The sequence below is a fragment of the Syngnathus scovelli genome, chromosome 4 (assembly GCF_024217435.2).
Source record: "Syngnathus scovelli strain Florida chromosome 4, RoL_Ssco_1.2, whole genome shotgun sequence".
Taxonomy (NCBI): Eukaryota; Metazoa; Chordata; class Actinopteri; order Syngnathiformes; family Syngnathidae; genus Syngnathus; species Syngnathus scovelli.
This window is the reverse complement of record NC_090850.1, coordinates 12025307-12241378: the sequence shown is the minus strand read 5'-3', so window position 1 is coordinate 12241378 and position 216072 is coordinate 12025307. Positions and strand designations below refer to the sequence as shown.

Sequence of the window (216072 nt, the reverse complement as noted above, 5' to 3'; positions counted from 1 at the left end):
TGGTGCGACATTGTAGCACGATTATATCTGCTGTGCCGATTTAGGTATTTGTATATTTTGAGAGATAACTCTTTCCACGATGGATGTGTTACATGTGTAAACATTGTTGGGAATAGTGCATGCTGCTGGGTCCCAGTTATGCAACCTCGTGGATTATACTGACACCCGGAATGAGAAACACAAGAGCCTTACGTGTTGCTAATGTACAAATATGTGCCTCAATGCGTCACAAGCTCTTACTCAACTCCTGATCGTCCCTCAGCCTCTGTAATTCTGTAACTTTAAAAGGTTATGTTTTCAACACTGTTTGTTTCACGGGTAGGATTATGGGGAATAATCTGTAACCCTAATTCCCATGAAGGAGAAATTTCATGGATTTCATGGACAGGGGCTTCACACTTGCATGGAGTGCCTCATTGTCAGTCATGAGTACCTCACAAAGAGGTGGCGGAAAAACGATCTGGAGAAGAAAAGCCAGCAATTTTAACGCAATCAACAGTTAAAATAATAACTTCATTCTTCACAATCAAAAAGTCTCATTTTATATATTTAATTTGCCATTTTATTTTGTTATTCAAATTTGGCTCTTCTCTGGGGTTTACGAAATGTATTTATTTTCACTCTCCAGCGACTCACCCTGAACTTTTGAATGTGACCGCTCAATGGTTGAGTTCTTGCCATTCTCTAACAAGGAGCTGAATGGCAAAATTCACAACAGGTCTTTAAATTTTAATTTCTAAGGCCGTCCAATTCTATACCATTCATTGACACTTTCAGTCTCTCTGCTGCAACCTGCCGATGACATCCTGAAATTTACGTTGGAGTCCAATATTTTAAATAACAGTATATTACGTGCTGGTAATAAAATAGCATTTTTCTTTTATTCAAGACTTCTCTCTCCATGTTCCGTTCCTCAGTGACGAATGCGCATGACATAATGACCATTCTACCTTGTCTGAGCTCTTTCCATTTTGTGTTGAGTATCCTTTAGTTCACTTCCAATGGGCAAATAAACTGGCAGGAAAAGTGCAGCTCATACCCATCTGTACCAAACTGAGGCATCCACTTGTTTGTCTGTCCCCATTCAATGACTTCATATCATTATCACCATGGATACGTCCACAAATAGAATTAGATTGAAAGTACACACTTGCACACAACACACAAATGTCATACCTGGGGCGAGGGGACAATGATGTGGCGTGGGCCTCTCACATGCTTTGTGTGACCCACTTCTCACCAGGCAAAAAGAAAAAAAAAAAACCGAGATGGATGACTGCAAATTTGGACAAATTCAATTTAGACGTAAAGTAACTGAAGAAATGAAAGTGATCCATCAAAACAGACTGCGGCTGCTCCTTTTAACTAATCATCACACTCCATTTAGTTTACTAGCATGCAGCTGAAAAATATCTCCCGTGTTCAATGATTGATGGGTATATAATGAATCTTAATGCGGCAAGAGTCAGAATACGCCGAACTCAGTTTGTTGCATAACAGCAGGCAGCTGACCAGTGTGATGGAGTGCGACCCCTGGTAAGGATTTAATCAGTTTTAAGAGGATTGATATGTGAGCTTACATACCTTTCTACTTTTCGCTTTCGCCATCTAATGAACAAAGCTACAGTGTAAAATGTACATGAGGAAAAGTGGAGTTGGGGAGCAGTTGAGGTAAACATTCACTTGTGTTGTTGTTTTTCTACAAATAAACCGCTCTGTAATGATCTGCCTAAATTATTTTTCTTCCAGTCAAATTCCAGTAAGACCTTCATCATCACTGCTAAAACAGTTCAGTGCACTAGTAAAACAACTTTGTCTTACTAATAATGCTTTTTCTACAACTAGTAATAATAATAATAATAATAATAATAATAATAATACATTTTATTTGTAAGACTCAAGGTCGCTGTACTGAGATAAAATAGCATACACAATTAAATATAGAAACTATAACTAACTATAAAAAAGTGCCACTACTTGGGGTACTGGGACACAATTTCACATCACTAGCAAACTACTGTGCTGCACTAGTAACACTAATAGGCCCAACTAGTTGGCATGTGTAGTAATCGTAATAGCCACTCGTAGTTTTGCCTCATTAGTAACCTAGTTGTCCGACAAATACAGCAATGTTTTCTCAACAGCACATAAACATGACCAGTAAATGCCCAAAATGTTCTAGTGGTATGCTGAATTGTCTTACTAGTGAGGACAAAGATCATACTAGTACACGAACCTTGGAAATTTCAGTACCACTTTACCGCTGACTTATTGTCTTTAGCGCCAACCTGTCTGACAGTCTGGAGGTAATAGTGCTAAATTTATTCCGCCAAATAACTCTCTCCCTCTCCTTGTTCTCGTGGCATGTGGACTGTAAAGGTCCCAAGCGTCGCCACTGCCAACAGAGTGAAGAAATGCTGCAGTGGAGGAGGCTATAGGAGGTTGGGGAGGCGGTGAAAGTACACATACTGTAGCTGCAGGAGGGGGACAGTGGTGGTTTTGCTGTGTCAGCGCATGTGGGAACATTTGCAGTCTTTTCTATTGGAGAGTGGGCAACAAACATTGTGTAGTTTGTGACACTTGACATGATGCCAAAGTACTTTGGGATACCATTGTGAATGAACAGGACAGGTGATAAAGAGGGGCTGCAGGTCAAATTCAAGTCATGTTAAATCGCTTTTCAGTCCAAGAAAATACTGGAATCATTACTGGATTTAGCTAAATCAGGGGGAGTATCGTAATATTCGGACTATAAAACAGTACTTTTTGCTTTTCAACCCTGTGGCTTATAGTCTGCTATGATTTATTTATGAGATTTTTATGATTTGTTTTGGTAATACAGGTTATATAAATAAGGACATTTCATTTGGTGTGGTTTATATATGAACAAAAATATTTCCCCTCATTTTAGCTGGTGCATTTTATATTCAGGTGCGGATTATAGTCCGGAAATTACGATAACTGGTATGCTTTTGTTTTGACCATTATTTAAATACAAGTCAAGTCAAACGGCCTTGAGTAATTGTATACTAGTGATAATCTTGGAACCTCTGTTTACAAAGGAACCACTTTACGAACAATCCAGTTTATGAAAAAAACAATTGAAAGAAAAATGACCCAAGGTTACATACTGTACTATTTTTGGTTCAATCTTGACATCGTAGCAGAAGATTCAGATGTTTGTGCTTTTTCTCCCGCTGCATAAATTGTTGGCTTCGTGCTTCTGATATTTTTGTTTTTTTTTTGTGGTTGTTGGTGTTTTTTTCTAAAATGGCTAAACAATTGGTATGGTCGATAATGGTCAAGGAAGTCAAGGACTATAGGTGGAAACACAGGAAGTGCAGCTCAACAGCAGAGTGCTAATTTTGTTATTTCCTCCTTTTCTTTTCACTAATAATATCCAGTCAATATGCTTATTTTGACATCCTTTTCATGTAATGTATGATCCCCATCTTTTCTTGCTCTCTGCAACAATAATGAGACATTGTGCACAAAGAGATGAGAGGCCAAAACGTCCATTTGAATTTGTTTGCATTATGTAACCACTGGAGGCTTTCATGCAGCTTCAGAGCGTCACTCCACTTTTGTCTCGACTGCACCAAGAGGCACAATGTGTATCTATATTTTACATGAGTAATTCAATGTTCTTTTGTAAATACAGCCTGTAATATGGAAATCACTTGGAGCCTTATTAAATATCCTTCTTATCTATCTTAAAGTCCATGCTCTTTGTCCTCACTTGTACAACAATTAAACAATTAAGCAATGTTTTTTTTTTTCCAGGATCCGACTGTAATATCAGCCAACATTAGGCGCTTTCAAAATAAAAATGACTGGCTGGGGTTTTGTGGCAGTGAATTTGCAGTCCAAGACTCAAGCTAGACAGACTCTCACATAAAAAAAAAAAAAAGAAAATCATAGTAGAAAAGGCTTTTGACTAGAATACTGAGACATTAACAATCACAGCAGGGTTATTAGACGACAGTAAAAGGTACAGCTTAGTGCCAAGGTATTGTTTTGTGTAGTTTGCACACATGGTTGTGCAAGTGATGATCCCCACTTGGACATGACGTTGGTTTATTTGTACTTTGGAAGGCAAGCTGAGCTGTCTCTGTGTGAGACTCTCCTCTGCAGATACAGCCTACGGAGTTTGGTTGCTCATGCATGACTAAGGCCAGTTATGCAATTAAAGAAAAAAAACTACAATTGATTTGTTTTGTCCTGATACATACTAAATAATATATTGAATCTGATTCTTGATTTTCTGTCACAGGAATTTGTTTGCTGGCAGCTTGTTTTGTTGTTAGATAAAAGAACCAAAGATTTAGAGAGCTAGCTGTGATTCTACAAAATAAAAGAAAGTACACCCAAGTCTTACTTTGCATAATCTCTGAAAGGAAAATAAAATGTTCAAAACAGACAATATTGTAATACAGTATTTGTATTCACAGTCATTCATTTCTGAATATAAATAGAACAGGTCCATGCATGCATGTTCACTTACATGTCAAGATGACACGCTCTGTGTATTGAGCAGTCTCATTTATTACTGGAAATGTTTACCACGTGAAAACACAGAAGATGCTCTCATTTGCCTTTATATAGGTTGTTACAGAACGTCCACACAATTTCCTGTCACCACTATAATTTTTTAAACAATAAGCATAAGACTCAAATGCTCCAATTGTTTATTACCTGGTTTTCTTGAAACAATAAAAGATGAAATAAATTGTCTTCCATACATGGAATGGCCCATATTTTTTAACCTCACAATCTATTATTTCTACATAGTACATAGTGATAATAATATTAATAATAACAAATTAAGATTTGGGGCTATTATGCAATGTCTTTCTCAGCACTTCAAATGAACAGATGATGATGATACAGGTGAACTACAATGACCCACTGCTTGAAAACCGTGCTCGGGCCTATCAGTCCACGTAGGGTGTACAGCTGGAAAAACACACACACAGCTTGGCCCTCACACGGTTCAAGGGACGGAGCATACCTCGGTGGAGGATTACATGTTGTTGCAATACAAACCTGGGTTGGTTCATTGTCCCTGTAAGGTGTTTTTCCACTTCCCTTCCTGTTGCACCGTGTTATAGTAACACTGTGTTAATGATTGATGTTTTGCACAGGACAATCAATAGTCAACTACTGACCAACTTATCGTCTGGCTGGAAAATCCCACTGTCAGATTTGTGTTTTGGTGTTAAGGGGCAGGATGCCGAGCAAGCTCATACACTTCTTTTTTTTTGTAGCTGACTATAATGTGATGAAAGTTGAGTTGACATCGGATAATTGACGACTGATATTCTTCAGCACAGTTCAGCCATCCACAGCCGTTTTTTCCACCAAAAAAAGAAGCCCAATGAGACAGTGCTTCCTTTTGTATTTTTTTAAAGCTACATATAAATGTTGGTTCCCATGGGTCAAGCAAATGTGGAATATGAGTTAACCAGCAAAATTCATCTGACTTTATTCATCTCAGGGGTTGGCCATTTTGCTAGTCATTTGCCTGTTTAATTCATATTCCACAAACAAACGTTAATCAGAACACTGTGTTTCGAATAGTTGGGCTGCACAGAAAATATAATCACAAAGAAAGTTTGACGGTTGACTTCCCCTTATAAAAAATGGAACATGGAAAAATTGTGGCGTGATTAAGCAAATTATTTTAGGTGGGTCAGCAAGAGGACAGATGAGGTTGTGTCATGATCCCTTTTGAACCTCAGTACCTTTCAAGATAGAGGGTTTCCCAAAACTCACTATACACTTATTTTTTTCATGTTTGTATCACTCAGGCTTTGCAGTTTTCTTAAGCACTTGCCCATTGCATGCCAATTGACACTCGAGCTGTGTTGCAACATTGATGCCTGGCAAGAGGTTTTTGTCTCTGACTACACTTCCGTATCTGTTAATAACCACCACACTGCTCCAATTCATAGTTCGCCATCCATGGCAAGTTTTTTGAAACAGGATCTGCTCTTGACGGTAGCGAAAGGAGTGCTCCTACCAGCACTGATGAAAACAGTGACCTTTTAGAGCAGGCGTTCTTGCAAAGCCAGGGAAAGTCTGGAACTCTGCACTGGAACTCACTGAAATGATGTATTGTATTTACTTTGTTTTGTTTTGTTTTTTAGATAAATATTGATTCTGAACTATTGTATATGTGACAATCAAATTAATTGCAGCATATCACAAGGCCTGCTGTTTTTTTTATTAGTTTTATTTTAATACAGGAGTTACCCCAATACTTTTATTCTTACAATATTTTACACCATCCGTACTTCTACTTAAGTAGAGTATGAGTACTTTCGCCACCTTGACATGTCTCAAATATATACCCACAGTGTTTTAGGTTGCCAGTGATTTCAGCCCGAAGATGAGATAAGCTACCCAAGGAGAGTCTTTGAGACCATTTTATCCAATCATTAGGATGCAGTGGCTGGCAGCACACTGTGACAACTTGGCAGGGTGAGACTCACACTGGCCAGACAGGCACCCCATTAAATCTGCCATTCTGGGAACTGGCTGAAAAACGTGCCTGATCGACCCGGAGCGATTTAGTCGGAAAAGCTAAAGGAAGTGCTGCAGTGAGTAGCTTGATTTAGGCTCATTAACTGCCTGCTGTCACATGAAAACAACAGGCTCCTGCCTAATGCCTGTGCAGAACGCATGTTATGCTACTGTCGTTATGAATGGCTGTTAGGGACATGATTCACCATTACTTCTCAGACACGATTAAAATGCTCCCAGACACTACTGAATGATTTCCCTGATGGCTCCTCTTTTTCTGCAATTCACTTTTGCAGTGACATAAAATGACTGAACCTGAGGATGGAGGTAACAAGGTTGTGTGACTTTTACTTTCAGCAAAAGGTTGCTAGCAAGTGAATGGAAAAAGCTGAGGATGATCAATGGTATAGAGGGACTTGTTGCGGGATAAAAGGTTTGACGCTAGCAGAGAGCAGTTAAAGAGTGGTGAGTGGAAATATGTTAGGAGATAATGGGAAGGTTATGTAATTTTGTGAATGCTTAATGGAACCGTTGCACTCACTACATTTCTAAAACTATTCAAAAGATTCACAAAATTCAAGACAGCTTGAGAACCAAAAACAGCAAGTTGATGATTTGATATTAGGATTTTCCATTCACTTGTGCAGATGTACCTAATGTACCTAAATTTGGTAACAGCACTACGACCTTGAGTCCCATGTATTATAAAATACTCTGGTGTATCAACAGCATACAAGTGACAACTTATGAAATATCCTCAGTCAGCAAATTGCTGATAATATCTACATAAGACATCCATGATCTTATTTTAATGCCAAATATTATGAGTAACCCGGCCTTGCGTGTTGTAAAATAGAGTGACGTTACAAAAGGTGCCGAATTGATGTTATCACACACAGACAATGTCATTTATTATGGGCATCTTTTGTTGACCTGATACTCTGAACTCATTTTAATATTATAGACTTGTCCTTGTGAAAGCTATCAGTGTTTTATGATCTTTTTCAGGCGATTGAGGTGGTGTTTTTTTGATTATAAATATTTTGGTGACGTAAACCTTTGTCATTTAGGAATGGCCGTGGATTCACTACAGTCTCCGTTTGAAATGATAGAAGCTGTTGATTCTTTCTTGGCACCTTTTGCCACAGTGATAGATATGGATCAGCCATATACCGTTACTTACTCTACTATGCATGGACAGCTACGTGAGCAAAATGCCTTCGATATTATTCTGCATGTGTAATCGTGTGCTTCTCAGGGATCGGTTTAGATTGAACGAGATCGGAACCTAAGACCTCCTCTCATGTCACCAAACACTGACTTTTGTGCTGTCTTTGACACACACAAGCAGGTTGAATGACATCTGGCTCAGCTTCAGGAAGTTAGAAAGAAAGGACTTGCCAGACGGAAAACATTCAAAACAAATTTGTGATGGGTTGAAACATGCCAAGCAATATATAAAACAATGAGCTGAGAGAAGAGTTTAAAAGGTAGTAAAGAATTTGAACACCTTTAATTGCTTTCATTGCTCTTTCTGCATTGAAGCATTGCAGTGTTTTTTTTTTTTTCAACAAAACAGGCTTACTCAAACATATCTATTGTCACGTCTTGTCTAAATACATACATACATCCAGATTTTCTTCACAAAATAATTCTTCTCAAAATGCTGGTGAACATTCAATATATATTTTGCATGGGGATATGAGCAAATAATCCCCCAAAAAATTATTGGAAAAAAAATCTGTCAACATGAAAATTCGCAGGTTCCAAATAAGTGTCAAAATATGAAATCATCAGTGTATCATTTGGGCCGGAGGCTCACCCTGTTTTCCTATCACCACTCCCCTATTAGTGCAAAGTGTGATTCATCAACACTTACTGGAAGCAGAGATTATTGCGTTAGGGATCATCGTTGACGTGGTATACAAACACAAAAATTTGAAAGCAGATAGCAAAGAAAAAGTTTAGGGGAGTTGTGTATGGAGGAGGAGATTGCATGTGTTTGCGGCTGTGTGCTGACGCAAGATCAGAGAAGCATCTTGGAACAGGTGAGCACATAACGTGCACCATTGCGGAGGAATCTTTCGATTCTGTGTGAGCAAAGTTGGTTCAGAAGTGGCATGCTGACTGCATATAACACAGGGAGGAGGTGTGATGCACCCCTCGCAGCCATTTATTTATTTATTTATTTATTTATTTATTTATTTATTCATTCATTCATTCATACTTCTACATAAAAGACAAGTCAAAACTATCTTTTTAGCAATAAACTGTTAAATGCACTCCGAGTAATTTTAAACATGATAGTCTGATTACTGATTGCGATTGATGAATATGAATAAAGCAACCAAATCCAGACCGTTTTTATTCATCTCGGGACGGAGCCGTTTTGCCACTTGCTGTGGACTGAAAACAACATCACATTTGCTCAGCTTGCCTACATCACATGTCCAAACCCAGGACACGGGTGAGCCATGATTAGTTGTTCCCTAAGCTCTTTGGCACTGTGATGTAATTTTCAGTCTTTTTTTTCCGTCTTTTTTGTTTTGCTGTACAGAATGGGAATACTTTTTCTACCTCAGCTCAGAGTGCAGAAAAAAATGTTCTGTGAAAGGGCTTCTTTCACAACACTGTGAAATACCAGAGTCGTGTGGTTGGTATCTTCCTTGACCAGGGTGTGTGAGCATTGATATCGAAAGAAGAAATTGCGCTCTGCCCTCTTGGACCGTTCCGCACCTTGGCTCATTGACCACCCAGATGAGATGTTATATAAGAGCCATTGTGGAATGATAAAACATCATTAATCAGAGATCATTGTGCCTCATTCACAATGCTCTCTCATTGCTCTCAATTGGGGTAATCAGCATTAGATCAATAATGATAATCAAAACAAGCTCACGGGGGCTACTTTCTAAGGCTTGCTCTACAACCCAATCAGGGTTGTCAAACATAAGGCCCGTGGGCCAAAACCGACCCACTCAGGGGTTAAATCCAATTTGTGGGTCGAACTTGAAAGTTAAAACCTTTTTGCAGGTAGCATAAAAATTAAAGAAATGCAAGGTTAAGAAAATGAATATCAAAGAGTTTGGAGCACACCCTTATGGATCAATGGATGAATCAGGTAGCTGACAAAGAAATGAAAAATCTCATTTTGTGAGCTCTTTCTAATATTTTGACATGTTTAGCAAAAAAAAGGTGGTGGTGTATATGTTTTTTTTTATCTAGGGAATTTTAACATGACAATTTCCTGATTGGGGAATGTGATAAATTGTTCCCATCCTTATGACATCCTAATTTAACATATGAGCCACGAAGAACTATAGTGGCCTAACAGCTTCCAGATTTTACACTGAGTACATTTGTGAGTATATTTAGACATGATCATCATTATTTCAGAATAAGAGTTATTCCAGTAATGGTGCACCTCCCCAACCACCATTACATTTCAAAACATCCATGCTCAAAAATCGTAGATGCATGAACTTGTGTAAATTTCTGTTGTCCTGAGATAAACCAATTTTCAGAAGCTGAGCTGTAATTGGTTGTGACCTGGCAACTGCGATGTCATTTTCAGTCAACAGCAAGTGTTAAAATGTCCGCCCCCTGAGATGGATACAAACTGGTGGATTTTGCCTGTTTAATAGTGGCCAGACACAAAAAGTGAGCTCCACGACTCAGGAGAAATGACATCATTAAGCTCATTGCTGTGACCACAAGTACTTTGTAGGCCCAAGGTAAGACCTTTTCATATTTTTTCCATGTTTATATCAACATAACCAAAAAATATCAAAATAAATTGTTCATTTTCTAAAATTGGCCTGTGATTTTTTACTGGTGCTGAGGTGTGCCTTCTCTTAATACAATATATGTGACCCTTGACTCAATTTAGGTTGTGAACCACTCATTGGCACAGTGGAAATGCGGCAGTGAACACAAACGGTCGTAGGTCTGACACACTGACAGGCCAGGCCATACAGAGAGCAGTCTCCTCCCCTCTCTGGCCTGGCCTATATTAAGTCTCCAGTGAGCTCCGCCTCACAAACAGAGGCACATGGAGTAGGATAACACATCGCCAACACTCTGGCAGTACCTTCATATATTTACTAGATATATACTGATATATCTCTGCACCTGTCAAACAGCCTGCTAGCAATATTGGATGCATTACTTTAAGTGGACTGCACACCGGGAGATCATGTTATTGCGTCGGTCACATCGGGATAGTCTCACCTTAGGTAAGTGGCAATATCTGGCGTGAATGAAAGTGATGCAATATTAATTTGTGGAATTATTAAGGAATATTAGTGTAATTATAATTGAAAAGGTTCATACACGTTTTTTTTGTTTGTTTTTTAAAATAAATTATAAAGATGTTTTGGTCAACAGTGTCACACAAAAAGCTCACTTTGTGCCCCTACGTTGAAGAGGAGTACTAATATTTTGTATGGGTATCAAACAGGGGCATAAAATGTGTTGGACTTAAAAGTTAAATACAACTGATCTGAGAAATGTACTAAAACTACTGAGAAAACTGTAATTTGATTTGATTTTGTTTATTTGGGCAAGTAGAACACACTTGTTAGAACTTCATTTCACATTTTGTTTTACATGACCTGTCAAAAAGGGAAGCAGGTTGAAGCAATTCTGCTTATGTAGTCCCGTCCCGATTACAACCAAGGTTTCACTGCCAGACACACAATCTACATTACTATAGTACTACTTATAATACTACCATAATGATGGTCTGTGTATCTGTATGCCATTATCTCTCAGTTTTCTAATCAGTTTTTGTCTTGAGTGAAGGAGATCCTCACCACATACAGTAATAGCTACACTATCCATCCTTTTTCTATCCAAACCTATCTGAGATAGCTTTGTACAAAATAGAGGTTTTCACCCTAGACTGGGTCAATCTCAGGTCACATACTATAGAGATAGTTAACCTTTCACGCTTAGATTCACATTTACAACAAGTGGGAAAGGAAACAATCAGATACTCGACAGATAGATAGATAGATAGATAGATAGATAGATAGATAGATAGATAGATAGATAGATAGATAGATAGATAGATAGATAGATAGATAGATAGATAGATAGATAGATAGATAGATAGATAGATAGATAGATAGATAGACCAATCGATCGATCGATCCAGGTAAGTAGATGCATATATGCATACAGTAGATATGTAGCTGGAGAGCAAGAGGTGTTTATTACAGACAGAAACTGGTGGCGCTCTTGCAATGTGACCTGCATTGTGTTACTTTCCCTACATGTCACCTAGTATGGCATGCCAGCATGCATGTGTCTGTTACATAACCATACATCCAAGTACACATATACGTCGCACAGCAGCTTAAAGTATACAGTCAACATTGCAGTCCAATTAGACACAACTTGGTGCTGTATGCTTTTAATTATTGGACACTGCATGAACTTCAATTCCATAATCTTGATATTCAGTTTAAGGTCCATGTTTTAGTGTACTACTCTTTGTCCTCACAAAAACACAAGTCAGCAGATTTTAAGCTCACGGTGTCTTTTCCTACTATTAGCAGTAGTCCACTGCTAGTGTCATTTGCAGCCTACTAATACAACCTTGTGGTGACTATCGAGGATATCAAATAATTTCTCCAACAGTTTTATGGAAAGCCGTTTCACCATTAATTCAATATGACAACTACATTTTACTAATAAGGCCAATCTAATGCACTAGTTGACATGTGCTTGCAACTACTAATTAAAAAAAGAGTAAAGTGTTGACCGTTCACGTTAACTTAATGTTAATTCTAGGTCATTAGCAGTACCCCTAATGGCACACAGTTATCAAATAATATGCCTTAGTTGTCCTACTAGTGTGCCGAAAATTTAATGTAGTCATGGAAAAAAAGTCATTAGTAATATAATCTATATAAGGCAATTAATAGTGGAAAACTAATTTTAATAGTAAGCCTAATTAAAAACATGCAGTATTTAACATTGCTTTAAAAGGGACCAATAAGATGTGCCGCATCCCGCACAGCATCAAGTGGGCATGCCCGAGCCGAGCCCATCCCGGCCTGTATAAGGCTGAGGCATCCGCATTGTGGAGCACATGCTCGCTCACATGGTGTGCCCTGCGGATGCCGATGATGCTGCACTGTGATGTGCGCTCCCTTCCATCCCGCCCCGTGCGCGTCCGTCCGGCCATTCACAGCGTTCACACAGTCGCGAGTGCAGCGTGAATGAAATGAAAGATGATTCGAGCAAACTCGAGGCTGCCCTTCGTCATATTTGCTCTCGGTGGACCTAACCTTTGGATTGAATGGTGATTGAAGAGAAAGAGCCTGCGCATCATGCATGCTGCCAGATGGATTTTGTAAATCCGCCAACTGCAGTGAGTTGCGTGTGTGAATATGTGAGACATGCAAGGGGATTTTCCTTTTTGACACACTGCTAATGCAATACTGCTTCATTTTAATCGGCTGATGATGTTATAAGCCAGCGAGAAGAAAATAAAACATTTTTTGAACCCCAATTATTTGGAACAGCAAAGCACGCACATTGCGACATTATTTTTGCAACAACAGAAAAAGAACGTCTCCAAAATTATAGAACAGGCATATTTCAAGTCATAATATATGACTTAATATTAGGGAAATACTCTGTAAGCAATTGCCTGAGCCACATAAAAAATATTGATAAAATGTTCTATCATTTTAAGCGATAACTGCTTTAGTCCTAATTCACACACATCCAAGTTACACAACTGACACTTTTCATTATCAAGGTGTGATAAAATCTTTGTGAGAATGAATGTGGTTAAAAGTGTACTACTAAATGATGATTAATTAATGTTCTTATTAATTAGAGTAAAAGTGTTGCATGCTTTATGTGTTCAATAGTAATCCCCCAGATGTGTTTCAAAGACTTAATTGAAGACTTTGTGTTGCAGTTAAAATCAAACTTTTGTCAGTTCATTATGTGGAGGGCCCCGTGAGTGAGCTAGCCTTGGGTCCCCAAATGACTAAATACACCCTTATGTTTGACACTTACATTATTGTGATTACTGTGAGATATTTTTCCCCAATCACCAATTTGTGTTACTACAATATTATATGACATAATCCACTGGAAGGAGAAAAAATAATGTAAATAGCGACCATGTATCTTCTGTTGCCTTTCTAAAAGACTGCATTCAATGTGAGGGGATTATAGTTTAATATGGAACAGTATAATTATACTGTCTGAAGGCAGATTTTGTATGTTTACTTCCACAAAATAACATGTTTTTCTGTTCCAATTTGAAATGGAAAGAATCTCCCATTGGATTTTGAATCAGGCGTTGTCACGTGGATGTTGCGTTCAAAGCCACTCAAACATCCTGAAACTAGCGAATCGGAAATGTGGAGCGCAAATTCAAAGCCACACCGTTATCATGCGTCAGTTGTACCGTCTTCAAAGAGGCATTCGCATTGTAAAATGCTAAAACATGCAGGACAGTATGTTTATTTCTATTCATGTCGGTCAATTCCTATGGAAAGTTTACGATGTTGAAAATTCACACAGTTTTGCAGCCATCTCTCTTTTGAAAATTTAGCTTACCTTCACAGCATGTTCGAAGGTGAACCGGAGTGATTTTGAAATATCCTACAGTCAGGGAAGGCATCTAGCTGACGTCACGGCTTCGTTTTTCGTCTGTCTGTGCTGTGCCAAATGGCGATTGCATTAGATCGGCCGAGCTCCGGGAGCGGAGCCCATTCGAACCTCCGCCGGGTCTGATTAATTTCATCCCTCTCGATTCCAATGCAACGAATACGAACTGTGAGTATTCCGTGTTCATTCGGATTGTCGCTGTGACCCTCGATGGACCGTCTTGTGAGTCTCTTATGTCGGCTTTGTGCTGGTGGGACAGCTTGTACCACGTAGTCAGTCGCCTCGCCAACAACGGCCCCTTTGTCTGTGCGGCGAGGTTTTCCGTTAAAATAACCCCCTACTCGTCGTTTTTACGCGACTTTTAATATTTCTTTCACATCGGTAATGTGTTTTGGATCTGTGGGGGTATTTTATATCCATAAATTGACGTTTATTACTACGCATGGCAACTACGATCACGCAAGCTAATGTTCACCTCTCCCTTTTCCGTCAGTTGGTCTCATTTCCACCGCCAATGTCACGTTCGGGTGTGAAAATCAATAAATACCGTCTTTTCAATAGACTATCCCACGATTATTATTTAATTTGAGGTTGCTTGGTGTATCTTAAACAGGTCAACCGATACCCTAGCGGCGACTACAGCGGGTGGGTAGAGTTCCCTGCTATTAATGACACAAAGTAACGAAGTATAAATACTATATAAAACATTGTTACAGCGGGCTCATTATGTTGCAAAGTGTTTAACTATATTGTAATAATGATGTAATGGCGATTGAGGTGTAACAATTAGTACAAATAATCCGTTACTGTATTTTAGTAGATTCTTCAGGTGTCTGTATTTATTCTTTATTGATTTACTTTTACCTGTACTTTCTTGTGTTTTTTTCTTTTGCAGTTGATTACAGTGTGAGTTGAGTTTAAGTCGATTAATTGCTAACGTGTTATTGAAGCACAGAACTGTATATCATATACTCCTAGGTGCTGAGTGCTTTTTACACTACTGACCTTAAGTGACCTTTTTTGTTTTTAATTTCAAGCAGTGGTGTCATACTTATGTAATTTACATGTTTTCTTTTGTGATTTTCCCTTGTATTTCAGGTTCTAGGCAATTAAAATGGAGGATTGTTTCGATTGTGACTGTGGCGAGCTTGAGCCACCTGATCACTGAGGCTCACAATTAACCCTAACCCCAATCTAAAGGCCAGGGTCTTAACAATTTTTTTTTGATTAGGAAAATCATTCAGAAATAAAAAACAAAAACAAAAAAAAAAAGGAAAAAAAACAAAAGCATAAAAAGATTGGCACATTTCCCATGAAGCTGCTCAGGACCAGTTATACACTGAATGTATACCACTGTGAGAATACAACCATGTGCTTTTAGCGCTTAACAGTGCATTTTTAATTGTCCTCAACGTCCATTCCATTGATTTCTTTAAGAACTGCTCTGTTAAGTGAAGCCACCCACCAGGAGTGGTGTTGGATTTTCAAAATTGTCCTCACTCAAGATGAAGAACTTTAACTACAATTTAATCTGACAGTTACGGCTGCACAGGGGACAGGGAGTTAGTTACCTGGGAAGCGGTTGACTGCATTTGGAGGGCTGTTAGTGTAGCATCTGAGGCAGTTGAAGTGGGGTGGGGGGGCATCTGTTAGCATAAACAGATTAAAGCAAGATAGAGACAACATTCGAAGTAATAGTCATTATGGCCGAGAAGTTTGAGTCACTGATGAACATCCACGGCTTCGACCTGGGCTCTCGCTACATGGACTTGAAGCCTCTCGGCTATGGAGGGAACGGCCTGGTTTTCTCAGCGGTTGACACCGATTGTGACAAGCGAGTGGCGGTGAAGAAGATTATCCTGACTGATCCCCAAAGTGTCAAGCATGCCCTCCGAGAAATTAAGATTATAAGGCGCCTGGACCACGACAATATAGTCAAGGTATGTATATACTCTCGATTTAGTGTGATATACGTTGGTACATTAACTTGGGAAATTTCAAGTTTGCAGTTGCTTGGTGTTTGTTTTATTTTATGAGCTAAGTGTGATTCAGATACACCGCCACTCGTACAAGATGAAAACACTCAAAAGAAGCATAGGGCAGAGTAGCCATAACCTTAGTATCGATACCAGGTATCGGTACAGACACCTGCCTTATTTCAAGGTATCTGTACTTGTGACAGTGGCCGATATCTGACCTCTTATGGCCATTTTATGATCAGAAATTAAAAGACTAGAATACATATATGGGACTATAACAAATTAAACTTGCATGTCAAGCAGAGATGATTTTGATGACTGACAACCCCCCAAATAACTCCCTTTGCTTGCCTATGTCCTTTTCTAGGTTTTTGAAACGTTGGGCCCCAGTGGTCGCAGGCTAACGGAGGATGTGGTGTCCCTGACCGAGGTCAACTCGGTTTATATAGTGCAGGAGTACATGGAGACAGACCTGTGTCAGCTGCTGGAGCGCGGCCTTCTGTCCGAGGGCCACGCCAGGCTCTTCATGTACCAGCTCCTCAGGGGGCTCAAATACATCCACTCTGCCAACGTTCTCCACCGCGACCTCAAGCCCGCCAACCTGTTTGTCAACACAGAGGACCTGGTGCTGAAGATTGGCGACTTTGGTCTGGCCCGCATCATGGACCCCCACTATTCCCACAAGGTAAGAAAAGATGAGTGTATAGTCATTGGGACCAAAAGGCTAAGTGCTTCCCCTTGCCATGTAGTGTTTACGTGATTGCACAGTAATGTGGTCATCCCAGGGGTGACGCAGTTTCAGAGCAGGAAGTCAACAAGACGGGATGCGGTTCCATGAGGTAACGCCTCTGTTTCCCTTCTCAGAAGAAGTGAAGCTTTTGAAAAACACATTGCCAATCATTTTTGAATTTACACACACACATTCTCTATTGTTAGCTTAACAGCAGATTTGATGTCTTTTTGTTTTCTTATGAGATCCTGGTTACATTTGAGAATTAAAACGCGAAGAGCATGTTTTCTCTTGTCTGCAGCTTTAATAACAGGTTGCAAGTAGTATGACAGGGGGCGTGATTCCCCGTGTATCATCGCCAGATGGAAGTTTTTTTTGTATTGGCCTTGTGTGTGTCGTCACTCTTATAAAAGGGATGAGGGAATTCTGTTTGAAGCCCATATGGTGGCGTGATGTTGAAATCTAGGTGGGGGACCGGGGAGGTTTACTTGCTCTCATCATTGTCACACGTGCATGACTCAGATTAGTCATCGGTTTGTCTGACGGGCCCATGTGACTCAACCATTATGCCTGGTGCCTTTTCATTCATTGCAAGGCTAGATAGAATCATGACGGCTGCCACCTTTTTTTTTCTTTTTTCGTGCCGACTCGTTATAACTGCTCATTGTTTTTGTGCCAAGTGCCACTTGCATGGTAAATCTTTGACAAATGTGTTCTCACATGAGTCACACTGTGAGAAGGGAAGAAATGCGTTTCACTCACAAGTGTTTTAATCCCGCAGCATTCTTCTGGTTTAGTTCCATGTGGGCTTTTGGCCTCGATAGACTCTTTAATTGATGGGCTGGGGGGGCTGGCCTCTTGTGCTCGGGCCATTGTCTGCTGACTTTCTAGCAAGGTCACAAATGCTGTGGTCAATGTAGTCCGGCTGACTTTGAACTGGCTGCTCTTCTTTCCAAACAGAGCTGCTGTGTTTTGTCTGTCTCCTGAGTGATAACAATAGTACTGCGAGTGAGGTAGAGACACAGAATGCCGATATCGCTGCTACCCACTAACTACCCTTACATGGCACCAGCAGCTATTTGATAGTAGGGGTCGTGTTTCAGACTGAACCAGGCTTACTTGAAAATGAACCCATCACCCCCTGAACCCCACTGCACTAAGCTGTCCTGCAGCCGCTGGGTGTATGCTAGTGTCAGCTGGCCAGTTCAACTCGATCGCTTTGCAAGTTTGCGCTGACAACCACTTTTGTACTTTTTCTCTTTTCAAAGTGAGCCAAAACAGGCATGTTAATATTATTAATTTAAAGAGTCACTTTAACATTGGCTCGTTTGGTCCTCAAGTGCTGTTAAAAATACTTGTCTACTTTAACTTGCATTTACCTTGGGTCGCTGGATCTGATAAAGTTAAGATGAGCTATAAACTAATGTCCCTTAGAATTATTTGGAATTAATCCGGCTTGGGTTTGGCATGAAGCGTTAGATCGCTCCTTTTGTTCTGAGAATGCACGCTATGTGAGTGGAAACCAACCCTGTGTTTAGCCCTTGTGGTGGCTCCACGTCAAGAATGACTGGAATTCACGTGCAACCATCTGACCTGAACCACTCAGATTCTCCTCCAAAGAGACTCGTGCACTTCTTTAACTTCCTCTAAAACCAAGGCCTTATGTTCCATTTCCCCTCAGTTAGACTAAATTTGTAGTTTTAGCATTCAAAAATTGTAATATGGGGGTATTGTATTTTAAGGGTACGCATGCATGTGTAAAATAATTGGACCAGCCCCCCGAACAAAAACAGTTTGAACATCCAAAATAATGATGAACTTGTAGCCTCGAGGGCAAGAATTTAGGTTTGGGATTCAAGGGCTCACAGGGATTGCCACAAGAATCCAGCTCAATTTCCAACCCAAAACCGCACACACTTGACCTATTTTTCAGACCGCAATGATCATTTCTGAAGCCAACCACACTGAAGAAACTGAGGGGATTTTATTTATTTATTTATTTATTTATTTATAAATAACTTCAACTATCGAAGGCTGTATTTATTTGTAAACTGTTTAGAGTAATGGGCTTCCTGGAGTGGATTATCTGATAAATCATGCTCACGTGGCTTGTGATACCGCAGTGATGAATTCTATTTTTAATTGATGTCAGAGATGTGCTAGATTAAGTTGGAATTGAAAAACTGTCTGAGGTTTGATCACCTCTGATTGAATGTCACTGGTATTCTTCTGCCCAGACCTGTTCTATCTACTCTCTTAAGAGTCCGTAGCTAAGTGGGGCTTGAGTGGACCTGAAATGTTCATCTCACGTTCCCCAAGCATTGTAGCTGAACTTGACTGAACTGGGGGTTTGGTAAGAAGTTCTTGAGTGGCCCTCATCTGCTAGTTTTGCCATTGACCCAGCCTTTGCTCGTTGTGAAATTTTGTAGCAATCGAAGGCTTTCTTCATATGCGCTGATCACTTGCGCAATGAGGCTAGATGCAAATGCTAATATGAATGCTAATGACCCACTTCCTATCACTTCAATACCCAGCGAGCTATTATCTTGTTACAAAAGCCAGCCAGCAAGTATGCTTGAGCATGGACAGGCCTCAGGATAGCGTGGCAATGAGCATTTGCCACTAAATTAGGGCAGAAACAGGAGCCTTGTTCAGTGGTGAGCTGAGCATTTCATTTTGGCCTCGCCGCACACTACCAAAGCATGAGGCCAGAGAGGGTTTAGTTTTCCCTCTGAGGCCAACTTCCTTTTGTGTTCATGGTCCTTGATGCAGATTGGTGCGAGTGTGACCCTGAGGGATTATCCTGCTCTCAGAGTGCTGACATGGCCTCCACGTGTCTGCTCTCCACCCTTTCAACTGTCTCTTCTCTATGCGCTCTTTGTCCAGTTGCTGTGCCGCGTGCATGAGCTGTACACTCGAACGCTGCACACACTATAGGACCAGTTTTCTCATTATGAAACTCTCGATTGTTGTTGTTGTTTCTACCCTCTGTGTGCTGCTTCATTCTCAGTGCCTAAATGTTCTTTCGCTCTCTCTCTCGCTCTCTCTCTGCTGCTGCTGCAGGGTCACCTGTCTGAAGGTCTTGTCACCAAGTGGTACAGGTCTCCCCGCCTGCTGCTCTCGCCAAACAACTATACCAAAGCCATCGACATGTGGGCAGCCGGATGCATCTTTGCAGAGATGCTCACTGGGAAAACACTCTTTGCGGGTAAACGTTGACGTAGTTTGTCATGCCATATTTGCAAAGCGGCACTGTCGTTTGTTTAAGCAGCCTGGGCTGAGCAGAAAGCAAACACCTCTGCTGCGCTCGGAGCAAATTCAGCCAAGTGTTGAATATTCCTGAATAACGTTCACCTCCTCGCTCAGGGGCCCATGAACTGCAGCAGATGCAGCTGATCCTGGAGTCCATCCCGGTACTGCGAGAGGAAGACCGCCAGGAGCTCCACAGCGTTATACCCAACTTCATCCGCAACGACATGTCCAAACCTCACACACCACTCACCACGCTGCTGCCTGACGTCAGTCCTCAAGGTATCAACCTAGTGGAAATACAGCGAACCCACATTTATCGCAGGGGGATGCGTCAGGCATTTTTTTTTTTTTTTTTCAGTGTGGGAACCACAGTAATTGTGAGCTTGCTCAGCCGCTTCTTTGTTTCTTAAAAACACAGCATAAACACTTCCAGCTGAACTCAGTGCTGCCAGGCTTGTTGTGGCATAATATGGCACTACACTGGGACGTGCAGTTTGAAATTCAGACTTGTGTTAAAATGGCCTAAATTAAAATCCACGATAAGGCGGATGTTACACTCGTGAGTTACACTGCCATTAGGTTAGCGTCTTTCAAATGTATCCTATCTTTTCTTTCTTTATTGTCTTCATGTGCAGCTCTGGACTTCCTAGAAAAGATCTTGACCTTTAACCCCATGGATCGTTTAACTGCGGAAGAAGCGCTGGCCCACCCCTACATGGCTGACTACTCTTTTCCCCTGGACGAGCCCATCTCTTTGCACCCTTTCCACATTGAAGATGAAGTCGACGATATCCTGCTCATGGACCAGAGCCACAGCCACACATGGGACAGGTGCGTGTGTGTGTGAAACTTCCTTTCTCTCTAACTAGCTGAATGCTAGTTGGTTAGCAGGCTCAGCAGGTACCTTGCCTGTGAACCACTGCTTATTTTCTGACTATCTGTGCTCTGGCCTTCTTTATCAGGTATCACGAGAGCCAGTTGTCAGAGGCTGATTGGCATTTGCACAGCATTCACGACCCAGAAGAAGTCCAAGTGGACCCGAGGGCCCTCTCTGATGTCACGGATGAGGAAGTGGTTCAGGTACGCGAGTTTGAATATTAACTGGCTATGAAACATTCTCTTACTGGTGCCATCGTGACAGTGTTCAAAAGGTAGCATGAAGATTAACTGCAGACTTTGACTTTCTCGTGCTCCAATTTCCAGGCAATCCAATTTACGAGCTGTTGTTTACTTTCTGAGCCTGAGATACGCCACCGTTCTAACAAAGGGGAGAGAATTGCGAGCTGAGTTGTATCTGTTGCGTGTTTCAGGTGGACCCTCGGAAGTACGCCGACGGAGATCGGGAGAAGCTCTTGGACGAGCTTTCCTTCGACTACTCCACTCCGTTCTCGTCGGAGCGGTCGTGGCCAGACGAGCATCACGAGAACAAATACTGCGACCTGCAGTGTAGCCACACGTGCAACTACAAGGCCGTGTCCCCCTCTTACCTGGACAACCTCATCTGGCGGGACAGCGAAGTCAACCACTATTACGAGCCCAAGCTCATCATCGACCTCTCCAACTGGAAGGAGCAGCAAAGCAAGGAGAAGGCCGACCGCAAGGCCAAGAGCAAGTGCGAGAAGAATGGGCTGGTGAAAGCCCAGATCGCCATGCGGGAGGCTGAGAAGACCCAGAGCTTGGCGGAAAAGGACCACGAGCAGGAGAAACACCAGACGCAGCCACCCGGCCAACAAGGCTTCGACTTTGACTCCTTCATCGCCAGTACCATCAAGCTGAGCCTGCAGCCCGAGGCCTGTCAGGAGGTGGGCCTCCTCAACGAGGTTGGCCTGCTCAGCGAGGTGGGCCTGCTCAGCAAGGTGGGCCTCCTCAACGAGCTGAACTCTTCAGTCTCCCAACTGGAGGCCCCTCGCTCGGGCTCCATGTCTAAATCCATAAGTCAGGAGAAAGAGGAGAAGTGCCTGGTCAACCTGGCCCAGCTGGGGGGAGGCAGCGGCTTGGCGCTGGTCGGCAGCGAAGTCCCCCGGCCTGCACATCCCTGGGAGGGCTTTGGCTCAGGAGAACGAGTGGCCGAGATCGACGAGGCATGCCGGGACAGGCACTTCCAGAAGGAAAGCACGTATACCAGCTACCTGGACCACCTGTTTGGCCGGACAGAGGAGCGCGTCGCAGAGTCCGACCCGGAGATGGAGATCCCGGAGGCCAGGGAGAGAGAGTCGGGCGAGGACTTCCTCACCCGGAGCGCCGAGATCGTGCTAAACGTACAGCTGGACTCTCTGGGCCCGGACGAGCTGCCTCTGAAATCCATCCAGGCGTCGCTCACCCCCTGTGCTGTCAAATGCTCGCCACAGATCGCCCACAAAACCTACAGCAGCATCTTCAAACATCTTAACTAGAAAAAGCAATGTCCTCTCTATGACAGCCTGTTTAGTTTTTGTCCTGTTTTTGTTCTTCTACTTGAATCATTTCATACCAATTTTTCTTGTTCTTTTAAAAGTCAATTTTAAGAGTGCAGATGGATGATTTCTTAGAATTTCGGTCGCCTCGACGCCCAGGCCTTCATGGGTTCATGTCTACACCCTCATTGCTGAACTGGCTTCACGTACTGTAGACGAACGGAAAATAGGCATCGGGACGGCGCTCGAGGTTTCGACGGCTTTATAATTTGGCTGTTGGGGTGTGACAGAAAAAGATTTGATGGGTTTTTGATTTACGGCAGAAGAGCAAAAGCTTCCTTTACAGCCCTTTCATACTGTAAATGTGACACATGATGCCAGCAGCAACCATTATCGTAGGCGTAATGTATCGTGTTATCTACCTCAAGGTAACAGCCGCGAGAGACACTCGAAGCCGCACTAGTGCTTTACACACCACGACCATCCTCATACCATGAAACGAAGTGGTCTCATAGTTGAAATCTCTCTCACGTTAGCGTTTAACATAGTGAGGTGTTTTTCAGTGATCATTATTTATTTCTAGCACGTGCGATATTTATTTTATCGAAAAACTGTCATTTCAATGTGATTGTTGAAGAGCGAGGAGTCGGTAAGACCATTTTCATTTCAGCACTATTTGGGCGTCCAAGTGTTCCTTTTTGTTTTTATGGTAGGATGCAAATTCATCTGTGTTGAGGCTTTCCATTTTTCCATCGATATCGATTTTTTTTTTTTTTATTTATAGGTGCATTCTGTTTGTAGTGGGGGGGGCAGCACCTAAAAGTCTTAATTTTTTTGTTTTTGTTTTTTTAATCAATGTGATGTATCAAACATTGCGTGCATGGAGGCAAGAGGAAAGGTACATTTAAAGTAAATGGTAGGTATATTGTACGTCAGTTTTAATTGTATGACTTTTTTTTTCTTTTTTCTATGTACTTTTTCAGACAAGCATGCTAGTTAGGTTAATGTGTAGCATGTAGAACACATGGACTTTTTTGTAATCATCGGTTCTCCTGTTCTACAAAATATCAAAAATAAACTTAAAGGCAAACACTTTGCTGGCTTCTTCATTGCTCCAAGTGCTGTAATGTTCTGGATATTTTTTTTGTCAATATATTAACATGGGTCAACACTTGACTTGAAAGCAGAGGAACAAGTAAGATAACATTAGCATTGCAACATTAGCAGCCTTTCACCTTGAGCTTTAACAGGTTTCTTAAGCAACAGTCACTCGGGCAAGTACAGAAACACGGGATACACAGACTGTACAAATTGCTTGAGATGGTGCTTAAAAACTGTGGAAACTACTTGCCCCCTCAAGACAAGTCTTGAATATTCGTCTCGTACGTTCGTTCGCGGGACGACAAGATGGGTTGCGTTCGCCTGATAGGATCCACGAACCGGACAGTGCGTGCCTGCTGTGTGCTCGTGTTCACAGTGGCCTGGTTGACTGTCATCTTACCGGACTCTGCTGTGCATCGGGAGCGGCTAGCGTGCTATCACGCTTATTGTTCATTGATGTTGACTTCTTATGTTATTTTTCCTGTGTTGTTTACTTGTATGTGCGTTGTGAACTCTGTCTTGTCACCCTGGGATAGTGAGAAACGTAATTTCGATCTCTTTGTGTGTCTTGACATGCGGAGGAATTGACAATAAAGGAGACTTTGACTTTAGGGCAGGGGTGTCAAACTATTTTTTTTGGCGGGCCGCATTGTAGTCATAGCTTCTTTCGGAGGGCCATTATGACTGTCAACGCAAATAAATGTATGAGCACCTCATATTATACACAGTCAAAGCTACAAAACAAACTGACAAATAACTCCTTTTCAAATTAGATGAGTTGTTTGAAACCTTAACCCTAGCTACCAGGGGTGTCGAACTCCAGTCCTCAGGGGCCGCGTTCCAATATGTTTTCCAAGTTACCCTCGTTAAACACACCTGAGTGAAAAGATCAGCTAATTTTCACGTTCTGCAGGGGCATAACTTTTCACACAGGTGCACTTAATGAGGGAATCTTGGAAAATAAAACAAACCGACAAATAATTCATTTTCAAATCAGAGGAGTAAAAACTGGTCAAATAAAAAAAAAAAAAGATAGTAAAAGTGAAGACAATTTGCAATTCTAGTAATGACACGAATTTGATGTACAATTTGTCTTCGCGGGCCACATAGAATGATGTGGCAGGCCGTATCTGGCCCCCAGGCCCTGAGTTTGACACATGTGCCTTAGTGGAACAAATAGAAATGTTTGACATCCAGGCCAATTAGCTGGAAAACATGCAGTCCGCATTTATGGTATGTTGTATCGCTCTGACCTCAGGACAGTAACACAGTCCCAAGTTTGACATTGCTTTGGAGTTTTTCAGTAATCAGGTGGATAAAACAATAGTATGCATGGTAATTTAACAGATACTGTTTTTTTTTTATATAAACGTAAATTTCCTTCAGAGCACCACATGTACACCACCATGCATCATCGGGTGCAAATGCAATAGTAGCAGAAATAGCTATATTTAATTCTGAATAATACAGCAAATTTCGGATGAAGTCTCTCATGCACTATTGGCCCTAATTTGAAAACCTAATTCAAAATCCTAGACGTAGTTTGAAACCTTAACCGTAGTTTGAAAACCTACTTAGAACTCCCAACCCTATCTTGAAACTTTCTTTCAAAGTCCTAACCCTATGTCATGACGTGAATGGAGCTGGGCGACCAAATGCAGCCTGGACCAGGGTTTATTGAACGAACTCAAAAGACAGACTATAGATGCTCGACTAGGAACGAGAATAACTGAACAGAAAGACGAAACAAGACAAGAACAGACTAGCAACTAGAGCACCAAAAAGACATGAGACGCAAACAACCCGACAGGAGTGAGGGGCAGACAGGACTTAAATACAAGACAGCTAACGAGAGGCAGGTGAGGGTGATCACACAAACCGAAACTATGACAACAGTAAAACAAGGAAACGAACTGTGATAGATCTTGACACCCTAATTTGAAACCCTATTTCAAACACATACCCTGTTTTAAAACCCTACATATAAACAAACGCTAAACCAAATTTGGAACCCAACTTTGAAACCCTAACCCAAGTTTGAAAGTCCAATATATCTAAGAAATTGAAAAAGATATAAAAAGAATACTAGAATAATAAAAAGGAAATCTACATGTTTTAAGTGTTTTACACACACAAATACACAAAGACAATTGTGAAGTTCAGTGTGCAATGCAAATTCAGATGCTACAAATTATTGTACACACATTTCCATAAACCGGAGGCAAAGTGCAGTGGCATGATTGAATGAACAAGGAGACGAAGAGACGATAAAACTACAGCCACGCAAGCGTGTCAAGAGCGTCTGTCCATATTGAGAGCGGGGTAGCAGCCGTGGACGCTAAAGTTAGAACACAAAGTGCTTTTATAAATAGACAACGGTTCTCACATATGAAGACTTTGACCAGTGTTAAGGTCACAGAGTTGCTCAGACTTTCTCATCGTTCTGTCTGATTTGTCAGTGACCTGCAGGCTGACCAACTGACCACAGTGTTAACGTGACATGGCAGAATTTGGGGAGCCATTCAGATCCCACTATGTCAACGACCTCCTTTATTCCTACAGATGTTAAGAGTAAATACACCCCATTTAATAAAAAGTGGCATTCATCCCAACTGGCTTTCTAATAATGGGGCTATTTTCTTTGAACCAGCATCCAAAAAGCATGGAGGCTACTTTCAAAGTCTAAAGCAGGCCCCTGCTTTAGACTTTGCAACAACGGGAAGGGAAGAAACCCGCTGCTGACTGTTGGCCCTAAGAGATGGCGGAAATTGGTCCATACGTAATCACGAGACGACAGCAGACACCAATAGACACCGCAATGACGCATGGACAGCCAAATTAAGATGCGTATCAGCCGGGGTAAAAAAAAAGAAGGAAGTAAACAGCAAATGTCTATCTTGCACATATCAGACCTTAGATTATTGTGCTACATTTTAATGACGACTGGTGAGGATGTCAAAGTGATATTGACCTGTTTAAAACAGATTTGTTCCCCTGCAACCAAGCTGACAAAAGTGCACTCGGGGGTTGTGGTAAATTGAAAGCATGCAAAATCATAGCGGTAAGATCAAGGGTGTATTGACTCACAAAGATACCTACTTGTTTAACCTTTAATTACCTTAATTTATGCAAGAGAATGATCAAAGACAAACAAACCTGTCACACATCTAATGAATACTTAAAGACCTTTCTAAACCGTCAACAGAAAAAAAACAACGAAGCAGAGAAGCCTGGTTTCGGCTGTCCAACCCTGAAACTAGTCCAACCTGTGACACCAGATGGAGAACTCTGTAGAGAAGCAGCAAGGTTCATAAAAGTTGAACATTTTTATTTCATAGATATAATTTCAAACATACCAAATGTTCTGGCAATTGATTGTATGTTTGCCATATATTTGCTGTAACGATAAGAGGGTGTGTACACTTATGCAAAATCATCAAGGTTTGTAGCTCTATTTGAGTTTTACAAGTTATAAGTCACATTAACCGTGGAAATGATTTATTTTTTGCCCCAGGACCATAAACGCCTTCAGAAAAACTAGACATTCATTGACTTGAGTGACTGTTGATTTTTTATTACACTTCATTCACTTTCTATTGATGTAAATATGGAAAGGAGTGTGACTTTAAAACGTTTTTCTAAAAGTGAACACAAACCCAGGAGTCAGCCATGGTGCCAAATGGTGCCATGGGAGCTCCCCTGCGTACAGGTTGTTATGTTCACTGGTTGCCAGGACACAAGGGTCCCAGGAGATCACCCGCCATGTGCCCCCAAACACACTATGTATGTATTTGTACAGTACACACTTTGGCAGTCATCCTATAGGAGGAGGCAAGCAATCCTACCCACCCACCCTTTTGGGCATTGCATCGACTGTTCACTTGATAAAAGCACATCACAATCATGACCTGCTTTTTCTTAGCACACTAAGACAATGAAGGCCAAAGCGTTGTCAGTGAAGGAGTGTGACTGGATGCTAGAGGATTGCCATCTAGTGGAGCATGTGTCCAGAGACTCACACAGAGAAACCCTGTGTCTGCCAAACATCTTCAAGTCCAAGAAAGTCAAGCCCTTTAGCAGGACTCAGACAACGGGGCCGGCTTACCAGGTGTACTACACGGCCCGGGAGCTACTTTTGGAGGTGCTGGACCGAGGCGCCCTGCGGAAGCTGATTAGGAGAGGCTCCGCGCAGAAGTGTGGACCTCCTCGACCTTCACACGCTCCGAGAAAAGAACATGGCGGCTTTTTCTCCGAGGAGGATTATATCGAGATGTTAACTTGCATCTCCATGGTTCTGCAAGACGGTCTCTCTGTAGGAGAGCGTGAGGTAAACCTGGGCTTAGAAGGATGGAAGGGGGTCCTGAAGAGAAATTGCTTCCAAAGCTGCCTCTTGCATCTGAGCCGACTGGAGGATGAAGACAAGCTGGAAGCCTTGTCTGCCTTCTGCAGCCACGTGACCAAGCGCTATCAAGGATTATACACGCCTGGGGAGAACCTGGCGGTGAAGAAATACAACCTTTGGTACCAGCAGACTCCCTGCTCGCTTCATCTTGCCATCCTCTACGATAGAAGCTCGGGCTTCATTTGCAACATGTACCTGTACATCCCAGAGCAGCTTCGGAGGCGAAAGAGGAAGCCTGTAGTTGTGCAGGTGGTAGAGGACCTGATCAGGCCTTTCTGTAGCCAACGTCCCGTGGTGTGGTTGGACACCAGCGCACGGATGGAGGGCAAGCTCATGGACATTTTTTCGGATTCAGGGATTCGGACGGCGACGACCATTTTTAGCAGAGGAAAGCACGTCTCAGTTCTATGGGCGATCTCTCCTGGCAGCACATCTCAAAGGCTGGACCGGACCAGCTCTTCTTTTTCCAATGTCGGACACCGGAGGATCGCAGGCAGACGTGCTACTCCCTGGTCTCTGGGTGACGCTGCACACCATCTACATCAACACGTTTGTGCTTCACACCTTGCAGAGCTCAGGCAGGCAGGTCCAGTTGACCCAGTTCACCAGAACTTTGGCTTCTCAGCTGGCTTTGGACAACAATGGCGGAGTGCCCGTCCTGCCTCAGCTAAACAGCACATCATACCAAGAGGTGCAAAGTCTGACAAATGTCCTGAAGCAAAGGTTGGTCTACAAATACCATTTCACAGATCGGGTATTGTGAGTGCAGACTTACTGTCTTATAATTTTTGCTGTTTTGAGATTCCTTCATCACCCTCTTCGACCACCGCGTGTTTCTGCGAGAACTTGCGCAAATTTTAATAGTAAATTCACCTACTTTCACCTGCAGAAGAAACACAACCAGCAGTGATCATGTGATAGAAAAGCGACTCCAGGAGTGGGACCGTCCCGGCGTGTGTGGTTTAGACAACTCTGGAAACTCCTGCTACTTGAACGCGGTGTTGCAGTGTGTTTGTTCCACGGTGCCCCTGGTGGAGCATCTCCTTCATCAGGACACACGCAAAGAGTTGGCACGGTATGAAGCATTTCTATCCGGCTACTATCATTCCCAATCCATCGAGTGACGAGCTTTCTTTTGCACCAAATTTTGCTCTTTCAGGGCCAAGTGTCAGGTAGCCCAGATGTTTGTCCGCCTCCTGGAGCAGATGTGGCTCGGGAGGAGTTCCAGCTGTGCCCCTGTGGAGGCCAGGAATGTGTTGTGTTCCATCCTGCCGCAGTTCAACAACCACTCTCAGCAGGATGCTCAGGAACTGCTTCTCCTCCTCTTCAATGCACTCCATGAAGACCTAAAGAAGGTCCTAGATTGATGTGTGAATGGAAAATGAATAGTATGTACCATGGTTATTTTTTGCTTTACAGGTTGGGAGGCGGAAGATGCGCTTCTCCAAGCAGCTGCAAGACCAAGAGAGAAATTATGCCACCGGAGTGGGAGAGTCTACTATCGTTTCCAAATTGTTTGAAGGCACGCTCAGCTACGTGACGGTCTGCATGCGATGCGACCAACAGACCCTCAACATGCAGATGTTCACTGTGCTCTCTTTACCTATCCCTACACATATCAGCAAGTGCTCCATTCAGGTACATTTTGGGGGGATTTTGGTTCCAATTGGAGCCCCAGTACGGATGACATGATTTAATACCTCCCGTCTCTTCAATGTGTCCGTTTTGTGCAGGACTGTTTGTCTCTGTTCTTTAAGCAGAGTCTCTTGACAGGAGGAGAGAAGATTCTGTGCTCAGCCTGTGAGCTAACAGAAGAAACTGCTCTCCTTACTTATCTGGACAAACCTCCCGAAATCCTCGTGCTGCACCTGAAACGGTAGGTAGGAAGAGCAGTGATTGCAAACAATTGATCCTTTTAGTGCTGGATGCAAGCATTGTCGTCTTTCCAAAAACCCATTTGTTTGGATTTAATTAGGTTGTACAGAAATTACAAATGCGTTCAACTGGATGTATTCTTCAGGTTTGGTTGTAAAGGAAAGAACCAGGTCAAACTGAGGACTAACGTTATCTTCTCCACTGAGCTTGATCTAAGCTTGTTTGTGTCCAGCTCGGCACAGAAGACTTCCTGTTCTTCATATCGTCTCTACGCGGTCGTGGTGAGTACAACTTATTTAATTGGCATGGTTGATTCTTTCAATGTATTGTAGTTGCAGTTTTTGCAAAAGCCTCTGAGAGTGCTGGAAAATATTTATAAGTGGTATTTTTGTACAATATCTGTAGCAATTTGACCTAATTTAAGTTTTTGACGGATAAATTATCTCAGCAAACTGTGGAGGTTGAATGCTTTCCTAATTCTGTCCAGACTAAGACTGCAATGTTTCAGATATGGTATTTACATCATATTTATGGATTTGTTTCTTGTACCGCATGTTCAAAACAAAAAGCTTAATCAATGAATTTATTTAAATGTGTTGGCCATAAAAAACATTGTCACTTTGGGTCTAGTTGGGACATTTTCTCTTAGGGCTCACTTATGTTTCCAGCAGTTTAAACATTAATGGTTGTGTCATGAGTTATTTTGAGGGGGATAGCAAATTTTACACGGTTGCACTGACTACAATATAAAAAAATGCTGAGTGGGCATTTCATCAGTGATTATTTGGTGACATAATGTTCATGTCATGATCGCCCACAAACATCACTGTCAAGAGGCAGTTGTTGAATGGAGAAACCTTTCCATCTTTAGAACCACGCAGGTCACCTGAACATGGGTCACTACACTGCTCTGTGCCACAACACCCTGACCCAAACGTGGCACCGCTTCGATGACTCTGCCGTCCGGGAGCTACACGACAGTCACGTCCAAACCCCAGACGCCTACGTCCTGCTTTACAGCCGCAAGCCATTCCAAAAACCAAAGATTGTCGGCCTGTAACCAAAGGTCATAAAAATGACAGAAAACATGACTGCATCCTTCAAGCAAAATTGTTCTACAACCACACACACGCAAACGTTCAAAGCGATTTTAATAAATAGTCACGAGCTGTTGAAGGTTATATTTGTTATACTGAAACATTTGAAAGCATTGAGAAATAAAGTCCAACATTTACAAGAAAATAAAAGTTTGATGAATCTAATGCTCAGTGAGACGACAGTCAGGACTAAGCAAGCAAAATCCTTGCACATTTCTGTTTCTGGTCCATTTATTTGTACTGTGCGCTTGTTCTTGTCCCCAGATTGGGACAGCTAGTGTTGAGCGAGTGAAGGCGTAACGTAAATTCTCATCTTAAAAGTCAAATCGAGTCTGGACTTATGAAAGAATTAAATTAAAAAGATACACACACGTTAACGGCCTACAAAAACTCGACCTTTTAAAAATCACCCAGGGACAAAAATACCTTTAATGTTTCTTCTAAATGCATGTTATAATGCAGACAGTTATAGTGTATAGCTCTCACACTAATGTTATAGGGCTTGACAAGGCCGGATCAATCAGAAGAGATGTCTGACAATTTAAAGCATTTGGCATTGAGTATTAATGGATAAGCTATGCGTTCCGCATCCTTGCGATTGCATACAGTTCAACAACATGGTTAACATGAACAAGCAACCATCACAGTTCCCACCTATCCTTTAATAAGTGTCATTACGCGGTCATTCCCATCACATTAAAGAGGACCTATTATGCAAATCATCAACTATTCTGGGAGGCTACCCGTTTATGTTTGCATGATTCACAGTTGAGAAATGATCCCTATTTGCACTGGAACATTATATATACCCATCAGTTCATTGCTGGGGGGGGGGGAAAAAAAAAAGCTCAAGGAGTTGTGTCAGAAAGATTCCAGGACTGGTGTCACAATATTGTACTGTAGATGTATTTTAAACGGCGCATTTTGCCCTTGTCAATAAGCTCCATCATTTCTTCTATGTTTCACAAAAGAGCTCCACAAAAGTAATCAAAAACAAACCACAAAAAAACACTAAGCGTAGGAACCAGCATGGTGGTCTTCGCAAGGAACTGTCAGAGGCTCCTGGGAATTGTGAGCAGCCACCATTTGTCCTGCCTCAACTTTCACCTAACGTTGCAGTATCTCTTTGTAGACGGTGCTGGTTGATGAGCTATTTAGAACGGTTTCTAATTCCGTCCACCTCGTTTAAGGTCTCAGTTCCAGCTGAAGACGAATTGCTGCAAATCGAAACGGCGTGGCGGGCGGACACTTTATCTAGGGTGCGGTGTTCTTTTGATGACCAGTTTTGTTTGCGCCAAACATCTTTTGGGCAACCACATTATTTCACTTTCTACTTTTATAGTGTTGCAAAGATAATAGATCATATTATTGGTGAAAAAGATTTTAAATCATCCATGAGCAGGAGTCTGTAGATTTTTATATTTAATTTTTGTTGGCCTTGATTCCCACGACTCCCACAGGACGCATGGGCGTGGTTCCACTGTATGCCCCGCCTCAGAAATGATTTGATGCAATTACTGATCAAACTCAATCGGTGGGCGATTAGTCTGGATTTCCAGGTCGTGCTACTTGTGTACAACTGCTATAAATGGTTAGAGTACATCCATTCATCATCTGAACTTAGCCTCACGAGAGTCGCGGCATGAGGGTGTGCTGTCCCAGCTGACTGGCGGGGTATGCCCTGCCCTGAACAGGTTGCCAGCAAATCGCAGGGCACACCTCGACAAACAAGCAGGTTTTTGGAATGTGGGGAGGACATACAAACTCCACAGAGGAAGGCAAGAGCAGATTTTGAACCCACTACCTCAGCACCGTAAGCCGGTTAATTCGGCTGATGTTTGAAGGGCTATGATGGGTTGGCCAAGAAATTGGTTGGGCGCTATTTCTTTTTTTAAATTATGATTATCATTATATCTATTGTTTGGTTTTGAAGTGTTTGAAACCAGTCCTTGAACTTTTCTGACACAAATTGCCTCTTCCAAAAGCCTAAAATGAGATTCTGTACAACATTTGAGAGGGAAATGTTGAGGGACGGGGTGAGCATGATAGGTCCCCTTTCACGCATGATAGGTCCCCTTTCACGGACACATTAAATACAAGAAACTCGCAACTATAAACCTTAATGCAACGAACGTGGTGGGAGCTCCAACAACAAAAATTGGTCAGACAACATCTTAACATGTTGTAGAATATTTACATTTAGAAAAGTGCAACATCCGCTGTGTTAAATACGTACAAGCTATGTAAATGTGAACCTGCTGTTTACACATGTGAGCGATCCAGCCATTCACATGAACCGCATCAAGAGTATCGAAGCAGCCACCTGCCCTACCGTGACATAGGTGCAGCGTGACGTCCAACTGGCATCTTTCATAGTCTCTCGAATAGATGATCAGAATTATGAGCAGCCGGCATGTTTTCACAGCTCTAGGGTCCTCTAGTGGCTGAAGCAATGCACGGCATGGCTGCGCTGCACTGTTCTTGAGCCACATCCTTCAGCTATCAGCTCGAAGATGGACATGCCCGCAACTGCCACGTTGTAGAAGGGGGAAAGAAAAAAAAAAAAGAAACTGACAACCTTCTACGGTGTTCTTCAGGTCCATCAGCTCCATCACAGGGCAGAGTAAAACAAAATGTAGGCAGCGGAAGATTTGACGGAGGAAGTGGAGATTTCAGAAACCTCATGATCGTCAAACTTGTACCAACGCTGCTTTGAGGCGTTCTTACAATAGGCAGTGTAATGGCCACCGTCCAAACCTCCATAGTGGTTCTAGGAAACAAAAGGAATCACACAGACACAAATAAGCTCAAACCAAGCGTTATGAATATTACACGGTTGGTTAAGAACGTGTAGCTCACAGGTGCCAAACTCAAAAGTGCGCATACCGTCTCTGTATCTGGGTATGTATGTTGTATTGCCTCCAGACACACAAATGGTTTTATTCTTCACAATTTGTTTTAATCTTTATAAAATAAAGTTTGACCGAGTAAGGTGCTGCTTTTTATATTAAGGAACATATTTGAAACTATTTTACTGGTGTTTTTCTCTAAAGCTGGACAGATCTACTTACAGACACTCCAAAAAGGTTATATCTCTTCAGGGTCTGCTTCGGTCCAATGACATATTGGCTTAGGTCCAGAGTGTCTAGTGAGAAATCTACAGAAGTCTGCAGCTTCTGTTTCCATCTACCCTCATAGGAGAAGCTGTAACAATGCCGAGGATGCAAAGAAAAAGTAAGTCAACATGGAGTAGTTCGGAGCAAAGCGATAGACACGTCACTACACACCGCTTCAGGTGAACCAAGAGAATTGGAGGGACCTTCCAGATCTCCAGCTTCTTGGTGGAATCTCTGTGAGCTTTGCAGTGCCTGCAGAAAACCTTGTTGTTATCCGTCAGTCGCTCTTCCTTGGAGAACAACCTCAGACAATCCTGGAATACAGAGCAGATTTTCCACTTTTCAGTGCACACTTTTTATAGGTGTCTTCATGTTGGTAAATAATGAGCACCAGGCTCAATATGACATTCATCGATCTGAACCTGAGGTTTAGGAAGTTGGAATTATCTAAACTAATTTCTACTTGTTAAAAGAATGGAAGGTGTTACTAACCTGAAGTGAGCATTTGCTGGTGGAGGCCAGAGGCAGCGACAGGTACATGAACGTCTCAAAAGTCCGAGACTTACGGTGGCAAGTCTGACACTGCACGGTGGACTTGAACTGGCCCTGGAAGAGCGCCACGATGATGGACTCGTTCAGCAGCTTGTGTTTATTCCAAGCCTGGTCTGCCGCCATTTGATCATCCAGGTGGTCGTTTTCCTCCTCTTTGTAGCGCTTCCTGTTGTCTGCCTGACAACCCGGACAGAAACATAACCAACGTGAGAAAACTAAGTAACCAACAGAAAAGCACTTCGTAATACACAGATTTAAAGTGCTGGATTTAAAATTATAATAATCAAAAATCAAAAGCCAAAAAAAAAGAAATGATGAAAATATACTTGAGGCACACTTGTATTTTAGTTCTATTTATTAACAAAACAGCTGATGCAAGCAATGAGGTGTGTCTTGGGTCTACATGCACAGAGGTTCCGATGAGCATCAGACCAGACAGATGCGGACAGAGCACACTCGCTGGCTGCAGCGAGAGCAAACATTGACACACCCACTCACACACATACAATTTACTTACTCTCTAATTTGCCATCAAAATGAAAACCAGTGGGGAAAAAAAAGGAAAAATACATGTAATATTTTCAAAAATGGCATGGCAATATATTTGCTGAATAAAAATCCCTGTGCTTGCTTGGTTGATTTTGTGTGTGTGTGCACATTACCTTATTGAGGTCCTCATGGAGGCCGTCCATGAGAAAGAGCAGCAACTCTTGGGAGTCTTGCTGGTCATAGCCAGCAAATTGATCATTGATCTTTCCAATGGTGATCTTAAAGTCTCGTGGACTGATGCACCTGTACAGACCGGTCCACAGCGCTTTCACGATCACGCCAAATTCCTCCGCCACTTCCCCTTTATGGCCGAGAATGTTGGATCTGCCGGAGGACAAGAGGTGTTCATTGTCAATGCAAATACAAAAGAATGGCGCACTAGCTAACCATTAATTTACCAGAGCATGGACTAGTCAATTCATTTTAGAAATATAGAAAATGAAAATGTCATTAAAGGCCTAAAAAATGGTGTTTCTGTAGATGTAATGTTGCAACACGGAGTGCACTTGAACTACACACCTGTTGATATCATCCAGGTAGAAATTATTGTTGAAGTACTCTGCCATGGCAGGTGTGTTGCACAGACACTGCAAAATTGAATTCATGTAGCAAGTGTTGCCAAGATTACGAAGACCGGTCAAACTTGCACCCAAGCCTCCAAATGTTGGATTCAGGCTGCGGATTTTGGCGGCTGAAGGTCGTGTAAGCTCCACTTTAGAATGGACTTTAACACTGGGAGGTCTGATGAAAGAAAGAAAAAAAGCTTTTAGGAATAATATCAGACATTTCCATTTTTTTCCCCATGTAAACTGACAACCAAACATGTACCCTTTCAACTTTTATTCTGGTCTACTAGTAACAACCATGTGCCTCACTTGGTTTCTCTATTGAAGGTGGGTATGGTAGCAGGAGCCACTGGGGCAGCGCTCTTCTTCTGGGCCTCCTCTCTTACATCCTGGCTGATGTCTGGGGAAGAGTAGGAGCGTTTTAACGTAGACTGTTCCAGCTCCTCCTCCTCCTTTGCGTTGGAGGGTGCCACTGCTAGTTGCGACTGTTTCGGCTCCGCTGCCGGTGGCGTTGGAACCGTCACCTCAGGCGGGTAAAGGTGGACGCGGTTGGTTGGGGAATGGTAGTATCGAAAGGTTCCAGTCACAGTGTCAAGGAACTAGGAGAGAGGGGGGCAGTATAAACAGTGCACCGTTAGGAAATCAGGTATTCATAAATTCTATACGTGTGCGTGTGTATATGTATACACATCTTAAATTGTGTCATATCTTCAAATGTGAGGTACCTTCATCCAACCAACTGGCAGACCAGGCACACTCCTTCCCATTTCCTCACTTCTGGCTCTTGTCAGTGGTTCCCTCTGTGAAATCAAAACAAACAGAGACTCAACTTTGGTATGAGTAATTCTAATTGGAACACTTAAACACTAAGACCACCTTGTAGCCTAAATTTCTCTACACTTGGCCTGTATTCAATTTTTATTTCAGAAAAATCAATATTTGTGATAAACTATAAATGTGACTTATGAATACACAAACATAATGACATTGCTTTTCATTATCAATTGAACAGTTTTGGGCTGGCCTATACCATTTATTCGCCTCTCAATCTCAATTCTTCAAAATGACACATCTGAGCGTACAATTTCAAGTCAATAGTTTCACATACCATTTTCACTACCTACAGAGGCAATAGTCTTGAGTGTCAAAATGCTTGTGTCTAAACAGTGCATGAGATCTGATGTGAACGACCTACCTTGACCTCACTGATAATTAGACTTGGACCAGGCGAGTCGAGAGACAAACTTTTGGAGGGGGCTTCAGAGTTCTGCTCTTTCCCCTTATTGTTTTTCTCTTTGCGCCCATGGTCCTCTTTGTCTTCCTCTTCCTTCGCCTTCTGTCTCTCTAGTCTCTTTTTGTCTTGATGTCCTTTGTCCTCGTCGCCCTTCTTTTTCTTATCACTTTGCTCCTTTGCAAGCCTCTCTTTCAGCTCCTTCTTCCGCCTGTCCTCTTCTAGCAGACGTCCTTGAATGCGTTTCTCCTTTTCTTGCCTGGCTTTCTCCATTGACGCCACCACTTCCGAGTGTATCTGACTTTGTTCTTCTTCGGACAAAGAAGGGATGAAGGCTGGTTTGGCCGAGCGGTCGGGGACGGAGGGCGTGTCTGATCCATTCAGGCTCACTTTAGGCTCGTCTGAGAAGCGGACCGGTGGCTTCTTGGCACGGTCAAACTGGTTAAAAGAGAGAGCGAGTGTCATATGTAAGCAAAACCAAGTTCAATAGCAGTTTCTAGACACTTGTTCATGAATTGTTCAGTCATACCCGTGGGAGGGCCTTGGGTGTGGAAGGATGGTTAGATGTGTCAAGCACTGATCCTTTGTCACTCAATTCCATCTTAGAGAAAAGAGCGTCAACAGAGTCTACCAATTTGTCTGTGCTCTCAGGTGGTGTGGGTGGGCGGTCTTCAGTGGGAGCAACTCCATTTGTGAGTGGGGGAGCAGAGGGTTCTACAGGCTCAGGTCTAATCTCAGGTTCTGGCTGAGGTGGGGTTGGAGGTTTTATTTCCTTGAGGGATGGGTAACTGAGGTTTACTGTAGAAAAACAGAAAATGAATACAGCTTCAAATCAAATTACAGCTACACGCATTTACTCGATCTAAAATGGCCTCTTAATGTGGGTAACTAATGTTATGGCCAGTGAGTATATTCTCCATTCAATATTCAACTGCACAATGAAAACTTGGAGCTTCCTTTCATAATGAATATTTTATATGGTATACTGTGTTGAGAGAGGGGGCGGGCGAGGAGCAGAATTAAGTTCCTTGCTAGAAAACATCAAGTTACACCAAAACAAACAGTGACCAGACGCAATGAAAAGTGTGGAGAAGGTCAAATTAAATTCATCTGTAAAGGTTACAGTGCATTTTGGGTTCATTCTGAAATCCCAAGCAAAAGACCGATCTGGCGAACTTTTTGCAAGTAGTGTCGTTGGAGCGATGACACTCACACTGCGACATGGAGGCATTCGCATTCTTGACGTTCTGTCGAGGCGAGCGGACTTTTGCATTGGTTGTGAACATTGGGTAAAACAGCAGCCAGCTTTCATAGCCTCCCTCCAGCACAAGTGGCTCACTGCGCAAGACGGTCATACAGTCCCACTGTGGAGTGTCCAGATTATTTAAGAATATATTTGTATACAGATGGATATTTCTTCACATCCAAAATCTCGAACATTACCTTATATAGAGCATCTTTGAGGTTCTGCAATGTCATGCCTATTGTCAGATCTGTAACAGAGTTAAACCAGTCCAACAGGACTAAGTAATCCACGGATCCCCTCTGTTTCCATTGCTCTTTAGACTCATTGGGGAGCTTTTCCTCGATTTGATTCACAGTGATTCTTGAAAAAACAAAAATCAAAACAGTCTTGGATTGATGATTCACACACAATAAATATCAAGCTACAGACTTCGTCCCCATATTCTCCTTTTGTATCATACCCTGGACTGATGGCCTCCTCAGGCACGCTGATGCAGGCCTGAGATGGGACCTGAATGTGAGACTCATCAAAGTCTCTCTGGCTTCGAGCATCCATGACAATGATAGTTATCATTTGGTCCTTCATCATGTGGAAAAGTTTCTCCGCTGTGATCCCACCCGCCGCCACCGCAGCTGCAATCAGGTCAAGTATGACGCACAGCATATGAATCCGGACGAGCCAGAAGGACCACAAGCCACAAGATAAGCCGTGATATTTGAAATTAGCTACAGTAAGACAGTAAAACATTCAAGTCAAGTATCATGTCCTCAGCTTACTTTTAGTAGACGCATTCTTCAAATCATTCACCTCTCCTTTAACCTGAGAGTTAAAAATAAAACAAGCATGTTAAAAGTGTATGCAGACCCTTTCCCAGTAAGATCATGCAATTACTTTGAGATGTAACCTTAAAATCTAGGATGTAATCAATAACATTTTCATATTGTACGAAGATGGATGTCTTGTCTGTTACAACTATTTTGTGGCATTGCTTTGGGAAAGAATAGTTTCTCTTAAACTTTTGTATCACACACAAAAAATGACAATACAAGTATAAGGTAACACTGCTGTTACCTTATTGCTGTCCTTGTCTGCTACTGAGGATTTAGAAGAGCTTTGACTGTCATCTTTCGTCATCTCCACTTCTTTCTCCTTTTTCTTCTCCTCTCGTCTGTCCTTCTCTTCCAGTCTTTTTCTGACTTCAACTTCCTCATACCTTTTCAAATATTCACACTTTAGATGATAAGCTACCATTTTTGTCTTTAAAAACATTTTCACTCAACATTCCGTCGAATCTTCTGACCTGAGTTTGAGGCTTTCTGCTAGTTTTTCAGCTTCTTCTATGGCTTTCTTTACGTTGTTTGGCCCAAGCATGGTCAGGTAGTCCTGCACACAATGGCGTAAAGAACAACTCGTATATGTATTTTGTTTTGTTTCCAAACAATGGGTGGTCACCATACCGCCTGCTGCTTGAAGTCTGGTCTGGCCTTGACAATCTTATAGACTGTTAGATACTTCATGTAGAGCACATAAGCTCTCTCCTCATCTCTGTCCAGACGACTCTCTTCTGCCGCCTTGAAGATTTTGCAGGCACTCTGAACATAGCTGCATCACAGTAAAATTGGATTTGAATTGTCTCCATCTGTTTTGCCATATCAGTTGTACATCAACTATTAACACGTACCTTTTGGTGCTTATCTTGTCCGCCTTAACCTCTGTTCTTTTATTGAGGTCACCGAGAGAGGTGCTCAAATAGAGGTCCTTGGCACCGGTGGACACCGCAGGCATCTTGGCAGGTGTGCTCAGTCAGACCTCACGAATAATCAGTGCACTTCACACACTCTAATCATACCTGAAAACCACAGAACACACACAAAAAATATGCTTTTAACACAAAGTGCTGAAATGGAGTGGAGGGAAACATGTACTGTACTTAAAATAGAATTTGAAGGTATCTGAGTTTGTTTTTCTGATGACTGTTTAACTTTTGCATATAACTTTTGTTCATGTAAATTGTGGCCTGAGGGATTAAACATTTCGGACCTGCCGAATGCCATAGTGAAAGTAGCATAATAACAGCTTTTTTTCTTCCTCTTTGGAGAATATGACCACATACTGAGACACCAGCTGAGAACCATTGCAAGGTAGCACACACAAGGATTTTAACCGTTTGGTCTTACAGGAGTCTTTCAAATGTAACACTCATTTTTAAAAATGATCTTTTATTGTAAAGAAATGAATCGTATTTTAACTATTTTTTTGTTTAATTTCATTTTTTTACCATGTTGTTTTTGTACAGAACTTTGTTTCAGCCATGGTTGTTTTTAGAGTGCTCTATAAAAAGTTAAATCAGTGCCTCTAGTTTCACCAAATATCTGTACTTTCCAAGTATTAAAATATTTTAGCCAGTGTTATAGCTAAAAACTACAAAAGTGGTTATTGGAGATATTTACACCACCAATGAATCAATCATTCATTTTTATAGATAGTTTTAAATCATGTAAACAGTATTTGTTTTGTCTGCCATATTTGTGGTTGAAAGTGATAGGACTCTCGGTTGAAACACTTACGCACCAGAAAAGAACTTGATTTCCAAAAAGGCAATACGTGAGGTAACAGAAAATCACCGTTCATATCTTGAATAAAGCAACACAGAACAGGTAAGCTCCATCCATGATAGTGGCTTTGATATTACTGACATCCATCTTAAAGTACAAATGCAACTATGCGCTTTGTACTCCCAATTAAAAACAAATTGGAATACTAGTAGGCCAACTACATGTTAATAGTAAGGCAAAACAAAGTACTAGTTCACATCTGTGTACTGCTAGTACTAGTCGTGACAAACGTTTCTAGTTAATATCTACTTCTTCACTCGTAGCGTCCCAAGTTGTCCTCCTGATGTGGAGACAATTATACAGTAGCGGAAGTTGGAAGAGAACACATTACTAGTTCGACAGTTGTTCCGCGAAGGAAGTAAATGATCTTCCTAGTGATGACAAAGCTCGTACTAGTTCATGGACATGGGGTTGAATACTGAATTAACTACATAAATATTAGTTTAACAAGTAGATTTTGTTGTGGCAGGACTTGACGCAACAAATACTTGGAGGCTAACCTTAGCACGTCTTCGTTTCAGCATGTTTATGAAGTGAAAATGCACGTTTAGGCCGTTCTTTCATGCGAGTGACGCGAGATAGAAAGGGTGTGATGCAAGCGGCGTGAAACAACGCACAAACAAACAACTTGGCTTCAACCTTTTGAAGTAGCAAGATAGCGTTTACGTTGCTTGACCAGCTAAACTGGCAGCTCACGCAGTTAAGGTATAGCAGCTAATGTGAGCTACTTAAGACTCGACTAGCCACGGACCACTAACCACGGAGAGGCTGGGTTCGATAGAACTGCTAATTCCGTCGAGAACACATGCAAACATTTTTGATTATTTGCCGACTTGACTGGAAACACTGTACCTCTTTCGATGCGTTCTATCACACGGTCTACTTTTTTTGACAGCTGATTCCTTGTTTGTCTTCTTCATCGGTGACGACTGTGGGCGGGGCCGCCTTTTCTAGCTGCACTGCTCCCTGCTGGAGATATTTTTCAGTACAGCGCATAAATTAACCCCCTCACACGATTTGAACACATAAAACCCAACTAATACACACAGTCGAACATAGTACATGTATGCATATGTATATTCAGTGCTGTAAATAATGAGATATTTTAAAAAAATCTTTCAGTTGATTACAACAAAGTCAAAGGAATTACAAAACACACTTCAGTTCTTGTTATTTTGAAGACAAAAAATCAAGACTCTCGCCCATACGGTTGTCTTGAAGCAAAATGTGCTTGTTTCAAAGCTGGGGAATATCTTATTTCTCCAAGCCTGAAGGCAATTGGACAACGTGAAAGGAATACAGTAATACAGTATTTACAAACAAACAAACAAACAAACAAACAAATAAATAAATAAATAAATAAATAAATAAATAAATAAATAAATAAATAAATCATACTATAGTTGCCAAAGAGAATAAAGATAACTAATCCATATGTCGCGCTAGACTGACCTTTCGGGGAAGGCTCATTAGGACACATTTCAAATTCTTTTGACGTAAATGTTAAACAGTCTTTCAGATGTTTTCATTGTATGGAAGCTAGTGTAATAAAACATTGAAGCTCTGGGTTTTTAATACTATTAATAAAAGCACACAGCGCTCATGCAAAACTTCCACTTTGAAGTCACAAGGGGGCACATGGAGCCTAGATTGGACAATTATGAAAATGAAAGCGCTTTCATCAGGCTCAGACTTTCAGACAAGTGGAGGACAATGCTTTCATTGTGCTCTGCTCCATCAACCTGTGATTCTAAAGTTCATATATTTTGTGTCACTCAAAATTGACATTCGCAGGCATTCAGCCTTCAGTGAGATCAAAAGTCAGCAATATGTTCATTGTTTGATTTACAGTACGGGCCACATGCATTTGGACATCATCTATCAACAATCATTTTCTATGCACACATGTTCCGGGTCAATTTTGAGAATAGTCTCATAATAATTATCAACACCAAATTATGATGTACAGATCTTTTCAGAAGAATGTGTAACATTAAAAGATCTATGATAATGCCTAACTTAATTTTTCAGAGTAAACATTGCTGTTACTTTGTTTTCCAGGTGCAGATCCCACACCCGTGTCAAGGCACCCTCTGACCTTTGTATGACTCCTGTTCCTTGCATTGAATGCCATAATATACAATTTTATGATGCACTATGATGCTTCAAAGTGCACGTTAAAAAACACACACAAAAAGGTGAAACAAGAGGAACCCATGCATACTTGACTTTAAAGAAATGCTGCCGTTCCTGTACACCAGTCTTGTATTGTTCAATTAAACTAAAAATGTATGGAAGTGGATGAAAGCACTCTTGAACTTTTCTAAAACTTCAGACTAGCCACAGTGACATTTCAAACAATGAAATGAGTCAAGTGTCATGAATGCACACACAAATAACAAGGATAATTATATTATGAATAAATTCAATAAAATAACAGTTTTTCAAATGAAACATTTTGGTGACCAGCAAGGTTTCCAAATGAAACATTTTGGTGATCATGAAATGTCCTGACAGAAAAGCAAATAACTAATATAAATAAGATCATTTGTGCCACTCATTATAATTTGTATTGTTGAATTTGGCTTGTAGTCTATGCCGACTGAGATTTGCTTGAATGACAAGATAGCTCCAAGAGACAGCTGCCTGTTAGCAATCTATTGCTGCTGGAAACCCTTAAGACATTATTTGATATCTTCCTTCGTTAATAAGACAATATAGTGAATTAGAATGAGTAGAGCACATTATTTGAGAAAATGTAACACATTTTCGTGCTAAATGTTGAGTCTTAATATGTATTTTACCTTTCATTGTTGGGTCTGCAATTAATTATTTTCAGTTGCAGTACACAAGCCTTTATGTTGTGTTAATAGAGCCAATTGATTTTCTTTTTTTTTAATATATTTTGTAAAAAAAAAAAATTGGAGACAGTGACTGACATCATAAAAGAACATTTGTTCTGTGTGAAATGCGTCACCAGTTTAGGGCGTGCTCCTGCTAATACTGCCTATATACATGTGAGGTGATCGCGAGCAACTACTGTACTCACACAAAGGCAGCTTCTCTGCAGCATCAAAACAAACCATTCAAGAACCGCCCACCTCAAGAAAAATGCAGGCTGAGGAATACAATCGCCGAGGTAATAATCCTTTGTCGATACCGTATATACAATAGTGAAGTATTTTTCCTGACCAGGTAAGGAGTTGGTGGACTACATCACAAAGTACTTGGGCTCCATCCGGGAGAGAAGGGTGATTCCAGATGTGAAGCCTGGCTACATGAAGGAACTTCTACCAGACACGGCACCCACAGAGGCCGAAGACTGGGAGAGAATATTTGATGACATCGAGAAGGTTATCATGCCGGGAGTAAGTTTTGATGCTGTCATCATGTCATCCGCTTCACTTGGGGGTCATGCATGTTGTGAACGCAGACTTGTTTTGACACTTTGTGCAGGTGGTCCACTGGCAGAGTCCTCACATGCACGCCTATTACCCAAGTTTGACATCATGGCCCTCATTGCTGGGGGACATGCTGGCTGATGCCATCAACTGTGTTGGCTTCACCTGGGTGAGGCGAGAAAAAAGCAAAAGGGACTGAAAGACTCCTTATTCTAGGGTCATTCCGAAATTGCTTTAAATATGCAGATTTTGTGATTTTTTTTTTGTCCTATTGTGGAGTGCCCATCAATGCTATGGATGCAGGAATTAAAAAAAAGAAAAATAGATCATGTAGATATCAGATCAATTAGCTTGATGATATTGCTGCAGAGTCATGTGGCTCAATTTTTTTAATTGTTAAAAGGTTTTCCAAAACAGGATTGCGTGTATATTGAGACTCAATTTCAGAGCATACAAATTACAGAAAATGGGCAGAAATTGTCCTTCATGTCTGGTAAAAGATCAAATAATCTGTGGTGGTGGTGTTTTTTATTTTTATTTTTCTACAGGCCTCTAGTCCTGCTTGTACAGAATTGGAAATGAATGTGATGGACTGGCTTTGTAAAGCCTTGGGCCTTCCCCAATTCTTCCTCCATTACCACAGCGAGAGCCAGGGAGGAGGTATCATACAGGTAGACCACCAACACATCTTTTCACATGGTGAGGCGTCATCGATTGACAGGTTGTTTTGACTCGCCGAACAGAGCACCGTCAGCGAAAGCACACTCGTGGCTCTTCTGGCGGCCAGGAAAGACAAAATTCTGCAATTGCGTCCCGAGCTGGAGCATGAACTGGATGACTCGGTCCTAAATTCAACGCTAGTGGCTTACGCTTCAGATCAGGTCAGTATTTGGACAGTAACACCACTGGCCTAAATATTAATCCATTACAATGATGTTTTATTTCACTATGATCACAGGCGCACTCCTCAGTGGAAAAGGCGGGTCAGATCTCTCTCGTGAAGATCCGATTCCTACCCACAGATGAGCATTTGTCTCTGAGAGGAGAGATGTTGAAACAGGCCATACAAGAGGACAAAAGCAGAGGACTGGTCCCTTTTCTGGTACGGAAGGACGGAGATGATTAAATCGTGAAACCGTGATGTTAACTAGCTGGAAATATTTGCAACTCTTTTTAGATTTATCTAATCGACTTGCACCATCATCGTTTGTTCTTGCAAATATTCCTTCTGTGTTTCTCGCAGTTATGTGCCACTTTGGGAACCACAGGCGTGTGTGCCTTTGACACACTCTCAGAATTGGGACCCGTGTGTATGTTTTCATATTCATCCTTGTGCATTTTTTAAGAGCATTTCAATCACTACGTGCACTTAATGTTATTTGCAACATTTCACAGGCGCACAAGAGGGACTATGGCTCCATGTGGATGCTGCTTATGCTGGCTCGGCCTACTTCTGTCCAGAGCTGCGCTGGTCGCTTGAAGGCATTGAATTTGCGGATTCGTTTGTCTTCAACCCATCAAAATGGATGATGGTCCATTTTGACTGCACAGCTTTTTGGTGAATATATTTAATCTGTACTCCAGTCGTTTTCTTTTCTTTTTGTAATTTTCTTCCATGTTTGGGTCAAGGGTCAAAGACAAACTCAAACTTCAACAGACGTTCAGTGTGGACCCCGTTTATCTCAGACACGAAAACTCACAAGCAGCCACAGACTTTATGGTATGTCACCTTCACGAGCAACACATTGAGGTTTCTGGGGACTCACTTTCGTTTTTGTTTTTTTTATCTGTGCAGCACTGGCAGATTCCACTCAGTCGGCGTTTCCGCTCCCTCAAGCTCTGGTTCGTCATGCGTTCCTTTGGATTGAAAAATCTCCAGGGACATATCAGACATGTATGCTGAAGTTCATGTTCCTCACATGATTTGGGAGTTACGCAATGGGCAAAATAGAATAGACATTTTATCACCATTGCTTTAAATGGCAAACTTTGATTTCAATACTTTTCTCTTTCAGGGTATTGAGATGGCAAAGCTCCTGGAGTCTCTGATAAGAAGTGACCCAAACTTTGAGATTCCTGCAAAGAGATATCTCGGCCTGGTTGTTTTCTGTCTCAAGGTAGGTAGTCACGGATTTGGGATTAAAGCAGTAAACTATAAATACGACGAGTTAACTTTCTGTGGAGCAACGTGTTCTACAAAGGCTAATTAATCATTGTTGGGACGTACAAACTTGCCAGGCACACCTCGTTCAAAGGTAGCTGTTTTTATCACTTGGAGGTGAAGGTCAGGGTTATTATGATCAGAAAAGATTTTGTTAAATTATCAGCGGCTCTGCTGTTTTTATTTCTTTTTTTAGAAAGGTAATGCTTCAACCCAGGAGCTGCTGAGGAGGCTGACACGCTCTGGTGCCATGTACCTCATTCCAGCAGACATTCACCGCAAACGCATCATTCGATTCACGGTGACCTCACAGCACACCACGGCAGATGACATTCGCAGAGATTGGAACATTATCGCCAAAATAGCTTCCAATCTCCTCGCTGAAACGCGGGCTCTTGATAGTTCAAAGACCTTAGGAGCCACAGTGAAAGGCGATGAAAACATAAGTGTCAGGGCACTGGAGACTGAAGAGACCGCCCCAAGGATGGACAAGGCCCAAGTGGAGCTTTGGATTGACAAGGCTTGGAATCAATCCAGGAGACCCATGCGCTCTCTGAGCTGCAACAGTGAGCCTCTGCCATACAGTTATCTCGGTCTAAGAAGCGGCTACGCCTTTGAAACAAAGCTGAGCCCTCAAGATGAGGTTGACCTGCCACCGTTAGCGAAGACTGGAGGTGCTACCGCAGGAAAGATAGTGGAGATGCCTTCTAAAATTGTCAGCAAGCAAATCATAAAAAAGCTGACCAAGTTCAACAGTGTTCCAAGCTTCTGCAATCAGTGGGCGCAGGGTGGTCACCACCAGATCTGCTGCCCTCTAAAAGTGTCTCAGGCTCCAAAACATTTGACCTCCACTTGTAGGAGAATAAGTTGTATGCCATCTTCCCCCGTTACCAACCCAACTGTCTCTCCCAATCCCATGGAAACTACTCCTGCTTCCAAACTTCTGTAAATGTGATATTTAGCGAGTCTGTGAACTAATTCTCAAAGTGAATTGCACAGACTCCCTCTAGTGGTATGTGAAAGTATCACTTAAATGTCCAAACTGCATCATGTTACAGTGGCTTCAACTTTCGCTTGTAAATTCAAATTGTTTGTACATTTGTTAAGGTCACTTCTCATTGTATTTAACATTTAAGTACAATACGCTTGCATGAAATATTTTAGAATAGTTTTTCAATATTTATTTCTGTGTGCAATACATTTTAACTGAAGTAATTTATGTATTAAAGTGAGGGGTTAAAGTCCCTGTAAAGTGGAACTAAATCTGTCTTGTAAATTTGGCACACCACAAAAAAGAGTGTTATTAACGACCAATGTTTATTGTAGTCTTTAGAAACATTGCTGAATTCACTTTGAAGGGTTTTAAACTTACATGCAATGCATTTTAATTAAATCATTGCCAATGTTAATGTTCAGACTGAGCAAAATGTTACAGTGTCTTACAATTAGATGAAATGTACTTTTTAGGAATAAAACTTCTGCTCTGGTCAGTGGTGGTACTTGGGACAGCGAAGTATTTTATCAGGAGGTATTTGAAAAAGTAAAAAGTTTGATATTGTCAAGTCAAGGAATATCAAACTGGGTATCAATTTTCTTTTGAGAGTTTTATCAAAAACAAACAAGGCATTCGATTTGAAAACATTCATAGAAGAAAAATACATTGGCCTTGTGTTCTTTACAATGTAAAAGATTCCCAATCACTTTATGGCTTATTCTATGGATTTCACAGTTGTTTGAGTAGTGGAGTATAAAGTGATTCACAGCTTGATTCTTCCCTCTGCTATGGAGTTGAAGATCTCCTGAGTCATGGGGACGTAGCCTTGACTGTCTTCCAGGAAAAGCAAACGATCCTTGATGACGTCAGGGTTGAAGCCCTCCTCGGCCAGCTTCACTTTCATCTGTTTGAATGTCCCGGTCACCTGCAGTGCGTTCTGCAGGAAAAGACATGGAAAAAAAATCAAAATGGCGTGACATGATGACATCATTAGCTAATGTAATTTATATAATTATTCATTTACTCGCTGGGTATTGCTTAAACAAGATGTGATGTGTAGTGTGATTTACTGCAGTCATTAAAATCTGAAACTTTTGTGTATTTTTTTTAATTATTTCAATTTAACCATATATGTTTTGCATACAAATGAGAGGGTTACTTGTGTATTTAATCACATTTCAAAACGGATACTTTCTTTTAACCTTTGCTGTATATTTAGGAGTTGAGTCAATACTTTTGTTTTTGTCTCGATTTCTACTTAAGCGGCGTGTGGGTACTTCAACTATCTCTAGATGTACTGTAATTGTTGTATTGTTTATAGGCAGTATATGATTTACCTGAATGCGAATAAAGCGTGGTCTTGCATAGCTCGGAAGGTAGCTTTTGACATGCTGATACACAGCTTTCCCGTCAAAGTCCATGTTTTCTTTCAGGGTCAGCGCAGCCATTCCAATTCTTCCCTCGTGTCCTAATAGGAAAAATATAAGTTAATGTTTGTAAGCAAAGTAATAGACATGAAATAAATAAGGTTGTATGTGTAACAAATGTGTTTCAAAAGTTATCTTTGTCTTGTCACGATTCCTAGTATGACACAGTTCATGGCTATATTCATCAATGATTGCCAAAAAAAAAAAAGGCACATTGCGGTCAAAGAGGCCATACAGCACTAGAAGGGCTTGATGAGGGCACAATGTTAGCATTAAATAAACAAAACCTTTCATGTTTTTAGCTGGTAGCTTATCAATGGGATGACGATGATGATGCAATATTACCTGGCACCTTTACCCCATAGACATTAACCTCTTCAATGCAGTCCACCATGAGCAAATGATCGGCTATCTCTGTGGTTGCCACGTTTTCTCCTTTCCATCTGTGATTAATTGTAAAACAGACACTAAACAACAGTGTAGTAAAAACAAATTTTGATTTAAGTTGTATCTCCAGGCACCATTGTAGCCTATCCTACATTTGTTTCATCCACGGACCTGAAAGTGTCTCCGATGCGGTCTTGAAAGAAGACAAAACCCTCGTGGTCTATCTTAAGAAGATCACCGCTGTTAAAGTAGAGGTCTCCCTTCACAAACACGTCCCTCAGTTTCTTCTTTTCAGTCTGCTGCTTGTTCTTGGCGTAGCCTGAGAAGGGGGTTCTCGCGGCAATCTTGGACACCAACAGACCAGTTTCTCCTTTGGTTGAAAGTGAAATGTTTTTAGTTAAGATATTTAGGTTGTGGAAATCACTTCCTATTTTTCTAAATAATGGACCTCTGGGCACTTCAATGCAAAATCCTCTGGAGTCTCTGACTGGCTCTTCTTTCTCTGTGTCGTACCGTATGAGAGCATAAGGGCACCCCATCTGTGAAAAAAGAAAAAATGAAGCTTGTATTTATGAGATTTAATACAGTATAAATGATTTAATGCATCTTACTTTGTGGAGAAAATGCTCTTTGCCAATAGCTCCAATTTTCCCAATATAGTTGACAAAGCCAACATTTCCTTCCGTGGCTCCGTAGCACTCGCAGATGCAAACATTGCCAAACCGTTGCAGAAACTCAGCCCAGGTATCTGGTCGAATCCCGTTTCCCAAAGCGACTCTGACTTTATGATCTTTGTCATTGTCTTTCTAGAAAGGAGAGAATTACACAGGACTGTTGAAAAGACAAGCAACATTCTCGTCAACAATAGCAACTATGTCGGAGTTTTACCTGTGGTGTGTTGCAGAGGTATCGCATAATCTCGCCGATGTACTGAATAACCGTAATATTGTACCTCCTGCAGTCGTTCCAAAAATTTGATGCAGAGAACTTACGTTTTAATACAACAGTAATACCTGTAGGTGAAGAAGTACACATTAAATTATGCCAAGTCACGCATGGACATATACTAAGAAACTTTAGGACTTTGAAATATAAACAGCGAAGACCAGGGGCAAACTGCTTGCAGTTTGAGGTCACAAACTTGTTGATTTATCCTTTGATAAACTCAGTGTCAACGTCAGAACAGTGAAACCTCAGTGTTTGAACCTTCAAAAGGTTGTCAAATTCAGAAAATATACAGTAGAAACTAGGAGGTCGAACACTCAGCGTGCATGACGCATGGAGTCATCTGCCTATTGTGCAATGATTAAGCCTTAATCACACTTCCCTTAATCATTAAGGGAAGTGTCAAATTTAGGTCTTCAACTGAATTAACAGGAATAAACTAGGAATTGACCAAATGGAAGGTTGACTCTTTATAGGAAGTTACTGTAAATACAAAAATGTAGATGTACAACACAGGTGTCAAATCCAAGGCCTGAGGGCCAGATTTGACCCATCACATCATTTGATGTGGTCAGTGAAAGCAAATCATGTCTGTCAACTCCAACCGCAGATTAATCTATTTTCCACTTTTATTCTATTTTGCTCATGTTAAATGCAATGCATGAAATGTATTATGGTTACACATGAATGATTGATTCATTGATTGTTTGACAGTAATCAATAATGAACTGCATTGTGAGTGGGAGATTTCATCGGGTCATAAAAGACCGAGGGGGGTTGAGTATCTGTTTTGGGGCAAGATGTTTGGAGAGGTGGACAAGGTGAGACAATTGTGGGCCACTCATACAGTATGTGATGATGTCACCTTACCTTTTTCTATGGCTCCACACAATCCCATAAGAAAACCAGAACTGTGGTAGAGAGGCAGGTAGATGTAGATGATATCATCCGAACGTACGCCAGCAACCGACTGAAGAAAACTTGCCAACCATACCCTCTCGTGGTTAATGATAGCTGCTTTGGGAAGCCCTACATAGTAACACAGGAAAAATTAAGTCCCGTAACATTTTCTGCAAATTGGGCCGTCACATAATTTAAATGAGAAGCTTGGACACAACCTGTGGTTCCTGAGGTGTAAATATAGAGGGCAGGGCTCTTTATGTTAATGTCAGCCCTTAGCTGTGGTGACACAGGTTGGTCGGAGGCCTGGCGAATCTTGTCCGAGAGACATTCGATGCCCTCTGACTCAGTGCCTTCGTCGAGGATGAACACACGGACCCCCAGCTGCTTCAGGCTAGGCAGCACCTCCTCGACAGCCTCTCGTAGTTCTGAGACAATACAAGGTTGTAAGAGGCCAATATAACATTACAAGGGTCAAATTTGTAGGTGACCTTTGAAACTTGGCAATGGGATTGAATTTACATAGTAACTTAAACGTTAACCCAAAAGTAGCTATCTCGTAAAAAAAAAAAAAAACTCCAATGAGACTATATCCTGACAAAAATACAGTAAAAAAATAATTTTCAACCCATTGAAATTTTATGGTGCCACTCAGTTTCAGAGGGGGAGTTTCTTGAAGTCATTTTACATACAGATGAACTTGTAACTTGCATTTCCTTCCAAGACAAATGTCGTCAACAAAAGATGATTTGATACATTACATCAAAATTACTTGATTTTCCTATTCAACTCATTCTTTTGTTACATTGTTAATTTTTAGCCATCCAGAACAGTGGTTGTGACATTTTGAATATCATTAATCTAGAGGATGAGGTGAGCTCTAAAGATTAGCAGAAATGACATGATCAAGCTAATTGATCTGAGGTGGGTAGGGCAAAGGTAACTGCTCTCTTGTATTTTTATTTTCTCAATATCTTCAGCTATAATGGAGTGTCTCACCAACCAAACAAACCAAATAAAAAACAGTTTCTCATATGATCAGAAAACACACCAATTAATAAAGACTTTTAGTTCTTGCCACTTAGCAGGAGCAAACAAGTTGCATGCACTCTTGAACAAAAATGCTTTACGTGTGCATTACCTTTCAACTGTGTTACTTTAGAATAATACTGAAATCAAAGTACAGTTTAAAAAAATGACGACTAAAAATAATACTAAGAAATACTAACATAATAACGGATTTATCCCGCAATTTATAAAAAAAAAAAAAAAAGATATTTTGGGGAAAAAACTACAAATTATTTCATGGTTTGCTATGCTGTCAAGAAAACAGCAGTTAAGATATTATTTTGTGCATTCTGGAACATGAAGCCGGGACGAGTTGTTCCTGCTTACCAGCCGCAGCGAGCAGAACTTTGGCGTCACAACACGAGAAGCAGTGCAGCAAAGATTTGGATCGGATGTTGTAGTTGAGCAGAGCAGCGACACATCCCAGCTTGGCGAGGCCGAGCCATAGCCATACAAAAAGCGGCTCATTGCCCACAAACACGGCCGCCGTGTCCCCAGGCTTGAGCAGGCTTGATAGGGCGCCAGCCACACGGTTGCTCTCCTGGTCAGCTTGCCTGTACGTGTAGCTACTCTCTTCGAACACTAGAAATTTTTTGTTAGGCTGTTTGGACACCTTGTCCAGAAAACAGTCGAGAATGCTGTAAAAGTTTTTCTTAGTCGAAAATTTGCTGAGCTGTCTGGCGATTTGAATGCCAGTGATTGAATAACGAAGATCATGCAACAAGTACGGATTTCGCCAGTACAGCAGCAACGGAGCGATGGCCAAGCCTGCCAACGCGGTGTAAATAAGATAGGCAAGCATGCTGATCAAATGGGGAGTGTTTATTTTAGCAACAACAGATGAGCATAAAAAACTGGAGCGTTGACGCCCATTGAGCTTTCTCACTATGCCCCTAAACGCCCATTGAACTTTCTCACTATTCCCTACCCCGCCTCCTTTCCTGCGTCCTACACGTCTTGCACGCGGTTTATAAGCTTGCAATAACATTTTTGGTGAAAGTACACTACACAAAAAATATTGTCCATTAGAGTGAACCTAAATATATGGAAGAGGATTAGGGCCAGTGAAGAAAAAAAAGGGGGGTGACAGGATTCTGACTTTAAAGTGAGAATCCCCGAAGTCATAAAATGGGAATTCTCACTTTAAAGTCAGAATTCTCACTTTAAAGTCAGAATTCTGACTTTGAGTTTGTTTCTCTGGGAGGCATCTATGATTCTTCTGGTTTCTGTTGCTACCCACAAATGACACAATCAATTACGTATCAGGAGTCATCTTTGTCTCGTGATGTCAAAATGCGAACAGCTTGATAAAAAAGTGCGTTTGTTGACACAAGTCTCCACATGACATACAAGTCACATAAGTTTAGGTTAAAATTAATTGAAATTGTAAGATAATGATGACAACAATAATAAGTATATAATACTAATACAAATATTTTTTCCACTTTCTTGTCACTTTCCAATATTCTAAAATGGATTATTCTAACGATTAATTGGAAAAAAAACCTTTGTGTTGCATTAAAGTGTATTACAAAACCCTTTCGCCCTGGGATTACTATTTATTAACCAATTGTTGTTTGGTATTGTTTAATCATAAAAAAAAACAATTGAGGACTATCATAGCTGATTCAGTCAATAGGTTGTCATTGTTTTCCCAAGAAAAGCAAATATTTGCAAATATCTTATTTTGATTAAGCACAAGATTACCAGTTTGCTTTTAAGAACTACAGAAACCAGAGAATAATTACTGTTGGGAGGCTGAAGACATAATACATAATTAAAATAGCGGTCATTGTTGATTAATTATTTGAGAATCGATTTGTCAATTGATTCACTTTGACACTTCTAGTTTATTTGTCTGCTTTAAGCCACAAACCATTATCTTAAAGCCGTGACTGATTATTCATGGGTTTCAAACTAGATCAAGGATGATGACAGTATAAATACTTAGGTAGGTTAATGCTGCCCCTCCGTGAGTCGTCACCTTATCGTGGTGGAGGGGTTTGCGTGCCCCTATGATCCTAGGAGCCATGTTGTCTGGGGCTTCATGCCCCTGGTAGGGTAACCCATGGCAAACGGGTCCTAGGTGAGGGGCCAGAAAAAGCACGGCTCACAAGCCCCTTATGATGAATAACATAAATGGATTGCGTTTTCCCTCGCCCGGACACGGGTCACCGGGGCCCCCCTCTGGAGCCAGGCCTGGAGGCGGGGCTCGAAGGCGAGCGTCTGGTGGCCGGGCCTTCACCCATGGTGCCCGGCCGGGCACAGCCTGAAAAGGAAACGTGGGTCCCCCTTCCCATGGGCTCACCACCTGTGGGAGGGGCCAAAGGGGTCGGGTGCAGTGTGAGCTGGGCGACGGCCAAAGGCAGGGACTTTGGCGGTCTGATCCCCGGCTGCAGAAGCTAGCTCTTGGGACATGGAATGTCACCTCTCTGGCTGGAAAAGAGCCCGAGCTGGTGTGCGAGGCAGAAAAGTTCTGACTAGACATAGTCTGACTTGCCTCCACACACAGTTTGGGTTGCAATACAAGCCCTCTTGAGAGGGGCTGGACTCTCTTCCACTCTGGAGTTGCCCACGGTGAGAGGCGTCGTGCAGGTGTGGGTATAGAGGCGGGGGACATTGAGTCCGAGTGGACCATGTTCCGCGCCTCCATTGTTGAGGCGGGCGACCGGAGCTGTGGTCGTAAGGTCGTTGGTGCCTGTTGTGGCGGCAATCACTGAACCTGCTAGTGGACACCGGCGGTAAGGGATGCCGTCAAGCTGAAGAAGGAGTCCTATTGGGCCGTTTTGGCCTGCGGGACTCCGGAGGCAGCTGACAGGTACCGGATGGCCAAGCGGAACGTGGCTTCGGCGGTTGCTGAGGCAAAAACCCGGATGTGGGAGGAGTTTGGCGAGGCAATGGAGAATGACTTCCGGACGGCTTCGACGAAATTCTGGTCCACCATCCGGCGCCTCAGGAGGGGGAAGCAGTGCAACGTCAACTCTGTTTACAGAGGGGATGGCGTGCTGCTGACCTCGACTCGGGACATCGTGAGTCGGTGGGGAGAATACTTCGAAGACCTCCTCAATTCCACCTACACGCTTCCATTGTGGAAGCAGGGCCTGGGGACTCTGAGGCGGACTCTCCAATCTCTGGGGTCGAAGTCACTGAGGTAGTTAAAAAAACTCCTCGGTGGCAAGGGCCCGGGGGTGGATGAGATCCGCCCGGAGTTCTTAAGGGCTCTGGATGTTGTGGGGCTGTCATGGCTGACACGCCTCTACAACATTGCGTGGACATCGGGGACAGTACCTCTGGACTGGCAGACTGGGGTGGTGGTTGCCCTCTTTAAGAAAGGGGACCGGAGGGTGTGTTCCAATTACAGGGGAATCACACTCCTCAGCCTCCCTGGTAAGGTCTATTCAGGGGTGCTGGAGAGGAGGGTCCGTCGAGAGGTCAAACCTCGGATTCAGGAGGAGCAGTGTGGCTTTCGTTCTGGCCGTGGAACAGTGGACCAGCTCTACACCCTTAGCAGGATCCTTGAGGGTGCATGGGAGTTCGCCCAACCAGTCCACATGTGTTTTGTGGACTTGGAGAAGGCGTTCGACCGTGTCCCTCGGGAGGTTCTGTGGAGGGTGCTTCAGGAGTACGGGGTGCTGAGCCAACTGATAAGGGCGGTTCGGTCCCTGTATCACCGATGCCAGAGTTTGGTCCGCATTTCCGGCAGTAAGTCGGATTTGTTCCCAGTGAGGGTTGGACTCCGCCAAGGCTGCCCTTTGTCACCGATTCTGTTCATAATTTTTACGGACAGAATTTCTAGGCGCAGCCGAGGCGTTGAGGGGGTCCAGTTTGGGGACCTCAGCATTGCGTCTCTGCTTTTTGCAGACGACGTGGTGCTGTTGGCTTCTTCAGGCCGTGATCTCCAGCTCTCACTGGAGCGGTTCGCAACCGAGTGTGAAGCGGTCGGGATGAGGGTCAGCACCTCCAAATACGAGTCCGTGGTCCTCGATCGGAAAAGGGTGGAATGCCCTCTCTAGATCGGGGATGAGATCCTGCCCCAAGTGGAGGAGTTTAAGTATCTTGGAGTCTTGTTCACGAGTGAGGGGAGGATGGAGCCCGAGATCGTCAGGCGGATCGGTGCAGCGTCAGCAGTAATGTGGACTCTGTACCGGTCCGTCGTGGTAAAGAGAGAGCTGAGCCAAAAGGCAAAGCTCTCGATTTACCAGTCGATTTACGCTCCTACCCTCACCTATGGTCACGAGCTATGGGTCGTGGCCGAAAGATTGAGATCCCGGATACAAGCGGCCGAAATGAGTTCTCCGCAGGATGTCCGAGCTCTCCCTTAGAGATAGGGTGAGAAGCTCGGTCATCCGGGAGAGACTCGGAGTAGAGGATTGATGGATGGAGGTTCACGCTGTTTCTTGTACATTTGTCACCACCTAGTGGATTATCCTCCAACATTTCAAAATCAGGCTACTCACTGAACCAGGTCAAGGAAAACACATGCCATGTAATTTAATGCTTTAGTATATAAATATACAGTGTGTGTGTGTGTGTGTATATATATATATATACACACACATACACACACGCACGCACGCGCACACACACACACAGACAGTTTACAGTTTTATTAGTTTGTGCCTATGGCATTTCACATTACAGGTTAGCGATAGCATCAAGCTTGTAGCCAAAAAGCTTAGCGTGAGGTGGTTGTAAATACTCAAAGCGTAACTTTTTTTTTTTTTTTAGTTTGACAATAAACTTCATGTAGGAGTAGGATTAGGCAGCTTGAAGCCTCTTTTTGGAAAAATTGTTCATGATCTGCCAAAGAAGTCCTTGTGAAGGGTGTTGACTTCACTGCCACCATATAGCACTTATATCCAAAGCATAAAAAATAGAAGGCTCATATATAGGCAAACTGGTAAATTCATACCTCAAGGTAACACTTTACACTGATGACGAGTATAGTCATCCTATCATAAATCTGGTTACACTGCACTGATCCATGTTTTGTTGGTCGCCACAATTTTACAGATTTATCTAAATCAAATCTGAAAATTGGTCATCACTTCACATGTAAACTCTTGACTATTCATGAGAACTTGCTGGTAAATATATATTTATATAGTATATGCTATGTACAAATTATAGTGTAAAAATTACACTTCCCAGATTGGGACACTTCTTAGTATGTCCGTTGACTGCGCTTAAAATGGATTGTACACGGTTTCACAAACTTGATTGTTAAAAGGCAAGCAGGAATCCCTGAGCTGGATGACTAATCTAAGTACCTCTAGACCTAGCGCAGTGGGACTTGGTCTAGAGTTTAAGGTTTCCTGATACGATGGAACTGTAGACCTCGGCTGTCAGAGGTACATAACTCTTGTGCTTATCATCGAGGATGTACAGGGGCTCCTGGATTCGTCCTGGATCAAAATTCTCCTCCACCAACTTCACTTTCATTTGCTTGAATGTCCCCGTCAACTCCACCACATCCTAAACCAAAAATTGACATTCAGTCACAAGTTGGGGACACTCGTAATGTTATAATAAGAGTTCTAAAAACATATTTACAGTGTTGTACTTCATTATAAAATAAGTTGTTAGAATAAAAGACTTCTGAAAACATATTTATGCTATTGTACCTCGTTGTAAAAAGTTGTTATAATAATAGAAGAGTCCTAAAATACAGTATGTATACTTTAGCTAGATCTACATATACAACTACGAAATGCACATAGCGCTGCTATGGTAACTTGTGACCACTAGAGATCCCTGTTTAACCAAGGTTAACAATAGAACGTCACATCTATATGTTACACACACACCCACACACACATAATATTCATATTTTCAATATTTATACAATATTTTCTGTACGTTATTTATACTATTAATGTATTATTTACATGTTTGAAACTATTATTTAATGTTATAATAATAACATGCACTTAAATGCTTTCATATCCATTTATTTACACACCAAAAAATGTACAGAGCGGTTGACCCTACTTTGCGGATTTCACTTATCGCGGGGTGGTTTTGGAACCAATTATCCGCGATAAACGAGGGATTACTGTACCTCCACCCAAAAGCAAGCTATTGACCTTCTACTTCCACAGGACAGTGAAAGGACTCTTACCTTTAGCCTTATAAAGCGTGGCCTGGCGTACGCAGGTAGGTAGCTAACCACATGAGAATAGACTTTGCTTCCATCAAACTGGGCACCTTCCTTTACAGTAACAGCGGCCATTCCTATGCGTCCCTCATGCCCTGATCAAAACATACAAATACCACTCAAAGGCAAATTACTATAAAACTGTAAAAAAATATATATCAAGTCATGAAATGTTGATTCTCAATTGTATTATGCAATTCACATCAGTTCTTGTTGCTGCTAGCTGCCTTCTTTAGTTTAAATTTATATTTCTTAGGAATTACCCCTGAAAATATTTCAAGACAATAAGACCAAAACTACAAAACCATGTATTTGCCATTAATCTTGTGGTGTGGATGTATGACAACATCGGGAAATGTCCGATTCAGGACAGGTATTTTGAAATACCTGGAACTTGGACCCCGTAAACATTGGCTTCTTTAAGACAATCCGTCAGTGTCAAGATGTCCGAAACTTCTGTTGTAGCCACATTTTCACCTTTCCACCTGTAAACAAAAGTGGACAATTTCTTCTGAACTCACAGTTTTCATACAAAGTGATGCTTTGACTTTATTACTCTTTTCTTGTCAATGTAGAAGGCTTGAATGACAATTGCTGTACCTGAATGTGTCACCCACACGATCCTGAAAGTAAATGAAGTTGTCTTTGTCAATCCTCATAAGATCTCCGCTGTTGAAGTAGAGATCTCCCTTTTTGAAAACATCACGGAGTCTTTTGCGCTCCGTTTGCTCTTCATTTTGGGCATAACCGATGAAAGGAGCTATGTCGGTAATCTTGGATACCAACAGTCCTGTCTCACCTTCAAGAAAAAACATTAATAGTGTTAAATTCTGACTGTTCTGAATGTACAAGTTACATTTTTGCACTTTAGCTGACCTTTGGGTGCCTCAATGCAGAGACCGTTAGCATCTCGAAGCACTTCATCCCGCTCTGTATCATACTTGATGAGACTGTAAGGGAACAATTTCTAGAAAAAATAAAGACAACAAAATGAATATCTTTGACGTTTTTTTTTTTTTTTTTTACACCAAGTAACACCTAAAAAAAAGTAGCTCTTAAACGTTTATCAAACATGAGGCAGATTTGATATTACTGTAAGCCACTCTAGCATTGTGCAGTTTGAACGTAAGAAAAAACATTACTTGTAGTGATTCCTTCAAAACGCATCACACACGCAAGATAAAATAAAAACATAGTTTATAAACAATGAAAAACAAACAGTTCTTAAACATTAATACAAATCTACTGAACCTAAATTTGTAAATACAGCACATAACGGTACGTCTTAGGCAGTGATTCTTTTACCACTAGAGGGAGCTGGAATACAACTTTGAAAATCACTGTTAAATAGGATACACACTGTACATAAACTCACTATATTTACAGACACCCAGGGCAGTTGTTTGCTTACCCTGTGCACAAAGTTGACCCTTCCGAGGGCTCCAATTTTTCCTGCATAGTTGACAAATCCCACATTTCCTTCAGTGGAGGCATAGAACTCTTTAATCTGAATGTTACCAAAGCGGTTCACAAACTCCCGCCATATCTCTGCTCGGATTCCATTTCCAATGGCCAGTCGTACTTTGTGGTCCTTGTCATTTTCTTTCTGTATTTCAAGCAAAGACAGTGCAGTGATTCAGAATGGTTTCAAAACAAATTTATACACAATCGCAAATTGAGTAGTCACCATTGTTAGTTGGTTTCTTAGGATATCCAGAAAAAATCTATACAAAATCCATCCATCCATCCATCCATCCATCCATCCATCCATCCATCCATCCATCCATCCATCCATCCATCCATCCATCCATCCATCCATCCATCCATCCATCCATCCATCCATCCATCCATCCATCCATCCATCCATCCATCCATCCATCCATCCATCCATCCATCCATCCATCCATCCATCCATCCATCCATCCATCCATCCATCCATCCATCCATCCATCCATCCATTTTCTAAAGATTTGAAGAACACCATACCCTAAACCTATGCACCAAGTAATGGTACTGGTATCATACCGAGAAATTTAGACGACACAATATCATCATTCCTAGATATTGGTAACTTTTGTTGAATAAATACAAATAAAACAAAATTGACGTTGTTTACCTGTCAGTAACAGTTTGACTGTTTTTTAACTGATGTTTTAACTTTTTGCCATGGTATTTCAATATCAATGTATTTCACTCGGGTGTAGTAGAAAAGTCAACATTTTTGTATTGTTGCAAAACTATTTGAGTCCTAACCCTTGAATTTAGCCAGTCTAGGTCATGGTTTTATAAATTGAGGTAGGATATGACTTAAAATAGGGTAATAATCCTTAGTAGTTAGAGATCACTGGTTTAGGATTACAACTTTATGTAAGCTGGCAGACACCGTGGCTCAGGACCAAATACAGTAGTGTGGCCCCACCACTCGGAGCTTGCGCTCTAACGAAGCAACTTTTTTGGCAGGTACGCACACATTTGCAATCTTCACCTATTCAATAGGGTCGAATTCTGGTCTGCAAAATGCATCAACTTCTCTGAATCGACTGAAAGTGCACAAAATATCGACGCAAGCAACAGCTCACATTCCTTGTGAGGGCCGATAACCAAGTTTACTCGATATGGTCTGCCAGGGTAAAGGCCAACATCTATTCCGAGTGGTGACCAGATACAAATGATACAGGGTCATGTGCTAAACTGAAGCTCGAGTGCATGTGACACAATTAGATACTCTGAATGGCCGTGTATGAGCAATTTACAGCATGACTGAATACAGTGCATTCATTTCAAGAAGGTAAAAAATGTTTTCATTATCCTCAAGAAGGGTCACACTTGTACGAACAATTAAAGGTTACAGTATGTATCCATTAGGAATCACACCGTCCAAACCCCTGCTGATTCTGACGCAGAAGGCTGGAACCCGATATTAGAGATTTAACGATTTCTATTTTGGAAAACCAGCTGTGACGAGCTGAGGGAGTGGGAATGTGCAGATTTGGAAAGTTATCTCCAACAGGATCTGTAATAAAAGCTCGGTGCTAGTTCGTTCTCAGTATTCTGGATGTGAATTTGTCTTGAATGAAAATATGATACGCTATTTCAAGCAGAGTGGAGGCATGGCGCCAACAAAGCCCTGCCAATGAAATAACCCATGTCAGCTTCTTACTTCCACCAAGTGGGAATCATGTAAGGTGAGATGTTGTACAATATTCGGACCACATTTGCTAGTTTCTAAGGTTGTTTCTTTTTGCCCGAAATTCAGATCATGATAAAAACGGATATTTCGAATATTATGAAACTATTTCACAATGGTGTGATTAACTGAAAAAAAGTAACATAGTATATAACTTTGACATTTGCAACTTTTCATCTGTTAGCATGACTTTCTTCTGTTTATCTCTTCTTGCACATCTTGTTTTAGCAGCTACTCTTTATTCTCCTTTAGAGATAACAACAAAAGGGCAAAAACACTTGAAACTTTACCTTGGGTGTGCTGCAGAGATAGCGCATTACTTCTCCTATGTACTGCACAACTGTAACATTGTGTTTCCTGCAGTCATCCCAGAACTGAGAAGCCGAAAACCTCCTCTTCAGAATGATTGTAGACCCTCCAAAGACAAGACCATTATCATCAGTCATTAAACCCAACTGTAACTGTTGGCTATACTAATAAATGTTTCGACTCTTCTACTGGGCAATCACTACCTTTAATATTTGTATTAATAAGATTATTTTTATATATAAATATTGGAACTGATATCTGGCCCAGTAAACAAATAATCCTAGGCAGTAGGCAGGGGAAACCCGAACTGGTTACCGGCCAATCGCAGGGCACACGTAGACTATTTGTTTATTTATTTTGGTCCTCATAGACCGGAGGAGAATAAAAATATGCTAAAATAATGATTACATTTAAAGGTGGAACATAATAAATTTTGTGGCTTGGAAGAGCTTGGAAACGTAATGAAAAAGACGTGGGTGACAATGATTTATTTTATACTAATGTAGTTTTGTCTTGGCTACAGATAAAACAGGATTTGAGCAATCGTTGTGACTCAAGTATGATAAGTATGGTCTTGTGCGATTATCTGGTGTTCCATGCCAGGGAACACTGCAGCTTGTCTCTTCTGAGGTCAAAAGTGGGTTGAATGGTCTCAAGGAATGCAGTATTTGGGAAATTGTAAGGCTGGATGTACACTCAAAGTGAATTTGTTTTTGTATATTATTGGAAATGTTGGAGGTGAAAATATATGGAATTAAATATTCCCCACACATGTAACAGGGTTTACTTTAAAGCTTCGGAAGGTCATTGCAAAAGCTTTATATCAGACTGATTTACTCAGACAAATAATCTATTTCAGGCAATGTCAAAAATGAACACGAAGACCTTGAGGTGTGACTTATACTCTGGAGTGACTTAAGTGCGAAATTATACAATATTTTCCGGACTATAAGTCACAGTTTTTGTCCGGGGGTCCGATTTATGTGTGAAATTATAAACACATTATATCATTTCACATTATTTTCACACTAAACCGCATGAGGGCGCACTCGCCCTGTGGAATGATTTTAGAACTGCAAATGACAATGAGTCTGACATAAGCCACGTAGAAGAAGAAGCGCTGCATCTTCTACTTCCGGAGTTAGCGGAGTTGTTCATAAATTGTTCATAAGTGAGTTTATGGCTGGTGCGGCTTAATACTACGGGGCGACTTATAGTCCAGAAAATACGGTACTCACCTGTTTCAATGGAGCCGATGAAGCCTATAATGAATCCTGCTGTGTGATACAGAGGCAAGTTGATATAAATGACGTCACTCGACGAAACACCATTTGCAGATAAAACAGCCAGAGCTATTAGGAGGCGGTTTTGGTTGACCACTGCTGCTTTGGGCAGCCCTGCAACACATCAGAAAAACAATTTACCTTCAGAGTTTATCAAAAGAGTACGGTAATATAGGTCCTTTGCTAATATTTTAAAATAGGGAGTTAGTTTCTTATCACTCTGCAGTTTGGAGTGCAAGGAATGAAAACTCCCATTGTAGTACCTGTGGTCCCAGACGTGTAAATATAAACAGCAGGAGTTTTGTACGTGATGTGTGCTCTGAGCGAGCACGGAACGGCGGCGCCTGACGCTTGATCCACTTTATCGGAGAAGCTTTCGATGCCAGGCGTGTCGCAGCTTTGGACCATCAGGAGCACGACGACTCCCTGCTCTCTAAGAGATGGCAGAATGTCCTCAACTGCTTCCTTGAGCTCTGCGGGATACAATAGCCTTTTAGGCTTTATACGACCAGGAATGTGACTTCCATTAAAATGCATTGGGAAAAAAATAATAACAATTAAACCCTAAAAATTCCCCCAAAACACAGACATTCACTAAATGGAGGGGGAGGAGCAACCAGTCCCCCCAAAATCTGACTGCATATGCTGATAAACCTCGGATTATCAACAATGGCAGCACAGAACGGCCCTGGAGTGAACAAGATTGGGTTTTCTGTAATGTCTTTGTTTACTTTTGTTAAAATTGAACATTTTGGCTTGCTTTGTCAGTGTTTTTTTTTTTTTTGGTGCCACTACATACATTTAAAATGATAAAAATACTGCGTTGTCATTGTATTAGTGGCTAGCCGCTAATGATTATTCAATATTTGTTAAATGTGGGTCAGAGGATGTCACATGATTGCTGCAACATCCTGATAGGGTTCAATGCTATAAAACGTAAACACTAAAAATAGAATTTAATGACAATATAATACACCCTTAAAACTGCTGGGTTAAAAATTGTACGGATTCAGGAAGTTGGGTTTGACCCAACTCAGGGTTCTTTTGTAAAAACTAAAATAACAATCCAATTTCTTGGGTTGTTTTGTAAAAAACAAAAATCGATTGTTTGTGCAAAACAACCCAGGAAGTTATTAACCCAACTTCTGCCCAATTTTTAACCCAAATGGTGTGGTTTTTAACCCAGCATTTTAAGGGTGTATAATCAGGCCCAATTGTTGTGTTGTTCACATTTGAAATCTTGACACCAGGGCAGCAGCCTTTGAGTATTTTCAGAATGAAATATTCTGTCAATAAACCCAACACAAATCAAATAATCAAAGTGTAGCGATGGTTTAACACATTCCTAGTACTGATCCTTAAAGTGTTGCGAAAGGTTTAAGAATCTGAAGCCTCTGGGCACATGTTTGACATGGCTGCACGTGGAGGCTGCAATATGATTGGACCAAAAAAGAAAACATAAATCTAACATCTTGGAAGCAGTGCAGCCAAGATGAATGTTGCCCAATGAAGAGAATAGACGATCAGAAGATAATATGTTACTGTAACATGTATGTAGTCGTGTAAATAGTTAGGTTGTAAATGTAGTCAACAGGAAGGCCTCGCTGGCTCTTAATCCCATAAAAGCAAGGGGACCGTGCGTGATCTTAAACTCTTGCAGGCTTCTTTTTTACCTGCAGCTGCAATGAGCACCTTGGCCTTACTGCAGTTGAAGCAGTGCAACAGAGACTTGGTGCGGATGTTGTAGTTGAGCAGAGCCACTGGGGAGCCGAGTTTGGCCAAGGCCAGCCATGTAAACATGAAGGCAGGCACGTTGGGCATAAACAGGGCCGCGGCGTCCCCGGCTGAGTAGCGAGGGTGAGCTAGGAGCGCGTTGGCCACTTGGTTGCTCTTCTGGTCTGTCGACGCGAACGTATAGACGTCATTCTCGAACACCACGAAAGGCTTGTTCGGCTGGGCAGCGGTCTGCTCCAAAAAACGGTCCAAAGCGAAGTAGACGGGTCTTCTTCTACGCCTCCACACAAACTTGAGTAGAATCCTCACAAGATCTCTGATGTACACGATATCCACCCACAAATAAGGAGAACGTCGTTTAACGGCCAAAGCTACGAAGGGGAGAGTCGCAACAAGAGCTGAAAACAAATACATCCACATGGCTGTTTGATAAGGCAGCTAGTCGGCTACGGGCTGACAAAAAAATAAAATAAACAAGTGCCTCCCCCTGCAGCGAAGTGGGGAATGTGGTAAATAGGATTTTGTCTGGAGGAGGGAGGCGGGGCATCAAATACTCCAAAAAGTACTCGCAATAAGACAAAGTGCAAATACTGACGTAAAAAAAAAAGTACTGATGTAATTCGCTTTACCTAAGATTGAAATGTACCCTCAAAAGTAAAGCAATGACACTAAAGTAGAAGCACAGGTTAAAAATGAGCAGGGAAAGAATATTGTTTCAACTCATTGCAATAATAAAAAAGTTCTATTGCTGAAATGTATTTAAGTACCAAAGCAGCAGTGTCAAAAGTACTAACACTCAATACTTAATATGCAATAATAATACAGACACTTGTTTGGAGGGAAAAAAACTCTTGTAAAAGTTAAATAGAAGTAAAGATCATTGTTTTTTTAAAAAAATAAGCTTTGTACAGTTGATTATAGGCTTACCTTTGGCGCAAAGGCGGTCTAATTTCTTATGAAATTTGAGTTATTTTGCTTTTTCTAACCTGCAAGACGCCTGGTTCACTAAACCCCGCCTCCGCTGTACTCACCGTAAGTACACTAGAGTTGCGTTCAATGACCGCTCACAATGTAGGACGTACGGGAACGAATTGTTGAGGTAATAAAAATATTTTATAATTTATTTGATGCACCAAAATCAGAACAGCCGCGTGCCAACTCGAGTTGCAGGGTCTGCTCTGAGAAACTGGTTGTGTGTTTCGTCTGCTGGGGCTCGTCCTCTGGTCTTTACTTGGATCAGGCGGTACTGGCTGCTGATTAGAGAGGATACAGTAATCCCTCGTTTTTCGCTGGGGTTACGTTCCGAAAAGGTTAACCGTGGTATCGCGAGGGATGCCTGTAAATGTGCATGAACGCTCTAAAACGACTGATTGGAGAGGTTTTGGTGAGGAGGTAGTATTTTAACATTGCTAAAAGATAAAAAAAAAATCCGTATTTAACACATTATGTATTATTAATATCGCTAATAAACATACATATAAACAAAACAGAAAAGGTTCTGGTAAAAGTCTGCAGATACGAATTGAATGAAACAAATGTCAAACAAAATTACTGAATGCTTGAAGGGCCAGATTACACTAAGTACTGTGAAGAAAAACATTTCCCTTAAATGAAAGTACAAATATTTTAAGGACATGCAAAAATACTTATTCAACTTCTGCTTTTTGATTCAGATACCAAACTCACAATCATTTGACGGTCTTGCATCACTAACTTTCACACTTCTTCATTGATTTCTTCCTCACGTGCACTGTTTAATGCTCCGGATCTGGGTTCATCCTCAACCCATTTATTTCCTTCAGAAAATCCACCGATAGGAACTTGCATTGCTCATCAGTTCATTCATCTGAGCGTTTCTTTTGACCTTTGGGCATCAGCAAACTATTTTCCTTTTTTTTTTTCCTTAGGCCAAAGTAATATCAGCAGTGGAGGTTGTGAAACTCCAGTGAGCACAGTCCAGTCAAGCATGCGGTGACACTGCTGGGTTATCTGCTTTGATTATGTCTACTCCCTTTTCCACCATTTGTTGCCCTCACATGCTTGTGTGAACAACTTCCACTTTGAAACAGTTGTTGAATTGAGTTTCATTTTGAGGTGGCTTCTCTGATGATTATGTTCATTACTTCAAAATAGTTATTTTTTTAAATGCACTGGATTTTGATCAAAAGTAAACACTGACTTGACTTTAAGTTAATGGCTTCATGGGGTTAAAGTTTTTTTTTCTGGTACATTTACACTGTTAGGGATTGAAAAAAATATTACTTAGTCATTTATTAATTAATTTATGATTAATTAATTATTAATGTGCTCCATTGTATACTTCAACTTCCTTTTCTTAAATTTACTCAACTCTATTTATCTGTATTTATAGAGCATTTAAAAAAAAAGCACCGATACACACAAAGTACTTTCTATGGAGCAAAATAAGAAATTGTAGTTGCAGTGTAGAATTGAGCATTAACAAAACCATGCCCCCAAATGGTCACGGTTCGTCAAGCTGGTGTCTGGTCCATAGACTTCCATTGTAAAATAGATCCAGAAAATTCAGTCAGCTGCCATAAAACCTTACCAAAATCATCCGCAAAACGTCAGTTCCCCTGCATTTCATACTTTATTATAAACAATGCAACCCTGATATTCGCATGGGGGCAGAGCCCGGGTTTGCCCACTGATAATAGATAATTATAATTGTACAACAAAACTTTGTTTCAAACCTAAAAAATATTGAAATTAATGTTGATAAATTGCATGTGAGCGTTTTCCACAAATAAAACGTGGGTTGACCATCTAACAAAAATAAGAATACTGAAAAATAGTCTGTCGATTGGTGAATCCGTCGGCGCCTCGACTTAAGTATGCGCAGGTCCAATAGAATCTTGAGGTATGAGTGACCTGACTTAGAAATGTATACATATTTTTTACAAGTTTTTTTTTTTTTCTTTGACTTGTAAGCAAAAATAAGAGATACAAGCGCTGTGCGGCAGCCTTATGTCTGCTTGTCTTAGTGCTGATTAAATACGAAATGCCATAGATGGATGAACGAATAGCATCAAAAGTCCTGGTGTTCTGACCTTTTAAGCCATTGGATCATTAAAGGTACAAATTTAGCACCATTTTCTGACAGTGTAGAGTGGAGCACATTGCTGGCGTCCAGCCTAACCCTTCTGCCTCTGAGATAATTTACCATGGATCATCAAAGAGAGCAAGCCATTTTTAACACTTGATCAATAATTTACAAAACACCCACGAACTGACCAAGATATGGAATTGTTAAAATAACAAAACTACCAATTCATATTCCTGTTCACTGGATACCCTTTAGAAAAACATGCAGTTTCAAAGAGACTGTTTATCCCCGTCCAAGTAATGATTCTTACAACATTTTCAGACGCTCTCCTTGGAAACCTTTAGCGCCAGTAGGCCAGTAGATAAGAATTTGCTGGCGTAAGGGATTGTGTTTCAGAAATGCTTCTTTCCTCAAGTCACGTTGCCGCGCAACCTGCAGCCGACCAATGATTTTGCAGGCATGTATTTGTGATGCTATAAAGCCCGCCGTGAGCTGAGGCGTCATCATTCTAAAGAAAGGGAGTAAGGAGGACTGGTAGCTGCGTTTGAAGTCACACTAAGTCATCATTGGGCTATAATGCTGCGAGTGAGGTGCCTCAGAGGAGGGAGCAGAGGGGCCGAGGCTGCCCATCTGATCGGAGCCATGGTTTGTATTTTGTTTCTTTTAAAAAAAAATAAAAAGAACAACCACTTTAATTCAAATGCAGGCATGGGTATTAATTGTACTATGTTCATTTTGTTTTCACTTGTCAATTATTTAACTGGTTCTTTTATCACAAACAAGATATTTAGATATTTAGGCTTGTACTTCCGACTCTGATGAAGAACCAGTTAAATAATTGGCATGGGTATTACTTTAGATTTTCAGCTGGATTTATAAGTTTGTGTGTATTATGGCTGCCTGTCCCCTGAGTGGCAGGACAGCTGCAATGCACAGATGCGCTCTCAACTCTTTGACACCAGAGCTGCTTCTGAGCCCTAAAGATTGCGTCTATCGGAATGTAGATAAGGAACACCTACCGACACGTGTACTTTGGCATAGAACCAACCTGTCTTTGCTCTGATAGCCAGTCCGAAGGGTCAAAACCTTGACTATGAAAAGCAGATTATAACATAAAAGTCTTTCCATTCAATTTAGTTTGCCTCTCACGGTGATTCTGAAACGTTTGGCTCCCTTCAGTGTTACAGAAACACTCAATTAAATGTTCAAACTGTCCATAATGCTACAACTTTTTTTTTATCCAGTACAGAACACATACATTCAGTTGTATTTAACTTTTAGTTACGATACATTTGCCTTTAATGTTTTCGAATCGTTTGGACTTTTATATCTTGTGCTACTTTGCTCTTTCTCCTCGCGAATGAGAATGCATATCAACAAACATTAGTACCACCAGATGACTCAGGGCATGTATATATACTTGGTAAGTCTGCAAATTATTCAGACAACTTTGGCAAAACTGTACAATGATTAACATCTGTGTGCTCCTAGTACCACAAGTTGAATTTTATCGTTTATCAAGTTATCTTAAATTCCGCTCTGGTACTTTCACCTCTTTTTCACCACTATACCCCCCCCCCCCCCCCCTTTCTCTATCTCTAGTTGACCCGCGCAACGACTGGTTGGGTGCAGAGGGCCTTCCAGACCACCTCCAGCGCCGCAGCTGCTCAAACACAGCCGACGGTTGAAGACGACCATGTTACTGATCCTGCACAGCAGGAGTGTCCTGTTAGCAGCTACAATGAATGGGACCCTCTTGAGGAAGTCATTGTGGGCCGTGCTGAAAATGCCCGTGTGCCTCCCTTCACTGTGGAAGTGAAAGTAAGGCGCTTTTGTTGTTCCTAAAATAACATCAAATTATATTCACAGGACTGGACAAAATACGACTGATGCGTTTTCTTTCTTGCCAGGCAAACACATATGAGAAGTACTGGTCCTTCTATCAGAAGTATGGGGGCCAACCTTTTCCCGTGGACCACTTAAAGAAAGCTGTTTCTGAAATTGAAGAAATGTGCAATATTCTCCGTCACGAGGGTGTGAATGTGAGGAGGCCAGAGCCGATTGACTGGTCCATGGAATACAAAACGCCAGACTTCCAATCATCAGGTTTCTGTTTGACTTTGTTTAATGCCATTGAACTGCTGCTTTATGTTTAAATTGTTGAATGTGTTTATTTATGTAAAGCACATTTTGTTAGTCGTGATTATTTTTTTTAAAAATGCTCTATGAAGTTGAGTTGTCTGAAATATTCGAAATAGGAACCGAGTTGTGACATGAATAGACGAGTAAATGACGCCGCCACAAATGTTTTACCGATTACGATTCTAGTGTGCCGTGCAATGTTGATGAAAATCAAATTCTGTATAAAAGCACAAAACACATTTATTTCATACGGCCACCCTACATCACAGGTGTCAAACCCAAGGCCCGGGGGCCAGATACGGCCCACCACATCATTTTATGTGGCCCGCAAAAACAAATTGTGCATCAAATTCGTGCCATTACTAGAATTACAAATTGTCTTCACTTTTAAAAATATATATATTTTTTTTAAATTTGACCAGTTTCTACCAGTCTGATTTGCAAACGAGTTATTTGTCGGTTTGTTTTGTAGCTTATACTGTATATAATATGAGGTGCTCATACATTTATTTGGGTTGAAAGTCATAATGGCCCTCTGAAAGAAAAAATGAAATGGCCCGTGAAAAAAAACGAGTTTGACCCCCCTGCTCTACATGTTCTTCAATAATCCTGCCTCACGTTTCACATACCAAATGCAGCATGATGCATTTCAGTTCTAAAATAAAACAATGACACATTATCACATCATTGCTAAGATTAGATCATGTCTTACATTCATTCATGTACATCGAGACGGATCCCTGTTGCAAATATCCAAAACATGCGAGTAATTGACACCCCGGTGTAATGTACAGTTGTCACGATGATTCTACAACCATTCAGTATAATTTCCAATGACATGAATTCCCTCAAATAACTGGTTAGTGCATGATTCGATTAAAAAAAAAAGGAACTCCAAGTGCATGTGCACATGAACATGGAACGAAGACTCTCACATTAGTTCTTCCACCAACAACAATCAATTCGCAAAGCGATTGCTTGTTCTATTAGCAACGATGTGAAGGATGCTATGTTGCTATGTTGTTTCGTAGGCATGTATGCAGCAATGCCCCGGGATATCCTTCTGGTAGTGGGAAATGAGATTATCGAGGCTCCGATGGCGTGGAGGGCTCGCTTCTTTGAGTACCGAGCATACCGGCCTTTGATCAAGGAGTACTTCAGAAAAGGTGCTAAATGGACCACTGCTCCCAAACCCACTATGTCTGATGAGCTCTACGATCAGGTGATGCCTTACGGTCGTGGCCCATACCATGTTTCCTTCTCTTTCATTTAAATGACACTGAATTTGTTTTGACTTCTTCTAGGACTATCCCATCCGCACAGTGGAGGACAGACACAAGCTGGCCGCTCAGGGCAAATTTGTGACCACGGAGCACGAGCCCTGCTTTGACGCTGCTGATTTCATTCGTGCTGGCAAGGACATTTTTGTCCAGAGAAGTCAGGTACACCTAAGACGCGTCTCAAGTAACTTTATTCCTCTACAGCTTGACCTTTACTGTGAGCCATAACCATTTGCTACGTGCAGACTGAAAGATTACTTCAGCCTTGGACCATAAATCAACGTCAGTTTGAGAGTTAATAGATGTAAAAAAAAAAAAAACAATTGCGCAAATTTATTGTAGGGCGGGGCTCCAACCAGTGGTATGTGCGTGTGTGTGTGTGTGTGTGTGTGTGTGTGTGTGTGCGTGTGTGTGCGTGTGTGTCATGGGGTGGCCAAGGCTATGTCAGGATGACACCAAAGCAATAATTTTGAAACAAGTTATCAATGAATAGTTTTTTTATAGTAAATATTTGCATCCAAGCGCATACACGCAGGCACACACCAGCAACAAAATAATAAAATTACGTAAATAAATAATTAATTATAATAATAAAGATGTAATTTTGTTGTTTCTATAGAAAACACTATTGTTAATGTGCTGGCCTTACTTAGAGTCACACAATGCTATAAAAATCTCCATTTTCATCTTAAAAAAAATAAACCAATGGTAAATTTATAATGATTATTTTTTTAGTTATTTCATACACGCATTAAGACCACAAGTCTAGTCGATTATTTTATTTGACCTCATAATGAGCAACCATATCACATCAAGTCACTCAGTTGAGTGTGTGTATATCCCGTAGGTTACAAACTACATGGGAATTGAGTGGATGCGCCGTCACCTGGCCCCAGACTACAATATCCACATCATCTCATTCAAAGACCCGAACCCCATGCACATTGATGCTACTTTCAACATCATCGGACCAGGACTTGTGCTGTCAAACCCTGATCGGCCATGTCGCCAGGTTAGAGTGGAATTTCCTGTCTATGTAATGCAGGAAAACCTGCTGGAGCAAGTTTGGTATCTACTAATTGGAAGCTTATAATGGTTCTTATTATGTTTTCTTTTAGATTGATATGTTCAAGAAGGCAGGCTGGACTGTTGTAAAACCTCCGACACCTCTGATTTCCGATGGTGAGTACAGACTGCAATTGAATGCACCTTGTTTTTGAAGAGGTGAAAGATGAGATTATTGTTTTTGTTATTGCTAGTGTACATGTTTATTGTTTTAAATAGATTTTTTTTAAACTCGATTAACTGCAAGCAATCAATGTGCATGCATACACAGTACAGCAAAATATATGCTTGCTGACAGGGTGGACAGTGAAAGGCTTTTTTTTTTTTTTTTTTTACAGTTAAACCACTTCTATTTTGTATAATTTCACCATTTAAACACTTTTGTTAGCAATCCGTTATGGTGAACATGCCAAAAATACAATACCGTATTTGCCGGTGTATTGGTCGACCTTTTTCGATCCAAAATCGACCGAAAAAAATCGACCTCGACTTATACACCGAGTCATAAAATTTAACTTCGTATTCATCGCTTCAAATGTGATGGTAACCAAGGCCGTTTCTCATGCATCTCATTGTGCGTTGCACTTAGAAAATTTGAACCGTGCGGCGTGCGCGAGTGCGCGGCCCGCTGGAAGTCCAATGAGGCGCCGCGATCTCCTGCGCGGTGCTTATAAAGTGCCGATCCGCTCGGCTTGGAGCTATTTCCGACCTCCCGTTGGTGCCGGGCGGCGTGCGCGAGCTCGCCGGCCGCGATCTCCTGCGCGGTGCTTATAAAGTGCCGATCCGCTCGGCTTGGAGCTATTTCCGACCTCCCGTTGGTGCCGGGCGGCGTGCGCGAGCTCGCCGGCCGCGATCTCCTGCGCGGTGCTTATAAAGTGCCGATCCGCTCGGCTTGGAGCTATTTCCGACCTCCCGTTGGTGCCGGGCGGCGTGCGCGAGCTCGCCGGCCGCGATCTCCTGCGCGGTGCTTATAAAGTGCCGATCCGCTCGGCTTGGAGCTATTTCCGACCTCCCGTTGGTGCCGGGCGGCGTGCGCGAGCTCGCCGGCCGCGATCTCCTGCGCGGTGCTTATAAAGTGCCGATCCGCTCGGCTTGGAGCTATTTCCGACCTCCCGTTGGTGCCGGGCGGCGTGCGCGAGCTCGCCGGCCGCGATCTCCTCCGCGGTGCTTATAAAGTGCCGATCCGCTCGGCTTGGAGCTATTTCCGGCCTCCCATTGGTGCCGGGCGGCGTGCGCGAGCTCGCCGGCCGCGATCTCCTCCGCGGTGCTTATAAACAGCCGCATGCGCACGGCCTCCCGGAATTTGAACACATTTCGTCAATAAATTTCGCATATTGAATTTTGAAGTTTAATATAATGCAACAATTGAGCTCGACTTATACAAAGGATATATCATAAAATCGTAAATTTCCGTCGAATTTTAGGGGGTCGACTTATACACCGAGTCGACCTGTACACCGGCAAATACGGTACTTATAATAAGACCTCAAAGCTTTATCATTCTGTTAGATTTTTATTTTTATGACTGAGTAATTCTGATCAAGACACCAATACCAATTTATAGTGATATTGAAACACACAATAAAAGAAAACCATTTCAAATTCATCAATACATTACATTAAAACCTTATTTGCACGTTTGTGTAGATCACCCTCTATGGATGTCCTCTAAATGGTTGTCCATGAATGTTCTGATGCTGGATGAGAAGCGCGTCATGGTTGAGTCCAATGAATACACCATTCAGAAAATGTTCGAGAGCCTCGGTGAGTTTAACAAATGTATTGCTAATCCCAATTACCGACGAGTAAAGTCATCTGACAAATTTTTATTGTTTTATATATGTTTTTTTGTGTTGTAGGTATAAACACCATAAAGGTGAACATTCGCCATGCCAACTCGTTGGGTGGCGGCTTCCATTGCTGGACTACTGACGTCCGCCGTCGTGGTACACTGCAGTCCTACTTTCACTAGCCTTGCCAGAAATGGGCAGTTTTTATTGAGCTTTAAATGATTAGAGGCTCAATTTGGAATTTTAACTCAATTGCTGCTTATGGATTTATTACCTAGTGTCTCTATCAAGATAACATTAATATTAACAGGGCGGCTGTACAGATTTTACTTTGCAAGTCAACTGTTCCAACTTGAGTGTCAAAATAGTGAACATTGTGATTTTTATAAGTGTATTGACAAATACGCAAATCCATTAACGAGTCATAACAGTTGGCACTAAAATCTTGCTCTTGATTGGGTCTTCATGTCTTGGGTGAATATGAATGTATTGTTTTGATTTGACATTGCTGTGCATTACAATGCCTTTGCAAACAGCTTTGTTTTGATGTACAGTGAACCCCGACTTATTCATGATTAGGCATTCACAAATTGTTGAATTTTTTATGTGTGTGTGTGTGCAGGGGGCTAGCATCTGTTATTTGTTAAAACAAAAGTCATCAAAGCCATGTCTAATATAAATTACATTGGCCATTTTGGGGCCATAAAACGTTGTTAAATTAAGGAGAGGAGGTTCATATAGTCACTACAGCCTCGTCTAATAGAAAAAAGTGCATTGCCACTATCTTGTGATGTATATTGGCAACTATAAACCCGTATGGGTGGCGTCAATTGTTCGTGACTAGCGGGGTTCACTGTACACTCACCAGCCACTTTATTAGCTACACTTTGTGATTGTATGCAACATTCCTGCTATGAATTCTACATTATGCCAAATTTTTAAAATCAAGGATCCAAGTAAACTTTTCTGGATTTTTTTGCATTGATTCAGAATTTGTCCTTGTTTTGTTGTCTAGCACATCAGGTTTTATAGTAATAAAAAGGAAAATAAAAATAATCTAATGCTATATTTAATATAGTAATATATTTTATAATATTTATGAATTAAGGGTGTTCATTAAAAGGTGGATTTTTTTCAGAAACATCATCGCTATGAATTACAAAGCAAGTCCAAGATTTTATCGGTCAATCGTAAAAAAACAATGAAAACATCTCATCATGTGCTTGCAAAAAAACAAAAAAACAAAAAAAACGTTTTTGAAATCTGCTTTGAAAATACATTTAGGGACATAAAGCCGATATGTAAGATATGAATCTCCCTGATGTTGCTTTCTGTGAAGTTGATAGAATGCATTGTGGCAGCGAAATCATGGCAGAGTGGTTGCATTGCACTGTTCAAGTGTATCTAATAAATTGTTGACGTACGTGCTCAATAGCACCGTCACTTTCCTTCAACATACGTATATCTCAATATTAACTGCATTTCTGGCCTGGCTATTGTTTCTGGCTTCGACATCTTCAAGTCAACATGAGGACAAGGTAGAATTTGGTATGAGAATGTCGCCAAACTAGGGCACAGGGGGAAGGGAACTACTTCCTTTTGAACACTCAGAAACAACACTTCTGTGGTTTTCTAAACTATTTTTATGTTTAAATAAATGTATTCAAGTTGTTATGTGGGTTATTAAACATGATGAATTTCTTTTCACGGGGAGATTTTGTAAAAATCTCAATTGATTGGTCAAAGTTCTATTTATATTTGTCATTTTCCTCTTTATTTGGATTTCCCATCAATTCATGTTTTTTATATATATACTATTTACAGTCCATATCATATATTGTAGCCTTTACCTTTTGCCTCTGCTGTTCTTGTTGCAAAACTGGGCCAGTTATATGCTGCAAGTCATTCTCACTCAATTGGGTGGCTGTTTTTGTTTGCACAGCAGAAATGCCTTAAGAATGAAGAAAGAAATGTGTCTGTAATGCCTGAATTTCATTTTCAGAAGGATACAGTCAAAAGTGTTTGCATCCTAAAGTCTGTTGCGAGTGGAGTCTAGTAATAAGGAAAGCAAGTGCTGTTTTGTATTGTGCAACATTAATAAATAGAATTAAAAACATGTGTATCAATTTTGCAAATGTCTTATGTGACAAATATGGTAAATTTTCCATCCATTTCTGGCAAGCGTTGCAGGTGATCTGACTTACCCTGGATTGTTCGCTAGTTTCAAATGATCAGGGTCCTTATCAAACGTCTTACTGATGACCTTGATCATTTAAATCGTGACGAGGAAGGATACTTCTAAAACAAGCAGGATAGCAGCTCCCTAGGGCTGGACTTGGCTAGGCCTGGGTTAGTCGTGAAAGGTCAACAAGGTTGTAGGTAGAAACGTGGCGGGTTTAATTATCACCAAAGCATTTTCGTATTCTCCTGTTGACTTACAGGATCAGTAGAAGACATACCCAATGCTATGTTGCTTGTATTACATTATACAGCAATGGGTCAATAGTGCAGACGCTGCTGTAAATTGATGATATTGCATAGTGTTGCATGTTGCTGACATCTATTGGTCAAATGTATTCACCACAGTTCAAGAAAGATGGAGGGAGAGGCGCTTTGAATAAACTGCAGAGCAGCAATAATAATAATAATAATAATAATATACACACTGAGTAGTAAAAATACAAAAAAATGCCCAACAGAAGGAGAAAATTCAGCTTACAGGTGTTGTTTTGAAGATAGCTAGCGTTGACTTAATTCTCAATTGCTTTCCCACCATCTTGTGGCATCTTAGTGTCAAGGGACTATGCTAAAGTGAGTTGAGGAGTTTTACTGAACCAAAATACTTTGTCGCCATCTGGTGGCAATTAAAGGGAAATTCAAAACGTTTTTCAGGTTTGTGTCATTTACATGCAGATTCTTGCCGTTTGCTGGGGAACACTGTTCTCAAGTAATGACAGATGAAAAATCTACATTAGTTATAAAATATTTGTACTTTGTTACTTCCCCACCACTTGGCACAATCATTTGTGCCCCGAAGACCAATAAGCAATCAAAACATGGCTGTCCTGTCAGACACTAGATCTTTGGGCTCTTTGACATTGTGCTCAAGAACGCGGCCTATTTGAGCACCTAACGTTCTTCGTCACAATGTGGCCTGGATCAGCCGCCGAAGGGGTGAATGCGATCAGGTTGCAGCCGTGGCCTGTGATAAGGCTCGGGCATCCTAATCCTGCTGCATGGTCACACTTTGGGATTGGGAGGGTGGTGCGTCATGAAAGTTGGTGAAGAAGTTACAAAATACTCTGTTGTTCACAGTTGTAGAGGGGAACTTAATTCTTCTGCCATTATGGCTCCACTGATTGTTTGCTTTTATCCTGGCTGACGTGCATATCCACACTGCACATACTGCAACAGTTTTCAGACTTGACAACCAATTAGTAGGACACTACTGTATTTGTGTATGAAAAAGTCTTTTTCTTATAACATAATGTCCTTTGAAGAAGTAATGTGGTCATATGCTCACGAGGCTGCAGCTTGTATAGAATCTATATTAGGCCTCTGTACTGCAGTCAGCTGATGAAATTGTGACATGTTCCAGCACAGCGTGATTTGCTCACTTGTTCAAAAAAATATGGGACGCATAACCAAGCAATTTATCAGCATCACAACTAACATTACTGCTTTTTTAAAATGAATTTTATTGTACAAATGAAGTCATATATTGCAATGAAACACAGGATGAAGAAGCTTCACTTACGCCTGGACACTAAAGGGTTAAAGGTGCCTATTGTAAGCTGAACAACAGATTGGTCATGACCAGGAACTGCATGTAAAACAAAAACAAAGATAAAACGAGGACATTGCGTACAGACAATACATGATACAAAAGAATAGCTGCTGTGTTCAAAGTTTAGATTTTCTGTGTTGAGTCTAGACATTTTGAAAAGCAGACCCCTTGACATAGTGAAATCCTTGTTTGAACAAGAATATGAGAAAAAAGGTCACAATGTCTATATTTGCCAAGTCCAGAGTGCGTTTCTCACACACACACGCACACACACGGAAAAGGAATTAGAATTAGCTGCCAGTATTAAATTGTGGCCACACCAGAAAGATCCCAGATTGCTCCTGTTTTCTGTGCTGCGTTCTGTCTCACTGGTTAAGTTATGCCTCTTAACAATTAGATAGATGACTTGAGCAGCAAACCAACCATGCAAAGGTTTTCTCAGAACTTTGGACACAGAACTTTGAATGTTTTTCTATCTCTGAATTATGCTGTTTTCCTGGTCCTCCTCACTTTTTGCTGCTGTTTGTTTGCACTTTGTTAATTCTACCATCCTTTTGGTTGTGCGTCATTCGTCTGATTTTTGTACTTTCTCTTTGTTGTCCTTTTTCCTGTTTTCTTTTTTGTACTTTGTCTAAAGTTACTATACCAGCACATCCGTAGCATCGTCAGTTGAAAATTAATAAAGAGTTACCTTTTCACAATCTATGTGATGCACATGATTATTCCTACTCCGACTGGCGGGTTAGAGGAAAGCTGGTTCCAGCCAAGTTCGATTAATAAAACATCTGTCTTGATCTGTACACATCAATCCATTGAATAATAATTAACTCTTGAGTGGAATATTTTTAATTTGTTGTGTTATGTATTACTATTGATTGATAAGGGCAGAAGCAGGAAAATAATCCGTTTTGCAAGACCATTTCTTTTATATCCATCTTAAGGTTCTACTAGTAGGCCCTAATTGGCACTGGTATATTCTAATGTTTTCTATAGTTGTTCTACTAATGCGCTGAATTGTGTAGTGAGGACAAAAGTAGATGGTCAAAATGCAGTGCGTGGAGGAAGAAACCCGTTTTTCTTCTGCATTTAGGCATTTGGCCAAGAGGAAAAAGTGCATCGAGCGCAGTTGGTGTATTCAAAGTTCCCACGCCGAGCGGAGGACCACCCACTGGCTGCGGGAGCGCGGCGCCCATTAGCTGCGCGCACCTCATTTGCATTAACGTCAGTAAAGGCTGTAGGTCAATCCTTGCGGGTGCTTTTATTGGATGTGCCGCTGTCAAGCAGCGGCGAAGAAATGGAAGGGCAAACGCCAGGCAAGGCAGAGAAAAGACAAGCCTAAAAACGAGCTAGCCGTTGCAGCTTCATTCTCGCTCGTCCCTGCGCCCTCGATACCTTTAATCATCCTGCACCGAAAACTTGTCTTCAAACACTGCCTTTTTTGGGCACTCTCCAGAGGGCGGTATGTTCGTCATTTTTACAATTTGACAGCCTCTACATACATCCTCCGATTTTTTTTTTTTTTTTTCCTTCCAACGCCGCCACCACCGGAATGAGGAAACATCGAGGAGGAGTCCGGAGACACTGCTCCCGGGTTGGGCTCATCCTGAAGCGGGTAGCGGATGCCTGAACGCCGGTTGGCTCCTCCGCGTCCTCCACTGGCCAATTCTGGAGCTGATACATGGGGAGTTGCGTTCTGTTCCACTGGGAATGCTTCGACACGAGTGTCCACAAGAATGCCATGCAGTGTGAATATTGCAGCCTGTTGATGATGAGGATGATGCTGGTCGGCTCGAGGTTGGAGCAAAGCACAGTGACAACGTGTACCTTGACCGTCCTCAGCTGAAGTGGGCCAACAGATTGTTCCCAAAAGAAAAACCACACACGTTCTGTCTTGTCTTTATATTCTTGGATGGCACCAGGGTGGATAAGGACCACTACCAATGCAAGATTGCACAGCAGAAATGGATAAAACTGTTGCATGAGGCTGCACTGCGTGCGTGTGAGCGAGCGTATGTGAATGTGTGTGTGTGCGTGAGTGTGTGTGCGCGCGTGCATGTGAGTGTACGTGTGTGTGATTGTGATCAGGCCTACTTGATGACTGAAGAGCACATAAAAGCAACATGAAAAATGGTGATGTGGTACGAGTGTCAAGAGGAGCCTTGTGGGATCCGAGCAGTCCAGCTGAACTATAACCCAACTTTTTTCCCACCCGCCAAAGAAGGACGGCTACTTTGATTAAAGATCTCCAATTAAATTCATGTGAAAAAACAAGAGAGAGGAAATCAGCTTCCTGGTCTCCTGGAGGGGTATTTGGGGGGGGGGGTTGGAAAATTATTATTCATGCCGCTTTTCAGAGCAATTACAGAACTGGATTTGTTGTGGCCCAGATGACATATATCTATTTATATATTTAAGCTGAGAAAATGGGCATTTTGTGTCATTAAGAACGACAAGTGAGCGTATGACACTGGTGGCCCTCAAGCTAACGAGAACTTGCACAAAAAAAGGACAGGAAAAAAACGGCTGAAGTGAGTTGAAGCATGGGCTGTGCTTCAAGTATTCATATCTCTGATAGGGTGGTCTACCACAGTGGAAAAGAGTCCGAGGATTCCCACTCGCCCCAGCAGACAAACACCACTCAGCATCAAGGAAATCCTGTCTCGGGACTACCCCTCAAACCCCAGAGCTGCAAGGTGAGGGAACTCACGCACGCAAACACGCACGCAAACACGCACACACACACACACACACACACACACACACACACACACACACACACACACACACACACACACACACACACACACACACACACACACGCACACACTAAATGTTTGTTTGTCACATGCACCAAAGGACTTTGCAGTGTTGAACTACTAAAGAAACTTGAATTGAGTCTCACTTCATTAATGCTGCACCGAAGTGATGCTATGCTTCCATTTCATATTTTTATGCCCCCTTGTTGGAAATGTTTATGAAGATGGATATGTCATGTATTCCTAAAAAGTGCCTTAATAGTAAGCGGCTGTAATGTTATGTGCACTTTGAAAATGAACAGAACCACTGATACATGCTTGACTACATTTAGAGGCCACACAAAACCTCTGATTGAGTGACGAACCAGAGCTGAAATCTGTGTCAAAGTTTTCACTCGACATATTTGGCCTCTGCTTCACCTTTCTACTGCTTCTCATTAGGAGGCTTTCTTGCCAGTACTTATGGAGGCCTCTAAGACCTCTTATATAAGGTCATCGTACAAGAATATACCTTTTCTTTTAATGGAAAAATGACAAACGTAGGTAGGATTGACACTAGCGCACTGCAAAGTGTACACTATGTTGCATCATCACAAAATCTAACAGTTCCATTTGTCTTTTGGACCATGAATAATTGCAGTCCGAGTGGCGTAATGAGATGTGCTGCTTGGACGCTTCGAAAAGAGATGTGCTTCCCATCAGGGGGATGATCAATTTCATTCTCATTTGCATGTTGTGTAAGAGCTCACACATGCACGTTGGTGTGTTTGCTGCTCAGTAGGCTGAGATGAGAAAGACTGATGGCTTTGATTTATGGCACAAATCAAGAAGCGAATCAATGTTGAGTTGTTAAGTGAATATTAGTATGAGAAGTTTAAGTCGTCTTCGATTCCATTGAAGGTCAAGCACTCATGCTGTCATGTTTGCATGTAGAATTGAAAGGCAATTAGGGTAGGTGCCTACATTTTCAAAACTGGTTTTCTGGTATTTTTAAGAACAGGCCATTAGGTCCAGTTCTAACATCAACGGTTAACATTTTCTGAGATTTGTTTTTATGCGAATCATTTTGCTGTGTTTGACGCAACCCTGTTACAGATACTCAGGTGCCTGAATAAAATATTATTTAAAAAGCATATTGCCATTTGAATGCTAATTTCATTTTACTCTTACTCTAATTACAGTAACAGGATTGTAAGTAACAGGGTTGCAAATCAATTCTAATGTTATTATTATTTTTAGAGTACGTGCTAGCTTTGTTAACAGCCATGCCAACTGGTCAAGAACCTTAATCCTGATATGAGCAACAGCGTTGCATTTCTTTGAGCGACATACTCCATTATGGCTGAAAAATATGAAAATGATAAGAAAGGTCTTGGTCAGCGCAATTAGCTTGATGTAATTTCTGCTGAGTCATGTCCCTCATGCGTTTATGTTGCGTGACATAATTTCACAGTACAATTATTACTTTTAGAAACTTGTCTGGGATAAAACAATCTTTTAACAATTCAAAAATGAGACTTGAAGATAGTTATAAAAAAGATGATTAAAAACTGTAAAATTGACACCAAGGGAAAAAAGCTATTTAAGGTGCTCAAGATCTGTTTGGTATTTTATGTAATATTTAAAAAACTATTTTACCACAGCTCCACTTAATTTTTAACCATTATTTACGCAACAAGTGCAAGGATTATTTCAATTTTCATGAGGTTGGGGGATAGAAAATGTCCTTGTCTATAATGACCCACTTCCTGTACATCTAATTTAGGAACTAAATGAGCTTGATGATAGCGCGTGTGCACGCATATGATTTCTGTATGTACATTTTGTTTGTCAGACCGCCGCCTCTTTGAGGGCTCGTGTCAACCTGAATTCTGTGGCCAAATGTCTGCGCAGAATCCAACGAGAAGGCAGCGTGACAGATGCCCCCGCGTCAGGACGCCCACTGTGCCTTTGATTGAATTAGTCCGCTGATTGAGTTAGACTAATGGTACACAAATCTCCTTCAGCTGGAAATGGTTAATCCTGAATCTATAAGTTGTCATCTTTAGCGTCCTCGCCTGCTCATTGCAGCGACTGGCAGAGTTCAATTGACGCTTCGTGTGGAGAAAAGTGCACTTTCTGTGTTACATTATTGCTAAGCATCAGATGGAGGTCATGTGCTGCAGATGCCTTTGATTTATTTATTTTTTTCTACCGCTCAGAGAGCAAATCAAGGATATCTATTGATTGTTTTGGAAATTGTGTCCATGCCACCCTTTTAAAGCCCCTTTTAAACACTAACCCAAAATATTCATGCCCAAGTAGATTTTGCTCTCTCTTTTGTTCTTTTTTGTTTTTGTTTTCTCTTTTTTTAGCAGCTCCAAATCCCAGTAGGTGACAGTTGTAAGTAGAGCTGAAACAATTAGTTGATTGATCAACTCTTTGCCGTAGGGGAAAATAATGAAAAACCTTTTTAATCTTTTAGTTAGACACATTTCAAAAATCAGTATTCCTCCTCTTTTTAGATTCTTTAACCCTTAACCCTTCTGCTACGTTCAAATTTGCCAACATCATTTATCCTTTGAACGGTTTGGCCTCAGCAGTTTAGATCTCCAGAAAAGAGTAGTTTCACTTGTACCTCCAACCATTGGATTTTTTCCCATCAAATTTGAAACAACAGAATTAATAAGACCAATTAAACTGATGTAATTGACTAATTCCTGGACATTAAATGTCACTAATTCAATATAGCATTTACATTGAACGTGTTGAAAAAGGACAGAATCATAAATAGTAGTGATAAGTGCATCCATCTGTTTTCAAATGTAGGGAGTAAAGATAAAATGTTGTCCAAGAACGAAACACTCCACAGTAGTGCACATACCTGAAAAATACACAATATACTACAATTATTTGTAGTTCCCACCACTGTAAGCCAATTTGCCATTGCTGCACCATTGTAACATTAGTGGATGGAGGAATAGGTTTCACTAAATACGTAAGCATCCAGAGTATTGTTTTTTTTTTTTTTTGGTCATGATGTCTGGGTGTATTCAAGTGACGGTATGAGGGAGGTAATTTTGGCAATGCTAAAATAACTCACGGTTGTATTGGTTGCCTAGGATTTTGGCACAGTACAGTACTTCTCCTGTGGAAATGGGGGCTTCCTGACCATAAAAACCCAATTCAGGAAATATTGTAAACTGTAAAATAATCAGTTGTCTTAGTGCAACATTCTCAATGTTGTTTTTTTCTCATCCCATCGTGCATATGTGTTCCCTGGCTTGTGTCATTGTGGTTGTGAAGATTGCGCACACATTCATCCCTGTAAGGATGATAATTATCCTCTCCAACCACACACAGCTGCTCGTAGCCACAGTGAAGTTGAGCCTCTTGCAAAAACACAGTGAAACAAATGCGTGCTGTGTGTTTGGAGCTCAGGCGATGGGGAGACAGCGTGCAGGCGTCTGCAGTGTGAGAAACATTCAATAGAGCTTTGGGAGTGTGACGTGAGTCTTTGTCAAGGGTATGGTGCCATCTGGGCTGCTCTGAGGATGATAAGGCTCAAGTACAAGGTCCTGTGATAGTGGGCATTTCTTCGAGCCAAATAGACGGTCACAAGCCTCGACCAAACACGCTGCCATTTGTCCGGCCTTGACTTTTTCCATCGGGTTGCCCTCTTTCCTGAGGTGGCAAAAGAAGTACAGATACCGTGAGCAAAAAAAAAAAAGATGGCCGAAGAGCAGAAAGTAGTGTTTCCAATTTGCAGTTTAAAGTTGTAAGTTGTCTATGGCCTTTCCCATTACATTAGCATTAAGCTAATCGACTTTCGTTTGATTAAATTACATGGCTTGGTGAAGCAGTTCTACGTATAAATAAATATTTAATCTTTTATGTTATATGATTTGTTTGTGTTACTCGTCCGTTTAAATTAAAGAAGCAGTTTGAAAAATTATAATTAGTGTAACGCACAGGTGTCAAACTCAAGGCCCGGGGGCCGGATCCGACCCGCCACTTCATTTTATGTGGCCCGCAGAGGCAACTCGTATGTCAACTCAATGTTTCTTTTTAAAATACCAAAATTGTAAATTGTCTTCCCTTTTAATAAAAGTGAGATATTGCAACATTTTTTTTTAAAAACCCCAGTTTGAAAATAAATTGGAAAATTGTTCAACTTTTTTATGCTGGATTCTGTTGTGTGTAAAGATAGTCCTTAATGGCCCCACAAGGGAAACCATAACTACGATGTGGGTTGCAACAAAAATGTTTTTGACACCCCTGGACTGTAACTTGACTGGACTTCTTAGAAATGACAAGCACACGTCATGCCTCTTATTTGGAGAATTGTGAAAACGAGAGTATTCTTTTTCCACTGAAGTTATTCGAACGTCTACCAATTTTTTGACTTGAAGAGAGAACAAGTGCTAAGAAACTCTTTAAAAGAGTGCCTTAATATGTTTAAGTGTTTAAAAAAAAAACAAAAAAAACATCACTTCAAAGTGAGTCCAAGTTGGTGCGTGTAATGCCCACCCCCAACTCCAGGCCGAGCCAGAAAAAGCTTTCATACCATCAGTCAGGTCAATGCTCAAGTTTGCTGAGCTTTCTGTACAGTAATTACATATTAGGCAGATTTTACACTGCAGGCCTTAAGGCCACATTGTATTTCAGTGCCAATATCGATTAATCAGTGCATTTGGATGGTACTATATCCTGTATGTCCTTGATGATGGTAGGCCATCCCTTGATTTTTTTTTTTTTTTTTCCTTTTTATCACCCCCTTCTTCCTCTCACACTCTTACACTCTCATGACGCATATGCAAAGTGAGCCACATGGGATGGAAAATTGGGTCACTTGAACCACGTAGTCTAAATCCAGCCTGAAATGTGAAATCTGTGCCTCTCCACTGAACCATTTCCATCATGCCCAACTATTACTTGAGGTACGACTTTAGCGGCTCATTGTGTTTTATTTTAAACATTATGGTCAACTAGAGTTTGACCCCATCCTCCCTTCCTGTCCACAGGCTGGCTAGTGGCCGTGTCATTTATCATCTGTCACACATGAGCTGAATGAGTCGGAGGAAATTAGTTGGCTTTCGTTATGGTGCATGACGTCCACTGGCTGATGATTTTGCCACTGAAAACGTTTGCAATATAGTTTGATATATATAAACTATACGGTGGTGCCTTAAGATGCGAGTGACCTGGCTTCGAAATATGAGCTGTCACTTGCTGTCATTTAGCTGATTTTTTAAAAAAATTTTTATACTTTTGATTTGCAAGCACAGACTGGTGATACAAGACTGGAAGACTGGAACGGATTAAAGGTGCTTCCATTCATTTCAATTGTAAAGATGGTTTGAGGTGTCAGTATTGACAGTTCAGATCATAGTGACTGAACAAATAAAACTCTCATATCAAGGCACAATTGTACTATTCATTTTGAAGCCTTTCCCAGAAAGACAGAAGGTCTCTTCCTTCTGAGAATATTCACATATGACGTGTAACTGGGGTGAAACTAACCTCCCGCTGTTTTAAAATAGCCTTTACAAAGAAAGCCACAGTCATTGCTCCCCCTCGAGGAGAATACGTTTGTCATGAATTCAGCATGTGATACTTTGGCTAGATTAGGAAAAATTATACAAATAAAGGTCTATGTGCTGTGTACTTGGGTTCTGTTCAAAGAAGACCAACTTGGTGCCATTTCACTGTTGTACTTTTACGTACATTATGAGAATTGGCTTTCATGAATACTTGCAGTATTTATTCGAGACAAGGTGTGTGTGTGTGAAATGGCAGCCAGGCATCAAGGCCAATTGAAAACTTGTCAGACTCTATTTTATTTCTATTTTACTGAGATGCACCTCCCAAACCTCGATATTTGGTTTAAGAGATTGCACCAAGCCATGACGCAGCACACTAGGAGGAGCCATTAAACTGCGTATGCCAGTCAAAGAAAATCTAAACAAAGATACTCAACCATAATTAATACGTGAACAGACTAGTCAATGAAGACTTCCCTTTGGTGTTTTGATGTGTTTAAAGAGAATGACATTGTGCCATTTTATCTTACAAACGCAGCAAAACCAATGTATGTGATGTCATTTCTAATCCAGTGGAGCTTTGTGAGACAAAAATACATGGTTTGGTTGAATATTTAGTTTTTGAAATATTTATTTTCTCTTTTATTCTATGCTATGTAAGTGTTGCTGCACTGTGTACGTGGTGTGAACTAATCTAAAAAGACGGTGTTTAAGTATGTATGTATGTTTTTATAGCATGTGGGAGGGTAAACCTTATTAAAAAAATATATATGAGCAGGGTATAGAGTATATCCGGAGCGTTTGTGAATGATGCAATACTTAAATTCCTAAAAATTCATTTAGAAAATCCATATTAATTTGATATATTTTGCTTCAAAATGTTGTGTATCTCTTGTTTCAAAGGTTGCTCAGTCAAACATCTTCATTAAAGCTGCCATCTGGCTCTCATCCAGCTGACAATGGGCGAGAGGTGGGGTACACCAACCAATCACCAGCCAATCACAACCATTTAGATTTCCTTGTAGTAGAAACACATTTTTCAATTTACGGCTGTTGAGCCCTTGGTATTACATCAAAATCCCCTTTTTTCGCTTTATTTGAATGGACCAAGCAAATGGTACAGTGCTGTCATGTGAGCTGAGATAAAATGGCTCAAGGTTGTTGAGTGGCTTTGAAAAGTACAGCATGTACAGAACACGCCATCTCTGTTGCTTCAAAGGGCTCGTTCATCTGAGAGTGATCATTCGTGTGACACCATGTCAGTGCCTTCGTTGGTATTGTGTGTTTTCAGTCTTCACATGAAGGGAGCATGTGTAACACACTGGTTAAGCAAACGACACGTTTACGTAAGCTTCTTTCTGGAGTGCTTTTATATTTATATTTGTTATTTACATAATTCCACGCCTTCAGCAGTGTTTTCATATTAGGCAAATAGGGGCTTCCGAGCAGAAAAAGTGCAATCACCTTTTATATTATCAGATGAAAATATAGCGTCTATTGTAAGAAAAAGTATGTGAACCCCAGATAGCTGTATAAATTGGTCATAAAATGTGATCTGATTTGCAGCCAAGTCTCAACAATGAGAAACCTCTTAAAGGAACACTACACACACACTTATACATTTGATGTTTTTACTTTACGACATGTAAATGTCACAACGTGGGATGGAAAAAGTATGTGAACATTTGGCTTTAATAACTGGTTAAGCCTCCTTTGGCAGCAGTAACGTCAACCAAACATTGCTTGCAGTTGCAGATCAGAGCTGTACAATGTTCAGGCAGAATTTTCCTCTTCACAACACTCTTTGGGGTCAGCAATATTCTTTGGATGTCTGAATTGCCAATTGCTTCAATATCTCAATCAGTTTTAGGTCAGGACTCCGAGTGGTCCATTTCAGAAGGTGTATTTCTTCTCTTGATTTCCTTCGTTCGGTCTCTTGGGTCATCCACTTTTCGTTTATGTTTGACTTTCAGTTGGTGGACCGGTAGTCTTTAAGTACTCCTTTGAAATGTCTTTGGAAATGTGGGAGATTATCTTCACGTCTATGATCAAAATGCACCCAGGCCATGAAGTAGCAAAGCAATCCCAAACCATGATGCCTTCTCCTTCTATATACTATATTTCCCAGACAACAAACAAAATATGCCCTTTATAGTAATTGCAGAAGATGAGGTCAAGGATCAAATTAATTCCTCAAGGCAGAACTGCACTGTTCGAAACACACGCAAAATTTGAATTAGCTACTAAATTCCTTCCTGTAAGCCCCAAAGTGCTGAGGAAAGCTTTGGACTGCACAGCACTTCATGTTGGATGACACTTCCCTTGGCAAGATTTTCAAAGTCCCACACATTTAGATTTAGTTTTATATTCATGAATCCAATGGACACTTTATTAAGAAAATTGGCAGCTGATCTGAAGCAAATTCGCTATGGAAAAACTCCCGAAGACTTAAATTCTTTTTATAGCCTTTGTTCACTTAGGCATTAAGAAGTAGAGTGTCATTCATTAGATTTACAGTGCATCCGAAAAGTACTCAAAGCGTTTTACTTTTTCCACATTTTGTTATGTTATAGCCTCATCCCATACATTCAACTACACAGGCTTGCATTAAGTGGGTGTCTCCTTGCACGTTTGAACGGACACAGTTATGATCAGAGGTCGGAAAACTTCTTAGGCACTGTACTTGTGTAGAAGTACACATACTTGTGTAGGGAAAAAATCGTATTAAGAAATTGTATGTTAAGGCAATGATCGTGTCGGATGTCATAATCAGAAGCATAGAAGAAGTAACAGGTGTCACCTTTCAGTTGTAGTAATCCTGACCATAGGAGAGTCGGCTCTCGGATGATGTCATTGAGTAGTGAGAGTGTCCGTGTGGGGACTGGGAGGAGAGCGGAGCCGGCCGGGTCGGGGATGTGGACGCCTCACACAAACACCGGACTTTGGTGTAGGAGACTGCTGTTCATTTCCTCTTTGAAACTCCCAGGCAAGACAGTACTGGGATAGATGTCATTGTTCCCTAAGCTTTGCAAAAGGGTTGAAAAAATGTCTATATTCTATTTATAGTTTTGGGAGCTCGGCGTCATTTTCGGTAGAGTGTACATATATATTAGGCTAAGAAAATATTAGTTAAGTTTGTCTGCAGATACCATCATTGTGGCAGTTTAGTGGGATTTTAACATCATACAAAACATTTGTCTTTGACCTTGAGTCGACACAAATCAGAGTGGTGCAGTCAGAGTTGCTGAATCACATGATGGTCACATCCAGGCTTTGCACTGAGTTGCAATTTGCACACGACCAGACATACCGTACATAGTGTATATGATACCGCATCTCAATCATTGGCTGCCATGAGAGAGCAGATGATGTTCAGTGGAAACTATGCATGTTCTGAAAACATATAGCATGTAAAATAATAAGAATTAAAAAAAAAAAAAAATTTATACATAGGCCAAGGTACTGCGTGATTATTCTTGAATGTATTTTCCCCAACATTGTTCAAATGGCCTTTTAGGAACTTATCTGTAATTTTGTCAATTCCTAGTTCATTCACGTTTTATTCTCATAAATGCGTATGATTCCGCTTTATTGTTCCTAGTTTCTTTTTTTGCAACCCTATAATACAGTGATTGTCAAAGTGTGGTCGGAGTACCACAAGTGGTACGTGAGAATCGATGAATAACATGCTCAAACTGTGCATATTGTTATGTATTATGGGGGATGAACTTTTTTAAGTCTAGTAGTGTCAATTTGATGAGAATAGTTTACTTGTATTTCATTTTTAAGAACAACACATTTGCATTTAAAGGGATAGTGCACTTATTGAGCTATTTTCAGCAGTAGTTGTCTATAATTAATTTGCTAATGTCATTTATTTCCATGTACATTTAATACCACTGAAAATAAATGTTGCCACTTGCTGTCGACTGAACATGATGTGCTGTTAAATGTTAGTTATCCCATTGTAAATCTTTTTTTTAGGAGGTACACTTTAAGTGCTTAAACAACGGCGCTGTAATTTCTCTCAATGCGAACCGACAGAAGTTTTCACCCTCACTTGACTAAGACGGTATGTGTCTGCGTGTGCATCCCTGGGTGTGAGTATGTCAAGTGTGTTTGTGTGCCAAGATCCGAGCCGGCACCACGGCTCATGTCACTCACTGATCCCTCATGCAACGGTGACATCAGTGCCCCTGTTTTAGCAGGTGAACAAGAGGAGGGGAGCCCGGAGATTATATAATGCTTTTTCTTGCTGAGCTCTTCTCTGATATTGTCAAAAGCGAGCAAGTTGGAGAGGTGGAGTCATGTAAATTTGCACATAGAGTGTGGCTGGCGGGACCAAAGTAGGCGTATTGTTAATGCTAATCCTCTCCTCAGGCTGCAGTGCCAGGCGAGGTAATAAAGACAGTTCGATATGGCGCTGACGACATGATAAAAGTTGTTAGTGCATGAAGAATTCTCTTTTTTTGAGCTAGCAGTCTTGATGACATGCTGGACAGGAAGAGGAGGAGCCTGCTGCAATGGAAAGCTTCCTGGTAAGATTACAGTAAACTCTTGTGTCACTGGGTCGGCCAGCGTCCCACTTAGACTTTGTCAAGCTTCTTTACCGTGTCCTTTTGCTTTATTGACCTTTGACCTTACCTAGAATGCGAGGAAGTAGAATGTTGAGTTGAGTGCGGGCGCCCGTGCGAGAATGGTCTGCGTTTCGCGTATCCATTGACGCTCTCCTGCAGCTAGATGTGGAAACGAACACATTTAGCATGTATTGCTGATAAATTCAGTGTGTTTTAAGAGGAAGCGCTCGAAGGTCATGCTTTGGTTCCAGCAAAATGCGGTGTGGTTCCAAGAGAAAGAAATGGAATCCAAAGCTGTCCATAAAACTGGACATTGGTGATGCTGGGGGGCGATCTGGAGGAGGTTTTAGTAAGGGGCTGCTCCCGAGCCCGGTGTGGCTTAGGATTGTGCAGGTCTTATGGGGATTTCACAGTAATCTGGATAAGGACAGAAATATCTCGAAGGTGAACATTGGAGAAAGTGCTTTGCTTCCTGTGCATCGGTGTCCCGTTCAGCTAACAGCATTGAATCTAGTGGCAGATTCTCACATTTGCTTTAAAGACCCAGTCCTTTAAAAAGCACCATGAGGCTACCAACTTTGTGAAATTTAAAAAAAAAAAACGGAATGAGCAACTCACGAGGCTCTAAAATTCTTTATAGTAAATTCACAAAAAAACAATTAATAACTAAGTATATGACCTCTAATCTGCTACCTCACAAACATAGTTCCATTTGTACTACTTAAGTTTTCTGGGAAAAACAAAGTAGGTTCCAAAGGTCACTGTAATTTTGATGTGTTGATTTGGAGAACTCTTCAGAATTTCAGCTTATTGGTGGAAATTTTTAATTACAAACGTCAGCCAATCAGAGAAGGACGTTAAGTAATAATCAAGTTAAACTGTTTTACTTCAACTTGAAGGGATTTTTTGGGACACTACAAACAAAATAATCCTTCCCAGAAAAGTAAATTTCTCTGCAAACAATCATCTGATTTTTCAAAATTCTTGTAGCGTCGTACTTGGATTGAAGTGGCTATTTCATTAGTATGTCACGTTGCTAGTGTGTATAGAATTTAGTAGTGCCAGTCTTTACTACGGTGTGTCAAATTCGGGAGACATGCTTATTTTCACATTCAAAGGACTTTTATTAGTTATATGTATTTTGTGGTGGGTCTTGTTCAACAAATGAAATCTTCTGGAAAACATATGGGGCTTTCCAAATTATATGAATTATATTACATGGGCATCTGAGTAATTTTTCATGGAAAAACACAGATCTGAACAATGTAAGAACGAAAGAGCGGTTTATGGCATTGCCTGCTTTTCAAATCTTCACAAAACCCGATTCAATTAGATTGTCCAGCCAGCATGGCAACAATTATTGCAATGCTGAATTTTGCCCCCAAGACCAGTACCCGTAGAACACAGTTGGAGGGAAGGGTTCGTAGAAACACATTGCATTTCCGTCTGTAAATGCTTGATTGTTTTTTTCAAAGCACCCCAAAATCCCTCCTCACTTGTACTCAAATGCAGAAAGCAGGCATATTTTGTGTTGCGTGTTCCATGTCTGTGGCTCTTCTCATGTGCCTGTAGACTAGTGTGTCCAGGCTCTCAGGACCCCGCACCCCAGTCACCTCCTCCCCCATCACTCGGCCACTATGCCAGGCGTCATCCGCTTACATACACGCTGGCGCCACTATGGGCACGGGATATGCAGGCTAGCTTATAGGCAGTGTCACAAGCCCAGGGAGGACTTTAATGTCACATACAATGTATACAGTACAAGAGGTGGTCACACTGCTTAGATTACACCACAAACACTGTGGGTACGCTCTTGTTCTCAGGATGACCGAAGGAAGGTGCTAATTTGAATTGCGGGGATTTTCAGAGTTGTAAACTTATTGTGTTTGTGTGTGTGTGTGTGAGAGACTCCAGTTTAGAGCAATGCATTTGCTTAGTTAGTTTGAGCTATATTATATGAGAAAATGTCTACACCACCACAAACTACAACTACAAGAAATTTCTAATTCAAAAATTTCCCCTGAACCTTCCCAACCCTTTGCAAGCCAAGCCAAGGAATCTGTTGTGTGGTGTAAAGCGATTGACAAATGGAATAGCTCGCTAGTTTTCTGCAAGCTTGTATTTTAGAGCCTCAGACGTCATTCAACGTCATTCAGGAGTGAATTCCAAGTCAAGTTCATTCTTCTGTGTGAGTGTGTTTATATTCATGTATGCTTGAATTGGGCTGCTATCTGCTGAGGGTAGAGCGATGTCACCAAACACAGAATAAAGGTCACAGTCGCCTCTGCCCAAAAGACACCCGATGTGTATGTAAACATGTCTGCACTCTGTAGCGTGACTGCTCAGAAGGAAATGTCAGTGAAAACCGGTAGTACTTAAAAACATACACAACAGTTAAAAATGTTGGGGTCATCTATTCACCTAATTTCACATTTTCTGTTATGACACTCCGTAAAAAAGTTTGGGTTTGAGGACTTTTTCTTTTAACACATTAACAACGTCGAGGAACTGTATTTCTGACTAATCCAATGTTATCTTTATTGAATAACATTTAAAAAAAATTATTAAAAAAAAAATAATAATACTTAAGTGACCCCAAACCTCTCATGATAGTGTATACAGTGGATATAAAAAGTCTACACACCCCGATTCAAATGCCAGGTTTTCATGATATTAAAAAAAAAAAAAAAAAAAGAGAGAGAGACTTGTATCAACAATTTAAAAACTCTTCCCACTATTAATCTGCCATATAAGATTTACTCAGTTGGAAAAATAAAACTAACAATTTCAAGAGAGGAAGTAAAAATAAACAATTCAGATGATGTGGTTGCACAAGCGTGCACACCCTCTTATAACTGGGACATGGCTGCTGTATTCAGAATCGCATGTTTATATTGCCCACAACCTTGACTAAGAAAAACAAAAAAGCCCCAAAGCATGATAAATTTCTAACTAGCTGGTGGTTTAAAAAAAGAGCAACATGACGTCAGATGTGAAAAGTTAAGCTACATTTACGCACCGCCACTATGGATTAATTTACTAATTCTTCCGAGTAGGATTATTCAGCTCAATGCAGCACTAGCATGTTTCCATAGATGCAATCTCTGTTTCCATGCGATGCCATGAATTCAAATGAAAAATAATCCATTAACTGATCATTTTCCTTGTGCTGAAAATCAAATACTCAAGTACTGCAACGCGGACCAGTTGGACAGTTTTCAAAGGTTTAGAGGTCAAATTAAGTTCACTTCTCAAGAACTTAATGGTCATCCTGCAATTTTAGCCGATATATCAATATGCTGTGGTGAGCAGCGTAAGAATTTGCAGTGTTCTCACACCAGTTGTATTCAAAGAGCAACAAATGCACAGAATTAAATGAGTTATTTGTGCACATGTGATTAACTAGGGATGTTTGGAAGCCATTGCGAGTTTGCTTGGCCATTGTCATGGATACCTTCAGAGCAAATGCAAGTAGCTTGCAAATAAAAGTGAATAATTCTGTTTGAGCTAACACACACACTGACACACACACACACACACACACACACCATGGGCCCTGTGCGCAGCTGAGTTGCTCAGCATAAGGTAAGGTTGATGTCGCACTGTGCCATTTCGATTTTTGTATTGTCTGCGCACGATATGAGTGCACAGTCTTATCTTTCTGGTACATGGTGTACGCCCCACACCTGTGGCCAGGACCGTTCCCCTTAATTACGCCTAATAAGGAACATTGATTCATCCATATTGGATTCACACTTTTCATCATTCTTGACACGTTGTTGGAGTGTCTAAAACAGTGCCCGTTGGTTTGTCATTGATATGAGCCATTGCGAACTATCCCTCGGGGGTCTTCTTTAGCGCTGGGCCTAGGCAATTATGTTATGGTGTCGCTGCTGGTTATACTATATTGCTTACCATTTATAAAAAAACTGACCAATAAGTGATGCTGGTTTTTAGGATAACTTTAAGCAAGTACCGTATTTTCCGCACTATAAGGCGCACCGGATTATAAGGCGCACCTTCAATGAATGGCCCATTTTAAAACTTTGTCCATATGTAAGGCGCACCGGATTATAAGGCGCACCTTCAATGAATGGCCCATTTTAAAACTTTGTCCATATATTTGGACACGCCTGCTGTTGTGACTCAATATTGGTCCATATATAAGGCGCACCGAATTATAAGGCGCACTGTCGGCTTTTGAGAAAATTGAATTTTTTAGGTGCGCCTTATAGTGCAAAATACGGTATACTGCTAATGAATGCATGGATAGCAAATGAGATGTCAGCCAGAATTTTATGGAAAGTTGTTTCATCTTTTAGTTGATATACTTGATATCTAGCTTAACATCCCTAATGTCCTCTCTGCACACCACAACTACTAAAGAAGTGCAAGATCTTAACTAATAGAATCAGACTTGCCCTAGTACAAGTAGTATACCAGGATATTGAATAAATGCCTAAAACTTGTGGTTACAAAGCGAGTACTTTGGTGCTATTTATTGGTTACAGAAGGCTACTTGTGTGTGACACATTCCTACTTGTTGTGGCGTAGTAGAATATTGTGGTGGTCGATAACACAGACCGGCCACGTGCATTCTACCGCACGAGCAGGGCGGGCATCCCAAGATCCCTGCTTCCTGATCGCAGCTCTACGTCGAAGGAAGCTGTTTACACTCGTTCTATCTCTCGCTGCTGACGTTGGCGCACCAAACAATGTCATCCAATTTCCTGTTTTTCACTGTAGTGGAAAGCCGCGCTCCCAGAATGTATGATCCAGTGCGTTGAGGAGAGGGATGGAAAAGAGGAGAAACATGAGGAGATCCATAGGACCGGATACAAAGAAAGCAGGATATAAGGATCAGAGGAAAATCTGATAAGTAAATACAGTCCGTGTATTCAGTGAGAAGTAGTGGGTCGTGAGGAAATCTTGATGGTGATTGGAGCAACTTGGCAGCTCAGATGACCTTACAAGAAGAAGACAAAAGTACATAGCTCCAAAGTGATGAGCCTCTGTGAAAATGCAAAATTAGTGCCGTAATGATGACAGGAGTTGAGCTGTCTCAAAAATTTGTATTTGTCTGTGTTTCTCAAAGGTGGGCACATAACAAAAAACAGCACAATGGGCATTTAACTGTGCTATCTTTTTCCTCCTTAAAATACACAGTACTACTGCTTTTAACTGTTTTTTTCCACACAAGTATTTCTACTGAGTGTGAGTACTTTAGCCATCTTTGGGATATTGCCAAATTACACTCGCGTTGTTCCTGCGTCGTGCACGAGCAGCGGTTCCTGACTCGTACAGCGTGGCACGGGGCTCGCCATGTTTGGATTGCCTGTCCGCTGCCCTACATGCTCGTTTGCTCACTTCCTGCGCCTTGTTTGTCTTTGCTTGACTGCCAGTGTGACGTTTAGGGGATGCAAATGTTTGGCTGATTCATTGCACAGTGCTGCACTACACACAGTATTTGTGTACATTGCATTTGTGTGCAGTGTGTGTGTGTGTCAGGGGGGATTTGTGGGAGCATACGGCAGCTGCACTTGTAATGGTCATGTCAGTGTGTGTTAGAGGGAGAAGTCTCATTGGATGGAGAAAGAGCACTTGCACTCTTCTAGGCCTCAGCTAGCTCGAGGCCCTGTGGCCAAACTCCTTACGTCAAGGCCTTAACCTCAGCTAATTCCCCTAACAATCGACATCAGAGGGGGAAAAAAAAAAGCAGGATTTTGAGAGAGAGTTTATCTTCCATCAGGGACATTTACCCAGCGGTCTCGTGTGCAGGAGAGAATGTTCTGTTTCACATCTCCAGGAAAAATGAATGACTGGAATCTTTAGTCATAGTTCATAAAGCTGATGGCTGAGTTATTTGTTCTGACACACATGGTCAACGTCATCAAAATCAAATGTGACAACAGGGAAAGTATAGCCTCTATTCTGACCTCTATAAGCACAATGAACAGCATAAAGTGGTCTTGGCTGCACAAGGGATTTGGACTGTTGAAATGTGTGGGTAAGTAATTGTTATATTAAGCGGTATTTGTTGGGTTAAATTACCTTTTGTAGATTTAAAGTTAATAAATACTTTGTTGATGTACCTTTGGCAAAAAATGGTAACAAGCTACAGTGGAGTTTTTAATGTTGGTGAATTGGACAATTTAGACTTGATTGGTGAATCAAAATGTTGTCTGTAACATGCTTTCAATTTTTATTGTCTTATATCTTGTGTCATTAATGTTCAGAAATACATCAATCATAATACTCTCTTTACATTGGGTGTCAGAGGTGTTTTTTTATTGTATTGTTATTCATTATAATCTTATCCTCCTATTTGAAACTGTATGCGTTAAATAAAATAAAGCAGCGTAATATCACAAAATCAGGCAAGCTGCTACAAAGCGCACGCCACAAAGACGATATCAAAAATAAAACCAATATATTTTAAAAAATGTTATCGTGGCATTACTTCTTTTGCGAAAATAATTTCTCATTCTTTTTTGTCACTGATAAACAAACTCACTAAGACAAACCAAGTGCATGCATAATAAAAATAATACATTGGAAGGATTCGACACTGGCATGTCTTGAAGTAACCTTATTTTGAAAATAGTTATTAATAGTCATAATCATATATAATAAAATAAATGATAAAAAGCATTATTGTTGTTAGTTGTTAATTCTCTCACACTGTAGTCAAATTTGTGTGTTGACCCACATCATTATTTTTGAGTTGTCATTTTCTGTTCATTAAATGTTCATGCTGTTTGTCCTTGATGTAGTCACATGTAATGGCCACAAAGTGTTACATTATCATAATTGCTGTCACTACCTCCATTGTTTCAGTCCCAAGCAGCGTGCTGTGAATGCTAATCGACACCAACACTTTTGAATGGGCAACATTTACAATGCAAACCAAAGGAGAACATTTTGTTTATGACCACGGTGCATCAATTAAAAAAACAAACAAGAAAACATATCGGCGTACAGTAGAAACCGACATGCACACACACGGTGTTCCTGTTCATGAATTGATCATGTGGCCACTGCCCTCATGTTTGTGAGGACATCACTTTAATCACACAGCGTCATACTGCTGCGACTACTCGGACGGCAACAAGCAGCCCAGTGTCAGAATGACGTCAGTGGTGCTACACCGAGGCCTAATCAGCTTTGTTCCCCCCTTGTTGTGTCACTGAGTCGGCAAAAGGCTTACAGTTCAACAAGAAATGATTTACGGGCGCCCGGCATGCTCTGAAATTCCTCCCTCTATTCTGCTCCACATGTGGAGACTGTTTACGGAGAAGAGGAATTCTAGTGGGATGGCTGTTCACAAGGGGCTTGGTTGCTATGGTTACTAACCCCTGAGCTGGGTTCCATTTAGAAGAAAGGAAGTGAAATTTGTTGCAGACAAAGATTGTGTTCTAATAGGGTTATGTGCATTGAAGGAAATCTTATAAATGTGAAAGTTTCATTTGATGTTGCAACTTACATGTAGTTGAGGTTCTTTCCCACAGTTGAAATTTTATTTACACTTTTTTTATACTGTAATTGCATTCATTTTTTACATTTTTGGCTTACCAGATAATGTTGCTATATTTAAAGCTACAATAAATACGTAATGAAGTGCAGTTCATCCGCACACCATTCACACATTCACGTATTAAAGAGTAAAGTCGTGCTCTGCTGGCGTTGTGCAGCGTCTTGGTAGCATCGAACTGTGTTCCAATGAGTCTGAGCTAGTAGACAAAAGTTGTACTTTGCTAGCATCTTGTGACATCTTAGTGCCAAGCAACTATGTTAAAGTGATTTGAAGCGCTTCAAAGAGAGAAATTCCAAGCTTATATGTTCTGGAACCTTGGTTCCAATAAACTATGTTGAGTTATGAAACTTCATTAATAGAAAAATTGTGCTTTGCTGCCATATTGTGGCACCTTGCTGACAAGGAGTTAATGTGAATTGATTAACTTAATTGAGATAAAAGTAGTGCCGTAATCAAACTGAGCAGCTTCATTCAGCTGAAAATTATGTGGCAACAAACTATGTTGAAGTGTGTTATAGACCTTCATTTAGTGCTTTGTTGGTATCTGCTGGCAACTTTAGTCATGAGAGGATGTGAATGTTTTCTGTGTAATGACCCTGTATTTCTTTTTCTTTCAGACCGCATTAACAGAGGTGCAATTTGGACCAATGAAGTTATTTAAAGACCCACTTCAGGTATTGCAAAACATACACAATTTCTGAATGACACTTAAGAGTATGTGATTGAATTTATTATCTAGATATTATTCTCCATTTTCAAACAATGAGTGCCCTCATTAAACAAATGTTCCTAACATTTAGAAGCTTCTAACATTTGAAAGCATAACTTGGCAACACTGTCAACATTTAGAGACATTTTTCTTATACCGTGTATAACATGTTTCTTTGGTTTATTGATGCTAAATTGATCTAAATGGACCATAGCGGTCAATGTGTGCGTGAATAGTTCAGCTGGGATAGGCTTGAGCTTACTTGAACTTACCTAATGAGGACAAGTGAAACGGATGATTGGTATCGGAACGTACATTTTCCTTTTTTTGTAGTTACAACTGTGCTTAGGTTTAAAGAAAGTGTCAGGGAGACAGTTAGTAATAGATGTTTTGTGTGCGATGCAACTTGGGTTGTCTAGGCAACAAGACCAAACATTTCTGACCAAGAGCATACTATAATGAACAATGCATGCTATGGAAGAATCAGTTCAATTTTAGGCACCAATGTTTTCTGTGTGTGTGGGGTGGTTGAATTCCACAATGTACAACCGCACAGGCATTCAACAATTTCATTTTAAATACGAGACAGACTATATTTATTGGTAGGCTTTTTAATGCTCAATCTGCAAAGTTTCAACAAAGGGTAAAAAAAATCATAATAAATAGGACTAAAACATTTCCATCAAACCATAAGTCAAGAGGACTCAATGGCACACATTAAAAATAATAAAATTAAACAATTCAGCATAAATTAAAAGTATTTTTAAGATATATTTCCAATGCATGATTGAATGCTTAAAAGTGCCATTTTCTAAAAGAAAACTTGTATTTTATTTTATTTTATTTGAGTGTGTACTTTGTTGCTTAATCAAACTCGTAACTCAATTTACTTGCCCTATTGAAATGACGTGAAATGACGTTAATCTGATTTGGTCCCGAAAGAAAACATCTGGCATCCTGGTGTTGGGGCTCAATGTTAATGTCAGTTAAAAAGCTTCAACAAAACAAAGGATGTGTTTTGCCACCATCTTGTGGCATCTTACAGCCAAAGAGGTGAATTGAAGAACTTTTTTATGGCATATAGTGGCATCTTGGTGCCAAGGAACTATCTTGAAGTCATTTGAGGAATTTCATTTTGACTGAAGTGGTGCTTTGCTGCCATGTTTCGGCACCTTGGTGCCAAAAAACTGTAGCTATGTTTACATGGAGACGCTCTGTGGATCCAAATAAATTCCATTCGGATTCATGCTTTTTTTTCTTGAGGTGTTTTATGGAGCGTTTTTATTGGCCATTTGGTTACATTGGGAGTACAAGGCTCCACCCAGTTTGGACTGAAACGAGTTGCATTATGCTTTGAACCTAGACTTTTTTTTTTTCACTCAAGCAGTAACATATCTGAAACTTGGTCACGCTCAACCCCAAATCTAACACAAAGTCACAGCACTTGTTTGCATCTTGTATGAAAACGTTCCTGCTCTATGATTTAATGCCACGTTGCACCAGGACCATGGAGATTAACGTCAAAAATCAATGCGATGGAAATAAAAGTGAAGCAGATTCTACGCTATCAAACCAATGTAACGAGACGGAAAGTAATGAATTACACATCCTGCAATTTCAAATGGGAGTGCACAGAGTAGCTTTGACTGTCTGATGCGCTCCAGTAGGAAAGCGAGTGAGAGATAACCTCTTCCTGTTTTTGTCAGTCCCATCTGATCTCTGCTCCTTCTCCTCTTGGAGCTCACACAATTTGGCCTGGGCCTTTTTTTTTTTTTATAACATTTTCATGGTCTACCCTCTCTTTCTTTTACTGCCTTGGACATTTCCCTTTGTGTTTTATCTACAATGCTTTGTGATGTTAGGCATGCTTTGTGTGTGAGATTTTGTGACAGCTTTATGATGTGTCCGATCCCAGAATACATCAGGGAAAAATGGATCTTATCTCGGCATATGTTGCCCTGCCGCAACTGGAATGTTGACTGTTTCTACAAACATCCCAATTTGGAATTCTGTTCCAAATCTGCTTGCATACAGCTGTCAGTGGAGATGCATTTACGCTTTGTGGTACATGTAATGAAAATGTTCAATATGGTTTCCATTAGTAACACTCCTCTCAGGTTTGGAGTGGCCTGCCTTTTGGCTTTAAGCCTTGTTTTGTTACTTTAAACCTGAACCAATTGTCTCAATGAATCAAACTTGTCAAAACATCCAACTTGGCACAAACAAAAGCGGCTCATTTTTTCCTCACTAAAGTCTGGGCTTTGTACCCAAACTTGATTTAACGTGATATAAAATCAGGGAACAAAACTTTTCCTTCTCTGCATTGACTCTGCTCCCCGCCAAGAGTTGGGGGTGACGTCTGTTTGAGAGGGTGACTCATGAATCCACTCTTAGTGCTGCGCCGCTCTTGGAGGCGGGCCCAGATTGCTAGTCCAGTATTTACGCAACTAAGAGGGTCTACGGAACTCTCTCAGTGACGGGTTTGATGCCATGTAAGAAGGACTTTTGACTCACTTTAACTAATTTTGTCATAGATCAAGGCAATAGGTAATCAAACCTGTGACACGCCTGATTGATGGTTGTTATTGGTCATCTATGTGCCATGTGATTGGCGACCATTCCAGCTTCTTACCCCAAGTCAGTCAAGATAAGCACCATCACACCTGTGACTCTCATAAGAAAAAGATGGATAGAAAATGGATAAATTCATAGTTGATTATTGGCTAAATGTATAGCGCAGTGACATTACATAAGGTCAGAGAAATAAGTCACCAAATGACTCATAAGGCTAGATGTGCTGAGTCATCCATCTCTTGTCTTGCAGGTACTTTTAGTTTTTGCCAAAGAGGACAGTCAGAGTAATGGCTTCTGCTGGGCTTGTGAGAAGGCCAACTACAGGTGCAGCATGGCGCGAACGCCTGAGTCGGCCCTCGAATGCTTCGCCGAGAAGCTTCACGACCTCGTCATCATTGACCACAGACATTCCAGACACTTTGATGCTGAAGCACTATGCCGGTAGGACACTTGTCATATCGTCCATCTTGTTTTACTTCTCTTTACATTGATGCCATAGTTAGTCAGTTTACCAAGTACTTACTGTATTAACTTGACACATGATAGCATTATTTCATTTATTTTAGTGATATTATATCTAATACTTTTTTCCCCATTAAAATGAACAGAAATGTTGTGAACCTATCCCAAAACTCAAAACTATCTCTTTAAAAAAAAAAAAAAAGTACTGTTCTATAGTGCAAGTAGTACTTGGTTCTTGAGTAGTCACTGATACGGATACCAAGCACTGCTACCCCTAGCACTTTTTTATATACATTAAATTTCCACCCAAAACAATATTCTAATACATAAAATTGCCTGTGATGAAATGCAATTTTCTAATTTCTTCTAATTTCTAGTTCCTGATCATAAAATGGCCATTATAGGATGGTCGAAACTGACCCAGTGTGGGCTTTTTTAAAAAAAAATTGTGTAACTCATGTTAACTGTTGGTGTAAAATGAATGAGAAATGAACCGTGTCTGCCCATACCACTTTTCTATCTTTAGCATCAGCCCAAACCAAAAGCACATTTACAAACATTCATTTGCCCTGCCCGGCGTATATGTTAACTCCATTCATTTTGACCGCTCCATATGTTCAGTGTACACGCTCGGGCTCAGACGCGAGAACTAAAGGGCCTTTATGACCACTGGCTGGGGTAAACCACAGGCGGATGAGTGGCCCTGTACACAGCATTCTTTCAGAGGACTTGGCCAGCTTGCAGCGCTCCATCATTGGAGCTGCCTGGGAGAATCGGAGCGTGAAAAACTGAAAAATACATTGATTGGATGCCACAGGCTTTTCCGACAGTTGGCCAGCTAGCTAAAGGGCTCTCTGTGTTTACATTTAGGTCAATGAGAGCGGTCAGCTCTTCAGAAAACACTGTGATAGTCGCCGTTGTGAAGAGGTAAGTACAACTCAGCGACCCCTGCTCAAAAGCCACGTTTTCACTAAATATAACAGTTCAGTCCCGCAGACCCGCTCCCAGACTTTAGCTTTAAAGGGGGGCAATTATTATCAATACCCTACAGACTGTACTTACAGACTGTGCCAAAGCTGGCAAGTACGTATTACCATAGGCACCATTTACAGTACATGTCTAGACATCACGTTGAGTATGTTAACGCTGCAGCCGTATTGGATGTGGCAAAGTGAAGCAATGCCTCGTTCACTTGCTCCTTTGCAGCCAGAACTCATTGGATTGATACTGAATGATTGCTTTAGATTGTCTTGTCATTCGAACTCAATTTCGCAAATTTCATTTCCCAACTATATGGCTAATATGTCAACATCCAATATGTCGTATGTGCTAACATATCACTTCAAACAGGCCACCAGGTGATGCGCCTAGTCCGCAGGCTATATAGAGCGCCTCATTATCAGGCATCCGTGCATGCATAGCAAGGTACGGTTTACCTTTTTCCAGGTGCCAGTAGTTGACAGCTGAGCACGAGCTTTTAATGTATTCAGCGAACACACTTTTAGATTGAAAATGGCTTTCTTTTTCATGGAATGAAGCCTCATTTATTTTTTTTCTTAATCATTCTCATTTGGCAAGGTTGTCAACAACGCTCATGTCCGTGTCAAATGTACTTTTTCACTTTACAATAATTTAATGGCATAAAAAAAAAAAATACGAGTAACAGACAATCAAAGAATAAGTCAATTTTTTGCTATTCCCACTTTAGTTCTATACACTACTGTCGGTGCCATTTTTGTTTGGTCGTGTGCCAAGAGATTTTTCTTGTAAAAAACTGTGGCTTGGCTCTGTAACTGTTAAGAAACAAACACATTTGCCAGGCTGAAACTCACGTGCGTCTGTGTTCTCTTTTTAAGGCCAGACAGGGAGGAAGCCTCTGTGATGCCGCTGATCAACGCTGGCTTTAATAGGGTGAGAGGTGTTGTGTGTTTGTCTATGTCCTCTAATCGGGCTGCGCGATATAGTAAAGCCATTTGATATGCAATAAGGTTGTTAAATATAGCCATGTCACTATTATTACAATATTTGACATATGCCTTCAAAAATAACATTTGATTTATCTGATGAAAAAAATATATTTTTTCATGTGGAAAATGAAGCAAGCTCAATGTATACTTAGCTAACTGTTTGTAATTACCCCTTATAATGTTCAAGTATTTGATGGCGATGCACATTTAAGTTTGCGTATGCTTCAGATAAAAGTATGCAATTCCACAAGAAAGTTTTTGCAGGTCATTGCGATATGCATATTGAAAGGGCCACTGTCACATTGCAGATATTTTTGGGATACGTTGTGTAGCCCTGTCCTTTACCTACAGTATATTTGTATTACTCTAATGAATATTTTCATACCTCTTCTATCAACACAATATAAGGCCGAGATCTAGATAGTAAATCTTTGTTTGCTCTGGAGATGCACACACAATAGCATAAAGATACCAATAGCATGGCTTTGTGGTATGAACTTCACAATTATATATTCAATGACAAAACTATGACTCCTGTTTAAAAATTGAGCTTTAGTTGCCCTTGACTGGTATTTTGTGCTGTTAATCTCTGACCCTCAGAGATATGTGGAGAATGCCAATATGATGGCCTGCTATAATGAGCTGTTGCAGCTGGAGCATGGAGAGGTGCTTGCACAGTTCAAACTGAGGTGAGTTGAGCAACTTTATGTTCGTCTTTTGACACAAAACTACATGTTGCTGAGGGAGGGGAGTAAGAATATATTGTTATGCTAAAAAGTCTATTCTGTTTTTGGGCCAAATTTCTGGATACATTTACAATTCACAATAAACTGATGACTTTAATTTGAACTCTAAATGTTTTAATGTGCATCAGTACTTTTCGATTAACTTGTTGTTCTTAAACAAAATACCCCCAAAACAGGAAAGGCGGAATTGTACAAAAATGTCCTGGTAAGATAAGTACGTAAATGAGATTAATCAGCAACAAGGGTGCCTATAGCCGAACCTAAAGTTGGATATTTCCCACTTGTGATGCTAACAGATCATTTTGGTCAAATGGTAACAATTAACAACAACTTTCTCTTGCCACCTGTACAAGGGCTGGAAATGCTATTTTCACAGCTCTAGAACAAAGCCAAGAGGCCATTGAGATCACTTCTGAAGATCAAGTCATTCAGGTGCATTTTCATTAACTTTGTTGTGATGTAGTTTTTCTATCACGGTCATTGAAGCCCCCACAATTCACACACTCGATGTACGTTTAATATCTCTGCACTATCAAATACAGCATTTTAAAAATGTGTCAATACCAAGAGAATTCATTTTGAAAATACTCGTTACCAAATTCTTCCAATATGAAGTCTCACTCTGAACTTTCCTTCACAGTATGTGAATCCTGCCTATGAGTCCATTATGGGCTACCAACAAGGTGAGCTCATAGGGAAGGAAATAATAGAAGTGCCTAAAAGTGAGAAGAATAAGCCTGATCTCCTTGAAACAATAAACTCCTGCATCCGGAAAGGGAAGGTAATAAGCATCTAATCATCCATACTTTGCCAAGTGTACTTAAAGATGCTGTTTGTATTTGTGAAAAATGTTTGAAAGATTGACTGTGTTGCGTCAAGAAAAAAAACGTATGCACAGATTTTTATTTAAAAAGATAATGCAAAATAAATCATCTACGATAAATAGTCAAATCTTACTGAAATACTAAGTTGATTTTAGCTTTATGGTAAATCTAGTTGCAGGATTACAAATCGTTGCTAATGTCGGACTTTTTGCTCTGAAGTTACTTGATTTGGACATTGGTAATCAAAACGAAGGGACAAGAGGGGAAAAAATGACATTTTAGGGGATTGCTTATGTAGTGTATGTTATTTTGAATAAATTTTTCAAGCCCATTTGACAATATCTACTATTAGTTTTCTCAAGACGGGCATAATTTACACAACTGGTGCATGTTTCTGTATTTTATGCATCATTTGACATTACATGAGTGGGACAGAAAAAGTCCACCAATTCTGAAATGTATTGTGATTGTTTTTATATTTGGAGAAATATCTCCATCAGTGTGTGCAGTCATTCTGCACTAGTGGTCACACAGTTGCTGTCTTTCATGTAGCTATGACCGGCAGCTGAAGCCTGTGCTGTAATCTTACAACACAGAGAGCAAAGGTCAGTGTCAGAGCTGCTAACAGCAGGAAGGCTCTTTTCAAGCCACAGCAGTCTGTAGGTGGAGAGGGAAGGGAAGAGAAGGGTGGACATGAAACAGTCCCTCTGGAGTGCAGGAGTGCCGCTGCTACCTTTCAAAAGTAACTTGATTCTCTCTGAAATACCTTGAGCCAACATTTAACCTCAATCGTGTCACAGTCTGATAGCCATTGCCCACCTTGAGGAAAGAATTGATTCCCAGGATCTAACTTGGACTGCAATTGTATTTTTTCTATCTCTGAAGTCACTTCTTATTTCTGATTGTTTGCATGCTTGTATGTTGATGTTTTCTAGGAGTGGCAAGGAGTTTATTATGCCAAAAAGAAGAATGGAGACAGCATCCAGCAAAATGTGAAGATCACACCTGTGATTGGACAGGGAGGGTGAGTGACAGCATGCTGAATGAATTGCACTTAATCATTGACTTTGCAGTGAACCCTCGTTTATCTTGGGGGGGACGTATCAGACCCATCCGCCATAGAAAAAATGCGTTATACTGTGCACAAGTGCACGTCCGCACTGAAAATTATCATGCATACTAGATTTGATTGCCTTCATGCGCATTAGCATTGCAAGCATCAGTGCCCACAGTCAAAAAGACAAAGTCAAGTTATCAGTCAGGGTTAACTTCAGAACAAAAGACAAGACACAGTGTCATATCGCCTAGGAAGTTGGCAAATACATTTTTAATGTTGCCATATGCAAAATTGCATTTGCACCCCTGGATATTGATCAAATGATATAAAAACACACTTAGACTTTTTAAAACACTTCCTTAGTGCTAGCTTTGACTCAGTTCTCCAAATAAGAGGAAAATTAAGGTTCAAACTGTTAATTTGTCATTCCTAGTTGAAGTTTACTGTAAAATAAACATAATACAAAAGATAATTACGCATTGAATACTGTATATCTAAACACCAAAAATTCAACCAAACCATATAATTTAACCTGAGGAAAATCTACCATCCTAATGCTAACGTAATAGGAAACTTCATTGTCAAGTAAAATCTATTTATTCAGCGCAAATCTGTCTTAGTTGATCGAGTTAAGATGGGCAAACGGAATAGAGAATATCAGGGTAGACTGGTTAAGCAACCAGGCAAGAATGGGCACAACAACAGCCATATAAACAAAAGTTGGTCCACTTTCAAATGTAGTATCCTGTAAGGATAGTCTTCTCCTTTTAAAACCTTATTGAATGAACATGGGTTAAAAATTCACAATGGGGCAGGGGCGCCAACAATGAACGGCGCTAAACTGGGGAACATTGCGTATCAATTTTGTTCCTTTGTATATCTTATGTACTAACAACAACCTTTTGCAATTTGCAGAAAAATAAGACACTACGTGTCGATCAACAGGCCTTTAAATGATAATAATAAGGTGAGACTGCAGTTTTGCTGAGTCGTTTGTGAATAAAAGTACCTGATGCACCCATTTGCTTTTCCATGTGTCTATACAGTCGGATAAGGCAAATGAACGAGTGCAAGCAGAGTCGCAAACAGGTAATATTCTCCTGACTTTGTCTGACGCATGAATGAAACTGAAGATATCTCTGTTGACCTCTCTTTGCTTGCTTGTCAAATTGCCGTCATATGACAGTCTTGTGACGAAACAATTCAAAAGTCTATGGAGTCGTGCAGATTTGAGTGCTCTCTCCTGGGGGGCAATTATCAGCAACTATTGCGGGATGTTCTTTCCATGACAACATCATCAGAATTTTGTATGTCAGCAGGAAACACAACATTGACTTGCATTGTTAGGGATTCCATGTCAGAAAGAAAAACTTTGTTTTTGCATTGAATACAGCCGGGCCCACACAATGACAATGACTTATCATTTCCTTTTATGTTGTATGCTACTCACAATCAGTGGATGTATCACATGATATCACGCCTATAAGATAACAGCTTAGAAGAGTTCATGCCTCTTTCACACTGTATTCATATGCCAACCACACACACACACACACACACACACACACACACACACACACACACACACACACACACACACTGCCCACATTAGGTCCGCTGTTTTGTACTGTACACTGCATCATAGAACAAAATGAAAGGTGTAAAATGTTATGAACTCATGTTTTTACTCTATTAGGTTTATACCAATACTGCTAAAACTAATATGAATATAACATGCATTTTTGTATTGTTTTGGAGCATACAAGTGTGGTGACCTATCCCTGCCCTCCAAAGCACAAAAACAAACAAATAACAATGTATAACATTGGATTACGCATGTTTACCTAAAACATTGTTGTCACCTCCCTAGACATCCAATCCAGTAAGCACAAAGATCGGAGGAAAGGCTCTCTGGATGTGAGATCCACAACGTCTCGGGGGAGTGACGGTGAGAGTGATGGTTGGAAACTAACACACTTATGAAACCTCCCCAGTTGTCTGTTTGGATCAAGTGTTGATTTGGCGCAGACAAAAACACTCATTAGAAAGTGAAGGTGGAGGGGGGCGAATCATAAAAATAAAAAATATGATGACTTGTTTATTTATTTATTTATTTATTATTTTTTGCAGGGAGCTCACAGAGAAGGCACTCCTCAATGGCCCGGATCCACTCCATGACGATAGAGGCTCCCATCACTAAGGTGGTGCCTCAGACACGGCCATATTCATATTCTACTCCAGTGTGCGCTTCAAAACTCATGACAACACTGTGATTATAAAAAAAAAAAAAAACACCACTGCCACGAGTCCTTTTTGTACAGCCACCAGAAATAGATCCAATTTTCTAGAGGCCAAAAGCATGATGGTGATAAAATGCCAAATTTCCTGCACAAGAAAGCATGCCGCACCATGCTGACCTGCTGTTGCTGTTCTGGATGTGGTCCAAAGGATGGAAGGAAGAGAGAAAGTCACTAGGGATGGGCTCATGGGGACATACTACAGCTTCTCTGCTGTATCGTTTGAATGTGGAGGCAGTCCCTGTGGGCGTCATCCTTTCCAGAATAAAGCACACTTAGATATTAGCCTACTGTTGTGCGTGTGCGTGGGTACACAGGCCGCCTTATCATAGTAGTCATCCATGAGGCCAGGATGATCCATTTCCTGATAAAACACTTTTGCTATTTCACACATCCAGCTTTTGTCAGCAACATCAAGAAAAAAAAGAGAGTGACAGTCACCCATGCACTTCATTTCTTGAGCAGGTACAGTCAAGTCCACAAATACAAAATGAAAACACTCACAAGCAGCATGGAAAAGATGCTGACTCTGAACTCGCACCATGGTAACCTTAGCTGGAGAGTTCTTGATGTCACTCACTAAGCCACTCCCCTCAAAGGCACATGTCAACATAAATGCTTCAGTATGTATATAGCTTCTAGCTCAACCATACTTAAAACACCAATTTGTCTTTAAATTGTCTCGTCAATGTTTGTTTTTGTTTTTTAAATGTTACAATACTTTTTTATACAAGATGCATCATAATTTTTTGACTGAAACAGATTAATGCCATTTCAGTTCATTTCATCCTCCAGGTCATAAACATCATCAATGCAGCACAGGAGAGCAGCCCCATGCCCGTGGCGGAGGCCTTGGATCGGGTACTTGAGATCCTAAGGACCACGGAGCTCTACTCACCACAGCTGGGCACAAAGGACGAAGACCCCCATACCAATGACCTTGTTGGAGGACTGATGACTGTAAGTGTTGCTCCCGTAGACCTAAGAAAACCAAAATTACAAACGTGCTTCCTCCCACACTAAGAATTAGTCTTTTACAGAATTGATATAACATACCTCAACTTATTACAAAAAGCCCATTGCACAAAAATATATGCCAACATCAATCTCCAAGGTGCGCTGAAAGTCAGCAAAGAAATGTTTCAGATTGTTTCCTAAATAAATGTCTAGTAATTTTAGTAACTGGCATTTCAAAAAAGTTGAAATAAGCGAAAAAGACTGGTTGTCTTCATCGCCTCTTAATTTTCTCCACCTCTTCCTTTTCACAGTAACCCCAGTAATGCTCATTTAAGATGTGGAATTTAAAGATCAACGACCAGAAGTGGTCTTAGGATAGATGACACTGTATGTGCTGGATTAATTGATGGTATTTTGCATGTTTCGCCCAACTTTGTGCAAACAAACCTCGAGCAAATCAGGCCCTTGGTGTTTCTTCTCAACGGGCCTTTGCCAACTCCAGTGTGGCATGAAAACGAGAGCTTTTGAAACGTTTTTTGCACATTTGACTTCATGGGAATTGTTGTGACAAGTTTGTCATCTGTACTGTATGTCAACTGGTGTAGGAAAACCACCTAACTCTTGAGAGATCCAGACAGAGAGAGAGTCATCCAGTGGCGTTACCAAAAAGTGATAGTGAAGTTTCAAATTAGGCCAAGTGCCAAGTTGGCAGTCTTGGCAACAACCCCACAGGAAGTGTTAGATTGTCCTTTGTGCTGCTGGAGGCTGAAGAGAAAAGCCCGCCCTCTCTACCACTCACCCCCGCCTTTCTCTCTGTCCCCGCACATGTACCTCTTTTCTCTCACTCGTGCAGGCTTGGAAACATCCTGTTCTTCTTTGGATCAGATGAATAAGCATGACTTTACTCAGAAATGTACCATGTGCATTCATGAGGGGATGGGAGGGGTCACACATACATTTCAGCCTCCCTGTAAAAGATTTCTTCGGTAAAAAGGGCTGATAAAAGCAGATATAAATTCATGATCATGACTGGATGGATGTTTTGTATTATTTATTTCGAAAATGGATGGATGGATGGATGGATGGATGGATGGATGGATGGATGGATGGATGGATGGATGGATGGATGGATGGATGGATGGATGGATGGATGGATGGATGGATGGATGGATGGATGGATGGATGGATGGATGGATGGATGGATGGATGGATGGATGGATGGATGGATGGATGGATGGATGGATGGATGGATGGATATTCATGAGTGGTTAGAGAGTACGTTGTGCCCGCTGTCATTTCATCTGTAGGCTTTGGTGCACTGAGACCGAACTCACAGGACCCAGCAAACGTTTTGAGAGGAGTTGTCATCTTTCTGACGAGAAAGTCTTAAAATAGCTCGTGTGTACAGAGGCAATGCCACCATGAGACAATACTCAGGTCAAAGATGAGCTAGTCTCCTTTTCCTTTTTCACTTGTCAAGGAAACATTTTGTTCGGCAACACAAACCTAAAATATACGAGGTGGATTTTTTTTATGCCTTGGTATATATAGTTTGAAGATGTCATAATGCTATTTCAAGTCGGACAATAAAAATAAATATTTACATTTAAAGACTCTGTACATTGAATTTAGAAATATGTTTCTAAATACATTACACGTTTGAAAATATTTACCGTAAACAAAGATTGTCAACTCTGTAGTACTCAATTGCCGAAATATAATTAACTGTTTTAGACCATTTCAGTTTTTCTGATTTTTGGGATGAGGCTAAACCAGGGCTCTGGCCAGAGTTGCTCTTGACCCACTACATGAGAACTTCAGCAGTTCTGTTCACATCAGCGGTTATCTGGCACCATTGCGACACGCAGACAGCTAAAGTGCAGACAGGGGCTTGGCGCTTGTGTGGCTACTTTGTCATACCGTAGGAAAACATTGATGGGCCATATTTCTGCCGCCAGAGGCTTTAATCAGATGTATTTTTGCATCAGATACAAAAACGTTATGCGTAGGCATGAAAAAATGCTGGGTGAACTAGCATCAATTTTTAGCAGTGGTATTTGATTGACTGTTGACAGTTAAGTGGGACGTGGTTTCGGCGCATTCAGCGGACTTGATTTAACACTTTTTTTTACTACTCAGCAATATTCTTAATCATTTAACTTTAAAAGCCTCGTTCAAATTGTTTTCGCTTTACTGAGACTAATACAGAAAAAAAGACAACTCATGTTTGTAGAAAAAACTACAATTCTAGTTGTTTAAGGCTTCTGAAAAACTTTTGGCTTTTGAGAGGTTTTTGAGAAAGAAAAATCTGCAAAATCTATGCCTTGGTTCCCCCCTCTTGTACTAATATTACGAAACTTTAGAATAACTTCTCATTTCTGTTTAAACAGCTTATCAAAGAGGTATATTCATTGTATAATTTGTCCATCTTATGTAACCGTACGACATGTTTTCCTGTGGGTCAGTAAATTTTAAAAGGTTTTAGTGCTGCTACACGATGGCTAATTCGTTCTCCTTTTTTGTTTGCAGGATGGCTTGCGCAGATTGTCGGGAAACGAATACATCTTTTCCACAAAACGTGAGTGGCATTGTTTGTTTTGAAATCATCAATTGTGATATATAGGTGAGGTGAATGTTTTTTGTGCAGACCACAAGAGCCGTCATCTACTTTTTTTGTATCTCCCCTGTCATTTAGATCCCCATCACATCCCCAGTCACCTGGCCACTCCTCTTTCTCCAAATGACATCCCCCCTCGTATAGCTCAGACCATGGAGACTGAGGACTCTTGGGACTTTGACATTTTCAACTTAGAAGCTGCAACCATGAAACGGTGAGGCAACTGTTTTTCTTTTTGACTTTGTGTTTGATAGAGAGAAATAATCAAATACTGGATTTCCTCCTTGCAGGCCTTTGACCTTCTTGGGTTTAAAAATATTCTCCCGCTTTGGGGTTTGTGAGTACCTCAACTGCCCTGAGGCCACTTTGCGCTCCTGGCTGCAAGTGATTGAAGCCAACTACCACTCCAGTAACTCCTACCACAACTCTTCCCATGCGGCCGATGTCCTGCATGCCACCGCGTATTTTCTGTGCAAGGAGAGAGTCAAGGTAAATTCCCAAACCAGAGACCAATACTGATAATACTACATTGCCAGTCACAACATGTGCACGATTCATTCATATGGGCCACTAAATGCATATCAGAACTGATAGCAGTGGTATGTTTACATTACACTCGCATGTTCACTTTTTCTTTTGATAGCAGCAGGGTGGATTTCCTCAAATGTAACATCCTGTGTTCATATTTCATCTGTGTTTCATGTGACTTGCTGCAACAGCAAAGCTTAGACCCCATTGATGAGGTGGCTGCCCTGATTGCCGCCACCGTACACGACGTGGACCACCCGGGCCGCACCAACAGCTTTCTGTGCAACGCAGGAAGCGAGCTGGCAATCTTGTACAACGACACTGCTGTGCTGGAGAGTCACCACGCAGCTCTCGCCTTCCAGATCACAACCCGAGATGATAAGTGCAACATATTTAAGAATATAGAAAGGTACACCACAAAACTCTACACAACATTAGTGATCGCAAAAATTATGTCTGTCTACATGTGATGATGAGCCATTTGTGTTCAAATAATCACAATTTTTAACATTGACACGTGGCAGTTTTTTTTTTGTTTTTTAAATCAGTACAAGAGAAAATTATCTACAAAGATTTATTTGAATCTCGGATTGCCTTTATTTTTTTAATTTTTGACCAGTAAAATTAACCTATTATATCATTAAATGTTTTGCTTTTTACCCTATCCATTTGACTTAAAATAAAGTTAAAAAACATGGTTCATTGCAACAAATACAGAATTGGTATACAAAACAAGTGCTTTGAATTGTAATTTTTTTTTCAATTAAAATGAAATTTTAAATTTAGGGCTTCACCTTTCAATTAATCTGTTTGACATGGGATATCCAAATATATAGGGTGTAAATAAAATGGTGGTGGCGATTAAGGCCTACATGCCGCTTCTGCTCAAAACCCAAATTCTGATGCAGTACCACCATCCGGTTGTTTAAAGTGTTGTGTGTTTAACATAATCAAGGTTTCATGTGATTCAAGTCAAAGCCAAATAGCTCGCATGCACAACTAACTCGCCAGCGAGAGGGCCAAGGGGGGTGCGAACAAAGCATTCATTTATCGCTGCTGTCACTGCAGTCAGATTGGATTGCTCACTTTCCCTGTTATTTACCAATCTGTAATGTTCGTCTTTCCCTATCTCCAGGAATGAGTATCGAACACTACGACAGGCAATCATCGACATGGTGCTCGCCACCGAGATGACCAAACACTTTGAACATGTCAACAAATTTGTCAACAGCATCAACAAGCCACTGGCTGCTCTGGAGGAGAATGGGGTGAGATGAACTCACGTGAAGTCAAAATAATGCAGTTTAAGGAACAGAGGCTCATCTGACTTGTAATCTGGTGTTGCCATGGACACATATGGCTGTGCAAGGAGAGAATTTTCCAAGTCGGTATCATCTTTCTCGTCTTAGTGTGGAATGCCCTGTGCAGACTTTTAAAGCTTGTCGTCTTTTTAAGGCAGGAATGATATGGTTAAAATGATAAAGGCCTTACGCGCTCCTCCATGAGATGGATGGATGGATGGATGGATGGATGGATGGATGGATGGATGGATGGATGGATGGATGGATGGATGGATGGATGGATGGATGGATGGATGGATGGATGGATGGATGGATGGATGGATGGATGGATGGATGGATGGATGGATGGATGGATGGATGGATGGGTTGGGTTGGGTTGGGTTGGGTTGGGTGGATGGATGGATGGATGGATGGATGGATGGATGGATGGATGGATGGATGGATGGATGGATGGATGGATGGATGGATGGATGGATGGATGGATGGATGGATGGATGGATGGATGGATGGATGGATGGATGGATGGATGGAGCCGGACGGACGGACAGAAGGAGGAATGTGGACGGACAGACGGACGGACGGACGGACGGACGGACGGACAGACGGACAGACAGACAGACAGATGTTGACGGACGGACTGATGGATGGATGTGGATGGACAGATCACTGAACTTTGTGTGAACACTCCGAATTGAAGGACAATAACAAATTTAGAGCACAAAGCCTGAGCGAATGTTGAAACCAATAAGGATGTGTATGTTGCATATACGTTATGGAGTTATTGATTGTGCATAATCTGACTGTTTTTAGGGAAATAATGACGAAGAGTCTGTGAAAAGTATTTTGACATCCCCTGAGAATCGCATCCTTGTCAAGCGAATGCTGATCAAGTGTGCAGACATCTCCAATCCATGCAGGCCTCTGGAGCTATGTATCGAATGGGCCGGACGCATTTCAGAGGAATATTTTGCACAGGTGATATGAAAGCTGTACTTGAAGAACATTTTGAAAGAGATATATTGCTGTTAAGTGCAGCTGTCAACCCATTTTACTGTATGTCTGAATTTGTTGAGGCTCAAGCTGTGACACAATGAAATGAGATACTATTTTAAAGATTTTATTTGAGCTGCTGAAAAGGAGTGGGGCGAAGCAAAGGCTTGTAAGTGCCCACGCTTGAATCTTTTGCATCTTTGAAAAGAAACTCATTTTATACTATCGGAGTTGTGAGAGCTAACTCAATTCTAATGAATCCACGCAGTTTCTTAGCCTGAGAAGGGAACTTAGAATCAGGTCAAATTGAATCACTTTTTTGATGACTTCTGACATCACTTGAACAAAGTAGTAGTTGTTTTAAAGTGGGATACATTCCTAAGAAAAACATCAGTGGAAAAAAAGTGAAGTTAATTTAAAAACACTTCTTGGAATGAATTAGCTTTAAAGTTTTGTAAGTAATTGGCCATAAAATTACAGTAGCCATGACATGAAATTGCCCTTTTTTCACAAAAATCAAGATGATACCAAGAAAGTGTGATGAGTGAGAACACTATAGTGGTGGTGATGATATTGATGACTGTTGTCTTTGTTACAGACGGACGAGGAGAAGCGGCAAGGCCTTCCAGTGGTCATGCCTGTCTTTGACAGAAACACATGTAGCATCCCAAAGTCCCAGATTTCTTTTATAGACTACTTCATCACGGATATGTTTGATGCTTGGGATGGTAAGGCTGTGATGAATTAGGAAGAAGAACTGCAAATCTGATGAATAACCATGAATGGTTTGTCTGAATTGTCTCCAGCTTTCGCCGACTTCCCCAATCTTATGCAGCACTTGGACAACAACTTCAAGTACTGGAAAGGCCTGGATGAACGAAAGCTGCACAGCCTACGACCGCCTCCGGAGTAGGTGCTCCCCCTGCTCGTGTTGTGTGCGTGCGTACAGGAAACGCAGTCCTCCACAGTGACGTACTGACAGGCAGCTGCAGTGTTGATATTGCGGCTCTTACAAGCTTGTTCCAAGGAGAACTGTGGAGAAAAACAAACAAACAAAAACAGACGTGGACACACGACAGCCCCTTTTGGAACTTCTCATGCCTCTCAGGCATTTGCAGTGTAGCTGGTCTTGACTTGAGAAGGAGTCCGACCAGGCCTCATGGATAAACTTCAGTCCCGTGTGTGTCCCATATGGGCTGTCCTGCCTGCCTGCCTGCCTGCCTGTGAAACTGACCTTGCTGTTGGAGGAGAAACTGCTTGTTTACTGAAGGAGCCAGCAACACTGGAGGAGAGAATGGAAACGTGGTGGGAATAAATGAAGATGTTCAATATAAGTCAGGTCGCGCGATCGACTTCATCCTCCGTCCTTGTTCACTCAGCAAGGCAGGACTGCTCCTTCTGCTCCTGAAGGCTGGAATATGAAATAACATTTCCTCACCCCCACCCTCAAATGACTGCCCATGTATCTCCATGTGCCCAACAGAAACACATCAAAGTGGCATATAGTAACTGGCATGTGGGAGGGGACAAGAACCCTAACATTGCGATCATAGCTGAACAATTACATTATATTTGGTATGCTCACTTATTTAGACTTACCATATTTTCAATATGAAATATCCCAATTGAACTCGTTTGTAAATTAATAAAGAGAGAAAAAGCCAAAGCTAATGAATTCAGATATACTGTAACTTTCACTATTACTCATATGAAGCATTACCATATTAAACATTTTATTTTCTTATCAAAAGTACAGTACCAGTTCAAGACTTTTGTATTGCACTGTAAACCATATTAGAAATGTTTGTCTTGGCGTCGGTCGGGGAGTTGGGTTGTTGCATTGGAGAATAAGCTGTTATTGTTGGTCATCAGGAGGTGTCGTGCGCATGATGCGTTGTCATTGTTGCAACAATCCATCACTCTTGGTTTCATGCTGTAAACCGCTTGACATTTGACAACTGCAGAAATATGTGAAAACCATTTAGGACTTGAAATTTTTTTTCCTCACAGAATTTTTTGTATCCGGTTTATCCTACTGAAAAGACTGCCTTATTTTATACAATATTTATACAGTACATCCCACTGTGCAACTGCAAGAGACATCTGGAGTTTTTATTATAACATAGTCAGGTTATGTTCAAATAAATCTCAATATTTTTATAGACTTTTACACTGGATTTGCAGCAAATGAGATCAGCCATTATAGCGATCTGAGTACCTGTGAATGCGGTGGTCACACAGAGCATGTATATAGAAAAAGAGATGGTTGATGACGGAGGATGTGCATCATAGAACTGTCTATCACTGTTTTGAAGCGGCCTCACATTGATTTCAATCCAACGTCATTCTGTTTTGGCCACTTCACCTTCAACATCCTTCTGCACAGACCCAGGAAGCTGATTGGTCTTCAAACGTTCATCCAGATTAGTTACGAATAATACACGTCCAAAAGATTGTTGCTGATGATAAATACTTCCTTGTTAAACAGTATATAATTGCCATAGACAACGGTTTGTCGAATGAATGCAGTTACTTTGTATGTTAGTTTCTCTCTGATGACACAACTGTACACTCAACGAAGAGTCTTGTTTCTTCCTTCTGATTCACATCTTGGTCTGAGGGCACGGAAAAAAAATAGAAACTATTCAATGAAAAAAATAAAAAGAAATTATTCAACGGTTGGTGCCTCTTTCCAATCACATTACTGCTTTCCCAGTTATCATTTGCCCTAAGTAATTTCTGTTACAACAAACTTTCTGTCAGGAGGCAAACCTCAACTTTTCACGTGGGACAAATGTTTCACTCATGATTCAGACTTTGAATACTGATCACAGATCCCCAGTGAAGAAGAAATGGCCCGCTGCACAACTGCAACTTGTAAACTAACTGCACCAGAGCTAAATTAAGAAACGGCAGTCATAAATGTTTATGACCTCTGCTAGACGGGAGTGGGGATATTTCATATTGATGGTGAAAGATTTGTGTGCATTCTTCCAAATAGCTTGTTTCAATATTTGTAGCCTTGAAATTCAATTAACTCCGGTCACATTGTGAAGTGACTGACACAATACTCAGTAAAAATTCTGGTTACCTGCTAGAGACTTCTGTAGTCTGCAGGGCAATTTAATTTAAGTGGTTTAGTGTGAGCGCCTATAAGGAAAATGGTTGATAGAGTGAAAATACAGATAGATATCTAGATACAGATAGAGATATATAAAGACAGATATATCCATCCATCTATCTTCGACCGCTTATCTGGGGTCGGGTCGTGGGATATATCTATGAATCGTTATATGGCATTGAAATTCATATGGATGTATGTATGTATATAATATGATATATGATATGCTTTGCCGCCATCTTGTGACCTCCGTTGGCAGGATTCTGTCCTAATCTTTGATACGGTATTGCTTTTCTAGTGACCATTGCATTGCTTGTTTGCAACATTTCAGGATACATTTTGTGATGCAAAATAGGGAATACAGTGATCCCTCGATACTTCGCGTTTAGTTTACCGCGGCTTCACTACATCGCAGATTTTTTTTTTCCAAATTAAAAAAACATTTAAAAGTCAAAATAAAACTTCTAAATTGAGGAAACGTGTCTAACTTTTAGGACAATGTAGTATTGCTCCAAATGTTTGTTTACATTCCTTTAGAAGTCCGTTTTCGCGTGATGGCACGATCGCGAATTAGCATCTTTCCGCTAACTCGTTAGCCTGCCCAGTATTTCTCTTTGGTGACCGTACTTCGCGGATTTCACTTATCGCGGGTGGTTTTTGGAACCAATCATCCGCGAGAAACGAGGGATTGCTGTAATCTATATTCGGTCTAAATTTGAACTAGACAACAAAATGGCGAGTTCACTATATCAAGCACAGTAAACAGTGGGTCGGAGTAATTCCAAACACAGGTAGTGTTTATTATCCGTTGAGGTCCACCGGAGAAGGTAACGGTGAGTCTCGACCGCTGTCGTTTCCGCGAGCTTACGCGCGCGACGCCGAAACCATTACCGGAAGTACGTCACAGCAAGTCGCCGGCAACAGGGCGCGTTGCTGCAGATGCTCGCTGTCGTCGTCTAGCGTTTGTTACAAACTATTTTCATTCTCATGCTGGTTCACGTAGTTTTGCTATGTCTTCAGGAATGGCCGGGCAAACACCGTAAGTGTCTTTTATTCTCCCAATGGAAAAATTTAACATAAACCGAGTCAGTACATTTTCATGGTTTAGACCCGCGGACGAGCTAACTAGTGCGCGTGGCCTCTAAATGTTAGCGTTTGAGGAAATCTCATGCTGCGTGATGCAGCCATATTGTGGTATCGCCTAAAGTTCAACTCATTTTTATTAAGTTTTAAAGCGTGACTCATACAATTTAGATTCTTTGTTTTCAAGCTGGTTGTAGTACGTTTGAGCTTTAGGTGGCGGTAACTTGATTACTGCTGTTTACCTTCGAGACTCAAAATTGGCGCAAAGTACACCAATAAATTAGAAATTAGAAGGCATGTATTTATTTTTTTCTAACCCAGATTACATCTACTGTTTTCACATGCATACTTTGAATTGGCTCTATAAATTGTCCTCGCTATGTGGCAAACTTAACACTGTTGATTCTGATGCACTATAGATTTGCAATGGTGAGACTGGATACAAGTCGATATTTTTTTATACTAATGCTTCAGTTATTCTTGTTTCAGGTGTCTAACCAGCCGATGGGATCAACCAGCCCAATCTAAGCAGAGAGACAGTGGCAGTGTAGACCATTGTGTTTCGGGGGTTGTTGGCACATGTAGTTCAAGCGGTTCAATTCCCCTGACAAAGCCAAAAGAAAGTGTATCATCAGGAGCAGAAAAGCCAGAACCCCAGGGGGGAGTCGAAATGGCTGCCGCCATGGCTGCTAAAATCAATGCCATGTTAATGGCTAAAGGAAAACTTTTGACTCCCCCACCATTGTTGACAAAGGTTAGTACTTGTCCATCTAGAATTTCCAGAGTGGGACAATTAAAGGAATCGCTCATTTAAATAAAGCTTGGTTCCATACTGTTATGAATGTGTTGATTTATATTGAAACGTCATCCAGACCCCCGTGAGTGTGCCCGTGCCGCCCCCCACAGAAGAGCTGGTTGTCACCGAAGTTGACATAAATGATGTGCCATTAAATTGCAGAGACCTTCTCACTAAAGGCAAAACCCAAGAGGAGGTATGTGGGTTGTGGAAGTTCAACATTGGAAGCATTAGACTTCAAAATGCATGCAAGAGATTGTAACTTGCAATACTATATTTTTCTGTTTCAGATTCGATTGTGTAGTGGGGCAGTTGTATCAACCAGAGGGCATTTCATGTCTGACGTTGAAAGGGAAAAAGCAGGAGGGTATGTATTTAGATATACAACCTTTTTAGGAATCCTACATTTGAAAACTGTAGTCATATGCTGTGTTACATTTAGGCCAGATGTATCGAGACGCATACCTTTCAAAGAATTGTGCAATCATACGGATGTGTTTTGCAAAAGTGAAACGAGTCATACGTCTTTAGGTGCTGGTCGGTTTCTTCTTGGAGCTATGCCACGGATAGGTTTTTTCCCCAATCTCTTCCTCATTGTTGAATAATTAACACTAACCTCAAGTTGTTTAAAGGTGTGTTTAATTCATTAGGGTAGGTCAGGAACTATTCGCCTCGGTTAAACCGTAACCGGTGGTTGCTACATGTGACGTAGTAATGATGCTAACACACGCACTATTATTTTGTTCTTAGATGTCGTGCAATTTATAGTCAGACAACTGTTTCTCTTGAATGGCAATTGCGCAAGCAGGAAGTAGAATTGAGCTGTTTCTACACACCCGCCACTCGATCACAAAATGCTCGTCTTCCTTCATGTAAAATGATCCGAAGGGTGCAGAACTTCCCTGTTGTCCATGACCTGTCTGATTTGTCTCCTTGTAGACAAAGACCTTTGTATTTGCATGTCCAGGCAAAGACACAGGAGCAGGTCAATAGTAAGTGCCACAAACCCTTCATTCATTTTTAAGAATAAAATCGGAAAAGTTTGTTGTAACTGATGTCTGTACCATAACGTTTCTGCCAATGTAGAAGCTGTTGCGAGAATAAAAGAGATCATCGCTGAGGATATGTTGAGGGTCTCCGCTGCTTCCGGAGGACAACTAATGCCCATAATTCCCCCGCTCACCTTGTATCCTCAGCCCCCTCGGCCCATCACTCAAACACCAAACAGCAACTCGACGCAGAGTCATGGGCATAGGCCAGCAGCTCCGCATCCGGGGGTAGGCAGAATCGATCAAAGCCTTTTGTTGTATAGTTTGGAGGTAAAGAAAGTGAGGCAAGTGAAGAACATGTTGCCATTACTGATACCCACCTCCTAAATTAAATAGCAGAGAGAAGATCCTTGGTCTAAAGAACAGAAGCCATGGGTTACTGCATCTGCTGACAACGTGTTTTTGTTTTCCTTCAGTACTAAGGCAAAATCTGTGTGTGTTAAAAGTACATTTTTGTCTTCGTAGAATTTTGTTCACACAAAGATCTTTGTGGGCCTGGAAAAGTCTCTGCCATCATTCAACGTAAATGAGAAGGTCGAAGGCCCCGGGGGAACATATTTAGGTCACATCCAGGCGGAAACGGGGGCTCGAGTTTTCCTCAGGGGCAAAGGTTCCGGCTACATTGAACAGGCATCCAAACGGGAGTCTTTTGAACCGCTTTACGTCTACATCAGGTAATATACATTTTGCTCTACCGCATGTCCTATAAACCAACTTGTTGGAGACATTGTTCCTTTTAGACCTAAAGTTATGGCATTTGTGTTACAGCCACCCAAACGCAGCTGGTTTGGAGGCAGCCAAGCGACTCGCGGAGAGTCTGTTAGAAACTGTAAGTTGATTGCTTGTCTGAACCTGAATGACACTTGCATGGAGGTCAAAGAAGGTGAAACTATCAAAGCATATAGTTATCACCGATACTCACCTCCAAGAATAACAGCGGTAGTGTGAACCGCCAGATCTCCAGAGATAGGTCCTGAGTGCTCTGCACCTACCTACAATGCATTTCAACTGTCAATCTGTTCAACTTTGCTATTGTACAGTGTTTATTATTCACCCACCCCTTGTTTTTAACCCCCACCTACAGGTGAGAGCTGAGCACACTCGCTTGAAGTCGTCGTACACGGCCACCAGCACAACTCAATGTAAGTTTCCTTTCACGTTTTTTGATAGAAAGATGACAATAAGACACTGACACTTCCTACATGCTGTCTTTTAGTAATTGGGCCAACCGTAGGTTGGTCACTGCCTGTTACAGATGTATGTGACTGACGCTGTTAACGCCGCATTTTATACTTTCCTTTCAGCATACACAGCTCATGGATTTCCACCTAATAGCAATTACTCTAGCCAGTCTTCCTGGTATAACTACCCAGCCAATGGGTATGCTGGAGGCTATTCAGCGTACCCGGGAGCCAGTGGTTACTGGAGTAATGCAAATGGTCCCCCAAGTCATTCTAACATGTCGACAACCCCTCCATCTTCTCAGGCAATGGTTCAGTATCCGGTGTGTCCACGGAATCCAAATCCGTATCTTGTGGAGGTAATCACGACGATTCAAACTGTTGCAGTTGGTTGTTGGCTCTGTGTTTTTTTGGAGTGTGGGTTTAATCTTGGTATTTTAAATACCAGAGGCGGTATATCTATAGCAATTTGCGGTAAGGACTGACAGACGTTTCAAAGATTTAAAGATGAATACTATTTTTACTAAAGCAAAAATCCCAATCATATTTGTTAAAGTCGTGTATAAATGTACGGGTTGTGTTGTGTTAAAGGGTGTTGGTAGCAGTAACACAGTGGACACTGTGGGATCTTTACGCCCTCAGACGGATGCAGGAAGTTCAAATCACCATGATGGCATTGAGGAAGAACAGGTTAGACAAAGAGTCATACTTGCACTCACTCCGAATCTGATGGGCAATTTACGCATCATTTCAACCTCACCTACAAAAGGGCTGAGGAATCTTAAAGACTCGAGGGCCACTTTTTTTTTTGTAAAATATTAACTACAAGTGAAATTTGTATAGAATGTATGTGTCTGTGGACAAAATAAAGACCTTATTAAACATTTTAGGCTTTTGTTCAGCCTGTCAGCTGCTCTCAGGAGACTCCTGCCATTCAAGAGGCCACATTTCCTTCCCCCGTTGTCCAAGACAAAACAATAGAGAGGTTTGTCCATTTTGAGTTCTTCATGTGATTTTTTTCCCCCCAATGATCTCTTTGGTTTTAATGAATACTTTAAATCCAAACGTTTAGGATCCTCATGCCCCCGCCGCCGCTGCCTCTCTCCGCTGCTCTCACCTCTGGCCCATTGAAACGAACAAGTGACATGTTGAGCCAAGATCCAGGCAGTCCACCCAACAGCGCCGCATCTTCGGGTACGTCCCCGTTTTGTTGCTCCTATTCTGAGAAATGAAGCTTTACCCCTCTATGGACCTTTTCATTGTGACGTTGCTCGTACTTTCAGGTGACAAAAAGCCTTACCTAGCTTTCATCCGTGGCACCATTCATATGCAGAAATGCCATTTGACCAAGGCAGCATAATTGAAAAATTATGCTTAATTGTTAGAACAGTAATTTTCACTATCATCTCTCCCATTGTGTTTGGAAGTGTCAGTCGCCAAGATGCTAAGAGGCTAGCCTTTGCGTTTTTCCTAAATTACTCAGACACTCCCATGCAGGATTTGTTTACCAGTGCTTTTGCCATCCTGAAGAGCTTGCAACGTCTTGATGAATTGGTCTGTTGAGAGGTTGTCTGTTTATTGGAGTGGCATCTCCACCCCCTGTGGAAGAACGGAGAAGGAGTGAACACCTGTGAGATTTTCCTCAACTGCTAGAAGCCACTAACATTGTTTTCTTCTATATGTCTTTTTGTCTTTCCCTTGTTCTCTTTCTCTCTCTCTCTCCACATGTCCACGGACCTGCCTGCCATCAATGTCTTGACCTGGTTGACGGGGGGAAATCACACCACCTGTAAACCACTGCTAACATGGGGCTCTTCACTGGGTTTACTTTGTGGTTCTCGCCTTCCCCCCTGTGCCTCCTCCCGTCTGTTTGTCTCTAATGCTGTGTCCCAACAGATCTAGGTGAAAATGTGTGTGAGAAGAAGCCCAAATCGGTGATGGATGCATCAGGGCTGGTGCCCTACGGCGGAGACTCTTCTGACGAGGAAGAAGAGAGGACGCGCAGCAGTAAGACTAGCAACTCATGACCCTTCAGAGATGCACTTGAATCCCCCCCAAAAAGAAAAATCCACTCTCACAATATGACACACTGGTTTGAGATGTGTTGTTTTTGAAAGGGAGACTTTTCAGATGTTAAGCAAAGAAATGGACAGTTTTATCCGTCATAATTGCGATTCACTACTTGCAAGTCTATTTGCAGATTTTCAGAGGAATCTTTTCTCCGCTATTTGCTGAAGAGCTCAAATTTGTACACTATTTTTGTGCTCAGGCCAAAGCTGCCATCTTGTGTCATCTGTAGGCAATTAAAAATCATTTTGGTGAGAGTGCTTTTGTGACTTTCCAAATAGCAGATAGAGATATTGAAGCTATCCTTCGGCTACACGCAGTGCATTTATTTATTTTATCCAATATTAGAACACTTCGTCAATATAAGGTCACTTGATGAAGTAATGGTCTTTAATTTTAAATACAGTAAAACCTGAGTACCAGTACAGCAAATTGCGCCCCCTTGCTACCAATGTTTAACAGTGTGTTTTGGGGTGGATTTTTCTTTTTTTAAACCAACAAAAAATTACATCGATTGTAGGTGTTAAAATGACCAGAGTTTTTTCTCAACATGACATTTTTAGTTTTGTTGACTGCAAATCAGCCCCATTTATTTGCTCTGAACTGAAAACAGATCAATTAGAGTTGGCATAATGACGTTTTCTTCATTCAGAAAATGGATGTCTGTTCCCATGGAATACAATAATAAAAACACCTCAAATGGACACGTATTTCATCTGGTTCCTTTCTTTAAATGAGACTAAGGATGTCCTATGAATGCGTATTTTGGAGCCTCTATGCCATTGTGGATGGTCAGAGCTCCTGGGCTGTCCAGGCCAAAGCAAGGCTGGACATAATGCTGAAATTGACACTGGAAGGTATGCAGATGTTGCTCCAGATCAACATTGAAAAAGGAAAGAGTTTGCCGCTCGTAGTCCAAAGCTAAGCCTATTCGGACTGGGTTCACTGTGATCCTCAGGTCAGGGCTCTGGCCATTGTGCAGAAACTCATACTTGTGCCTGGAAAAGTAAAAAAGGTTGTAGGTAGTTGATAGTGGTAACAGCAATACACGTCTGGTAGAACTATCAAATAGTGTACTACATTTACTGACAGTTTATTAGCTCTACTTGCAACATCTCAGATCCCAGTCAAGAACTATCAAAAATGTGACTTTTACAAAGATAATACTGCTCAGATGGTGGGTGCTTAATCATTTTAAAGGACTACTGTTGTGTACTCAACTGCATCACATGATGTTTATCAACCAATTTGGTTATTCTAGGAACAAAATATCTGCAAAGCTAGGGAACCACATTTACACTGCAACATTGATCAATTTGAAGAAATTTGGACATGGAGTGTAATAAAAAAAAAATCTAAATCTAATCTAGTATCTAGATATCTCTCTATAACATTATATTAGATGGTACCTTGAAGTACTGAGGATGTGTCTCATACACCAGGAGGTGGTGTTGCCTCCCAGGTAGGAATTTCTCTCCGTGTCCTCATATGCAATTCCAATCCTGTACTCTGTCCTGTAGTCCACCTCCACTTCCCAGTAATGCCTTTCTCGTACTGGAATCAGATCCCCAAGAACTGCTACACACCTGGTACACAAAATTTGTACTGAAAAGGTGGTCCAAGAGAAATCATCGGTTTATGCTGGAGACCATTCACATGTTGTGCATCAACATTTTTTTAAATTGATATAATTATTCCACCTGTTTGCGCTCTTTATGTACTCCCACATTTCACCTTTAATTTAAATCATTCCAAGCTAAATTTTCACATTTTACATTCTTCAAATTCACACATTTAAATTGTTTTCATATTTTTAATGACAGCTGTAAATCAATGCACATGATTTTACATCTCATATCTCCTACATTTCTTGACTGATCCAATTTGTCTCAACATCTCAATTTTAACAATTCAATTCTATTTCAATGTCTTGTCAGTTTGTGCATTTTGACAGTAATTGTATTCTCTGCTTTACCTGGTGAAATTGTTATCATCTAAGGCCATAGCGCTGATTGGCAGCTCTTCATCTCCATGAAAAATAGTGAAACCATCCTCAGAGATGGAGAGGCATGGATGAGCCGTCTCCTCGAGGAGATAGAAAAATGTGCCTGTCAGCAGAAGAACATGTTTATAGATGATCTTTAGTTGGGCGGTAGCCTCAACAGAAAACAAATTAGAAAGCGACTGCTCTTGTGTCGCTCTCACCAGTGGTGGAAATGCTTATTTCCTCACTCCTTAGACTGGGCCCACCAATATTGACTGCTCTCACAGAAATGAGGTAATGGTGACCAGCTGGAAGCTGAAGCAGACATTGACATGTAGGCACTGCTACTATAGACCTGGGAATTAGAACATATAATAAGTCAGACATTTTTAATACATCCTGACTCACAGCAAGACAGCATTTCTTTGCATTCACTCAACAAAACATTCCGCACTTAGTAAAAAATGTCATTCAACAAAAATATGGCAACTTCTCTGGAGAAACCAAAGAAAAATGAAAATTAGCCCCAACTGCTGAGGATAAGAGCTAAGAATAGATTTTTCTGGGACAGGATGTATTTTGAATCAGCAGCCCAATAACCACGGGACTTCACAAGTCCTTCTTGTTTATGGAAGCATAGAAGCAAAAACCAAAGAAAAATAACCGGAGGTATCTACTGCTAGTTTGTGTTTTCAGTCGATCAATTTTGTGTTCTAATGATAATTTGGACTACCTGCTCATTTACAAATCAGCACAGTTCATGTACCTTTTTGCAAGGCACTGAAAACTCATACAACAGTGGTTGACCCTCAGGGCAAGCAAGGCCTTCTTGGCTCACCTAAATACTATTCACAACCTTAAATTGTATTTGTTCCTTGAATGAATATAATGCACTCTTACTCAGTGACTCCTTTGTCAGTGCCATCAGGCCCTTTCAGTTCAATAATCTCCACAGTATAGGAGTCAACAGGGTCGGGGTTTCCCGACTCCCAGCGTATGAGAGCAGCCCCCGGACAGCTGCAACACTGCCTCTGTTTGATCACTGGAGGTGATGGAACTGCAGAGGACAATCATGTGAGATTAAAAAAAAAAGTAAGAATACAGAAAGAAACACAGATGACTTGAACACATAGGTACAATAATCAAAATTGTGTGCTTCATCACCTGTCAGATATAAGGCCTTCTCACTGGCCGGGCTGATGCCAGTTGTGTTGGTGGCTGTCACCCAGAGCTCGTATTGTGCACCAGGCAGAAGCTCTCTCACAGTGCAGTGGGTCTCTTTCACTTTTAACTTGCTGACTAAAGGGGAAAGGAACGGGAACTGGTTCAACAGAGCAGATGGTGTTGTGGTGCAGCCGTACCTTGTGGGGCAGTGGTGCTGTCCAGAGGCGCAGCCTGCAGCACGGGTCTGTAGTACAACTCATAGAACTCCACTGTGTCATCAGAGAACAGACTCCAGCACACACGCAGAGATGTCTGCGTGGCTGAGTTGGCCATTTGCGGGTTGATAACTGGAGCAGATGGAGCTGTGGACATCCCGCGGGCTTTACTTGGAAGCCAATCATGTATAGTTATATACAGTAAGTGATCGGCTTATGTCAATTTGAAATATCCTATTTTTGTATAATAAAGGGATGGCCATTTGGATGTATTTTATTTAAATTGGATTCGTCAATTAATTTGAAAAAAAAATTACAGTTTAGTCGATTAGTAAAATAATCGTTAGTGAGCAGTTCTAAAATTGAAAAATGTCTATGTGATCAATATTGGCCTCTGGGATGATTGGAATTGGCAGCATGAAACTCTGATTGGAACACCATTAACCCTTATCATTAAGCTGCAAGACAAGAATGCAAGTGGAACCTGGAATGATGTTAATGGAGTCCATCATGCTTTTGACATCCGACAGGTCAGCGAGCGGGGTTTCAAAATCAAGACTTGTTGTCAGTGTGAGGTCCATCTCTTCTTTGGCAAACTCCTCAATTCTGATGAAGTGAACAAAACTAATGTCAAATACGTATTTGCACTGGATGACGTTTTGCTTACCGTTTAATGGTGGGCACAACTTCCTGTCAAAAAACAAATGGAGATGATTTAATACATGAAGATTAGTGGCTAGATTGACGGATGGTGAGACAGATGGAAAGAGACCTTGAGAAAAAGCCTGTTGTCCTGGCTGCGGTAAACCTCCTTGGCTTCCTCAATGAGTTCTTTGGAAGCGTCCAGCGCATGCCCGCAGGCCAGCAACTGGCCGTACAGAGCCTCCAGTTTCGTTTTCTTCTCGTCTTCCAATCTAGCAGCGCGCTCGTCATAACGCTGTGATATTGTCTGAAGAACGTCGGTGTAGTGATGCTCCAAGTGTTGCTCACGCCGGCCAAAATTCTCCTGCAGGTACATGGTTGCATCATTTGTTTTTAAAGATCATTCATTCATGGCACCAAGGTAGCAAAGGAAAATGTAAAAAAAAAATCTCTTAGGGAAACATTTTACCTCAACAGTAAGAAAGATTTCTTCCAGGTGTCCTGCAAAGTTCTCCATCTCAGCCACCTTCTCTTGCAATTGATTCCTGGTGCTGTCGATTTCACTCTACAAAGGTTTGAAGAAACATAAAATGGCTCCTCCATTCAAGGATATGTCCATTTAAAAGCGCTGCTGTTTGTTACCGACAATAGCTCTCAGGGGTGCCAGAGGGGGAGAAAATGACAACAATTCTACAAACCTGTCTGGGATCTTAGAAAACGTTATTTTCAATTTGTGGCATTGACGTCATCGGGTATGCAAAGCCATCTGAGCATTCATTTGAAATTTTGGGTTTCCAGCAGCTCCATGCATGCTCATATTTGCCCCCTCTCATGAAGCTGAATAGGTAGCAGATAAGTTACGCTTCCTACCTCAATGGTAAACACATTATCTTGTCCAGTGGACTTCTTCAGAGGACTGGCCATGTCTCTGTCCAACTCTTGGAGTTCAGTTTCTTCTGCAATCACATCCAGTCTAGCTCCCCTAATCTCATGCAGATCCATGAGTAATGACTGTGGGAGGACATAACACATAACAAAGTGATATAAGCACTAGGATCTGAACAAAACCCACAGTAAGACAATCCACATGCAGCAATGAATAAAAAAGTGGAGGGATATTTACCGCAATGAATCCGCTTTTGCACAAACATTGCGTGAATGACAGGTCAACTCTGAGCGGAACAGCAACACACGCTGAAGTTGGGACAGAAATAGATGAGGCAGGTGGACACTGATCAAATGTCAAAAACATCTCAAACATCCGGAGAATAGAGCCCAACACTGTCTATGTTGTTTATTGAAAAAAAAATACATATACGTACATTACAACTAAAAGATTAAAGTGATATTAGACATTTAAAATTCGGTTTTATTCTGACATCACAGAGTGGAAACCCCGAATCTTGTGACTCAGTTATTAATACCAAAGGGCATGGTGCATTCACTGTCCCTCGTTATATTTGGTATTATTATAGGTATCAGACGGTATCACCCTTGGGCAATGTCTGTAAATGTGCATGCTTTACAACATTAACTAGGGGTTGTTGAATCGGTAGCAAAATATGGAAGATTTACAACCAAACTGGACATAATACTTATACTAACACTACTACAACTACCGCTACTACTACTACTAACAACAACAATAACGATGACGGTAATAAAAATAATAACAAAATTTTAGTTTGGGAAAAACTCGCATGCAACTTTCGGCATGTTTTTGTGTTGTGAGTCGCTTTGATTTAAGGGCATTGAACTTTATATGTAAAACAAACAGAAACAAAATTTTTTTTTGTCGTCCTTGAATGCATCTTACGTCACGCAAATGGCCGACGTTGTAAACAGAGCCGCAATTTTGAGGCCAGCGTCCAAACATCTTCAACGATGAACAACATCGAATGTGAACGCCCTGACAGCCTGGATGAATGGGTGGCAGTAAAAAGTAACATATTCGAAGAAGCTGATGTGTTTAAACTGGGTTTTATCGTCCAGTGGAACGTCATCGAGTGTAAGTTCGCTGTCACCTGCCACAACAGGACATTACAGCGGCGGAGGCGCAAAGAAGAATTTGGCGTGACGGGGGAGCATCAAAGCAGCTGGGCCGGACTCTTTTCCGTGAGCGATCTAAAACACATCCATCAGCAGCTGACATGTGTCGGCGATGTGTTGGCGGCTTGCTTTCCCGACTTGTCCGAGTTTGAAGATGGCAGCATTTGGGATGTGCTCTTCCCCAGTCGGAAGTACAATTCGGACGACGAGTGGAGGGACTCGGACGCGCCATGTCGGAAGCTGGAAAAATATTTCAGCACCGCCATCGACGTTTGCGGGAGGACTATAGTACTCGACACGCTTTTCTCCCAGGATGCGCGTGACGTGGAGGACTACTTTGAGAATCTCCAAGAGTTCAAGAAGAAGAGCATGCACGACGAGATGTTAAGGTCGAAAGGTCACCTGCGGCAGGTAGCTGTACACAACATACAGTCACTAAACTTTTCACAACATGTATCTTCCAAAAACTTATTGGAGAGTTCGCTGAACCAATAAGGACAACCCCACCAGGCAGTCTTGTGGTCTTCTTCGAATGCATGACAAATATGTAACATATATTTGATAAATATTATGATCATTCATCAATGAACGATTGCATACTCTCTGACCTCCCAGCTGCTGCAAAGTCATGATGGTGCAGACCGGATGGTCACCCTGCTGGCTATCTACGCACAAGAGGATGAGGCCTACCAAGATCTGGTCACTGTGGCCACCACCTTCTTCCAGTATCTGCTGCAGCCTTTTAGAGATATGCGAGAGCTGGCTAGCCTCTACAAAATGGAGATTTTGGTAAATACAATAGCAAAACAAGAGTGAACTGTAGTAAACTGACCATTTTTAAAACACTTCTTTGAGGATCATGGATCAATACATTAGTCGTACAAACTGGTTTTGCCAAAATGCATTTCTTTAAAAGAACATCTTTATCATACAGCATAACTGCTGCTGTGCAAATAGGACTGTTGGGAACCATTTATTTTTCAAAAGTCATTCTCATACATGTTTGAACTTTGTTCCCCTCACTGCTGTTTTCCACAGAAATCGCTGGAGTTTGATGACTTGGGTCCCAAGAGGATTGAAGCTCTGGAGAGGGAGGCGGAGGAGTGGAGGGCCAAAGCGGAAGATGCAGTCACCTCAATTCAGGACATCACAGTCACCTACTTTGCACAGACTTCCAAGGCCCTAGCTGGTGACTCATTGTGTATTATTACTTTATTTTTAATATCCTGAACCATGTTCATGCAGGAAATAGATCAGTAAAGTCTGAAGTTCTAATACATACTATGCGGTCATCTGCCAAAACATGAGGTTTACTCGTGCTCACTAATGAGATCCATAGTGACTATTTTAGAAGAATGCAGACATGCCTAACCGACGTCTGCGCTTGCTCTACACGTTCAGGTATGGTGAAGCAGATGGAGGAGGATAAGCGCCGCTTTGGTGCCGCCGCCTGGGCTTCTGCGGCCCCTCGACTGGAGAAATTGCGCTTCCTACTGGCCAAAGAATCACTGCAGCACATGAGATCAACAGAGATGTGTTTGAACAGCAAGAAAGCCAGCATTAAAAAAGAGGTGCACAGCTCATGCCCCACTCTGACCTGAACGGCATGCCGGAAATTTTTTAGAGGATGGATGGAGGGCATAGGTGGATTTCTAGCACATTCTGTCTATTTGGAATCAACGTGCTGTGGCAAGGCTTTGGCGACGGTCACACTCGTTCACTTATATATTCCTGTTGGTTATAAAACAGCTGTCATCTATTTACAAAAGGTTTGCGAAAGCACAAAGACTACATCACGACATCTCAATACCCTTCCTGGGAAAGCCAGACGGAGAGTTGTTCAGTGTGTATTTGTATTATGGGATCATCAAAGTGTTTTGGAAAGTACTTATCTACTGCTGCACTCATGTTCCATTATCCATCTCATTAGGCTCTTTAAATACCTGGTTTTGTGATGCTTGCTGTGTATGTTTGTGTGTTTGATGAAGTTGTCTGTGTCTGCGTGTGTCTGGTTTTTTTTTTTTTTTGTAATGCGATCAATGAGAAACGCCTTCATACAATCACCGGTGGCATAAAACTCTGATTCTGTTGAGTGCACTTGCTGATTTCGCTGCATGGTGCCTGTGTGTATGTGTATGTACGTGTGTGGGTGTGTGTATGTGCGCATGTGTGCATGGAATGAGCAGCACATCATCGCAAATCATTCACTCTAAAAGCTGGAGGCTGATTTCCAGTCAGTTTCCATGTGTATGTGTCACAGCTCAGCCTACATGAACAGTGAACGTGCTTTGAAAGTGTTCGCTTGTAGGCTCATTCTCGAAAATATTCAGTCGTAGCGCTGAATAAATGTTGCTTTCACCTTATTTATCAAGATCAGAAGCAACGTATGATCTCTGGCTTAGCTTGAACATTGCATGCCGAAAGTAAAATATAATGTTGGGGTGAGTTGAGGAGCATTATTTTTGAGAAAAGTAGTCCTTTTCCATCATTTTGTGGCATCTCTTGGTATTACAGTACACAAGTATTACCGTTATATGGAGGCCCAGACCCAGATTTTTGCTGTGGATAGTTACGCATTTATTAGAGCAAATATTTCTTGTGGCTAACGCTACCTGCTTTTATGTTTTGTTCCAGTTTGTCAACTTGATTGGCAGAGACCAGAGCCGGACAGCAGATGTTGGTTCTGAGTCTGAGCAAGGCCAAGAGCAGGACTCTGTTGACCGACTGGAGTTTAAGTTCTACGAAACCCAATTGGAATTGTACAACACCAAGTTTGAGATTCTGAAAAACGAGGAGCAGCTGCTGGTGACTCAAACGGACACTCTGCGGCGTCAGATCCGAGGTATTTGTCTTGCCTTAAATACATTTTCAACACACAAAAGCAAAAGGGCATGATCAGTTTGTTTTTTTCTCCAATGCTATGACATTGTTGGAGAAGTGGCCTTTTTGCTCCCCTGAAAACCTAAATGGTTCATCTGCTATGTCCATCTTATAGTTATCTATGAAACACACCATAGTGCTGTTGGCTATATACTGAATAAAATGCATCTCATTTGTGTTTTAGAACTAAAGGAGGAGGTGGTGTATTATGATGTGTGTGAGGATCCAGAGGAGCTTCATAGCATGGTCCACACAGGACTTCAACACACGGAGCCCCCAGCCATCCGTCAACTTCGAAGACGTCTGCAGAACCTGGAGATCAAGAGAGGCAATATCTGTGCTCGGCGAGCTTACCTGCGCAACAAAAAGGTGCTGCGAGTGAATAGCTCTTACTTTTGAAAATAACATTTATTTATTTATTATTGATGCAGTTGGCATATTTTACACATTTGCTTTATGCGGCTTAGCGTTTAAGCAGTGACATTGAAATTCTGCTTGATCAATGTTCACAAATGCAGTTTCTGCGTATTTTCGTGCTTTTTCTGAATGCCAAAAGATGTTAGAGATAGTTGTCTGAACATTGGTTCTCAACTGTTGCCTAAACGGACCCCGCATTTTCCTATTGTTGATTAGAAATAAGTTAAAGCGTGTGGTGAAAGAAGAATGGTAACAAAGGGCTGTTTTCATGATGTGTGTGTTTATGTAGGACCAGTGTGTGGAGGCCCACAAGCAGAAGCAGCTTACAGCCGAGCACAGCTCCATAGTCTTCGCCCAGCATCATCAAGTCCACTTGGTATGTCACCATGGCAACGAGACAGTCAGAGAGATGCTCTCACGTCGGCAGGCTCTCCTAATGAGCCGCAATCGGATTCTGTCCGTCACCCCGCAGTGTCGCCTTCAACTTCTCTCACTCGTTCTCTCTTTTTGTCACTGTCGTTTGTAGAAACGAGAGAAGAGGAAAGAGGAGGAGCAGAGGAGGAAGCAGTGGGTGGACCAGGAGCGAGAGAAGACTCTGAACAGATTACGATCCTTCAGAGAGGTGAAACCTGCTCTTATTTGGTATCATCAATAAGATGCAAAGCGTCCTCTTGAAGGTGATCCCAAATGTGACATTCTGGATGCGGGTATCACAGAGAGAACCCACCTTACAATCGTTAATCACAATTAATTAAACGTTCGCTTAAGAATAAAGAGAAACGTACAATACTTACACGTTACCATCTGAAGCAAAAAATATTTTATTTTGAAAAGCGAGCGGATTCTCTCGCTTACGTGTGTCAATGACGGGCTATTGACACATGTCAAGATGGTATGGTAATTGTTGTGGTTGCATAACAGTAATATTAAATTCACAAGCTGGCAAATTAAGTAAAAAAACCAAACCAGATCATTCATATAGCAGGTTCTGGACAAGATGCCTTCAGCTGCTGTTGATTTAGTATTACATATATATATTTTTTCATGCACTATATTTGTTCAGCGTGGATTTGCATTTAGTGTCAGAGCATTTCAATTCTTATGAAATTGAGCAATGCCGGAATTTAACAGCAAAGTTAAGCATACACAAAATAATTTTGACACTTTGTCTTTAACATTTGTCTTTTTACACTTCCCCTCATCACTACAAAGAAGCGACAGGGTCAGTATGTCCTCAAGTCCCGGTGGTCCCCCACAGAGTCATCTTGTCCCTCCCAGCCACTTTCCATCATCAGCCTTGGCCCACCTCCCTCCTCTGATGGGCTTCCATCCATCCGCCCTGCACCAAAACGCAAAACATTTGCTGTCAAACCGCAGCCTCAAGACATCCCAGTCCAAATCCACTCATCACCGCCACCTCCACCTGGAAACAGCTCGACGGTAGCCACGACACCACCGCCACCTCCACCTCTTCCTCCCCCGCCACCTCCACCACCCCCACCTCCATTCAGCACTTCCTGTCAGGACAAACCAATGGAGCTCAGTGACCAAGAAGAATCTCATTTTCCAGCCAAGAGCACTCTCACACAAAATATAGGTGCGGCACCACTCTTTACATGGAATGACCTATCAAACATACATTTTATCTTGATAATATTTATCTATACTAAGAAATACTGAAAAGGATGACTTTTTTATCTCCTAAGTTTAAGACTTTTTATCTTTATCTAAAATATACCCTTCATGTAGATGCCCTTATATGGGACATGGACAGTAAACTAGTTTCATTAAGGAGAGAATTTGAAGTGTGTGTTTGTTTAGTTATATTATGTTTTGCATGTATACACAGTTTTGGCCTGAGGAGCTTTTTATTTTCTTGGCTTTTGTAGAGAATAAATATCGTCGACAGAAAACTGAACTGCATTGTTGCTATAGGAACCATGGATGAAGTGTTAGCCTCACTGCGACGTGGTCAGATCCAGCTTCGAAAGGCTGTCGGACCCAGGACGCCTTCCTCCATCACAGACCCTAGAAGCAGCTTAATGTCAGCCATCCGACAAGGAGTCATGTTGAAAAAGGTCAGATGTTCTACACTAGAGAACTTCCAAACCTTTTCTAAGATAGGAGGAAATGAAGACGAGTGGGCTTGTACAAGATTGCACACGCTTGAGAAAATCCTTTCGAATGTATTTTAGGTGCTGCCAGCTCGCTCCGACGTGCACAGCGGCAGGCCAGACAACGAGCTGGAGCGCAGCATCAAAGCCGCCATGATGAGGATGAAGAAGGTGTCGGCCGACTCCGATGACGACGACGATGACAAAGGAGATGAGGACGCACAGAATGGAGACTGGGACAGTTGAGGATGTCTACACATGCATACACACAGATACAGCTACTCTTCCAACACCTATGCTGTTTAGTAGACCTAAGTTACAGCCAAATTTGTGTGTGGAAGTTTGCTTGGATTGTTTTTCTGTCATCATCATCTGTTAGTCAATTTTTAAATTGAAATGTCACGATTGGGATTTGACTCTTCCCTTTGTATTTGCAACATAGGGGATTTAATAGAGTATTATGGAAAGCTGTTTGAGCTTTTGTTCCATAGCCTTGGCATCCAATTTAAGGGGTCCAGTAGTTGCTACTCGGTCATGAAACCGCTTCGCAATTGTGGCTAAACAGAATAAATATCTCTTGGCTGTACTTGAGTCAAATTAGCTACATCACATTTATGATTCACATTTATGTTTTGCCTTGCAGAGATGTAGCCCAGATAAAACAAACACTTCAGGAAGCTGTACTTTTCAGTTCCAAGTCATTATCAATAAGGAAGTGGCATTTGTACTCTATTGCCATAGCTGTCTTTTCAATTTTGCACATATCGGACATTTATCTTCCAGCATTATGTATTTAGATTAAAAAAAAAAAACACACTTTGAAACATGTGTTGGACTATGTTTTTTTATTTAACATTTATTTCCAACACAAAAAATGTAATCATTACTTTAGTGTATTTTTATTTTCCTGTAATCAAGAAAAGCAATCATGATTGAACTGTGCATAATGTTACAATAGTACATTCACACGAAAACCTAAAATTTTTTTTAACTAGTTTGATGTTGGTCATTAGGGTTGTAGTTGGAACGCTTGAGAAGCTCTGCCTTAGTTCAGTGTTCGATGTTCATTAAATTGACAGTATTATTATTACAGACTCACTTTGTGATGTCTGTATCGCAATTTTAAACCCTTGGAACCTACTGGTTCAACTAAATTACCCATTAGTGACCAGTGTATTAGTATGTACATAAACATTAAGCAGGAGATTGAATAAAAGTTCAAACAGCTTTCCATAGAAAAACTATGCAGCATTCGTACTGTATGGCCTGAATTCAATTATTAGCCACTCAAAGCTACTATTCTTCTTGCTCTTATCGTATGTTGTTGTTTGCTGTTCTCCAGTATTATGAATGTATTAGAAAATGATGACCTCGCCTAAGGTATATTACTTACTGTACAACTTATTGAGCTAAGGAAAAAAGAAAAAACACCGCCATACTAAAACGTTGCACAGATAGAATCTGCAGTGATAACCTGACTTACCAGTTCTGAGCTGCTAACTTTGGTTATATAATATTTCACTTAGTCCAAGGTCATGATTTGTAATGTGATGAGCTGCTGCCATTTTTTGGGGAAAATATTTTTGATGCCGCAATGATTGTATGACAGTCATGTGGAGTTGGTTGTTTAAATAAATCTAACATTGACCGCTGACATGAGTGTGTGTTCTGATTGCCTACAGAAATGTTTGAAATGCCTTATCCTTTATCTATGTACTTGTACGTGCTTTGTCCGAACTAGTAAGACAATTCAACACACCGTTAGAATGATTATGGTGCACTTGTAAAACCATCTTTCTAATCTTTCCCACTTCTGTCTTCTCCACTGTGATGCTATTTCAGCAGTAGGACATCTTCAGCATACTAGTAAGCAGGTTTTAAAAAAAAGTAGGACAACTCTTAGAGTGAATGGCTGTTAACTAGTACAATTTTGTAATGTCCCATTGGTGGTCACCAAAGTCAACTAGTAACATCTATTTGTAGTGACCACTTTGACCATGATTTTTCCCTAATGAAGTGGCCTGTTATTAGGTACACCTGAAAATGTGTACCTAATGGAATGTCCGAGTGACGTCACAGACCAAACAGCCAATCAGAAAGTGGGGGTGAGGGCGGGTGTTTCACTTAAACCAGGGGTGTCGACCTCCAGTCCTCGAGGGGCCACGTTCCAATATGTTTTCCAAGTTACCCTCGTTAAACACACCTGCGTGAAAAGTTTTAGCTATTTTCAGGTTCTGCAGGAGCTAAAACTTTTCACGCAGGTGCACTTAACGAGGGACTCTTGGAAAACGTGTTGGAATGCGGCCCCGAGGACTAGAGCTTGACACCTGTGACCTTTGACCATGATATTTCCCTAATAAAGTGGCCTGTTATTAGGTACACTTGAAAATGGCGGTGTACCTAATGGAGTGTCCGTGTGATTCCCTCGTTAAGTGCACCTGTGTGAAAAGTTTTAGCTATTTTCAGGTTCTGCAGGAGCTAAAACTTTTCACGCAGGTGCACTTAACGAGGGAATCTTGGAAAACATGTTGGAATGCGGCCCCGAGGACTAGCGCTTGACACCTGTGACCTTTGACCATGATATTTTCCTAATAAAGTGGCCTGTTATTGCTACGATTCTTTTGAACAAATCTTTTGAGTGAACCGATTCTAAAGATTCAGTTCAAACTGGAATGCACATCACTAGTACAAAACAGTGGAGACGAGCGCAGTCTTCCAGGTCGAAGTAGCCGACTGAATAATGACACAGGCTCTTGCTCGGTAAGAACTTGGTTCGATTCCAGGAGTGAGAAAGTGTATAAATGTGCTTTTATTGTGCAATTTAACCCTTTATTAATTTATTTATTTACCTCGTGTACCTATTGAAGTGTCTATGAGGTGTACCTACACATATTGTCATATAAAGCAGTTAACCAAATGTCAGATTTTTATGTTTTAATTGGCGAATAAAAAAAAAAGGAATAAAACACTAGACAAGTTTTAACATAAATGTTTATTTGAAAATAATAATAATAAAAGTAAATTTCAAACCAGCAATCTAATGTGAAATTGCAGTAGATATATTGGATAACAATATTTAGGCGTATATATGCATACACGTTATTTAAAAACTACTAAACGTGTTATCAAATCAAGATTACCCAAAGAGAAGAATAATCTCCCCGTTGTTGCATAACGGCGCATCCCTTCATGCAATAAAGTTAGCCGTTAGCTTGGAGAAAACGTGCATAAAAGAAGTGGTGTTTCAGTGAGTGGTTCTTCCTTTCCTTGGCAAATCGTAAATCGACATTCTGGCTTAAATAGTTCACGCCAGGAGGGAGACGCAACACGTTCCCTAACTGAACCGTTGATGCACGGGAAGGCAGTTCACCCATGAACTTGTTCGCGAACGGGAAAGTCAGGATTCGTTCCCTCACTGATCCGTTCTCGCGATGAACTGGAAATGCAAATCACTGACTCGTTCACTCACAGATTCGTTCAGTTGGGGAACGGCAAATGCAATTCACGACTCGTTCGTGAACAGGACGTTACGTCATTTTCTTCTTCGTTTTGTTTTACGGCTAGGTGGCACCAGCTTCAATGCACATTACCGACATCTATTGGTTGAAGTAATATGAACTGAAAAAAGAACGAATCACTTTAGGAATTGTTTCGTTCACTCTCGTTTACTGAAAGCAACTCGTTCTTTTGAACGAATCGTTCACTCACGAGCAAACACTGTCGTACACTTATACAAAGGTATATGCTCACACCTGGGATCGAACAAAGTTCTTAGCGAACTTGTGCCCGTGTCACTAACGGGTCGGCTATTTCGATCGGGAAGTCCTGGGCCGTCTGCACTCTTTTGTACTTACCCAACGCGCTTGGACCGGAATTCTGAACGAATAAGAATGAGTTAAAGTGAAAGCGAGATACCTGACGTGGTAGCCGCGTTTGGCGAATGGCTCCGTCGCTGCGCCCGAACACTTCAGATGCAGGGTTCGACTCACACGCCTGCGGAATGTACGAATACAAAGTGTTCTCTTAATTTTTGTTTTGTGGGTTAAAATGATTTATATATTGTGCTCCTGAGTTAATGTTTCTGATTACTTTGAATTGAATATGATTTACTGCTGTTATTTAATTTAATATTATGTATGTTTATTATTATTTTATTGTAGTTTTTCAGCATAAAATGGCAGTTGGTCAAGAATGTTTAGTTTAAATAATTAGAATCTAATTTCGGCAAAGTGATGCACATTGAATCGGTTCTGTTACAGACTAAAAAAACAATGTTATTAATAAAGATATTCTTTATTGTCAGTTGATCTTTCTTTTTTATTTGTTTTTGTTTCTTTAATGTTAATAACATGAGGGGGGGCACGAAAGGTTTTCTTCTCCCTGGGGGGAGGGGGCGGGGCATCACAGAAAATGATTGAGAAGCACTGATAGAGTAAATGCTCAAGCAGTTTTCTCTCCAGGTTGTGGTCCTGTGAGTTGTGTGGATGAGTTGTCCACAAGATGATGATGACTAGGATGAGTTATCCACAAGATGATGATGAGTCATTGCAACAGCTGTCAACGCCTCATCTCTTCATCATTGACTCAAACTCCATCTCCAGCTCTCCTAGGGGAAGGGTCAAGGAACTCACCTCCAACGCAGTGTCAACCTGAAGTCTATGAGTGAGTGAAATAACTATCAGCTTCAATATCCCCCAAAATTGGCAAGTCTCACTTAGGGGTGTACTTACTTTTGTTTCCAGTGCATTAGACATGAATGGCTGTGGGATGAGACATTTTTAGGAGGCAGTAAATACAGACTCCTTTCCATTGTTTCTAAGTGTCATTTCTTCATTGTTGAAAAGAGGAGATGAGTGATAGTGTATATTTGCCATTCATTCCCATTTGTTATTGTAAATTGGGGTGGTGTGTGTGTGTGTGGGGGGGGGGGGGGGTGCAGTGAGTGGGATTAAGTTGCCAAGGCAACCTGTCATCCCATCCTCCACTGCAGATATTTCCTCACTGGGGTTTTTTCATCCTGCAAACAGGCAGTTTTGTGGGTGTTTTTTTTTCATCTGACATAAGAAAATTGATGGTAAATACCTGCTCAATTGTTGTGGTTCTATGTGTTACATTGTGTGCTGAGATCTTGGTTTCTTGCTGTACATAGATGAGCAGCCTCCTTTATTGCCACCAGAAATATTTCACTGTCACTTGGTTATTTCAAAGTGGTGTGCAGTGCTTACCACACTTATGAGGCCACCTGTCAGAGGCACATCAGATCTATTTTCACCAGGAATGTGAAATTTCAAACAGAATTTAGCCTTTTGGGGGCAATTTTCTTTTTAAACTGGTCCTGATTAAGTTAATTAGTAATTGCAACAATTCGACAGACGACATGGGTTGGTTGCTTCATCTTTCTCCTAAGAGTACGTTTGGAAATTTAAGACTATCAATTTTATCAATAGCTTCTAGTTCCAGTTTGCAGAAACACCAAAAACATGATTTTTGGTAATTAATAATACGCTGTATCAAGTAATTCAGAAGAGTTGTGACCTAAACCTGATACTGGATGGTGCTCTAAGTGGGTAAGCACTGTATACTAAATATGTCACAGTCTCGCTTTCTCTCTCATACACACAGTGTTGTAATTAAACTTCTTTTTTTTTTTCCTTCAGTGAGTTGTATTGTACAGTGAAGAGAAGCCACAGGTGTTTACAAGAGTCATTTGGTTCAAAACAAAAGGTCATTTTGCTATGTTTGGTATTACACAGATGGATAAATTCCAATTTTATAACAGAGATGCAAGTAAATATATTATTTTTTTTAAATATTTAAAAATAGAATATTGTACAAATCAGCTCTGATAGAAGACAGGTTTGGTATATTTCCTATAGTATTGTACATATTGATTGACTTTGCTGAAGAAACACACAGGAGAGAGGCACCCAAATAAATTATGTCAAACAAAAGTCACACGTCCCTCAGTAGTAGTGTTATTGTTCACACTGTTCTCCCGTGTAGCAGCACCACGTCCCCTTGCCTCACAAAATCACCACCGACACACACAAAAAAAAGAAACTTGAGGAAGCACATTAACAGCATTGTACAAACCAACCCCAAATACTATTGCACACTCACAAAACAGGTCCTTGAAAGTGAAATTGGCTTCTATTCATTTTGGATGACTTGGTTGGTGTGGAGAGCTATGGAGACATCACTTGTACCCGTCTGGAAATGCTGGACAACAGAAGGACTCTAGAGGGAAGTTGCAGTACACATCATTTGACATTTGACTTGGCATCCAGCTTAAGGACCGTGTACTGTATCTACCCGTACAATCGGACCTGAAGCTGGATATTGTGAGTATTGATAAACGGATGATGCCGTTTGAGCAATTTTTCAGTAAACAAAATTCTTTTAGTTGACATCCAGCACTTCACGATTTTTGTCATTATCGGCATTTTTTTTGTTTTTTATCAGAACGTGTTGTTTAGTAGTAGTGCGTGGAACTGAAGCTAGCTAGCAAGTCTATGGACTAAATACTCAAACGGCTTTCCACACATCCGAGTTTGTTTAGCAAGATGCTTTTCACATGAGGCCGTTTCTCCTCGCCAGGAGGATTTCACCAAAACAGATCCCCTGGAGGCACTTAGTGTCACGGCCATTAGTCTCGCGGGTGCGTATCATGCCAGTACAAAGTGACACACCTGAGATGGAGCCTATTGACTGTGCCGTGAGGGGGGCGGGGCTTCAGAATAACACTAATTATTACTCGAGTGACGCTCAGCAGGATTCCCCTTGTGTGTTGTTACTTGTAGCCCTTATAAAACACCCAGCATCAGCTGGCCCACCCCCAGATCACCCCCACAAACATAAGCTCCAAAGTATGACTCTTAATTGGCTTGCACACAAAAGGTAAAGTCATGGATTGGAGCATGCTGCTCCTCCTCCGAGTATGTTCATAGAGTCTCCAAGTGGATGTGACTTTTGAGCGAGATTTAGCGCCACGTAGTTTGTGCCCTGAAGATGTCAACGGCGGGCCGACGGTCTCAGTTGTCGACGCCCAGCCGCGACAGGCCTCGTCGGAACTCGTGCAGCTCGTCCAGCTTGATGTCCAGGGTGTCCATCAACTTCTTTAGCTCGCCCTTGATGTTGCCCTGCTTCTGACGACTGTCGTCCACATCCAAGTGAAGAACGTCGATCCTTTCCTCAAGCTCTCTGTTCTTTGTCTCTGCAGCCTGGGCAGGGCGGTGAATAACATATCAAGGTCACACTTGGATCAGCACAGACAGTATCCCACACTGCATTCACGCAAAAAGGATAGCCCCACAACTTGTGCAAATTAAAAAATGCATACTGTAGCATTTTGCAGTGATGTGTTTATGAGTGCTGCGAGGGGAAGGTGAAGCGGGCGGCCCAGACTGTCAGGCAACACTTTAATGCCAAAGATACCAGTGAAGGGAGGAGTTTAAAATAGGAGTGCTAAATAGGTCCAGCTGACTCCTGAAACTTTATCTGCACGCCAGTGTCACATTTAAGTAGAGGAGAGAATGATGCACTCATTATCACTCATATATCTTTCTCGAACAGCCACACAGTTTGAAGGAGAAAAAAAAAAGTGGTAAATTCAGCTTTAGGACTGAACCGTTTTGAAAATAATATAATTGAATCCCCCCCCTCATATGTGACTGCCATTTGATATGTAATATAAATTAATATGTTGTACTTTAAGATCTTCTTCCCATGTAATTTTAATAAACAGCACAAAAATAATCTGTACTGTAACAATGCTAGTGTTAGTATTTCACACACTGCCTTTGTTTGGAGAGCTGTTGATGCTGTATGCTACCTTGCCACTTGGAGGCAGTGTGGGTCCTCGCATTAAGAAACACCCCATTAAAGAGTAGAAGAAGAAAGTTGCAATCTAGTGTTACTCCTAGTCAATCTTAAAAATGATTTGACAATGACATTTTCAATCAAGGTGTGCTTTAAACTCCCCCACGGGTGTCTTCAAAATTTTAATAACTGTGGACCACAGTAAGTGGAGGATATTTGTCTCAGGAGATTAGAAAGAAAACAATGGACAAGCATGTTAAAGGGAAAGTCAAGTAAAAAGTTAGGCAGCAAAATTCACTCTTTTTTTTTTATCCAGCTCAGCTTCAGAATGTCACATGATCAACCCCAGAAAATAGGGGAGTACTTCATGTTCCACAAATGCAATACATTTCAGAATGCTGCATTTAGGTGTAGGGGTGCAAAGAACATTTTTGAAAAGGCAACAAGACCACCTCCAAGCTGCATGATGTTCCTGTGACTGCAGGCACGCATATTATTGACTGGTACTAACCTATTTGGACATGGTTGCAGGAGGAATTATGACAAACATAAGAGACGGACAATATGAATGCTAACAAAAGAGCCCTGAAAAACATCCAAGGTGAACTCCGTGGACACGTTTCATCAGTTTTGGATTGCACCATACATTGTTCCAAAAATGAAACATTTCAGATTTTTTAAATGTATTTTAAATATTTTTTTACTTTATTAGAGCTATATCAACATTTCTGTCTAAGTGTGCAGGCATATATAAAAACAATAATAATAAAGCGTACCAACCAACTAAAACGAGGCAGTTTTTTTCCGCTCTCCAGATTGTAGCCTTTTCAGTTTGAAAATTGCAGTCAAATCCACTGTGATTTTGATTTGAGTCTAATTAATTGTTCAGCTCTATTCAGTGCTAGATAAGCATTAGAGGGAAAAAAATGGTGCTGCCATTTTAGGAGCCATTCAAGTGGAGGAGAAGGCTCAAACTCTTTGTTGTTGTTCATCCAGCTCGCTGCTTTGACAAACAAACCAGCCAGTTGAGGAACTCCAGGCATGTCATTGTTGCTTTTATCTTGTTCCCCGCCTGGCCAAATAGGCATTAAAGCACGCTGGGCCTCTCGAGATTATTTCAAACTTTGACTTGGAGCGTATAAGGTGCTGTGATGTAACAGCTGGCTCTCAAACACCTACCACCTGTGCTCTCTCGCATTTCTGGTTTCACATAGTCTGATGGACAGGTGCCCCTTTGTTGAGAAGACAAATGGGCGGGGCTTTATGGAAGTAGCCAACGCCTAAAATAAGACATCCACACACAAAGTTAACCTAAAAAAAAACCCAACATTCTACAAATTGTGGCAGCACAACCACTTATTTGTTTTTATACTGTCGAGATCTGGCAGAAAGTAAGCATCTAAAAAGGTGGTAATCCACACACCGTTGGGCTGGGAATAATCCTTTAAAAATAGATACAGACAGTCCACGTGTGTGTGTGAGAGAGAGAGAGACTCCTGACAGGAATGTCGAATCACCAGCCTTAAGGCCGGGATGAATAGAAAGCACTCGTCAACCTCGGCGCATGACGTTAGTAGTGTCGATCCAAAAGCATACCGTAAACTGCCTTCACATGCACACCGCTGTAAATGATCAAAACCAACCTGAGAGGGGTTATTTTTTTTACCTGCAGTTTGGAAGTGATGCTCTCACACTCTGACATGAGTTGAGGGATTATCTCTGCTTGCTTCCTTAAATTTTCCAGCTCCTGGTTAAAAGGGGGGAAAAAATGGACATGTTTAGTGCAGAGCTAATGGAAGATGGGGGTATTTTTATTGTGGTCACCTAAAGGCATATCTGTGCAATAATCATTTTATCAGCACAAACCACACCTATGATGCGAATGGGTTATCGCAGCAAAGGAAAGGTGAATTATGAACAATAATTGAGAGAAATCAGCCTTGGGAAAAGTCTTGCAAAAAAAGTGTCGCCTTTCTATTTTTTTTTGTACAGTTTGTTTGAAGCACAATCAGAGTCAATGAAAAATGACAAACTTTCTAAATCTAATGCCATGTAGTCCTTACTACAAGTGAAAAAAGTATTGTTAAATTAATATGTCCCTGCCAAGGTCATATTAGACCCCATTTGAGTTTGTAAGTGTACTTCAGGTTTTGTGACCAGCGAATGTCGAGTAAAAGTACAGAATAAATATAAAAGATTCAGTTCTGAGTGTGTGCCATGTGTTTTTTTTCAGTTTTTGCTCTGAAACCTCTTTGCCTTGCTGCTTTGTGAGAAACACTTCATAATATTAATGATAACCTGGCATTAGTCATCACCTGCGGCACTTTGGTTCTTCTTCTACTTTGTGACTGGCCAGCGCGTGCCCACCTCCTCAGGACAAACTGTGTGTGCGTATGCGCTTGTGCGTGCATGTGTTTCTAGGAGAAATGAGTCACTGGGCAGATGAGCCTTTGTAGGCCATCTGCTCGCTCACTGTGATTTCATATGCAGGCCGCAGGGTCAGGGTTGGAGCGTAATGAATGGAAACACTGCAGACTCTTGGTGGTCAATGATCCTTTCATCATAATAAACTCCAATATACAAAAACGTTTTGGTGCAATTTCAAGGTGAACCTAAACTATGCCTTTAAAGGTGAAAATTATTTGACCTAAACTTTTGAATACACATGTCTAGTTATTCATTGTTTTAGTGCTCTTTGACCAACTTGTCTAACAAAAAGCTGAATGGCGGAATTCACAACAGCTGTTCGATCCATTCTAAGCCACTCTGTGACTGTTCCAGTCTTGCTACTTGATAGTATCTCTTTTTGCAACAAGGTAATGACACTATGTTGAGGGCCACTTCTCCCTGAAAGAGTCGTTATTCTTGGTCTCATGATGTCACAATTTGGACAGCATGAAAAACAAGAATTATTAAGTTTGCTTTCTGTTTGAAAGCAGCTGGTTTTGGTATAATGAAGCAAATCTGAACGCAAGTCTCTCTTTTTGCTGGGAGTTACGTACATTATTGCAGGCCAAGAGCAAAGGGCAAAAGAGCGTGTCCTCACAGGGCTCTTTCTCATTAGAAATAATAACACAATTAGGATGAGCAGAACACTTTGCTGGTTTGCTCCAGAATACAATGCTGCTTATGCTAATTACACCCAAATCCCATGCTGTTATGATTAGACAAAGTCAGTAGCTTCATATGCTTTATTTATGTGATACCCATTTAATTCAAAAACTCATTCTGTCACTAAACCCGAAACTTAATTTGTTTCTACTGTGTATCAAATCAATATTCTTCGGTGAAAATAATTGAAATTTTAATGTTCCACCATTTGTAATGAAGTCCTGTCAATTTATTAGTCAATCAGTTTTATCTTTTTAGCCCTTTGAAAATCAGCCAACATTGACACGTTACAGAATATGACATGTAAACACCGGCTCACCTCCCAAAAAAAAAATCGTTTTTTTTTCTCGTATGTTAAAGTAAAACAAATCGTCAAATCAATTAAGTATTTCTGTATTTTGCCAAATACTGGAATCAGCATCGGCCCAAAAATCCCATCAGTCAGAACCTTTTTTATTAAAAAAGGAAATTTGCACTTATGATTAAAAACTGAGAATTGGAACAAAACAAACAAACAAAAAAAAACACAGAATACAAAATGACAAATTAAGACTGATTCTAAGGTTTGGGCAGGGTAGTCCAGACAAGAGCAAATTCCCAAAACAGCACTTGCCACCTCCCAACAAATCTATGCTACGTATAATCACCTCCCGAGGGACAGACGCTCTCTGTTTTGGTCACGACAAACACGACCCACGCCTCACCTGCTCTTTGTCGTGCAGCTCGGCCTCCAGCTCCTGCACACGCACGCTCAGTTGCGCATTGCTTTGCTTCTCCAGACTGGCCTCATTACACTGAACCTCCAGCTCTGCAATCTAAACACACACGAGCAAGGGAAGACGTGAAGAACTTGTACACCCGTGATAGTCGGCGATACGTAGCCAGAGTTTACCTATGGACAAAATTTTGAGAAGTTTGGCAGATACCACTGCACTCCACTAGAAGAGATGCAGCGTAAGGAGATGCGGGCAAAAAGAAAAGGCCTAGAAGGTCCCCAATGAAGCTTCTAGGCTTATTTTGAAGTTTGATCCTACAGAGCAGTGAGAATACATGCCTGGGTGACTTTGTTCACTCCGTTTGTATGTGTTGATGCTTTATGTGTGTTCAAGTAGCAGTTGTTTGGAAGTTTATAATGACTGCAGCATCTATGCTAATTTTAATCAGCCTGTCTAAGGCCTTTCCAATCATATGTTTGCAGTAAGGTAAGATAACATTTTACTGTTTGGTTGCACATTTGGTGCTCATCCATTTGTCGTTGCCCCCAGTCTGAACTCACTGACATCTCTTTTTACAGGACATGTCCGCATATGTGCTCTGCTTCTTTGTGTAGTGTGCAGCTAAATATATAAAGCTAAGTGTAAAGTAAATTCCCCCTTGAGGTATGAAAAATGATCACCCCCAAAAAAGTGTTTTTCATGTCAAGCTAAGCAGACCAAAAATGGGTCAAAGTATTTGTGCAGACTTTTGTTTCGACATGCAAAAAGCGCATTACCTTCTCCCTGAGCGTGTCACTCTCCTCCTTGCAGGCACTGAGTTGTTTCTTCCAGCTCTCTACATTAGCCGAGGATTCCTGCAGCGCGTCCACAAGCCTGGCGTTATTCTCTCTTAGCGTCTGCAGCTCGGTTTCCCACTTCTTGGCGTTGGTGTTACTGTCAGACACGAGACGGTTCCAAGAGGAGCGTTATTAAAGGAGCGAACATTTAGACAGGCTAGTGTTGAAATACTTGGAGCTTGTGCCCACTGAGGTGACGCAGAATTCAAGAAAATCATTCCAATAATGACTGCAAGCCTAAATGCACATGCTGTTATCGGGGGATGTTTAGATGAGACATGGAAACATGTACTTCAAAGGTGTATCAAGCTGCAACCCCCGCCCAAAGTGCTAATTAGGTTTATCTATAAAGATTATAGCGCATATTAGGTTTATCCTGCAATTTTTAACATGAAACAAGTGCGTACTAAGACATTGCACGTCTCAATTCTCCGATAAGTCTGAAAACCTTCTTGAGGCTAGGAGAAGCAATGTGAAACGCAAGAAAACAAGCAATGCAAGCACACATTACACCATCATCAAGGACATTTGAAATAATTATAAATACTTGCATGGTAAAATGTCATACGAAAGACTCGGTGTTGCCAGACGTGGCATGATACGTGATTAGTTGCATGTCTGATTTATTATGTGTTGCTAACTAAATAAACCGTGACTGGAAAAAAAAAAAAACAGTCACTGTTGTTCGAGTTGACTACAATGTTCTGGGGTCATTTGAATCTCATCTGGAACATCATCTGCTGTTTTATGCAATGATATTGTATTGGGTTAATGAAGCTAAATGGCCAACTGGAGCAGTCTCACCCCTCAGAGTAGATCAGATCATTAATGTGCATGTGCGATAATCCCAGCAGCAGTAAAGAGACAATTTTCAGAACACTGTGAAACTCAAAACATTAGATATGATCAGTACGCGGGATTTGTAACTGCCAGTTCGGTACATATAAATGGCAGACTGACGATTGCCAGACCGACTGAAGCGCTTAAAATAGTAACGACGGACTGACTTAGTTTTATTCGGCTTGAAAACAACACAGACTGACAATGATGGAGCTAATAAATGTTATTGACGTAGCAGCCAACTTCAGTAAAATGCTCACCTCCACTGGTGATGCCTTTAATTTTGGTGCCCTACTGTAAATTTACATTAAAGTAAAAAATACATTCAGCCACAAATATAAATGAGAAATATTACTTAAGACAAACAAAGTAATATTTTTAAAAGGTATGTATATATACTGCTATTATTATTATTATAATTTTTTAATTATTTTAATTAGTAACTATTTTACTTTGTTAGTGATTTATTTTGTTGTGGTTATGTCAAGATATACTAAAAGTTGAATTTTGGTCGTTGAATATACATAATCATGTTTATTAATAATGATCCCAAAATGATTCATATTTTTTCCATATTGTAGCCCCAGCTGGAAGTGGCAAATAACTTGAATCAAAAAGGAAGCCAAACCATGGTTCAAAATTTGAAAATAGACTTAATCTTCAATCAAAAATGAAAATGATTTGAAAGAGCAAATCAAACATCCTTATAGGATGCTTTACCTCTGTTCGACGGTGCTCTTGAGCAGATCATTATCATTCTTCAGCAGGACAGCCTCTGGTCCTACGTGAAAGATTTTCTCGTCATCTGTGCCATTGATGCTGGAAGCCTGGTTTGTTGATGGGGTTTCACGCCCAGACTCCTGCTGGGGGATATTTGATGTTTCAGGCCCTTTTACATGAATGGACTATGTGGCCTGAAGCTTTCGCAAGTTTGATGGCTTCTCAAAAATCCAGCACTGACTGTGAAATTGGTCACTCCTTTGGCAAAATACTCTAAACAATCATGATAAGTCAACTCTGTCCAACACCGCTGCTGATAAAGTGGTACAACTCCTTTCTTGACCAAGCTCATAAGGCAGTTTACCTGAAGTTAGTACATGATAAACTTTGTTATGCATTTTCAATGAAAATAAATAATACTATTCTGTTTTCAGTTGCTTTAGTGTGGACCACACAATATTTTATCTTTGACCTTTATATTCATGGCATCCAGTCAGGGGCCATATTGGATGATTCGGCGAGCCAGAAGATCTCTGCACTAAAAGTTGTGTTTCAATAATTTGGGTCTCACTGTATCTCTGTGACAATTGATTATGATTTTGAACAAAATTGTGCATACAGTTGTGCTACTCTCACAGTAATGGTTGTATGTGATTATACAAGACTTGTTCCGATCCAGAATTGCAGTCTGAAGAATGATAGGTTACCGGGGAGTGATTGCTCAGCACCTCCACCTTCTCCTGGGATTTGTCTCTTGCGATTTTGGCCGCCTCTTTGACTTCCTGGAACTTCTCTGCAAACTGCAAATGACAGGAATGAGCTGGAGTAAATGCATAGCGATGAGCAAGACTGACAATTTAAGCCAGCTTTTAACCATGCAGTTCAAGCTTGTAATTTTTGCATTGATGTCCTCCAAGTTGTGATGAGTACAGAATCAGACCTGGTTGGTTTAAAACATATTTTCTACAACAAAGCTCATCTATCTTGTCATAATAATCAAACATATGCCAACAAAAATCTAAAATGCGGGACTTCCGCCATTGTTTACCGTGACACCTGCCTCCTCTTTGCTGAATATGTTATGCTGGTATAATGTCACACTTTCTACACAATTAATACAACGTTGCTGTCCCGCCTACACACCCTTTAGGAGATAATATGACAGATCACCCGTTCTAGACCTAGACTGCAATGCTTAGTGGAAATCTGACAATTATTAGGAATGATTTTACTGTACATTAAATCATACATCAACTGTGTGTAATGCTGAACACGCCTACCTTAGCAAGCTGCTGCTCTGAGCTGAAGCCCAAGCCAAACACGGTGTTGGCCCTGCTATCAGCCCACTGGCCAAACTTCTGTGACGTCTTTGTGAACATCATGTTGGGTGTGATGGTGCTGTTGATGATGACCTAGGGAAAACAAGACACATAAAACCGCCGGTGAGGACACAACTATACTAATGAGTTGCAATAGCTCAACTTACAATTTGTCAACAGATAAGACCTCCAGTGTGCTCAAGTGATGACAATAGTTTGTATATACGCAACTCACAAAAAGTTGTTTGGCTTTTAGGTGTACATTTTCAGGTTGAGCTTACATTTTTTTTGTACTCCTCCCAACTTTTGAACTCTTGTGTTGACATTAACTTCAATACATGCTACTCTCAAAAATTAGAGATTAAGTAAAGCTGTTCAATTAATCGAATTCTAATCGATATTGAAATGCAATTTTCTAAATGCAAAGGCTGTGATTTGGGGGAAAAATTTCAGTGGACATTATTTTATTGATACACGCACACACACACGTGCAATAACACATTAACACCCACACTATTGATTGTTAGGCGTCTTAGTCTCATGATGTCATGTCAACAGCACGAGGAAGAGGACTTTAATTAAACCAGGAAATATTTTTGGTCTATTCATAGTTCCAACGTCATCTGTAAAAGTTTCCATTCAGGTCTTAGTTAAAGAACAGCAAAAGGGCAAAATGTACGAATGCTATCAAAGGTTGTACACGCAAATTCAAAAATTTTGTGAAGGTCAAATCAAGCTCACCTGCTAACGTGGCAGCGCATTTTAGGTTTCCTCAAATTTCACTTGAAAGTCCGATTATCCTTAAAGAGTGACTCCCCCCAAATCACCCCCAAGTTGCTCTGCCGCCATGAGATCTCCAATTGAGCAGCTCAGTCATATACACATCCGTAGCAAGTTGGAGTTAGAATAGTAGCATTTGGAAACACTTTATATGAATTTTACTCAATATGTGCCTTGAGTTTGTGCCAAACCTCCTCCGATGAAACATTAACCGTTGAAATGCTAATTGAGCAATTCATGTTTGACCTACAAAAGAGCGTTACCCAGAAGTGGGCACACCGCAGTGATAACTGCTGACCCACAAAGAGCTTGTCAAATGACATTCGTCCATTCGCTAGAGTGCCGTCACCTGTTGCGGCGATGCAGTAAATCAGCTGCCGTCCGCTGTGCAGAACTGCACCCAAGTGCACGATGCCACAGTAGTAGACCTACTTAAAATGCGACCTGTGCTTTGCATGTTAACAAAAGCATTCACTAGAAAACATTCACATCAACCCAAATGAGCCTGACTAGAATGAGCCACTTATCCCAATGATTAGAAGACACTGAAGACAGCTAAATTACTGGGCAGTCCTTGTTTCATAGCAACCTGGATGTGAACACCGCATTTGAGAATTCAAATCTGACATATGTGTGTCCTTTTCAACAACTCGAAATGTACCTCTTCACCTTTTCCGAACCTGCAAATACACTGAGACAAAAAAAAAAGAAAAAACCTAGAAAGCAAAGCCTAAAGACTAACTCAGGATTCAGGCTGTATTCTGCAAGGTTCATCTAATTTTGAAAACAAAGATGACCCCATTTTCTCAACGGAGACACAGCACTCCCAAAAAAAATCCTGAACATCACTTCATCCCAAAAGCTGAGTGAGCTTTCTAACATTTGTTTGAAGATGACAATGAGATATGAAACTTTAATTCCCAAAGTGGAAAACTGGGCGACTGCAAGATATTGAGTTATTGTAAAAAAGAAAAAAAAAAAAAAGAATAACCTAGAAATGCACAAAAGAAAAAACCCCACAAATTCAAATACCCACAAATCTTTAACCTGAAAAACCAGCTGATCAAATGATCAAGTCTGCTGAACGCATTTCTGAAGGGTGACAAACAGACAGTGACATGAACCGGACGTGACATTGAGAAAAAAAAAAAAAAAAACTTCTTCTTTTGCTATAAATGCCAGAACTCATCAGAACAGAAGCCGGTATGCTTAAAATGTAATGTACCTTTCTTCCAGCACGTTACATATTAACATCGCTTCACTGACCCTAACCAAATTTTGAGAGTTGAATTACTATTTGTAGGCAGGGCCAAACTTTAATGCCGATCCCTGCTCTAATTTGTAATACACTAATATATTTGAAGTTTGTTTTTCTGGCATTACCGTCCATTGGAAGGCAATAGGACAGTTCATAATTTAGGATTGTAGTTGCAAGTCTGAAACCTTATGACTGAAATTTGATAACTGGGATCAATTCCCATAGAGATGCCGGTCTGCTTCCCGAGAATTGCCAAGTTGCACTTGAGCAAATGCTTGTCCCTCACTCCATCTCTGTCTTTCCTTTACTGGCACACCAGTCTGTACATAAAGTCAGTGAGAATTTGAGGATGTTTCCAGCACGGTGCGATTCTTATGAAGCATACGAAAAGAGCACAAAGCCTAATTCAATCATGCAGAAAAATATTGCATTTGTTTTTGTCCACTTTGTCTGATCATAATAGCCATTAAGGGTGCTGTAGGTGGTATGAATGTGCATGCAAGACTGTAATCAAGCGAGTGGGAGAGTATGACAGAGGGAGGGGGAGTGGAGTGACATGAGCAGCTGTGGGGGTGGACAGCCAGGCTTGTATCAAGTGCAACAGGAAGTACAAATTAAAATGCTGTTGGCCAGTAACCTGAGGGTCCGTTTCAAACTACGAGCCTGCTTGAGTTACCCCCCTATGGAAAACGAGATCCTTGTCTGATTATGTAGGTTGGGAGTTGGCAGAATAAGCAGTTATTAGGTAATAATGTAAATGTGATGTCTACCTATCTAGAGCTAATATTAATATGGAATTTGCTCAAAATCCATATATCCATTTTCTAGACCACTTATTCTCATTTGGGTCAGAGCCACCACTAACCAAACTGGGGCCCAACACGCAATTTCAAATGCGTGCCCCGGAAGATGTCATTGAATAAATTGGCTTCTGAAAGCAAACTGTATAATAATGCTGTGGTCATTTTATTGGAGTAGTACACATCAGGGCAAGAAGTGCTTGGAATGCATTTCTACTTGCGCTGTCATCTTCAGTGAGCTGACTGATTCTCCCAGTGAACCAATATAAGCTGACATTATGTCATGGTTAGTGCATAGAGCAGCAAAAACTTGTTCTCGACAGACCTGGCTTATTCAAAAGGAGTGTGCAAACTAAACTAAACACGCACACATTTCTAAATATTCTGAAGGCTGCTTTTGCATGACAAAACACTTGTGACTTGAACAGAAACAACGACAATAACGTCTTTGTGTTTGGGGTTGCGCCACCAGATAGATACATACCCAAAGGTCTATCTAGCAGAACCCGTGGGTGTAGATGATAAGGTAAGTGGGCATCATAAATAGTTGTAGATAGTGAGCATCACCATTTGTAAAGGGACCAACTGGAAACCAAATCTCCATGATCGGGTCTAAATTTTAAGTGTGAAGTTTGAAGTGAGTTTGAGTGAATGCGAGAGAGAGCGAGAGAGAGGGAGAGGGAGAGGGAGAGAGAGAGAGAGAGAGAGAGAGAGAGAGAGAGAGAGAGAGAGAGAGAGAGAGAGAGAGAGAGAGGGAGAGGGAGAGGGAGAGGGAGAGGGAGAGGGAGAGGGAGAGGGAGAGGGAGAGGGAGAGGAGAGAGAGAGAGAGAGAGAGAGAGAGAGAGAGAGAGAGAGAGAGAGAGAGAGAGAGAGAGAGAGAGAGAGAGAGAGAGACTGAGACTTTCCACACCACACCCCAAGAGGACATTCATTCATGCCATTGAGTCTACTTTTTCAATGTCTCCGCCTTGGTCAAATGACAAAGGTGTTTGTTCACGAGTGACAACAGCCAAGAATGCTTTGTCTTTTGCCACCCTGATGTCCGTGTGACATCACGGTAAATTGCCCTATAGGATCATTGTAATGGAGGGATGTTTATTAAGCAAATTTGATTTGCCTCCTGCAGTTGCCAGTGGAAGTGTCATAAACTCTGTTAGTTAACGTTAGGGTGAGGACAAAAAGGAAGCATGAGTGGGAGAGCGCAGAAAGCAGGTCTGACCTTGGGGGAAGTACAGAAGAAAACATAAAAGTAACGATGAAAGCTATCGGTTCTTTTTTGTATACAAATGAAGTCTTTTCTTAACACATGCGCCTGTGGGATAAAAATAAGCCAGTGTGGTCTGAGAGTCGCCAGTTATCTGCTGTCAGTACTGCGTGATGACATAACCTGATGAGTGTTGCCTCGCTGGCTTCAAGCAGTGGGAGTCACTTGACTAAACAATGCTTTGCAAAAACACGCCAATAACTTACAGTCATCCCGCTAAAGCAATTTTCACCTGAAAATTGTTGTGAAAAACATATAATCTCTTCCCAATGATAAGATTCTTGCTGTGCAAGAATTGCACATATACACATAATATTTCTTCCCAAAGCTTCAGGCAGGCTTTATAACCCAAATAGTGGAGCAAAATCCAAACAACTGCATTCTTACTGTGTCTTGACAATCACTCACACGTAATCAAAAGAATAAAAATCCATCGCATGACAATATTCGCGGCTATTCATGAGAAGAGGAGGCTCTTATCGCCATGGAAACATAATCTATACTTTCACCAAGCTGAGGAACGGTGGTAGTGTGGATATAAATATTTGGTGTCTATTATTAGTACCCGCAATGCCAATATTGATGCTCTGCTATCAATTACAGGTAAGCGTTTTTAGGTCAGACTTGCCATGTGACATGTTATTGGAGGAGCTAAGTACTATTTAAACATTAATGAAGTTGAGTTTAAATTGTGTGACAGACAAGTGTCACTGTTCCATTCTGAAATGGAAAACCTAACATTAAATTACACGTGGGAGGTTTTTTACCTTCTAGATCTGGGGTGAACAAATCATTTTTGTCAGGGGCCATGTCAGCATGCTAACCTCAAATGTGTTCCACAATAATGCAATCTATTTATATAAAACATTAATTTGCCCAATTTTAACGATCTATATTATCATATTTGACCTATACATCTTCTCTCATCTCTTAACAGCAAAACGTTTCTCACGACATCTATTCGTTCCAGAGCACACTCATACCTTGGTTCCATCCACGCTGATGATGCGGTAGCTGTTGCGTGTGCTGTCGTAAAAATAGGAGACAGTGACGGCCTGTTTGCTGGCAGGGACCCAGTTCTTCTTGGTGCTTGGGTCAATTTGGAAGACATGGGCCCTGGTGGTGTAGATTGGCTGCTCCCTGAGGGGTTGGGACAGAGGAGAGGGACAGTTGTGAGTACCATCACAGAACAGTGACTACTGACATAGCTTTGTACTGATTGAGAGGCACCCCTTTAAAAAGTTAGCCGGATACAGTTCAACAGAATCATGATACCTGCAGGCTCCTCCACCAGAAATCCAGAGAGACAGAGGCAGGCTGATAATGTAACACCAGCAAAAAAAAAATCCTCATGGCAACTCAAAGCTATTCGCACATCAAGAAACAATCTCCTCTATGAGGTGACATACTAGTGTGTATCATCACATCGATTGTCTGGCAAAGGGATTTCATTTTTTTTCATCACAGGTCATATGGTAATTATGGTCATTCTGTCAAACTCTCGTCCATGAGGGCTGCTGTATTGCATGTTTTCGATGTCGCTCTCCTCCAACGCACCCGATTCAAATGATCAGCTTATCGGCTAGCTCTGTAAACTGTTTCAACTCAAATTAAACAAAAAATACCTTTAATATGTGAATTGAAAAAAAGGTTTGGAGCTATATGTATTGGGATTTTGAGAGCCTGGGAGAGGCTGTTTAAAATGCTGTTGAAAGTGTATATATATGTGGATATTTAAAAACATGGCGAGCCATGAGGTGACGGCTGTCAGTTGAACCCGAAGGATAGAAATAAAAAAAAAAAAGAAGAAGAGAGAAAGCGCTAAAAGAAGCTAAAGCGGCTCATCTTGACATTCCAACAAATGTGCAGTTTGCAATTGAATCATCCTGCTCTCTAACCTGTACATGACTCACTTGCTGGCCAGTAAGGTGTCATTCTTTCCTTTTCCCACTTCAAAAAGCGGCAAAAAAAATGCACAATTTGCATATCCTTGCAAAGGAGTATAGATGGTTACTATTTCTGCATGCAAATTCAATACCACCACCATTTAAACACTCGCTTCCTCCATTCCCACCTGTTAAAACCAATTTCACAGTGATTTAAAAAAAAATCACATTAAGGTTTTAACAAGACCAAACTCACTGACATCTATTTCTGGTGCTGACTTTTCATTGTTTTTGGTCATATTCTGCCTTACCACATGCTTACTACTACAAAACTGCAATTATGAGCAAGAAACCCAAAAGAGATTCATCGCAAACATTAGCTGAATGTTAACAGTTGTGCCTGTTTGTGTGTTTTGGATGTAAAGTGATTTGTCATATTTGTTGACATGCTTGTGACAGCCTTCATTCACATTCAAATCAACCCTGATAAGAAGTTCTGGTGATGTTTAGCAGAAGTATTCGCTGCATTGGAGCATTACTGCCAGTTAAAAAATAATCGTCAGACAGGGAGGGACTGAAATTCATGAGCTAATAACTTCCATGGGATTATAGTTCTCACAGAAATCAATGCGCAGTCCCCCTGTTTAAGACTAATGTCATTGCTTATCTGATTTAAAACAAGGAAACCTGTTCAACGGATCACTGATGCTGCTTTGCCTGTGCGAGCGTACGCTGACCTTTACTGTGACAAAGTCAGAACCAGCTCACACTGGCAGGGAAGCAGGAGTAATAGGTCAATGGTGAACACATGGGTGCACTCACACAACTGTCGGCTGATTGCAGTGATCTGCTTTGCTGCGATAAAAAGCATTAGCTTGATTGAATTTACTGGATTAAACGAGGAAGTATAGTTGTCATTTTAGAGGTGAGGAAGAGGAAGTATGTATCCATCCATGTTGGATGATGCTTTTCCTCACTACGGTTTTGGATGAACTAGATAGAGATGCGGATTGAGGAACACACTTGACTAGTTATTTGTCATTCATGAGAGCGTCTTGCATTAACCCAAGAAACATATTTCTGGGGTTTTCACCCAAGTTGAGCAAATTACAGCACACTTGGCAAGCCTAGCAGCAAGGAAGAACCACCAGAAAGAAAGTAAAATCCAACTCAATGCTACGGTATGGTTACCTATTTATCTTGGCAAGACTACATTTGTGACCTAATGGCAGCAGTTCCTCATCAAGTTAACTGCGACATGCTTACCCCGCTCCATCTGATGCATTAAATAATTTACAGGTGGGTGTGTGGTCTCAAGGGAATGCATTTGCGTTAGCCCGTAATGTACTTTCTAACAGCTCAAAGGCACATTGGTGAAGCCATATGTGGGGGGTGCATTCATGCCCACAAAATCTGTTTTCCATCTTACTTCCTACAGTAACATCTGTAATTCAATCAAGAGGACTGAGCAGTGTTTGCTCCACAATTGAGTTTCTAAGATAAATGTGCCACAAGCAGGAAAATGAGCGATGGCCATCCAAGTTTTATTGTACTGACGGTACTAGCTCAATCAAAAACAATGTCAAACCAGTGTTAGTGTTTTTTTTAACATCTCCAAACGTGCATTGGGCTTTGCGTGTTGCTTCTTATACGACGTAACGCAGTATTATTCAGGTTAATGCCGCGAGAGAACACCATGACAATAGCAGCGACAAACACACATGCAAAATGGGTCAGCCAAGATATGATTTTAGCAACATCAACATGGGAGGAATAAACTGTGCTCGTGCTTGGAGGCAAGAACCTCAAATGCACATTGGTGTGAATGAGCATGCAATACGTCAGGGAGACAACGTTGACGTCGTTTCAAACCTGCCGGCGCAAAACAAAGCTGATTGTCTCGGTGGTGGTTTGGACGTGCACTTGGAAACATTCTAGTGAACCACCTGCTGAGTCACAATACGTCAGTCAGGTTTGCACTGTAAACGCCAGACAAAAGCGAGACTCCACTGAGAACATCCGAGATGACGATACAGGCCCATGTTAGAACTGTGACCTCTGACAAATTGGATGAATTTGCATGGGCAGATGTTGGTCACACATCAATGGATAAGTTTTTTTTTTTCCAGCACTGAGTTACAAACTGTTCTTCTTCTGTACTTACTGCTGCTGCTAAACAATATTTTCTTCATTATGACACATGCATAATAAACGCAGAATGCCTCCAAAATATGTCAGAGTGGAAGATAAAATAACTAATTTGAGAAAGTCCTTGGGTTTAAAAAAAAAAAGTATGCAAACCCTTTTGAATGATCTGGATTTCTGCATAAATTGATTATAAAATGTGATTTGATCTTCATTTGAGTGACAACAGTGTATTTAAAAAGCTGCAACAACCACAAGAACATAATTCTTTATGCAACTGAGGTTTTATTTAACTTTGCTTCACTTTGATTCAGTGTGTGAATCAGCTCATGAAGCAAAAGAGAAGGCTCAGTTTTTCCAACCATCAAGCACAGTGATCCCCCACAACAGCAACGAAGGCAGTGGGTCACAGAGGCCATCTTAATCTCTACGCAAGAGGACGTGAGAAGTCTCCAGTGTGGCACAGCATGGCAGCAGATGGCCTCCCAGGCCTCAACCATCTGGCAAAGAGACTTCCAATCCGCCTTCAGCCTGTCTTCTTTCATTTGCCCATGATTCCTTAACACTAAGCGGTGCAGCCACTTTCCTTCTACACCTTCTCGGGTTGCTTACTGTCCAGACAGAGAAGGCGTACTGAGATTAGGATTATAGTCTGCTCTCCAGGCGCGGTAGCGAGAGACCCAGTGCCACGTCACGTGTGAGACTAATCAATGAGTGTTTAGCCTTTCGATGTCAGTCTCTAGCCAGCCAGATTATCATCTATCCCTGTGTTAGCGCTGCTCCCAGCAGGACTTACTTTAAATAGCAATATGCGGCTTGCATTTCTGTGGGTGCCTGTCAAAGGAATAGCTAAGGTTTATTCCCGAATACAAGGCAGTAAAAGTGTCCAACTGAAAGGTACTTCAGATGTATTTTAAACGTTACGCTCTCATCATCAAGGTGTATAAATCTCTCCTGTCTTGAATCTGATTGTGTGATTCATTTTTTTTACTTTACTGACAAGTGACACTGAATTGTAAATTACACATGGGGATCAAATCAATACAAATGTGTCAAGGTCAGGAGGGCAGCAAAAGGTCACATGACGTCTGCGATTGTTAATCTATAACCACATTTTGTAACAAACGGGCCAAAGGGGCAAAACACTGACAACCAAAAAATAAGAAAAGAAAAAAATACAGTGGTGACGCTACATAAACCACTATCACTTATTTACACTACCTATTTCATTTCAGGTATCATTCCTAAAGATGTGAGATCAACAACTTTGAACAGTTTAGGCTATGCAGTTTTGCAAGCCTACCCCTTGCCCAAGGCTTGCCAAACTGACATCGGAGCAGCATTGCAAAATTAGCATCTGGTAAGACGTTTTTCTATCCTTGACTGCAATTCAGTGGCTGTTTGAGCTTCTTGTTGAGCTTCAAAATCTTGATGTCTTTGAAGATTGGTAAAAAAGTGAAATTGGTATGGTTAAAGCTTTATCGCTCTGACGCAACGGCTAAATAAAGCTTATGTTCAGGCTCAGTTCCACTGCAGCCCACTAGATAACTTTTCCCTGGCTTACGCGTGAACGCCTGTTCTAGAGGTTCTCATCAGGGAAAGACCTCTTGCTGCTCCAATGTCACAATGTCAATTGATGAGCCACGGGCAAGAGAATTATATAACTACCAAAACTGCAAATGCTGATGGCATCTATCTATCTATCTATCTATCTATCTATCTATCTATCTATCTATCTATCTATCTATCTATCTATCTATCTATCTATCTATCTATCTATCTATCTATCTATCTATCTACATCCATCCATCCATCCATCCATCCATCCATCCATCCATCCATCCATCCATCCATTCATCCATCCATCCATCCATCCATCCATCCATCCATCCATCCATCCATCCATCTACATGATGGTTTTCTGTCCATTTTTTAAGATAGAAATGTTGTATTCATATTGTCCTTGACATTGAATTGTGGTTCTAAAGAATGTAAAAAAATAGTTTGGCCTGACTAGACGTATTGAGGTATCAACGACATGCCGTCAGTGAGCGAACGTAGGCGAGCGCGGCGTCACTATGTTGGCGACATGAGCTGAGACACTCACTCAGCTGCAGATATATAGGGGGCAGTTTCATGACAGCACTGTGGATGACATTTCAAAGCATTTGGGTGAGTACGCAGACCTCAAGAGAATGAGTCACGACTGTGGGACTCGCTTTGGAAAATATGTGCGTTCTGGGAAAACAGGTCGTGCAGCATTCCCTTGACATTACTGGAACCAGACTCAGTCTCTTTCAGGGTTTCCCCAGAAAACTCGCTGAACGTGATGGTAGAAAAGCCAACTCGGTTTCATGATGGCTAGGCAGCATTTGGAAATTCACTTGGACGCAGCATTCTGTTTTGAGTGCATGCTCGGAGCCCATTTCCAAACGTGCCCTTCATTTTAGCCAGTGCACTGTATTTATTTACATTAGTTATTGGTTGGCCTGTCACGATAAATCTTTTGGGATGTTATAGTATATTCAACCAGAAACTATCACGGTATTTTTTTAATTAAATGCAACCAATATACTGATGATGTTAGAGCTTAAAAAAATAAATAAGAGTGTACATCCTTTTTGAGAGGAGTTATCTTTCGATTTTCAATGATATGGAACATTTGCATTGAAATGTAGAACAAAAAAATATATTGTATGGATAAAGATAAATTTGATTAAATAAATATTTCAGCAACATATTAACAGTACATACACCACATCAAGTACTAATAAGCCAGATTTTTCCTGCACAGAAGGAAACCCTGCATTTTACTCTGACTGCCCAATTGCAACCCATTACTGGCATTTGAAAAACACACTTCTATGTGTTGTTGTATTTTGTTTTTCAATTGAAGTAAGGATTTATATTCATGCCCATAACCAGTACTCTTACACAGTCAAAACATTAGGAACATCTCAGTAAGACACAGTGCAGTTACCAATGCCAAAGTACAGTACGACCAATGACAATAAACATTGCTATTTGGACACATTCCATGATGTCAGTTGACTTCTGATTTGTTTGGATTTAGAACTGATTTTTCAAACAGATAAGATATCAAACATTTGTTAATGTTTTATCAATCATAACTCTCAAGTTTGCTGCTATGTCAAACGTGTCGGCTCAAATAAATGCAAATGTGTATATTTAATTGATATCCATCTTAGGGTACATGCACTAACTAGTACACTCTGTCTTCACTAGTAAGACAAAAAGGGCAATAACTAGCAATAACTTTATCATTAGTTGGACAACTACTAGTGAGGCAAAAGCGATAATCTGGAATTTTGGTGATGCAAACAGAGTACAGGAGACTACTAGTGCAGAACGCATGTCACCTTAGTTGTCCGTAGTAGTCTTAACTAGAGCAGCATATTAGTTTAGCAGTCAAGTTTTATTGCATACTAGCGGGGAAATAGCGCAAGTAGTGGAATAACCATTACTAGTAAACCAGTCATTCTATTATTGTGCGCGAGTAATTCTGCAAGTATACTAAATTATCTCTCTTGAGAGGACAAAGCCAACTAATACAGGACCTTGACCTGTCAATTCCGAATATAATGTATGTGTATAAATCCAAATTGATAGCCAGTATCGATTTGGAGCGCTGTTGGTCCAGAGACAGCATAAGCGAAAATAGTCTCGAGTGCACCGTGGGTGTCCACAGCGACCTCCACACTTAATTGCAACACGCACGCACTCCCCGTGGGCAGAGCTGAATGACACAATTACCCCCAAAGCACATAACGTGTTATCGGAATTTCTGGCAAATCTACATTATAATTCTGCTTCAGTGGTGAAACAATTTTATTCGTCATTTGGGGGTCACAGATGTAAAGTGAGGGAATTGCTAAAATGATCATGCTCTGGTGCATTATCTTCACGCCAATGAGGGAAATTGAAAGGAAGGTATTTTGAAAATGGGAGCAAGTGTCACAGTAAATCTGGATTGTAGCGTACTCACCCCATTGTAACGCGGAGATATTCCGGATTCGTTGGCTGCGTGCGCTATGCCGTGGCGCGAGGCGAACGCGAATCAAAGTCCACGATCTTCAGAGTTTAACGTTGTTCCCCTTCGAACAAGTGCCGTTGTCGCTTGTAGAAGAAAATCGCTGGGCACTTGTTTCTTTCGTGGTGTTGGAGGTTTCGCGAAGCTCTGTCTCCTGTTAACCAAGTTGTCACCTGCTGTGTTCACCCTCGTCACCTCCAAATAAAAAAAAAAACTCAAATAAAACAATATAGAAAACGTCCACCTCGCTGTTCTCTTCGAAATGATCGCTGAATTAGTGGAGTTAATGTTGGCGTTTACCTGCCCGACTTTTGTTCCTCCTCCCCCCCAGTGAGTGGGCTTGAGTTCTACACGCGACACGCAACAGCAGCAGCAGCGACACGGAGCGGTTTACACCTGCTCACACGCCCACACTTTTTTTGGGTGGTGGTGGGAGGGGGCGCACATAGCGCTCAAAAAGCCAGTGTTAAAGTAACAAATACCTTTTCAAGTATTTGAGTAATAACTTTATTATTTATACTTTCTTTTAAAAATATTTGCAACCAATATAAATGCAAACAGATGCATTCATTTTCTTGGAGGGGTAACCTCCAGATAGTAGAGGTTGCCTTCACAGTTCCTCAAAAATAAATGAAAGATAGGACTGAATAATCTACATTTTTATTTTATTTTAGTTTTTTTTAAATGCGAATACTAGTTGAATACCGCGTGTGCCGAATTGCGAGTACGCCTTTTCCACTGGGGGCGCTGCAGGAATGATTACTTGCACACATAAGCTTACATTTTTTTGTACTTTGTCCTAAAATAAAATATCTTTCCTTAACCTCACTCTGTTCTATTTGTATTAACATATATCATTTTGTTCTAGCAACATTTTAAAGTAATTTCGAAATAAAGTTGATTTGCATTGAATTGTGTGGCGTTGCGCAGAATCCCCCCCCCCCCCCACACACACACACACACACGCACAATTTGCTGGTCAAACACATGCAATGTTCACAATTAATGCTTTAACGGGCGACGACATTATTAGTTTGCTTCTCTCATGCACTTACATGACTTCCAGTGACTGCTTGTCAGTTTCCAACAGAGAAAAAAAATCTTTGAACTATTTAAATATATAGACGTCAAGGGTATATGTGCCACCCATGGGCATTAGTCACTCGACGTGTTTCGATTTTTTTTTTTTTTTAGCGTATTTCCTTTGGAAGTAACCTTTTTCTCATCCAAGTTCCAGGTGATCGCTGTCAAACAATTGCACGTGCGTGTGATCCGGCACCTTTGGTATTCGTTTTGTTGTTTCCAGTCGGGACATTTTTCGCGTCGTACTATTTGAGTGCGGACTCTTAGGGCTCCGTACTGTGCTGTTTCGTAGTGTACTCAGGTATGTTTTCAGGAAGCATTGGTAATAACTACTAGGTTGTTAGTTACTGATTTGTTGTTAACAGGTTTGACGAATATTAAGCTGCATTTTATCACCTTGTTGTTATGCTAGCTTTGTTGTTGAGGCTATCTACATTGCGCACACAGCCAGAGGCTTAATCTAACGCTTGTAAACAATTATGGTTAAATCATTTATTCCACAAACAATATGCATTAATTTATCGTTTGTATCCTGGATTATTTCTTCTGTATTAGTTCATTATCAAACATGTAGACGATTTTTAACCAAAAGTATATACGTATATCTTTTTTTTACAGTAATCGCCTTTGCCTCATGTTAACCAGAGTTTCATTCATTTCAGAATGAGCGAAACTACAGAAAAACCTCAAAGTTACGAGGAGATGTTCGCTCACAGGTTTTCTTCCGAGGACCAAGAATACCAGCAGTACGTGACCAGGCCAGCTGATCCGCCGCCTATCGTGGAGGACTGGAGAGGTCGTGGGGGAGGAAACCATCAAGGAAGAGATAGAAGGTAGAGTTCGTCAATATACCAATATATACCATAGGTACGAGATAAAAGTGCAAATGTAGAAATTCAATTACGATTTCCTTGGATAACCAAACACTGGATATTGATGTACATTAATAATCTTGTTTGACGCTTATTCCAGTCTTGCACAGCCCTATACAGCTGATATTTGATTATTTTTTATTTATGAATTCTTTATAAGGCATAATGTAATGCTTCTTGAAGCACTATTCACACATTTCAAACACAATGATTTGCAATACGACATTTGGAGTTCCAAGTATAGTTATGGAACAAATTAAAGTCAAGGCATCATCGTTAAAAATATTTCTAATGTGAAATTCTAATCATTATGGTTAGCTGTAAATTTTCTAAATGATTCCAATATAACAAATCAGCACTTTTTCAAATTAAGATCATAGGTTTTTACCTGCATTGCTGATTAGAAAAAAATAGTTGGATGCAAGTTCCAAGTTGTAAAGAGCAATTGTTGATTTGTTTGCCTCCCTCTAGGTACCAGGACCGTCAAGGAGGTCGTGGCTGGGGAGAAGGCCAAGGTTGGAGGGGTGATCACCCTGGAAGAGGAAGGCATCAGAGGCAGCACCAAGACCGATATAGGGAGCATGATCGTGGGTTTCAGTCAAACTCCCATCAGGGAAGCGACTCACATTATAATAAGTCTTATGACAGATATTGATCTCGATCATCAGGATTTCATTATTTGTATATGTAGCAATGTTTGTTTTCATCATGAGTTTATGGCATAGATTTGACTAATTTAAAAAGTAGGAACATTTAAACAAGTACAGCAATAGGAAGGGGGAATACTTGGCCCGTTAATGTGTGTGAGTTCTCACATCCATTATGCAATTAGACATTTTACTGAAAACTAAATGTACTGTTTCAGTGAAATGAAGCATGTGGCTTCATGTGTGTTGTCTGTCAAGCTTGTTGAAGCTACTCACTACGGATCGTGATGAATAAAGTGGTGACTTGATTCTTGAGTTAAAAGCCATCGCTTCTGTGATTTTTACTAATTTATTTATTAGAGCTTTGTGGTGTGAGGCTTTTTTTTTTTTACGTGCCTGGCTTGCACTCTTTCAAGTTGCGGTGATTCTCCCATCCAGACTTGTGACATAGCCGCCGTGCATGGCCTGGAAGTTTGTGTGCATTCCTCAAAAGAGGTGCGATGAGGTGAAGTGGTGGTTTTGCCTTCCTCATCCTGGACGTTGCGACACACTTTTCTACATGAAGTACAGCTTGTGATCCCATCCAATGTCCATTACATTTTAATTAGCGTGTCGTTAACGCATTATGCGAGGTGGCGAGCGCACACAATGAAAAATAGTCGAGAGAACGGCGACAGTAGTGAAAGGAGCCATGACAATCCCCTCGGCCTATCTGGCAGCCTGTCAGACTCGGTGCGCTCTGTTTGGGATGATGCAAAGTGACAGCCGTGGAGACAGTGTGCTGGGGGCCATGTCCTCGGTGGAGACTACAATCATCAGTCTCTACCCGGCTCTCGTCCAAAGTCACACACAGACACACACGCAAAACACACACCCTGCATGCAGCCCCTGCAGCACTCTGCGACCTACATCTGGTGTTGGAAAGTGCAGGGGGGTAAGGTTGGCCCAGGCCAGTCCAGCGTTCATACATCATGTGACACGTGAATAGAAAAGTAGTGGCGCTCTGCTCGTTCACTGAAATAAACGCCCCACAGCATCCTAAAGAAATTGTATAGCAGTGAATAGAATCGTAAGGATATACACTCATGCATACGCTAGAACTTAAGATGTACGTATTTTATTCCTTTGCTCGTTCGACTGCACAGTCTGCACTGTAAATCATGCAAGATGGTCAGGTCATCCATGTAGACAGTGGCTCTCTGCTTGTTAGTCTGATTATATCTAACGGGGACATGCAGAATACGCACACTGTATGGGCCATCCCGGAATGGGCAGTATTTCCTAATTTGGGGTTGTTTTTGGAAAAATTGACAAACCCCACCATATTATTGGATTTGTCCATCTTAACCATTAAAAGTAGGGTAGTCAATAAATCTCTTCCTGACAACTAGATGGGGTCAATTTTAATCTCAGTTGTTTCCCTGCACTGCACCTGTTTAAAATTGAAATCATTCTAGTACTTGGCAGGAAATCCAAAGAACTGCTTTTGAGGTAAGTATTTTGACACTATAAGATTTTTTTTTTTAGGCTGGATTAAATATTAACATGAGTCTTGTGGAGGGTACCAAATACATTTTTACTTTTTCAATCAGATCTTCTCCTACTTGTGAGTTTTCTTCAGGCAGGGGTTGGTATGGGTAAGATGCCTTACCCCATCACACTTGAAATAATTTATTGGTCATGTTTTGCTGAGTTTGGTGCAATCCTGGTGTCACCTAAAGATATGACTGATTACGTGGCTCAGGCAGAGCAGTTCGTTCAGAAACCAGAGGGTCGGTGATTTGAACCCATGTCTGTCTGGGTCACGTGTCATTGTGTCCTTGGGCAAGACATTTCACACACTTTGCCTCCTGGTCGTCATTGTAAATGAGAAAATGTTCTCAAATGACTTACCAGGTAAAAACGAATAAGTGCCCGTGCCAATCATCTGAAATTTCATCTATGACACCTATGCATGTGTGACTTAGATTACAGGCTTCACAAGTTATTCACCAGCTCCAGGGCCATTCCTGCTGCTAATCACACAGCCTCATATATGTACATACATTATGGTCATGTGTTAATTAGTTAGCAGTCAGTCCAACATCATTAAAATAGAGATTGCATAACTTCCACCAGCTGGACATGCGTACACGGGCAACGTGTTCCTGCATATCCATGTTGCTTTGACGTGGGCTGAAAAGAAGTGCACCCTCACACCTAGAACATTTTGTACATGCAGTACAGTACATTAAATAAGATGGGCTCCATATCAAATTTAGCAGAAGCACAGTCTGTTGAATGGTACATGTATGTGACAGAGAAACTTTCGCACTACAAAAATAATAAAATCATCAAGTCCAGCCTAAAATAAGTAAATCTGATTACAATATGCCCATCCATTATCTTAAGCGCAGGCCTTTACCGTAAAAGGGGATTTCAATTTGCTCACCCAATTAGTATTCAGTAGGGAGCTATGAATTTGTATTATGTGGTATTTTGTGGCATTTAGATTGTTTCCACAATAATAATTTTAAAACGTTCCATGTGCCACTGTGAATTCCCAATTTCGGGATGTCAGGTAGTCGAGGTTTCATTTTTAGAATTGAATGAAACTGTTCCAAATAGCCAGTTGAATGGGTTCAGAAAGTGATGGGGGGTTAAAATCAACTATGTCTGATTTTAAGTTGGATTATTTTGTACTGGGTCTTGCCTGCTAATTGAGCTAATTTATAAATTGATTTTTTTTTTTAAATATACAGCATCATTATCTTCCGATAACAAAAGTTGTAGCTGAGAGCAATCTCATTGTGAGTTACACTTTACAATTCTTTTTTTCAAGTCTGTAATATAAAAAGAAGCTGTTCTTTTAATTTCAAAGAAGTGCCCAGCAAACACGTATGAATTACAACAGGTAACAACAAAATCACATAATGCACACGGAGTTGGCGGAATCACTATGTAGCATGTACTGACAGCAAACTTGAGTACATTTGCATTAGCTGCATCCTCCTATCAAAGTATTCAGGAAACATTTTTGTTGTTGTTTGAGCATTTACTGAAAATCCTTCACAGCCAGCTTTAGGTCTACAATAACTAGTATTTGGAACCTAAGCTGAATATCAGAATAAATGCTCTGTTGACAACTGATGGTTGACTGTAGTTAGAGTCCGACAAGACTCAGGAGAACAAATACCTTGGGGGAGAACAGTCACTCGTTTGCATCCAACCAATTCCGATGGAGGACATATGCTTTGTCTGATTACTTACATATTTACATCTAATAACAATGAAACAAAAACTGGCTTTGATTTTTCTTTTTAACAGCTGCTTGGAACAATCCTTGTGTCGGTGAATTTTGCCATTAAACTGCCACTCTGTGTTCATTCCCAGAGATTGTGAAGCACAAAACTCAAGCCACGTGAAGTCTTCTCACATCAATCTATGTATAGTAGATGATCTCTGGTATCTGCCCGTCTTCTACCGAGGTACCGTTATTGTTTCCGGGGGATTTGAAAAAGACAAATGTTGTCTTAGTCCCTGTCGCTGATTCCTGGGTGACTTTCTTCAACCCTTTCGTGCCACAGTGGGAGTCGGGTCCCTACATAGAAAATGAGCAAGTGTGATGAATCTGCACCGAATGTTTGCTGGTTGAAAGTTGATGTTTGAAAGCCATCTCACCTTTAAGGTTGCACATGCAGTATAGCTGACGTTTGGAAGAATTTCCACAGGCTCCGTGAACATTACACGGAAGGTGTTTGATGTGCCGTCACAACTGAATCCTGTGTCGTTCTGGCCCACGGTCAGGTGTTTGTCACTCTCCATTATCTAGACAAAGCAAAAAAATAACAACGGAAAGGTGCGTTTGCAGCGAATGACAGATGATGAGGTCCTCCCCAAAAGGCCAGTGAAAAGGCCATTGTCCAAATGCCAAAATGTGAATATGCACTGTAGTGCAACAAGTTATGGATCCAATTTGCTGGCTGGTTGCTGTCTAGGGTTACATTTGCATGGTAAATGAAGCAGGGGGGCATTGGGAAATATTCGACACTTTCCATGCCAATTAACAGGGAATTGTTAATGATACTTTTCTCAATTTCATGAGCTGCATACCTAAAACTCTCACCTACTTTCCCGTAAAGGGTTGGGTATATTCATCTATTAAGAATTAATTTCTGGAAAAGCACGACTTGGTAAGTAAGAGCTAGTGGATTCAGTCACCATGAGTTTGTGGTAAATACCTACAAATATATATTAATTGTTCATTGTGTATGAACTATTGTCAAACCAAAGCTGGTAAATGGCAGCTACCTGCATAGCAATGAATATGACATTTAATTAGCATTAACTCACCCGGCGAGAACGCACTTGACATTTTATTTAATTGTCAACAGGGCTCTTTTATGACTGGATTAGTTGTGTGCGTCAAAGGTGAGTGTTGCATTGCATTGCAAGTTATTTAGGTCACTGTGTAATGCATACATTTCATACTGACAATTCTAGCGCCCACATTGACGGAAAACTTCCAGCCCCATTTTTAATGACGTTACGCCAGCTGCATCATGTTGCAGACACGGCAGTAGTTACCTGTATGTTGACCTGATAGTCTGTGTGTCCATGGATAGAACCATAAAGACCAAAACCCACGATGGATATTCGTCTACTGACGTTGAATCTACATAAGAAGACGATGAGAAATACAGTTTTTTTTTGTATGAAGCTGGCATTTATTAGGACAACCGCATTGTCACCTCACCTGATTCTGTCGCTGGTACCGCTGTAGCCCCATCGACTCTCGACATGCTGAAATCTATTAATGGTGCATTCTTCACCGCGAACGTAGCAACGTGATCGGTCATTGTTGCTGGGCCGTGGTGTTGGGTTTGCTGTCAAGTGTAAAAACAGATTTCCTCACTCGCCACTTGTTGCATAAGAAAGAATAGCAAGTAAAATACAAATTGGCTTTGTCAAGGTATCATAAAGTTGTAAATGACACATGGGCCCAAAACAGTGGCCGGTATGTACTTCTCTTACCTGTAGGAAACGTCTCCACACTCATGAGCGGGAAGCGGATGAGCTGTATGGCTTTTCCCAATACCTTCTGTTTGTTCTCAGAGGTTGCTGGAAGCCGTTGTCTGCTGCACTCAGCTTCAGCCCAGTGTGCCACAGCCTCAAAGAGACGGTTTTCCCTGATGTTTAACGTGTCTCTTTCAAGGACTGTGCATAGAGTTTCTACAGCACACAAAACAATCACCAAGTCAGTTATGAAAACGGTACTTTCGTCAAAGGCTCACTTACCGAGGTCAATATTAGTGAAGCCCTCTGTATTTACCGCCTCTGCAGTGCTTTTGTCTATGGTGTCCAAACAGAGGCTGGCAATCTGAGGGACATCAAATAACCTTGCCTGTGAACACAAGAACATTATACATTATTTACTATAATCTTTTCAGATAAATCTGTAAAATTATGATACTGCTTTTAATCATTGCCATTCCGATTTGAATTGTATTCTGGGTCGATTCTTTTAAAATTTCAATTTAAGCATTTAGGAACAATTTCCACTCGGACTGACAGGAGACCAACACTAAAAAATTAATTCCCAAATGCAGTCATGCAGGTCAGCATAATGTTTATAAAGATGCACTTTGAAGCGTTTCCATGTGGTGAGTGCAGAAAGTGAAAGCATGAACCTGGGTGAGAAACATGAATGCGTTGTCTGCTTTCAGATGTTTGCTCACAAACTCCACACAGTGAGTAGCCAGAGCAGGGACAGCGTATTTCTTGGCTGCATTCAGAGTGGACATCACAGTCTCTGGAGTGATATGAGCGTCATCTGAATACAGGAACCTGTGCAAAAGAACACAAGAGAACTTTACAATGATCAATGTGCACCAACATCTCAGAAAAAAAAAGTGTTTGCCATAAGTGTAACACTGCTGAGAATTAAGCACCATTTTAATTTGAATGAGTTAAGTTAGTCGATTGTTTCACCCTTGCTTGGAATTTGAATTAGTTAAAGGGACTATTTTTTTTAGTATGAAAAAAAAAAAATTCCGGAAGGATTTCAATGCCTTAAATTTAACATCTTAAACTCAAATTCAAACTCAGTTGGCAAAAAGTGTGGTCTTCCTGACAGGCAGTATTTGCTCCCTATCTATATCTGAAGGACACCTGAATGTCTTTGGAACAAATCAAGGACGGACTGGAGTAGTGAGACAACAGATGTTATCTGTCGATTACAAAGTGGAACCTCAAGCACTAAACATGAAGGTAGCCTATGACACCACTTAGAACACTCTCCTTTAATGTGGTCACAAGCCCATTAACACCCATCACAGTTGGACCAAAGTGAGAACTTGAAAGGCCATTCTGATGACCCCCGCATTAGAACTCGCGAACAACATGTGGCTTCATTGACCTTCAAGTTGTAAAACAGGTTAGACCGAAAACTACCAGTAAATGCTTGGCCATACATAGCATCTTTCATTGTTCAACCAGTTGCTTATCTTGATTAGAGTTGCTGGAGTGTATCCCAGCTGAATGAGGGAGACGGGGTGCCAGCCAATCACTGGGCACATGTAGACAAACATTCACACTGATGGATAATTTGCATAACTGCATTTTGTCATCACAGAACTTGTAATACCTGCAACGGCAATAACGTTGTTGTCCATAGCATTTCCTGTCATGTGTCCATTCGAACACTAGAGGGCAGGATTCACCGTTCCTCTGAAATAATATTTCCACTTTGGTGTTACACTGCAAATTTTGTCTTGGTTTACTTCTACTGAGGAAATAGTAATGTGACAGAGCCTGATGCTAATGTAGACAGATAAAAAGTAATATATCGAATTCAGAAGGAGTCAATTAGATTGGACTGATTTTCCATGCTGGCCTTCACATACGTACGTTTCTTAATATGAACACATTAGTACAGAGTCTCATATGTTGTTTTGATACACTTCAGACGTTTTCAGAGTATACATTGAGCCCCAGCACATTTACAAATGATCGTATCTTCAACATTAGGAATTTACAATGTCCAATCACCGATGATTGGACATTGGTGACCCCTAAACTAAGGAAATCAGAAAGTATTCATTCATCGTCCTGTGGCTGATATTAGACTTTGACTTAATGTTTGAAAACAATTTCACCTCCTTTCCATTTTAGGTGCAGTAGAGTTGCTGGAAATAACAATAGTTTTCTGAAATGTGGTTACTTATGCTTTGTTGATCTTGAGTTGTACCTCATCCAGAAATGGATAAGTGGTTGTCATCATCATACTTTAGATGAGTTGAATGCAAGAGGAGAGAAGTTGGCTGACTCAAACAATTTGGAAGTAGACTGGGGAACGGGGCATGAGTGAACGCGGCTGAACACAACCTTGTTCGTCACCTGTGTCGCTTCGACCCACCTGAGCAACAAGAGAAAAACTGCCGGTTCGGTGTCGGGTAGCTCTATCTCGGCCGAGGTGGTCGCCATCCCCCCGTTGAACATGGCATCGAATACGCCACTGCCTACGGCCAAGACGAACTTATGGGCCGGGATCCTCTGCGCCTGTCTGTCCTTCCCCACGACAAACCTGACGTCGCTAAGCAGTTCATTGTTGAAGAGGTAGGCAAAGCGCTCCTTCAGGGAGCTCTTTGTCGCCTGCCAGTTGTACACGCCGGGTTCCCGGCTAACGGCAAGCACCGGCGGGGAGGCGGGCGGGCCGAGAGCGGCGGTCGGCGCGTTGGAGAGCGTTACCGGAGCGCCGCTCTGAGCCGAGCTGGACTCTTGGACGTCATGGTTTGACGCCAAGCCACCACCGCCACCGGTCGCCATAGACTGTTGTTACCACGTCAGAACCGTGTTTATTTGATTCGTTTACGTGGTCGCCATTCGACTTTGATATCCAGCCACCTGCTGTCATCTGAGCTAGCTAGCCTCTATTGCGTCGCTCCAGGAATGACGCACGCAAGCGCACAAAACTAGGCGCCTGCTCACAACTTTATTGCTAAGTACACACTTGACAAAAGCATTTTGAACCTTGGTTTACTTTTCTTTCGTAAACAAAGTAGCGCTGACGGAGCGTGTAAAACAAACATATTAAACAAGTTAAACACTTCAAATTATTTGAATATTACATTTTTATAGTTACACAATATCTGTTAAATGTTGCACAAGGGAAATACTTGAAAATGATAATAATTCCGAGTTAGATTTTGATGCTGATTGACACTAAAATTAGCATGCTGATTTAAAAAAAAATTCAAGCTTTTTTTCCAAGCACGTCAAGTGTTTTATTTTTTTTCCACAGCTTACTGGATAAGCAAAATCCAGTACGCTACAGACTTGCCAGTTTATTACAATTGAACTGATCTACAGATATGTGGCAACTTATCATACTTTATTTATTTATTTGTTTATTTGTTTGTTTGTACTTTCGCCCCCTCACTCACTCACTCACTCACTCACTCACTCACTCACTCACTCACTCACTCACTCACTCACTCACTCACTAACACTTATCCTGGCTACCACTTAACTCTGAAAATGTTAAACTTAAACTTTTGGAGTTAACTCTCAGTAATTTAACCCTGGAATTTTAATTCAATTCTTGCTGTTTGTGTACATTGTCGTGTCATTTAATTTGTGTAGTGGCACATTTGATGGCCACATTTGACGCCCTACATTTTGATGACCCGCACACACAAGGATACGACTCCACTGCTCGGCAGCAGTGCCTCTGCACTGTGGCCAATAATAACTTAACAAAAGTGGGTGTGGAAATGGGTGTGTTTGTGTGTACGTGAGAGAGATTTATAGAGCTACCCACTGAATGCCTGCTCAACCATTACAACTCGAGTCAGCATGTGGAAACGGCTGTGCAGCTTTGCCATTTATTCATAATGTTCAAATTAATATTATTGCCACCCACAGAGTAAACATATGGATCTGGCACACGGTCAGCAATGAGTGCTTCTGCGGGGACTGGAGTGTTTGTGCTCTCTTTGATGTCTATTCCCATCTGCTACTTGTTCAACTCTTTCGTCTACAACAACAGGTGAGTGTCTGAGTTAGGACTTCTGGATGTTTTGATATTGCTTATTTCTCACTTGGTTAATCAAGGTCTCTCCACTTATTTTTCTTATAGCGCTGAAGCCTTCTTCTTTGCTGGATGTGCAACATTAATCTTTCTGATCATATCTGCCCGTTTTATACTCAAGATGAAAGCTCCTTTAGACTCTCTTTTCTATGGTAAGTATAGTTGGGTTAGAAGTGGAGACATTTTTTTTTTGTCCCACGTGGGAAATTTCAACCATGAACAAAATACAAAAATGTTTACTTGTTGTGTCGTATATATAGTAGTCATGACGCATAGCTGTCGTAATACTGATTGCTATATTTTGTTTAGAATGACAAATATGTAGCTCTTGAGCTCGTGCTCAAATGTAGATGCACTGAGGAAGTTTTGTTCAACATGTCCGTTGTTGAGCAAGGAAAACAAAGATGTGGACTAATAGTTGGTTCTTCATTTGCAAGATCTTGGGTTGTTTTACGGAAGTCAGTACACAATGCACTTCAGCAGATGAAACAACCACATCAGACTCCAGATCAGAAGGAAGCAAGCAGGAATACGGAAGAGAAGAAAAGGGGGGGGGGGGGGGGGGAAAGAAGGAAAAACATATCACCTGAATGTTTTGTATCTATGTGTCATGACGTTGATGAGCTGTGCCTTATGTGTTACCAAGTTGTGTGTGCTGTGTCTGTGCTCTGATGGAGCAACTATGTTTGTATAAATTAATAAGAGTATTTACACATTGCTGTTGCTCCCTCTTCAAAGTTAATTTTACCACCCTTTTAAATTACTTTCATTTCTTTTAGTCATACAGAAATTAAATAAGTATTCAAATAAAATGTAAAATTATTTAATTGTTGCAGATTCATTCAGAAATAGTTGTAAATGTATTTTAGGTGCCTTAGTATCTGCAACGAGTTGAGCCAAACAAAAACAACATATATGATGAGAATATCTCATAAAAAGTCTAGCATTGGAGATTAATAAAGATAATTGAAATTAGGTAGTTTAATACCTGATAAAATAAGATAAACTGTTGGCAACCTAAATTGTCCCTCAATTCTGGAATGACCAATGAAATGTTTTGTTGCATTTCAACTTTAAAAATATGCATTTATGTGCAGCTAAAAATGAATGTATATGTATCTGTTCAGTGTATGCAGTCCACGCGTTCTTCAGTGTGGTGAGCTTAATCATCGGACTGGAACAGGACAACATCATTGATGGATTTGTGACTTTTTACCTCAAAGAGGCAAGCTTGGTGTTCCCCTTGTAATGTTGAGTCCATGTTGTCTCTGTCTCTTACTTATAACCCCCCCTTCTGCTTTTCCAGGCAGATCCGCACATTAATACAGCACATGGCCACATGATGTCCTATTGGGATGGCTGCGTGCATTATCTCATGTATCTGCTCATGATTGCTGCAATTACTTGGGGGTGAGTGCTGGAGTGTCCGCATGCATTTCCATACCATACAGTATCTAAAATATGTTGTTTTTAGGGACAACTTCAGAGCTATTGGACTCTACTGGGTTGGGTCTTTTGGTATGCGTTCCATTATCTACCTTCTTGGGAATGCTGTTGGTAAGTACAGTCAAAATTATGAAAGACACACAAATGAATATATCAAATATATTTGATCAAATATATTTGATTTGCCTAACATGTCAACTATCTATCAAAATATCAATTTAAGAAGAAAAAAGGCCAATAAAAGTTGTGTTTCTTCATGTTTCTTCTTTGGTTATCCAGGTCATGAGACCTGTAAAGGTTGAATTTTTTTTCCATTTGTTTTGGTCTTTTCTTGTTTTCCGAAACATTTAAAAATGTCGTAGGCAACTGTTAGGCTCTTTATGTTGTGCTTTGTCCATAACAGGATTTTCTTTCACATTTTTTTAACTTTGATATTTCTACCTGCTCACTTATTTGTGTATCAATAATGGTTAATTTTGGTTTATATGAAGTCTGATTCTTCAATAATTCTTTGTCTTTTCCAGGAAAATATGAAACTGAAATGGGTCCTTTCTTCTTCCTTCACTTGCTGTACATTTTCGTGTCTGTTTGGGCTTGTTTTCGCATCTTTAGTCATCCTTCCACACAAATTGTTGAGTTGACAGTAAGTTAGATGGATATTTTTCATTATTATATTATTATTATAATGTACATAGCAGTGCCAGAGCTAGCAAGCTAATTTCGACAATCCGAAGCTGTGCAAATCAATACACCGTTGCGAACCAATGAAAAGAATGCACCTACAAACTTTTTTTTTTTTGAATCACATCACAGTTGATGTTATGTATATATTTTAATCAATCAGACTTAAATTAAATCGCCTGTGACATGCATGTTATAAATATCCTTTTCTCAACCAGAACATCCAGGAAGCTCAGAGGATGACATTATTCCAGAGACCTTTGGACTTATGTTTTGTGATCTGCCTCATCCCAGCTATAATTTTCTGTGTCTTCAGAGGTCTGGTAAGAAACACAAACACACAAGGATTCTCTCGATGAGTCTAACTTTAAGTTGCTTTAGGTTGCCCTGGACTGCTCCAACACACTATGCCAACTCTATGTACAACATTATGAGCCATATGTGAAAGACCCCTCGGCCTACGCTAAAATACATGTAAGTGTTCGTGAGTTGTGAGTACATGGTGTCCAAAAAGCACTTGAGCACCAATTTGAGGAACGTTATCCGTACCAAGATTCCAAAACTATGGAGTGGAAAGTCTGTTACTAAAGTCCCAATGACCAAACCTTTAAACAGACGATCGCTCAAAGCTGCAAAGCCTAAGCTCTCAAATGCTGATGGCTTCACGTCTTTCCAAATGATACCAGAATCAAAACAGAAAAAAAGAAGTGTATTGCAGCTTTTGGGACACCATGTAAGAATACTCTAACTTCTCACCCTCGTACTCGTATTCTTTGAATTCCAGAAGCGGTAAATCTTATAATTGTTTGTCAGATGCTGGTAAGCATGCTGTACTCAAGCCCATACTACATCATGACTCTCTACAGCTTGTTGGTTCCAGGATGTGAGTGGATGCTGGACTTGACTCTTGTACATTCAGGTGCAATAGCACAAGTAGGTACTAATTTTTTTTTCTTACAGAACATCACTGAATATAATTTTTGTTCAGCATGGTGAAGCCACAATATCTTGCTACTTTGCAATGCATTCAATAATGAACCAAATATGATAGTTATTGATATGTGCAATACAACCATTTAGACAGCCAGACCACTGGAGAAAAAAATGCAATGATGTTGGACATGCAACAGGATGTAATTAACCAGTTTTTAAAAATTGCTGCACTGCACTCATTTCTCATACAAACTGCACTGCCCCCTGCTACACATGTACAGAGTGTGAGTATGTTGCCAAATATGGAGATAAGGGATCTGGCCAAACATGCTCTGTCATGATTTACTTGAGGTATGTTTGCATGCATACCAAACAAAACAAAAAGTTGTGCCAAGCAATAGGAGTGGCGTTGTAACTCAAAGAGAACAAAGCAGCTGTTGTGTTAGCGCTGCAGGCTGACACGTCACTCACTCGCTGGATGAGGACGGAAACTGACTTCAGACCAGGAGGAATGCTGGTATTGGTGGTATTCATCTAAATGTCAGCTGTTGAACGAAGATAAAAATAGGGCTGCTCATGCCCTGACAACTATGGTTGCTAGGAGACATGTCCAGTGCCCCCCTACCCCAAACAATAGAAACACTATACTCGGGATCTTGATTTAGTTACTTAAACACTTAATAAAATCTTGAAAACTTATGTGCAATTATGACTGTTACCTGCTTGCCAAATAGTGAGCACTTTACTACATTGCCTCATTTTCTTTTTCATGCTCCTTATTAAATAATGAAATATTGGTCCTAACTTGGGATGAATTTACAACATTAACTAGTGGCTCTCGAACTTTTTACATTTGGTAACCACCTCAGGTAAAATCTCTGATGGCCCCCCGTCTTTATTTCCTCCCTCTTTTTTTCCACCAGGCCCAGTTCTCTCATATCGGCGCCTCCCTCCACACACGGACGCCATTCTCTTACAGAGTTCCCGTTGACAACCAAACTGTCTTTTTGCTGGTTAATATCCTGTATGCTGTGGTGCCTCAGGCCCTTTGCTACCGCTACACTACCAGGCCTGCCTTCTTCCTCAGGGGAATGCCAGACAGGAAAAATGCTTGAGTGTACGATCTCTTACAGAAGGGCTGGTATTAACCAAGACTCTGTAGTAGCTAGTTGAGATAAATAAATGAGTGCTTGGTGATGTAAAATAAAACATGTTTTGGAGCGTGTACCATAGCAGTATATCCATCCATTAATCTTTATTCTCCTCACATAATTAGAAGTATTATATTATATAGTTTCATGGGACAACACTAAATATCGAGGTTTTCTGAGGGGACAATGCATCTACACTGTTATACAGGCAATACATTACAATGTAGCAGTGTTGTCCAATGAAAAATATAATTATATATTGAGGAAAAAATGTGAGGGGTTTGCTCAATTTTGTGAGATACAGTATTTCATTCATCATGTGAGGGGAAATACATATTGTCTGTACATGTGTTTTTTTTAAAACTGTAAAGCTGTCTTTCTTCTGTTTTGGAAAATCAATAATAGTTTGGAAAGAAAAAAACTCGAGTTTAAGGCATAATGAGTTTGAGCGTGTTTTTTGTGCTCGATATTTTATTGTTAATAAAACTGGTTCATATTTGATTTGTTGTTTTGCAGCATTTTTTTAAAATATGAAGTGTACACACTGATTAAAACATTTATTAGACGACCACTTAGTGTCAGGTTACGTCACAAACTGTTTTTGTTGACGTCGGAAGCAGTTCTTTCTCACCCCGGAAATATTTTGCATCTTCGCACTAACGCAGCTAATAAAAAAAAGCGACGATTCCGTGAAATCTCACAAACATTGCCCCACATTGAGAAACTTTACGTTTTGACTCAATATTTATACCTGGTCTTTACAATTATTAAATAATTCAGAGTTGTAGACTCGTCGCTAGCTAGCTAGTTAGTTAGCTGTGATGGCAGCGCCTATTGCTCCATTGAACTGTGCTCCTGCATTAAGGTGAGTGTGCTTCTGTAACTTCTCGCTTGTCTTAGAACACAATGTTACCTAGTTTGAAATCAGAACTAATATCTATTCTGAAATGGCATTTTCCTTTTTATTCATGCTGTTTTATACCGTTATGTTATGGAGCTGATTGGCGCTATCGATGAAAATCAAGACGTAGCGATTTGCTGTTGGCATCGTGGTACCCAGAGATTATTTTGACCTGAGTTGAGGTCTAAATTGAGACAAAAGTTGTCATTTGCAGCGTTTTGTATTATGTTGGTGCCATGGAACTGTTTGAACTGAGTCGAACAAAGTCATTTAGGTATAAATTGCGATTTGCTGCTACCATGTCAAAGCTTAATTTTGACAAAAGTAGTGCCTTACCAGAATCTTGTGTCATCCATAGATTACTGTTGGATGTCAATTGATGTGTCCTGTAAAGGGATAATAATCTGTATAGTAAATGAAATTATACCCAAGCTTCTTTTCTGGAAATACTAAAAATGCAGCCATGTAGTTTAACTTTTTTTCCCCTTCCATTTAATTTAGTCACAAGCAACGAAAGGCTGCCTCCAGGAAAGAAAGAAGAAAGCGCAAACGACAAGCAATCGCCCGAACCAGAGAATGTGGTATGAAAACAACTTGTGTTGTTTGGGATATCCTGTAATGACAAATGCTAAAGCCACCCTATATGTTCTGTTGTAGCGGCACAAAGCGGAACCGTTGTTGATCCCTCAGAAGAAAAAGATGAAGTAGATGATGAGGATGCCAGTATGTTTGATGAGGAAAGGTGGGGTGAACATTTGAGCATTGAGTGAAGCTTTTGTTGCTGTGGACAAATAAACTCAACACTGACAAAGTCAAAGAGAAGCTTTGACACAACAATTGCTAAATTGATTTTGGGTTAGATGCCATTTAAGATTAAACATGTTTAAGTTATGTTTCACTTTTTTTACCCAGGCAACGGCTCCATGAAGAGTGGCTTGAGAGGGAGCGGCTTGCACAAGAAGAATTTCGTCTGAGGTTTGAGAGGGAGGAAGCTGCAAGGAAACGGAGAGAGGATGATGAGGTAATGCAATCTTTCATCACATAAAAGCAGATAAACGACACCTTGATTACATGCTTTAATTTGAGATTTACAGTAAACATTTTATCGTCATTAGGTAGATGTCATAGGATGGTGGCAATGTTTTTTTTTTTCTAGACAGGGTGCTGGTCACATGACGCTCCTCTGCTCATTTCAAAATACTTCCTTAGGATGGTGCTAAAGCTACAATTTTATAATAGGCAGGGATTCACACAAGGGTCATCAGTCGATTTTGTCTAATGCTGAGAGGTCAACTATTCAAACGCATCTTTGGCATGTTGCGATGTTTACTTTCAATTGTTGTGTCCACAGCGGAAGATAAAGGAGGAATGGGAGGCACAGCAGAGGAAAGACGAAGAAGAAAAAGAGCAGAAGCAGCAGGAGAAGCGAGACAGAGAGGTGAAACGAGCCGTGGGAGGATAAAAGCGGAGACAAAAATATCCACTTCTACATAATCTTCAGAAATGATGATATCCATTCAAAAATGACATTCAACTTTTATTACAAGCAAGACTCCACTTTGTGTACGTGTAATGGTCATTTTGGATCTGTCGCTATCAGAGAAGGAAGGATGTGAAAATGTTGGATTTATTATTGTCTTGTTTTTTTAAATTCTTTCCTTGACAAAGTGGCACAAGCAGCGAGCATCCTTCTCCTTAACAAAGATACTGTTGCAAAAGTCCTTTACCTGCACACCCAACTGTCAAGCGAGGACGTATCTTTTAACGTTGTGTGTTTTCTCCAAAAAGCTTTTTGAGTAATCAAAGTTGACTAAGTTTGTCAGAGCTGTTGTGATTATCTGCCCCAGTGAACGCGGTCTTAACAAGAAGGAAACAGATATGCTTCGCCTAATGCACATTTTCACCTGACATCTCTTTACACCATTTGTAGGAGGCTGTTCAGAAAATGTTGGATGAAGCAGAAAATCAGGTACTGTTCCGTGCTGTGCTGTTTTATGTCCCATTAATAGTACATTTAATAATCACTACCTCATGGAAGTATGATTTTTTTTTTCTTCGCATAATGGTATACAAATTTGACTTTTTTTTTTTTTTGCAGCTAACTAATGGAGGGCCGTGGATGAATCCCGAAGCACCAGTAACAGCGAAATCTGAAAATTATGGTACAGAGCGGGATGTCGCCAACTGCCCTTTCTTCCTCAAAACTGGATCGTGTCGATTTGGAGACAGGTACTGTGGCTTGGCTTTTTTCCCATGCCTTCAGAAACCCTCATTTGTGTCACTTCCTTTTATGAAGCAATTTCTCTGTGTTAATACAAATGTTTTTTTTCATTCATCATTCCTCTTGATTTTAGATGTTCTCGGAAACACGTTTACCCGTCGAGCAGCCCCACTCTGATGGTCCGCGCTATGTTCATAACATACGGCATGGAACAGTCTCAACGCGACGATTACGACGGGGATGCTTCTCTGGAGCACAGTGAGGAAGATTTGCACGAGTCCTTTGTTGAATTCTACCATGATGTTCTACCAGAGTTTAGGACCATTGGCAAGGTGGTCCAGTTTAAGGTAAATTGGGACGCGGCCTCAAATTTATTGGATAGTGGTTATCGATTTGAAAATAAGTTTCAGCGATCCTCCAATTCCCATCTTTGCTTTGTAGAAGTAATTATTAATATAGGATAAACGATAACTAGGGGTGATTACATCCCAATAATCATTATTACATCATGATGTTGAGGCTAAAATTCTGCTGAAATCTTTTGTTTTTAGGTCAGCTGCAACTATGAGCCACACTTGCGAGGGAACGTTTACGTCCAGTTTGACACGTAATTATCGCACAAGGGCTGAATATAATCATGCATAATAAATGAGCTGGACTTTGAACAAATGTTTTAATTAATTGTTTTCTGACTAGTGAAGAGCAGTGCAGAGAAGCCTATATCAAATTTAACGGAAGGTGGTACGCCGGCAAGCAGCTTCACTGTGACATCTGTCCTGTAACACGGTGGAAGAATGCCATTTGTGGTGAGATGAAGTTCATTTTGTCTTTGCTTACAGTCGCCATGCAAATTTGTTTGACATTCTCCCTCGAAAAATGTTTCTAGAGAAGAAAATAGTTTTCTGCTATGCACAATATGAATTTAAGAAGTAGAACCTGTTGATCTTAAAAAAAGATACCAAATGATTGTTGAAGTGAAATGGTTTGGTTTCATTTTTACATTTATAAATGCTCTGTCATCAAACAAAAATATATTTTACCAGAATATATAATTGGAATATTTCCCAAATCCCCCATTTTATTGCCCCATTGAAATTTACTTGAACCTTTCTGAAAGTTTTAGAAGAAATCCACTTTGCAACGCTAGAGGTTGAGAAACCTTTGTTTTGTTTTCCCACAGGGCTGTTTGACAGAAAGAAGTGCCCAAAAGGGAAACACTGCAATTTCCTCCATGTATTTCGAAACCCTGGCAATGAATTCTGGGAGGCCGACCGGGACCTTCACATTTCACCAGATCGCAGCATCAAGGGCAGTCACTCGGAGCGATACTCGGAAAGACGCACAGAGAGACGAAGCGACAGATCGTGGAGGAGTCACCGGAGCAGAAGCCCACAGAGATCAGCGCGATCCTACGGCAGACGAGAAGATGACCGACGCAGTGAGAGGAGTCGGGATAGGAGAACGTCCTTCCACCAAAGAGACGACAGAAGACGCCCCTTTGGCTCAGCACGTTATGACAAATGTAGGGACAGGTACCGAAGTAAAAGCAGAAGCAGAGAGACGTCCAGGAGCAGAAGTCGAGACCGGAAAAGGAGTCGAGATAGAAATCGGAACAAAAGTGAAGAGAAAGACAGAAACGGAGATGTGGTAAAAGATATCGAAAGAAACAAATCAAGTAGAGCAAAGAGCAAAGATCACAGCCCGGAGGCAGAAGATGAAAATCAAAGTGTTCTCGATGAGGACGACAAAACACGTCGGCACCACAAGCGCTCGAAAAAGAGCAAGAAGAAGAGCAAGAAGAAGCACAAGAAGCGGAGCTGCTCGCCTGAAGCGATGACTTCATCGCAAGAGTCAGAGGAAGAGACTGTGGACAAACACTTAATAAAAAGTCCAAGTGGAGAAAAAGCAGAACTCCTTCAGAACAAAGATGACTTGAATGTATGTCCAAGCACTGAAATAGAAAAATGTTCTATAACACAAGTTGACGAGCCCACACTAAGTTCTTCTTAGTGGCTTTTACAATTAAAACGTTCATCTGGTTAATTATGGAAAGACGTATCCTCGTTAAACTGCGAAGAAAAAGTCAAAAAAAAAATCCGGTTTGAAGACATTTATTGTTAAATACTGTCAAATATAAATGTCAATACGATGGCGAATAAAAAATGGTTTCTTTTGCAGATATGAAAGAAATTTTACATTCTGAATGAATGCTGAAGTTTTAGAATAAACACCATTCGGCTGCACATTTTTTTTCTTTTTGACTGGAACATGACATTACCAAATTTATTTTGCTGCTGTGTACTGCAAAGTGGGCATTCGATAGTGTGTGTTTCATTGGATTGAAATGAATAAAATACTTTGCTTCAAACATCTCTCAATACCAGATTCCACTTTTGTGTCGCATTAGGCTCCCTTAGACACCATTAAGAAGGTAAAACACAGTTCTTTGGTCATATATATATATATCAGTGCTTAAATGTAAACCATCAATGTAAGGAAAATAGAGCTATTTCTATTTGGGTCACATTTCTTGACTTGAAGTGGGCACTGTCATTTCTCCAGGTTACAAAATAAAAATGCATTGAGGTTTACAAACAACACTTCCACAGAAACAACACATTTTGAACATATGCTTTGCAACTGGTTAAGTTTACACTCAGGTTTGTATCATAATTACATAAGATTGACAGATGCGCTTCTGCTTTCTGAAATTTGTTTTTAAGTACCCCATGTGCATGTTTGGAACCATTCACAACACTTGCGCCAAAAATGAACCACCAACAACTAAATGAGCTGAATTATACTTGTACTTTTTTCAGATGCAGCAGAACAACAAAATGAAGGCATGATTGGATTTTTGGATTGCATTAACACTAATTGATACTGAGGCTATGTTCTCGTTGCTACATTGGTCTCAAGGATTTTGCACATTAGACGACACTACAGAAAAGACATAATTGAACCACCACAGTCACGGGATGGTACAGGGGAGCACAGTTCAGAGAAATACAGCACAGACATGTTGATTACATACATTCATACATACCTACAGTACACATGAGTACAACACTGACGGTCAACGAGGAGAAAAGAAAGGTGTGGCAGCGTTTGTTCTGGCACGCCAAATCTATGTCAGCCCGATTTCTTCTAAGACACTCCGAGGGGCCTCCGCCTCCTGAAGATGGACGGAGTAGAGATATCACATGAGCATCATTCTTTCTCTAATTAAACTGTACTGCACATAAAAGGCGGGAGCAACAGTTTTGCCCACAAGTCCGCTGCTACGGTGTTGGTTTTGGGTGTGACGATGCATGTACCTCCTGCAGCAGGTCTGCCTGCTCGATGGCTTTCAGAACATTCTTCTTGGAGGTTTCTTGGGCCTCTCCCCCCAGCAGGAATTCATCAAGGATAAAGTAGGCCTTCTCAAAGTTGAAGATAATATCCAGCTCACACACCTGCGTGGACACAAGAAGCAAAGTAGGTTAGGTACTACTTCTCATCATAAACATTAGGTGTGACAGACAATAAGAAACTCACACTGCCAAAATATTTGTCCAATAACTCCACATATCTATGAATGATCTCCAGGGTGATCAACTCGTTGTCCTGATCCTCCACCGCACAGCAGAAATACAGGCTGGCATATCTACCACACACATATATGGTGAGCGCAAAATGCCAAAACTCATATTGTTGTGATGCAGCAGTTTATACACAGTATTGAATGTCATGAGATTGCGCCAGTAGACATCATGGTGTGACTCACCTCTTGTAGACAATCTTTAGATCCCTCCACTCCAAGAAACTGCACATTTTGGGCTTCCTGGCCAGGATGGTTTGAACCAAATCTCTGGAGATCTTCTTCCTCTCCTTGTCAGAGAGAGGAACGTACCATTTCTGGAGGCGCAACTTTCCCTGGCGGCTGAATAGCAGCATGAACTGCATCTGACAGAGTCAAGTTGCAAGTGACAAATGTTTATGACTGAACCAAAATTACCTAGTAATAAATAAGAGGCACATTGCTCAACATATTCAATTTTACTACACATTCATTGATGTGAACGAATTCATTTCTTAATACTCACACTCTACCCATGTTGTGAAAAAAAGTGACAAACGTAGAAGTGCTGATTCAACTCCTTCACTTCAGCAATACATCATTGAAAAGTACAAACTTGTTTTTCAGTGCAGCACAATACAGTGTGGAAAATTTCCTTTTCAGTGGAAAATGTTCAGCAAATTTCCATTGGAATTTTAAATGCATAATTGTGAAATACTGAAAATTATAAATACATAGTGTAACTTGGGGCACGAGTTGCTTTAGTCAACTAAAACATATTTCGTCAAAATATATTCAGGTTCCGACTACATGAGTCAACATTTTGTGCAAATTCCTAATTTATCCCCATCAATTTCCGTTATATCCATAGAAAGTTTCCAACTTTGATTTTTCCAAGTATGGAAATTGATTGTCAGTTCATGTATAATTCATTCATTCGTATGACAACAAACACCTGTAACGTGAAAAGTTTCATTTTGCCTCATGTTCGATTCAGTTGCTCTATGAATCGACATCAACAAGCAATTTCTCACTTCAATTTTTACGACGTTCATCAAGTTTTTAATCTACCGCACATAAGAAATGCGTCGTTTTACCTTCGATGTAGTCGTTTGGAGGATCGCTGAGATGCGTAAGATCACATAAAACACACCCAAAATAAAGACAAACAAGCTTTAGATACGTGTCAGACGAGCTAGCCAGCGTCTCATCCAGCTAGTTGTTAGCAATTGATGGTGAGGCAGCAACCAGCTCGGATCCGCACTGATTGGACAGAAAAACTAACAGAGCAGCATTATGATTGGCTGAGATGTACCGTTATTTCCTACGTCGCAAAACTGGACATTCGTTCATTCATTCATTCATTCATTCATTCATTCATTCATTCATTCATTCATTCATTCATTCATTCATTCATTCATTCATTCATTCATTCATTCATTTTTTTATTCATTTATTTAAATAATTAATTGAATTATTTAAAATCTATGTTCCTACACACACACACACACATAGATAGATAGATAGATAGATAGATAGATAGATAGATAGATAGATAGATAGATAGATAGATAGATAGATAGATAGATAGATAGATAGATAGATAGATAGATAGATAGATAGATAGATAGATAGGAACCACTGTTTACATTGGAACGGTTGCGTCAACCATGATAGGAAAGTCCATTGGCGCCCTCTGTTGATTCAAAGGTGAAATTACATGAACAGGCATTATTTTTTTTTCCGCCTTATGCGACGAAGCGTCGTTTGTGACAACCAACCAACCACTGCCTTTGACGTGCTCAACATTTTTGCGTTGTGTAAAAATACGGGTGGATGCTCCTCAGTAGAAAAGCAGAGTCACGCACAGCAGTTTGAAGAGAGAGTGTGCGCAGAGCAGCCGATTGAAGGGAAGATTTGCATGAAACACGTGACGTGTGTTGTTCGGACTATAACCAGACTGTGAAACAAGGATGAGGAGCCGCAGTAATTCGGGAGTGAGGCTGGATGGATATGCCAGGCTTGTCCAGGAGACTATTCTGTCTCATCAGGTACTCAACAATTGTATGCATTTGACAGTTGACATGGTAAAATGGAGCCTGAATTGTGGACGAGAACAGAAATATTCATAAAATGTGGTATAAGTAGCGCTAGTGGATCGCGGGCGCCCTCGTGCGGTAGCGGAAAAGTATCACTGTCTTAAGTACTGTCCAGTTGTATTTAACTTTTGGGTTCATTATTAATATGTAACTTTTTATGTCCAATTCATTTTTTTTATTTAAGTGCATTCCTTTTTTACTTTACAGTTTTATTTCATAAACGTTTTAGGAATAAAACCCCATGCTATTTTTTGATGAACACTTAGGCCTGATACACTACTGCTCTTTAATTTTTGTGTTTCTGTTGTTGCCAGGTTGTATGTTAACACTACTTAAATAAATGAGAACGGTATTTAAGTAATTATTCATTTGTACTGAGATGCACATAAAAGTTGTTAGCAATATAAAGTGTGCAGTAAAACAGACAAAATCAAATTCATTGTGCTATTTTGCTAACATGCCACTTTATTAGGTACATTCACAAGTCTAATGAGATCCATTGTAACAGAGTCAAATAGGCTCTTTTAATTGTTACAATATAAATTGACAAAATGTTTTTTTTTCATGTGGAAAATTTTATGTTCCCGTAATTTAGGAAGCTACATAAAAACATGCCTTTACAGAGACAGCAGTGCAGATGGATGGCTGGACTTAGACCAAAGTTCAAAACACATTATTGTGGTATAAATGAGGACACCAGAACATTCTTTGAATTGATCCACATTGGTGGTTCCCAGACTCTCCCCAACTATTTGACCAAAACAGTATTTAAAGGTTAGCTATTAGTTGCAGAAATAGATATTTAGGAACATGCTGTTTTTTCTTTTTTTTTTTTTTTGCATCGACAAATCCAGATGTTCTGTTGTCCCTTGAGGTTCAGGCTCCACCAGTGTGAAGTGCATAAAAACAAACACGGGCAAAGGTCAACCAACCCTGGTGTAGCTTGAGGCCTGCCTCCTGGGACCGACTCTTGAATTGACTTTGAAGCACGCTGGACATATTTGCTTTGTATACCCTCTTTGATGAGATAGGGAATACATACACCAAGCAAAGCATTGCAGTTGAAACTGCAGGAAGTTAATAATTACCACAAAAAAATGAATGGAATATGCATTTTCATTTATCAATTCATTTATAACTTTTTAAAATCTAAAATGAAGCAGCAGTGTTGATTTCTGTCATGCTTAATACTAGTGACTCCTTTTTTCAACACACAACTGGAGCACTAAAAGTCTACCAGAGCCAATGCAAATTAATGCAGGGCAAGAAAACCTCCGCAGTAATTTACTTAAATGTTGCAGATGACATTTTGGTTATCTTAATATACATATATATCGAATAAATGCTAGAGCGGCTTTACCTTCATATAAGATCGTTGCTTGTTGTGAATTCATGGGTAATAAACCATTCAAGTCCCTTCTTCCCTTGCTGTTGCTGAGTTATGAGTTTCAGTTTTGTGTGTGCATGTGTGTTTATGTATGTGTTTCAGAACCCAGTGTCAGGGCTCCTGCCAGCCAGCACCCAGAAAAAGGATGCATGGGTGAGGGATAATGTGTACAGTATTTTGGCCGTGTGGGGTCTGGGCATGGCTTATCGCAAGAATGCTGACCGTGACGAGGACAAGGCCAAGGCCTACGAACTAGAGCAGGTGTTTGTGACAGCCATTCCTTTTTTCTTTCATCGCCCACATGCTGATTATACTCGGATATTGGCTGAAAGATTATCAAACATTTGGGGCTCTTCTGTGCTTCAGTAGGATTCACTTCAAGTCAATGTTACAGTGGCAAAAGGCTACAAACACAGTGAAATGCACACTTATGTAGATGCACTGATTGATGGACAGATAGTTAAATAATTCTGCTGGAGAGCAATATAAATGTCAGGAAAAGCATATAGCTGAACATTAAGCTGCTATCCTTGCAACTGGAAGGTTATAGGTCACATGTAAAGAGTTTTGGTATATATTCTTTTAAATAGCACATATCTTTTTAATTAAACAATATATTTTGTGTTCAACTAACTCATTTCATTTTTTTGAGTTAATGGAGAAATTTAACAAGGAAATAAGTGAAACTTGTAAAAACATCTTCAGCATAACACTGTTTGTGAACAGTGTGTTTGTGGACAGATGCTAGTTGAGTGGAGGTTAGCTGTATTTACTCGTATTTGCTTTCTTGGCAGAGTGTGGTCAAACTGATGCAAGGACTTCTGCGTTGCATGATAAGACAGGTAAAACAGGCCTGTGTTATTTATTTATTTGTTTGTTTTTGCCATAAAGGCTATTCATACATTCTTTAAATAAATCTGTAGGTCATAATTTGATGTAGACCAGTACTAAGAAGCTATTGACCCAAGTCCCGCTCTTTGGTAACTACACCCTGTTGTTTGTTTTCAGGTTGCTAAGGTTGAGAAGTTCAAACACACGCAGAGTACTAAGGATTGCCTGCATGCCAAATATGACACTCCCACTTGTGCCACCGTTGTGGGAGATGACCAGTGGGGTCATCTTCAGGTGGATGCCACTTCGATTTACTTGCTGATGTTGGCACAGATGACGGCATCAGGTTTGGGCCTTGGCTTTGTTTTCTATGAGGTGTTGTTTAGGCAAAAAAATAACAATGACCACTCACGCGCACTAAACAAACTTTAACTCACACAAAGTTTAAATACCTCATCATATGATAAAACCTAAAAAATCATGTGATCACGCAGGTCTTCGTATCATCTCAAACTTGGATGAGGTGGCTTTCATCCAAAACTTGGTCTTTTACATCGAGGCTGCGTACAAGGTTGCGGTAAGCATCATGATTTGATGAGCGGAATGTTAGGAAATGAAGATATTGTGAACCAAGGCCTGCTGCCCTCTTTTAGGATTATGGGATGTGGGAGCGAGGTGACAAAACCAACCAGGGCATCCCTGAGCTCAACGGGAGCTCTGTCGGAATCGCTAAGGTATATTAATTGCAAATAGAATTGGTTGGGAATCACTGCATGAGGTACTGCAATCCCGATCTAAACCAATGCAATGTATTTGTGTTTCCAGGCAGCTCTTGAAGCTATTGATGAGCTGGATCTTTTTGGCGCGCACGGTGGCCCAAAGTCCGTCATCCATGTTCTCCCCGATGAAGTAGAACACTGTCAGGTACAGTGCGCCTTCAACCTTGTAAGCGTGCACAAATATGGAGAGCCGTTTATTTGACATCACTGATATCCATCTTGCGTCTTTTGACATGCTTCAGTCCATCCTGTGTTCCATGCTGCCCAGAGCTTCCACGTCCAAGGAAATAGATGCTGGCCTCCTATCTGTTATCTCCTTCCCTGCTTTTGCAGTGGAGGATGCAGAATTGGTGGCTATCACCAAGTCGGAGATTATTAGTAAATTGCAGGTACTATTTAAGACCACATTTCGTTAACTCTATTCAGAAATGCTGTTTTTTTTTTTTTTTTAAACAGTGTTACCAGGCCACTCTGCTGTGACATATTTAACTCGTAACCACCTGTTTTTATTCAAAATACATAGTAGTTTTTTGTAAAAAAAAAAAAAATCTGTGGGTAAATTGGGTAAAGATAGACATTTTTTTGGTGTAATTTTTCTTCTGTTGATTTTTATTCAGACTAAAGTGTGTTGGCTCAGTAAAGATACACTGTATTATTCTCATGTAATACCAGTAACCTTGTATTCCCTGACAGGGACGCTATGGTTGTTGTCGCTTCATCAGGGATGGTTATCACTGTCCTAAAGAGGTAAGATTTCCAGTATTTTTTTTATTCAAAGCCTAAATATTGGACAATCTCCCAGGACCCAACCCGGCTCCATTATGATCCTGCTGAGCTGAAACTGTTTGAGAATATCGAATGCGAGTGGCCGATCTTCTGGACCTACCTCATTCTTGATGGAATCTTTACAGGAGACCAAGTGCAGGTAAGAAAGACAAACTCCCTACCACAATGAAGTTTTCTTTTTTTATGACTGGCTGCGAATGCACGGTAATGTCATACTAAACCGCTGTGTGTTGTGTTCAGGTGCAGGAGTACCGTGAGGCATTGGAGGGGATCTTGATCCGGGGCAAAAATGGCATCAAATTGCTGCCTGAACTTTATGCCGTACCAAGTGACAAGGTACATCACTCCATTGAGAATGATAATGAGATTAATACTAGTAGGGCATGTTACTAGGGTGGCAACAATATACCTATTACTACTACTGATGAAATACATGGAAAACTAACGCTGTATTTAATTGCAGGTGGAGGAGGAGTACAGCAACCCCCACTCTGTGGACCGAGTAGCCATGGGCCAGTTGCCTCACATGTGGGGACAATCATTGTACATCCTGGGGTGCCTTTTGGCTGAGGTATGTCGTACGATAAGTCTTAGCACCACTTGTGTTGTGAACCCTAACCCTAACCCTGCTACTTCAAATTTAACCCATGTGCATTCTCTCCTGGAAGGGCTTTTTGGCACCAGGAGAGATCGATCCACTCAACAGGAGGTTCTCTACAAATTTAAAGCCAGATGTTGTAGTACAAGGTTGGTTTGAGTTGGAAATGGAAAGTTGTTTGAGCATCTGTTTCAGTAGTAGTAGTAGTAGTACCATTATGGCAAACAAGTCTGCAATTAAATCTTACTGGTAAAGTACAGTGACGTATTGAAATTTAACACGGTAATAGAACTATTATTAGTAATGTTTTTTTTCTGCTACTGCCTGTTGGCTAGTTTACCAGTAATGTGTAACTGAGTACTAGTAAGGGAAAAGTGGCAGTGCGCTAAATGGATTGACTTAATAATGAGGGCAAATAGTGTACCAGTACACAAAGATGGATATGAAAGAGATGGCATGAATTTTGATGCAAATATCCCCTTTCAGACTAACGTTTTTTACACTTGCTTGTGTTTGCATCAGTTTGTGTCTTAGCAGAATCGAAGGACATCCAGAACTTGCTGCGCGAGCATGAGATAAAGGTCCAAATGCTGTCTGAGGTTCTGCCAATCAGGGTCCTGCCTGCTCGCATCTTGAGCCACATTTATGTCCGACTGGGTACCCACACACAAATGATACTGTTTTCTTATACTATAATGAGCAAACAAATCTTGTTTTAAGCACAAAAGACATTCCTGGAAAACCGGTCAACATGTTTGCCTGTTTTCTGATATGTTTACAATGAAACACTAATAAGTTAAAAAATGATTTTATCCAAGTAGTCCACAATGTGAAACTATGTAGTGATCCCATTTTTGTGTGTCAATGCGACAGGGAATTGCAAGAAGCTGGATTTGAGCGGCAGGCCCTACAGACACATCGGAGTTTTGGGAACATCTAAATTTTATGAGATCAGGAACCGCTCTTACATTTTCACCCCTCAGGTACAACAAGCTTCCTCTTTTGCGATTCCCTCATTACTCTTTGTGCTGTTCACACTGCTGTCTTCCGCTGTGAAGTTTCTGGATCAGCACCATTTCTATTTGGCCCTGGACAACCAGATGATCGTGGAAATGCTGCGTACGGAAGTGGCCTATCTCTCCTCTTGCTGGAGGATGACAGGACGGCCCACCCTGACTTTCCCCATCACTCGCAGCATGCTTGGTAATTGAGTAGCTGATGCTTTTTTGCTGATTTTTGGTGCGTGCGCAAGTGAGAGAGGTTTTAGATCAAAATGAGAGTTTTTGGTATGTGTGGCGGCTCTAGACCGCTTTTTTTGCTAACAACTGTATCCCCAGAATAGATTTTCATTCTCCATTGTTTTCATGATTTATAATTACTAGGTTTCATTTTTCAAGTGACGTTATTGTTCACATTTTTCATTTTCCTAGTTGACGATGGAGATGCCATTGATCCGTGTATCCTAGCAACGTTGAGCAAGCTGCAGGATGGCTACTTTGCTGGAGCAAGGTCTGTTTTCAGGACCATGGCTCCCATTGAACAAATTTTGCAGTTCAAACTTTGTACTGAAATTATGAACAGTTGGACATTCAAGATATTAGAGGCTTAAATAAGTTCACCAACATTTTCTAACTGGTTCATCCTGAAATTTCACCCAAATATCCCTAAATCTTTGTGAATTGTAAACATCCGTTTTTGTGTGCCTTTAGGATCCAGATGTCAGACCTTCCCAACCTACAAAACACTTCCTTTCACACTCACCTCAGCTTCTTGGATGAAGAAAACGACAATTTACTTGAAGTGGATGACGAGGGCGATAAAGACTATGGGGAAGAATACAGTCACTGTGAGCTTCCAGGTAGCCTATATCATGAGGCCAATATTTATTTTGATTTCACATAGTATATGTTGAAAGTTTCCACAGTTTTGCTACACACTTGAGTTGAATTCCTAACTAAATGTTTTCTTGCACTTTAGAAGGCTCAGACGACATGTTTGATCAGTACCTCACGCAGCTCCTCCACAGCACCACCTCCAGATGTCATCTTCCTCCCATCCAGAGTGGGCAGCACCATGTGTTCAGTGCTGAACACACCACCAGAGATATTCTGTCTATGATGGCCCAGGTTCAGGGGCTTAACATGCCCAGTGAGTTGGAATTGTCTATTATTGCAATACCAGCTGCCAACATGGCAATTAAAAGGGCAATCCATAGTAAAATTCACGTTATTCATTTGAATATTTTGTATCAAAAAGAAGAATAGTGGGGAACCAACCACTCGTAGCAGGGATGTTATTATAATAAAAGTTATTAAAATAAATAAATAATAATAATAAAAGTTATTATAATTTCTTTAAAATGACTTTTTGGATTGTAATTTTGTAAAAGTAGTGTATGTGTTATTATTTAAAAAACATACATGTCAAAAAACATACGACTCTAGCAAAAAGAGCATCCTAGTGCAACAGAAGTCCTTTCCTAACAACTTCACAAAGCACACTTCCTAGGGATTATTTTAAAAGAGAACTAGAGCCACAAAGGCTTTTTTTAACAATTGAATCACATCCCTGCATTAAATGAAAATTGGAGTTGATTGCCGCTCTGCAGCGATTGTAGATTACAACAAACATATTTGTATGCTCTTCAGAGTCTTCCATGTATCTACCTGTTGTCCCTCTCATGAACAAGCATCGCAAATCTCTGAACCTGTTGGAAGTTCCTCAACCCGCTTCACATGCGAAACAGCACAAGGTAGCCAAATATAAAACAATTTCGATTTACTATTTTCCTCTCAGAAAGTATCTCAGGATTTATTCCAGTGATTGCCTCTTTGGTGCATGCCATTACCTACTGTACATATATCATTATGTATCTTTTTGTTTTTTTGGCAAAGTGTCGCAGTGTAGCTGATCTCCACCTGCCACGAGACACCCAAGGCAACACGGATTTTGCAGCGCTGGTGAGGCAGCTGAGGGAGTGCCCCACTCTACAGGACCAAGCGGACATCCTTTATATTCTCTATGTGATGAAGTAAGACAAAAAGACAAGCAATGATGACCCAGAACGTTTCCTTACAAGCTCTTTTTGTGCTCGCTGCCCAGAGGAGCTGATTGGCTCCTCGAGGTGTCGGGTCCAGGTCACGGTTGGGTGAGTGTGCGCACCCTGTTGGAGGAGCTGTATGTGCAAGCTGGAGCCTCCCAGGAATGGGGTCTCATCAGATACATCTCGGGAATCCTACGCAAGAGAGTGGAGGTCCTTGCTGAGGTCAGGAAATCCAATTTTAGCTTTATCATAAACAATTTATTGTATAATATATGAGCTTGTTTTTAATAAAACTGAATGAGCTGCATATATAGCTACAGTGGTGAAATAAATAATTAATATTGGATGTATATAATAATATGTATGTAATTGTTTTATGTGTGTGATGCACAGGCCTGTACAGACCTTATTTCCCACCACAAGCAGATTACCGTAGGTCTTCCTCCTGAACCCAGGGAAAGAGTCATCACAGTGTAAGTCGAATTTGCTAAAAAACTTTCAATTTATGCTTGATTTGCTTTACATTCATTTCTTTCCCAGTCCCCTCCCCCCTGAGGAGCTGAATGCGCTCATCTTTGAAGCCAGCGGTCAGGACATCAGTGTTGCTGTGCTCACTCAGGTGACCTTGGAGATCAGTGTAATGTTTTTTTTTTTTTGGTTTTGTGACAACCAGTGTGAGACGTTTGCTGATTTTGCAGGAAATCATGGTCTACTTGGCCATGTATGTGCGCTCCCAGCCTGCCCTATTTGGTGACATGCTCCGTCTGAGGATAGGACTCATCATGCAAGTGATGGCAACCGAGTTGGCTCGCAGTCTTCGTTGCTCTGGTAGGAACTTGTCAGACAGGCTATTAATAGATTTTGAAACAATTTGTCTGTTGTTCTTAATCTGATGTAATTATTATGAGGATAATGTTCCAAAAGGCTTCATTCCATTGTAGGTGAGGAGGCTTCTGAAAGCCTGATGAGCCTCAGTCCTTTTGGGATGAAGAACTTGCTCCACCACATCCTCAGTGGCAAGGAGTTTGGAGTGGAAAAAAGCAGTGAGTGTTTGTTCCACAGCTATTTTATCCGACTGAGAGCAACCGGAGTCTTTCTATTTCCGTCGTTGTGTCTAATGTTCAGGCTGTATGTTTTCTTGTCTGTGTGCATCAGTGCGACCTATCCAGTCAACAGCCACTAGTCCAGCCATCTCTATCCATGAATTAGGACACACTGGAGCCACTAAGACAGAGCGCTCAGGGTTACACAAACTCAAAAGTGAAATCAGACAGGTGAGGTTAGCAAATTTACCTGACAAAAAAAAAAAAAAAAATATATATATATATATATATATATATATATGAAATGTGTCCAATAATAGTGTTTCTTTTGCCTTTGGTTGCAGTTGGATGGCTCTCGGCCACTCAGTGTGGGTTTGAAAAAAAAAAAAAAAAAGTATATATGTGACTCTCGCTAACATTGACCATCTGCTATATCTACATATTTTTCCATTATGGGAATGGCCGCTCTGTCTCGCTCCGTCTGTATGAGATCATGAACTGATCTCATTTTTTTTTGTAACCAGCTCGAACTGATTTCATTCATCACATCACGCCTCGAAGGACGCACAAAAGCATCTCCAACTTCATGTCATGTTATCCATGTGCTTACGTAGATCGTCAGTGGCAGTCTGTCCACATGCAGCAATGTCACCTCTCCTCGCTCCACGGTAAAAACATCTCATCTCATCTGTTTTCAATTCATTTCATTTCACATTTGAATAGTTTGATTTGACGATTTTTGTGTACACTGAGCAAAGTCGACACAATAATTGTGACTGTATTGTGTGTAATAATGATACAATTTTTAAACCAATTATATGAAGCTGGATCATTTCTCATGGCATGTCCGATGAGCTCTCATGGCAGACTGGTTGGGAATTTTTGCTCTAGTGCATGGCTCATAAAAACATTCAGGCCAGAGTAGTAAAACAATGCAACCCAGAATCGCTCTTGTGAAAGTAAATTCTCGTTTTCACCACAGCGTTGCAGCAGCCCCTCCACTCCCAGTGGCATGTTATCCCCCGTGGGCTCTGCACAAGGTGACGCGCAACTGCACTGGGAGGAGAGGCAAGGCCAATGGCTCAGGAGACGCAGGTTGGATGGCGCCATCAACAGAGTTCCGGTGGGTTTTTACCAGAAGGTGTGGAAGATTCTGCAAAAGTGCCACGGCCTGTCCATCGATGGATACGTATTACCCTCGTCCACCACAAGAGAGGTACTTTCCAATGAAAGCCTAAAATCCCAAATTCCATGTCAGAAGTCTGTATTTCAGTAACAGCCTGGAAACACGGAATCGACATGGATGCTTTTTTCTGCCTTCTGTGTAGATGACAGCAAGAGAAATCAAGTTTGCAGTGCAGGTAGAGTCAGTTCTCAACCACGTGCCTCAACCAGAATACAGACAGCTGCTGGTGGAGACCTTGACGGTTCTGGGCCTAGTAGCCGACGTGGACGTTGACAGCATTGGGGGTATCATCCATGTGGAGCGCATCCTACACATGGCCAACAACTTGTTCCTCAGCGACCAGGTATGGCACATTGACAGGAAGGAGAATCCATTTTGGAAAACATGTCCAACACGTCTTTTTTTTTTTTTTTTTTTTGTCTCCAGAAATCTCACAGTGCCTGTGATTATTTCCTCGAGAAGGACCCTGCAACAGGAATCTGCAACTTTTTCTATGACAGCGCTCCCAGTGGCCGCTTCGGCACCATGACGTATTTGTCCAAAGCGGCAATCGCGTACCTTCATGACTTTCTGCCAAGTTCTAGCTGCCTGATGCAGTGAAATCTGTTATTTTATTTCATTTTTATTAAGTAATTATTTGATGTCCTTGACATCCATCTTAAGGTCTGCTTTTTATACTCACTACTACAACAAATCATTGCACTGATAGAATGACTTACGAGTACAACCTTAAACTAGACTTCTTTCATAGTAAGTAAATGCTTAAACATATTTCCATTAGCAAACCTCGATTAGTCCCACAAATGGGGAAATTTACATTCATTATTCCAAATGTTATTTGTAAGGCAGCCGTTTGACTATTGTCTTTCCATACACTGGGTCCTCCTGAAAGACTTGAGAGGAGGCATGTGCTGGTAATATTTACTCCAAAGATATGTTGACATCATAGTCTTCACAATACATTTGTAAACCTGGACTGTGGACATAATTTCATATGTGCATTTATTCCCAAATCAAGATCTACAGTTTCTCACAAAAATGAGTACCAGCCCACGCATTTCTGAAATGTATATTTACAGTCGGCCCGGTGGAGCATGCGGTTAACGCATCTACCTCACGGTTGACATGTGGTGCTTGTGTCCGTCCGACAGTTAAAAAATTCTGGGATCATTGTGGAGTTTGCATGTTCTCGCTGGGTAATCCAGAGATCTAATCGAAATGTTGTGTATTAATGAGAGTAGTAGGAGTTAATGTGTAATGAAGGTGTCCAACAGGTGTCCTGAATTTCCTCACGGGATCAATATAGTATCTATCCATCTATCACCACAAGGTTGAAACTACTTTTATGGTAAACCAGCATATAAACAAATAGATGTAGTATGCATGGTGGCCAGTGATTACTGATCAGCTACACATGCTACACTTGCCGAACAGGGTATGCGAAATAATTTCATAAGGAAGTGTGGGCATGACTGCATCCCAGCTGGCTGCATTTGACTTCCTCTAAACATTTGAATGCTCTTGAATGTCCACCTATTTAATGTTTCAGTATTTAAAGTAGCTGAATGATAAAACTCTTAGTTATACCAAACTGCATTTTTGGATCATCCTGAAATCCCACCGACAAACCTTTGTGATTATTGCACCTTGCCATTGCAACGTTAATAATAAACGCTGCAGAATCACAACAGAATCCAGAATTCATTTCCAGGGGGAAGGCCCAGCTATCCAAAATCAAAATGTCTACCACCTACTCTCCACTTGTCTTGTGTTGCTGATCCTTGCTGTCCAGTTTGTGCACAACTCTAAAGGCCTCCAGGAACTCGGTGAAGTCTATACTGCCGTCTTTGTTAAAGTCAATACTTCGAGCCAGGTCATCAATGGCTCCGTTGTTGCTGTCTACCCCCAGGTGCGCGCTGAAAAGACGCCACGTATGACGGAACTCTTCGATGGAAATAAGACCTGAAATGTAACAACACTGATCTTCACCAATTCCAAGAAGAAAAGTCAAATTCAACAAAGTGCAGTGCTTCTCTACCCGAGTGGTCTTTGTCGATAATGTTGAATATGATTTCAATGTCTGTCCTGTATCGAAACAGAGTTTCTGCCAGGTTTGGTGTGACCTACGAGAGGGAAAAATCTATCAGCAAATGTTCTTACAGCTGGGTACATTATATGCAAAAAATAACAATCCCAAAGTTCTCGCCACTAAAGTCCTATAAAAATGGAAGGATGACTAGTTTGTAATAGTGTAGACAGATATTGTGTTTCATAAATGTGACTAGTTGAGTTTGGGTGGTCTCTAACCTGAGGCAGCTGTATCCCGGCACCCATGTCCTCAAAGCAGGACTGGTAGTCCACGCTGCCGTCTGGTGCCAGATGAGCTAAACGAGGACACAGGGTCCTCCACGGCAGGTCCAGCCTCAGGACAGAACTCAACACCAGAGCCCACTCACTGACCGTCACACTACCTAGAGATAGTTGGAGTCGTTTTCAAATCTTTGAATGCACTGAAGCACAAGAGTGATTGATGCTTAGCCTACCAGTGTCATTCTGGTCATACTTCTGGAAGCCAGCAAGGAGGTCAGAACGATGGGCAAACACTTTTTCTTTCAGAGCCCTGAGAGCTGAACCCTCAGCAGCTCGCACTCTGAACACAGCCAAAAATCAATGTTAGTAGCTACATGTATTTTTAATTTTTTTTTTTTTTTTTTGCTTCGTGTCATTGTGGACCAATGGGCCATAAATTGTAAAGGAACCAGTTGAAAGAGCAAATGGATATGTTGATGCCTAATTGTTTGACCTTGGCAGAGTTCTGTGCTGTACTGAGTGCCATGATGCTTAATATTGTTCCTTTTAAGTACTGTACTGCATTTTTGCATCCATTTGCATCCATTCATTCAGGTCAACTGCCAGGTTGAATTGAAGCAACTCGAAAATGGTGAAGCCCAAACTCGATGTACCTTTGAGTCAATGTGAGTTTGCGTGTTGAGCGGCTGACTTGGTACTGGTAGAAGCGTGGAACCAGATCTCTCCCCAGTTTGATGTAGGCTCCTCGATTGCTTCCCTCCTCATAATAGTTAGATGCAGAGAAGATGGTGATCACCTGTTGAGCAATGACAAATATGTTTTCTTTCAAATCTTGAAATAAAAAAATGAATAAGTCACTGTGAAAATACCTGGCCACTGTGACACAGCTCATAACCTTCTTGTTTGCACTCGTGGGATCTGATGATCAGCTGTAGGCCATGTTGGAGCAGCAATCTCCGAGTGACGTCGGGGCCAAAGTAGCAGCCACCACCTCTGAATGTGTTTGGGCTGCAGCCTTCTTGGGTTTTGGGGTCACTCCACAGTATGTCCACAATCTACAACAAAAAGTTACTGAGCTAAATCATTGAGTGTTCTGCCATGATACCCCCAGCAAAAAGTTTATAATCGCCTACAGATGTTGACTAACCACTACTTTTATCTCTCAACGTACTTCAACATTATTCTTCAGCACTAAGATGCAATAAAATGGCAGCAAAACACTACATTTGTCCAAAGTTCCTCAACTCACTTGAATTTTTTGGCATCAAGATGCCACAATTTGGTGATCAAGCACTACCTTTATCTCAATTAAGCTGCTAAATTCTTGAATATAGTTCCTCTGCACCAAGATGTCGCTCACCCATCCCTCAAAAGGTTTGTTTGCATATTGATGCCACAAGATGGTGGCAGAGAACTACTTTTCTATTAGCTAGTGCCTGTCTTCTGAAGCTTCGCACCTCACAACATTACAGCTCCTTGACACCAAGATGCCACTTGCCACAATAAGCTCAGAAGTAAAATAAATGAGCTATTTTAAACAGAAATATGGCTTGAGTAGAAAAATGAAGAGCTGAATTTCAAAAATTTTGAATACATATGCAAAGAGCCAAACACTAATGTCACCCGTTACCTGTTTCCATTCCTGCTCCTTTTGTGGAGGCAAAGGAGGTGGAATGGCAGTTGCAGAATCCAGAAAAGGCACTTGGAGGATGTTTATGTTGTATGGCACATTGGGAGACGACGTGCACGGATTAGGTGAGAAGCACGATGGGGTGTGTGGAGAACAGAGTGAGGAAGATGACGAAGAGGATGAGGAAGATGAGGAAGAGATGGAGGCAAAGCTGTCTTGTTGGCTTAGTCTGGAGCACCTCCTTCTGAAGCGACATGAAAACCATGGGCTTAAAAATGACAAGATTTATGATTTCTAAAAGAAGCCCCTTTCTGGTTCAGCTCTGACCTTAGGTTTGGGGTCCTTTGGTTCTTGTGACTGCGATAAGTATCCGTGGATTTCATTCTTTTCATCTGTTTGTTGGACTGACCGATATCTAGCTGCTCCAAACTCCGTCTGGGAAGCCTCAGTGCCGATTTAACCTGGTAAATGTTTGGCAAAAAATCTCAGTCAGTCAGTCTTATCTATATAGTGCAGCATTTTTCAGGGAGGACTAGAATAGTCACATGTATTAGAATACTGACTTATGAACAACACACTTTTTTCTGCCTATAGTAGTGACTGATCTATGCAAAAAACAGATATTAGTAGTCTTCCTTCCTGACCTTGTGCCGATCAATGACACTGAGGAAGTCTAAGTCAGTCTGGTCTGATATGCCCCCATGAACAATTAGGACCTTCCCGTCTATCACTGTGGCAACAGGCAGAAAACTGAAGACGTCCTGAAAAAGCTGCAGGATCTCACACCCATTAGCCTGTTCACAGAAAACGTAATACGTTACATCCAGTATTGTGGGCATCGAGAAATCATTACTCCATTGCCAAACCATACCTTGTACTTTTGCATGACCTCTTTTGTGAATCCGTATCTGAAATGAAGAGGCAATACGTTTCCTATGATTGCACTCGATGCATGATTTGTTTCTGTATTAACCATTAAACATGCATGTTTTCTCTTTTGATACTCCACTTCCTGTTTACCTGAGGTTCATAATGTGGTCCTCGTGGTTTCCTCGGTTCAGATGCATGTAATCAGGGTAAAGTAGCAGGTAAGCAAACAGGAGGATGACCACCTCAATTGACTTTTTCCCTCGGTCCACAAAGTCCCCGTTAAATACGTATGGCGTCTCAGCAGAAGGGAGGCCGTTCTGGTCAAGATCAAGTCAAAGAAGCCTTTGTACATTTGATTGATTGTTCCTATTTCCAATTCAAGTTGCTCACAAATTAGGGACAACAGAAAAATGCAGCTCCCAGGGTTACAAGAGTTGATTTTTAACCAAAAGCTGTTAGTCCGCATAAAACATCCTTCTTGTAAAGCTAAAATCAGAATGTCAAGACTTTCATTACCTTATAAAATATAAGAAGCAAGTCATCAAGTCGACCATGAAGATCACCTAAAGTACACATAAGAGAAACAAATGCATGAACATGACAGATGAAAGGTGTGTCCAAAGTTCAACGTCCCTCCAAATCATACAATTTAGAGGCCAAACAATACTTTCTAGATGCTTCCAGGTGTCATTAAATCTTTTGTGCATTTTTTTTCCGAGCATTTCTCTGCACACAACTCCCATTTGAAACATTTGACCGCCATTAAAATACAATAGCATAGTAGGACTAAGTGACTAAGACCACCTACCACATATAGTGATCTCCTTTGTGTAGGATGTGGACAGGTGGATGACGTTGGGCATCTGTTTGAGGAGCTTCTTGGTCTCATAGAGAAGCTGCAACACGTATCTGGCGTGGAGAGTCTGTGCAAAGGAGGCTTCTAATCAACAGGTGCTTCTAGGTAAATGAACTAGCTCGTGGGGAAGCTTGTTTTACATTTACATGAATACCTATGATACAAATGCCAATGCTCAGCTCATCCAAGTGTCCCTTTAGGTATCAAAGATATCGAAAAACTACTCAAACTGCAATCCTTGAAATTGAGTAAATACTCAAATAGCTTCATAAATAGTGAGGACAAAAATACTCGCACATGCACCTCAAACGGAAATCAAGGATATCAAACAGCTTTTGAGCTATGTGACAAGCAATGGGAGGAATCACAATTTACCTGCTGCTCTTTAAAGGCACCGAGAAGAGCGTTTGTGTCAGACACGGAGAGGGGAAACGACAATCGTGGTCCGACGTACGACTCTGGAACTTGGATTGCGTCGTAGCAGCCCTCTCGGTCTAACCAGGGGTCAATCACGGGCTCCAGAAGCTGCGAAATCAGATCTGTTGACCACAGCGAGGGGGAACAGAATGCAGAATTTGCTGTATGGTAGTTAAAATGATTTTAAAAGCCTAATCCTCTATTAAAAAAAAAAAAAAAAATCTATCAAGCCCCTGCCCAATTTTAGTTAGTTTTAGTAATTAGTTATATTGATCATTTCAGTGAGAATTGTCTGTCAGATTACGAAATGATGCCGAATTTTTTGCGACACCTTGGTATTCAATAAGCATTACAGCCATTTCTAAACAGGCTTGATTCACTTCCTTGACTATTTTGTGTGAATTAATGTCCTGTATTGTGTCAGAGATGTCGTGTCATAAATGGCAGCGAGGGTCCGGCCCTTTTCCATCACTTCATTTGACTCAAAAAAGACCATTTAGATGAGGATTAGCTTTACAATGGTGCATAAGGCTTTTTAGCTGAATGAGTGGGTCAGTGCACCCTTAAGCCACAGCTGCTTTCGTGCGACACGCCACGCTCACATTAGTTGCTAGGCAACACAAAGGGGTTTTCACATCCAAATAAAAGAGCATCACTAATCAAAGTGGTGTTTCATTTGATTGACTGAAGGCTATGTATGAATACACGTGTACAAATGTGATGCGATTTAACCATTTGAATTGCTTATTATATACGTATTACACAGATATGGTATGTATTAGAACATTCTATTCTAATTCAAAGCAGTGGAAAAAAAGGAATATAGTCGATGCCTATTGATCACGGGGTGAAAATCACTGAGAAGAAACTGTATAACCATGTTATGTATTTTTCAAAATAGTTTTAGCCCACACATTTTGAAAAAAATGTATGACGTAAGGAACCAAGTGTGCTTGCTTCAAGGAAATTTTAAATAAATAAATAAATACTATAGCTGCTGCTTATTGTGAAGTGAGTTGAGTTGTCCTTTGCACCAGTTATTCTCGCCGTCATCTTACCTGGTCCATTTCCATTTAGCTGAGTGAAGTTGTCAAGCATGAAGCTGAAGAAACCCGACAGCTGAGGGGAAATGGCATCAAACAAGAAGCTTGGTGAGGTTTACAGGTTGTCTTTAAGACATCTCACTGTACTTTCCTCTTTCGGAGACTCGCCTGGAGCTGATCCTGTTCGCCAGCGTATTCGATGGACTGGAAGATGTTCCATGTGTACCTTCGCCTCATCTCCAGGCGGGCCATGTAGCGGCGGTACCAGCGCTGGATCAGCACTGCTGCCTTCATAGCTACAAGGGCAACACAACATGGCACGCCATACATTTGAGTAACAGGTATGAGTACAAAAACATTTATGGGTCAGACAGTAATTTTACAAATGTGTCATCGCTGTTCTACCAATGCACCAACTGGTGACATGAAATAAATGCTTAAATGAGTTCATTTTTTTTCCCTTTTTCAAATCAGACTAGCATTTGCTAATGACCATAAAGAAGACTATCTTTTTAAGAAATAAATTGCTCTTACTTAATGCTGGATTGGGTGGCTTGGTTTCATCTGAGTGAAGAAAAATAGAAGTCAGCGTTGGAATGTGTTAATTGAATAAAATGGTTTGCAAAGCAACGCAAACACACGACAAAAACCAAATAAGGAAGTGTTAACAAGACAACAGGGAGGCCGTGAGCCACTGCGGGACAGGAAAAGCTCAACACATTACACATACACAACCTTTGAGACAACCAACAGAAAGAAGACAATAGGGATTACAAACATCCTTCACAAATATACGGTTGTAGTCTACGTTGACAAACAATTGGCCATTTGCTCTTCTCTAACAAGTCGCTGGATGGAAAAAAATCACAACAGGTAATTGATTTGTGAATGGACCAGTATATTTCCTTGTTCAATTAGATTAGTATTTAAATAGTGCTCTTCGTTGTATTTTAATATGGCTAAAATGACACCTAACAATTCATCAACATCTCCTTGAGTGCCATCAGCAGCTTACAACAAAGGTACAGAGAGACTGGGAGAGTCACTCACAGAAAGACAATCAAGTGGAGATCAGAAACGATTCACGGGTTAGGGTTTCTATGTTGGCGAACAACTAGTTGTGCACGGTTGAATGTGAATTCAAAAATTTAGAGAGGGTCAAATTGAGTTCACCTGTGAAGGTCATTTTAGGGTCATCCTGAAATTTCACTCAAATACCCAATAAGCCTTTTTAAGGATAGTCTATTAGTCTTAAATCCATTCATTTCAGATTCTGAGTGAATAAAAAAATCTTCCACTGATTAACAATACAACACCTAAATTGTTTATGCTGAGTCATTCATCAAAGGTGTCATAGCACATTTAATTGAATTTTTTTTAAATAAACCAATCCCAAAAGAGACCGCATTTTACCACCTTTGAGCTACGACAGACCCAAGGTTCATGTCACAGCAACACCTACGTACCTGCCACCTTCGTCACTTGTGTCTCTATGGCAACCGAGGCGCTGCATCCCATGATGAGCCGTGAGAAAGCCCACAAATTGCATGAATGGGGAAAAAGGTGGATCACATCTGGCAGGTGGAGTCTGCAAAGCCGTCTGTGGTGAGGTGAGTGTGCTCAGCACAGCACTGAGACTGAATGGGAGAGCCATTGATATGTATATTCATAGAGCATGGACTATGATAAAAAAATATGTAAAGATAAAATAAAAAAAATTCAACATACAAACGTTAAATTCATCCAAACATACAAAAGTTTAACTCAAACTCAGACTCAAATGGAACAATGCCATTTAAGCAATGTTTTGTTGGGAAATTTAAATGCAAACTGAGAGAGAAAAATACATCTAATTTGAAGGGTTTCACTTTTTATTTTATGCATTTAATCTCACTTTTTAAATTCTATTGTTTTGTATGGTCAAAGGCATCAGTAAAAAAAATGAGAAGAAAAAATAAAAATTATTAGAAATTCAAAGTTTCAATATGAACTAGTTCTGTAATTGAGCGGTACTTTTGTGGCATGTGAGTTTGAATTTGAATTTAATTTCCCTTCCCACACACACACAAAAAATACCTTGTTCTAATTTTAATAGGATTTCATTTAGAATTTTGATTAGACTGGACTGGAAAGGCAAAAAGGTAAACTATCAGTTACAGAAATTTGGTCTCCGAATTTATTTTTATCAACTTGAAATAGTGATATGAACTGTTTTCAAATGAACATGTCTTTTTTTACTCAGCTAATATCAATTCGGTCAATTAAAATAAAATAGTACATTTAATCCTGCTCTCTTAACACCAGCAAAACCCTGTCCTGAATGATAACAGAATGATTGAAAGTGATGCTCTTACCTGCTCAATGTTTACAAGTGAGTCACAAACCATGAGATGGATCCACGTGCTTCCCATCCAAATTTGGACAAGCCCGGAAGATATTTAGGTGCTTTTTCCATTGCAATCAATGTCATCCTTATTTCGTGCCCATGTCTGAGGCGGAGATTGTGTAGCTCTTCAGGAGGAAGAGGAAAAGGAGGAAGAGGAGGAGATGAGGGAATCAAAGAGGCGGAGACATTGTCAAGTAATCCCATAGCATGTAGTTCATCAATTCCCCAGCCAGGGTGCAGTGACAGATCAGGTGTGATGCAGAAAATCATCCTATTTTACCAGTGACCTTAATGAGAAATCCCATAGGTGGGTGAACAATCAGCAGTTGCATCATGGTGTTGTATCCCTTAAGCAAAGTATATTTGAGTACTTAGCATGGAGCAACATACAAACTAACATATATTCTTTGTCTTCAGCAAAGAATAAAAATCACTGGCTTACGGAACACTTGAGACTGGCTCCGTGTGGAGTATTTCCATGTTTGGTACACTGCTCCCATGTGGCCATGCAACATACAACAGAAAGAGCAGCACAATGTCCTGTAACTTGAAGGAAAAAAACAAGTTGCTGGACGCTTACATCGCATTTGCTTATGTCAACATGTCCTGTGGAAAAGCAGTTTTGGGGAGAAAAAAAAAACGTTTTTACTGTAAGACTAATTATGAAATAGAAAATTAACAGAAGTGTTTTAAATGCATGCTCTGAGATGCACGAGTTTCAAAACAAGAGAATCATTGAGGCCATTTTAAAGTCTGGACATTGCGCTAACAAATTGAAATTTGAGTTTTGTTGACTGTCTCCACTGCAGTAAAGCACAAGACAAAAACTTAACTGCTGTATGAAACCATACAAGCCACAAAGTAAGTTGAGAGGGTTTAAAAAAAAAAAGCAAACTACCAGTGCAAAGCCTGAGACTTAGTTAAAAATATACTCTTTAATAATAGAAGTGGGCATTTCCCATACCACATGTCATGCAGCGACTTTGGTACAAATCTTATGTTGTACGAGTGTGACAGCAGCGTTGATCTCACGCAGGGTGATGACTTTAACCCGCTTTCTTCTCGAGAGCCTGGAAGCCTCCGAGCTCACCAGTCCTAGCACGAGCGGTCTGGGCAAAACGTGATTCCCGAGCAGGAAACCCAAAGCACTCAGCCCGGCTGGAATGACCTGCACAAGGAGATGAAAAGCTTCAAATGTGTATTTCTGCCCTACCAGTTAAAAAAAAGTTCCATACCAAACACCCTTGCTGGGGTTTAACCCCATGACGAGGTTTGAGAGTGGAGTGAGCACGACGCCTTCTCTTCTTGGGTGCTGGCCGGGCAAGAGCCTTCATTTTGTTTGATCCTGTGTCAAAGTAGTCACCCAAGAAGGTTTTCTTTCTGAAACATAGCAGCAAAGGAGTAAAAAGTGAGCTTGTGCGTTGGATGAGAGACAGGCAGAAGTGCAAAAGGGCGCTTTTAATGAGAACAAATTTAAAACAGCTTTCCCTAATGAGGCTTAATTACTTTCACACTGACAGCCTTGCGTGGAACGAGGCGTTCGCAGGCTTCTTGCTACGCTGGGATTCTGTATATCTGTGCCATTTATTTATTTATTTATTTATTTATTTATTTATTTATTTATTTATTTATTCAGCACTCAATCTGGTGGGTATGCCTTCTGAGTTTGAATTGAATGTTTAATCTTTGAAATTCTTTTACCATATATATTTTTAACACCAAAATTGTTTTGTTGTTGTTAGCTCTTAGATTAGGTTAGACTAGGTTTAGATTTAGCCTAGGACCTGAAATTAAACAAAACCTTATTTGATTCACTTCACCTCTCCCAAAAATAAACAAACAAAAATAAATAAATAAACAAATAATTAACGGAAATGTCTGCTTTTTTTTTTTTTTTTTTACTTCTTCATACTCATAAAGATCCATTCATGTATTTTTACAACATGTAAACAAACAACTATCCACACAAAGACCATTTAGAACCTTTAAAGAACCTAACGTATTACATCGTTTTGGAATGAGGGCTTTGACTTTGTTTGACGAGATTGTTTCCTCGCCACAAATGTGGCTTCATTCTCGCATAAATTGCCTTAATGATAACAAACATATCATTGGTGTCGTCTCCCACTGCATATGCCAGCAGTAGAACAGTTGGAGGGGCTTTGCCAGATAAACATGGCATTAGGTTGGGTCATCCGGGTCCTGTGGATTATTGTAATCCAGACTTTGTATGAGTGCTGGCTCGCTTCCGCCATCCAAGATCAGTCGTTTTCCTATGTGGAGACTGCAAGATGGCTCTCAACGTGCGTCCTTTCCTGCCCACTCTGCTTTTGATTGCAGCTCACGGTAGGATTTGTGTTATTTTATTAATTTGGGTCGGTGAAGTACCAATATTTTTTAATCTGAATTCTTAATTCAAATTTCCCAAATGCACTTCAATATTTTATTTTCACTTTTAAAAATTACAGTATTAACACTTTTTCTTAATCCCATGTCTATTTAAGTGACATATGTCTTTATGATGAGAAATTGATGTACATGTTGTGCTTGTTTGAATTTAATTGAAATTGTGAATTTAAAAAAATTAATAAAATAATAAAAATGTTGTCTCTGTCATATGCTTGAACAGTCATTCTCAGCAGCCTTGCTCAAGAGGTATGAGGAAACTGCACAAACACTGCTGGACTGTACATTCAAATGATGTTTAATACATAAAAGTAAATTGGACTGGATCATAATACAGTCGTTTGATACACACAGACAAGTAGTATGTTTAGTTTTAATAATGTCTTCATGATGCTCTTTCTAACATTTTGGGGATGTTTTTTTAAATGTTATTACCATAACTAACGGACTCAATCCAAAAATAAGCACTTTTAGATTGTTTACACGTGACTGTTTTGTTTTTTGTTATTAAAGTGATGTGTATCTTGGTTTGTTTAAGACGGATGTGTCTGAAGCATGGACCAGCAAGTCATGCAAATGCAACTGTGAAGAAGGTGTATCACCAACTCAGTACTCCTTCACTGGCTCCTCTTCAGTGAGAGGAGTGGACTGCATGCCAGGTAAAAGCCAGTTTCATCACCACAAACATGTTATTCAATCGGCATAAAAAAAAAAAAAAACAGTACAGGAAAAGGATCGCCAATCACTTTGAAATGAAAGAATGTTCTCTGGTATCATGTATTGACAAAGGGAAGCTCTTGTGTCTAGGTGAAAAAGCAATGGAAGAAGTCTATTTATACATGTACACATGCATGAATGCATCACGCTGCAGGGAGAACATGCTCCAAGGGAGAGAAAAGGCGGAGCCATTAGCAAGGAGAATCTCTACTCTGAGTCAGTGCAAGCTTCTTCACAAAAATGAATACAGAGGCGTACAAAAATGGGGACATTTTCACTGTGTGTGTGTGTGTGTGTGTGTGTGCACGTGCTAGATACATAGATAGATAGATGGATGGATGGATGGATGGATGGATGGATGGATGGATGGATGGATGGATGGATGGATGGATGGATGGATAGATAGATAGATAGATAGATAGATAGATAGATAGATAGATAGATAGATAGATAGATAGATAGATAGATAGATAGATAGATAGATAGATAGATAGATAGATAGATAGATAGATAGATAGATAGATATCCGTTGTCGTTTTGCATCCAAGTCTCAGGCTTTACTGTTATGTCAGCACTTACTTCCGTCAGATTCCCATGCACGGAGCTGCTGCTCAGTACGTTGTAATACTCGGATTAGACTGGATGGGCCCCAGCGGCGATGTGGCATGTTGCTCACATTATACAACATTTTTTTCCAAGGGACTAAAGCACTCTTGATGAAAATGTCCTTTTCAGCTCAACTTTTTTTTTTCAAAGAGGATTCCCATCAGGACTTGTTATTTTTGGTTGTTCGTGGACGTGAGGACAGAGTAAAGCTTCAGAGGGTTCCGCACGGCCATCTGTTCGCCCACTCCACGAATGGCCATCGCCTGATCTCTCAAAGTGGAGAATTAAGAGTGGATGCTTTTAGGATCGCATGTGGGTCACTTTGGTGCTGCTTAAACCATTTGTATCCTTACATGAACCATTTTGCAAGTATAATAAAACTTCATAGGTGTAACCTGTGCAATATGCAAACAAACTCAAATTTGAAGGGTCGGAAAATATAAATTAATGGATTCTTTCATGCTAGATTTTAACAAGCGACTACTTTATGGAGTCATAAACTAATCTTAAAAATGACAAATTATGATTTACCAAGGTCCAGTGAAAAGTGGTGTTAGAGGAAGAGACAGACAAATATTAGGCCAGGATTTTTCATATTTTTGGAGATTATCTGTTACAGACCTCACACATTAAGATTAAAAACAAGTCAGGCATTTGACATTTTAGTCGGATTACGTGTGGTGTTCTCTGATGAGCTCCACATAGAACACCAGATTTGGTTGCATCACCAATTGTCAGGAAAGGCAGAAATTTCATACAGTCATACAGTTAGTTCTCGAGTGTGTCTTCTTGCAGAGTGTCCGTACCACAAGCCTTTAGGCTTCGAGGCTGGATCGGTGAGTCCGGACCAGATCACCTGCTCCAATGAGGACCAGTATAGCGGATGGTTCTCCTCTTGGCTCCCAAGCAAGGCTCGTCTCAACAGCCAAGGATTTGGGTAGGCAAACTGCAAAGGAGGAAAATGACAAAGGCTCCACCTCAGTATGTTTTTTCAAATCAACACCAACTGTCTTTGTGCTTCAGCTGTGCGTGGCTCTCCAAGTTCCAAGACAACAGCCAGTGGTTGCAGATTGACCTGAGAGAGGCCATGGTGGTCTCCGGGATCCTCACCCAAGGTCGCTGCGACGTCGACGAATGGGTGACCAAGTACAGTGTGCAGTACCGAACGGACGAAAAATTCAACTGGATCTTTTACAAGGACCAGACTGGGAATAACAGAGTCAGTTGAAGAACACAATCGCCAGTCAGACAAAAATCAGTTATAAGTGATCGTTCTGACACATCTTCTCATGCTTCTCTTCAGGTGTTTTATGGAAATTCGGACCGCTCCTCGTCAGTGCAGAACCTCCTGCGGCCGCCCATCGTGGCGCGCTACATCCGCATCCTCCCCCTGGGATGGCACACTCGCATCGCGCTACGTCTGGAGCTGCTGCTCTGCATGAACAAATGTGCCTGAGCCTCCACTTGTGCGCTCCTCCAAGCCTTTACCTCCAACCTCCTCTGTCTATACCCTCTCAGCGTATGTGTTTATTTTCAATCTTTCCATCATAGTTGTGTAGCGGTCATTCCAGGATTGGAGGACAATGTAGGCACCAATATTTTGGAATAACAGATTATCTATCAATCATTCTATCTATCTTTCGATTTATCCATCCATCTTCAGTAGCTATCTCGATCTATATATCTAGTCTATTATTTTATTTGTTTATTTATTTTCAAGAAAAAATATTAATAAATCACCATATGATTTTATTATTGTCCGGCTAGACTCGCAAAAGTAAGATTTTAATTAGATACTTCATTTGCCATATTTTTTTATTTTATTTTTTGTTGACGACAGGCACTTTTTTAATTTTATGATAATTACAGTAACATGGTTGAAATCACTAAAATGTTGTTTTATGCTCAAGAGTACATGCTAACTGTATGATTTAATATGCTAATTGTTGAAGACCAGCGATTAGCTTATTGATGGTCAGAGAAATTAGCTTGAGGTCATTTCTGCTGATGATTTTGATGGTGAAAAACATTTTACTAAGCCGTTTGTGTGCTGAGAGAAACAGAGAGCATTAATTAAAATGCGTTTAAAATATTTTAACAGTTACATACAAGATAAAATCACATCAAAAAGATATTTTATTTGATATTTATGTGAGACTAAGGGAAGGGACATGGGGGAATACGTAAAGCCATTTCAAATGAGATATTTTTGGTTTTCTCGTCAAATTCTGAAATGTCCTTCAATTCTGGAATGTCCCATGAGTAGACTAAAATACTGTTTCAAAAGGTTTGCTTAGACTTGATTGAATATAATGTTTGATATGCAAATGAACTCTCCATTGTGTTTGTTTAAACCAGTCGTCATGACACTGACTGCATTAATTTTTCTTGGTAGCCAATTGTTGCATTTGCACTGAAAGAGCATAAATTCAAAGCAGTAATTAATAGTGGCACAGGAGAGAGCGCGTTGCTATGGCGGGAATATGCATACAAACAAACCAATCCCGAACACGTGTGACAGCTCGATGAAACGCTCGCTGCCTCTTTTGACGTGAGGTGGTCAGAAGGGAATTCTACAGCTCTTACCAAGCCTCACCTTACCAGCCTCTAAGGAAAAGGCAGGCAGATAACTTGAATATTATTTTCTGTGGGTGATGACCAAAAAAAACACAACCTGAGTTGTGTTACTAGTATATCTTGTTACAAGGTCACAAGATCATAGTTTTGTGACTATAAATGTTACCGATTCTGATTTTATCAAAAAATATATCAATTTCTTATTACTGTGAATTATAAACATTTGATTTTCACAGATTAAACAAACAAACAAACAAACAAACAAACAAACAAACAAACAAACAAACAAACAAACAACTAATTAAAATTCATCTGATACATACGTATATATCTTGTGGTCGTTTTGTCAGACTGTAAAAACATCTGTTAAAATCTAATTCAGATGTCATCGATAGCTTGTATTTTGGTGCCATCAAGTTTCATGATTTTTTCTCATGTTAAAATAATTCCGTTTAGGATATTGATCATTCAAAACAAGTGGAATCTTTGATGTCAAATATAGCCTACTCCCATATGACTCCCATTTCTTTTGTTGAATTTTAATGTAAAGCGTGACCCTACTCTATTTATTTGTTAAATATTCTGTTCAAAATGTATGTCTCGTAGCTTTGCCCCACCACGGATTTCATTGTTGATAATAAAGATATCCTCAAAGAATGTCACTTGTTGAATTTATACAAACATACATAATTTGTTGAAAAAAAAATCTTCTTACCCTGGACACCATAACTACCAAAATAATGTGTTCTTTCTGTCAGTGAGACCAAACAAATGTGTACACCATTAAAAAAAAAAAAAAAATGTAGATTTTTATTATTATATATTTTTAGCGTGGAGCACTCGGTATAAGATACACTCTATTATTTCTATTTACATTTTGTAAGAAATGGGCATCTGTGTCCTGAACACAATGAACTGCTGTTCTTGGAAACATTCATAGTTGAGAGCAGAAAGAATCAGTGAATGTGTGTCAAGGGTTTGGGGGGGGGGGGGGGGGGGATTGAAGCCTTTGTTTTCATGTCAATAATGAACAAATGTAAGGCTTTTGGTCACGAGCAAGGCAAACTATGTCAACACTGTTTCAAGTGAAGATGTAAACAAATCAAATACAATCAGTACTTTCCATAACCACAAGATGAGGCAGCTCAAGGATCATTTGATTTTAAATGCGCACCCTTAATCATGGTCTCCCTCTTGACTCTATTCGGCTCCAATCACACTGATTTGATCAGTTACTACATCAGTCAATCGAGACTGTCAGTCAATTTTATTGCTTTAAATCAGACAAGTAGCTTGATATATTTAGCTTATTTAGCATTTTGCTTGTGTTTCTGGATTTATCTCTCTGCCATAGATGCAAAAAGTCTGCACACCCCTGTTCAAATATCAGGTGTTGTGAACAAATGGGACAGAGATGCATAATTTCAAAACCTTGTTCACTGTTACTATGATCTTTAACCTGCACAACTAAAAAGACAAAAAAACATGTTGGAAAGGGAAGTAGAAATAAACAAATGAGAGTTAATGTGGTTACATAAGTCAGCACACCCTCTTAGAAGTGGGCGTGTGGCTGTGTTCAGAATTAACCAATCACAGGGAGTCAGCAAACACCTATCACCATTTAAAGTTCCCCTAATCAACCTTAAATAAAGCTTGAATGTTCTTTTTTTTTAATTATTATTAACTTGAGTTGTACAGTTGATAGGGGACATTGATGGTCTAATTTCTTTAGCTCACGGGAAGCTGACATTTGATCAGGGGTGTGTAATGATTTTTTGTCCGTCTGTCCGCCCATCCGCCCACCAACCCATCCATCTGTCTATCTATCTATCTATCCGTGTCCATCCATCCATCAATTGGTGGATCCGTCTATCTATTCACTAAAACTATTAATCAACCCCGATTATGACAATTAAAAACAATTCTTAGAACAATAAACAAGTAGTAATCAATTGAACGTAAACACTAATTTTAAGAAAATTAATGAGTCTGTGGTGATATAGTCAGTATACTGTACATCATAATGACAGAACTGTCACCGACATGCATGCAAGTATCAGCTACTAGCTATTCATTGGAATTCTGATTGAGGTTAGGATCAATAATTATTGTTTATAGTCTTTTCACCGGACTTTATTTTACAAACTATCATCATTTTATTCCTAGATTTTAAAAGTTACAAATGACGACACGTTTATCCTCATTCCAAGATGCTCACTTTTCACAATAACAATTTTTTGATACTAAAAATCAATGTAGCAGC

At 40.8% G+C, this 216072-nt stretch overlaps 19 protein-coding genes, 1 long non-coding RNA gene and 1 pseudogene across 33 annotated transcripts; 12 read left to right on the top strand and 9 right to left on the bottom strand.

Annotated features, from left to right (window-relative positions):
- Positions 1 to 10569: 10569 nt before the first annotated feature.
- mapk6 (mitogen-activated protein kinase 6) lies at positions 10570 to 23610 on the top strand. Of its 3 annotated transcripts, none has more exons than XM_049717863.2 (8): positions 10570 to 10760; positions 15262 to 16103; positions 16510 to 16827; positions 19936 to 20080; positions 20239 to 20403; positions 20760 to 20955; positions 21087 to 21204; positions 21435 to 23610. In XM_049717863.2, the coding sequence occupies exons 2-8, from the start codon at positions 15867 to 15869 to the stop codon at positions 22515 to 22517; spliced, it is 2262 nt and encodes a 753-aa protein (XP_049573820.1). In that variant the 5' UTR covers positions 10570 to 10760; positions 15262 to 15866; the 3' UTR covers positions 22518 to 23610. The 3 variants fall into 3 exon arrangements, with proteins under 3 accessions (XP_049573820.1, XP_049573821.1, XP_049573819.1); XM_049717864.2 differs by lacking the exon at positions 10570 to 10760 and adding an exon at positions 12648 to 12904; XM_049717862.2 differs by lacking the exon at positions 10570 to 10760 and adding an exon at positions 14169 to 14331.
- A 3677-nt stretch (positions 23611 to 27287) lies between these two features.
- On the top strand, positions 27288 to 31825 carry LOC125967133 (uncharacterized; annotated as a pseudogene).
- usp8 (ubiquitin specific peptidase 8) lies at positions 31030 to 43687 on the bottom strand. Of its 2 annotated transcripts, none has more exons than XM_049717855.2 (20): positions 43672 to 43687; positions 41720 to 41836; positions 39934 to 40101; positions 39710 to 39854; positions 39553 to 39635; positions 39324 to 39465; positions 39029 to 39071; positions 38713 to 38884; positions 38450 to 38612; positions 38220 to 38370; positions 37536 to 37804; positions 36971 to 37444; positions 36501 to 36575; positions 36085 to 36374; positions 35729 to 35950; positions 35323 to 35533; positions 34601 to 34837; positions 34280 to 34422; positions 34064 to 34196; positions 31030 to 33762 (listed from the first exon to the last, which is right to left on the bottom strand). In XM_049717855.2, the coding sequence occupies exons 3-20, from the start codon at positions 40035 to 40037 to the stop codon at positions 33604 to 33606; spliced, it is 3216 nt and encodes a 1071-aa protein (XP_049573812.1). In that variant the 5' UTR covers positions 40038 to 40101; positions 41720 to 41836; positions 43672 to 43687; the 3' UTR covers positions 31030 to 33603. The 2 variants fall into 2 exon arrangements, with proteins under 2 accessions (XP_049573812.1, XP_049573813.1); XM_049717856.1 differs by lacking the exon at positions 43672 to 43687 and adding an exon at positions 42320 to 42335.
- A 141-nt stretch (positions 43688 to 43828) lies between these two features.
- hdc (histidine decarboxylase) lies at positions 43829 to 47919 on the top strand. Its single transcript, XM_049717866.2, has 12 exons — positions 43829 to 44006; positions 44063 to 44235; positions 44324 to 44437; positions 44817 to 44939; positions 45012 to 45149; positions 45227 to 45370; positions 45512 to 45578; positions 45664 to 45826; positions 45898 to 45988; positions 46064 to 46162; positions 46284 to 46385; positions 46626 to 47919. The coding sequence occupies exons 1-12, from the start codon at positions 43979 to 43981 to the stop codon at positions 47376 to 47378; spliced, it is 1995 nt and encodes a 664-aa protein (XP_049573823.1). The 5' UTR covers positions 43829 to 43978; the 3' UTR covers positions 47379 to 47919.
- Positions 47728 to 52952, bottom strand: LOC125967120 (long-chain fatty acid transport protein 2-like). The gene is made up of 10 exons (XM_049717865.2): positions 52478 to 52952; positions 51301 to 51510; positions 51053 to 51211; positions 50126 to 50250; positions 49849 to 50043; positions 49686 to 49776; positions 49409 to 49607; positions 49196 to 49293; positions 48761 to 48891; positions 47728 to 48360 (listed from the first exon to the last, which is right to left on the bottom strand). Exons 1-10 carry the CDS (start codon positions 52950 to 52952, stop codon positions 48187 to 48189), a joined length of 1857 nt encoding a protein of 618 aa, XP_049573822.1. The 3' UTR covers positions 47728 to 48186.
- A 3790-nt stretch (positions 52953 to 56742) lies between these two features.
- zgc:158482 lies at positions 56743 to 65423 on the bottom strand. The gene is made up of 10 exons (XM_049717869.2): positions 64760 to 65423; positions 63350 to 63559; positions 63042 to 63200; positions 61785 to 61909; positions 59719 to 59913; positions 59184 to 59274; positions 58908 to 59106; positions 58695 to 58792; positions 58272 to 58402; positions 56743 to 57625 (listed from the first exon to the last, which is right to left on the bottom strand). The coding sequence occupies exons 1-10, from the start codon at positions 65238 to 65240 to the stop codon at positions 57449 to 57451; spliced, it is 1866 nt and encodes a 621-aa protein (XP_049573826.1). The 5' UTR covers positions 65241 to 65423; the 3' UTR covers positions 56743 to 57448.
- A 2948-nt stretch (positions 65424 to 68371) lies between these two features.
- gatm (glycine amidinotransferase (L-arginine:glycine amidinotransferase)) lies at positions 68372 to 76280 on the top strand. The gene is made up of 9 exons (XM_049717877.2): positions 68372 to 68532; positions 69490 to 69708; positions 69798 to 69993; positions 71061 to 71251; positions 71334 to 71471; positions 72157 to 72321; positions 72428 to 72491; positions 74022 to 74138; positions 74234 to 76280. The coding sequence occupies exons 1-9, from the start codon at positions 68464 to 68466 to the stop codon at positions 74344 to 74346; spliced, it is 1272 nt and encodes a 423-aa protein (XP_049573834.1). The 5' UTR covers positions 68372 to 68463; the 3' UTR covers positions 74347 to 76280.
- Positions 76281 to 79173: 2893 nt separating this feature from the next.
- On the top strand, positions 79174 to 118045 carry pde8a (phosphodiesterase 8A). 4 transcript variants are annotated; one of them, XM_049717858.2, is made up of 23 exons: positions 83743 to 90627; positions 90708 to 90767; positions 98958 to 99014; positions 101874 to 102064; positions 102956 to 103012; positions 103942 to 103996; positions 104653 to 104741; positions 105152 to 105230; positions 105439 to 105579; positions 106558 to 106646; positions 107595 to 107646; positions 107726 to 107768; positions 108550 to 108627; positions 108810 to 108880; positions 109772 to 109936; positions 112463 to 112511; positions 112629 to 112764; positions 112841 to 113039; positions 113270 to 113487; positions 114214 to 114346; positions 115190 to 115354; positions 115968 to 116097; positions 116176 to 118045. In XM_049717858.2, the coding sequence occupies exons 2-23, from the start codon at positions 90753 to 90755 to the stop codon at positions 116280 to 116282; spliced, it is 2319 nt and encodes a 772-aa protein (XP_049573815.1). In that variant the 5' UTR covers positions 83743 to 90627; positions 90708 to 90752; the 3' UTR covers positions 116283 to 118045. The 4 variants fall into 4 exon arrangements, with proteins under 4 accessions (XP_049573814.1, XP_049573815.1, XP_068506640.1 ...); XM_049717857.2 differs by lacking the exons at positions 83743 to 90627; positions 90708 to 90767 and adding an exon at positions 79174 to 80644; XM_068650539.1 differs by lacking the exons at positions 83743 to 90627; positions 90708 to 90767 and adding an exon at positions 94996 to 96813.
- A 1322-nt stretch (positions 118046 to 119367) lies between these two features.
- LOC125967128 (KH homology domain-containing protein 4) lies at positions 119368 to 125370 on the top strand. Of its 2 annotated transcripts, none has more exons than XM_049717873.1 (14): positions 119368 to 119529; positions 120063 to 120327; positions 120446 to 120565; positions 120660 to 120736; positions 121309 to 121361; positions 121456 to 121646; positions 121884 to 122092; positions 122187 to 122247; positions 122503 to 122560; positions 122723 to 122958; positions 123191 to 123289; positions 123502 to 123584; positions 123672 to 123793; positions 124496 to 125370. In XM_049717873.1, exons 1-14 carry the CDS (start codon positions 119501 to 119503, stop codon positions 124624 to 124626), a joined length of 1734 nt encoding a protein of 577 aa, XP_049573830.1. In that variant the 5' UTR covers positions 119368 to 119500; the 3' UTR covers positions 124627 to 125370. The 2 variants fall into 2 exon arrangements, with proteins under 2 accessions (XP_049573830.1, XP_049573829.1); XM_049717872.1 differs by having other exon boundaries at positions 123490 to 123584.
- Positions 125223 to 130061, bottom strand: LOC125967123 (fibronectin type III and SPRY domain-containing protein 2). The gene is made up of 13 exons (XM_049717868.2): positions 129795 to 130061; positions 129542 to 129682; positions 129141 to 129236; positions 128802 to 129035; positions 128697 to 128719; positions 128514 to 128635; positions 128012 to 128176; positions 127815 to 127949; positions 127551 to 127707; positions 126872 to 127005; positions 126642 to 126774; positions 126076 to 126252; positions 125223 to 125664 (listed from the first exon to the last, which is right to left on the bottom strand). The coding sequence occupies exons 1-13, from the start codon at positions 129930 to 129932 to the stop codon at positions 125406 to 125408; spliced, it is 1914 nt and encodes a 637-aa protein (XP_049573825.1). The 5' UTR covers positions 129933 to 130061; the 3' UTR covers positions 125223 to 125405.
- A 408-nt stretch (positions 130062 to 130469) lies between these two features.
- LOC125967118 (WASP homolog-associated protein with actin, membranes and microtubules) lies at positions 130470 to 137785 on the top strand. Its single transcript, XM_049717860.2, has 11 exons — positions 130470 to 131131; positions 131336 to 131509; positions 131759 to 131909; positions 132122 to 132291; positions 133355 to 133562; positions 133785 to 133969; positions 134307 to 134393; positions 134544 to 134639; positions 135230 to 135614; positions 135953 to 136095; positions 136213 to 137785. The coding sequence occupies exons 1-11, from the start codon at positions 130556 to 130558 to the stop codon at positions 136375 to 136377; spliced, it is 2340 nt and encodes a 779-aa protein (XP_049573817.1). The 5' UTR covers positions 130470 to 130555; the 3' UTR covers positions 136378 to 137785.
- A 3492-nt stretch (positions 137786 to 141277) lies between these two features.
- Positions 141278 to 164879, bottom strand: homer2 (homer scaffold protein 2). Of its 4 annotated transcripts, XM_049717847.1 has the most exons (10): positions 163976 to 164099; positions 163631 to 163870; positions 156577 to 156733; positions 151453 to 151584; positions 150880 to 150972; positions 150173 to 150315; positions 148553 to 148709; positions 147765 to 147875; positions 145616 to 145696; positions 141278 to 143351 (listed from the first exon to the last, which is right to left on the bottom strand). In XM_049717847.1, exons 2-10 carry the CDS (start codon positions 163633 to 163635, stop codon positions 143163 to 143165), a joined length of 1068 nt encoding a protein of 355 aa, XP_049573804.1. In that variant the 5' UTR covers positions 163636 to 163870; positions 163976 to 164099; the 3' UTR covers positions 141278 to 143162. The 4 variants fall into 4 exon arrangements, with proteins under 4 accessions (XP_049573804.1, XP_049573806.1, XP_049573803.1 ...); XM_049717849.1 differs by lacking the exons at positions 163631 to 163870; positions 163976 to 164099 and adding an exon at positions 164731 to 164879; XM_049717846.2 differs by having other exon boundaries at positions 163631 to 164038.
- A 39-nt stretch (positions 164880 to 164918) lies between these two features.
- On the top strand, positions 164919 to 166599 carry LOC125967113 (RNA guanine-N7 methyltransferase-activating subunit-like protein). Its single transcript, XM_049717850.2, has 3 exons — positions 164919 to 165059; positions 165421 to 165591; positions 166102 to 166599. Exons 2-3 carry the CDS (start codon positions 165422 to 165424, stop codon positions 166283 to 166285), a joined length of 354 nt encoding a protein of 117 aa, XP_049573807.1. The 5' UTR covers positions 164919 to 165059; position 165421; the 3' UTR covers positions 166286 to 166599.
- Positions 166600 to 169105: 2506 nt separating this feature from the next.
- On the bottom strand, positions 169106 to 174216 carry LOC125966858 (BTB/POZ domain-containing protein 1). The gene is made up of 8 exons (XM_049717345.2): positions 173674 to 174216; positions 171947 to 172103; positions 171555 to 171660; positions 171291 to 171488; positions 171013 to 171142; positions 170844 to 170931; positions 169938 to 170084; positions 169106 to 169857 (listed from the first exon to the last, which is right to left on the bottom strand). Exons 1-8 carry the CDS (start codon positions 174081 to 174083, stop codon positions 169699 to 169701), a joined length of 1395 nt encoding a protein of 464 aa, XP_049573302.1. The 5' UTR covers positions 174084 to 174216; the 3' UTR covers positions 169106 to 169698.
- An 852-nt stretch (positions 174217 to 175068) lies between these two features.
- LOC125966859 (transmembrane 6 superfamily member 1) lies at positions 175069 to 180059 on the top strand. 2 transcript variants are annotated; one of them, XM_049717347.1, is made up of 10 exons: positions 175069 to 175305; positions 175396 to 175499; positions 176475 to 176572; positions 176654 to 176757; positions 176822 to 176904; positions 177318 to 177436; positions 177693 to 177797; positions 177856 to 177948; positions 178288 to 178411; positions 179331 to 180059. In XM_049717347.1, exons 1-10 carry the CDS (start codon positions 175214 to 175216, stop codon positions 179396 to 179398), a joined length of 990 nt encoding a protein of 329 aa, XP_049573304.1. In that variant the 5' UTR covers positions 175069 to 175213; the 3' UTR covers positions 179399 to 180059. The 2 variants fall into 2 exon arrangements, with proteins under 2 accessions (XP_049573304.1, XP_049573303.1); XM_049717346.1 differs by having other exon boundaries at positions 175070 to 175305; positions 178288 to 178407.
- Positions 180060 to 180186: 127 nt separating this feature from the next.
- On the top strand, positions 180187 to 185058 carry zrsr2 (zinc finger (CCCH type), RNA-binding motif and serine/arginine rich 2). Its single transcript, XM_049717344.2, has 11 exons — positions 180187 to 180423; positions 180961 to 181040; positions 181117 to 181201; positions 181372 to 181480; positions 181811 to 181897; positions 182390 to 182428; positions 182558 to 182688; positions 182814 to 183027; positions 183232 to 183287; positions 183377 to 183486; positions 183861 to 185058. The coding sequence occupies exons 1-11, from the start codon at positions 180380 to 180382 to the stop codon at positions 184688 to 184690; spliced, it is 1785 nt and encodes a 594-aa protein (XP_049573301.1). The 5' UTR covers positions 180187 to 180379; the 3' UTR covers positions 184691 to 185058.
- On the bottom strand, positions 184776 to 187496 carry LOC125966860 (AP-1 complex subunit sigma-2). The gene is made up of 5 exons (XM_049717348.1): positions 187337 to 187496; positions 186447 to 186625; positions 186218 to 186326; positions 185998 to 186135; positions 184776 to 185855 (listed from the first exon to the last, which is right to left on the bottom strand). Exons 2-5 carry the CDS (start codon positions 186623 to 186625, stop codon positions 185808 to 185810), a joined length of 474 nt encoding a protein of 157 aa, XP_049573305.1. The 5' UTR covers positions 187337 to 187496; the 3' UTR covers positions 184776 to 185807.
- Positions 187497 to 187975: 479 nt separating this feature from the next.
- Positions 187976 to 198967, top strand: phka2 (phosphorylase kinase, alpha 2 (liver)). Of its 3 annotated transcripts, none has more exons than XM_049717884.2 (31): positions 187977 to 188290; positions 189828 to 189986; positions 190520 to 190567; positions 190734 to 190902; positions 191051 to 191133; positions 191210 to 191290; positions 191382 to 191480; positions 191578 to 191724; positions 192029 to 192082; positions 192138 to 192260; positions 192362 to 192457; positions 192585 to 192692; positions 192790 to 192868; positions 193242 to 193376; positions 193593 to 193702; positions 193778 to 193922; positions 194150 to 194228; positions 194429 to 194577; positions 194697 to 194867; positions 195368 to 195471; positions 195614 to 195750; positions 195822 to 195984; positions 196156 to 196235; positions 196303 to 196381; positions 196461 to 196590; positions 196704 to 196805; positions 196918 to 197036; positions 197420 to 197473; positions 197788 to 198021; positions 198134 to 198334; positions 198418 to 198967. In XM_049717884.2, the coding sequence occupies exons 1-31, from the start codon at positions 188213 to 188215 to the stop codon at positions 198589 to 198591; spliced, it is 3690 nt and encodes a 1229-aa protein (XP_049573841.1). In that variant the 5' UTR covers positions 187977 to 188212; the 3' UTR covers positions 198592 to 198967. The 3 variants fall into 3 exon arrangements, with proteins under 3 accessions (XP_049573843.1, XP_049573841.1, XP_049573842.1); XM_049717885.2 differs by lacking the exon at positions 197420 to 197473 and adding an exon at positions 197150 to 197173; XM_049717886.2 differs by lacking the exons at positions 196918 to 197036; positions 197420 to 197473; positions 198134 to 198334; positions 198418 to 198967 and having other exon boundaries at positions 187976 to 188290; positions 197788 to 197994.
- A 12-nt stretch (positions 198968 to 198979) lies between these two features.
- Positions 198980 to 207650, bottom strand: ppef1 (protein phosphatase, EF-hand calcium binding domain 1). Its single transcript, XM_049717890.2, has 19 exons — positions 207472 to 207650; positions 206584 to 206754; positions 205652 to 205681; positions 205286 to 205413; positions 205133 to 205193; positions 204033 to 204196; positions 203610 to 203724; positions 203318 to 203364; positions 202952 to 203118; positions 202803 to 202839; positions 202576 to 202725; positions 202259 to 202392; positions 201932 to 202175; positions 201171 to 201356; positions 200955 to 201097; positions 200535 to 200641; positions 200299 to 200462; positions 200030 to 200114; positions 198980 to 199953 (listed from the first exon to the last, which is right to left on the bottom strand). The coding sequence occupies exons 2-19, from the start codon at positions 206633 to 206635 to the stop codon at positions 199742 to 199744; spliced, it is 2226 nt and encodes a 741-aa protein (XP_049573847.1). The 5' UTR covers positions 206636 to 206754; positions 207472 to 207650; the 3' UTR covers positions 198980 to 199741.
- A 769-nt stretch (positions 207651 to 208419) lies between these two features.
- Positions 208420 to 209049, bottom strand: LOC137840228 (uncharacterized). The gene is made up of 2 exons (XR_011086732.1): positions 208739 to 209049; positions 208420 to 208671 (listed from the first exon to the last, which is right to left on the bottom strand). It is a non-coding gene; the product is annotated as an uncharacterized lncRNA (long non-coding RNA).
- A 673-nt stretch (positions 209050 to 209722) lies between these two features.
- rs1a (retinoschisin 1a) lies at positions 209723 to 214116 on the top strand. Its single transcript, XM_049717889.2, has 6 exons — positions 209723 to 209849; positions 210133 to 210158; positions 210448 to 210568; positions 212028 to 212169; positions 212256 to 212451; positions 212536 to 214116. Exons 1-6 carry the CDS (start codon positions 209795 to 209797, stop codon positions 212686 to 212688), a joined length of 693 nt encoding a protein of 230 aa, XP_049573846.1. The 5' UTR covers positions 209723 to 209794; the 3' UTR covers positions 212689 to 214116.
- The last annotated feature ends 1956 nt before the right edge of the window (positions 214117 to 216072 follow it).

Coding starts and splice junctions, on each gene's coding strand:
- mapk6 (XM_049717863.2), top strand. CDS start 15,867: ATGGCCGAGAAGTTTGAGTCACTGATGAACATCCACGGCTTCGACCTG. Junction 20,404..20,759: donor GCCTGACGTCAGTCCTCAAG/GTATCAACCTAG, acceptor CTTCATGTGCAG/CTCTGGACTTCCTAGAAAAG. Junction 21,205..21,434: donor CGGATGAGGAAGTGGTTCAG/GTACGCGAGTTT, acceptor TGCGTGTTTCAG/GTGGACCCTCGGAAGTACGC.
- usp8 (XM_049717855.2), bottom strand. CDS start 40,037: ATGCCTGCGGTGTCCACCGGTGCCAAGGACCTCTATTTGAGCACCTCT. Junction 38,613..38,712: donor GAGGAGGCCATCAGTCCAGG/GTATGATACAAA, acceptor TGTTTTTTCAAG/AATCACTGTGAATCAAATCG. Junction 34,838..35,322: donor TCCATGAGGACCTCAATAAG/GTAATGTGCACA, acceptor CCGGGTTGTCAG/GCAGACAACAGGAAGCGCTA.
- hdc (XM_049717866.2), top strand. CDS start 43,979: ATGCAGGCTGAGGAATACAATCGCCGAG. Junction 44,236..44,323: donor AGAAGGTTATCATGCCGGGA/GTAAGTTTTGAT, acceptor CACTTTGTGCAG/GTGGTCCACTGGCAGAGTCC. Junction 44,438..44,816: donor ACTGTGTTGGCTTCACCTGG/GTGAGGCGAGAA, acceptor ATTTTTCTACAG/GCCTCTAGTCCTGCTTGTAC.
- LOC125967120 (XM_049717865.2), bottom strand. CDS start 52,952: ATGCTTGCCTATCTTATTTACACCGCGTTGGCAGGCTTGGCCATCGCT. Junction 51,511..52,477: donor AGTTCTGCTCGCTGCGGCTG/GTAAGCAGGAAC, acceptor GTATTGTCTCAG/AACTACGAGAGGCTGTCGAG. Junction 51,212..51,300: donor TTACACCTCAGGAACCACAG/GTTGTGTCCAAG, acceptor GTTACTATGTAG/GGCTTCCCAAAGCAGCTATC.
- zgc:158482 (XM_049717869.2), bottom strand. CDS start 65,240: ATGTGGATGTATTTGTTTTCAGCTCTTGTTGCGACTCTCCCCTTCGTA. Junction 59,914..61,784: donor ATCTCTGCAGCACACCCAAG/GTAAAGTTTCAA, acceptor CTTGAAATACAG/AAAGAAAATGACAAGGACCA. Junction 58,403..58,694: donor TTACGGGGTCCAAGTTCCAG/GTATTTCAAAAT, acceptor TGTTTTGATCAG/GGCATGAGGGACGCATAGGA.
- gatm (XM_049717877.2), top strand. CDS start 68,464: ATGCTGCGAGTGAGGTGCCTCAGAGGAGGGAGCAGAGGGGCCGAGGCT. Junction 68,533..69,489: donor CCCATCTGATCGGAGCCATG/GTTTGTATTTTG, acceptor CTCTATCTCTAG/TTGACCCGCGCAACGACTGG. Junction 72,492..74,021: donor GACACCTCTGATTTCCGATG/GTGAGTACAGAC, acceptor ACGTTTGTGTAG/ATCACCCTCTATGGATGTCC.
- pde8a (XM_049717857.2), top strand. CDS start 80,492: ATGGGCTGTGCTTCAAGTATTCATATCTCTGATAGGGTGGTCTACCAC. Junction 107,647..107,725: donor CTTTAAATGATAATAATAAG/GTGAGACTGCAG, acceptor GTGTCTATACAG/TCGGATAAGGCAAATGAACG. Junction 116,098..116,175: donor TATGTTTGATGCTTGGGATG/GTAAGGCTGTGA, acceptor AATTGTCTCCAG/CTTTCGCCGACTTCCCCAAT.
- LOC125967128 (XM_049717872.1), top strand. CDS start 119,501: ATGTCTTCAGGAATGGCCGGGCAAACACC. Junction 119,530..120,062: donor GGAATGGCCGGGCAAACACC/GTAAGTGTCTTT, acceptor TTCTTGTTTCAG/GTGTCTAACCAGCCGATGGG. Junction 120,737..121,308: donor GAAAGGGAAAAAGCAGGAGG/GTATGTATTTAG, acceptor GTCTCCTTGTAG/ACAAAGACCTTTGTATTTGC.
- LOC125967123 (XM_049717868.2), bottom strand. CDS start 129,932: ATGTTTGAGATGTTTTTGACATTTGATCAGTGTCCACCTGCCTCATCT. Junction 129,683..129,794: donor GCAAAAGCGGATTCATTGCG/GTAAATATCCCT, acceptor GTCCTCCCACAG/TCATTACTCATGGATCTGCA. Junction 129,036..129,140: donor AAATCTTTCTTACTGTTGAG/GTAAAATGTTTC, acceptor ATGTACCTGCAG/GAGAATTTTGGCCGGCGTGA.
- LOC125967118 (XM_049717860.2), top strand. CDS start 130,556: ATGAACAACATCGAATGTGAACGCCCTGACAGCCTGGATGAATGGGTG. Junction 133,563..133,784: donor TCTGCGGCGTCAGATCCGAG/GTATTTGTCTTG, acceptor TTTGTGTTTTAG/AACTAAAGGAGGAGGTGGTG. Junction 135,615..135,952: donor CACTCTCACACAAAATATAG/GTGCGGCACCAC, acceptor TTGTTGCTATAG/GAACCATGGATGAAGTGTTA.
- homer2 (XM_049717847.1), bottom strand. Junction 150,973..151,452: donor CAGAGCAGCAGCTTGCTAAG/GTAGGCGTGTTC, acceptor TGTCATTTGCAG/TTTGCAGAGAAGTTCCAGGA. Junction 143,352..145,615: donor GCATCACTTCCAAACTGCAG/GTAAAAAAAATA, acceptor CGCCCTGCCCAG/GCTGCAGAGACAAAGAACAG.
- LOC125967113 (XM_049717850.2), top strand. CDS start 165,422: ATGAGCGAAACTACAGAAAAACCTCAAAGTTACGAGGAGATGTTCGCT. Junction 165,592..166,101: donor CATCAAGGAAGAGATAGAAG/GTAGAGTTCGTC, acceptor GCCTCCCTCTAG/GTACCAGGACCGTCAAGGAG.
- LOC125966858 (XM_049717345.2), bottom strand. CDS start 174,083: ATGGCGACCGGTGGCGGTGGTGGCTTGGCGTCAAACCATGACGTCCAA. Junction 171,661..171,946: donor CATTCATGTTTCTCACCCAG/GTTCATGCTTTC, acceptor TTGTGTTCACAG/GCAAGGTTATTTGATGTCCC. Junction 171,143..171,290: donor TGTGGAGACGTTTCCTACAG/GTAAGAGAAGTA, acceptor TACACTTGACAG/CAAACCCAACACCACGGCCC.
- LOC125966859 (XM_049717346.1), top strand. CDS start 175,214: ATGAGTGCTTCTGCGGGGACTGGAGTGTTTGTGCTCTCTTTGATGTCT. Junction 175,306..175,395: donor TCTTTCGTCTACAACAACAG/GTGAGTGTCTGA, acceptor TTTTTCTTATAG/CGCTGAAGCCTTCTTCTTTG. Junction 175,500..176,474: donor TTTAGACTCTCTTTTCTATG/GTAAGTATAGTT, acceptor GTATCTGTTCAG/TGTATGCAGTCCACGCGTTC.
- zrsr2 (XM_049717344.2), top strand. CDS start 180,380: ATGGCAGCGCCTATTGCTCCATTGAACTGTGCTCCTGCATTAAG. Junction 182,689..182,813: donor TCGTGTCGATTTGGAGACAG/GTACTGTGGCTT, acceptor TCTTGATTTTAG/ATGTTCTCGGAAACACGTTT. Junction 183,487..183,860: donor GTGGAAGAATGCCATTTGTG/GTGAGATGAAGT, acceptor GTTTTCCCACAG/GGCTGTTTGACAGAAAGAAG.
- LOC125966860 (XM_049717348.1), bottom strand. CDS start 186,625: ATGCAGTTCATGCTGCTATTCAGCCGCCAGGGAAAGTTGCGCCTCCAG. Junction 186,136..186,217: donor TGGACAAATATTTTGGCAGT/GTGAGTTTCTTA, acceptor GTGTCCACGCAG/GTGTGTGAGCTGGATATTAT. Junction 185,856..185,997: donor AGGCAGACCTGCTGCAGGAG/GTACATGCATCG, acceptor GTCCATCTTCAG/GAGGCGGAGGCCCCTCGGAG.
- phka2 (XM_049717884.2), top strand. CDS start 188,213: ATGAGGAGCCGCAGTAATTCGGGAGTGAGGCTGGATGGATATGCCAGG. Junction 192,693..192,789: donor TGGGGTGCCTTTTGGCTGAG/GTATGTCGTACG, acceptor CTCTCCTGGAAG/GGCTTTTTGGCACCAGGAGA. Junction 195,472..195,613: donor CACATGCGAAACAGCACAAG/GTAGCCAAATAT, acceptor TTTTTGGCAAAG/TGTCGCAGTGTAGCTGATCT.
- ppef1 (XM_049717890.2), bottom strand. CDS start 206,635: ATGGGATGCAGCGCCTCGGTTGCCATAGAGACACAAGTGACGAAGGTG. Junction 203,365..203,609: donor AAAGGAGATCACTATATGTG/GTAGGTGGTCTT, acceptor TGTGTACTTTAG/GTGATCTTCATGGTCGACTT. Junction 200,642..200,954: donor AAACTCACATTGACTCAAAG/GTACATCGAGTT, acceptor GGCTGTGTTCAG/AGTGCGAGCTGCTGAGGGTT.
- rs1a (XM_049717889.2), top strand. CDS start 209,795: ATGGCTCTCAACGTGCGTCCTTTCCTGCCCACTCTGCTTTTGATTGCA. Junction 210,569..212,027: donor AGGAGTGGACTGCATGCCAG/GTAAAAGCCAGT, acceptor GTCTTCTTGCAG/AGTGTCCGTACCACAAGCCT. Junction 212,452..212,535: donor ACCAGACTGGGAATAACAGA/GTCAGTTGAAGA, acceptor GCTTCTCTTCAG/GTGTTTTATGGAAATTCGGA.